Genomic DNA, 288,358 nt, shown 5'->3' with positions numbered 1-288,358 from the left:
ATATAGTTTATTCAAACACACTACAAAATGGTCGCCTCCACTTTGCATCCACTGTCCTTCTTTGATTTTTGCATACAACCACAGTCCTATTTCTATCACCATACCCAGCACATAGATTCTAACATCACTGGAAACGCTGCACAACTAATACAGATCGGCGAAGCGGCACGTGAAATGACCGTAACCTAGTGAGGTACGAGTATCATGTCATTGAAAATATTCTATATGCTAATATCGTTCTTTCACCTTCATTTTCACCGTTATTTAAAATGTGAGCACAACTATTTCATTTGACTAAATTTGTAACAACTGTTTTGACTACTTCTCCCATTACGTATAACGTGAGCACAACCACTCCTTTCGATTTTCTTGTTTTAGTTTTCCCGACAAAAAACGAAAGTTAAAACTGGTTTATTTTTAAACTGTTCACCAACACTCGTAGTAATCACTGTAGATTCCTCACGCAACTATTGACTGACCCGCATGGTTATCCATATTTACACTGGCATGTGAATTAACGATACTAAACATCTCAATTGTTTAAAACGTTATTTAAAGTTTCACCATTCAATACTAATACAAGCCACAACTGCTCGCACTACCAAGCCTACGCACGCACGTATAAAGTCCACATTAACCTCAACTCAGTAAGCACGTTTAATATGTTCAATTAGAATGCAAGATCATTCCTCATGATATTATTTAACATTTGTCCTAGGACTAATCCCTGATGAAGGGTTTTTGAGTAACCCGAAATGCATTGGATGAAAACATAGTCCACACATTATGAGTTACTAAACAAATGCAATATCAAGATACAATGTATGAAGAATAAAATACATAAACAGATATTCATTCAATCAAAGTTGTTTATTCTTTCAATATAAATCAAGAACTGAGAAATCATAGGACAACAGTAGTGCCCAAGGGGGACACAACCCATGTAGGAAGTACCTATTAAAATAAAAGTTGTGCCATAAGAGCCTTTATAGCTTGGCACTTATGGCTGCAGGAACTCAGGCAGATAAATGAATGCAGACAGTTGAACGCATACAGTAGCTGCAGTGGGAGCGACCTGTGGCTGCATGAATTGAGAACTTAGCGCCCGAAAACAATGTTGGGCAGAAAGCCTCAGACCAGCTGTTGGAGGCTTTCCACCCGACATCGTTGGTTTCCCTCCAGTCGCTGTATTATGATGACGGCGGTCGGAGGGAAACCTGCAGGGGGAATCCTCTGCGCTTCCAACGGAAGCCACCATAATCCCCTAATGACGTCGGAGCCAGCCTCTGCTCCGCCGTTGGCATTATGATGGCACTTTCTAACAGCCTTTCCACGTCGGTCTTTACGACCTGGAAAGGCTGTCGGAAAGTGACTTTGGGGGCCCCGAGCAGGGCCCCAGTCCCTCCACGGCCTCTGCTATAAGGCCTGCATCCCTGCACTGTGTAGCAGGCACCGTGAGGTTCCTGTCACACAGTGCAGGGATGTTTAAAAACATAAATTTTACAATGACAGCTTGTGCTGTGGGCCTTTTCCACCCGCCGCACAGGCTCCCATTGTAAAATGGATGTTTCAGAACACCCATAGGGCGGTCACATCCAAATTGTGAGGTCGGAACCGCCGACCTATGGCCAGGCAGTGCCAGACCGCAACGGTGTCTGTTAACGATGCCCTAGCTTAAAATTGATTTAAAAAATCTACTGAGCTTCACTTACATTGGAATGTTTAATTATTCCAAATGTGATGCAAATGTTGTTGTTTTTTAAAAAATATACAGGTCCTGATTTCCACCTTTTATCCTGTACACCCCAGGTCGCAAATTAACAATTGAAGTTATATATTCAATGCACATAATATTGTGTTGCATGTTAATTGACAGGAAGCGAGAAAAATGCGGACAGAAATCAAAGAAACTATCCAGGATGACTTTCAGAAGTGGATACTCAAAATAAAAAGCAAAAGAAGCCCAAGTGGATGACAGCACAAACAGTGGAAATTGCACGGAAAATTAAAGAAACTGAGATTACAAATAATAATGTGCTTATGAAAATTTGTGTCACAAATTTCAGGGGGCAGCTAGGAGCGACAAAGACCTACATTACAACAACATATTCAAGTACACTCAAAACACATATAGAAAACCAAGGGCTATATTTGAAAACATACACAAAATCAAAAGAAAATGTTCCAACAGCAAATTGTATGCTCAAAAACGCCAAGGAACAGATTATCACTGATGCTACAAAGATCAAACAGAGTTGAAAAGGATACAATGAAGACCATATCAACAATCGAGTGACCATAGAGACATTAGCTCACACAAGAACCTCCAACAACAGAAAAAGAAGTGACTGACCAGAAGGGAAGCTATGGAAGGTGATTGCACTCCATCAGGGATAACCGAAGCCGCATAAGAAGATTCAGTCAAAGTGCTCACAAACTGTGCCATAGGGCTGGCAATCAACACAATGTCCAAAAGATTACCAGAGATCGGTTTACATTACAATATGAAAGAAAGGAGGCCTCACAGGCTGTGCAAACTAACCAATTTCCCTAACTTCACATGTCAGCAAGATAATGCTTAGGATAATTCAACACAGCTTAGAGCCCTACATGGAAAGAGAAATACCAAATGCACAACTTGGTGGACAAGAGAGATCATTGCTGACACCCACTGGAAAGTTGAAGAAACCAAGACACACTAAAAGAATATCAACACGTGCTTTATCAACTACAATAAGGCCTTTGAAAGTGTCAATAATGACAAATTATGGAATGTTCCTAGGAAAATAGGTTTTCAAGACCAGCTCATCATTCTCCTTTATAACCTATGCACTGCACATGAAGCCACTGTCAGGACAGAACAGGGCTACATTCTTTCACCCTGGCTCTTCAACTTATATGCAGCTCACATAACGAGAGAAGCTGGTTTGGAATGTTAGCTAGGATTGGCAAAAGAAACTTCAACCATCTTCGGTATGCTCATTATACACCTATCATTTCTGAAAGTCACAAAGACTTGAGAGCCCTCATAAAGACAATTAGGGAGCAAAGTATGGGCCTATAACTAAATGTAAACAAGCATTGCTAAAGGCAAAAGGCCTCGCTATTTTTAAAGAAGCAAAGGCGTTCACATTTCCACACCCTTCAAAAGCTGTAATCAGCATTTTCCTATTGCAAGCTGCATTACATTAGTCCATCACAAGGGGTCAGTTGAGTTAAACTGAACCGCTTTCTGTAGCGGGCTGCAGTTTTTAAGCTCTTACTAAAGAGCCATAGATATGACTAGCACCTTTTTCACAAAACTGCCACCTCAGGGCACGTGGAAGATACCCTCACTGCAGAGGTGGAGGTTTGGGAGGTTAAGTATGTATGCTTAGGTATGTTAGGTGGGGTAGATAAGTTATAGTATTTAAGGCATTGTAGGTATGGTTGGTAGATATGGTGTTAGTAGGTATGGCATGGCTTGATAGGTATTGCAGGTAGATACAATAGGTAAGGTATGTTAGCTTCGGCATGATAGGTGGTTTAGATATGTTAGGTATGGTAGGTAGATATGTTAGGTATGCAAAGCATGGTAGGCTAGCTATGGTAGGTATGTTAGTTTAAATAAAGAAGGTTAGGCATGGTAGGCAGGTGTCGTTGGTATTGTAGGTCAACAGTTACGGTAGGTGCATAGGAATGGTAGTTGAGTATGATAGGTTAAGAATTTTTGGTTAGCTATGGTAGGCATGGAAGGTAGGGTGGATTACGTATAGTAGGATTGGTTGTTTTGGAAAAAAGGTTAACTATGGTAGAGTACGTAGAAATTGAAGGTAGATTTGATAGGTAGGCATGGTAAGTTAAGTATAGCAGGTTTGTAAGGTATGTTAGGCATGGTAGATTGTATTGAAGATAAAGTAGGTTATGTAAGGTATTAGATCGTGTAGGTATGATTGGTAGGTAGGTTAGGTATGGTAGATACAGTTATAGGTATGGCTTGCTAGGTATAGTAGGCTATGTATGGTAGGACATAAGACATGTTTTCGATATTTAAAAGTTTGTGCTATTAAATCATTCCCTCTACTTCTCCATTTCAGATCACAGCATTGTTAATAAGAACCACAAATATGACCTGTTTCGAACACTTTGTTGCTTACAGATGAACGGTTTATATGCATATAGGTGATCGTCTTTATTAATGACAAACATAACAATGGTAATTGATGATGATGATGATGATGATAATAATAAACACAAGAAGATGATGGACAGAGCGCTGAAACTTTTCAGACACTCCTTGTATTTGCTTTGTTCGCCCTAAGTTGGCAGGGTATGCCCAGATGTGGGTCCTTTGCTCACTTTGCCACTGGATTCAAGCTAGCCTGGCTGATGAAGGGTGTTACCCCGAAACCGGTCCCAGGATGCTTGTTTCCGGTTCAAGGAAGACCTGGCTTGGCAGTTCGGGCTGGACTGTTCCCATGAGGCACAGGGTCAAGACTGATTTGCATATAGCTGGGTCTAAACTGAGGTGGCGAAGTGAGCTAAAGAATAATTATGAATTCAACCCAGATCTGTGACTGGGGGTGAGTGTCTGGAAAGCTTCAGTGCTCCGTCCATCACCTCCTTGTGTTTGCTTTGTTCACCCTAAGTAGGCAGGGTATGTCCAGACGTGGGTCCCTTGGTCACTTTGCCACTGGATTTAAGCTAGCCTGGCTGATGAAGGGTGTTATCCAGAAACCGATCCCAGGATGCTTGTTTCCGGTTCAGGGAAGACCTGGCTTGGCAGTGCGGGCTGGACTGTTCCCATGAGGCACAGGATCAAGATTGATTTGCATATAGCTGGGTCTGAACTGAGGTGGTGAAGTGAGCTAAAGAATGGTGATGGGTTCAACCCAGATCTGTGACTGGGGGTGAGTGTCTGAAAGGTTTCAGCACTCCGCCCATCATCTCCTTGTGTTTCTGATGATAATAATAAAGCAGCTTTGGCCTTGCTTCATTCTTTTCCGGCTAACAGGATACAATGTGTGACTTTTGGCGATTTCATATCTGAACCATATACTTTATCTTGTGGTTTTCTGCAGTGCTCATCTCTCAGTCCTACATTATTCAATGTATACATCTCTACTTCAGCTGCTCCAATTAAATCCTTTGAGTTTTCGTTAGTGTCCTATACTGATGATACCCAAATAGTGGTATAATTTTCTAAATCGGAGCATAGTATAGATGACACTTTTGGAGAATGTATGTCTGCATTTAGTGATTGGATGGGCAGCAATTGCCTTTAATTAAACTCATCTAAGACAGAGGTGATGTTGTTCAGGCACAACACTTCCTTTTGGTCCTGATCTTGGTGGCCACAAGAACTAGGGACTTTGTCAGTCCCCAAGAAAAAAGTAAAACATTTGGTTGTCACTCTTGATGAGAGACTCACGTATAAGAATCAGGTGAATGCAGGTATCTCTTCGTCTTTCTTTCTTTTAAAAACCATAAAAAAATTATTTTTCATCTGATTCCATTCAATCTACAAAAGATAGTAATCATTTCCTTGTTCCTTTCTCGTATCGACTATTGCAATGGACTGTATTTAAATTTACAAAAGGGACTGTTAATCAAACTGCAAAACTCAGTGGCTTAAATGTTGTTAAACCTCTCTATATTTCAATCAGCATTTCAGGCTCTTAGTAAACTTCATTGGCTCCCTATGAAAAAAAATTCTATATTTTAAAGTGCTATGCATAGCATTTAAATCCCTTGATGGGATAGGTCCAAACTACCAAAAGAGGAACTTTAGGTGGTACATTCCAGTCAGAGCTCTTCGTTTGAGTACTGCCAGAAGTCTGGTGGTCCCCTCTCACAAGTTTGTTTCACGGGGAGGTGGTAGTTTCATCAGAGGCACTGCCTTACACTGGAACACTCTGCCTCATAGAATAACATTTGCTTGGACTCTTTTGACTTTTAGGAAATCCCTAAAGATGTGACTATATAGCAATTAACCAAGGATTGACTTTGTGTCATAGGCCAGTGCCAAGATGCCTCCGGGCTTAAAAGTGCCCTACCAAACCACTAAATCAAATCAAAACTTTAATAAAAAAAGGTCACTTTGCTGAACGGACTGTTATGCTGTAACCTCAAAGAACAGACTTAAAAAGACCAAAGTGATGCAAAGAGGTGCCTCAACCAACTTTAGAGTTGATGGTGAAGAGGATCAAGACAGGTGTATATTTTTATATGTTATGTTAAATGTTATGTTAAAATATTTATACCGCGCACTTTCACCATCGGTTTCTTGGCGCTGAATGACAAATGACAGAGAGCCAGGATGAGATAATTAGCCGTATGCAGATTGGAAGAGCAGGGTTTTTAAGAGTCTACGGAAGCAGTCATACTTAGGGCAGATGCGAAGAGCAGATGGCAGAGCGTTCCAGGTGGAGGGAGCCAAAACAGAAAAGGAGAGGCCACCATGCTTTTTCCTTTTATACTTGGGGATCTCAAGAAGGTTGAGAGAGGAGGATCGAAGGGTTCTGGAAGGAATATAACGAGACAGGTTAGAGGAGATAAAGGCCGGGGCAGCATGTGAGAGGGCCTTGAAGGTGGAACATGCCATTTTAAAAATGCAGCGTTTGGAAATAGGAAGCCAATGGAGACTGTGAAGGAGAGGAGTGACATGCTGGAGTTTCGGCTGGTGAAAGATCAGGCGAGCGGCTTGATTCTGCACCAGCTGTAAACGGTGAAGATGACAGGCCGGGATGCCAGCATACAGTAAGTTGGCGTAGTCGAGCCTGGAAGTGATGAGTGCCACAACAACTAAGGTCAGGGCTTCTTTAGTAAGAAACCTACTGATCTTACGGACCCGCCTAAGATGGAAAAAGCAGGCTGAGGTGACCGAGTTGATTTGTGGCTTCATTGAAAGATCATCAGAGATAATCACCCCCAGGCTTTTGACTGAACGCACAGGAACCGGTGCGGTCCCCAGGGATGAAGGCCAAAATGAGGAGTTCCAAGGATGATTGGAGCTGCCAACCAAGACGAGCTCAGTCTTAGTAGGGTTCAGCTTCAAGTGACTATGATACATCCATTCCGCAATGGACAACATAGTCGACTGAAAATTAAAACAGGAGGACGGGGAAGAGTCGATAGGAAAGATCAACTGAAGGTCGTCAGCATAGTTGAAGCTAGTGACTGGCGAATCGCGGAGGGAAGCTAGGAGGGGTTGGAGGTACAAATTAAAAAGGAGAGGGGATAATGCAGAGCCCTGTGGGACGCCGCAAGGGAGGGAAGTGTAAGGGGCAGAGAAGGAGGAGAGATGGACGGACTGTGATCGCTGATGAAGAAAGGATCTGAGCCAGTCAAGGGCCACTCCCTGGATTCCGGCATTGTGGACACGGTCGATCAGAATGGTATGATCGACCGTATCAAAAGCCGCCGAGAGGTCCAACAGGACAAGGGCCTGAGAGGTGTTCTTGTCGGCACCCTTCCTAAGGGTGTCCATGACTGCTACTATGACCGCCTCGGTGGAGTGGAGGGGTCTGAAGCCCGCCTGCTGAGAGTCCAAGAAACCAGATTCCTCAATGAATGAACTCAAACAGCGGGTGACATAGGTCTCCAAAATTTTTCCCAGGTAAGGAAGAAGGGAGATAGGTCTATAATTACTGAGTGTTAGGGGATCAGTGTTAGGTTTTTTTAAAATGGGGACGATGGATGCTTGCTTAAAGGAGAGAGGGACCTCCCCTGTAGCGAGAGAGTTATTGAGAAGAGCAAGGGGAGGGCCTGGACATGTTAGGAAGGCTTCTCTCAAAATCTGAGGGGGGCAACAATCGTTAGGGGAACCCGATTTGACTTTAAGAAGAAGAGAAACGAATTCTTGTGAAGAGATAGGGGGGAATTTAGACAAGGAACTAGTGTTTTTTGGGGGAAGGGGGGGCGGAGTGGGGGATGCCGGGGTCGGAATGTTGTTTTTTATTGTGATGATTTTGTCTATGAAGTAAGAGTTAAGTGAGTCGCAAAGGGATTGAGTCGGCAAAGGCTGGGGAGTGACCCTATCCGGCAGGGATAACTCATTTACAACAGAAAAGATGGTTTTCGAATTGTTGTTGGAGTCCAAAATAAGTTTAGAATAATATGCCGTTTTGGCTGCCAGGATCGATAATTTGTACGACTTCAACGCCTCAGTGTAAACCAATTTCAGTTGAGGGTCATAGTGGCAACGCCAGCGGCGTTCAGATTGCCGCAGGGCGAGTTTCTCCGCTTTCAGTTGGTCCGTGAACCAGCGTTGGGCGTCGTGAGGGCGCTTAACTTTAATGTTCTTGAAGGGGGCTACTTTGTCGCTGGCCTGACGTAACCAGGTATCGAGGTTGTCAGACTGAACTGTCAGCGTAGTCGAAGGGGTAGGTGCAGTAGAGGCTAGTGAGGCGTAGAATTCAGCCAGATTAGCTCTATTCCAGTTTCGGGCTCTAAAATTCTTAATCCGGGGGGGAGGACACATGGTGTGTAAGTGAAGGACAAAGGAAATAAAGTAATGATCAGACCAAGAACAGGGAAAAACTAAAGGAGGTGAGATGTCGAGGTCAGACATCCAGACCTGGTCTAATATGTGACCTTTGCGGTGGGTAGGAGTGTGAATGTGTTGAAAGAGATTCATTCCTTTTAATAAGTCTGTGAATTCCCGCGATGGTTGGCTTTCATGGATGTCCGAAGGCCAATAGTTAAAATCGCCAATTATCATAATATTAGCATGGCTAATAGCTAATTGGGCGATAGAGTCGCTGAAAAGTTTAGGGAAAAGGGGCATATGATCAGGCGGTCTGTAAACAAGAATACAAGTAAAAGATAACTTGGGAGAGGTAAATTTTAAAGCCAGGTAATCAGTATTGAGGATCGGGGTTACAGCAATCTCGGAGAAGGTGTGGGTCGAGCGAATGATAGCTGCCACCCCACCACCGGACTTCCCTGCAGGCCGGTTAGCTTGAATGATGTAATATCCCGAAGGGATTGCTGCAAGGATATCAGGGGCCGAAGTTTCTGAGATCCAGGTTTCAGTTAAGAGGAGGACATCAATAGAACTCTGATGCAGTAGCTGAAAGATCTCAAGCTGATTGCTGATAAGTGAACGGGTGTTAAGATAGTAGATAAGTAAAGAGGAGGTGGTCTGCTGTATTGGAGAAGAAGGATTGGGGGGAGAGCCCAGTGTCGGAAAACCAGAGGGAACAAAAATGTCACATGCCTGGGCCATGCTAACAGCGCGGGCAGGTATAGGTCCTGAGGATTTGAGTCTCAGGAGCTCAGAGGAGGAATAAGAATACGATTGGGCATTACGACAGGGCCCTGGGCCTAGTCGGCCGCGGACGGGCGCAGACGGGCTTGACTTGTGCGCGACTTCGGCGCGAAGTCGGCGCGAAGTCGGCGCTCCCGCTGCGCTCGTCCGCTGCGCTTCCTCCATGCTACCATTAAATACTAGGGGGCGAGGGAACACTAGACCGCTAACCTGCGAAAGTTACGTGCAGGGCGGAAGTGGTGTCACGAGCGGAAGTGACGCTCCTCGAACTGACCCTCCGCACAAACGGCACAAGCCGGGGCGGAACGGGGTCACGAGGGGATGAGAGTACAGGTGAGTACAGAGTAGTGTTCTTTTTAAAATGCTTTTCAGCGTGCTCAGTTAAAAAAAATAACTGCAACAAAAGACACAAATAATAATAAACAGCATCCACAACAGCGCAATAACACGCAGCCTAACTCGCCGCGATTGTCAAAGGGCCTGGGAGCAAGAGTCTCACAATATATACTCGGCAGGCTCAGCAACACTAGACCGCTAACCTGCGAAAGTTACGTGCAGGGCGGAAGTGGTGTCACGAGCGGAAGTGACGCTCCTCGAACTGACCCTCCGCACAAACGGCACAAGCCGGGGCGGAACGGGGTCACGAGGGGATGAGAGTACAGGTGAGTACAGAGTAGTGTTCTTTTTAAAATGCTTTTCAGCGTGCTCAGTTAAAAAAAATAACTGCAACAAAAGACACAAATAATAATAAACAGCATCCACAACAGCGCAATAACACGCAGCCTAACTCGCCGCGATTGTCAAAGGGCCTGGGAGCAAGAGTCTCACAATATATACTCGGCAGGCTCAGCAACACTAGACCGCTAACCTGCGAAAGTTACGTGCAGGGCGGAAGTGGTGTCACGAGCGGAAGTGACGCTCCTCGAACTGACCCTCCGCACAAACGGCACAAGCCGGGGCGGAACGGGGTCACGAGGGGATGAGAGTACAGGTGAGTACAGAGTAGTGTTCTTTTTAAAATGCTTTTCAGCGTGCTCAGTTAAAAAAAATAACTGCAACAAAAGACACAAATAATAATAAACAGCATCCACAACAGCGCAATAACACGCAGCCTAACTCGCCGCGATTGTCAAAGGGCCTGGGAGCAAGAGTCTCACAATATATACTCGGCAGGCTCAGCAACACTAGACCGCTAACCTGCGAAAGTTACGTGCAGGGCGGAAGTGGTGTCACGAGCGGAAGTGACGCTCCTCGAACTGACCCTCCGCACAAACGGCACAAGCCGGGGCGGAACGGGGTCACGAGGGGATGAGAGTACAGGTGAGTACAGAGTAGTGTTCTTTTTAAAATGCTTTTCAGCGTGCTCAGTTAAAAAAAATAGCTGCAACAAAAGACACAAATAATAATAAACAGCATCCACAACAGCGCAATAACACGCAGCCTAACTCGCCGCGATTGTCAAAGGGCCTGGGAGCAAGAGTCTCACAATATATACTCGGCAGGCTCAGCAACACTAGACCGCTAACCTGCGAAAGTTACGTGCAGGGCGGAAGTGGTGTCACGAGCGGAAGTGACGCTCCTCGAACTGACCCTCCGCACAAACGGCACAAGCCGGGGCGGAACGGGGTCACGAGGGGATGAGAGTACAGGTGAGTACAGAGTAGTGTTCTTTTTAAAATGCTTTTCAGCGTGCTCAGTTAAAAAAAATAACTGCAACAAAAGACACAAATAATAATAAACAGCATCCACAACAGCGCAATAACACGCAGCCTAACTCGCCGCGATTGTCAAAGGGCCTGGGAGCAAGAGTCTCACAATATATACTCGGCAGGCTCAGCAACACTAGACCGCTAACCTGCGAAAGTTACGTGCAGGGCGGAAGTGGTGTCACGAGCGGAAGTGACGCTCCTCGAACTGACCCTCCGCACAAACGGCACAAGCCGGGGCGGAACGGGGTCACGAGGGGATGAGAGTACAGGTGAGTACAGAGTAGTGTTCTTTTTAAAATGCTTTTCAGCGTGCTCAGTTAAAAAAAATAGCTGCAACAAAAGACACAAATAATAATAAACAGCATCCACAACAGCGCAATAACACGCAGCCTAACTCGCCGCGATTGTCAAAGGGCCTGGGAGCAAGAGTCTCACAATATATACTCGGCAGGCTCAGCAACACTAGACCGCTAACCTGCGAAAGTTACGTGCAGGGCGGAAGTGGTGTCACGAGCGGAAGTGACGCTCCTCGAACTGACCCTCCGCACAAACGGCACAAGCCGGGGCGGAACGGGGTCACGAGGGGATGAGAGTACAGGTGAGTACAGAGTAGTGTTCTTTTTAAAATGCTTTTCAGCGTGCTCAGTTAAAAAAAATAACTGCAACAAAAGACACAAATAATAATAAACAGCATCCACAACAGCGCAATAACACGCAGCCTAACTCGCCGCGATTGTCAAAGGGCCTGGGAGCAAGAGTCTCACAATATATACTCGGCAGGCTCAGCAACACTAGACCGCTAACCTGCGAAAGTTATGTGCAGGGCGGAAGTGGTGTCACGAGCGGAAGTGACGCTCCTCGAACTGACCCTCCGCACAAACGGCACAAGCCGGGGCGGAACGGGGTCACGAGGGGATGAGAGTACAGGTGAGTACAGAGTAGTGTTCTTTTTAAAATGCTTTTCAGCGTGCTAAGTTAAAAAAAATAACTGCAACAAAAGACACAAATAATAATAAACAGCATCCACAACAGCGCAATAACACGCAGCCTAACTCGCCGCGATTGTCAAAGGGCCTGGGAGCAAGAGTCTCACAATATATACTCGGCAGGCTCAGCAACACTAGACCGCTAACCTGCGAAAGTTACGTGCAGGGCGGAAGTGGTGTCACGAGCGGAAGTGACGCTCCTCGAACTGACCCTCCGCACAAACGGCACAAGCCGGGGCGGAACGGGGTCACGAGGGGATGAGAGTACAGGTGAGTACAGAGTAGTGTTCTTATAGGTATATTTTTTCATATAAAATTATAGAAAATGTCACAAAACTTTCTTCAGGCACTCTCACGTAGGCCACCTGAATCACCGGCCAGGCCCCAGGAGGGCATACCTGTAAAGACGTCTCAGTAGCAGGCCCTGTACGGATCTGTCTCTTGTATGGGAGTGCGCCCAGCGAGGCGTGAAGTGTGCAGTGCTAGGTGTCATCACGAAGAAATGTTGACCCGTGAAACCTCGAGGAGAGGTCAACCTAATACCAATAACATCTGCTTAAACGTGAAGCCACTCGGTCGGCGTCGCTGGTCGGCAGCCAGTGGATTGAAGAGGATGCGTTTCAGCACCATGGACAAGGTACATGACAAACTAACCACAGTGAGCACAGTTTATGACTTTTCAGTTTTCAGATGTATGTGTTGCGTACAGGCAGCAAGTTAAGATTACGTTATGCCATAAGGTGGCTGACATGGCTTTCTGCTTGCACAAGATATCCTAGAGGGTCAGTACATACAATGCACAGATCTATGTGTCGAGCCTTAAGTTTTAAACTCAGGGGGGTCTCCTTAGGCGCTCAACCTTTAGGGTCGATAAAACGAGTAACACTGAGTTAGGTAAAAGAAACATTGATTATCAGTCCTGAAAGATGATTAATCGCAAAAGTCTGAATTATGCATAGGAATTAATGGGGCTGACCAGAGAAAGATTAGCAAATAGGAAACAGGAAACAGGAAACAGGAGGAAGAGCTGTGGCGCCGCGGCCAGGGCGACTGACTCCGAAATGTGGAGATCACGGTTCGATCCCCGGCGTCAGATTAGCCCAGCACCATGTGACTCTGGGCAGTAGCTTGCTTAATCTTCCCCAGCGCCTAGAGACCCTTACTCGCGCTTTACAAATGTTTATTATTATTAAATACATCCTGATGTCTTGCAAAGGGATTTCCTACTGCAAGGGCCACGAAGTAAACTGCTGACGTTGACCGCAGAAGATGTCACAAGAGATTCAGGAGCACGAGGATCATATAAAAACAGCAGATTGAAGAAGTACACTTCTGTCAAGGGCGTCATTTATGGACCCCAGCTGTGACCCCTGTTTTGTGGAAGAGGTATGGTGCAGTGGTCAGAGCGTCTGACTCCGGAACATGGTGGCTCACGGTTCGATCCCTAGGGCCAGAGGTAGATCAGTCCAGCACCATGTGACTCTGGGTAATAGCTCGCTTAATCTTCCCGACAGCCCCCAGCGCCTTGACACCTTCGGGTAATTGTTTGCTCTTTCCAAATACTGGACATTTACATTTACCCGTTTTGACTGCTCGCACTTCCTTTACGACCCCTGGCCTGAGACTCAGGGGCGGCTCCTCCGTTAGAACGGTGGAGCGCCGCCACACTTAAAAATCACACCAAAGAAGAAGAATAAAATGGTAACTAATTACCATTTTATTTTTCATCTGCCATCCCGAGCCGGGCGTCAGGACGGGGACGGGGCTGCTGCTGAGTGACAAAAGCATATCACTCAGCAGGTAGTAGGGTGGGCTGGTATGGCACTTAATGTGTCTTGCGATGGCCAGCCACACATGCGCACTTTAAAACTCTTAACCCAAAGACAGTGCAGGCCTCCATGGTGCTATGGAGCGCCGAGTGAGGCCGCTCCCACCAATACTGGCGCTGCTGACATGCTGCATTCTAACGGAGGAGCCGCCCCTGAGTCTCAGGCCAGGGGTCGTAAAGGAAGTGCGAGCAGTCAAAACGGGTAAATGTAAATGTCCAGTATTTGGAAAGCGCAAACAATTACCCGAAGGTGTCAAGGCGCTGGGGGCTGTCGGGAAGATTAAGCGAGCTATTACCCAGAGTCACATGGTGCTGGACTGATCTACCTCTGGCCCTAGGGATCCCGGTAAATGCCAGCCGCCACTGCCTCAGAGGTAGCATAATCAGTGCCAAGAATACAGATGCAGCTTTCCCTGATGGACTTTGGTCGGGGCTCTCCCCCACTTGTTTTTTGCCATTTGTTATTATACTATTAGAGCGTGATACTCTATTAGTGTAATAAAAATTGGAGCCCAGTTATCTGGAATGGGACCTTCGCTGGCACCTGAGGTATGTAAAGAAATGCTTTTAAATGTATGTTGTGTGCATGCTTGCAGGTGAGAGTGTGTTTATGTCACACAGAGAGTGCGTGTATGTGTGTATCCATGCGTAAGCATGAGTGTATGAAGGAAAGGGAGTGAGAGTAAGTGACTGGTAGTGAGTGAGATTGTCAGTAAGTAAGCATGAGTGAGTCAGAGTGAGCGACTGAGTGAGAGTGACTGTGAGCGAGAATGAGTAGAAAGTGTTAGAGTCAGCAAGAATCAATGTGAGAATGAGTGAGTGACAGTGAGTGAGTGTAACTGAGTGACAATGAGTGACTCAGAGTGAGTGATCTCAAAAGGGTTAGTGAGAGTGAGTGCAAGTGAGTGCATGCATGAGTCAGTGAAAGTAAGAGTGAATGTGAAAGTGAGAGTGAATGTATAAGAATGAGTGAGTTAGAGTGAATGATAAAAAGTGAGTGATTGAGAATGAAAAAGTGCGAGTAAGAGTGAGCTCATGGGTGTGAAAAAATATGACTGAGTCAGAGGAAGAATAAGAATGAGAGTGAATGAGTAAGAATGAGTGAGTGTAACAGTGAGTGCAAGATTGAAAAATAATGAGTGCAAGTGAGTGGAAATGAATAAATGAGAGTGAGAATGAGTGTGCGAATGTATGTGAGCATGAGGAAGAATGTGGCATTATGCATGTGAGTATGTCATTTACTTTAGTACACTGAAGGTAATTCTTGTTTCATAGGATCACTCGTGAGAAAGTACTGGCGCTGGCATACTGGGGGCAGTTCTAAGCATGACAGGCACCCGTGACAAAATGCTGACACTTGACCACTGGAAGTAATAATTCTTAGCATAATGGAAAAACTGATTCTAGCATAGTACAGGCAAACTATTGGCATATAAGAAACCCATGGAAAATGCTGAAGCTGACGTACTTGAGGAACTTTTTGTTATGTCCAGAACCTGTGGTAAAATGCTTGCCCTGGCATACCGAGGTAATTTTTGGCATATGGGTCACCGATAGTATTGATGACATTAATGGCAAAATTCTGGCTCTGGTATATTATTTTCAGTTTTTGTTATAAGGGGGACCCAATGGCATATGGGGGGGGGCACCCAGGCACGCAACACCCATTGGACTCAAAGGGCTTCAGCCCCCCCCCCTTCGTGTGTGGCAGCCTGGGCACACACACAGCCGCACCCGAGCACTTCACAGGTCTTTAAAAGACCATTTGCATGTTAATGAGGCCTTGCTGTTGTTTCACCCCTTCTAAGAGCCCCTGCAGCCCCACTCTGCCTATTGCTTAAAGATTCAGCCCCCCCCGAAATTTTTTCTTAGCCCCCCGCGAAATTTGGCTCTAGTTGCGCCTCTGGGGGCACCAATGACAAAATGATCACCCTGGCACAGTGGAGGTAATTTGAAATATGGGGTCCCCCATAGCACAGTTTGAAAAACACAATGGGGTCAAATCCTGTGGAGGACAGGTTTAATTGGCTTGGCACACCGTGAAAGGACTTTAATATTTAATACGCGTTCTTTTCAGAGCCAATGGCTTTTTAGTGAAATTATGTGAAAATTGTATCATAAAATGCACTAGTTGACCTCATTATTTTCAAATGTTGGTCAGGGGGTTGACCCAGCCACCCTAGAAGAGATCTGACTCACTTATTCAGTGTTAATAGTATGACCCAGCACTTTTAAAGATCATGTCAACACTAAAATATTCAAAATAGGCATTTGACTTTGTTGTGTTGTTATATTTGGGACATTTGAGCCATTTGGGACATTCTGCCTAACTGCTAGGGACAGCTCTGTTGAGTTGGGGCTCCAACCTTGTAATCTCTACATTTCCTACCAAGCGGGCGCATTGCTTCTTTTATTTCCTTGTACAGCGCATACACCGCTTTTTGGAGTTGCCTGGCTCTATCTTAGAAGCACCATCTTAGTTGTACCTGAGAGTATGTTTTAGATGTTGTATTTAGTTTATGTTTTCACTGTTATTTGAGTTTGCATTTTATTTCCTAGTACACCTGCTACAATGGGGAGCCTTTGCCAGTAGGCGGGAGTTGCTCGACTCCAGGTCGCTTTTTCTGTTCTCCCCCCTGCTTTTTCAAGCACCTCTCCTCCCGGCTAGCCATGCCCCCTTTAAAGGCTGGGCTATTTACTCGGCATGGCAGTGCATCCGGAAGCATGCTAAAGGCAAGCCAGTCTGCACCCAGAATGTGCCAGAGATACTTCCTGGTGTGGGTCAGAGCTGACAGCTCGTCTGCCAATAATGTCTTCTGTAGCACAATTATTGGAGCTTCACCTCAAAGGTAAGATTGAGGGTGACATTTTATTAATGCAGACTGCCTGACAGAGGGCTCCTGTCCTACCTGTACTTTCCACATTAGTCCCAGGGGCCTTACAGCTTTTCCTTCCCTCTTACTAAGGTCAGTTTGGGTGTTAAAACGAGTGGCCCAGATAGTAAAATTGAGATTGAATGTGCCTTAATTAATGTTCGCTCATTAATCAAACATAAATGCAAATTCATGGGCCTGGTCCAATCCATGGAACTAGATTGTCTCTTTATCACAGAGACATGGGCAAGAGAAGACTTGGCGCAATTCTTCGCTGAAGCCGTTCCTATTGATTGCTGGATTAGACCACCTTTTAAGGACCGGTGGGGGCCTGGCTATAATTTTTAGGGACTCTCTTAACTGCATACTTGAATATCATCCCTCTCAATCGCATGATGAATGAGAAGTGGCGTATTTTAGATTTTAAAGTCCATGATAATTTTACGTTCTGTGCAATAGTGGTCTACCACCCACCTGATTTGTGCTGTAGTTTTCTATCTTCTTGGAACTGTCTCTTGGAACATTTTTTAGTTTATTCTAATTTCACGATCCTTGGCAATTTTAATTTATACTTAGAGGGCTCTACTTGTCGGGAATCCACCTCTTTTTCCGAGCTCATGGTCAACCTGGGTTTTTCCCAGTTGGTTCACTCTCCTGCTCAAACTGCCGGCCATACTGCTGGTGGAATTTTTACCAACTCCTACGGGATTTGTACTAGGGACATAATTCCTCTCAGCTGGTCTGATCATTGGGCGGTGGCTTTTGTGGTCACCTCCCCTTATCCATCAGTAGGCTCCGTACACGTGCCTAGTAGGCTTCAATCTTGTGGAAACTGGAGCAAGATCACTCAAGAAAACATGCAAAGTGCTCTTAACATCATCGCATCGCACAAAGACCTTTTCTCTTGCCGCCTTGTAGAGGATTTCTACAGTTGGGTGGCAGCAGCTATAGAGATTGTTGCTCCTTTGAATGTTATGAAACTTACTAGAAAAAAAGCTTCTGCTCTCTCGTTTTTGAAGCATCTTAGAAATCTTAGGTGGCTCTGCCGCATACAGTTGTGCAAATGGCGCTTAAATCTGGATCCAGCCGAGAAAAATAAGCCCAAATAGCTACTTTTAACATATCAGCGCTCCATCTTCAAAGCCAAATCTGCTCTTTATACGGAACAAATTAAATCAGCCAAAAACTCTTCTAATTAATTGTTTAAAGTTATTAAGAGCCTCTCTAACCTCCCTCTCAGCAACATGTGAATACTTCACAAGCTTTCTGTGATGAATTATTTAATTTTTTCAGAGACAAAGTCTTAAACATATACTCAAATGTAATCACTCCATATGCTCAAGAGGATCCGACTCAGATTTTTCACTCACCCTCTCTGAGACATCTTCTGTTGCTATCTGTCTTTGCTCCTTTCTCAGTGTCTCAAGTTAAGGAACCCGGTAGCCATTAAATCTGGTTCCACTCTAGTAGTGGCTGCAGACTTCATCCGAGGCCAGGGCAGAGCTGATATTCTGGTTATGATGGACTTGTCTGCAGCCTTCAATACAGTCTCTCCTGGGTGTTGGGGCCACCGCTTAAAATACCTGAGGGTGGGTTCCAAGGCGCTCAGTCTTTTACACCCCTTCCTGACAGACAGGGTACAAGTTGTCAGCTGCAGACAGTTTAGGGTTAAGGCTTTCAGCCTTCGCTGTGGGGTCCCTCAGGGTTCCTCACTCAGCCCTACCCTTTTCATTCTTTACATCTCTCCCTTAGCTGCTGTGATGCGCTCTTTTGGCTTCCAGGTTCTGTTGTATGCTGATGAAATGCAAATCATGTTGTTAATAACTGACAGCATACCTCTGGTGGCAAATAGGTTCAGGAACTGCATGGTTGGAATCAGTAACTGGATGAAAGATAACTTTCTAAAGTTGAATGCAGACAAAACCGAGGTCCTGGTTTTTGGGGTTTCAGCAGTCCATTTGGTCTGAAGTTTTGTGGCTCAAATTGTGTGGTCCAATACCCACCTCAGTGGAGCCAGCCAAAAACCTCTGTCTTCTTTTTGATAATTCCCTGACTTTTAATCTGCCGGTATACCACATTACCGGTACTCACTTCTATATCATTAGATCTTTGAAAAAAATCTTCCCGTCTATCCCAGCAGAGCTCCATAGATCAGTGGCAGTGACTTTGATTACTTCTCGTTTAGACTACTGCAATGCTTTATATATGAATATCAATAATTCTTCTTTGAACATGCTATAAGTTAGTCAAAATGCCACTGCACGTCTTATTTTAAACACTCCCAAACGTCTTTCTGTTGTAGTAGCCCTTTGGGCCTTTCACTGGCTTCCAGTAAGGAAGTGAGTGATTCTTAAAGCGCTATGCACTGTTTTTCTGGCACTGCACCAAAAGGGACCACTGAGTATTTGGTCATCTTTTCAGTGGTATGTGCCCAATAGACCACTCAGATCTATATCTAGTAGGAATGTGGTGGTCCCCAAGACACGCAAAGCCAGAAGGGGCGAACGTTCTTTCTCTTTTGTTGCAGCGAAACTTTGAAACACCTTACCTGCTCACATTTCTGAAATAGGAATTTTGTTGGCTTTCCAAAAACACCTCAAAACCTGGCTCCCCTCTCTCTGGCTCTCTGAGTCCCCCTCTTTGTGGCTTAGGCATGTGTTCTCTGACAGGTTTTGACACCCTCAGGTTTAGAGCACTTTATAAATTCTCTTTCATTTCATTCTAACCATTCAGTTAGTATGCACTGCTAACACCTCACATCCAATGGATTGAAACCCCCAGCAAAGCCATCACCTAGGTCAGTGATACTTAAAGTACGGCTCGGGGGCCGCATGCGGTCCTCCTGACCTTTACATGTGGCCCCCTGGGCAGCAGCAACTTTGGGCTGCTGTCTACTCGACTCAGCACTAACATTTAAAAAAGGTTCAATAAACTGCACACACTTACTTAAAGGTTAATTGCAGTTAAATAAAAGACAGTAACTAGGGTGTACTGCACCCCATACCTTTAGGGACACCTTCATTTTTAAAGACAGCAAACGTGCAAAAATATGACAGTTTTTTCAAAATTTAAAAAGTATATTTCATTAACCTGTAGAACCATTTCACCATAGTAAATCAGACTATAGCAGTGCATTCAGAAGTTTGTTTTTTAAGTGATGGTTTTCAAACATGAATTTAGAAACGGTCATGCTTTCCACCCCTCCCTCCCCCACCCTGACTACATTGTCATTAGAGGTTACATCCTAACACAGGAGAAGGTTTTGCAAAGCACGCATCCTGAAGTCATGTATTTCGAGGTCCTCATATGTGATAGTGAACAAAAAGGAGGGAAATTGAAATAAAACAAATTACCCAGGATCACACAGTTTGGTCACGTGGGGAAGCCGGGATTTATCCCAGATTTTCTGCTTTCACATTGTGCTATTGAGTTCAGCCACTATATGTACATGCTTCACTTCCCATACACCCATTTTATGCCTCCCTGCCCCTTGGTACTCCTCTCCCTACCCTTGGTGTCAAAGCAGAACAGGAACTCTTAAAGCCTTGTCTACTTCCTGCAGTTTTCACTCCTTCCTTAGGTCCTCAGCAGTAAATAGGGGCCTGCTGAATGTCCAGTTTTGTGATGTGTTCAATTCATCATGCCCTTCATCACATAAGCACGCCTGTCATTTTAGTGAACAGATTTCCATGCCTTACAAAAAAGAGGTCATATAGTCTGCATGTACAAGATCTTTCATCCCCTGATCCCACCCTTGCTTTTACTGATGAGTCAACGCTACGAAGCCAGGTTCTCGGTGTATCCAACACACGCCACCCAGTCCATTTCCAAAGAGACAATGAGGACGTGTATGTCAACAACAATTTGCTAAATCTAAAAGTCATAGGTGGGAAATTGCCATATTAGTTATTAGTTGCATGCTTTGCTTTTGTTCTTTTAAATGCATTGTATGTTAATAGCCATCTTATCATTGTGTGCAGCTCTGTACTATGTTTGTAGTTTGGAGTTAGCAATCGGATCGCCAGGGCACAGATAAATAGGTATTACAGAAATCTGCAATGGGTCCTTTCCGGGAGGGCATTGCAAGGGGACACTTCTTTTGAGAGCCTGTAAATCATGCAGGCTGGAAGAACATCAGGCCGGTGTGAAAGTTATTGTAATAAAGACACATATGTTTCAATTCATTTGACACTATTTGTGGTTCCGTTGTAATGGGGTTGTGCGTATTATTGAATAGTGGCAAGCAAAACAATGGCATCGCGAGTGTGTGAAGGTCGTAAAGGGGACACGTGAAAAGTATTAGGGCCTGATTTAGATCTAGGCGGATGGGTTGCTCAGTCATAACAGTGACGGATATCCCATAGGATATAATGGGATTTATATTTCAGCGGATGGGATATCAATCACTGTAGTAACAGTATGGGATTTATATATGAGTGGACAGGATCTCCTTCACCGTTGTGACAGAGTAACACGTCCACCGAAATCTAATTCAGGCCCTTAATCTTTAGGTTGTAACGAGTGGTTTCTGAAAGGTAAAACTACAGAGAATATAAGCAAACCTGTAAGTTTACAAGTTATTTAAAAGGAAGTATCCACACATATGCAGGTTTGAAGTAGATTATCGCTGTATTCAGAAATATCGAAAGCCTGTGCTGTAATTGGAAGTTTCCATGTGGTATTGTTTGCTGCTTGATGTACACATAAACCAGTGACAAATATTGAATTAAGCAGAACTAAAGTAATTTTTTCTGCCTATGGAGTCACCCTATGTGGAGTCGGTATGCCAGACTTACAACCCACCCCGCCCCTCACGTAAGTCATCAGAATCACGAGATCTGCACTTCCCAACATACAATGTGCTATTCGCCAAAAAGCCATGCATGGTGAAAGTGTAAACCTGGCATGACGTAAGCACTTGTAATGAACACTTGAACGTAAGTTACCAGCTATTACCTGCAAGCTTGATGTACAGGGTCGACTGGCCTATATGGCAATCTGGCAGTGCCCAAAGGGCTGGTCTCACAGATCAATGTATGGACTGTTTTTTGGTTGTTTGCGGGCCTATTTTGTGGTCTGGTTGGCCGGACGGTTTTTACTGTTGATAGCTAAGAAACCAGGCGGTTCTAGCGGGTGGGCCTGGTGGGCCAGGCCCACCCAAACATGAGCCTGACCCACTCACACATGAGCTTTGGGCGTCGGATTGGCAAGGAGGCATTCGGTTGGTGCCCGAGGCCCAGTGCCCGAGGCTTAATGTGGGCCGGTGTTTTCCCCATCAGTGTTCGGGCTGGCACTCCTGATCTGAACTCGAGAGGCTGCTGCAGCCTCTGCGCAGCTCAGAACAGATTATCGTGGCCCATTGTCATATATAGAATGACAATGGGCCAAACTCTGCAGTCACAGCATGTGGTGGGAGTTCCCGCAGTCACAGCATGTGGTGGGAGCTCCCACCCTGGCCTTAGGGTATGACAGTGAGGCCTCACAACGGGAGATGCTGCAACTGTGGGGCAGAGTTTTCACTTTCCTTGGAAAGGGAAGTTATGGGGGTAATAAACGGGGTTCTGCTCCCTCCCTCCTCGAAGAGAATGACCCGACTCCTATTCATGGTGGCCAGGCAAGGCATCCTTGATGCTCTACCAACCTCCCATCTCAAACCCAGAATTTAACCAGAAACTAACCCGCTGCCTTACCTGTCTCTTTGAGATGTGGCACTTAATTTAGAGGCTTTGCCAACGGATACCCTTGGCAGCGAGTTTCCTGGGCCTTAGTGCCACTGTAGTGCAGCTTTTAAATTACGTTAGTCATAGGAAGGCCCCATAGAAAGTGTTATTGTTTTTCTGAAAGACCAAATGTTTGATCGTGTACTCCTTCCTTGGCAAAAAAAAATAAAGCCCTTTCAATCAAAACCAGTGAAACTGAAAATGTTTACGCGTGTAGTTTATTTGTTCAGACAGCACAGTCAATAACTGCTGCCTGCTGGGGTGTATTGATACAACCAGGGCCACTGGAATTATGCAGCATTGGAGGGCCACATTATGTAGTAGGAATGTTAATTATACTGCAAGAAAAGGAAAAGTATGCAGCGTAATGCTGCATATTTTCTGATAGTAATAATGAAAGTGGAACTGGATGGTGGCTGATATGGGGCTGGGACCCAAGGTCAGCTGTGAGATAAGGTGCACAGGAGAAGGATGGTAGAAAAGTGGATAATCGGGCCTGGAAGTACTTGTGTTGAATCCTGGCCTGCTGGAATTTGAGGGTTTGCACTTGGGTCCAGACATTGCTCTTACTTTGAAATAACTCTCCACATGCTCTGTATACACACAGAATCGATCTGTTGTATTATGGGGACTGTTTGCAAGTAGATATGATGTAATCTAGGGTTTATAGGCTACCTCCAGAAGCGACAAATTGGGCCTGCAGTGGCCCACCCGAATGCACCCTTGGCCCACCCAAAAAAAATTGCTGGAGCCGGGCCTGTCTGAAACTATAGTAACTTCTGCCTGCAGCAACCACAAATGCATGCAATGTGCCATAAATTGCACAACATCGATACAGCTTGTAAAACTGCCATGGTTTCCAAACGTGGGCCACTTTTTTAACCTATCTGGTCGGCTTTGAGGGCACTTTTTATTTGGTTCCGGGACTATTTTCTGGCCAAGTCCGACCCTGATGTTATAGTCTGGTTCAATTACGCTGGAGCCTCACGCTCCTTTACGAGTTGAGGAACCCATGTTTCTCCCGTCTCCACACTTACCTACTACTTGAAAACAGTGTAGAGGATCGGCCGCACACTTAGGTACGTGCACATTCGGCGCATCCATTCTATCGGCACCCAACCCTCTGAGTCAAGCGGCGAATACAGAGCCCGCCCTCTGCTTTAGACCACAGACATTCCACATATTTTCATATTGCACTTAAATGGTGACCCCTACTCTTGCTGACTGCTTAATTTATAAAAGTGTCAGTGCCCAAAGCTTTGCTCAGATGCTCCGAATACCAAGGCTGTTTTGGGCGTCTTTCTATTTATCTGTATTTCCCATCTGTGAGTTTTCCAGCTCTTCCGCTCGCTAAATATGTGACGTGGGAAAATAGGTGCTGTGCCCCCCACCGGCAACCACTGTCCCAAATTAAGCACTGCGTGCCGACTCCGAGAACACGCAATGGGTACTCCGTAAGACTAGGATTTGAACACTCTCTCTTGAGACCGCTAGGGGGCAGCAACCACCGTCACAAATAGCGGTGAGCGCTGCCGCCTCTTCTCCCCTCCCCTCCCCCCCTCTACACCCCTCTCCCCCTCATGTCAGGAAGCAGACTCCGCCAGGTCTCTCTCTGCGTTAAGCACACCGAACTTGAAGGTTCATATTTAATGAAAAAGTGAAAGGCAAGTACCAGCAGCGTGATGCTATTTGCAGAAAACCCAATGACCGAATGTCGCTCTCGTCACGTGCGGGCAGTGGACAGTCATACTTCAGCTGATACAGGTACTATATATAAGGAAGCGGTTCCACTACACTTAACCAGTAACCAGTTCAAATATTTTCCCATTTAAGCAACGGAAACATTCCATGAATCGGCAGGAGAAACAAACAAATGCTGACCACAACATTCATTCAGGCATACCTCACGTGCGGAATGTTCAGGATTTTGCAATTTGTCGCAGATGGGAAACTCAACACAAACTCAGACAGGGCACACCAAGAGGACAGGGGGTGCATGTATGCGCCTAAGATGAAATGCAAACATGTTTCACAAGCATGTCGAAGATGGATCACTGATGATGCAGGATGCATGATGATGAAGTCACATAAAATAATTAAATGGATATGTGCGCATTCTCGGGAATTCAAGCCAGAACACAACAAATCATCGGATCGGAAGCGTTTTGCCCACCTTGCTTCTGGACAGGCATTCCCTGCGTGTACTTCTTGCGGTATTCAATATATAGAACGCGTTCCCCTCTCGGTCAACTTTAGCGGTCTGAAACTGCCAAGAGTACTTTAAATAATGTCGATTTGTAAAATCCAGATGCGACCGTCACAGTTACAGGCCTTGGTGAGAGGTCGAGTCTTCTCTTGGAGTTAAAATCCGCCCTGTCCCCGGAACAGGCAAATAGGCCGACCGGCAATACCCAGCAGAGTTTGCAGCTCTGTCAGAGTACTGACCACAAAGAACCGTCGAAGTCCCCGGCGGTGACCCTGCACTGGGCTCAGGACAGTCACAGCCCCACTGCAGGCTCCGGGCTGACGGCAGATAGATATCCCGTGAGCGCCGCCCCACTCGGGTGCAACCCGCCCGAAACACCCGGGATGTTTCCTTTCTCCTTGGTGCGCTCCGCACACAGGTAGCGTCAACAGGTGGAGTCAGTTGCCTATCACAGGCGGCCCAGGACACACCGAATCCGAACCGAGTGCAGTTCTGCAATCCCACCAGTACCCCCTAGAGAGCCCTGAGATGCCAGCCTCGTGCAGTGCCAGCCTGTTTTACAACTCCCCCCTTGCCAGGGGCTTAGTCATGTTCGTACTGGGGGCTCAGGCCGTGGCAGGATTACAGATCCGAGCTGTCACTGTATGCGCTTCCTGCTGTCCTGGGGGCTGCGTTTCCCTTTCCATGGCCAGTCCGCCTTTCACCTGATTACGCAGAGGGAACCCCCACACGTGTAGTAATTAATTGTACCACGGGAGGGATGCTCGAAGCGGCCCTCTCACTTGTACACGAGAGGGTGCTAGCGACGTCACTATGTTTTTATGCATCGGGCTATGTATTCAATTGGGGTTTGGACCATGACTGGATTGCTGGATAATGTAGGTCTGTGAAAGGTTGGGGTGAGTGTAGGAGAGGGGGAGTGATGTTTTAACTCAAAGTCAATAAGGCATTTGCGGCTGGCCCTGGGGGGGGGGGGGGGGGGGAGGGGGGGCTCCAGACAAACCCAACGACTGAGAGTTAAAATTGGAGTAAGAAAGGATTACAGGTACGTAAACAAGGATGCGTACATCCTAATTTATTAATAATATTCATTGTGTTACAAAGTTGTGTTGTACACCGGAAATAGTAATGTTTGCAACTGAAACTGAGAGAAGTGTAACACAGGGAAATGTTCCACCTATGCAATTGTGATCTCCAAAGGAATTTCTAGCTTCACCCGGGGAACCTGCAGTTCAATGAAACCAGTGGAAGGATTATTTTTTTAATTACATTGCTAATTTGGAGGACATTAGTGGTACATTTTTGGCAGAAAGAAAAAAAAGAATTCTTATGTACTGCTTAGGGCCAGAAGGTTTGCGCATTTATAACCAGTTACTAGAGCCAGAGACAGCTGGTGGTGACTTGGATGTTTTCAAGAGTGCGATGATGGATTAGGGTGATTATTTCACGCCGTCGGTGTGTATAGCTGTTACAAGACATGCCTTCTTTCAGAGGAAGCAGCAGAAAAGCGAAAGCATTGAGAAGTATGTGGCAGCTTTGAAACATTGGACGAGCAGGTGCAGATTTGGACATTTGCACGATGAGATTGTGTGGGATCAAATTGTCATGTATACTAAAAAATAAAGCGTTCCAAGACAAATTGTGGGTTGAAGGAGAAAATACCCTCAGAGAAATAATAACTATGGTGAAGAAAGCAGAACTGTTGGATCGATGTGCCAAAGCTACAGTCACAGGAAAGGAATAGTACTGAAGTTGTAAAGAAGATATCAGATAGCAAATACAAGAATAAAGTGAACAATGACTGGCATAAAGACCCAAAAAAGAGAAAAAAAGGAGACAATATTGAGCAGGGAAAGAGCACTAATTGTGCCTGTTTTAGATGTGGGAGTTCATCACACTCGGCAAGATTTGAAAGATGTCCAGCCAAATCCGCTAAATACTTAGAGTGTTGGGTTTTTGGTCACTTTGCTAGAGTGTGCAAAAGAAAACAGAGGAAGAAAGGTTCAATGTCTCAAAAAGTAGCATACAAGAATAAAGTGAACAATGACTGGTATAGAGACCCAAAAAAGAGAAAAAAAGGAGACAGTGTTGAGCAGGGAAAGAGCACTAATTGTGCCTGTTTTAGATGTGGGAGTTCGTCACACTCGGTGAGATTTGAAAGATGTCCAGCCAAATCTGCTAAATACTTAGAGTGTTGGGTTTTTGGTCACTTTGCTAGAGTGTGCAAAAGAAAACAGAGGAAGAAAGGTTCAATGTCTCAAAAAGTAGCATGTGTAAGAAAAAGTAATGAGGAAAACTCATCTGATGATAGCGAGGATGATAGGAATGCGAAATGTATCACACGTAACAAATTTGTTTTGCATATATCCGAAGAAGTGTCTTCTAAACCCCTTAGTTGGATAACACTTGGTGGAGTTAAGATACAGGTGGCGGCTGATTCTGGTTCACCGTACACCATTGTGGCTGAAGCGGTGTGGGAAAAGCAGTTTGTAAATCAAATCGGTGGGCAATTGGAACCACCGGATATTTCACCAGAAAGTTACACGGGAGAGGGAACAGAGATGGTTGTATTTAGATTATTAATGTTTAGGTTCAAGGACAGGCATGCTTTATGTATACTTTGTGTAGCGAAAAATGGTCCTTCGGTGTTGGGATGGAAAGATAAAAAAAAGTCTCAATATAATTCAGGATCCCAACAGCAATGAACAAGTATTGGTAGCGTGTGAGAGTGAGAACTCTAAAGAGTGGGCATCACATGAATTTCCATCGGTGTTTAATGGGAAAATGGGGAAGCTGAAATGCTTTTCACATAAGATAAGGCTCAAAGAAGGGGCAATCCCTAAAATGCATAAAGCACACAACATACCATTCATAGTGAGGGATGAAGTGAAGAAAGACATAGAAAAGTTATTGGATTTAAACATTATTGAGCCAGTGGAGACCTCGGAATGGATTTCTCCATTGGTGGTCATACAAAAACCTAATGGTACAGTTTGTCTATATTTGGACTTGCGCTGGCTCAATGGCAATATTATCATTGATCAATTTTCATTGCCAAGAATTAACGAGATGCTAATGTTGACAAGACAGGCTAAATGGTTTCCCACACTGTCATATCATCAGGTAGTGTTGGAGAGGGCAAGTAGACATCTTACCGCATTTTGTACACAGTTTGGCTGCTTCCAATACAGGCGCATGCCGTTTGGGTTGGCGTCCACTGCAACAGTTTTTCAAAGATTAATGTCCCAATTATTTGGTCATATACCCGAGGTTGTCTTCTTTCAAGACGATGTTCTAGTAAGGGGCAAGAATAAGCCTCATCATGATGAGATTTTAAGGAACGTTGTAAATATATTGAGAGATAAAGGTTTGGCCGTGGAGAGTTCAAAGTGTAAATTTGCTGAAAGGAAAGTGACATATTTGGGTCACGAGATTTCTGATGTGGGGATAAGTCCCAAAAAAAGTTGGTGGAGGCTGTGGTTAATGCTCCTTCACCAAGAAATAAGGAAGAATTGCGTTCTTTCCTGGAGCTAGCTGAATTTTATGCAAAATATGTGGAGATTTTCTCACATAAAACGCATAAAATGAGGGCATTGTTGAAACACAATGCTCAATTAGAATGGAATGAAGATTTTCAGGCATGTTTTGAAGGAATTAAACAAGCTATTGTGATTGCTCCCATTTTACAAGGTTGTAATCCTATGGCTGACACCTTTATCACCACGGACGCCAGTGGTTTGGGGTAAGGTAGTGTCCTATCACAAACGTCTGCTCAAGGAAACAAAGTGATCATTGCATTTGCTTCTCGTTCTCTATCACCTACAGAAGAAAAGTACTCAGTGATAGAAAGGGAGACATTAGCATGTGTGTGGGCAATGGAATACTTCTGAAAATTCATTTGGGGCAGTAAATTCACATTGCGGTCGGACCATAAACCTCTGACAAAGTTGTTAACAACAGAGGGTTTGTCAAGAGCGTCAGCTAGAATTGCTCGTTTTTCAATGAGGTTACTGGACTTTGTGTATGATGTCCAGTATTTGCCCGGCATCAAGAATGTTACTGCTGCCTTTCTTAGCAGAATGTCTCTATTGCTGTCAAGGTTTTATTTCAAACTCCCAGGATCGGTCCGATGCTCAAGTGGGTCCACCTCTCAATCGCCCCACTCTCCGAAGGCTATCATAGCACAAAGGGTTGGGGAGATAAAGCGAGGGAAGGGAAGGATGGGGACAGCGGGGAGGGAGACCTATAAGATAAACAACATCATAAGAAACCTATAACTAACTTGTTGTTAACTAAACTCCTATATGTTCGTATAGGTATCCATTCACCTGTAAAGAAAAAGAAGGCTGTTCTGAATATCACCATACAGAAGAGTTCCTTCTTTATGCGGAATCTCTTCTCTTTATATGTGCCCGTTTATTCAAAAACATATATGAAAAAACACCATTAGCAGGAATGTATACGTTAGTCCCTATCATTCACACGTATTTATGCTTTGTCACCCACCACATATATTAGACTACTGTGCATCACAGGGGAGGTTGCTTCAAGTCACACACCAAAACACCCCTGCTAAAACAAAGGAAATAATTATTTGGCATAAACCTATACAGCAATTAACATCTGCTGTCAAAGGTATTACTATGCTCATGCCCTTCATCCATGTAGATACCAAGAAACTGATGTTATACTTCACATCAGTAAACGTATACTGTGAGATTGAATCCACTGCGTAAACTCTTAGATATGTATAATGTCATTTGCAATACAGTGTTTTGTATGAATCGCAACACGTGAATCAATTGCACCATATGGTAAGCTTTTCCTTGTTAACCTTTGCTCCAAGGCTAATTAGTAGGTTTAGTTCCATAACAGTGACGAAGTAGAGTCGGGCAACCCTCTCCCTGAACTCAAACGTAATAGTATTTTCCAATAAGGCTTTTCGCTCATATGCACTAATGTTCCAGATACAATCTTCAATACGGTGACATAGTCACCCTTACCGCCTTATCGCCCAGGGTTACTCTCAGGAAGGCTTCTTTGACAACAAACGGATCCAAATAGGCACAGAATACGCAGCAAGTGATGGCCACAGGAACGATTCCTTTATCGTCCGGGTCACGGTGTCGTCACTCGCGTGTCAGAGAGGGCGCCTCCCCCAGGGCTGCTAGGAATTGTGGTCCCTGTCTCTCAGCATCCCACCGAGAGAACGTTGTCCGGAGACGCCGATTCCGCGCAGTTATGGAAGAGTCACCAACAGCACACACAGCTATGTGGTTTTCTCTGACTTCAGGTATGTGTCCCAGTACATTCCCCTCCCCGAGAATGCTGACGGGGACGTGGTTTGGACAAGAACAGATCATAAAACCTCTGGACCAGCCGAAGGGCATGGATATTTCTTGTGGGTTTCCAAGAATTTTCCTCGGCACTGTACCCTTTCCAGGCAATTAGATACCACAGGGCAGATCCACGTTTCCTAGAATCCAGGATCCTGGACACTACATATTCAGGCTCTCCATCTACCAAGATGGGTGCTGGCCTCCTTTTAACGGGGGTATAGGAAGGCTTTAACAAGGATACATGGAAAAAAGGATGAATGCGCAGAGATTTAGGTAAGGCAAGGAGTACTGTGACAGGGTTGATACATCTGGTTTACCTTATAAGGCCTAATATATCTGGGGTTAAATATACTGTATCGATGGAAGCGGATGTTCTTAGTGGACAACCAAACTACATCACCTTCCTGATACATGGGACTGGCCCTACGATGTGCATCTGCTGTCTTTTTGTATTGAAGTTTTGCTTTTTGTAAGTGTTGCTGTGTCTTGTGAATGGTTTGTTGTACATGTGCCACTCTCACATACTTCAGGCATGTCTTCTTCCATTCCTGGATGTACCAATGGAAGGAAACGAGGATGAAGCCCATAATTACTATAGAATGGGGCGTTTTGGTGGAATGATGTGTGGCGCTATTGTATGCAGTTTCCGCTGCCCACAATAAGTCCACCAAAGCACCTGAGTTTTCCTTCACAAAACATCTGAGGTACTGTTTCAGGGTTTGGTTCAAACGTTCTGTTTGACCATCAGTTTGGGGATGAAAACTGGTAGAGGTAGCAGATTTCACCTGAAGAGCTGAACACCATACATTCCAAAAAGGCGCTGTGAACTGAGATCCTCTGTCTGACACAATAGTAGATGGCGAGACATGTAACCGTACTATGTCACTAAGAAGGATGTTGGCTAGCTGGCCTGACGTAGGCACTGCCTTACAAGCAATGAAATGTCTCATCTTTGTGAGGCTATCGACTACTACCAAGATCAAGCTTTTTCTTTGATCCTTTTGTAACCCCACAATAAAATCCAAGGAGATGGTATCCCGTGATACAGTAGGTGTGAGCAAAGGCATCAACAACCCTTGTATATAATGCAATATAACAAGGGTACCCCTAATTTAGCTTCCTATATCAGGGTTAAAGCAAATATTTGCAAATACATATATAGGAAACTTATTCAAACAAGGTGTAATGATTTAAAAACAGATGAAAATGTGCACTGTGCTGTCATAATGACCAAATATAACTCTAAAAAAAAAACAACTATGTGATTTCTATCTTTTTATTTTGTTGCTTATCAATCTATAAACTTATTTATGTACATACATACAATGTATCATTTTGTCTTTCTCAATATTTTTTATACAAACTATTCCCATTATGGGTACTAAATCATTGTATATTTGATTGATCAATTACATTCCATTTAATATCAACAAATATGTTTTTTTGAACATGGCTCTATTAGATCTACGCGCGTTTCGGCGTTCAGCCTTCCTCAGGTAGCCATGATTCTTTAGCTCCTATAACATAATAAGAAAAAACAAACTATAATCGTTTATATACAAAAAATGACTCGAGTGCACAATCAATAAAAAGGGAAGAAACAAATCTATTCATCATACATTCTTTACATATTCATGCAAGCTACCTCCAGTTCTATTATAAAATTCGTGGTGTCTCAGAACCAACGTATACAATATATAGTGTACACCACTAGGAATATAGTAAGGAAGTTGAATCTGAGGACCTACCCCATTGCCCGTGATACTTTTAGCCTCATAGTATAGTTACCAGCATGGTAAAAGGTGAAAATCTGATTTAGCATCAAATGTCCTAATTTATGCTTGTTGACTGGATAAGGGTTATAACTAGCCTGAGGATTACATACCTTATAGTGATTAATCTGATGTCGATGGTATGAGACTGTGTGGTCAGGCGCGAGGAATGCACCACCACCCGTTTGATCACGCGGACTGGCCCGAACCTACGCCAGCGTATCTGAAAGCGGTAAACCAGCCATTCAAATTAATTGTACAGGCCCTCTATGTTCACATGAATACTGCGTGTACACATAATTAGAAACAATTTACTGGTATATAAAATGTGTACAATGGTGAGATGGGACCAAGATGAAAAGAAACCTAAATTACCTAGCGTTCTTTAGGGTCAATGGTTCCTAAATCAAGTTTTCGCTGGTACGAAGTCCTCAACTTTTCCTAGAGGTGTCTTTTATGTCCAATTTAATCAGAAATATACATAGAGTCACGAGGGATCACACGTGACTAATTGGCATAAGTAGGTGCATTGCTAATTACCAGGACGCATCTAGAAAGAAGAAGAGAACGAAGAAGAAGAAAATAAAAACCAGCTTTATGTAAAATAGTAGAAAAAAGCCCAGTGCTCATATCAAAACCGCCCGTAAGCGTAGATATGGAAAATACGTGTGCACTTACTAATGATCGCTGTGATGTCCCAAATATACGCCAACCAGATGCTCCCTTGGAGCTTCGAGTGAGAGTTACTGCTTCTATTTTGGAGCACAGCACCGCAATCTATAAGAAAGTGCATATGCTTAATACCGCTGGCATATCACATGGTGTACAGAGCACTACGCCAATGGATGCTTTAGTTAACGTATTATCTACGGGTATGACGTATTGCTTCTAAGCAAGCTCGTACAGGTTACTTCTAATAATCAGCCGACTAGACTCAGAGTCTTAATACGTGACAAAAAGCCCCTCCTATATGTAAATAGGTCAGTAGATTAACGATGTCTGCATTCTAATGGCTTGATGCGCCAACCTGATATCGGGACTATGCTTAATAATCACTGAACAGACGGTCTAAGCGTACCTACCCGGTTCTGTCAGTCCTCCATCAAACTGGTGGCCGCTGTTTCCGCTTCCGTAATAGCAGTAAAGACAGGACCATTTCGCCAGAGCTCCTATATAACCCCTCTACTCGTCAGTGATAGGTTAAAACCCGCGAGCGATGTCCTATGGCGTCTAATGGTACATACCCATAGTAACATATCGTGACTGGTGTCAACAAAGTGAACAACCAGGCGCCATTTCAAGCTAATGTTGTATCCCTTAGTTACTATGGGGGATGGAAAGGTAACATCAGCTTGGTGACAGATTTATGTCCTGATATGTAAATAAATGGATGCGCACCACAAAAAGGGCTAACGCGAGTAAAGCAAATGCCGCTAGGTTATACATAATATAATAAATCCGATGTGGACAGTGCAGTTCTTGCTCGCAGTCTCGTCGTATGTATAACCCATTGTGTGGGTTATCTATAAAACATTAGAATGAATCATGCTGTTATGGAGAACCAATAGTTACGGGAATCACCTGCATGTCAGATCTATCTCGACTTAGAGTTTTTGGAGCGAAAACCGGCAACGAAAAGTTAGGAAGGACTCAATGTTCCAAAAATGCCCAGCATGTTGCCTCTACCTAAACCGGGGTTCATAAAACCCAAACAAGCAAATCGGGGTGGCTTATGGGATATTGACAATGAACCACCCGAAGAAATAAAAAAGGGAAAATGTTGCACCGGATGGTTGGCATTTTGGACAATGAACCCTTGTAATAATGTGCGATGGTGACACACATTGCCTGAGGTTAAGATTAACAACTAACCCCTGTATAGTCTGGAGAATCAAAGACTATGTGTCATGTAGTTCTTCATCATTGTCTGGATTAAACACCCGTTAGTTATTGAAGCGAATTGCTTGGCTCCATGGGATTTCATTGTTGAAGCCTCTTTTGTATGTATCAAGGAAAAATATCCAAAAGACCTCCCTCCTTTTGCGAATTTCAGTCCCTTGGGGTCCACTGATGTTGATCTTTTCTAGAATCAACCATCGTATGTCTTCTGTCGTGTGGTTGAGATCAATAAAATGTTGTACCAGCGGTGCTTGTAACTTTTTCGTCCTGATGGCCGATCTATGTTCTGTTAATCGTGTTGTCATTGATCTGGATGTCTCACCTACATATGTTTTATTGCAGGGACACCAAATTGCATAGATGATATTTGCTGTTTTGCAATTAGACAGGCTTTGTAGGTCTACAGTGACTCCATTGATGGAATATTGTTTGACTTCCAAAGCAAATTTACAAGCTATGCATGACATGCATTTACAATTCCCTTTCACAGCAGGCAGTCCATGTAGGGTAGAAAAAAAGCAGGGTTAACGGCGGACTCCAATGACTGCACCTCCTTACTGTGTTCCCAGTATGTATAAAATGGTATAGTTAATGATGGTGTGCATACAAACACCCCTGCATCCGCCGTTAGTAGATGCCAACTGCCAAGCAGATCAATGAAATTTCGGAAGGGGTTTGGGGTGGTGCACCACCAATTTGTTTGTCAATATATTACACCAAGTGGTCAGTGGTTGGTACTCAAAAAATCTTTATTTTAAATTAATTGTCCAAACAAAGCCTCAGCCAACGCGTTTCGTTCAGATTGAACTTCGTCAGGGCTGGAAGAATATAGAAAAACATAACATAAATAAACGCACCACACATAACATTTAAAAAGTACATTAAAAGACACCATTTAAAAGTTAACACATACTAAGAGAATATGCACAGGACAAATGATGGATGTACCCTAGGCAGTGAGTATACAGACATTACCAAACAGAGCAATTTTATGCAGAACAACACATAACAATACAAATGAAACCAAAACATTAGTAACAAGGGAGGCATAAGTGTGCCTCTGAGGTTCCAAAATATATATATTCTGAAAACCCTTATTGCTTGAGAGTATGATTTAATCAAGAATGCCCCCAACTTAGGCATGATTCCTATATATGTAGTGTTATATCTGGATGCCCCATCTAGCCATGTGCAATATAAAATATTTCATCAGAAATTAGAGGGGGAGGGATGGGGGAGGGACATATATATGCCTGTGTCGGTTCAAAGTTAGGTTCACCCAAGCTGCCAATAAACTCTTATACATAGAGAAAGCAAAAGCAAGCTGATTTGGACAAAAAGGGCAGGAAAAAACTTTTAAGAAACCGTACCCCGTAGGGAGACACGTACCATAAGTAAAAGTGCAAGTGCAATCCAATGGTATAACCGAAGTCTATGTAGACCAATATCCGTCTCGCGAAGAGCTGTAAATAACGTTGTATGTTTCAGGTAAACAGTCCTGATTGTGCTTCCAGTGCCACCTTGATAAGGACACTGTACACGTTTCTGTCAAAGAAATGGTAACAGAAAGTAAAAATAAAGTCAAAGAATAAATGAACAAAAATAACAGAAAACAGCGCAAGGATATCAAATAAGGTCCAAAAAATATATACCTATATATATAAAGTAGGTAATTTTAAAATGTAATTAGATACCACTAGGTCGTGAAATTTAAACCGAACATATTGTCAGTCCAAAATAATAGTTCCCACTCAGGTGTTTCTGACTGAAAAATACAAAAGCAGTCCGTGAACATCCTACTTGTAAACACTACATGGAAACTGTAAATCCAAGGTTCCAAACCAAAACCTAATAACAGAAAGCAAAAAACACGTAAATAAACATGCCAATAGAACTGACAATAAATCGTTGAAGGTGAATCAGGACAAAATATGTTCCGCCCACGTTTGGTGTAAAAACACCACCGTCCGTGCGGCAAGGCATCCGCCCTGTAGACACATACGTAAGCAGCACCGTGCCACAGCACAAAGAAAGGAAAAAGCAAATGGGAAATCCCTTTGATCAGCCCACAGTCAACCGCACTATAAATGTTCCCAAAAGGCGAGTCAAAGCCAGGACTTTGATAAAGCAGCCCCCTGCCACATGCCGACAGAATCAAATAGTAGACAAGAGTTTCACCGCATACCTGTAACGCAATAAGAGTCCGTGCTCTCCCCTCCGAGTGTCCCGTATCGCAACCTGAAACAAGCGCCGAACTTTAAAAGCAGGCGTGCGTATGCAAAAATCAACGCACGTCCGTAATCATGGGCGGGCGTAGGGCGGGCGTATGACAGGTGACCAATGCGAACCCTGCATTAACGGTTTCCTAGGAAGCCAGGGTGTGTACCAAAAGGTTGAAAAAACCGGGCTTGCGTTAAGGTCAAGAAAAAAAGCGTCTAAAACGTCAAGGCGCGTCACGAGTTGTCAGCGGGCGTGTGACAGGTGGCCAATGCGGACCCTGCATTAATGGTTTCCTAGGAAACCAGGATGTGTACCAAAAGGGTTGACCAAAACCGGGCTAGCGTTAAGGTCAAGAGAAATGCGTCTAAAACGTCAAAGCGCGTCACGAGTTGTAAGTGGGAGTGTCAGGGGTTTAGCCAATGTAGACAAACCAGAAACAACGTCAAATGCTCAAAGCGCGCCAAGTTTAAAAGGCAATTATGCATGTGTAGTCAAAGCGGTGCGGAGCGTCACGAGTTGTAAGTAGGTGTGTCAAGGGTTCAGCCAATAAGGACAAACCAAAACAATGTCAGAGGTTCAAAGTACGCCAAGTTAAAAAGCAAATTGTGCATATTCAGTCAGAGCGGTTCGTAAGCAGTAGTAGACGCGCAATAAGAGGGTGACCTACATTACTTATCTCCCGAGAAAAAATGGAGCGTCAAATAAGTAATAGTCCTCACAAGAAAAGAACGGGTGTGTCAAGGCTTAGCCAAAGTAAGTCTTGCATTGATGGTCTCCCGGGCAATCTGGGAAGACAGAAAACACCAAAAGCAAATGTCAAAGACTCAAAACCGTGCCTAAATTTGGGAGAAAAAATTGTTTTATACATATTCAAAATGTCGCAATGCGTCAAAAGTTGTGGACGCGTGGTTGGAAGGCAGCAAATTGTAATCCCTCCATAGATATTCTCCTAGTTCAGAATCATGCAGTAAAGTGATCAAAGTACATTAGATCACTTATAACCGAGAACCTCCTTTACGCGAGCAAGCTAAAAACCCAAGTGTGGACTTTAGACATCTAGAGACATAAGGAGGTGATGTCACACGGCTACTCGTGGACTGAATCTGACGAAGAATATAAACAAGAGAACACGTTAACCGGTTCAAGGAGCGAAAAGATTAATATAATATACCCAACGGATATGCAGACAAAATTTTAGGTCATATAAAACTACAGATGTATTAGAGATTTCATAATATTACCAGGAGACAAAAAACTGGTGCGATACACACATAAACGAATTCTAAGGTCCTCACATAATTCCAAAAGGTCATATGCATACAATTCTAGTGTATCTCTCATCTAAAAAGGTAAGCTCATGTAAGGAAGTAATGGAATTCATGGTCCGAGTTATGCCCCATAGTGACCGACCGTAACCTACATATCCATTTGGATTCAGTTTGTCTCAATGTGAGGTCTCTATTCCCTCCTCGTTTGTTCACAGGAATATGGTCTATGCCACAGAAAAGGAAGGACTTGTCACCCAAATGTACTCTATTGTAATGCTCCGTCATGGGGTATCGTGTGTCATTGTTAATAAGGGCTCGTCGATGTTCTTGAATACGGGTTTTCAAACACCGTGCTGTACTCCCCACATAGACCTTGCCACACGGGCACTCAAGTGTGTATATTACATATTTAGTATTGCAATTGATGAAGTGCCTGATGTGATGTATCTTACCGGTGTTGAAACTAAATTCTTTGCATTTGTTACGTCCCAAAGTGCATACATTGCAAGAGGTACATGTATAAAAACCAACCGGTGGTTTAGGTAACCAGGTGCTGTTTGTCTTCTGTGTGGTCACATAACTCGGACATAAGGAACTTCTGAGTGTACGTCCTCTTCTATACACCAAGGAGGGTTTTTCACTAATAATGGGGCGTAATCTGGGAATATCTACAAGTAGATGCCAATGCTTCCTAAAGGCTTTGAAAATTTTGTCACTATGTGCAGTATAATTCGTGAAAAAACTTATTTTTTCTCCTGTTTTGGAACTTGTGAGCGAGTTCCTGGAAGCCCCTCTATCAGTTTGCAAAAGAGTCTGGGATCTAGGAAGTTTTAAGACTCTACGCTCAGCTCTGTCCAATATACTAGGATTATATCCCCTATGTGTGAAACGCTGTTTGATATCATTGATGTTCTCCCTGAATCCTTGTTCCTCACTACATAACCGTCTGGTTCTGACCATCTCCCCATACGGAATGTTGGAAATGACGGAGCTGGCATGCGCACTCGAAGCATGCAAGATACTATTGCATGCTGTCTGTTTCCTGAACATTGTGCTGTGTATTTGGCCCTCTTTAATATAAAAATGAATATCTAGAAAATCGATATTTTCTTTGCTGTATGACATTGTTAGTTGTACATTAAAGGAGTTGTTGTTGAGGTATGCCAGATATTCCTTGAGCTGGGTTTCTGAGCCTGACCATAGACACACAATATCATCTATGTACCTCCCCCAAAACACGATGTAATTTGTCCAGGGGGAGGCATTCCTGCTCCATGCATGCTCCCTCTCATACCACCCCATAAAGAGGCCGGCATAAGAGGGAGCAAACCTGGAACCCATGGCCGTACCTTGGAGTTGATGGTACCACCTTTCATCATGTTTGAAATAGTTATTCGTGAGAATAAGATCAATCATTTCCATGATCATGAGGTTATATGAATAATGGTCAGCCCCTTCCTTGTCCAGGTAATGGCGGGCCGCCAATAGACCCAATTCCCTGTGTATACAGGTGTATAGTCCTACCACATCCAATGTGACAAACATAAGGTCATCGGACCATACAAAACCATTCAGTTTGACCAAGATGTCCTTACTGTCTTTAAGGTAGGAGGGGAGATTGACGACATGCTTTTGCAATGTGATGTCAACAAATTCAGATATTCGTTCAGTGGGAGATCCCACCCCAGAGATGATCGGTCGGCCCGGGGGGAACTCACCTCCCTTGTGGACCTTGGGAAGGATGTATATACAAGGGAAGCGTGCCTGGTAGATGTAAAGGTATCTGAATTCATTGTCAGTTAACAGGCATTCATTCTTCCATTCTGTCAATCGGCCATTAATAGTAGCCTGTAAATCTTTAATGGGGTTGTACTCAATGGGCTCATAGCATTGCTGATCTCCTAGTTGTCGTGCGATTTCCTCCATATAATCCTTGATGTCCATTACCACCACATTACCCCCCTTGTCAGCCCCCCTAATCACAATTTTGTCATCCTTCTGTAATCTATTCAAAGCCTCCCTCTCTGATCTAGTCAGATTGTAGCGATGTTGTCTATGTTGGCTAGTGATCTCCAATTTGTATAACTCCTCAGTGATCATTTCTCCAAATCTGTCTATGTTGGGATGATACCCCCCTTGTGGTACAAACTTTGATCTACATTTCAAACCTGTGTCACGATTGCAATCCTCAGCAATATCTAAATCATTCAAAATTGTTTGTATGTCAGGCATTCATCATTCTCTATGGATAATAAAGTTTGTACATGTCTAATATCCTCAATGGTTTTATCAGTACCAGAAACATTTGAGACATGAGGAACAATATGGGCTGTTTGCTGTGAAAAAAACTCTTTTAATTTTAACACACGAAGAAATTTGTATAAATCAACATGTACATCCACTAAATCACCGTATTGAGTTGGACAAAAGCCTAATCCTTTTTTAAAAACAGTACATTCATTCACATCTAGTTCCCTATGTGAGAGGTTGATAATTTGAAGATCCATTAGTGAATTCTGGGCAACTTTCAAACTAGTATTAACCCCCGTGGTGGAAAGTCTAGTTTGGTTCAGCGGGACCAAAGCCCCATCTGTTCTTAATCCTTTTTGGAGCGTAGTCGCATATTGTGACTGTCTGCTCTTCCTGTTGCGCCTCCCACCTCTCCTTGTTTTCTGGGACCCTTTCTCTGTTGTCTGTCGCCCTCCCTCAATCTTTCCAATTCCTTCTGGAAGTTGGTTGCTCCTTCCCCTAAAGGGATCTCACTATTTGATGGGACTGAGCTGTTACTTTCATTAGAGGTGAGTGAAGTTGTACTGTTAGATCTATTATCCATACTCTCTTCTCTGACTCTTTTTCTATCTGCTACAGTATTGGTATTGTCATACTTTTTCGCAAAAGTGTATATCCTGCCATCCCTGTAGTCATTGTCGTCTCTTTTGATTTTACGCATCTTCTTGTCTCTCAGATATTGCTGATGTTCTTCTATACTTTATTAAGGATTCCATAATTCTTTTCTACTAACTCCTTACATTCCATAGCTTCAATTGCTTTTTCTAACTCATCAATTTCTTCCTGCAATTTCTGCCCCTTTTCACTTGCATGTTTAATTAGTATCCTCATCATGGCCTGTGAGGATTTTTCCAGATTTTGTTCCCACTCTCCCAATAATATACCACTTAAATCCTCAAACGTGGGGAAAATGAGGATTCGTAGCCCCCTGGGGATTTTGTTGTTGTCGATGTATTGTTGGAGAGTCACACCTTCCCACCAGCGGGCAAGTTCTTGTAGGGTAGTTTGTGACATGATGGGTGGAATTTGTCGCATCCGAGATCTTGTTATGAGGTCCTTAAGATTTTTGTTCTTACGGTACGCAAACATAGGTTTTGCCAAATAGTCTGATTTGTCTCTTGTGGCATTTAAGATATGCCAATTAGAATTGACAATCTGACGTATGGTGTCATTCATCGTCGAATGTCGTGTAATAAATACAAGCCGATCCTGTTGTTTAGGGGTTTTATCACCAAGAAGATATTGACGATCATAGTACCGTGCTCTCTTGTAAGAGTCACAGACCAATCTTCTAGGGTACCCCCTAGCTATAAATTTGGCTTTCATAACACAGGACTGCTTGTCGTAATCAGACAGATTGGTACAGTTTCTACGGAGACGTAGGAACTGTCCAAATGGGATGGTGATTTTTTGTGTCTTGGGGTGATAGCTGGAAAAATGTAATAACGTGTTGCGGGCAGTGGGCTTCGTAAATAAGTCAACTGAGAGCTTCTGTTCATTGACTTTGATGGTAACGTCAAGAAATTCAACACTTTGTCTGTCACTCGTTGCCACAAACCGAATGTTAGTTGAGACAAAATCCGTAAGATCCTCATTGGTTCCATTCCAGATGTAAAAGACATCATCTATGAACCTAGACCAACTTGTAATGGATTCGCTAAATGGGGCAACGTCATTGTAGATGTACTTATGCTCATAATGTGCCATAAAAATGTTCGCCACTGTTGGGGCACATGAGGCCCCCATGCTGACTCCCTTGGTCTGCTGGAATAGTGACCCATTAAATTCAAAAGTATTTTCTTGCAATACAGTATGCAGACAATCCAAAATTAATTGCGTGGGACAATCTATGTTAAAAGCTTCAATAAACCAACCCACTGCTTCTAATGCAGCTGCCTGAGGAATGTTGCTGTACAAGGCCTCTATATCCATGGTTACAAGTATTTGCGTTGCCTCATGAAAGTGTAACTGTTCCACCTTGTTGATAATAGCCGTGGTGTCCCTTATATAAGATTTTATTTTAGGGATATACGGACGTAGCATAGAGTCAACGAATTTGGATAATGTTTCAGTAGCTGACCCAATGGTTGTTACAATGGGCCTGTATGGTGGGTTGGTAGTACTTTTATGGATTTTGGGGATCCCATATATAGATGCCATTTTGGGTTTAGTGACATTCAAATACTTTTTAAACAAAAAGAGAGAGGGGCTCAATAATAATCAAAAAGGAAATAGAGCACCCAGTAACTGTGAAGTAAAAAGATTCTTTCCTTTTTGAACAACCACTCATAAGATTATGACAAATACTCCGTCTCGTCTAACTCCTAATTTCAGTCTTCAATCAATCACTCCCCTAGATGGAACACTTACACACAAAAAATAGATGTAATAAAACAAGCTATTTATTAGCATAAAAAGATATTTTCACAAAAATATGGTCAAAAAAGAACATTTTCACTTTGGTTAAAAAAGGGACAAATAAAAACATAATAACATACAGGAGAAAAGATTATACAAGATAAAAGACAATGAAATTTGTCATGTGGCAGTTAATTCAGACCCCTCATGGGCAACATTGAGTAAGGATTCACTTCCTTATTTCAAATAAATTGTGTGCCCTTTCCGAATTTAACATAAAGGTAATGCGTCGACGCGTTTCGGAGGTTTCAAATGATCTTAGCCTCCTTCTTCAGGACAATTACTATTTATTTCTCCTCATCCAGAATTATACACCTAATATAAAAATATAGAACAGCCTTTTAGTTTTTTTTTTAAACAAATATGTAAATACAACGAATTGGCAATATATCACAATATACTATTTCCTCTATCATCTCTTTAAATACACTTCAAACATTGTTAAAATTGTAGTGGCAATTGAATTATCCCATATGGACATATATGACTCCAAGACACAACAAGCATGTGTATCAGAAATCGAGACAGACAGAATTATTTCCTTTTAATGCTCTTTGCATTGTGTTTGCTTAAGACAAAGTTTTTTATACTGTAAGTGTTTCCATCCATTAATCCTACACATCAATAGCATATTCACATCTACGTATCATTCAGTATGTTAATTATTGTATAACTCACCTGTGCAATCGCACTGAGGTGACTTGTATTTTCAGTTAAAATATACAGTGAGGTTGTCTCAAACTTTCATGGTTCCCCACGCTGTCAAAAAGCATAGACATATTCCTTAGACACATTATTTATATTATTTCACAAGCAGGGGAACAAATCTCCCTGTAACAGAAATCTGATTTTAATTGGGGTTTGTTTATGGTTTTATACCTCTAGGATTTATCGTCGGTGTGAAGATATTGAATTCTTGATTCCTTTTTTTACTATCTATAATTTCAGTTATTCCTATAAAGAAAAGAACCAAAATAAGTTCCAATAAGTAGCTATCAACTAAAAGAACAATTATTTTATCGAGCTAAGGTTCTTAAGTTTTTATATGCTCACCTGTGAGTTAGAGGGTATACTCGCATATAGGGATTCTTTCGCTGCTCCGGGTAATGATTTGCTCGTGGCTATATCATAGAAGGGACAACAAAGATATATAGTGTGTATCTATCTCTCTGATATTCTTGCAACTCTAATTGGTTGTATGTAGTTCTATATGTTACTTCATATCCAATATTCACTGTCAGAAATTCTTTTAACAGTGAAACGAACTACGGCGCTTAAAGCAGTTTTGAACTAAGCGTCTGAACCTCCGCGGTATCCTTACAAATTGGTATATATAGACTGCGGTGTGTTAGTGTTTATAATTCTATGTGACTATTCACACCTTTTTTTTAAAACAAATTTTTGTGGACAAGCGATACGAGCTATATAAAGTGGTGAAGACGTGAAATGTTACTAACACGTGATACTACAAAGTAGTGAGTCTTGTTGCTAAAAAATATAGAATAACTCCTAATCGCGTGCCTAACACGTCTTTTAATCCAGGCAGAGCTAAGAAGTAAATAAGGCTTGCAGATAGTGCAAATTTTGTCGTGGAATCAACATACCTCAATGAGTCCAACGGCTTGCGTTCCCGGGCTGCTACTTCCGCGTCTGTCGGATCACGGGAAATATCGAAGACGGACTATGTTTAGAGGCCGAGTTTTTATAGTGAGTTCAACCATGACATCATCTCTCCGCGCCGATATTCAACACGATTTTTATTTGTTTCCAACAAAGAAAACTTTATTAATCATGACCAACCTCAGTGTTCACAGTGAATACGAAGTTGTTTCTAAAATAACAGAGTGCCGCCATCTATTTGTAGACCCATCACGCTAGCGTGTTTTCAATCTCTTATGTGTCTCCTGGGTTCCAAAGGTATTTTGTATTAATAATGTGCAACATCATCTACAAAGTACCCAAATGGCTATATGGGCCCTACTTATCTAGGAGCCAACTAAATATATCTTAACTAGGAAATATACTTTTCCGTGCGACCTGTTTCCATCATATTCCATCATATTTTCATTTCTAAAGGAAGTAAGATCCATCCATGCATGTACTGGAGAGAGAAACAATTCATTTGTGGGCATCAGACAGATAATGATTGATCAGTTTGCATTTTTCATTGTTACTTTTAGTCCAGAAGTGACCATATCGAATTGTCTCTATCAAGAATACAGAGTATGAATGAGAGAGTGTAAACAGTAAATAGAGAATTAAGTCACGGGTTGAAAGGTTAATATATTACGTGACTAATTTCATCCAGTCTTCCCTGGTGTTAAGGCCCTTGTTGACCGTGTCAAGTTTAGAAATACACCACTGTTCTCTATTTTTACGTTTACTGTCCATACTTCCCCCTCTTTTTGAGCCACTTATCTTCTCCACAATATACCATGAAAAATCGGTATGTTTATGTTTAAATTCCATAAAATGCTCAACCATGGGGGCATTGATTTTGCCAGTTTTTAGTGCCGATCTATGCTCCAGCAGACGTATTCTTAATTCTCTCCCAGTTTCCCCCACGTATGCTAAACCGCAGGGGCATAGGAGCATGTAAATCAAATTACTGCTTCTGCAGTTATTAAGAGTTTTTGCCGTCATGGTATAATTATTGTAGGTGAGAGCTTTCGTGACTATACAATGTTCACATATTGAGCAGTTACTGCATTTGTAGTTGTCCACTGCTCTATTACCGTTGATCGTTGTCTGGGTGTTCTGGTTGACCTCTCTATAGGTATGAACCAGATTGTGACGAATGTTTTCATTCCGTCTGAAGGCAAAGATTGGTTTGGAGATTTTATTAATCACTATAAGGTATGTAATCCTCAGGCTAGTTATAACCCTTATCCAGTCAACAAGCATAAATTAGGACATTTGATGCTAAATCAGATTTTCACCTTTTACCATGCTGGTAACTATACTATGAGGGCTAAAAGTATCACGGGCAATGGGGTAGGTCCTCAGATTCAACTTTTTTACTATATTCCTAGTGGTGTACACTATATATTGTATACGTTGGTTCTGTGACACCACAAATTTTATAATAGAACTGGAGGTAGCTTGCATGAATATGTAAATAATGTATGATGAATAGATTTGTTTCTTCCCTTTTTATTGATTGTGCACTCGAGTCATTTTTTGTATATAAACGATTATAGTTTGTTTTTTCTTATTATGTTATAGGAGCTAAAGAATCATGGCTACCTGAGGAAGGCTGAACGCCGAAACGCACGTAGATCTAATAGAGCCATGTTCAAAAAAACATATTTGTCGATATTAAATGGAATGTAATTGATCAATCAAATATACAATGATTTAGTACCCATAATGGGAATAGTTTGTATAAAAAATATTGAGAAAGACAAAATGATACATTGTATGTATGTACAAAAATAAGTTTATTGATTGATAAGCAACAAAATAAAAAGATAGAAATCACTTGGGGGCATATCAACAACAACCGGCGATAATTATCGCTGAGCGCACTTAACGCTCAGATAATTATCGCCGGCTAGCGCCAATTTTTATCGCTGAGATAGCGTGCTATTAGCAACGCTTATCTCAATAGCGATAAAAATCCTGGTGCTAAGTGGCTAACGTGAGATTATCGCTGGAAACCCAGCGATAATCTCACGTTAGCTTGTTGATAGGGACAGACAAACTTAGCCATGATATCCTCCTTCCATAGGATACCATGGCTAAGTCAGAAAAATACCAGACGTAAAAAAGCAGCGTTAACCGCGGTTAGCGCTGCTTTTTTTGTCTCTAACAGGGTCAGCGATATTCTTGATAATAGGAGAAATGCCGCTTAGCGACATTTCTCCTATTATTTTACTCTGGAACGCCCCCTTTGCATCTCATTAGAGATGCAAGGGGAAGCGTAGAGTAAAAGGGTGCTAACATGCGAATTTGCATGTTAGCACCCTGTTGTTGATAGGGTGCTAGTTTTATCTCTGCTTTTTTGGCTTTTAAAGCCAAAAAAACAGAGATAAAGCCCTTGTTGATATGCCTCAAAGTTGTTGTTTTTTGGAGTTATATTTGGTCATTATGACAGCACAGTGCACATTTTCATCTGTTTTTAAATCATTACACCTTGTTTGAATAAGTTTCCTATATATGTATTTGCAAATATCAACAACCCTTGTGCCTTTTTATGATCAGTTATAGCTTTGGCACATATTTCACACTTCTGTACGTATAACCTAACATCGGCCCTTACAGAGGGCCACCAGAAGTATCAGCAGATTCTATCGAGAGTTTTATCAATTCCATTGTGACCTGCACTGGGAACCACATGACACCAATGGAATACTCTCTTTTGTAATTCCTTAGTGGGAGCTAGTAACTGATCATTTCGAAAGGGCACTCCCTGCTTTATGATCCATTGAGGATGTGTTTAAAACCATTTCTTCCAAACTGGGGTTTTTATGCTACGTGCAACGGTCTTCAGGAATTGTTCTGAACATATAACTCCTATACCCAGATCTGGAGTTAAAATGGGAAGAGGCTTATTGTCCACAGGGCTAATCGTGGATTCTGGTCTAGTGAGATCATCAGCCTTCCTATTTTCAGTTCCTGGTCTATATGTAGCGATATAATCGTATTCTGAGTAAAACAACATCCACCGTAACTGTCTGGGAGTTCACATTCTTGCGGATCGCTTGAACTGAAGGTTACGATGATCGGTATACACAGTCACTGTGTGTTTTGCCCCCATCAAATGGTGTCTCCAATTACTGAAAGAATCCTTTATAGCTAACAGTTCTTTTTCAGAAATAGCATATTGCACTTCCCCCTCATTCAATTTCCGTGACATGTACGCCACCGGGTGTTTTTTCATTTCTTTGAGACAAAATGGCTCCTATGGCCACTACAGAGGCATCTGCCTCAACTACAAAAGGTTTCTCTGATTTTGGATGTGCCAAAATGGGAGGAGAGGTGAAGGCTTGTTTTAACTGCTCAGATCAGCACTCTGTTTCTTTGGTCCAAACAAAAGGCACCTTTTTCCTCGACAATTTAGGGAGGGGAGCTACCACCTGTGAGAATTGATGTATAAATCTGCGGTAGAAATTAGCAAAGCCTAAGAAACATTGAACGTCACAGATATTATAAGGTCGAGGCCATTCTTTAACAGCTTGTATCTTGCGTTCTGACATTTCCAGGCCTGTAGGTGACAATATCTCCCCAAGAATTCAACCTTATGGACATGAAATTCACATTGTCTTAGTTTACAGTACAATCCATTATGCCATAGTGCTTACAGGACCAAACAAACATGTTGATGGTGTAGTTTCACTGTGTCAGAATAAATCAAGATGTCATCAATGTATACTACCGTGAATACATCCAGGTATTCACGCAACACTTCATTACGGAAACATTGGAAGGCTGCTGGTGCGTTACACAACCCAAATGGCATTATGGTATACTCAAATAAACCACATCGAGTGCAAAAGGCCATTTTCCACTCATCTCCTTCTCTTACACGAATCAAATGATAAGCCCCCTTTAGATCCAATCTGGTATAGATCTGGGCTTTTTTGACTTGTTCTAATAGAACAGGAATTAAAGGCAAGGGATATCTATTCTTTATCGTTATACGATTCAAAGCCCTAAAGCCAATACACGCACGCTTTTCGCCATTCGCCTTTGGTATAAAGAACAGAGCGGAAGCTGCAGGAGATTTAGAAGGACGGATACATCCATTGGCTAAATATTGCTCTAAATAGGATTTCAGAAGTTCATTTTCGTACTCAGTTATAGCTAAATTCTACCACATGGTACTACTGATCCTGGTATCAGATCAATTTGATAGTTGTATGTTCTGTGTGGTGGTAAACTGTAAGTGTGTTGTTCACTAAACACATATTGGTCATCTTTATACAACTCTGGTAATAAAATGTTTCTCAGCGGTTGTGGCTACATGATGTAACGTTGCTAAAGCTTATACTGGAAGGTCTATATGGGCCTGACCACAATGTTGATTACACCAGGAACTCTCAAAGAGAACAGTTTCTCCACCCAGTTAACTGAAGGGTAATGTTTCTTCAACCATGGTAATCTCAATATGATGCCATGTTGTTGTGCACTGATGATGTTAAATTCTAATGTTTAATAAAGGTGGGAATTGCAACAGAGATCTAAACGTTCTGTAGTAAGACTAACAAGTCCTGTAATTAATTCCATACCATCAATCGCCAACACTATTTCAGGTGTATCTTTCTCCACTAAGCACAATTGCAAATCTTTGGCCAACCCTTGATCCATGAAGAATCCAGTTTCTCCAGAATCAAGCATGGCTTCTGTCTTTTGCCAACCTTGATTGGTTATCAACTGTATGGATATCATAAAATGTTCTGGTTCTTGTTTACATTTTCCTTGTGCTGAAGGGATTACCAATCCACTCAAAAAGCCCCCTTCTGTAACTTTTGAGCCCTCTAGTTTTCCGTCTTTTCGTTAACCAAAGAAGACGAACTTTTACTAAAACCAGGTTTGAGCTTGGGTTTCAACATACAATCCTTAACATAATGCCCTCCCCGTCCACAATACATACAAAGCCCATTCTTACGTCTTTGTTCTCTTTCATCCTTAGATAGTGGGGCCCTTACTGTTCCTATTTCCATGAGTTCTGGAGAACTCCCAGAAGTGGTTTGAGGGTGTCTTGTTTTTTTAAAAAGCGAGGTGCATACCTCTCTACTCTACATTTGTCATTCTTTCGCTCACTAAGCCTACTGTCTAACTGCAAAGTAAGATTGATGAGATCAGTGCAGGAGGTGGGTTGAGGATGAATTTGGGCTAGCACGTCTTTGAGTTCGTTTTTTAATCCCATCTGAAACAAGGCTGCTCTTTTCTCCTCAGGCCATCTAGTTTCTGCAATCCGTCTCTGAAAGGTATTTAAATAGACTACTAGGTCTTTGTTTCAATTTGAGTAACTCCTTATCAGCTGAAATTTTTTTCGCCCTCCTATCGAACACATTTTCAAATTCCTTCCTAAACTCCTCCCAATCATAAAATAACGGATCGTCTCTTCGAACCAGGGAGACTGCCCACTGAGCTGCATCACACGCTAAGTACGATATCATAAATACCACACACGCCTGATTAGTGGAGAACGCCCTTGGTTTACACGAAAAGTGAAGTAACATCTGTGTCATAAAAACCTGCACCTTGTTCTCATCCCCTGGAAATCGTTTAGGGGAAGCCAGTGGTATGGGGGTGGGTATTTCTATAGAGAGAGGTGCTGTGGCTCACGCTGCGCTACTTGAAGTCCAAGAAGTTGCACCAAATAATTTCCCAGTTGGTGCATTAAAAGGATTCCTTTGAAGTCTCTCTACTTCTGCATGAGATGCAGCTAACTTCTGTTGTACTGTGGTTAAGGCTTCTAACACTTCCTCTAAGGTGGCCATCTTTAATTCAGAACCGATCAGGAGAGAATAAATTCTTGGGCTGCGTATTCTGTCAAGGTTTTATTCCAAACTCCCAGGATCGGTCTGATGCTCAAGTGAGTCCACCTCTCAATCGCCCTACTCTCTGAAGGCTATCATAGCACAGAGTGTTGAGGGATTAAGCAAGGGAAGGGAAGGATGGGAGAGAGGGAGACCTATAAGACAAAAAACATCATAAAAACCCTATAACTAACTTCTTCTTAACTAAACTCCTATATGTTTGTATAGGTCTCCATTCACCTGTACAAAAACTGAAGGCTGCTCTGAATATCACCATACAGAAGAGTTCCTTCTTTCTGCCGAAGCTCTTCTCTTTATGTGTGTGCGTTTGTTCTAAAACATATATGAAAAAACACCATTAGGAGGAATGTATACGTTAGTCCCTACCATTTGCACTGATTCATGCTTCGTCACCCACCACATGTATTAGACTACTGCGCATCACAGGGGAGGTTGCTTCAAGTCACACACCAAAACAACCCTGCTAAAACAAAGGAAATAATTATTTGGCATAAACCTATACAACAATTAACATTCTACTGTCAAAGGCATTACTGTGCTCATGCCCTTCATCCATGTAGATACCAAGAAACTGATGTTATACTTCACATCAGTAAACTTATACTGTGAGACTGAATCCACTGCGTAAACTCTTATATATGTATAATATCATTTGCAATACAGTGGTTTGTATGATTCTCAACACGTAAATCAATTGCACAGTATGGTAAGCTTTTCCTTGTTAACCTTTGCTCCAAGGCCAATTAGTAGGTATAGTTCCGTAATAGTGAGGAAGTAGAGTCGGCGACCCCATCCTCGAACTCAAACGTAATAGTATTTTCCAATAAGGCTTTTCGCTGATATGCGCTAATGTTCCAGATACAATCTTCAAATCGGTGACATAGTCACCCTTACCACCTTATCGCCCAGGGTTAGTCTCAGGAAGGCTTCTCTGACAACGAACGGATCCAGATAGGCATAAAATACGCAGCAAGTGACGGACACCAGAATGATTCCTTTATCGTCAGGGTCACGGTGTCGTCACTTGTGCGTCAGAGAGGGTGCCTCCCCCCACGGCTGTCGGGAATTGTGGTCCCTGTCTCTCGGCAGTGTCCCAACGAGAAGACATTGTCCGTAGACGCCGATTCCACGCAGCTATGGAAGAGTCACCGACAGCACACAGAGCTATGTGGTTTTCTCTGTGTTCAGGAATGTGTAACAATCGCTAAAGGAAGTTGAACAGGACCCTTGTAGTGAATGCTCAGTGGCAAGCATATTAAATAATGGAAGTTCATCTTGTATAAAAAAGTAAGAACACATGGAGGCTTATCTCAAGAATGAGGTTATGCTGGAAGTAAAAAACTGAATAAAAAATGGCTGAGGAAGGATACAGAGGAAAGAATGTAGGGATGAGTTCAAAGCCTTTTGGAAGGTTAGAGACGAATTAAGTGTGTGTGATGATTTTATTTGCAGAGGGGAAATAGTTTATCCTCCCAATGATGTCAGGAGTAAGTTGGTCAGTATAGGACATGAAGGACATTCAGGGATTAGCGAACCAACCGTAACATGAAAATGCTGTACTGGTGGCCAAAAATGGACATTGAGGTTGAGAGATTGTAAGATATTGTGTGGAGTGTGAAAATGCAGATAAAACATTGAAAACTCTCACTCCTCCTCTAACATCTATGGGCTGTCCAAACTTACCTTGGGAGGAGGTTGCATTGGATAGAATATATGACGTTACAACACGAACAATTACAATGCATGCTTTTACAACGCAGTTTTTACATCGCAACTACCATTGCATCGTATGATTTTACAACGCATGCCATTACAACGCATAATACATTTAGGGCCACAGCAGTGTAAGTGTTGGATAGTGTAGGGGTAAAAATTACTATTCCCTCTTCAGTGAGTGCAACAGTAGGGTAAGTGTTGGATAGTGTAGGGGTAAAAATTACTATTCCCACTCCAGTGAGTGCAACAGTAGGGAAAGTGTTGGATGGTGTAGGGGTGAAAATGACTACACCCATCCACCTCAAAACCCATACCCACCCTAAAACTCGGATTGAGTTGGAAGTGGTTGACAAGGTGAACACGGCTAATGTTATTGAATTTCTTGAGATAATTTTTCTTAGGGAAGGATCTCCAGCTGTTATGTTCACAGATAACGGTGTACAGTTTAAGTCAGATGAGATGGATACTTTTATGGGTTAAGCAGGTATCGACCAGAAATTGACTGCCTTGTATCACTCAAGAGGTAATGCTGTTGTTGAGAGAGTAAACAGGATGGTAAAATGGATCCTACAATTGGCTAATAAAGGATAAAGTGTTTGGGAGGTTGAATTGAAGAGGATGGTGTGGACGTACAGGATGACACCACATGAGATGGTTGGACAAAGTCCATTTTGCTTAATGAGAGGCAGACTTCCCCACTACAAGTTGAATCCTGGTTGGATGAAGAGAAGTAGGATGGTGGAATAGAAAGTGGAGAATGTCAAACGTTGCATAAGGTCTTCACAAGAGAAGAACAACGTTTGCTTTGATGCCAGAAACAAAGTTAAGGAGGTTTGTTTGAAGGAAGATCAATGGGTGAGAGTCAAATCAGGCAGAAAGGTGATCAAAGGTGAAAGCCATTTTAGTGATCCTAGGAAAATAAAGTAATGAAAAACACGGTGGAATTGGATGATGGTGGCATTTACCATACAAGTCGTTTTGCCATTGTTAAACATGATATGTCTCGTGAAGAGTTACAGGATGAACATAATTTTCTTTTTAAACTTCTTTTTATTAAACAAGTACAGCATCCATATTTATTTACACAGGCTAAAATACAAGTTTCTCATCGGTTTTCACAATCTGCGGCTCATAGACATGCTGGAATAAACATAGTACAAGGGGCTTCCTCCTGTATAATACCTACCTCCCACCATCCCCTCCCCTCCTAACTACCAGATACCCCCCCATACCACCTATAGTCTTCCCACCGCTGCCAAACTGTTTTCCATTTCTTGGGGCATCTCTGGCTCTCATAGATTGTCTTTTCCGCAGCACAACATCAGTCCATATCTCTCTTCCATTGTGACACTTTCGGCGGTGGAATTGCCCCATGACCCTGCAATATTTCTCTTGGCCACCATTACGGCCACCTGTAGCCAAATTCTATGATATTTGGGCCAAGTCTGTTCCCCAGAGACGCATAACACGTGCCACCTGGCATCTAGGGGGACTTCCTGCTCTATCACTTCCGACATAATCCAAGCCACTTTCTTCCAATATTTTTGTATTATCGGGCATTCCCACAGGATATGGAAGAAAGTGGCCCTCTGAGTACACCTCCTCTGACACTCCTCTGTTAATATGCGTCCCAGCTCGAACATAAGTGACCTGGTGTAATATGACCTATGCAGTATCCTCAGCTGGACCAGTCTAAATCGTGCCCGGATCGTCACCTCCTTAGGACTCTGCACCGCCTCCGCCCAATCATCATCTTCTAACAAGCCCATCTCGGTTTCCCAAGCCTCCTGCAGCTTTATAAGTAGGTCTGGGGAATTGTTTATTATCTTCTTGTATGTGTATGACAGTGCCTTCTCCGGAATTGAGTCCAACATTAACCTATCCTCTGGTGGACTATATTCAGGAATCTGATCCCCATCTTTGAGGTGCTTGCCCAATGCATGCTTCAGTTGCAGATATCGATATTGTTCCGTGGGCACCAATTGATATTCTGTCTGGAGCTCTGCGAATGAAAGCATCGCCTGCCTCCTCCATACATCTCCTAGACGTACAATATCTATTAATTTCCATCTTGAGAAGCTCTGCAGCCAACCTACCTCCCGGAGCATTTTGCTGCTCCATAGAGGAGTTTGCTCTGTCAGCCAGTTGGCCCAACCCAGAAACCGATTGGCCTTTGACCACACTGTCAGCACTATCTGACTATGTGGGGGTATGTTACCCTGTCTCTCTCGGCCATACAGTGCCCCTAGGTAACCGTTAGCCCCCATCGGCCAGTGATCTACCCGATACGCCGGGTCATTCCTATCCGCAAATACCCAATCATTAATGACCATTAGATGCGAGGACCAGTAGTACTTTTAAAGTTCTGGGATGGCTAGATGTGGTAAATTACTTGTTTGCTATTCTCCACTGTACTGCTTGGTTAGAATGTTCATGACATCATAGAATGCCTGGGTGCCTCTCTGGAGATTGTCAGTTGGTCTACTCAGGCTGAGCTGTAAGGAGCTTGCTCCTGGTGGGGCTATCTTTCAACTATCTAACCTCTTCTACCATCCTGTTCTTCTGTACTGGAACCAAGCTATCATTAAAGAAGTAACCTACATGTACAGATGGACTCTGTATCTTCCTTTACAACATTTTGGCGACGATCTGAAGAACTGACGTGTGCATCAAGGAGTTAAGACTACTGAGGAACCAAGGAACTAAAGCAAGAGGAACTCAAGACTTTAATAATTTTCAAGACGTCAATTGAAGTTCAGAGGTCACGCCCTGGCCAGCCCCACCAGTGTCCTGTGCCACCTGGACAGCCTGCAGCCTGGGCGTTAGTTTCTAAAGTTTTTTGCAGCTTCTGAAAGACTTCAGCCACTCTCTATGAGGTACAACAGGCACAGCAGTGAACCACGGATTTATCTAGAGCCTCCAACAAGGCTTCGCAGTGTGCTCAAACAGGGTCTTCTTTAAAGACTGATTGATTATGGACCTAAATGGGTTCTGTGGCTGTGAGCAGCAGTGTACTCATCTGCGGGCTATATCTGACAGTCAGACACTGAACACTTTGGTGGTGTTTCGCTCTTGGTGTTTTGTGGAGACAGTGACGGCATTGAATCGTCCTCGGAGCCTTTCTGGAGAAACTGACGAGCGGTTGGTGTCTTGAGGAACGGCACCTTTAGTGAACACTTGGACATTTTTGCTTGCAGAGACTGTGTATTTTAGGTGCGCACACGCAAGTGTGGTGCTAGAGGGATTAGGTTGGTGCAAACTGCCGAATCAGCGCGCACGGAAAATTAAAAGAGAGCAACTCGTTGGCGTACCTGAAGCAGTTCCCGGTAGTGGCGGTTATTTAGTGAGGAGGTCCGTTGCCTGCGATCCCTCGTCTTGCTCTGGTGACATCATCGAATTTTCGGTGGTGACAGCGGTGCCTCGCAGGTACAGCGTTCTACGTTCTTCCTTGTTCCGTGTTGTTAGACGTTTGAGCGTCATCCACGTCCTCACGCGGTTACGTTGTCACCGCCATCTTGAGGGTTGTCATGGTTACTCTTTCGTCATTGTGCCTCACTTCATTATCGAGCCTGCGAGTCCTGTGAGTCCTGTGAACTATTGGAGTTCGTGAGATGCGTACATTTTGTGGTGAATCTTGGTGCTTGGGGTCAGCACGCACACAGCGATTCACACGCTGTGGAGTTTTCACGTTTTCACGTCAATTCACTGGGTACAGCCAAGGAGCTCAGAAGATTCGAGCTGAGAAGCGATATTCACGAGCGGTGACTTCATATTCCCAGCAATGTATTGGGGGTGCGGACAACAGAACAGACAATGTATGGACCTGCACTTTCTATTCTGGCAAGGGCAAGTACTGCGCTCCTGCCTTTGTGGGCACTGCGCAGATAACTGTGTGTTATATGCATTGGTGGGTGGAGGTTTTGGTGGCACTCAGTTTTCCTTTTATGTTAGCGCAGCATGTATCCTTTGCTTTGGGGAGGGTGTGGGTGTGTCTATTCCTGGGTAGCGTGCCATTAGATGGTGGGTGTCCTGATTTAGTCGCAGTATATAGAGTGTACCCATTGCTTTGGGGAGGTTGTGGGTGTAGTCAATGTTTTTTGTAGTCGCTGTTTATAGAGTGTACCCATTTTGTGGTTGTGAGGGTAGTCAATGCCTTTAATTTTCGTAGTCTCTGTATTTAGAGTGTACCCTTTTCTTTGGGGAGGTTGTGGGGGTAGGCAATGCCTCTAGTTTAGTTTTCAGTTTTCCAGGGTTTGTTAACATTTGGTGTACCCTTCTAGGTTTAAACTAGTTTGGGGAGGTTGTGTATGTGGGTAGTCAAGGCCTCATGTCAGTTCCCAGGGTGATTGTCCTGTGGTGTACCCTACCTAGGGGAGTCGTTGTGTTTTGTAAAGTGTTTGACTCGTACTGTACCCATCTCTTTGGGGAAGTTGTGGGGGTAGTCAATGCCTTTAATTTATGAGTCTTCATAAGTAGAGTGTATCCATTTCTTTGGGGAGGTTGTGGGGGTAGGCAATGCCCCTATTTTAGTTTTCAGTTTTCTTGGGTGCATGTACCCTTTGGTGTACCCTATCTCAGGGGAGGTTGTGTTGTTTTCATGGGTTAGTACCCTGTCGTGTTCCTTGGTGAAGTTTTTGGTTGGTCCTTAATGTTATCTTGGGTCTTCCTTTCATGTGGACACCATGCTCCGGTCGAAGTCTACCTGCGTGGAATTCGTGGCCAAGGGTTTCACGCTTGTACAACTTTGAGGGGGAAGATTTTTGTTTTTTTCATTGGTGTTTAGGCCTCTTTATGTGTCAGCATGCCTTCTACCAAGGTACCTTGTGTTTTTTTTCAGGGTGTTTCTTCTCTGGAGTGTATTTGTTGTGGTGGTGACACTTTTCTTGTCATCTGGTCATCTGGTGTGTCTAGCCACTATTGTTTCTCTTTGTTTTCTCCCAAGGGTCTGTGTTTTACACCCACTTGTGTTTAATGGGGTGTCTTCCCTGTGGTGTACCCGTGTTTGGGGAGGTTGTGTGGGTGACCGCTCTTCTTTGTGCAGTGTTTTGTATCTTAGCTGCTGTATTTTCCCTAAGGGAGGGGGATGGGGCGTGTAGTAATGTTGTTTGCAATTTTAATGTTTCACTGGTTTTGCATTTTAACATACTTCTGTTCATGCCAGTGAAATTCACGATGCCTCATGCAATACTCTTGTGGATAGGTGTACCTCATTGTTGCACCTTCTTGTTAAGAAATATTGCGGTATCCTATTTGTCTTTACTTTTACTTCTGCTTTTGTTCCCTAAGGGAAGAGGATGTGTGGTAAATTACTTGTTTGCTATTCTCCACTGTACTGCTTGGTTAGAATGTTCATGACATCATAGAATGCCTGGGTGCCTCTCTGGAGATTGTCAGTTGGTCTACTCAGGCTGAGCTGTAAGGAGCTTGCTCCTGGTGGGGCTATCTTTCTACTATCTAACCTCTTCTACCATCCTGTTCTTCTGTACTGGAACCAAGCTACCATTAAAGAAGTAACCTACATGTACAGATGGACTCTGTATCTTCCTTTACAACACTAGACCTCCCTCATATACCTCCTTCTGTAGTTTGGCCAATGCAATCCGTGCACCTCCGCCATCCCAGAGCAGCGTTCCCAACTCACTATCTACGTCTTTAAAGAATTTGTCCGGTATTTGACAGGGGGTGTTCTATATGACATAATAATCGCAGTAAGGACATCATTTTGAAGCAGACTGCTCTGCCCATAAGGGATATCGGTAACATCCTCCAGTGGGCTACATCTCTCTTCAAACGCTCCAGCTGTGGCTTAAGATTCCCTGCCAAGAACGCTGAGTCTGTTTTTGCTATCTGTATGCCCAGATATTTAAAACCATCTTTAATCTGTAACTTGAAATCTGCACCCAGCAATGGGGGTGGCCCATTCGATAACATATATAGGAATGACTTATCCCAGTTGATTTGGTATCCAGAGTATCCTTCAAAAAGTTTGAAAATCTGAAGTAACCGGTTAATTGTAAACCGCGGTCTCGTTGCATACAAGAGGACATCGTCTGCATATAACGATATCCACTCTTCCCACTGATCCCCACCGTATGTCCCCGATATCACCGGGTCCCCACTGACCCATGCCACAAGTGGTTCGAGCGCCAGTGCAAATAATATCGGCGATATAGGGCACCCTTGCCTTGTACCCTTCCATAGAGCAAAAGAGCAGGACACCGAACCATTAACTCGAACTCTGGCCAGGGGATGAGTATACAGCAGCTTGATCCAGGAAAGAAATTGAGGGCCGAAACCAATCTGCTTCAGGACTTCAAACAAATAGTGGCACTCTATACTATCAAACGCCATACGGGCGTCTAACGACAATAATGCAGATTCCACCCCCGAGTTGGACTTTACCAGGTGCATCACCGCATACAGCCGACGAAGGTTGAGTCTGGTACTTCGGTGGGGCATGAAGCCCGACTGATCTGGGTGTATCAGGGTCGTAATGGGCACTTAAAGCCTATTCACTAGGACCTTGGCCAATATTTTAGCTTCTAAATTTAACAGGGATATCGGCCGGTACGAACTACATTGGTACGCTGGTTTGCCTGCCTTGGGAATTACTACAATAGTTGCCGTTCGCTGGTCAAGCGGCAGACATCCCCGGTCTCTCGCTTCATCAAACATTGCTAAAAGATATGGGGCCACGGAGTTAGCTGTACATTTAAAGAGTTCCACTGGCAGACCGTTAGGTCCCAGTGCCTTCCCTGCCTGTAGATCTTGTATGGCACCCACTATTTCTTACGTCGTTACATCCCGCTCAATATTTTCCTTATCTTCCACTGTCAGTGTTGGCATTCGCATTTCCGCCAGCAGCTCACAACAATCCTCCGCTGATCTAACAGGGTTCGTTTCATATAGCTCCTCGTAATAATCGGCAATTACTTGTGCCAGGGCCTCCCCAGCGGAGTGTGTATTTCCGCTTTTGTCCCTTATTTCCGCTACCCAGTTCCTCTCTCTATCACTCTTTTCTAGCCAAGCAATCATCTTATTGGCTTTGTCACCCAGATTGTATACTCTTTTCTGTGTTGCCAGTGCAGCCGACCTCGCCGCGTTATATGCCATCTCTTGCAACTCACGTCTCCGGAGATCTAACTGATGAGCAAGATCCTTATCCTTTCTCCCACCCTCCAGATAGGTTGCTTCCATCTCTATTATTTTCATCTCTAACCTGTACCACCTCAATTTCCTTTCTTTATTTTCTACTCCTATACAGGCTTGGACATACCCCCTAATTACAGGCTCGAACGCTTCCCAGAGAGTACTAGCCTCCTCTACTGACCCGTTGTTCTCCTGGAAATAAAGTTGAGCTCTTTCCCTGACCTTTTGGGCATTATCTTTATTCTTAAAAAAACAAGCGTTTAGTCTGGGTGGCAAAGTACATTGACGGGTCGTACCTCTCACCATTACTTCCACAGGGGAGTGGTCCGATATACCCCGTGGTCCTATCCGCGCATTTGAAAACCACCCCTCCCCTCTGGGTCAATATATGATCTAGTCAGGAGTAACTACCATGGGCAGCTGAGTAGAAGGTATAATGGCGAGAGCCCGGATTGTGCAACCTCCACAGATCAATCAGACCTATCTCCTCGGTGAAAGTGTGGAACGGTTCCACCCCTCTTTCCCTCCTTGTCACATTATCCCTATCCTGCCCCGGGTCCATCGTAGAGATCATGTCTCCTCCCAGCACCAACAAGCCCGGAGGGAGGCCAACCAGTAAGGTTCCCAGCACCGCAAATGACTCGGAGCCTGCCATTGGTGGAATGTAGCCGGAGACAAAATTAACAGCTTGTCCCCCCCACTTCCCTGTAAGAGCCACAAACCTACCCAAGGGGTTGTGCCAGATTTTGTCAATCACTAGAGGGAGACCAGTCTTTACCAAAATCCCCTCTCCACGGGAGCCAGATGTGTATCACGCATGCGCCATCAGTTTATACCTATATCTATCTAGTGCTCGGTACCTGTGGCCCTTGAGATGCGTTTTCTGGAGCAGCACAATACCCGGGGAGTGCCGGTGCAGATATTGTAACACAATGCTACGATTGATACGATTCCTCAGTCCATTTACGCTCCAGGATAAAATACGTAGACTAGTAGCTCCGTGTTGTCCCGCCCACTGCCCCCCAGGAGGTATCTGTGCTGTTCCCTGCATGATTTCCCACTAATTTGTAGCCATCCCTGCACTAAGTGTCCCATCTTGTATCTATCCGATTGTGTCAATCCATTGCCCTGCTTGAGTGTTGTGTAATAGCTGACATTAGAACTATAAAACCATATAAAACCTAACATTCCCCGTACTGTTACACCCGCTCCCTGCTACCCTGCTGGCGGATAAAACAACCCCCACCACCCAAACTCGCAGAGTGCCTGTCGCCTGTAACAAACAATCAAAAATGGGGTTGGTCGATGCCGAGCTCCAAAGGCCCCCAGCCCGGGTCCCCACCCCCCCTTCTCATATCAGTATGAGCATTTCAGTCCAATAGCAACCATAGTGACATTTTCTATTACTGAGGGTCTCTTAATTAATTCATCCATATGCACATATACACAGTTCCCACCCCCATTCAATGTTCACAGCCTATAACCTTATCTCCACAATTCGTTAGTCAATGTGGCACTTCAGTCCCGTGATCCGGACCCTCCATCTGTCCCCACTCGAGCGGACCTTTCAATCCGATTCTTCTCCTGCCATTCTACGTCTTTCTTGCCATTTTCCTCTTTGAGAGTTGGGGTCTACATTACGCCATCCCTCCAGCCTTTCCATGGCTTCCTCTGGAGTGCCAAAGAACCATGTTTTCCTTTCAGCCTCGACTCTCAGTTTGGCACGGTACAACATAGTTCTTTGGCCCGCAACTTTTTTTCACAGTGTCGAAGGCCCGCCTTTGCCATTGCACATTGAGCGTGAAGTCCGGGAAAAATCTGATCACCGCATTCTCAGGCATCAGGTCGCCACGCTGACGCGCTGTCGTAAAATAGCATCTCTATCACGAAAATTAAGAATCCGGGCCATGATTGTCCGCGGTAGTGCTCCAGGCTTGGGCTTAGGGATGGGGGCCCTGTGTGCCCGCTCCATAGTAAGGTAGACAGAGAGGCGTTTCAGTTTAAGGTGCTTCAGTATCAAGTCCTCTAAGAAGAGGTCAACACTAGGCCCCACCATGCCTTTCGGCTCTCCCACTACTGAAATATTGTTTTGTCGCGCCCACCCTTCCTGTTCTTCTAGCTTAGCAGCCATCATTTCTTGTTGTTTCGTGAGAACCTGGACCCTCTCTTCCAGACTCTTCGTGCTGGTTTGCAGTTGTGTCACTTGACTTTCGGTGGCGGCGACTTTGTCAGACATTTCCCTGAAGTCCGCTCTCAGGAGATTGACATCCAGTGTCACTGCGTCAATTTTAGGGTCTGTCGTCCCCTTAAGGTCCGCAATGGCCACCATGATAGCGCTCAACGAGGGTTCTGCCTGTTTGTCTGGCAACGCGGCCTGTGACGTCACCGCTGGGAGCGGCACTGCGTACTTGTCCATTTTGTTCATTTGCGCCCCTGCATGACTTTTGAACTTCATTTGGGTGGGCACACAAGCACCACGACGATCGCGTTGGAGGGAAGCGGCATCGCTTGCACCCCGTGTAATTGTGTCCGTTAAATCTTGTTCAGCCCTAGTTAGTTCGACTGAGGTCTTTATGAGCACTCACTGCTAGCGCCCGATGACTGTCTGACTTCTTCCAGCCCCTGCCTATGTTTTAAAATTATCCCACAGGTCAAGGATGCATGCATGGGTACTTATGCGCACCCTTGTCTCAGCCCGATTGCCTGCCTCTATTGCTCTCTGTAGTGACCTGGCCTCCACTAGTCACACCACAGCGGTTGTTGTGCTCACTGCGGGCAATTCGTCCGATGCCCCCTCCAAGCACCTCTTGCCTCCAGGGTCGCCACTGCCCATGGGTCTTGAATGTCCTTACTTTCTCCATAGCGGGTATAAATTATCGCCCTGCTGTGATTTCCCCACCGTGCCCCTGTCTCACCTCAGCGACGGGTCCCAGGCCTATTGCACGCCTAGGTAGCGGCCCGCTGCACACCCATTGCCACTGGGTCTTAACGGCCTATTATTTTGCTGGAACATCTCCCCTTCTTAAATTCGGCTCTCCTGGAGCCTCGAGGCCACCAAACCGCTCCCCCACGGCTGCTGATAATAGGAAGGCCTGGGGCGGATCTCAGCTCCGGCTATCGCAGCCTGTCTCGGCCGCTCTTCACGTTCTTCCCCGGGGCCTCCTTCGACAGCAGAATCCCTCTATCTTGGCCGAAGCCCGATTCTCCGCGCCGTGGCACAAGCCCCCCAGCGCTGTGGGCCTGATATTTCCTGTCACCGCTCGTCACGATCTAGGTCTCCGCTCGTCTTCGGAGGCCTCCAGTGACTCGTGAGCACTGATGCATCACACTGGCCAGCGACTTGTCAAGTTCATTTAAGCCTTATTATCCTCGAATTGCTTGTTCCCTCAGTATTCGGCCTACCAGCGCTTCGTAGTTGGTTGCTTTTGGGCGGCTGGATGTGCGGATTTATCGGGTTTTAGGGATCCGGGAGATGGAGCTCTCTCAGAGCACCGCCATTTCCCTCGGCTCCGAAGCCACGCCCCCAGGAAGAGCATAATTTGGATGATCAAATGAGATGGTATTGGTAGTTGGAGGTCACAGATGATGGTAAAGAAAAGGTTAACCACAGGATGAATGAGTGTGACAGACAAAGTTTGGATGAGGTTGAAAGTGGAGGTGGGAATGGTGAATGTCAATAGTGAAGAAATCAAAACCAGCAGGTCAGGAAGAATAACTAAGGAACCGAAGTCACAAAATGTTGTATGTGATTGTTGGACTTGGCCCTTTGTGGAGGGTCATCCCTAAACTTTTTGCCTTTCTCCTAGCCTTTTTTCTGACATGGTGTTGGTGGTTTTAGGACTCTGGGCAATTTAGCACTGCTGTCCAGTGTAAAGTGCGTGTACTCTCTGTGATAAACATGGTAAGATTGGTCTTGTAAAGTGGTATCTCATATACCCGGGGCTGGTAAATTAAATGCTACTGTGGGCTTGCAGCGCTGATTGCGCCACCCACCAAAGTAGCCTTTCAAACCTATCTCAGGCCTCTGCCATTGCAGGGTCTGTGCGCGCAGTGTTACTGCCGCTGTGACGTGACACCTAAAGTGTGTGCCATGTCTGTGACACCCCTTTTACTACATGTCAGTCACCCCTAAGGTAGGCCCTAGCTAGCCCTATGAGCAGGGTGTATTGTAGGTAAAAGGTCGGACATGTATCTTAAGTGTGTGACATGTCCTGGTAGTGAAAAACAGCCATTTTGGTTTCTCACTACTGTGAGTCTGCCCTCCCATCGGAATGCATTAGGGATTCCCTGATAAGTGTTTCAGTGGTAATTCCTGATATGAGAGGAGCAGCGCGGTCAAGTTTGGTATGTTTGGAATAGTAATAATAAATGCTACACAATGGTGTGCGCCGATTTATTATAACTATTTTAGAAATGCCATTTTTAGAAGTGCTATGTGTCTGCCTGCCTGATATGGATTGCATGCCTGGCTTTGGAGTTGGAGGGGCTGGTGAGGTGTGTGTGGCTCCAGGAGTGGCAGGGTGAGTCAGCGCTAGGCTGAATAGGACATCTGCATTCGGAGTAATGGCAGGAGTAGTCCCCAGACCCTGAATAGGCTGTGCCTGCCTGAGTGAATGCAGTCTCCGCCCCCCTGTGGTGGTCTGATGGTCGAGCCCCCACCTGACAATAGGGAAGATGAGCCCTGTACACAGAGTGCTCCAAAAAAACCCAGAACCAGCTCAGGCGGGTTCACCCAAACCCTGTGCCAGGGCAGACAAAGAAGAAATGCTGTATAAATATTGGGGCTGTGACTCCATGAAAGGTGTGCTTTTTGTGGGTGCTGCTTGGTGCTACTTGAGACCGGCAGGCTGCCGGTCTGCCAGGAGGAACCGCCACTGGGGATTGACCTGCTGCCCTGCTTGGCAGCTAAGGGGTCTGCTGTCTGCCTTGGAGCCCCAGTGTGCTGGCCTGCCTGTGCACTCCTTGGAGGGGAGTGCTTATTGCTACCTGCTGATGTTTGCAGGTGGGAGCCCCTTAAAATATTGCCCAGACTGGTGGTGATTTAGCAGCAAGCGCGTGGTGAGCGCTTTTCCCTGAACCCAAGAAAGGGGGGCTCCTACTGACCAGCGCTTCGCGTGCACACTACCTTCATTGCCCCTGCAAGCCAGGGCCGAGGAGCAGTGTGTGGCCGTGCTGTGTGCAGGAGTGGCAGAGGCTCCACTCGCATTGTGTGGCAGAAGAGGCAGCAAAAGCAACGGAGACGTCCTCGCTCCGTGAAACCCCAGGATCGGAAACAAGCGAGGAAGAAACAGGAAGCCAGGCGGCGCCTGCCTGACTGTGGGCAGGGCTCCAGAGAGAGAAGAGGGAGCCCCGCGTGTTGTCTAAAGCCCATTGGGCAGTCGAGAAGGTCCACAAGAAGTAAGGAGGGCAGAGCTGCAGTAAGGGAGTGCTCTCCCTCCCTTTGTTTTGGGAAGAAACTACCCGAGTGCAGAGGTAGGCGGAAGTCAGGCGGAGCCTGACTGTTTGTGGGCATTCTGGCTGGCAGGAAAGACGGAGCCTCGCTGGCTTGCCAGACCCCGTGGAAAAGGACCGGAGCCTTGTGGGCTCTCTGAGGCTGCACCCTCTACTGATTGGCCCAGCGAAAGGAGAAAGGTCCTGGTGAGTGAGGATCACAAGGCATGCGGATTGGTGCCTGCTCAGGCCAATTTTTCCCCCACAGAGGAGCCCCGGTGAAAGGCTCTCCCAAGGCACCTTGTTGGTGCCCACTTGTTCCACAGCTGTACCACCATATAGCAGCAGCTGCGACGTTAGGGGGCATTACTTGGCTAAAGGAAAGCTAAGGGTGGACTGCATCCTAGCCCCCATTGTGTTTAGGGCCTGTGGGGTCCATGGTTCTACCGCTTCCACAGCAAGGGGGCTAGTGGAGGCCCTGTGTGAAGGAACACACGGTCAGGAGAGCCCTGACTTTTGAGGAAGGGCATTGCAGGGCGAGCCCAGGACAGGGCCCCCGCTTGGAGACACCGACTTGGGGGACAGGAACCGCATGGCATGTGTGTTATGCACAGCTGCTGATGTGATACCTAGCATGTTATACTGGTCATGTTTTGCCTTATAGGCTGTCCTAGGTGATGTTAGGACGTGCACCGCTGTGGTAAGGTTTAGGCATCACATGTTATGCTTAGTACCCTGGTGTACAGTGTTTATTAGGGTACACTGTTGCTGATTATGTGGTATGCATAATAGGCTATTTTAAAGATTTACAGAGTCTTCATTGATTTCAATTAGTAGTTTATTAACACATCTTCAGCTGAGCTCCACGCTCACCAGTAAATTGACATTCTGCCCTACGTCAGCAGTGTCCTCCCCACATTCTATATTCCCACTGCTACAGGTCAGCTGTGACCTTGTTACATTCCATGCTCCCGGCATTACATGTTCTTACATATCTTTCCCCTTAACACAGTCAAATAAAAACAAAGATTAACATACCAATAATAAAATACATCTTAACATATTAATGTAATAAGATTACATCTAAACAAAAGTAGTGCTTTTACAACAAATAATTGTAATAGAAAATAAATGTTATTGACACATCAAAAATACAACTCTTGACCTTAAAATCGACATTTTAATGGCACATCAGAAGTATAATTCTAGACTTTACATATATCACCCATACTTCTAGTAGCACCATTTTCCAGAATCGCTACACTTCGTTTGACTTCCTTCACTTTGCACGGAGTAGAATATTTACTTTCACCCTTGCAAACAAAACTCTTTTTTTTTTTTACGACTACCCAATCTCCTGGTCTTACACTACTCCACTTCACACCTTTCCTTTCATTATAATATAGTATGTTGTTCTTCTGTGCCCTCAAGACACTCCTTTACATTTCTTCACAATCTACTTCAACCTTCGTTGCTGCTCCCCTCAGCCATACAGGGCACTCTTTTAATCCAGGTGTCCTTCCTTTTAAGGATACAAATGGAGAAACACCTGTTACAAAATGGGGAGTTGTCCTATGCGCCCACATCCTTTTCTTTAATTCCCTTTTCCACGCAAGAGACAGTTGTATATTGACCATCACCAACCAGTTAATCCTCTCAACCAACCCATTAGCTTGAGGTCGGAAGAGAGCTACCTTCTCATGCACAATTCCCATGCCAGAAAGATAATTTGCCATTTCCCTCAACACAAATTGCACCCCATTGTCCGACACAATTTTCTTTGGAATACCTTCCTCCACAAAGACTTCCTCTAAGAACTCGATGACATTTGAGCTGTTCACTTCACCTACATATTTTACCACAAACCATTTACTATGGTAATCCACTAGGATTAGAATGAATTTACTCCTAGATCCCAGCTTGGACACAGGTCCTAAAAAATCGATGGCCAATTTCTCCCATGGTCTTTCGGGAAAACTCATGACATCCAATGGAGGCTGTCTAACAACTTTGGTCTTATCACTGTTAGCACACATCGAACAATTCCCCACTTTTTCTTCCACATCTCGATCAACCCCCTGGCCACCAAATGACTGTCTAACTTTTCTTTTCACAATTCCTCATCCAAGATGCCCTTCATGGACAATATCAAGAATTCTGGTCCGAATACTTTTGGGAGGGACAAACTGATTTCTCTTCATTAACCTGCCATCAACTATGCTCAGTTCTTCTTTGACCTTAAAATACTCACGTAATTCATCACTCATTCCATCACTTTTCTCCCCACCATGTACAATTTTTCTTTTCACTTCTTGCATTCCAACATCATTCTCTCTTGCGGTCATCCATTCATCAGGAGCCATAGCCAATTCTCCATTAGCAAATATTCCAGCTCTGAAAATCACTTCAGCAACCGCGTCATCATCTATGCAATGCTATGATTTCATGCCTAATGTGGGTTTATACCTAATGTGATGGATGCGTAATGTGTTTATGCCTACAGATATTGCATAATGTGTTTATGCCTACAGTGATGGCATAATGTGTTTATGCTAGGATGTTTATGGGAAATGTGTTTTATGCCTAATGTGATGCAGACATAATGCAATGACGTTGCTAGTGATTATGCTGAGTACAGTATTTCGCCAGTAGTTATTGGTAGTGGTTTATTTTTTCTACTAGTGCTTGTGATGGTTCTGACAGCGGCCCGATTGGCCCTGTCATGTATTCCCCTGTGAATATTGCCTAGTGCCAGTTGGCACAGTGGAGATTGTGTGATTATGATTCTAATGTGTTTATGATAATACTTTGATATAACCTTGTGTGGAGTTTCTTTTTTGGTGTGCCTAGTGTGTTGCTGCTGTGTGTGTGTGTTGCTCAAACGCTTTACACATTGCCTCTGGGATATTCCTGGCTGCTCGTGCCAAGCTACCAAGAGGGTGAGCAGGGGTTATCTTCAGCGTGTACCTCCCTTGCCCTGACTAGAGTGGTAGCTTCTGCCTGGCTTTGGCGCAAGTCTTAGCCAACCAGAAATCCCATTTCTAACAGTGATTGATATAGTTGTTGTGTTTATTTTGGGTGTATTTTGTTTCGGGTTCTACCAACAAAAAGAGGTGTGGTTTTACAATGTGTTATCAGTAGCAATTCCTTCATTTTGTTGTTAAAGAAGGTGGATGCGTTGTATATGTGTAGTTTACCTCCAACATGGAATCTCAACATCGAGACAGTCTACGCTTATGCTTGAGATTCCATGTTGCTGCGAGGTGATGTCATGGTGTTTTAGGGGAATATTTGTGAAGGATTAACATTTTCTCTTTATAGGTCAACACGACCTATAGAGAGAAAATTATCATTCTTCACAAATACATTTTGGAGAAATTTTTAACAAATGTTGAATTGTATAATGCATATATTGCCCCTTCAAGATTTAAAAGCAACATTGATATTTTAGTGGATTTGACACTTTATGTGCAAGGGGTTCACAATAGAATTGAAAGTTTGGCTTTTGTAATTATAACATATGATAGTAAGATCTACTAATTCTGTTTGTATTGGAATGACCTCTTTGCAGGACATTGACCATAATACACATTATATATGTTTTGGAGCTTAAAGGAATACTTGTGTGCTTTGCATGGAAGAACACCATTTGTTGCAAACAAAATTATTTCAAGTTAAAGTCCTTGTTAACAGTTCTTTAGGAATGGTGGCTTCCTGTCTGGATCTAGCTTGGTCATTTAATTTGAGAACTGCTAAATGTGCGTTGCTAGAACCAACAATATTTTTTTGATTTAGGATCATTCAGATTCATGGCATAGTAATTATCTGGCTGTAATATTGACGCTCACTTATTCAATCTCAGAAAAAATGAAGGATGCTTTAGGATCATACTCAGAACTTTTCACTCACAAATCCCGAAATGAGGTGCGTTAACTGACGACTAAGCTAGATTTTTTTAAACCTGTACATGTGTGCAGCCTTGTGCAAGCATATGTTGCAACATTCTGATAAACAGATTGAAAAAGTACCTTTGGGAACCAGTCAGTGAGGAGCGTCTTTCTGAAGATGAAATCAAAAATATTTCCTGAACTGACTATCATTTCTAGAAGAAATTGGGAAAAGGGTAATCATCTTCAAACAGCTTTGCAAAGATTGGTTCAGAAGTATTTTGAGTGGAAATCTGTGGAAGTAATTTGTTACTTGTCAGATCCTCCATTCCCGTTGTTTAAATCTTAGACAGAAGCCTCTCATCATTGTCAAATCTACTAAAACATATTTGTTGTAATTATATCGGGTTTCACCAGTATATTTAAAATCCTCAGTCTATCATTCTATTGTTTTTGAATTGTCTCTAGTGTTATCTCCGCCCCATTGTTTGAAGTGATAGCCCCGCCTCCATTGGTTGACTTATTAGCCCTCTCCGAAGTTCAGGTGTAGTTGCATTCTTATTTTGGCAGGGTGTTTGGTATCTCTTGTCACCATATGGGAGTCCGGCAGCCGGGTGGAGGAAGAGCTAGAGTGGGAATGTGTACTGCGCTTGGTGGGGAATTCCTCTTACTTGTGCTTTCAACAAGGAAGCATAAAAAAAACCCACAAGGCCCCTTCTTTTTAAGTGACTAATTACTTTAATGTATCTGTTGCGTGCCTGAAATTGCCTACGTTTTAATATGAAGTCAGTGGGGAAAATAAATTCCCAAGATTTTTCCTAAGCTACCCCCAGAACTGGTTTTGAGTGACCACAGAGGAGTGTTTGCACATTTGCCTGGCCTTAGCTCTAGGGTGGGCACAGGAGCTATGAACAGGGGAAGAATTGTTATGCCATGTTGGTTATAGGTATAGAGGTGCAATGTGGGATTGTTTGCAGTAGGGCATGCAGTAACTGCTGCAAAAGTGGTTAGGATTACCCCTGGGAACTTTTTCTGTATTGGTTAGGGAGGGGCCAGGAGTCACCCGCACCCACATGCTAGTGCCAGGCATGAATGTGACATCCCCAGGCTCCTTGTTCAGAATGATACTGAACCTGTGAAAGTCAGAAGACAGACTGTACCTGTTTTTGAGACCTATGAGGAGAACCCTAAGGACTGGACCGGCTCCCACTTGTACCCAGAACACAAAAGTGGACTCCAAGGGAAATGACTAACCTATTAAGCTACAGTGACGCAAAAGGTGCAAGAATCCCACTTTCCTGGAAGAGCCCAGATGACCAATTTCCACTGGACATGCCCTGGACCCTACTGGTGGCCTATGTGAAGTGTGTCCTGTCCCCAGAGTGCTGTTACTCTGGTCCTGGAACTCTTGGCTGGTGTGTGTCAGAGTCTACTGCTCCTGCCTAACCCTAAAACTTGGGACTTCAACATTTTCTAAACACTTTTTGCCTAGAGAACCACTGAGGGACAAGAACCAACCTGCCAGTTGATCCACTGAGGGTGTATCGACAGTGGGCCTCACTTTGCCGTAGTTCCCGATCTGCTTTCCGCTCAATGTCAGAATCCATTGACACTGAGGCTGCTTGGATTCCATCTTGCACCTTCCATGATGCTGCAGTTGATGAGAACCCGATCGACGCTGAAAACCTGGAGGACTCGGTGACCCAAACTCTTGCCGCCTTTGCTGTTGACCGCATTGAGATCCAGTCCTCATGCAACCCACCGGTGTCGACCCATACTTCGCCATATTTGACGGGGACGAACCCGTCTGCGTTCAGAACTGTTTCTAAGAAAAGAAGGTATCTCTTTGTCTGGGTCTTACCCAGTCCCGGTATCCGACTGGCGATCGATCATGGTCGTCCTTAACTTTCACTTTTTCTCCGGTCCAGCGCAACCAGCTGGCTCTCCACTTTTGGTGCTATTTCTTTTTTAAACGTTAACATTTAGTGTTTGCAGTTGCCCTCATTGGATCTTTGTTGCTTTGGTGTCTTTTTGTTCATTATAATATATTTTTGTGTTGTGTTTTCAATTATTTAACTGTTTTGGTACTTCTAAATGCTTTACACAATTTCTTAAGTAAAGGACTGTCTGCTCTGTGCAATAGCTACCAGGGGTTGAGCTCAGGCTTAAAGTGCTGAAACCTTTACTGGACCTAACAAGAATAGTGATGTTTACTAAAACTGACATGGAAAGGAGATTCATGTTCTTTCAGAGAATAATATTGCTACTCATTGTATTGTCTGTCTGTTCATAGTTGCGTATTGTAGGAAACTGAGTTTTTGTTGCAGTACTCCCCCCACACTCACTTTTTGCCTAGTATTTATGCAACTTTGACTGAAATATACTGGGTTCCTGCTAACCAAGTCTCCAGTACCAGTTATCTTTTCCTAAAAAAGGTTCAATTATTTTCACCTTTAACACCCTTTGTAACTCCCTAGTAAATGGTACTGCATGACTAGGGCCTGAGGTACTAAAGAGGGTCTGTAAGGCACATGCAGGGCTGCTTTTTGCAGGCTGCGTGACTTGGTGAGACAAAAGTGAAAATGTGACATGTGTACCATATCCCTAACACTGCGTGTAATATTTACCTACAGCAGGCCTGACAGCCCTAAGGTAGGGTGCTGAATATTACATGTGAGGGCATACCTCCATGAGCAGACATGCCCCTGTGCTGGTCAGTCACATTACTGCCAGTACAAGTGACCAGCGAAGCCATCTTAAGATGTGTGCTGGATGCTGGTGAAAACGAGTTCCCCATCTACATGATAGCTTCACTGACATCAAGGCTGTTTGGTATCAAACATCTCATATTGGTAAACCCAAACTGATGCCAGTGTTGCATTTACAGTGTTGCATTTACAAGTACATGCACCCAGAGGGCACCTTAGAGGTGCCCCCTGAAAAATAACCAGTCTCTGGTGTCCTTGCTGACTGGTTTCTGCCAGCCTACCAGTCGATTGGACTTTTGGCTAACTTCCAAAGACATACACTCATGGGTAAGTGGGGTCTCGCATCACCCACGCACACTATCCGATCACGCACCTATCATGATTCAATTTCAAGTCCCGAAGCCCTACATTCAACCTTTCACCTGGCGTCTCGCTCCAAATGCATTACTCGACTCAGTCTTCAAAGAGGAGATCTGGAAAAACATAGTAGTCTATTTTGAACACAACACGGGAACCGTTGACTCAGTGGGTACAACATGAGAACCATTCAAGGTGGTGTTACAGGGGGGTCTGCTTAGCACTGCAGTCGGGTGTCCTTAGAGATATTTGTAATAGTCTGAGAAGATTGGAGGGCGAGATGCGTGACCTAGAATGTCAGTACTTCCACTCTCCAACGCCTGTAGTGCTGGGGCAGATACGTGTAAAATGAACTGCCTTCCAAGAAGAGGCCGAGAGGGAAACCAAATTCTTGCACAAATATGCACAAGCGCACAGGTACGGGAAAGGGGACAGGCCAGGCTAACCTCCTAAAGCCCCCCAGAGGTTCGTCATATATAGCAGAACTTCGCATCCCGGATGCACCACCATCCTGTTCACCATCAGAAGTCTTGAATACAATGAAAAACTTCTACGCACAATTATACTCCACTCAAACAGACCCGGCTGACACTCAATTATTGGGATACCTAGATTCGCTGGAACTTCTGTGGCTAAATAGGGCTCACCGCGAATACCTAGATGTGCCGTTCACTGCAGATGATATCAGGCAAGTGATCCAGACCCTACCGGCAGACAAGGCCCCTGGGGCTGATGGCATCACAGCCAAATTTTACAAAGAATATGTGGAACAGCTGGCCCCTCGCCTATTGGAGCTGTACCAAGAGGCGTTACAAAATGGTATACTGCTGCAGTCCATGCGAGAAGCTATCATAATTACACTATTAAAGCCGGACAAAGACCCCTCAAAATGCAAATCATACAGACCGCTTTCCCTAATAAACCTATTCGCTAAACTATTAGCCAACAGACTACAACCACTACTTCCATTAATTGTGCGGCCGGATCAATCCAGATTTGTGCCGGGCCGTTCCACCTCGCACAACCTGCGTACAATATTTGCATTCTTACACTATATTGCCCCCCACGTATCTGCAATTGCCACACTACTAGATTCAACTAAAGCCTTCGACTCCTTAGAGTGGAAATTCATGTTCGCTCTTTTAACCCGGCTTTGACTGAGTCCCATTTTTATCCAACAAATCAAGCTTCTCTACACCCTACCTACTGTCAAAGTCTGAGTAAACGGCCTAATATCTGACCACATAAAAATAACTCGGGTCACTCGCCAGGGCCTCCCATCATCACCATTGCTATTTGCTATAGCCACGGAGCCACTCGCAGCCAGATTAAGGCAACACCATGCAAATCGAGGGTTAGGCTTCACCAGCAGAGGTCTGATTGTATCAATGTATGCAGTTGACATTACTCTGTACGTTACTGACCCGGCGGTGACCTTTGCACCCATCACTAGAGAACTTGTGCGATATGGAGGCATATCTGGGATTCAAATCAACTGGGCGAAATCCACTATACTCCCACTAACGACAGGCACACTCGCCTTTGAAACTGAATACCCGATAGCCTGGGCAGATGGCCCGACGAGATACTTGAGCGTCTGGATCAGCAATGATATGCAAGAAATCTGGTCAGCTAACTATGGAAGGAGGGTAATGGGTTGGATAGAAGACAAAATTCAAAGATGGAAAATTCTGCCCTTGTCATCACCATCACCAAAATTATTGTTCTCCCAAAACTGTTGTACCTATTTGTGAACATCCCCATACCAATAACCGCACAATTCTTTACACACCTTAGGTCCAGCATGATCAAACTTGTGTGGGCAGGGAAGCAGCCCAGGATATCCTGGGAAATACTTACGCTACCGCTGGAAGATTTTGCATTATATGCATACAGCTCTCAGGCCCAATTCTTACAATTCTGGCAACACCCTACGCCATTCCAACCACACTTGGCCATTGAGATAGACAGGGTGGCACTCCTACCCCTGAACACGGCACTATATGTAAATGTTGTTTCTTTGCACTTGGTTTTTCTTCTACTTGCACCTTTTCTGGTGTCCTTATTTATCGGCCACCAGGAACCATTGGCCACTTCAGTAGGGATCTTCTGGAATGATAGCCAAATCGATTAGGTCTTTCTCTAATTTTTCCGTGCTAGGTGATCTTAACATCCACGTTGACTTGGCATCCTCCGCTGACGCTGAGGCTGTAATTGACAATCTGAGTGCTCTGGCACTGAAGCTGAAAGTGTCTAGCCCCACCCACCAAAAAGGCCACCTTCTTGACCCACTTTTCTACAACATTGATAGCCTTGTTGTGGAAAAGCACATTTCCCTGCCATGGTCAGACCACTACATGGTCCCTTTTGTTTGGACCCAACAGGATGGTGGTCTGCCACGGGAAAGGGTAAAAATGTGGAGTCGGAATTGGTCTAAACTGTCTATTGATTCCTGGGCATCAACCCTTGATAATACCAGACCCGTCTTAGGAAATGACCTTGAAACTGCTAACAACAAAGTTAATCAATGGCTGGAATCATCGCTAGATACGCTGATCCCCAAAAAATGGATGACCAGTAAAAAAGACGGGCACTGTTTAGCCTAGTACTCTCCCAAGCTCAGGGAGCTGAAACAACTATGTAAGCACCTGGAGAGAAGCTGGAGAAAAGACTTCTCTATTATTGAGAAAACTAAATATAGAGAAGCCATTAAAGCCTATAAGGCAGAAATCAGAAATGCCCAATTGGGGTACTATGAAAAAAAGATTATCGTAGCTTCTAACTCCCCCCTCGAAATTTTAAAAATTGCGAAATCCCTCCTTAAGCCTCATGCGCCCCCTTTGCCATCTGATGACTCCCTAGGATGTTGTAATATATTGGTAAACTTCTTTCATAAGAAAATTGAAGATATCTCATTGAGACAATCCCCCTCATGGATATGAAAACTTTAAAAATATACCTCGACCATCTGAAATCCGGTTCCCCAAGTGATGTTGTACCCTCCCACCACTCTAAATCAGGTTTTCGATTCTGTCGCTCCAGTTATTCTGGACCTCATCAACATCTCATTTTCCTCTGGGCTCGTTCCCTCCCCATGGAAACGAGCCATGGTCAAAGCTCTCCTAAAAAAAAACACCCTAGACCCTGAAGTTTTTGCCAACTATTAACCGGTCTCGCTCCTGCCGGGGATTGCTAAAATAAGTGAAAAGTACGTCAACTCCGTTTTCTCTGCATTTTTGGAGGAGATTGAACGCCTCCACCCCTCCCACACTGGTTTTAGACCTCAACAAGGCACGGAGACGGCCTTATTAGCAGTGGTTGAAGAAGCCAGAAAAATTCTGGATGTTGGCATGTCCGCGGCTATAGTACTGCTCGACCTTAGCGCGGCCTTCGACGCGGTTAATCACCAACTATTGATCGCAAGACTCAGAGAGATAGGAGTAACAGGAACTTTACTCAAATGGCTTGAGTCTTTCCTGGTAGATAGGTCATTCCAGGCTTTGAGGACAATTTCATCTCTGAGAGGATGTCTTTGAGATGTGGGGTGCTTCAGTGCTCCTCCCTGAGCCCCACGCTTTTCAATTTTTATTTGCGCCCTTTGGCCAAAGTGGTCAAGCCTTTTGGTGTTCGGATCTTCTCCTACGCTGATGACACTCAGCTGGTTGTGTCTCTCAATGAATTGGACAACACTAAGATCAATTTGACCAATTGCTTGGAAAGGGTCTCCGCGTGGATGGATGGCTCTTTCCTAAATCTGAATGCAGCTAAAACCGAGCTGATGTTTTTGGGTAAGACCACTAACCTTGATACCAACGTGGCCAAAATGCCTGGGTATTATGCCCCCCCCCCCCCCACTCCAAAGATCAAATAAAAAGTCATGGTGTGTGGCTGGATCACAACCTGAATTTTAATGGGCAGGCGTGTAGGGTGGCAGGTACCTGTTATGGTATCCTGAAAATGATTATGAAAATTCTACCCCTTCTGCCCTTCAATGCTAGGAAACTATTGGTGCAAGCCTTGATTCTCTCTCGGCTCGACTACACCAATGTGCTTTACTTAGGCTCTCCTTGCTCTACCATTAAAAAATTGCCAACGTTCCAAAACTGCTGCGTGACTCCTCATGCAGGCCCATAATTGGGAATCTGCTAAACTTCATATCATCTCCCTGCACTGGCTGCCGGTTGTCAAAAGAATTCAGTTTAAGGCTTTGTGCATTGCCCATAAGTCGCTCTCGGCTAGGGCCCCACCGATTCTTCGATCAATCATTTCCCTCTACCTCCCAAAAACATCACTGCGCTCAGAGAAGAAACATTTAGCAGTCGTTCCCAGAGTAAACCGAGTTCAGAGTGGTGGAAGTCTGTTTTCCTTCATTACGGCGAAATGCTGGAATCAGCTGCCAGACCATATTCGGCTTGAGGCTAATTATCTTTCCTTCCGCAAGCTTCTGAAGACTCTGCTGTTCCCTTGAATCCTCGGCTACATCTCGGTTGATGACTCTGTTTCTAGCGCTGGGAGGCCTCTGGTAGACATGCGCTCTATAAGTGTAAATTCATTCATTCATTCATATCAAAATTACAAACGCCCACGACATGAAATCGACACCACAGAAACCCTGCGGTGGCCTGGAAAGGTCTCTGCAAGCGGGCGAAACTAAGCGTAATATACCCACCATCCATGCCAATAGCAAACAATCCACTGATAACCCCGATGCTGGAGAAATCCGCACAGGCTCGGGCACACTTAAATAAAATTGTCAGAGGCAGCGACCTGTAACCAGACAGGCAATTCTTCACACTCCAACAAATGTGCAACTCACCTCAACACTCTGCACTAGACACTCTACTATACTACCCGTTACGTGCTACATGCCGGGCAAGATACAGTACATTTACCAATGCCCCATCACCACTACAAGCGCTGGAACACTTACGTACAGTAACCTCAGCCCACAAACTGGTGACTCGTGTATATATACTATTACACAATGGGAATCCCCGATCATCGTCCCTCAATCACGCACCGCCTGGGAGGCAGTTATCGGAGAAGAAATCACAGACGAACAATGGGTCTTTTGCTGCAGTCAATTGGAGCAGCTCTCTCCTAATTACCACCTTAGGCTAATTCATTTTAAATATATACACTGTATCTACCGTACCCCGAAGCAATTACACCGCATGGGATTACGGGCCGACGCAACTTGCTGGTGGTGCAGGACCCCCCAGGCAAGTTTCCTGCAATTGCCTTGCAAGGGTCGACCCATAGCCATTTTCTGGGGGAGATACTTGCCCGCATGGAGCACATAACTGGGCAGACCCTGCCGAGGAATCCACTGGTGGCATTGTTGGGATACATACACAACACCCAGACATCCGCGAGACGACTCACTCATGTTACTACTGGCCAAAAAACAATAGGCCTTGCACTGGGGTAAATTATCACCCCCAACCATAAAGGCTTGGGTGAAAAACATCACTTATTGCAGGGATCAACTGTCATGCTACTGGGAGCTCTTACTGGCTCGTTCCCGCTCTCAAGACATCTGGCCCCCATTTACCAGTTGGCTTAGCGCCGCAGACGGCGACGGATTGTAGAAATATCCGGTACAGCATAGCGTGTCCTGGATCATGCAAATTAGACTCACGCATAAGCATGAATGATTGAGAAGTCTTGTAAAATCCCATGACTCAATGTTGAAATGCAACTTGTGGTGAGTGCACTTCATGATGTATGTAACACTATCATAACTGGACAATGTTTTGAAATAATGTGGCTACACAAACCATTATATTGACAGCAATACTAGGTAAATTGCGGTAATGTTCTCTTTTCTTATATTGCTACATGTTTGCTGATGCAAAACCTTTAATAAAAAGATTTTTTTTTTAAAAAGAATTATTTGTGCATTGATGCATTGTCCTTTCATTGTCATTTCTGTAGGCTATAGGCTTTGAACACGTCATTCTTTTACTACGGACTACATGACACAAGAGTGCTGCTTGCAAATTTTAGTTGGGACAAATTCAGGTATCAATCCTTTTTCACGTTTATTCATAAAACTCAACATATGCCACCACTGCTGTAGTTTCCGTATCTAGCATCTACAAAGGTACATAGCTTTACTTATTCTTATATGTCTCACAGTTACATACAGACGGTGTAATAATGCCACAATTTCTGCATGGACTCTCTAGATATTTCTCCTTTCTTATGAGCTGGTGTTTGCTGGCATTATGACTCTGGGCACAGTGACACGGCTATGTAGTATCATTCTGCATGCAGTGTGCTCCTACAACATCAGATGAAATTGCCTTCACCCATGTGACGTATTGAACTTTTATGCTAAGTTTATTTGCGCAGCACACAACTGGCCAGGGCTTTCCTGGTGCTGAGGTAGAAGAAGTAGGGAGAATTGCCAAGAGTTCTAGGATGGAAATGTGGAGTCTTCAGTTTCCTACTGAATCGAATCGAATCCGATTCTATTTATCAAGGGAAAGAGTTTGCACAAGATGAGAGTCGGGACAAGCAATCCTCCCACTTTCATGCTAGCTTGACATTAGGACACAGAATGCAGTAATCTCCCAGGATGGTAGAACCGTAGCAGAGGCGATTAGCTAATTCTTTAACAGTCTCAGTGTGCCACACACACGAGTTTCAGGTGTATTCTGGCAGCCAGGTCTTCAGCAGGATACAGAACTGCCCTTTCACCGCTCATCCAGTGAACAGCCTCATTGTAGATTTTCTGGAGTCCGCCTTGTAAACTCTTGGGTTTCTTAAATCAAATGTATCGACCCAACAATAGGACTGCTTTCTGGAGTATACTTAGCATAATTGTTTTTTTGCCAATGTATTTATTCATTGATATAGTTCAAACCTTCCCTGAACTGCCTTCCCTGGAGAGTGTATATGGACAATAATATGCTCTTGAAGTAGAGATACATATTTTCTGTGGTGGCCCATGAAGTGGGTGCAAAGCTGGAGACTTTTCTTAGTCTCATTAGCACATGGTTAACTGACTTCTGTACTTACTACAGTTTAGTAAGTAGACCAAAGCCTTAAGTAGACCCAGGTATGTGCTATTACATTAGCAAAATAGTGACACTAGAAATCCGTTTGCAACTGGTACTTTGTGGATAAAGGAGTTCCTTGTAGAAAGCCCCAGTCTGTGCACTTATGGATGGGTTAGAACCATCCAGGACTCTGAATTTGCATACCCACAATAGTGGTTTTTGTCAGGGGCCAATAGATTCTAGCAAATACTGAGACGAGCAATACTCTACCATTAGTTTTGTCAATTGCATTTCACCAATTCTAAAATTAATTTCAGCATATTCTGGTCCATCCTGGCATCGAAATCTGCAAGGCATGGTTTAAAGTTTGCCTCTGTTATACTCGCATCTCCACCTTGGAGTAGGAGGATTGTTGATTAAACTTAAATGCATGTAACATCTGAGCCACTAACAAGGTCCAGCAGTGACTTCGCAAAACATTAAAGGCTAAAGGGGAAAGAGATGAGTCCAGGGAGATGCCAGTTAATGTCCGTGGGCTCCACTCACACGGGTGCAGTACCACCAGGTGTGTTCTAGCGCTAGGTACGATACAATACGGTGGATTGTCTTAGCCTTAATTTATATCTGATTGATTCTGAATAACAGCTATTTCACAAGTTCAACTTGAGGTCCCTAGAACACCCATTAGGATTACTAGGCAAAGAAAACTTCTCAAACGTATATATTGTGATACTTTGAAAATAAGTCAACATAAGTATGGACGAATCAACTTTCGCCATGCGTGCCGGATTCACTTGCTCAACTCTTAAGGGCGGGAAGCTCATCACGGATTTTTTGTGATGCACTGATATTTGGAGCAAGGCCAACTGAATTATGAAGATCTTGAATCAAGTGAAATACTAGGACTTACAAGTGGATAAAAGTATTGTGCAAAAATATTTTTGCCCTCTCCATGAAATGAGATATGTGTAGACCTTGCGGAGTATGAAGGTAACCCCAGAATGTGTGTATTGATCACCCACGAGGCTTAACTGCAGCTAAATAGATGGCAGTGTTTAGCTTTTGCATAACTCGGTGCCGTTAAGAAATTTAAATCAATATGACAGCAGGTTTGCTGATACTCAACAAATTGGTCTTCATTTTATCATCTTTGGAAGTGAGCAGACCAACTGGGATTCCAACCTGTTACTGCTAGATTGACTATCTGACAATATTTGTAAAGTGCACAACACAGGGATCTAAAATAAAGAATGGTAAAAGCATGAAATCCATTCCAACAAACAACACATTAGCAAACCTTCACCAATGATTGTCAATTAAGTTTAAATGCTTAATATCCAAGAACCAAAAATATACAACACTTTCACCACAGCAGGTCCATGACTATAAATGAACAATGTACTGTTGAACCCAGGAATTGTATTGTAGACTTTGTAGAGAGCCTCTTACCACAGTTGCGGCCCTGAAGCACTTGTGTGGGCAGTTAACCCATATTGTTGTGTATGGCTGGAAGACTTCATGATGTGAGTTTTTAGTGTGTGGCCTATGTTTTAAGCACTGGGTGCTGTGCATGAGGGTTTGAAAGGTGACTCATTCATTTAACTTCAAACTTGTAGTTGCATTTCGGCATAGAGTGCGATAGAAGGTGTTGGGCATATAGGGATGTGCTCCTATGTACAAATCACAATCATCTTGTCCTTCGTATGGGGGAAGGTATTATTTCGCGGAAGCTGCCCATATTCATTTTATAATCACGAAGAAGCAATGCCACCCTAACCTACAATCACTGTTCCAAAATGGCTGCGCAAGTGAGTATGACTCCACCCGCAAAATGCTAACACTCTTTAGGACCCTCAGAAAAGCAACACGAAGGTACTCAATGACAATATCACATCCCCATAAAAAGGAGAAAGGGTTTGATAGCAACATTGTGAAATGATTAATTCTGTTGCCAGGTATTTCCCACAGTAACAGGAGCACATCTGAAAGGTTTAAATCGCTTGGCAAGAGCCTGCATCAAAATGGCCACCTTCTGAGAAACCATATCACCATTCAGAGCTCACAGCGGTGGCTGTAGGGTGTGGAGGGGGATGGACCGCGCGCTGTCTGGCATTAAAATGCGAATTCTGCTACCAAGGACAGGGACACCGCCCTAGGCCCACTTGAAGAGCCGAGGTAGGGTCACATGAGGGGCAACAAGGGTGTGATGCAGCGGTAATTTCAAGGTAATTTCTGAATGCAGAACCTCATTACCTCCAATTCACCGCTGTAAAGGTACTGGACCCTTCCCACTGTATATTACCTTCAGGAGACTTTACATAACCATGAAAAATCAAAAATGCATTTAATATTTAAGCCAATAAAGAGAGTTGTTGGGTATTTATATTCTTAGTTAAAAGTGAAGTTTTTCTGTCCCTTTATTCATTAGTCAAATATCAATCAGGTTACAGAATTTGGATATTAGGAAAAATAGCATTAATACAGAACATATTACCGTCTGCATATGAGCATCACATGTACAAAAAGAAAAATGTGGCGCAAAATGTCAGTAAAAACTCTTAAAGAGTTTCTAAGAAAAGAGTGAGTCTTGCAAGGCTAATCAATAATTAATAAATGGCAAAAATCTCCCCTAAAGAGAAATGAATGCATAAGACAAATAAATATTTTTAAGACTAATTAATTAGTCAAAGCATGAACCTGTTCTATCCAGCTCCACTCTCTGCCCTGGTCTGATCCTCTGTGGCTTTGTGCTACACAAGGAGTAAGACAGCCCCTCCTTCCCAAGTCCACAGAGGAATGTGATCTGCCTTGCCAAAAATATGACGTGCAAGGACTTCCCTGAAAAACATATGAGCAAGAACCCCCACCTCTCCTCGGACGCAATCTCCTCCCAGGCGGCAGCAATCTCCTCCCAGGCTGCACCCGCAATGTTTCTCGTACCTAATCCATGTGATGTCTGATCTCGTCTGCCTCTTCTCCTTTCGTCCCCCTCAGACTAAGGCCAAAGGCTTCAAGAGAAGGCTAAAAGCAAACACGCCCCCTAAGAGGTCATTATTTATACTCTAATTCTTGGCTGACTCTACTAATAATTGTAGCAGTTTTCAGTAAAGCTTGCACTGATTGGCTACCATAGATGACATGAGGGTCTCACCATCCTGTTCTCATTGCAATTCCAAACCATACTGGTTTTAACAAAAGAAGCGGTAATGATAAATATAATCATATATTTCAGCAACATTTACTAGGAAAAATGTTTCATTCAGTCCAGCTTCCTGCATCCTGTGACATCGCACGCAGGATAAGCACATTCTACAAACACTGGTACATTGGCAGAAAAGCAAAAATTTAGAGTTCGCAGTGGCCTTGAACTAGGTCTTCACTCGAGGCACTTGGCAGTATGTAGCTGTTTTCTGTGCATGCTCTTTCATTCAATAATATTCACAGCATTGCTGGATTCACAGGCAGCCATTTTATCTTAGGCCCAAAAATAAAACAACCACAAAACAGTATTAATTTTCGAAATAGCACCCATTCTGTTTACCACCCCCATACTAATACCTTGTATTATTTTTCTAGCAAAAGCTATTAGTTTAAAGCAGCTTTTCTATTATTTGTGCACAACATGCAAAAATGTGCAACATAGCATAAAACATGCACTAGTGCAAATTTCAAAGCGCACACAGTTAATACATACTCATAGCAACATGCTCTAATGTTTTAGATAGCTTTTCATGCAAAATGCTTTAGCCCCACGTGTAGTGTTTGGTGCATGGTTAATTAACACACACTGTAAGATATGAAATTAACTGAATATATTTATCTAAATATACAACAAAGCCAAATTCTCTTAAGGCAGGAATAGGGAGTGTAGATTACAAGGAAAATGAGATGGGAAGAGAGAACACATTCAATAATTATCTTCACAGCTAAAGAGGCCACTAAAATCACAAGTTTTCTCTACGCTGCAAAAACACATGTTAATTCAGCACAAGCATTTCAGACTGAAAGCATTGACCAGGCCTCATTTCATGTCTTTCATTTTGAGTGCACCAAAGTGCACCTTTTAAAAAGCATTTGACTAGGCCTCATTTCATAATCTCATGTGCCATGTGTTTTCCACTTTGCTCCAATTTTAAATGCAGTCTGTCTGAAGCACAAAAATTAATGCAAAGCCTAATCTTGATGAAAACTAGCTCTATCAGGTGGAAAGCGGGCTAAATAAACAAGCATTGGAAATGCAATAGGTTTCGCATTTGCGAGTGTTAGAGTTATTGACGTTGTAAATGTAAATGTTTTTTACTTCTGTGTTATGGTGTGGAACGAATGTATGTGGTTCATAGATGAATTATGTGGTATGGTGTGCCGTGGAATTATGTGGATAGTAATTATGTGGTCTGTAGTGGATTGGAATTATGTGGAGTGGGATTGTGTGTTATGGTGAGCAATTATGTGGTATGGTATTTTGTGTTGTGGAGTGTTATGTAGTGGAGTTTAATTATGTTGTGTGCTGTTGAGTTTTGTGGTGTGATGTGGAAGTAGGTTGTGTGGATTGTATGTATGTAGTGCTTTAGGTAATTGTGTTGTTGCTTTTTATTATGTGGTTTCTTGTTGATTTATGTGGTGTGGAATGGAAACGTGTTGAGTTGATTTTTGTGGCATGGAACTGTGTAGCGCTGGGTGAAATTATGCTGATTGGATTTATGTGGCATGTGTGTACGTGCAATAATGCGCTGGTGGTGCACTGATGCGGAGATGGTGCTGTGCTGATGCTTAGGTGGTGCTACACTAGTGCTGAGTGAAGCTGAGGGGGTGCTGAGGGATGCAGTCCTCGTGCTGAGATGATGCTGCGCTGATACAGATGTGGTGGTGCTGTACTGATGAGGTGGTGATGCTGCACTGGTGCCGAGTTGGTGCTTAAGTGGTTCTGCGCTGGAAGTGAGGTGGTCTGCTCTAGTGCCAAGGTGTTGCTGAAAATAGGTGAGGATGTGCAAGCTGCACTGGACTCCTGACGAGGGCCCTGGAATTTTATATTTTATTTATTTGTTTGTTTACACAAATTGAGCACTGGTGGAGCTCACCAGAGTCCAGCCCTGAAAGCATCTCTTTTTCCTGCACCCTTCAAGGGCTTTCCCTGTGCCTCGGATGGCAGGTCCAGAGTAGTACACCACCTCACCTTACTTCCGTTTACATGATTTCACTACAGAATGATGGCACTAGCGTAAGCAGTGTCCCTTTTCACATTTTTATTAGCAAAGACTGCATTTTTTTGTTTTATGAGTTTCAAGCAAAAATATTTTTAAATGTATATACATGCCTATGTGGAAAATTTAATATACACTTTGCAAATATTTGTTAGAAAGTAAAACAGGATATGTAGATTTAAAAAAATACAGTGAAGGGGGAGTAGGTGGTTAAAGGGGTGCATAATACATTGTATACAGGGTATTCCTACTAACAGTTATAGAACAATGTGTGATATGCAGAAGTACATAACATTTCTCACAGGAAACTAATGATAACTACAATGCAAGCTAATGAATTAAATCAGATAACTTGACAGCAATGATAAAATGCATACTGCTGGAAGTGTGCTCTCCTGTAGAATCTAGGTGGTACATAAATTACTGGTAGTCCACTTTTATATCATGTGATATGCTTTGTAAGTCCACTTTCTAGTGTTCTGTATGGACTTAGAAACAGGAAAATATATATTGGCACCTACTATGGACGTTTGAAGTATAACAAAGACACCACCCTAACCTACAAATTTATTGAAAAAAAGACAAATATAATAAAACAAAAAAAACGAGTTCACTAGGTATCTCGTTCTAATACAAAACGTTAAGACTAGCCAACATACAGAATGGTTTTGTTTACATTTTGGGACTACCAGGCAAGTATTTTAAATGTTAAAAAAGACTAAAATTACCAGAAAACAAATGAAAGAAATGCAAAACTCGATAAGCTTCAGTTGGTGGAGAGATGCACATGGTAATGAGGAGTCCCACAACCAGGCTGGTTATCCAGTGAATGTTAATTCACCCCTCATGAAAACTTTCAGTGACGCATAGAGCGAGGTGGTAGAGAAGGTGCCTCTTTCAACAGAACTTCTATCTTTGGTGTGAGGAAAGGGCTGGTGAAATCGCGAGCTTCCAGCTATGCTTAAATTTTTTTGCAGAATTGCCCTAATTGGATGCATGATGGGGGAAAAAAGTTGCGGGCCGCTCCGGAGTTCGGTACGCTCCCTGCTTTTATTTTGTATCTGCAGAGAACACAATGTGTTTCTACCGGAATGTGAGGGTGTAATACATTGTCATTGAAGCATTTCCCACTGTCTCGAAAACTGGGACATGTATTTAATTAAAAAGTGCGAGAATACCGTAGAAAAAAACGAACATTTGCCAATGTTGTTAAAGCTGCATTTAAACAGAAACCATTCACTTGATGGAAGTTTTTTTTTTTAAATAAACTAACAGTAAAGATTTCTGTTTTGCTTTTTGAGTAGAATTGAAAATGCTTCCTAAAAATGCATCTGTAAAAATTTTTTAAAAACAGCAATCCTTCCTGTTAGTTTATTTTTTAGGTCGAGCTAGACCTGCAGTAATCGGTCTGTGGGCATCAAGTCCATCGCCTTTCTTGACATTGCTTGTCATTTGTCTATGTCAGTGTCCTTCAAAAATCCCTGCTTGCTAATGGTCAGTCCAGCCTCTTTGTCCCTCCTTTCTCTCTTCTGTTCCACCCACGGAGCAGGGACTTAGTACTGTCTCATTCCGCCATGGCTCTTTATATGTTCTCTGGGGGACTATTTTCTTCTTGGTTTCCAGCTCTGTTACTATGTGTCTGTGTTTGGCCTCGGTGCCATAGCTGTCTACATGTGCATATAGCATTCCTCCCTCCCACCTTCTCTTAATGCCACAGTTGTGTTAGTGCTACCTCTCACGCTGTGCCTCCCGCTCCATTTCTTGTATTTTTTTAAGTATTTTTGCACTTTTCGATGTCCAGCGTCATTTGGGCTGTTTTTAGTAGGATATACGTTTGGTTTTCGGCTTCCTGGTAAGGGGGGATTGGACTTGTGTTTTAGCCATCTGATTCTCTACATTCTGCTTTAATTTAGGCGCTTGCGCTATTTCCTGTCCCAAACGGACGATGCTGCTGCAAATTCGCTTAGCGAAGGCACCCCCCACCTGGTCGCCCCACTCGGATTCCACAAACGTAGACCACACCAATTTTACGTTATGGCAGAATTGAGGCCGCAGTTTATTAGACAGTTTTAAACTTACGAGCGATCCATCAACATGCCTTACTTCAATTTATTTGGAAACCTGTGACCTCTGTACCATGGCCAGAAGCACAGTGCCGGCCATCCTTGACTTCCACTCAGGGCAAGCCTCTGCTTTCAGCCCCAACTTGGTGACCTTTCACTTCCAGTGCAACCACACGTTTCATTTTGGGTAAGCATCTGCTTCCAACCCGACTGGGTGACCTTTCACTTCTGGTGCGACCACACATTTCATTCCGGGTAAGCGTCTGCTTCCAACCGGACCGGGTGACCTTTCACTTCCAGTGCAACCACACCTTTCATTCTGGATAAGCATCTGCTTCCAACGCGACTGGGTGACCTTTCACTTCCAGTACCCCCATGCCTTTCCTTCCGGGTAAGCATCTGCTTCCAACCCGACCGGGTGACCTTACACTTCCGGTGCTATGACACCTCCCAACTTCTTTCAGGGCCACAGGCTCCGCCCTCGACTATTATCTTCCGGTTCAACCCCCAAAGCCATTGCGGTAGCCTGCCAGTACCCCCTGGGTCCTGACTGTTACCTGTTTGTGGCCTGTTCCCCTTTGGCAAAAGCTATTTTTACGTAGGATCACTTTGTAAGTACCGTCAAGCCTTTCTGGGAGCTTTCGCTGCCAGGAAGGCCCCCTGCCATAGCTGCGCCTTAATTCTTCTAATACACCTACAACACTTCGCATTGACTATTACCCATATGTTCTGTAGAAGATTTGGCATGAGGTTGTTTATGGTTGTATCTGACAACTGTATACCTCCCCTCTTGGGATGGAGCCCCTGCCAGGGACCTCCTGGGAATAATCTAAGAGTATCCCACTTTATGTCATACATGCTCCTTGCCAAGTTAGGAGGTATTTCTTTATAATGAGAAAGAAGTTGCCCCTTCCTATAGTTGGGAAGTTGTTTCCTACTGAAGTCATTGATCACAACATTAGCATTTGTTGACCGGATGCGGCACGTTTGAATCTTTAAAGAAGAGCAAGCTTGAACGCTAAAAGAGGAATGCTGAATTCCCCCTTTGTTGCCGCCAGCTCTGTCTGTGTAGCCCTCGAAAGGTAACAGTGTTCGATCACCCACACCGCTCTGCACTCTGTGAAGCAGGACACAAACACAGCAATGGTGAACAATAATATCTTAGGAATGACTTTAATATACTGCTTAAGCATTACATTTTTCCATGACTTTTTGCACCAATGTCCACACAAAGTTCCCCCTGAGCTTCTGGCATTCCATATTTTTGGGTGAGGATGTATTCTAGTGACTCCTGCCAGTTATACATGTACCCAGCCAGGATCCTAACTGGGCAATAAGGGCTGTCCGCCTCTATGCTATATACAGTGATTCAGGGTCACCTGCTAATTTGATCTGTTTTATATGGCTTAAATGAGAAGGCTATGTTGTGCGGTCTGAATTAGCTATACGTAACAAAAGGAGGGGGCCTGTTGCTTTTGTCACCGTTGGCTGTTGGTACCCGCTCAATAACCCGGAAAGCCCAATCATTGGTCTTATTTCACATGTGGCCCATCCGGAGAACAAATTATTTCATTTGGTATTGTACCATTCAGCTTTCCATTGCATGCTACTGCCCGCAGATCCTTCGAGATGCAGGACCTATATTCACTTGCAACCTTGGCCCACACCACAAAGTATTTGCACCCGCACCACCAACTCCTTAAAATTGTCTGTTGAAATTGAAACTCTAGCTGTAATGTTTGGAAACATTTGTACACAACGCCGGTACTGTTGCTTTGTTCCAACCCTTACATCCTTCTCTGCCATGCCCTTTTACTGAGCTCCTAATTCCTGCAATGCTTTACCCAGCTTCTGGACAATACCCTTCTTGCCACCTGACTAGACTCTTTCCTGCTGATAACCTATATTGAAAAGCAACTTATTAATATTTATGTTTCATTCCACATGACCACATGGCTTTGCAGCAGCTGAGGTCTTTGGCTGTACTCCAACACTTGAGCCCTCCTACCAGCTATGTCGTTGGAGCGACTCTATGCCTCTTAATCCATGCTTCCTAAGTTCCTTTTACTATCTTGAAATTATTATTAATATTTATTATTTATTTTTTGGAACAGACTCTTCTTTGGCTCTGCTGCGAACACTTAAATTGCTTTCAGTACCAATTGATACCTTCTTCACCTGTTCACACTTATCACTGGGTAGTGGCTAATTGCATCCAGGCTGCATGCTCTCACTTTCCCTATGTCCAATAGCCTAATTGGTTGTGTTTTTTTTTTTTTACTTTACATGTGAACAGTGAAGAACCAGTGGAGAAAACTCCTTTGTTTTAACGTTTAATCGGCTATTGTGTTTGCCCTCTTTGATAACAACCTTGTCAACCCGACAGTCCATCCCTCCGTATTTCAATACTGGTATTATAGTATAAAAACCCCACTAGAAATCATCTCTTTTAGCACCTGTTGGAAGGAGCTTTGACTCCTTCCAATGCCTGAATGTGAAAACGCTTTTGTTGCATAAACCTCGAATCTTTTATGCCCTCTCATATATCTTCTTTAGTATATGCTACACCTCCCTGCCCTGGAACTGTGTTGCACTGGTGTGGGCATGCTGGAGAGGGGGGGGACAAGGAGCAGGGAACGCTTAGTATACCCCAGCCCCCTCCACACCACCCCCTTCCGGCATGGTGGCCTCGCACACCCACCCCAGTGAGAAGGCATCAAGGGATACTCCTTATTATAGCTGAACTAGTGTTTTTTTTAATTTATATAATCACGTTTTGTGAGCGACTCCGGCCCAGGATACAAAATGTGCTTTGAATTTCATCATTATGCAATTGTTAGTGTGAACCTAACCTTATTGTGGCCTGTGGAAAGCGTAGTGGCCTCACATTGTCAGAATCCCTCCCTCATTTAATGACTCCGTTATGTAGACTTTATGTGCAAAAGATACGCTCTTCCAATCTATATGTCTTTCTTTTGCATATTTATCTATTTATATTCTCTCCTGAATCGCAGTTGGCCTCAAACTTTGATGTTGTACAGGCAAGTTTGACCAGACGTATAATTCCAGTAGCACCATATAAATAATCTAACCAGATCACCAAGGAAAGGGCTTTCAACCTCTCCATCAGTACAGAAGACGGTATATAAATGCCAATAAAACCAAAACAAGCAAGTATCCTTCATCATCTTTTGCATTTCCACAAACAAAATTTTGTGTATTATTTAAGGATTTCTCCATTTCGAAGTGCCTAAGGATGAACATTAAGCATTGGAAGTAAAGCAGCGTTGTTTTCTCTGGAATGTTTAGGCACCTTCGTGCCCACTCCACATGAATCATGTATGATATTGTTTAGAGGAGGGGGTGCAGGCGTCTGCTGCTCCCTTCCAAAACTTGGATCGCCGCCAAGCCGATTATCACCAAGCGCCACCCAGAACGAGCTTAACAAATGGCTGCGCGAGTAGGAATGCTGTGATCGCGCACAGATGAGCAACGTTCCTGCATTGCTAGCAGCAATTCCCCAGATCACGCGTGTTCACAAGTGAGAGTTAGTGAACAAAACGACTGTCACCCGCTTCGAGGGGCCCCCCTCCCCTCCGAAGAAGACCAGCCGCTCTGCCCACACCCATGCAAACCAACTCCGACCTCCTTCACATCTTTCACTGCACAAACACACCTCGTACAGCCCCCGACAGCGCCCCTTCCACTCCCGTGGCAGGTCTGCCAAGTGCCACCGTAGGCCCCGCTGTTATTTACCGGAATTATAGTAATACCTGTAACTGGCCCCAGAAAGATGAAAGGTGTAGGATATTAAACAATCCGCTCAGGACCACCGGATATCGATCCACACCGAACCCCATTCCCAGTGTCCAAAAGTTGACACCCCTGCCCATAAGGCCCGTACACTCCCCCTGGGAACTCAACATTGCCCACCATTGCCTGGCCTACCAACACCATGCGCTCATGAACTCCCTTTCGCAATCCGCAACCTCCAAAGTAAGCCTCCAGCAGTCCGGGAAACAGTCTCCCTTCACAAGCACCACCCCTGCACCTAACTGTAATAAAGAAGCAACGCTGTAGAAGATCCAAGCGTTTTATTGAAGTTAGGCAGAAGAAACAGGCGAGAGCCAGGCAGCACGGCTTCCAATCCAGGATACCGGTAGTAACTGATGCCCAGGACCCTCACTCACAGGAGGTCGCAAAGTCTTTAAGGAATTGTCCGCAGAGCAACAAACAGAACATTCTCTTACAAATCTCTCTACCTCCTTGTTTACTCCTGGCCAACAAAAAATACCTTTGACCATCAATTTGGTCCTTACCGCTCCAAAGTGACCTTCGTGGCACAGTTGCAACACTTTCTTCCGTAAGGTTTTAGGTGATATAATTGCACCCAGTCCTTTATCACTTGCATCAGTAGTTAAGTAACATTCAGAGTTTGGGTCAAAACTGCTTAAAGCGTTCACTTTTTCTAGGTCAGATTTGACTAGGGAAAACTCTGCCTCACAGTCTGCCGACCATTCAAATTTTACATTCTTCTTGAGAAGTGAGCTTATGTTGTACACATTGCTGGCAAAATTAGTTATAAGCTTGACACAATACTCAGCCATGCCCAAAAAGGATCTCACTTCATCTTTAGTAGTTGGTGCTGGTGAACCCACAATAGCATTGATTAATGAGGGCTTGGGTTTCACACCATCTTCGTTTATTATATGTCCTAAGTAAGACAAATTCCTCTGCGCAAACTTACACTTGCTAAGTTCTACCGTCAAAACACTTCTAACACATCATTCAAAATGCAATCATGTTCTAGTTTGCACCCGGCAGAGACTAAAATGTAATCTTGAAAAAAACTCACGCCCCTCATTTTGCCAGTCTATGCTGAAAAACAGCAGCGGCTGAGGCAAGACTGAAAGGCATGCGCCTGAATTGGTAACACCTAAATGTCGTAATGAAAGAAGTGAGTTTTCTCGACTCAGGTGTGAGTATAGCTTGGTGGTAAACTGCCGATAGATCAATGGTGGAAAACCAAGTTGCCTCCTTAAGCGATGAAAGTATTTAGTTGATTTTGGGTAGGGGAAACTTTTCAATAACAATATTATTATTTAGGTGGCGCAAGTGAATGCATAAGCGAATATTTCCATTGCTCTTGCGCGCTATCACCACGGGAGAAATCCACTCCGAACTCTCCACTTCTTCAACCACACCTTTTGCCATTAAGCCCTCTAACTCTTTATTAACTTCGTCCCTTATTAACATAGGAACCGATCTTGCTTTGTGGACCTTGGGTTCAGCATCCTTCTTAAGTACAATAGTGTGTTCGAACCCCTTAAGTGCTCCTAATTTTTTTCCAAAAACTCCAGGACATTTTTTAACCAGGACTTCTCCCAACTTACTGATTTCGTCAACAACTAGTACCTTTTCTTCGCTATTAGGGTCAAGAATGATTTGTAATTTTTTCTGATCCATCCACCCCAGCACTGATGGACCTAGTTTGGCCACACACAACTTCCCCCTTGCTGACCTCCCTTTAAATAAGAATGTTAGCCATCTGAAACCCATCATATTGATCTTTTCACCGGGGAAACTTACTGGGTTAACATCAGTAGGGTACAACTGGTGCCCTATTTTCCTTACAAATTTTTCTTTGCACACTGCATCATTTATGATTGTATAGGGTGATCCTGAATCAGCAAAAATGTTGACTGATACTCCTCCCATAGATATCTCGCATACAGGCTTTCCTTTTAGAGAATTGTCTAAAGCATTCAAAACAAAGTTTCCCTCCAAACGTTTTACACAACTCCACACGTTACTTTGATTCTCTACCTCCCCAACAGTACCGTCTTCTTCATCCCACACGTATTTAACATTGTTTTTTCTTCTCCAGCAAATTTTACTAAAATGTCCAATCAAACTACAAATACTACATTTCTTCCTTGGTGCAGGGCAATATTTGCTATAAGCTAAGTGTTCCTTGCAATCACAGCGGTAACACCTCCTTTCCTCTGGTTTCCTCTCTCTCGACATGTTCCTCTGAGGTTGACTCTGACCACGACCCATGGTGTTTTGGTACTCATTCTTGCTAATGTTTTGTACTTTGAAGACTCCCCCAGGATCTTTCTCAGATTCGTTAATCATGGTGGCGCATCTCCCAGACATTTCAGCTTTTCTCATAATTGCTACAACATCATCCAATCGTGCATCCCCTTTGACCCATAAGCGATCTTGGATCAGAGAATTGTTATTATGCATGACTAATTGGTTGCGTATTAAGTCGTCATGTACATTTCCAAATTTACAGTCAATTGCCAATCTTTTAAAATCATCCACCCACTCATCTACAAGTTCTTCCTTGTTCTGTTTCCTTCGGAAAAACTTGTGAGGTACCACACCAATGCATACTTTGGGGGCAAAGTATGTGTCTAAGTCTTTCAAGGCTGATTCAAATACATTAATATTTTGTTGACAGTGGTAAGGGTTTGATTGTTTGGAGGAAGCTTGGCGCTCAAGCGTGTACGTGGTTTAGTCAAGTGAACAAAGGTGTCCGGTGCCACTAGGTCAGGGGGGACAAACCCAATGAAATTACCCCTGCAATGCGTAGGTCAAGACCTACAACAAAAACTGAAAATGAGATCCTGTGCACACGTATGGATAATTAGCTGGTTCTGTATGTATTCAATAAATGCCAGAAGGAGTCAGACAGATTCTTAATAATGGATAAACAACGGTCGACATCAGGCGTGTTGTGTGCAAGATTCCTTTTAATGAAAAATTTCAGTTCAATGTACAAAAGAAATTGATCAGCCGACACGTGTTTCGTCACAACGTGTAGCTGTTGTGACTCATCAGGGCTAAGGAAGGAAAAGGGGATAAGGAAAAATAAATGCAAATAAATACAAAATGACCACAAAGGATTGAAAAAGTATAAATAATAATAAATGGAGCCATGGCAACAGTCAAATGATGTAAGCCAAGAAAAGGAGAATGTCAAAAGACCGGCTCGACATATGGTGTCGGTGAGGGAGAACGGAGGATTCTACGGAGTGCTGGGAAAGGGGTGCCAAATGAAACAAATGGTCAAGCAAGTTCGTGGTCAACGAAAAAGGAGGGTGTGAACAAGTGAAGCAGGCAGAATGTTGTGAACATAAGATTCACCGTGTGAAGACTACGTCTTGCCCGAAGGAGTAAATTGGTGTCTATGATGCAAAACAAAAAATTATAACCGTGGAATGATTACATATAAAAGGAAAGAATAAGTAAGTGCCTGTTACCGGCAAGGTGGAAGATAAACGTAGTGAAGTAAGAGGTCGTATAACGTGTCTACTACAGTCTAGTGATCCAATATAGGAGAAGTGCGAGGGCAGTAGTGGTATAAGCTAAACGTAGTGAGTCATGCCAGTGACAGGGTATAGAAAGGCATGAGAAATGATTCATCACAGAATGCGATCAACTAATGAGAAAATTCATCAAGTAAATACATCAAATGGTGGAAACAGTCAAGGACGAAGAAACAGTCAATTGAGAGCACATGTTGATCTGGAAACGACCAGAAGGTCACAATGGGAAAAATACCCAACATTAAACTAGGATAACTGAGTCATTTGAGAAAGGTGACGGTACAGAACGATAATAATCATGGTAAAAGCAAGAAGCGTATAAAACAGGAAACTGAAACAAAGTCAAAATTGTGACAAAAGTGCACACAATGCAACAGTAAGTGATTGATGAAGTCAGTGACGCGAGTTAAACGAAACAAATACATGGCAGGTTCAGGGCACCAATTATTAAGTAAAACAGGATACCATGCTAATGAGAAAAACAACCTGGATAGAAATACAGTAGAGAAATGTGACAGGAGCACAGAATAAGTTGTGAATAGAAGAAAAAGAGTGAGGGAAGTGGCAGCTACCTGTACGGGATTAAATGTATATGTCAAAAGGACCTCAGTACGAAGTTACTCGAGGTGAAGGACCCGCTGAGGGAACGGCGGGAACTTGGATCGCACGGATAACGCTAAAATAGCAGGATCTGTAACCATGGAGAGACAGGGAAAGTGGATCAGTACAGGTAGACTCACTGTAGGGAAGGGGAAAGAGTGTGTGGTGCATGGCCTTACCGGTTGAAGAGCGGTCTCGGGTAACGGATCAGCTCGCGATTCCAGGGTGCGGAATGGTGAGTATCGGTAGGACCGGAAGTGAAATAGTCTAAGGAATCGAAAACAACTAGAGCGGCTGATGGTGTTTCCGGTTGAAGACCGGAAGTGAGGACGCAGGTTAGCGTTAATGGGTCAGAAGGTGCAAATGAGTCAAAAGCATGTCAAAGAGGGATAGAAGGTCAATAAGGTGAAAGACACAACAGGAGTGACATTAACCGGGGAAGGTGAAAAAGAGATAAGAATAGTAAATGTGAAAAAAGGAGTGTGAAAGAAGATCAATCAAGATAAAGAGGGGAAACAAGGGTGGTACGAAAATGAGATTGTAACAAGAATAAACTTGGACAGTAGATAGGACCAAACATGTCATATTAGAGTGAAAAGGCCGCTGAGGGTCAGTGACCATGATCTAAAATATCAACAAATGCATGATATAAACACCTGAAACGAGCAAAGGAGAGAAAATTAAACCAGAAATGCACATATGAGTAGGGTAAATAACCCCAGTAAAACCGTAATTAAGTAGGTAAGAGACAAAATAAACATCACTGGGTTCAGAGATATACGAAGATAATATGCAGCTAGCGGGCCAGAAGGGCTAAGCAGATAGAGTTACATGATAAGGCAGAAAACATAAGGTATGAAGAGTCAGGACCCTAAGAAGTACTGAAGCTCGTGGTCAATGTTAAGACCATGTTTGACCGACTGAAGACGCATGATCCATGATGCTTCCTGTCTTCTCAGTCTTAATTCACGGTTACCACCCCTGACACTATTTTTGGCAGTGTCAATTCCAAAAAAAGTCAGGCTTTTGCGTGGTCCTTGAGTTTTGCATGTAGCTATGTGCGAAGCCATGGGGTACTTTGCATCTTCGTTGTGCATAGCTCTGACATGTTCGCTGATGCGTTCTTTTAGTGGTCTGATCGTACTTCCCACATATTGTAATTTACAGGTGCATTGCAGAATGTAAACGACAAAATTGGTATTGCAGTTAATGTTAGTCGTGATATTGTATTTTTTGCCATTCCATCCACTGAAATCCTTGGTGCCATTCATGGCCCATTTGCAAGTTCCACAGCTTCCACATTTGAAAAAAACGACCGTGTGACTGGTTAGCCATGAGGAGGTTGGAGCTGAGCGTGGTGTGGTGGGGCACAGTCTGTTTCCAAGGGTTCTTCCTCTTCTGAAAGTAATTTGTGGGTGTGCTGTTATGTTGTTCCTTAGCGATTTGTCGGTCAGTAGAGTGTCCCAATGTTTATTGAAGCTTTTGCGCATGGTGGTGCTGATTGCATTGTACTCAGTAATGAGTCTCACGGTTTGTTTGTCTGTTTCTTTAGAGGTTTTGGGTTGTAAGGTCATAGCTCTTCGGATATTTTTAACCCTGTTAGTTGCCTTCTTGATGATCAAGGGTTTATAGCCGCGTTGACAGAATCTGTGTTGCATGTCATTAAGACAGTCTTTGAATTCAGAATCTTCGCTACAGTTTCTCCTGGCCCTGGAGAACTCTCCGTAGGGAATAGTTCGTATTTGATGCAGAGGATGGGCACTGCTTGCGTGAAGAAATGCGTTACAAGACGTTTCTTTGCGAAACAGTTTGCTGTGTAGGGTGTCATTTTTCACGTACAGTTCAATGTCAAGGAAAGAGACACAGTTGTTACTGGCTTGGCATGTGAATTTCATGTTCATGTCGTTGGAGTTAAGATAGTTACAGAAGGAATCGAGTTGATCTTGTGAGCCTGACCAGAATAACAGGCAGTCGTCAATGTACCTTCCCCAAAAGACGATGAAATCCGTCCATTGGGCTGCTTTCTTCCCCCACAGCCAGTCAGTTTCCAGTGCTCCCATGTACAGGTTGGCAAAAGATGGTGAGAATTTTGAACCCATTGCCACTCCCTTGGTTTGTTTGTACCATTGGTTATCATACAGGAAGTAATTGTTATTGAGTATAATCTCCATCATACTTGAGATCATATTAGTGTGTTCCCACAATGATGCCGAACGGTGTTGGAGAGACTTGGTCACCACCTTTAAACCTAGATCTGGTTCGATGGATGTGTACAGAGAAACTACATCCAGGGTGGCCATGATCATATTTGGTTGCCATTGTATGTCTGTGAGGATGCTAAGAATGTGTTTCGTATCTTGAATATAGGACGGCAGGTTCTTGACAATGGGGTTGAGGAAGAGGTCAACATATTGTGAGAGCTTTTCTGTGGGACCGCCTATACCTGATATTATAGGTCGACCTGGTGGGAATGGTGCTTGTTTGTGAATCTTTGGGAGGGTATAGAGCACGGGAAAGGTCGGTTTAGTTACTTTCAGGTACCGTGCCTCGTCTTCATCGATGATACCTAGAGTCTGCCAAGCTAGTATTTTTTTGTTAATGAGATTGTTCAACTGGCCAATAGGATTGTAGTTGAGATGTTCGTAGCAGGTTTGGTCTTGGAGTTGGCCCATTATTTCATTATGGTAGTCCGCGCGGTTCATAATGATCACATTACCCCCTTTGTCCGCTTCTTTTATGATGATATTGGGGTCAGCACTGAGTGTTTTGAGCGCAGATCTCTCTCCTTTAGTTAAATTGTCTTTGATTCTGATCGTTTTGTGCATAAGTCTTTTTTCATATTTGTCAAGATCTTCGAGTACAAGATTGTGGAAGACATCTATGGCATTCCCACCCGGGAGAGTGGGTGTCCATTTTGACTTGGTTTTTAAGCCACTGGGTATAGTGCCGTAGGGATCAATATCTAGGTCTTGTAGTAGTGATTCCAGGCTGCATGGTGGATTATCAGTTTCAGTAATGGAGAGGAGTAGATGTGTGTCATTAACATCTTTGATGGTCTGAGAGTCCAGGAGACAGATATTGGTTCTCCCTGTTGTGTCAGATGTGGGCATGAGTTCAAAATGTTTTTTGAGTTTCAAATTCCTGATGAATTTGAAGAGATCTATCTTGGATCTGCATAAGTCTCCTGATTCATAAGGGTTGAAATTGAGACCTTTGTTGAGTAGAGAAACCATGTCGGTATTGAGAGGTGTGGAGGAGAGATTGACTACTTGAATGTTAGTATTGGTTGTTACTGTTTCTTGCCGTTGCCAGATCTCAGTTTCTTTTTGTATTGATCGTTGTCCTGATCTTTTCCCTCTACGGGTTTTCTGTCTCCTAGTCCTGGTCTCTGTTGAGTCCTGGTCTCCCGTCTGATTGCTTGTACTTCTCGTAAAAAACTACTTATTCTGTGCTCCTGTCACATTTCTCTACTGTTTTTCTATCCAGGTTGTTTTTCTCATTAGCATGGTATCCTGTTTTACTTAATAATTGGTGCCCTGAACCTGCCATGTATTTGTTTCGTTTAACTCGCGTCACTGACTTCATCAATCACTTACTGTTGCATTGTGTGCACTTTTGTCACAATTTTGACTTTGTTTCAGTTTCCTGTTTTATACGCTTCTTGCTTTTACCATGATTATTATCGTTCTGTACCGTCACCTTTCTCAAATGACTCAGTTATCCTAGTTTAATGTTGGGTATTTTTCCCATTGTGACCTTCTGGTCGTTTCCAGATCAACATGTGCTCTCAATTGACTGTTTCTTCGTCCTTGACTGTTTCCACCATTTGATGTATTTACTTGATGAATTTTCTCATTAGTTGATCGCATTCTGTGATGAATCATTTCTCATGCCTTTCTATACCCTGTCACTGGCATGACTCACTACGTTTAGCTTATACCACTACTGCCCTCGCACTTCTCCTATATTGGATCACTAGACTGTAGTAGACACGTTATACGACCTCTTACTTCACTACGTTTATCTTCCACCTTGCCGGTAACAGGCACTTACTTATTCTTTCCTTTTATATGTAATCATTCCACGGTTATAATTTTTTGTTTTGCATCATAGACACCAATTTACTCCTTCGGGCAAGACGTAGTCTTCACACGGTGAATCTTATGTTCACAACATTCTGCCTGCTTCACTTGTTCACACCCTCCTTTTTCGTTGACCACGAACTTGCTTGACCATTTGTTTCATTTGGCACCCCTTTCCCAGCACTCCGTAGAATCCTCCGTTCTCCCTCACCGACACCATATGTCGAGCCGGTCTTTTGACATTCTCCTTTTCTTGGCTTACATCATTTGACTGTTGCCATGGCTCCATTTATTATTATTTATACTTTTTCAATCCTTTGTGGTCATTTTGTATTTATTTGCATTTATTTTTCCTTATCCCCTTTTCCTTCCTTAGCCCTGATGAGTCACAACAGCTACACGTTGTGACGAAACACGTGTCGGCTGATCAATTTCTTTTGTACATTGAACTGAAATTTTTCATTAAAAGGAATCTTGCACACAACACGCCTGATGTCGACCGTTGTTTATCCATTATTAAGAATCTGTCTGACTCCTTCTGGCATTTATTGAATACATACAGAACCAGCTAATTATCCATACGTGTGCACAGGATCTCATTTTCACATTAATATTTTCACTGCTTGTAATTTTAGGCATGCGAGTATAAGTTTTTAATCCAACTGGCCCTAGAGAATGGAGCAATAGTCTTTTCATTTGATCAGGTTTCTTACCAGCCTCATCCACAGCTTTGATATAATTCACAAAGTAATCCTTCCACTCCAACCATTTCATACTTGGTTGGTTGATTGCCCAAAATGGATGTGGAGGACTAATGGCGAAACTTTGCTGTGCCATAACTTGCTCCACTTCTTGATCACCTTTTTCCATGCACAGCTAAAGTAAACTAGTATATGGATTTATAAATCTTAAATCTCCTTCTAATTATGTATTTACGGTGAAAGATAATAGGCCTTCACAATAATAGAAAAATAAATGTCCCAGTAGACTAAATAATAACAACTGTGGTACTGGAAAGAATGCAATAAGCAGACGAATTGTCAATAATAAAATAACTTAATAGCCGTCTCCCGACTATCTCACCTGTTTCCTCAGATTACCAGTTCAAAAACGGTTAAAATCGGCGAATTAGAAAACAAAACAGTATAATACCCACATTGCGTTGCAGGAGCTGGTCCGATGTCCTCCCGACACAGCCCTGAGTGTTCAGAGAGGATGCAAAGATGGCCTCTACGCAAGGTCACGCTATGTGACCTTGCGCGATGACATATCACGCAATACGTCAGTCGTAGATCACGTCGCTTGCGCATTCCCAGCTCACTCAGACCTGGAGGATTCCACGGAGTGAAGAGGGACACGCGCAAGGTTAGAAGACTGCCGCCACTTGCAAAATGCGGCCTGTGGCAGTTCCACCAATGGCTATTTGAAGAAAACAAAGTAAGGAGTCTCACCCTAAATCTTGCCAAGTAACCGATGCCGGGGGTTGGTAGGAATTTCTGTGGCAAGTAGGCATGCACCTCTTCTCATTAACAAATAACACGTTGGAGGGCGAGAAAAATAAACCCTCTTGAAGATGTATTTGCGGCAACTGTAAATAATTTTAAAAAAATGTTTAAATGAGCTTCTGGACGCAATCCACGTAGATCCGCATCCAAGTCGTCGCCAATTGTAATAAAGAAGTAACGCTGTAGAAGATCCAAGAGTTTTATTGAAGTTAGGCAGAAGAAACAGGCGAGAGCCAGGCAGCACGGCTTCCACTCCTGGTAGTAACTGATGCCCAGGACTGGAATCCGCACTGGAACAGCAAGTGCATTCCATGCCTCGCTCTGCCCATTTTCCAAAGCAATAGTAAAGGTAATTACAATACAACAATGGTGAAGACACAATACAACACCGACCTTCCCTCATCCCCTCCCGTGCCGTGTGACTCCCCACACATTACCCACTTATCTCAATTCACGCCCAAACTCCTTACACTCCACCCGCTGACCTCGCTCGCTGAACCCTCTGTAGCACCTCTACTTTATATACAAGCCATAGTTGCTGCTTATTTATCTTATGCAACTAACAACCATTGACAACGCCAATAGACCTGACTTGAGAGAGACCTTTATTGTATGATTATTTAAAATCTTTTACAAAAGAAATAACAAAAGTACAAGTTAAAAGCATAAGATCTGATTAAAACGACATGTATAAAAAGCAGAAATACTATACAGTGACTAAAAACAGTCCATTTAGTGGCATGTGGAGTGTGCAAAGTACAAATATCGGAGGTGCTGGGACGTGGATTATTCAACTAACTCTTCTCTGGCTGTTCGTATGAGCATTTCAGCAGCCGCGTAAAACTTCCCGATTAGTGCCAGTTCCATCGGGGCAATGGTGGTGTAAATATGCCTTAAGGCCTCCTTACATGATCTCACGCTGTGATGTATGAACATGGTTCTTAGATACAAGCGCCTTGGAGAAAGCAAGACTGGGCAACAACAAATGACATGCTCTGCGGATTCTGTGTGATATTGACACAGGCAGCAGCCGGAGCCACTTGATGACCAGTTTTTCCAGTGGGCTCGGTAGTCTTGTATTGGCAGGGTTAAGAGCCTCACTCTCATAACATTTTGTAGGGCTTTTCTTCCAAGGCCGGCTTTTAAATAAGGCTGGCATGTGGTGCTTTCATGTGAGTTGGTGAGGCCTTCTGCACCATGGACCAATCTGATCCGTTCAAGGTCCTGTTGCCTCGAGATATTCTTTCTAGACCTGACTTGTTGTAAGTTGTATCATATATACGTATATTACGTGATGCCATGACCGAAACAGCAAATTACAAGTTGGGTGGCACACCATGCTAAGCACTGATTTTTTGCTTACGTGATTTAAGCCACGCCCTTCATTGTATTAGCCACGCCCCTTTGAGAGACCCCCCCCCCGTTTTTTCATCTTACTTAAAGCCCTGGCATGCTTGTGGTGTTTGACAACATGTATTCACGCTATTGGGGCATTTTCAGCCCCATCGTCACTAAAGGGAAATTATCGTGTGTGCAACAACGTTTATTACCGGTTTCCTTTTTTAACACAAATTTTTCACCAAGTATCAGAGCGCTTTACATGAGCACGAATTGCATTACATAAAGCCACATTTATTTATTTGAATATATTGGGGGGGGGGGATTAAGCGATTTGCCCAGAATCACAGGGTGTTGACCGTTATCGCTAAAACTTAACCCAGTTCCCCGGATCCCATAGTGGAGATCGTCCGCCCTAGCCCTTAGGCCACCTCCTGTTCCTGCATCTTCTTGTACGACTATAACCTGCCCTCTCTCCCCTTCTAACGACAGCGTGTGCCCCTTTCGGCTCCCCTATCTCCCTCCCAATCTACTGTGCCTGTGTATCTGCCGGATGATAACTTTTATTAAAAACCCCGAACTCTCCTGAAAGCCGCACCTCCTACACCTATGCCTGTTCCAACCCCCCCTTATGCCTGGAGCAAAGCCCCCCCCCCCCCCCCCCCCCAATTGAGAGGGGCACCCATACCTTGTTCTGCCACGGGTACCTTGGTTTAACTGACGTAGCCAAACATAGCCTGGGCAAGAAAGCTCTATACCGTGCCCCAATTCATTGCGGCGACACTTTATTTGTTCGGAAATGCTACATTGTTAAGTTGAAAGTGCTTTATCTGAGTACCCCACATTAATGCCCACCACAATCGCAGGCACGTGGGGGCGTGTTCTGCACAGCATGACGGATGGCCGATCTTCCCCAGTTTATTGAGCACTACATTTTTCCGCCCCTGCCCTTATCCCTGCCGATTACTGCTCACCGTAACTCCTGTGGTAGAGCCCTAATGTCCCGTGACTGATCTAAAGGTATTATTGTGGAACCTCTCCTAACGGTCGGTATCACTGTAAGAGTACCCCCAGGACGGTGCAGTGTAAAGCCAGGTACCAGGCGTCATCCCTTCCAATCCAACTTTTCTCTGCCGTACTGTCCCTCGGCCAAATGTTTGCACACTCCGCCGCCTGTGTGTGCCCACTAGCGCGCCACCCAGTGTTTCCCCACATTGCTGGACTGGTGCTTCCACGCCCCACTGTGTCCAAATGAATCTTGTCCTTGTAAGAATTGGCACCAACCCATGAATTCTGGTTGTTGCACCCTATAGTGCCTGGCGCCGCAACTCCCCTGCCCCCCCTCATCCCCCCCAGATGTGGAGAACGCCCAATGTACTCTAACCGATCCACTCCATTCTTCTTATCTGCCAAACCTCCTCCTGCGCAGCCTGGTTCCACGCCTTAACCTTGTAATTAGACCCCTTGCTGCCCTTTCTGAAGCCACCGAAACGAGGGCCCCTATGCCACTCCCTTCTCACTGCTCCCACTCACACGCTTTGTCTCCCTCTAACCCTCCTCTGACATTTTAGCGTTTTTTATGCTCCTGCCCCCTCCCCCCCCCCCCCCCTGTTGCATCACCCCAGGCCAAATTCTTCTTTGTAAGTACTCTGGGAGATTAATTATCGGCCCAGGATCACAAAATGTTAAGCTACACCGAGATTAAAACTTTACTCCCCTGCTCCAAATTGGGCAGCTCTGGGCCTAGGGTCCCCTTGCTTCCCCTCTCATACCCCGCCATTCACTGCTATTGTCTTGCCTAACCACCTTGCGCTCCTGCATCCAATTACTAAATACACAACTCCTAAGCTGCGGCTCCTGCAGCCCCCCCATCGCGCGCTTCTGTCTACCTTTCTACCCAACTCCAATATTCTAACCCGACTCCACATTGAAACCTTCTTCCTGGTCCTCGGTGCGTCACCCCGGGCCAAATACCTGGTTTGTGATACTCCGAAAAGAGTAAATCATCTGCGCAGGATCACAGGATGTTGAGCCGCTCCCAAGTCGGCAGCTCTGGGCATAGGGCCACTTCGCTTCCCCCTTGGTCCCCGCTATTGCCTACTGTTGCCTAGCGGGCCCCACTGACTAACTCGCAACTCCTGAACATCATCCAGCACCCCGAGGCGCCGTCTTCCCTCATGAGCATTACCCCTGCGCTCAAGCCTTCTGCCCCCCACCCATGAAGCACCGACCATTAACACATCCAAATTTGTTCCCGGACGTTCCTACACTCCCCTGCTCTCCGTGGGCATTTAGCCTCCCTGTATTGCTCCTCATCCCTTCTGCCGGCACCTCATATCTCTCGTAACCATCCATCACCTCTGAATGGGGCTTGAATCCCCGCTGTGCCATCCCTAGGTGTCTGTACACCTGCTTGGCCAACGCCAAACCTACCACACTTTACAGCAACCAGCTCGCACCTACCCTCTGGAACCAACCTCACCGTGCCCAGACCGATCCCCTTGTATGCCCCCCCCCCCAAGCTCTAAGCTTGTGGGAAGCACCACAACTCTTGTTCTCCACACCTCAACCCCAGGGTGCGCTCTTCCCCCACACAGATCTCCTGTAATCCTGTCCGCCCTCCGAGCCCAGCTTGTCACTAATTGCAATTTTCTAACCACCATTAAGCCAGCCCCAGAACCAACACTTCAGCCCCACCATCATCCCACATCATTAACATAATCTCCCGCACATTGCTCCACTCCTGCTGCCATATGAACAGAGAGCGGGGCAATGCAGTCCTCAATGCGCGCTGCTGCTTGTCCCGCAAGGTGCTATGTGGGTTAAGCCTTGTGTGCAGCCGCACCCTATCGCTTATTGTAGTTGTAGACCACTCTTCACCCCACAAACCCCGCACCACATTCCTACGTTCCCCTTAATACTGACGGGCCCGCCGCAAAGCACCTGCAGCACGCTTCTCACCTACCCTTTACCTGTTTACTTTCATACTGTTCCACCAGCGCATAGGTTGCATATTTAATGCAGCATAACGATGCAGCTGATGTGCCCCACAGGAAACGCCAGGCTGCGCACCAAGGAAAGGCCAGTCTGCACATATCCAAACACTGACTGGGCCCAGGTTCAGTCAAACTTCCAGCCGAGCCTTAGTCCCCTGAACCCACTTACGAGCGACCTGTGTAATTGGGTTGATCTCTTGTTTATCTGGCCCAAACCTTCCTCTGAAAAGTGCTGTAGATGGTCACTCGATTTACTATTATGCCCTACCCTTAATTGCATTGTGGCTGGACTATACCCCAGACCCTGATGTTCCAACAGCAAATTGTTGTTCTGCTCCAAAATTCCAAAATATGGAGACATCATTATTCGGGGATGTCGCCTGCCTCTAACGGGCCCTGGCTTTACCATCAGTTTAGCTAATTTCGCTCTGAGTTGCCGTGCTCCCGCCCAATCTCTGATGTGGGTCTGCCTAGATTGTCAGCGCCCCCAGCCCTTTTATTACGGGCTTTAATATTAAGACACCACTCACAAGTGGGCCTGCGGCTACATGCCCACATTTGTTCACGAACTACAGCTTCTGGTATAGAGACATACAGGGTACCACCTACTGGGTACATGTCAATGCCTACTGCTTAACGCAGAGATATAATCTGGTGTACTAAGGTAAAATACTTCTGCCTAAAAGATGCATACTTTCAACTTTGCAGGTCCTCCCGCCTGACTAATAGTGCCTGGAAATGTGCAATTGGCCGCTACTCTCTCCCAGCGGTAACAATGCTTTGTTCATTTTTATTTTTTTATGAGAACTGGAAAATCAAGTGAAGAACAGCCACCCCTCCTGTGGGTTCTTTTCCTTTCTACTCATCGAGGAAGGAGTGCGCCCATCATACCCATGAAATAAAGTGTTTTCACATTTGAAAGTCGGGAGTGCGGGGCCATGCGTCGGGTGCAGCCACACCTCCCGCCCAGCGTAGTTGTTAGTCCTTTTTCTGCCCAACTGTACCCGGACCCCGCCTACATTCCTGTGCTGTCCATTTGGCTCCTGGCTGTAATGTTTAGGGCCGTTGGGTAGCGGTCCAGTGTATACGCGCTAGATGCGTACACCTCGCGTGAAGCACATGACGTAATGCGCTACTATAAAATAAAGCGGCGGTAGTTGGGACCACGTTAGAAAGCACATGCATATGTCCCGTGCATCATTTGACTGCAGCAGTGCGCGAAAGGGCCCCATACACTAGAGCCCATTACACTGGCGACGAGAGTCGGTAGCGCACACACGCTGCGGTGCCGCCCGTCACTTTTGCGATCAGCCCACCTCGATAGGAGCTCGCCCGTCCGTCGGAAGAGGAATCTGCATTCCCAGGCCCCAAGTGGGGTACATGGCGCCAAGTCAGTCACGAGTGGCCCCAAGAGGACATCCCATGCTGGTGGTGCCAGGCTGAAAACAGCGTGGAGCACCCTTTGTATCTCCAAGCTACGTCTACTTTGCGGAGTTCAGCGCAGAACACCCTTTGCACCCCATGCCACGCCAAAGCGGCCCTCGGTCCGGCGGCAGCCCACGTTCCTGAGGTGAGGCCGTGCACGTGCCGCGAGGCACGTCCCTAGCGCTGTCAGATGGCGACAATTTCGGCCAAAGAGCCGATCATGGTGGATGGCGCTCCATCCTCACTGGCTCCAAAATGGAAAGACCGGACAGAACGCCTTCAGTTCTACTTCACGGGGGCAGGGAATGCACAAGAGAGATGCAAAGACATTCACTGCATCTACAAGACGCTAGTGGAGGCCACACCCAATACGTACATGACGTTACTCAACGCTCTCAATGCGCACTTCGAACCGATGGCGAACAGGGACTACGAGAGGTTCATCTTCCGGCAGGCCAAAACAGGAAGCGGAAGAGTCGCTCAATTAATTTCAAGGACACCTGAAAGAGCTTGCCAGCACGTGCGGTTTCCTGGACGAACAGGAGGAGATCAGAGACCAGATAATACAAGGGTGCTATTCCTAGAAACTCAGAGAGAATATCCTCCAGGAATCCGGCAAGCCTCTAGCCCAGGCTTCTCCGAGTAGATCGTGAGCTACTGGTAGCTCTACACCTATTTGAAAGCAGCTCTCCTGTGTGTAGCCCAGCCTGCTAAATTAGAAGCTTTTCCTTGTTTGAATGAATATATGCATACCAAATTTGAAAAGTGTATTTGAGAGAAAATGTGTGTATTTTCAGAACTCATAACCTGATGTCTGGAAATAAATAGTTGAATTTCTCAAATTTGGTATTTGTGTGAAAGATCATGTGGTGTAAAGAATTATTACTAATATTAACTTGGTACCCGGGCATTGCAATTATGGCTGTTATGCGTGATCCAGGTAGAGGCATTCTACATTTTTAATGCATTTTTCAGATTACTGCTGGCAACCATGCCTGATGCACTGAGGTGATCACTGCTGCTAATAAACATGCTTATGCAATCTTATCTGATGTGATCACTATTACAACACAAATAATATTAGTAGCCCATGATGGTTCTCACAACATGTAAGTAGCTCTTATTACAGAAAAGGTTGGAGAGCCCTGCTCTAGCCGATATCCTCACCATGGGACGGTCTAAGGAATTGGCGTAAGCCAGGGTTTCTCACATGGAGGCTGGCTCCACCGCCCCATCAAAACGGAACAGGCTAATGTTGTGAAGGCAAAACCGCATCAATCCTCAGGCAAACGTCCACCAAACAGATGGAAGGAATGTGGTTACTGCGGAGGCAAACCACACCGCATGCAAGACTGCCCAGCAAGAGGGCGAAAGTGCACGGCTTGTGGCCTAATTAATCATTTTGCAGCGGTATGCAGGACCTCGAAACCTCAGAAAGAAACGGCCCAGACCGAAGAGGACACGCAGGACAGGACCCGAGAAGCCGGCCTCACACTGCACAAAGAGAAGTGTCAATTTCTGCAAAACAGGATAAGCTTTTTTAGATACATGTTCTCGGAACAAAGAGTGGCCCCTGATCCCGAGAAAGTCCAGTACATTCAAGCAGTCCCAACCCCGTCCAACATCTCCAAAATTACGAGCTTTTTAGGGATGGTCAATTTCTGCAGACGCTTCATCCCCGATCCAACCAACCTCACAAAACCTCTCAGAGATCTAAGAAGAGCCACCATCGCGTGGCAGTGGGGTCCTGAACAAGAACAAGCCTTCAAAGACACCAAAGCAGCACTCTCTGCGAGCACCACGTTGTCTTACTTTGACCCAACTCGGCCTACTAACATTGCAGTCGATGCCACCCTGTACGGTCTCGGAGCAGTACTCACTCAACAGCAGCGCAGTGAAGAGTGGGCTCCGGTTGCTTACGCGAGCCGCTCCCTAACAGAAACGGAGCAACACTACTCGCAAAGCGAGCGGGAAGCTATCACCAGTCATTGGGCATGTAGGCATTTCCACATTTATGTGTACGGCCACCCATTCACAGTATACACAGACCACAAGTCACTTCTACCACTCTTCCATGGGTCCGCCTTCAAACCTCCCCCGAGGATAGAGAAATGGATTCTCCAGCTGCAGGGATATGACTGCCGGGTAGAGTATAAGCCAGGATCATCAAACCCAGCGGACTATCTCTCACGACACTCAAGTGCAGCAACCAAAGAAGAGGAAGAAGAGGCTGAAGAGATGGAGGAGTACGTCTGGTGCGTGGCCGAACGGTCACGGACGCTTCCAATGAAGATAGACACACTGGTGGAAGCTACCAACAGAGATGAGTGTCTGCAACTAGCCATTAATGCAGTCAAAACCAACGACTGACGCTCCATCCAAACCAGCATGACCCGACGAACGCCCAAGCAAAAGTCACCCTCGAGTCGTTGCTGAGAGTCAAGGAGGAACTGTCCATCGACAGCAGCGGACGCCTGATGAGAGGCTCATGACTGGTTATCCCACTAAATCTAGCCCAGCAAGCAGTGGACTTAGCACACCGAGGGTACCATGGCGTTGTAAAAACAAAAAGCCGATTGAGAGCCAAAGTGTGGTTCCCGGGGATGGACATGCAGGTGGGACAAACTATCAGAAATTGTCAATGGTGCAAAGCCTCCGGACAGCCTGAACGACCGGCCCCCGTTATTAAGGAAGACAACCCAAAAAGGCGATGGGACCCCGAAAATGGTCCAGGATGTGGGCACCCTGGAATGCATACCGGGGCAATATATGTACCCCTCCTCGTGATGTAGATGATGTTGACCCCCCATCCCCGTGACTTTCAATCATTTATGCTGCTATATTTGTATTTACCTTGATTTCACTGTGACCCAAACATTGATGTTGTGCATATTTGCATGTATGTCGAGATTGTTTAATAAAAAGATTTATAAAAAAAATAAAAGAATTAAAAAAAAGGCCATGGGAGTGTGTCAGCATGGATTTCGGGCACCTACCGGACAGACGCTACACCCTTGTCATCCTAGATGACTGCACCATGTACCCTGAGGTGGAGATCTTCGGAAGCCAGACCGCCCAAGAAGTTATTACCAAAGTGGAAAAAGTAATCGCCACCCATGGCATCTTCAAGGTGGTCAAGATGGACAATGGCCCACCCTTCCAAGGGCAAGAGTTTGCAGAATACCTCCGATCCTGGGGCATTCACCACCGGAAAATCACACCACGCTGGCCTCAGGCCAATGGGGAGGTTGAGCGTTTCACGCGCACACTCAACAAGGTCATTCGTATTGCTCATGCCGAAGAAGCACCCATGGAACGTGCCATCTACAGTTTCCTAAGAGAGTACCGACTGACACCCCATATCACAACGGAGAGAGCACCAGGACCAGCGAGCATGGGCCGAGTAGTAAGAGACACCATTCCCCATCACCCGGACTGGGCTCCCTCCCCGATCGACCAAGCCAGAGTCCTAGCCAAAAGGACTAAGACCAATGATCAGGCCAGCCTCAAGCAGCGTGCACAAGCCTCGGCCATCCGCGAAGGAGATTTGGTCTACGTTAAGGACAGACACCCAGGAAGCAAGTTTCGCCTCCCGTTCGAACAATCCCCATGGACTGTCACCCGCAGGAGAGGCACAATGATCACAGCCAGGAGAGGGACGGAAGAACTCACACAAAATATATCCTTCTTTAAGAAAGTCAAGACCATGACCTCAGACAACCTGCTAGCTGAAAGTGGAGGAGCCTGTCCAAGCCCTGCGGAGTCACGAAGCGGTGAGATCCACCATCGAGCAACGTCTGCCGAGACGCCTGAAATGGGGTGAGGAGGATCTCCATCGCCATCAATGAATCTAGACGGAGAACAGCCCAACACCCCCCAAAGGGCCCTTGACATGGGAGTCCCAGAGGAAGTGACCCCGTCTCTGCCTCCATCCAGAGACAGATGTTCTCGATACCATTTGCGGAGCAACCCAGCGCCCATCTGCGGAGCAACCCAGTGCCTTCCTCCCGTCTGGCCGGGTACATGGTGTGAATGCTGATGACCCTCGGAGTGGTTGCGCCCCGAAAATATATGCACACCCCAGACTCCTTTTGAACTGGTAACAGATCTTTGTTGTGTTAATTTGTTTTGTTTAATAAAGGTGAAGAGGAATGAGGGCTCCTGGGGGTGGCAATCACAGATTGTCCATCCCCGGGTAGCTTTGGGCGTTAGTACGGCCCAGGGGCGCGCGGGCAATTCCTATTGGTTAGGCGGTTTAGCACGAGCCTGAGGGTCTAGAACTCTCTGTGGCGTGCTTACCGCTTCGTGAGGAGAGGTAGGGGAGATCGTTTTCGGGCATTTCTAAAACATTTATATTTCAATTTTAGCATGTTATACTAATTATGGAGGAGGCTGCCTCAGTGAGGGAAGCGCTACGCACCTTATGTGCAGCAGGGCGGGAAGACCTCATCGTTCCTGGTGTACTCTCCGAGGCATGGGTGGGGCTTATACAACTGAAGAGGCCGGCAGCGGGCGGGGTTTCAGCAGCTGTCACTGCTTGTTTATCCAGTGACGATTCCCCAGCTTCCCCTGCCAGCATAAATCATGCCCTGACAGGAGCTTCACCGGCTCCAAAGCGTAAGGTCTCTCTTTCCCCTCCTGGGTCATCGGCTGCCAGGGGAAAATGTGGGAGGGGCAGGCCACACACACGCAGGGCTCCTGGGGCTAATTTAAATACAAAAACAAATAAGAAAAAAGGCCTTTATTCAGAAACAGAGCTGCTGGTTCCTACAAATAATGAAAATACTCCACCTAGTGGGCAAAGTCAGCAAGTGCAGAGCCCTGCTTTACAAGAGCCACAGGTTTTGGTGGCAAAAAATGACATTTGCATATTTGGGAAGAAACAGGTTAAAAATGAAAATTTTTCAAATAAATCGTCATCTGTCAGGGTTTTGTCGCCTATAGTTTCCAGTGAAAAAGGCGACTCCATGTTTCAGGCACAGAAAGCATCCAGTGCATATGACGAGGAGTATGTATCTCCTCAAAAAAGCGCGCACAATATGAATAATTTGGCCAGGCCTTCAAATATAGACAAGAATAATGATTTATTATTGGACAGTCGTGACAGGATTTTTGTTAGTCGGACCGCACATTCCAGAGAGCGCGAACAGGATGGACAATGGGTGTGGATACCGCAGGAGATAAATGATGACATTAGGTTATTAAAACTAAAAGGTCACAGAGATTTTCCGGTTGCGAATTCAATCCTTTTGCAACACAACGCGGGTGAAATACCACCAGGCACAAGAAGGGGTGGTGAAGAAGGTCCGGTCAGGTGTCTAACGTCCTGCAACATAAGAGGCGATGCGGAGGGGGATTTTGAAGCGAAATTCCCCACTTCCTTGGACGCACAGAGTGGCTAAATACAAAAAAGCTTTAAATTGGAGAACATATGATGGGGGTATAGGGGATGGAGAGCAGCCAAGTGGTAGTATGAGGGGTGGTAGTGTAGGAAATAGCGGGGTGGAAGACGCGCAATTGTCAGACGTTGAAATTGAGTCATTTGAAGAAGGTGAAATTGTGGATGAAAGGGCGATAATTAAAGACTGGCAAGAATCCATGAGGGGAAAGGGGGGATGTGCTAAAAATGTCTCTAAATTTAATCTTCAGCAGGGTAGAGAACATGAAAATGATCACAGAATCAGTTCAAGATGTCCAGACTACATTCCCACAACCTCAGGTGAGACTCCCGTACAGTTTGGACAAAAACGTTTAAGGGGGGGAAAAAGTTTGAGTATGGATAATGAACGTCATAAGGTCACAAAACACGATAAGGGTATCCAGGTGGAGAATGAAGGGGAGTTGGTAGATGACAAAATAAAAGTCTTAATAAGTTCTGACAGCAACGCTAAAACAGCTGCGTTCAGGCTACATCATCAATAAAACGTTTACCTTATATGGGTTTGTCCATGCCACTGGGCGCACATTTAAGCAAAGCTACTAAAGAGAGAATCTGGAAAGGGGAATTTATTGATGTATTTAAACTTTTACATAGAGAAATTCAAGCAAAAGAAGAAGCATGGGAGTTAGCAAGGAGGCCAAGGGTGCCGACCAATATTGATACATGGACATCAGCATTCCCTATTTTCGCAACCGTATACTGCGAAAAAATCCCTGACAGGTCGGTGTCGCTTTTTAAATATCTGGACACAATTAGGAAAGCCGCTACGGAATTTGGGGGTTATGCCTGGTTACATTATGATGAGGAGTTTAGAGCCAGATTAGTTTTAATTCCCGACAAACCTTGGGGGGAGGTGGACAATGAACTTTGGGTTCAGTGGATGTACCCTCAAAGGCCTCCACCTTCCATGTATACGGCCAGTGGCTTAGCGGTTTCCTATCGGCCCTTTCAGAACCGGCCAACCCTGGGGGGGGGGTGGGATCCTGGAACAGACAACAGACAATGGTATCTGGCGCTTGCTGGAACTTCAATAAAGGGTATTGCGTACGAAACCCTTGTAAATACAAGCACGAATGCTCAAAGTGCAGGGGAAAGCATGCAGTTATGCAGTGCTTTGGAGAGCAATCAAATTGGGGAGGGGGAGTTTTTCAAAACAGAGGGAGAGGTTTTGTGTCCCAACCTGGTCACAAGGGCTTCTACTCCGGTCAAGTTAGTAAAACTATGTAATTGGTTAAAATTTTACCCGGACACACAAGAGGCAACATTATTAGAATGGGGCTTCAGGGAAGGGTTTAAATTGGGTTACCAAGGGCCCAGGTGCCGCCGTAGGTTCGCCCAAAATTTAAAATCAGCCAATGAATTTCCGCACATCATTAGAAGTAAATTGATGACAGAGGTAAAGGAAGGGAGGATGGCAGGCCCCTTTGAATCTTGGCCGTTAGACAATCTCATGGTCTCACCGGTAGGCGTAGTGCCTAAGAAGGCAAAGGGGGAGTATAGGATGATCCAAAATTTGTCCTGGCCTCAGGGTCTTTCTGTTAACGACTTTATTGCTAAGGAGGACTCTATGGTCCAATTTTCTTCGGTAGATTCAGCGTTGATAATGATAAGAAATACTGGGGCGAACGCTGAATTGGCTAAATGTGACATCAAGTCGGCCTTCAGGCTCTTACCGGTACACCCTTCTGACTTTTCATTACTGGGCATATTTTTTGAAGGAAAGTTTTTTGTAGACAAAACCCTTCCTATGGGATGTGCGATATCATGCAGGCTATTTCAATCCTTCAGTTCATTTTTACAGTGGTGTTTCTCTTTTCGAACAGGGCACACTGGAGTTACACATTATCTGGACGATTTTTTATTCATGGGTCAGGCTGGCTCACAAAATTGCGGGATAGCTCTGAAGGATTTTAAGGAATTCGCTCAGGACATGGGCGTTCCTTTGGCAGAAGACAAAACGGAGGGCCCCAGCTGCTGTCTGACTTATCTGGGTATTGAAATAGACACTACGTACATGCAAGCTAGACTTCCTGAAAAGAAAATTTTGGAAATAACTAAACTTTTGGAATATGCAAGTAATGCAGAAAAACTGACTTTACGGGAACTTCAAAGTTTGTTAGGTCATCTCAATTTCGCCTGCAAAGTCATAAAAGCAGGCAGAGCCTTTTGTAGGCGCCTCGGTTTTTCCATGTCTGGCATCAAGCTACCACACCATAGGATTAAAATAACTGCTAGCATGCAGGCAGATTTTGAAGTATGGCTTTGGTTCTTATAAGACTTTAATGGCGTCACTCTTTGGTCACTGGACGAGGATTTTGTCTGGCATATGCAATTGTTCTCTGACGCATCTGGCGCCAACGGGTTTGGAATTTTTTGGGAAAGGAGGTGGTGTGCAGAAAGATGGCCTGCCAGATGGGTTGCTGAGAAGAAAAGCATAGCTTTCCTCGAATGTTTTCCTTTAATAGTGGCTCTGACTGTTTGGGGGCATAAACTGGCAAATAGAACAGTTCTTTTTTATGTGGACAACAGGACCGTAGTAGATCTTGTGAACGGTCAGAAAGCCAAGGACAGGCAACTGTTAAAGTTACTGCAAATATTCATGCTTGACTGTTTAAAGTTGAATATAATATTCAAAGTAAAACATATTGCAGGGGTTGAGAATAACATCGCAGATGCCCTATCTCGTTTTCAGTGGGAGAGATTCCGTGGTTTGGCGCCCGGAGCGGATCTACGGAAAACTCAGGTACCCAGCGGGATATGGGATCTGGCAACATGAAGGCTCACCTACTCATTGAAGATTCACTAGCACAAAGCACGAAAATGGCATACAGAAGAGCGTGGCTCGAATTTTTAAGTTCAGGCGCATTATATAGAGCTCACAATAGCAAAGGGTTGTGTCACCGCAGAGCAGACATTGTTAAGTTTATTATGCTCAATATAGACAAGAACATTTCCCCCACGACTATCGCTGGCAAGTTGGCTGGTATATCCTTTTACGGCAAGTTCTTTTGGGGATATGAGCCATCGGCGGGGGAAATGGGCAGGAGGATTCTGCAAGGCTGGGCGAGAACAAAAAAGAGAGGGTCATACAAAAGGGAGCCTATATCTTTAAGTTTACTGTATAAGTTATCAATCATTTTATATGATGTTTGTTTTTCAGATTTTGAGACACAATTGTTCAAGTTATGCATGATTTGGCTCTTTTTTGGAGCATTTAGGATATCTGAATTACTGGGTACTGCTATGTATGGGGATCTTAAGACACAAAATGTATCCCTGGTTCATTCAGATATCAAAAATTTTTCTTGAACGCTCAAAAACAGACCAAACAGAGAAAGGTTCAAGAGTGATTCTGCAACATATCGGAGGTGCTTTATGCCCCAAACAGGCATGGTTAGATTTTTTATCTTTAGGAGGTGCATCCTCGAAGTTTGTTTTCCGTCATTTGGACAGATCTCAGCTAAAAGCCACCCAGTTCCTAGCAGTCTTGCGGAAGTCTTTAAAAAAAGCTGGGAAAGAATCCCGCCAATTTTGGGACACATTCCTTTCGCATTGGGGCGGCTTCGGAAGCTGCCAGATGGGGTTTTTCCTTTAGTGACGTTAAGAAGTTGGGACGTTGGTCCTCAGATTGTTTTATGCGTTATATTAGAAATTTGGAATACGAAGTTAAATATATGAGATGTTAATTGTTTTTTCTTTGCAGGTCTGATGGCAACTTTATCAATGTCTCCGCGACAAGTTTGGATAGTTGGACACTCGTTCGTCAAATGGGCAGCAAAACAGGCAGCAAAACGACATTTTGGGAGAAATTTAGGTTTTAGTTCTGAAGATGTGTCTATTTCTTGGTGGGAAAAAAGTGGCATGAAGTGAGGCCAATGTCTACCTCTTATGAGTGAACTGTCTTTTAAGAACAAACCTGCAATTGTTTTGATCCATCTAGGGGAGAACGACCTAGTCCAGCTATCAGGGCTTGGGATAATAATAGAAATGAAATCCGATTTGGAACTTTTTTCAAAATCTTGGTCCAAATCTCAGCTGGTCCTGACAGCTCTGATGCCACGTAGAATTTGGAGAGGGCGTAGAGATTTCCAGAGATTGAAAGAGCGCGAAGGAAAGTAAATAGAGAAATGCAGCGTTTTTGTTCTTCTAACAGACTTTATTGGCTAGTCCATAATGAAATTTTAAAAGAGGACTACCAGTTTTTCAGACATGATGGGGTTCATTTGTCCTTTATTGGGAATGAGATTTATCTTCTAAACATAAAAGAGATGATTTCTAGGGTCCTGGGAATACAAACATGGTGTTGAGTTATTGCTGTTCAAGCGGCAGCATCCTTTATAGATTTGCATTTTGTGCATGTTCATTCTTCATTCCTAATTTTTAGCTGGAATTGGTAAACAAAATGTGTTTGCTTTTGTAATTGTCTGCATTACCCTCTCTTTTTCATCCACACATCCCCCCCTACCCCCACCCCCCTCGCCCACCTCCCCTCCCGTGCTCCCTTTGTAGTTTAGATTATGGTGGTAGTTTCCTTGGATAAGTGATAGAATTTATGTTATAACCTTTTTGGCGACAGTGTTTTTTCAGTTGCTTTTACAGTTTTTAACAATGGTTTGCAATGAATACTGTTTGGCGACATTGGTGCTATGTTTTGCTTCAAATAATAAGGCAGGTCCAGACAAATTGGGTAACCCAAACAATCAGGAGGGGGATGGGGGGGGGACAGGAAAAACTCCAGTGTTGGAGGAGATCAAGACAGGCAGGAAGGGTTGGGGGCATTAGGAATAGCTTCGGACAGGGGGAAGCAAGGGAGCGAGGTTGGAGGCAAGAGGTAGGCAGGATATGTAGATAGGGGTTTGGGTAGGAGGTTTAGGCCGAACAATGTGGGTAATAATTGCTTTGGGGTATTTTGTTTAGGGGCGGGGGGTGTTAGGCGGGGATATGTTGTTTGAAATATGATCTTTATATGACCTGTATTTTAAGATATGTGTAGAATTGCCTGCCTGTCCAATAAAGCGGCCTTTCACCCCATATTTGGGCTTTGGACGTGCTTATTGCCCGATGTAATGTTTAAGGCCGTAGGGTAGCGGTCCAGTGTATCCGCGCTAGATGCGTACGCCTCGCGTGAAGCGCACGAGGTAATGTGCTACTATAAAATAAAGAGGTGGGGCGCGGTAGTCGGGACCGCGTTAGAAAGCACACGCAGGTGTCCCGTGCATCATTTGCTGCAGTAGTGCGCGAAAGGGCCCCATACACTAGAGCCCATTACACTAGCCTCCCGGGACTACATCATCATCCCAGTGTGTCCTTAACACCACCCGCCCCTAGGGCCCACCGTATATCCCAAAGGTGACCGTTCGCTCCACAACCACCTGAGTATCTACCTGCCAGCTGCCCTCCGCACTCCCCAGCTCTTCTCCCTGCATAGCACCCCTTCATCCCTTCCCAAACAAGGTCTCTTGAGCGCCACCGTAGGCACCGCCGTTATTCCCAAGGAATTGTAACTCATCTAACGGACCTCGGAAGGATGAAAGGCTGAGTAAATCTAGACTGGGGCTCGAAGCGCTCTCCAAAGATCCAAGCGGCTCTTCAAGTCCTCTCCTTACCTCCTCGTCCCAACTGTGCCCCTACTAGCACCAGCCCATTCTGCAACGCTGCCTGGCCGCCCGGCTTATCAAGAAAATGTTGGACCCCGCCCCCATCGGTCCACAATTAAGCACTGGAAGGAAGTGCCGAGCTTCCTCCCCGAACTTGCGCCAGCCTACAAAATGTCTCCAAATTCTTCAGAGACTCCGATGCTTCACTCCTCCCGGACGGGAAAAAAAAAGAAACACCAGCACTGAGAGCCATGTGCGGTGCAAGGTCACACAGCTGGTCTGCTGTGCACACGTCTCCGAAGCGGTAGGGCCCTCTGGGGCCTGGGCAGAGGGGTGCACCCACCTCGAGGCCCAGCCTACACTGTGGCTGAATGTCTCCCAGAGCTGGCAGTGACTCCTGGTGGACGGCCGCAGAGTTGGCCGGAACGCGGGAGAACTCGCTAAGCCTCCCCCCCTTCCACAGTCAAATGCACCCATCCCAGCATATCTGCAAGAGCCAGGAAGTAAAAGGTTACCCGGTCGGGCTGGAAGCAGAAGCTTGCCCGGAGTGAAAGCGAAGGGTTGCGTCCCCAGGCGATAGGTCACCAGGGCAAGGAGAGCTGCACTGAAGGTAAGGCACAGTGCAGCATGTAATACAAAAAGTGGGTTACTCTGAGATTATTCCCTGGAGGTCCCTGGCAGGGGCTCCATCCCAAGAAGGGAGCTATACAGTAAAAAAAAAGTCAGGCCAAATGTTCTTCGAACATATGGGCAATATTTAATACAAACCGTTGTAGGGTATTAGAAGAATTGAGGCGCAGTTATGGCAGGGGGGGGCTTCCTGGCAACGAAAGCTCCCAGAAAGGCTTGGCGGTACTTACAAAGCGATCCTACTTAAACTTAGCATCTGCCGAACTAGAACAGGCCACAAACAGGTAACAGTCAGGACCCAGGGGGCACTGACAAGCTACCGCAATGGCCTTGGAGGTTGAACCGGAAGTAAATAGTCAAGGGCGAAGCCTGTGGCCCGGAAGAAGTTAGGAGGCGTGATGGCACCGGATGGGTAAGCTCACATGGTCAGGTTGGAAGCAGGCGCTTACCCGGAAGGAAATGCATGGTGGTACCTACCGGAAGTGAAAGGTCACCCGGTCGGGTTGGAAGCAGATGCTTACCCGGAAGCAAAGGTGGTTGCACCGGAAGTGAAAAGGTTACCCGGTCGGGTTGCAAGCAGAAGCTTACCCGGAATGGAATGTGTGGGGCACCGGAAGTGAAAGGTCACCCGGTCGGGTTGGAAGCAGACGCTTACCCGGAACGAAACGTGTGGTTGCACCGGAAGTGAAAGGTCACCCAGTGGGGAAGTGAATGATGGCCGGCACTGAATGTAGGGCACAGTGCTTCTGGCTATGGCACAGAGGTCACAGGCTTTCAAATAAATTGAAGTAACGCAGGTGGAAGGATCGCTTGTAAGTCTAAACTGCCTAATAAACTGCGGCCTCAATTCTGCCATAAAGTTAAATTGGTGTGGTCTAAGTTTGTGGGATCCGGGTGGGGCGACCAGGTGGGGGTGCCTTCGCTAAGCCTCCCCCCCCCCCTTCCACAGTCAAATGCACCCATCCCAGCATATCTGCGAGAGGCAGGGGGAACTTGACGCCACAAGCCAAGCACAGAGGGGCGACTGTGCGACCCCGTATCCTGCCCGATCCCCGCCCCGCCATTTCTCTGGGTTGTACCTAACGTGAAGCATGACGAGACGCTGCTTTTAATGTTTAAAAATAGAAACAGAAAATGCTTTTGCCTGCCAGCGCATTTTAGCCCTTGCAGCAGCTGTGCAACACTTGTCTCCCCCGATGTGGAAGCTGCAGTGATTCGTGCAGGGGGCGTTTTCGCCGATAGTAGCCAAGTGATTCTGCTGAAAACCAGCTGTAGGCGTTTAAAATGTGCATACAATAAAGCAAGGCATTAATTTCGGATGTTCAACAATGTCTTCATTTGTCCTCTTTCTTTTTCTCTGACTAAGAAGCACGGAACAGGAAGTGGATGACAGTTCAAGGGTGACGGCCGGTGCTTGAATTCTGTTCTGTATCAACCATTTAACGCTGTTCCCCACTATACTGTAACCGTTCTGGTACGGGAAGGGGTACCACTCCCTAAACGAGGTGCACATTGGGGCATATCGGTGCATCGAATGCAGCCAGCTAGCCGGGTTACTGCAGAGACTACAACTGCGGAGTACTGAAGCTCACCATATGCGTGAGTTCACTTCCGGGTTTGTCTTGAATGTGTGTTGAGATTCTTCTTCCGGGGCGTTCAAACCCCTTGGAAATCTATTTGAATAGTATGGTTGACATTGGTAGTGAGAGGCCAGTGGATGCGTTTGCGTAGGGTGGCACAGGAGCAGGTACAGCGCGGGTAATGACAACTGCGGCGCAGCGGAAGAACTGACCCAAGGGATAAGGAGCGCAGCAACAAGCGGCATGGTTCAAAAGTCTATTATTTGAAAATAATAAAGGGGACTTTGCAGTGAGTGTTATTTGCGCGGGTAGCGGTGTACTCCAAGAGAAATAAAGTGGTACAGCATACGTCTTCACATATGTCTGTTGAGCTGGTGTGCTAGCCCTCTAAATCTGGGCTTCTGTATGTTCTCCAAGGGTCTTGGCTCACTGACATATAGTGGTAATACCAGATCCTACTAATAGTGTTAATTCTGCGCTGCATTATGTCTTTTGATATTTTTTTGTGTACATGTATCGTAATTTCTGTTCTCTGTACAGTTTTGACTATGTGCTACCAATTATTTCACAGGCTATGTTAAATGGGGCAGTGACACATCAATGTTTGTTTTGGATGGGTGAGTTACACATGCACAAGGCGCACTTTCACATACCATGTCTCAAAGCATTGTTCTTTCTTGTATTTGATAAGTGGACTGGCTGCTTTAAAAAGACCCGTCCCTTTTGTTGCTGGGAAAGAAATAAAGGAATTTAAGGTTTGTAGAAATATCCACTGGCTATTAGCAAAAGAAGCTTGGTTGAGGCGAATTGATCAAAATGGAAAAGCAGAGATTATGGTAGTGGGGGAGCCTTCCATATCCGCATAATGAGCACCTAGTGAAGAGTTTTTTTTTTATTCCATTCCCTCCTCAAAGGATACGAGCCTGGGTGCTATCCAAACTGGTTATTTCAATACTGTATCTCAATCTCCAGCATAACCTGTTGCAGAAACAACAGTATTAGGAGATGGTGGTGGTTACATTGTTTGTAAAGCAAACTAAGTTAGGCCATGTTACTCAGGAGCCATGTCTGGTGACTCGGTGGACTTCAACAGTCATTGTTTGACCTCATGGTCAATAATTCAACTCCCTGCGAGTTCACTCTGCCATTCATCCTTTCGAGGAATCCCTGTGGGTTCACTCAGCCCTTCGTCCTTTCAAGGTCAATAAAATGAGTACAATTGAGTTGTGCAACAACAAAGATCTTTTCCTTCATATTTGCTTGCATATATTGCTTGAGTGTTCTTTCCTGAAACTCAATTACATCTCGCTGGTGAAGTCCAAAATAGTACATGCTCATTTAGTCTTGCTTTGTATCTGTAGAGGTATCCTCATTTAATTCTAGACTGGGCTGCGCCTTATGGGGCAGCGCCAGTCTGAGAACTTTATGGTTGTTGTCTTCTATCATTTTACTTATGCAAATAACAGTAATGCAGTGCTGCTTTAAAGGCACAATAGAAATGGCAACAATAGTTTATTTGATCATGCATTTTTTACATCAAAGTTAAAGTCCTTTGGATGTTCACATTTTTGGCAATGGTTGTTTACCAAAATATTATTGAAACTGATTACACTTTTTTCCATTAGAAATTATTTTGGAAAATTCTAGCGTACATAAACACATTTTGCTACATTGGTGTCTTCTATTGTTCATGCAGGGTTGGTGTCTTTCTTCATTTGTGCATAATTTGGTACCTTTATTCTTGCAAGCATGGTTTGGTGTATTTGTTCATGTATTATTTGTTCATCTTGCGTGCAGGATTTGGTGTCTGTCTTCATTGTATAGTGCTCGTAGTCCCTCTTCTTGTATGTATTATCACTGGGTTGAGCCTACTGCTTTATATTTTTTGTATAAACAGCTGTCAGAAATGTGCAGCTGTGGAGGGTCATCTAGGCTTTCATCCTCATCAGGCAGAACAGTTAGCACCATTTAGTTGGGTATTCCGCAAATGTTAACCGTAATCCAGTTTGTGGCTATGCACAGTAGAAGGCATATACTGTCATCATTCATTGTAACGTGGCGAGGTAACATTCTTGGCAGTACTGCAATTGCATCTCTTAAGTTTCTTGTTTAGAATGCTCTAGTTTGAAGCATATAACTAACTGTGCAGCGACCCATCAGGACAATGCCATAGATGAGCATTGGCGTCCAGAAGCACCACTTGTAGTTGAAAAATTTAGCCTGTATTGATTGATTGAAGCGGTTTGGATGCTTTCAGCATGGATCACATAACCGTCTCATGGGATGTGATGTAGTGAATTTGTTACATTTGCATCTCATCGTACGAATTCAGAGGGCGCCTGTTCCGTAGTCTTCTCCATCCCGCTTATTTTCTTTTGCTCCTGCATGTTTTGGGCACCGATCTTGTAATTGTACATATTTCAACCATTGTTCAATTATATTTCTTAAGAGTTAATTTTTTTTTTTTTTTTTTACTATCAGCATTTTTTGTACAGTCCACGCTGACACTCAAACTCGGTTCCCCAGTCCCTAAGTCGGCAGTACTGTTTGTTAACCATAATGCTACGGTTCTCCTGTTTCTATCAGGCGCATTTGGCCACGCCCTGCACCCTAGGAAAGTGCCCGCTGATGGATGCCGTGCTAGCATTTTAAAATTAAAATCATCCTTTTACCTGCTTACTGCTCCAAGGGACCCCCATAAAGCCTGCAGCTTTCAGGCCTGCCTCTGAGAGTAGCAATGTCTGGGTTGTAAATGTAATGAGGTTTTCCTTCCCTCTAGTTGTGACTGAACACCAGGGAAGAGTACTCTTGGGTGACTTTCCATGGCCTGCTCAAGTTTGCCAATGAACCAATCAAGCAAATAGCAGTTATACAACTCACAGCTGCTTCATATGAGGCAGCCCGGATGTATCTGTAAGAGAGACTGATCTAGCGGTAGAAGAGCAGTAGGATCTAGGCCTAAAAAAAGGTTTTTTTTATTCTTTTTAGATTGAGCCTAGGCAGCCCTGTAGTCAAGTCCTTAACTTTTCAGGCAAAAACACTTATTTATTTCGGAATAATAAGTGTAAAAGCGCTAAGGTAACCATGTTGTTCCTGCTTACATTTCACACGCTTTACTTAATCTTGCATTCCCTATCATTTTTTGTTTTTTCCAGGATGCTGTTACTTCTTTTTTTTTTTTTTTAATCGGGCAGCATTTTACTCGTCTCCCCTCCCTCATAGCTTATTTCTCATTTTCTGATTCTCCAGTGCCGCAGGGTCATACGAATGACAATAGCACTATGCAAATATGATCGTTCCACTGCAAATAAAAAACAAAAGTAAAAAATAGTGTCCTGTTCAACACCAAGAGCTCTGACTTTCTCAAATGCGAGACCGATTCTATTGCAAATACTTGTTGTTAAATCCTGCTGTCCGGTGAACCTGTTGTGTTTAGAAAGCACATGGAATCATTATCAGGGGCTCGCTGTGATTGATGGCCGATATAACGAGGGAAGGAATAGCTGATTTTGAACAGAACACATCACTTTACGGGAGGTGATTTTTGTAAATAAACAGGAAAGTTTTTTTTGTTTTGCGTATTAAGTACCATTGAAAATGCTTCCTAAAAGTGCATTCCATGTTGGTAAAAAAAATAAAAGCAAAACGGCAATCCTTCCTGTTAGTTTATTTTAAAAATACCCCTGTCTTGGGCAACGCGTTGTGTTTAGAAGGCACATTAAATGCATTTGAGGGAGCTCACAGTGATTAATGGCCAGTATACCGAGGCATGAATAACGAATTTTGCTTCTGGTATAATATTTACTAATATAAAGGCACCTACTTGGCTCAGTCAGTTTATGTTCAATGCGGCTGGCAAACATTATGCAGAGCACTGTTGTCTCCCGATGCAGCAATGGAGACTCTTTTGGGGGCATATTATCAAGGTCCGGCGATAAATATCGCAAAGCGCGCTTAGCGCTTGCATATTTATCGCCGGCTATCTCTGGAATTTATCGCCAACACGCATCGCCGAGGCGATAAAAATTCCAGAGATAGTGTGGATATCGCCGTTTTCCATGGTGGAAAACGGCGATATCCTAGATGATAGGGCCTGTGGTCTTAGCCACAAAATCCACCCCCCATGTTAAGTATGCCTTAGTCAGGAATTTAACAGACGTTAAATTCCTGCGTTAAGGCATACTTAACGCGATTTTAAAAATCGCTACCCTCCCTTGGTAATATCGCGAAGCTGCCTTCGCGATATTTTCCCAAGGGAGTTTTGTCAGGTACGCCTCCTTTGCATCTCATTAGCGATGCGATCGGCGGCGTGCTGGAAACAGGCGCTAAGTCAGCAAGACACGCGATAGCGTGTCTTTGCTGATAACGCAATGAAATTATCGCCGCTTTTCGCCCGAAAACGGACGCAAAAGCGGCGATAATTTCATATCGCCGCCTTGTTAATATGCCCCTTGGTTTTTTGCAATGAGTGGGACGGTCTTGTTTATGGCTCTTAGAGGCTGGGTAACGTCGTCTGGGAGCAACGTTACCTCTTCTGGTGCAGTAGGAGTAGAACAACGAAGTTGGAGGCAATTAAGGCAAGCGACCCGAACCTCCCAGCCGATTCTGAAGGGTTGGCATATCGGTAGGTGCCCTCAGTAAGTTTCTTATTTTTAAATAAAATGTTGACAACAGTGTCGTGCACAGGTTTAAAGAGTCTCCTCCCTAGTTTCACTAACTAGCAACTTTGCTCGCTTTGCCACTCACACTGGCGGCTTATGGAAGTTAGTTATTTAGCAGTACTAAACAAACTCCTGTAGGGTGAGCACGATATTTAAAACCACAGGCAGAAAGCAAAAATTAATAAGCATTGGCACAGCCAATAGGTCTCGCCTTTGGGATCTTATAAGTGTTTAGCCACAGCTAGTAGCTTTGTTAATGTTTTTAAGCTCTTTAATCACTCCATCTCGCGGCGATGAAGCGGTCTATGCTTCTCTGAGCGGAGAGTGTCAGCCTCCAGCGCAATTAATGATCAAATACAACCCCACAATGGATGCCAGAGACCGTAGAGACTATAAACCACTCTTCCTCGCGGTGATGGAGCAGTTTATGGAGCTAAGTGGAGTGGGGTTATCTATCCGCGGAATAAAAGACAGAGCAATGCCATGTTCAGGAGACAGAGAACAGAAAAATACTTCACACAGCTGTGATAAAATGGTTTATGCTTGTTGGTGGAAGAAGGGAATCCATCTGAGGAATACTCGTAGGTAAAATACCGGCAGATGCAGGAAAAAAACGTCATGGCGCTGTTAAAGAGCGGTTTATACTATCTGGAGGATAAATAAATAAATAAAATGATGCAAAGTGTCGTCATATGATTACCGTAGAGAGTTGAAAATCGCTTGATATCGCAGTGATGAATAGAGCACTTTATATCTTGGTGCTAAAGCGGTTTATGTTGCTCCCTTAGAGACCAATGCCCATCACGTTGAAAAAATAACGGCGTGAGTGGGTGTTGAACTAGAATGGACAACCCCTTAAGAGGTTTATGTTGTTGAAAGAACTTTGGAAACCAGTTTAGAATAACGATCTCAGCTTAACATCCTGTTATTATGTCCATGTCAGTTTTCTATCCATATACCTAAAAAGGGGAAATGTGTTACGTTGTTGCTGACAGTCATTTAAGTCTTGGCGTCGCACTGGCATATAGTAATTTTGGGTAAATCACACAGTTTAAGCCATATTAACTGTGAAGACTTTAGGGACTATTAAACTGTAATATAAAATCTATTCCAATAGAAAAAAAGCTTGTAACAGCATGGAGTAATATACAAGGTAATAAAAATTAGGTATTCCTGCATACTGTTAGAAACTGTTTTTTTGTTTTTTTTACGTGGTAAGAGGTTTTATATTATAGTTTCATAGCTCGTGAAGTCTTAACAGTAAATGTGGCTTAAACTGTGTGATTTGCGCACGAGCACTATATGTGCTGTTGACGCCAATATTGAAATGACATCGTCGGTAACAATGTAACATATTTTTAGGTAACCAGAGAGAAAAGTGATGTATTCAGCTAAACATCCTGCTATTGTGAAGTAATGATTGTAACCTGGTTCCCTGTGTTATAATTTCCCACTTTAGTCTTATTTGCTTTAGAAAAGGCCCTTTAATGTTTTAAACAAAGTGTATGCTTCGATCTGATATGGGCATTTTTAAAGACCTTAACAATCGAAAATATTAGTGGTATGGGGAAGCTGGGTTACTAGTTGTTTGGCCTCGTGCCACAGTCGAGGTCCTTATAATAATGCTTACTGTATAGTTTGTAAATGTTACATTTTTCGCAAATTTGTGTAACATGAACTTGAAAGGAAGGGCTTTGTGCATTTTCTGTAAACGAACACAGTAATTGTGCTAAAAACTATTTTTACAGATAATAGGCTCTAGCAAGAATTATTATACAGGGACGTCCAATATGCAAACACGTTACAGGAGCAATGTTTTCCACTGTATGTCTTCCTGTTACGTGCGTTGTTCTCCCCACTTCTGATAATTGAACAAATAACTTTGGCCACATCATGAAAAATGTAGCGCCCTGCCGACATTTCTGAATATCCTGTTTTTTAAAGCTTCTTTATTAATAAATAAGCGTGTGTACAGGTGTGAATTTTTTCATAAAATCAAATATTAAGCACAATGTAACTGGTTCACAGTGCACACTGTTTACCTTAACTTTACCCCCACCCCTCCCCACCAAAAAAAAAACGTTTCTCAACACACTCATTTTGAAATGATACTTCCAAATAACAAAAGACGCATGGAAATTCACACTGCTTAAAAGGTACCTCTAAAGTTAAATGACTACTTCTAAGAGAAACATTCCTGCAAAATAAAATGTCGAAGTGTGCTTACTGCATTACATTTCTGCAGCTAGAAGATGAAGCTTCTACTAAAGCACAGTCCGAGTTGGTGCAGAAAAAGTAGCAGCCTGAAAGGGTTAATCTTCCTGCACAGCTTGAGTTTGAGCCTGGAAGGACGCAGCTGAACCTTAGGAGTGGGGGGAGGAGGAAGAGCCTGGGAGCGCTGGTGTGGAAAAAAAAAAAAAAAAAACGCACACAGACCCCAGGGGTGTGAGTAACGTTACAGAAGTTTGTCTGTTTCTGGTTTAGGGACTAGTGGATGGAGGGATTTATCGTAGTGCTAGGTGGGGGTTGGGAATTTGTTATTTTTTTTTTGTGTGTGAGAGATGTCTGCGAGGCGTGGTATAATGAAGTGCAAACGCAGTTTCCCTATCAAGAGCCCGTGGTTTTCCAGGACCCTCAGATTTACTGACCAATACATTTAACAAATGTGCTTCTTTAATCCTGGGGCAGGAAGACATTCATTAGAGACACGCACACAACACAATCAAGTGCAAACATAATAGGTAGTGCAGACTGAAGAAACTAGTTAAAGCAGGTTGATATTTATGGGCGCTACGTGATGCAGCATTTTCTGTCTGACATAGAAAATGTGCAATGCGAACGTCTACTGCTTCCGAAAAACCACTTATGATGGGTTTTGCTTAGTCCTTCACGTTTTACAAGTTGTACAGCATATATAATGAAAAAAAACACGGTACATGTAGCATCTGAAACCAACTGAAACAAACGGCGCAGAGATTCGAAGCGAGGAGGTGGCTCGGCATATAACGCTCCTGACTTTAGAGATGGAGAACAGGGTTCCAGCCTCGGCGTGGGCTGGATCACTTAAGAATAAATAAACTGAGATCTCGGAGGGGGGTGGGGAAAGACAAAGAAAAAAATACAACACATGTGGAGGGGAGAGACAGATAAAATAAACAAGCGCGCCCCGAAAGTGAAAGCGATCGCGCTGTGTTAATTAGTAACATGATCTACAACAACAAGGGAGGAATGCAGCTGCCATCCTGCGCGCTGCTGCTCGCTCCCAAGACCCAAACGCCATGGGACTGAACGTTTAGAGAAAAGGCAGGACATGCACCCGTCTTTGGCCATTTGCATGCTTTCATTATTAAAAGCCACACGCAAAGGCCAATGGAATGTGTGGGAGTTGCCAGACCCACACGGAAAAGTCTCAAGGAAGTTTGTAGTGCTTACAAGAAGCCTCCCATAGAGCAGCGCATGTGAGTCTGTCAGAGGTGTGCGCCAGACCCGATAAATGGAGCTTGCTGTGACTGATACGTTTATTTATTCAGAAGGTCTGGCTGGAAAAGAGTCCTAGGACTGAGCCAAGATCCACCAGAGCGTCAAGCCCCTTCACCCACTGGATGTCATGTGTTTTCATTGTTTGACTTTGCTTGGATGGCTCTTCCTAAATGTGACGGCGTTGTAATTGCTGTTTTATGACTTTTATAGTTTTGGTCGTATTTTTTTGTTTTAATGCCTTAGCCTCTCATAAAGGTCCGGTACTATTCATTAATCACCTTTATTCATTTATTTGCTCACTTTGCTGTCATGAGCGTATGCTGGAAATACAGATTTTTTTGTTCACAAAGTAAAGATGTTCGTGCGTGTAGGCTTTCTTACAGATGCAACCAAAATACTGTCCCTTTCTGAAAAGTATTTACTGTATAATAATTTGCAGTGTCTGCCGTTTAAGTTAATCCCTTTCAACACAAACTTCATTTTCTGACTCCTTTACATAATACTTTTTATTGAGGGTTCAGCTTGACTCTGCAAATGCTTTCTGTACTCTAAAGTGAGACCTTCTCCCAGTTCCCATATTGGTGTTTCCTGCGATGTTTCTTCATTATCAGCCTCTCTATGACAGCTGGGGGAACACACACAAAGTCGCCCAGCTATTACCATACACTTCCCTTAACAAAAATACACAGAAGTGTTGACTTTGCCAGTGCCTGTTTGCATCGTTCATCTGTTTCGAAAACCTTAAAATTAGGATTTTCATAAAGGTATTGGTAGTCAGCCTTAAATGACCTGATTGCCCATTGAGGTCTGTGTGGAAACGGAAGGTTACAGTTTGAAATTCCCATAAGTCGACCCAGGCATTCATCATTGTTAGGTCGGTAGAACAAGCAGTATGTGGTTGAGTAATAATACCACATATTATTGTTGCACCAAGAGACATTTTATTGCATGCACTTGATTTCTGTCCACCATTATCATAGACCTTGCCTTGCTTTTAAACTATGCTAATAAAGTGCAAATCTCATGTGCAACCATGAATGACACTGGTAAGGACATAATCTGGCTAGAGCCAAATTTATTCACGAAATATTCACCTCCACCAAATTCCTACTCAAAACTAATACACACTGGTCTGTGACGAAATCATTGAGACCTGGCAGGGAAGGTATCTGCACCCCACAGCGCTGCAAATCCACGCTAATAGCAATATGGTGCTATTTATATGTCTGCGATAAAAAATGAAATGCTTGCTTAGTGGGCAAGGCAGATGACCTGAGCAACTCAAGTGACTCATCATGGTCATTTAATGTAGTCGCTTATAGCAGTGCAGGTGTGTTTAGTCATGAGCACATGAAACTGGAGATGCAGAGCGTACACTGCATAGAAAGGACAGCCATTAATATCGGTTTGATGCATATGAATATTTGTGAATTTACTTATTCTCGTACACATAGCTGCCTAGGTTTCAGATTGCTATGAGTGACATTTTCATAATTTCAATGTAAGTACGAGTGACATTTCAACGACTATGAATGACACTTTCTCTCAAGACAGCAAAATGTAAATATCAGAAATTACACCTATTTGAGTAACAAGGAACTCTAAGATCTTACAACTGCTGCAAAGCACCAGAAATGGAAGTGCACTGTGGCACCTGACTGTACAAAAACAGGATGGGAGAGGCCATACTGCCTGCAAATGAGCCTCACCGACCACAAAAACAGGATAGATCTCCCAAGGGTGGACTTAAGCAGAACCACTTGCCTCAACCTCCCTCTGCATAAACGGATCAACCTGTGCTGAGAAGCACCAGAACGAAACAGCACAAACAGTGTATCTCCTCTCCAGTTCCATGTGACTCTCAAAGTTGCCTTCTTACACAAATGTCGCCTCATAAATAGCTTAAGGCCTTAATAATAATAATCATAATAATAAGGGACAACCAGGCCTGGTCCGGCTCAAATGCTGTAGCAAATTCTTCTCAGTCTGCACATTCTCAATCCTCCCAGTAATAAACACCTGTGTTTGACCAGGGCTGGACTGACCTCTGTGGATTATTGCCTTTATTAACTGCAGCAGTTCACGGGTATGCCCTCCTGAATTGGCCACTTACCAGTAGAGTTACACCTGGTTGTCTTTTTTTATTGGCATGAGGAGTATTTTATTGCCTTTGCAAACATTGTGAAAAGCACCTAAAGTTGGTATTCTTTGCTCCTTAGTTCATATCTTTAACAGTAAAAACAAGAAGAAGAAAGCACTGTACAATGTTCTGGAGCTGCCAACTTAATGATCACTGGCTGCCAATTATAGTAAACAGACAGAATACACTTTATAAAGACAGTCTTTATAACATTGTATATCATGTTTGACTCTGAAAACTAGGTGAACAAATTGCAGGTATATTTTTTGAAAAGGTGGCACCCTACTTACCAGTGGTTTGCTATGCTGCTTTGGCATCCACCGTACGTTGCCGCAAATCATGCATCAGTCCAGTTCACACAGCTTAGTGGCCTCAGTCTTGCTGCTGGTGAACTGCTGCAGGCAAAGGGTCTCTGGGCTGACGCAGAGGAGTCAGACTGCTGACCGAACGGAGTCCAGTCACTGTGCACTGACCCTGAGAGGACTAGACAAATGGGCCTCTGCCCGCTTGCACCATCACGAGTGGGCAGATTGTTTTCTAGGTCAGGTGTGGGGGGGCCAGAGAAGTGCCGTCCCTCCAACATGTGGAGAGCTGGGCATATAAAATCTGCTTCCAGCCGGGCAGGTTCAGGCCTCCTACCAGAAGACGGTGATTGCCAGTGCCTCAGCATGGGAGGCTGGGTGTCACACAGTATTTAGTACATTTTACAATAGGCATCCTCGTTGTGTCCGATGTTAGTCAGTCTGAGCCATTAAACACTCAGCGGCAGGCAGCTGATCGCATACCTTGCAATAAAAAGCACATTTGTAGGTTAACACTTGGCTTGTACTGTCTCACTGATATTTGTAGGTCGAGCCTAGCGCAGTGCGCATGCGCTCCTCTATGGGAGGCTTCATGTAATCACTCTAAACTTTTCTGTGTGGGTCTGATTCCCTTCCCCCCCCCCCCCCCCCCCCCCCCACCCCCACGCATTTGGTTGGCTGTTGGCTGTGTCAATTTGAAATGGAAGTCTGCAAATGGCTAAAGGCGGGCGCATGTCCCATCTCTTTTGCAAATGTTCACTCCCACAGCGTTTTGCTTGCGGGAGCCAGCAGCGGCGTGCAGTGTGGAAGCTACATTCCTTAAATTCCTTGCAGTGTGCGCACACCACTCCCGGTCTTGTCTTTATCGCGGTCTTCTTGTTTCTTTTTCTGGCACAGCTGCATTCCTCGTTGAACTCTAGACTTCGGTGGCAGCTGCATTCCTCGTTTTTTAATTTCTAGGCTGTTTGGGAATGGGTACAGCCTGATGGGCAGTGGGGGTTGAGACCTTTAAGCGCCTGCTCTTTATCTGCCTGCACACCCACCGCTGCTCCACGGCTCTACCTACTCGGCTTTGTAACTGACTGCTCTGCGATTAAATACCCATGACTGTTGTTTGAGTGATTGACTCCCGTGTGATGGAGCTTATATGCGTGCTTTGGCAGTGTCTTCGTTCTGACTGCTCGGTGACTCCGTGCACAAAACTGCTATTTGCTGCTTTATGACTGGCCACTCTGCCTCTCACTGCAGCTTCCTCCCTGTTCCTGGCTGCAGATTAGCTGTTAGCTCCGTGGGTGTCTGCGCGCGCAGCTTCACTGGCTTCTTGTGCACGCTTATGAACGCTTTATGATTGCCTGCACGAGTGCACAGACAGTGCGAACATACAATAGCTGTGACCGTGTGACACTGCTTGCACACAAATGCTCTGTCACTGTGTATGAGCGGGTTATGATGACCACACACAACCGAGAAAAATTCGGAAACCACACACGGTGAGCTTTCCAATCTGTATCTTCCTGCAAACACGTTCTTTGTAACAGCTGCTCACAGCTACTTTGCAACAACCTCCTCACCGCTCCCAAGCGCTGACGCTGGTCTATCTGCACCACTCACACAGACTCTCATTTGACATGACAAACTGTAACTTGTCATAGTCTGTTCTGCTCCTCCCTTGCTAGATGTTCTACCACTAATGTATATCTGCAAACGCTGGAGTTATTTCTCCGGGCATATGTGGAGAGGCAAAACCTACTTCTCCGTCAGTAATCTACACAACAAGCAACCGAACGTTGCCAACCTGAACTCATGTGAAAAAATAAGTTATGCACCTTTTATTCCAAAAGCAATATAGGTAATTCTCACCTATTCCACTCGATCTAGGTACTCTCGGTAAATCACACAACTTGGGTCTAGCATCCGTGTCTTCCTGCACAAGAAAGACTTGTGACTGTCTGCTAAGTGAGTGCACTGGTGGCCTCAGTTTTCTGAATACTTACATTAGTACAAACAAAACTGTTCTACTACGGCTCCTCAGGATGTAACTATTTGCACAAGCGTGCTTTATGAAGTTTAACAAAACACTTCATACTTTAATTCGGGTTTATGTTGTTTTGCCAAACGTGACGGCTGCTCACACAACGCTGTTCTGGACTTTACACAATAAAGAAGAGTAAATGTTCTGGCACCCAGGATAAGGTCCCAAAGGCGAGACCTATTGGCTATGCCAATGCTTGTTGTCTTAGTCTGAAAATTATTATGTGTAATAAAAAGCCACACTCTGTCTGCAGACACCTGGCTGATGCTGGCTTTGGACACAGATGGTACAATTTGAATGAAGAAAAGGTTTTGTTTTGACTTTTTAAATTTACGCTCCCTCAGACCACCACTCCTTTCATCATGCAGGGCAGGCTCTGGATACCTCGTGCAGATTATGCACGTCCTGCACCGCCCTAGAGGTCGACTGTGTTGACAGTCTGTGTAAGACTGTTAGTAGCTAGTGCAGCACTGCAGTCTGTGCAAGTCAGGCTAAAATGTGTAAGTCAAGTGTGTATGGCTGCGAGTGCGGATTATGTTTTGTGCAGGCACTTTGTAATTTAAAGCATTACACCACCAGCGCACCAGCAAATTATTTTATGCCCCTCGCTCTAGGCACACTTACTTTTGCAGCGACAGCCAACGGCCAGCGAGAGCAGCCTCTCTCTGTGCCTGGTGACTGGCTCAGCTCAGCTGAGCTGCAAACGGCTGCTGCAGTACGTGTTTAGTGAGCCGCAGCCGAGCCTGGCAGGGTAGGGTCGGTCACCCATTACCACAGCTAGGCTAGCTCCGTGAAGGCACCAGAGCCACTAATCTGAAATTCAACTGCTGCCTGCTCAGGCCACAGGTGGGCGACAGCCTACGGACCTGTCCCACGCACTTGCCTATAACTATGAGTCTCGTGGAAACTCACACACCTGACCTCACTGCCTAAATGTCTCGGTACTAGCCATTGGCAATCAGTATCTCATCATTATGCCGTGCCGCGTAGTGATTTAATCTAGAGTGTTACATACTAGCAAGCAGCTCAACCAGCCCCCAAGTCTGCTGAGCAATGCGCACTGACTGCCATTCGACTCCAGCAAATGGTGGTATTATTAGCAGCCAACGCTTGGGCCACAGTGCTTGACAGGCACATGAGGAGGCGCAAATATGTGTGACTTCGCATTTCAGTGCGGTGATGCGGACCACCACACTGAAATGCGTTAGTCTAACGCATGATGCGTGGTACTTGGCAGGGCTGCGTACATTCTAAGGTTGAATGGGTGATTATAATTTTAATTTATATATTCAATTTGAGAGATTGGGCATGTTATTTTTAGGTCTCACTAAGAGCAGCTTTAGCTGTCCTCCAGAGTCTTATGAATTAAAAAGCACTGGCAAATCCAATAGATTTGGCATTTTATTAGTCAAAGTGCTTTGATATTAATTGGTGAGTTTGTTGAATGTGTGGCTATGTGGTTGTGTGCATGAATGAGTCAGAGAATATGACGGGTATTGTAATGACTAAATGGGTTCTTGGTGTAGGTGTCTAGTGGCTGCATAAAGATGTGGGGCTCAGCGGCCGTGCAGGGTGGTAGCCGGGATTGTGTGTTAAATGTGGTGTTCACCTAAGCCATTGCCTTGGGCCGCGTCAGCTGCTCTAGGGGAGCCTCCCTCTTCCGTGTCATCCTGTCCAGAGGCTATCAGTTCATTCACTAGTGTTTCCCAGGCTTTTGCCCTGTCCATCTTGCCAATCCCCCGACTGGCTTCCCTAAACAGTAGCCTGCTTTCTGCACCCGCCCACTTGTCTAATTCTCTTCTCCAGGTGGTGGTCAGTGGGCCTCTTGGGGCCTTCCAGTTCCTAGCTATCTCCCACTTGGCCAGGACGTAAGCAAGGTCCTGAAACTTCCCCGTCACCTTATTCTTGGGCGTATGTGGGAACCGTCCCAAGAGGAAGTGCTCTGGTGATTGTGGTAGCTCCTTATCAATCAAGTCGCCTATAACCTGTTGTATGTCTCCCCAGAAAGTCTGCAGTAGGGGGCAGTCCCAAAACATGTGGAGTATGTGTGCCTCCCTCTCCCCACATCTCGGGCAGGCTGCTGCTTCCACACCAAAGTACTTCCTAATGCGGGCCGGCATTAAATAGGCTCTATGCAAGACATAATAGTTAAACAATTTAAAACGTGCGTTCCTGGATGCTTTTGGTACGCGCTCTAGAATTTTTTCCCAGTCCTTTTCTGGTATTTGCTTACCTAGGTCCTCTTCCCATTGGAGCTTTAAGCGGTCCAAAGGCCTCCGCGCATGTCTGTATGGCCTTGTATAGGCAGGACACCGTTTTAATTTTACCCGCTGAGAGCGCCACATATCTGCACCCCGCCAATGCTCGCAGCTCCGTTCCTCCACCCCTCCAATGTTCCCTAATCTTGCGAGTCAAGGTCCTGTGCTTCAGGAAGTGACCCCCAGGGAGGTCAAATGTAACCTGCAGGTCCTCAAAGGGTAAGAGTGCGGAGTCTCTGCACAGGTCACCCATGTCTCTCAGTCCCGCTTCTACCCAGTCCTCTTGCCCTGCCCAGTGCTCTCCCTGGGGGAGATACCGCAACATTGTCAGCGATATGTCAGGAGAATAGGGAGCCACAGCGCCCACCTTCCTCGGGTATCTGGACCAACAGCACGTTATCACCTTGACAGCATTAGAGTCCGATGGCGCGGTACGGCAGACTCGTAAAAAGATTTTTGATAAGTTGGCAGTATCAGGTGCATCCGGGCAGTACTCCCTTTCAGGATTGCGGTCTGCCGCTAGCCATCGGATCAGCCAGTATAGCTGTGCAGCTAGGTAATAGCTCTCAAGGTCAGGCACCACTAGTCCCCCTCCCCCCCCCTCTGCTGTAGGGCGACGCAGTGATGCCAGTGCAACTCTCCGTCTACTCGTGCCCCAAAGAAAGGAAGTTACCATGGAGTCCAGGTCCTTAAACATCGCTCGTGGGATCCACACTGGCAGTGTCCCGAAATAGTAGAGGAGGCGCAGCAACGTTATCATCTTTAGGACGGCCACCCTTCCAGCAACAGAAAGCGGGAGTGTGCTCCAGAAATCCATTGAACCTTTCGCCACCTTCACTGCTTTGCCTTCTTTACCCTCCAAGAGGTCTGCTGCGTCATGATAAATTTGTACACCCAAGTATTGTAGGCATCTAGGTTCCCACCGCAGGCGCTCCAAAGTAAGCAGTGGAGGGGTGTCCGAGGTTAGCGGAAACAACCTGGATTTTTGCCAGTTAACCTGGAGTCCAGATACAGTGCCAAATCGAGCCAGCATAGTGCGTGCCCCGTGGAGTTCGCCCGCAGTATCGCGCAAAAAGATCAGAAGATCGTCTGCAGATGTCGGCCCGCTGATGTCTCTAGACCTCTATAGTCCTGGCCGCTTCTGGCTCTACACGCCAGCGGCTCCATGGCCAGAGCAAACCAGAGGGGTGAAAGGGGGCAACCCTGCCTTGTTCCTCTCTCCACCCCCAGATTAGGTGAGATGACTCTTCCAGTGCTCACCCGGGCTGAAGGGGCTGTGTACAGGAGCTGCACCCATTTCAGGAATCTCTCCCCCAGGCCCATCCGGGCCAGGACTACATACAGATATTGCCACTCCAGGCTGTCAAATGCCTTCTCTATGTCCACTGCGAGCACTGCTGCCTCCTGTTTATTGTACCCGTCAGAGTCCATGACCGCTAGAAGGCGTCTGATGTTCGTAGCAGTGTGACGCCCTGGGATAAATCCCACCTGGTCAGGGTGAACAAGATGAGGCATATGTGGTAGTAATTGGGTCGCGAGTATCTTACTTAAGATTTTATAGTCCATATTCAACATGGGAAAACGGTCTGTAGGCCGTGTAGTCATGGGGTTCCTTCGCTGGTTTAGGTATGGGGATAATAAGGGCCTCCCTGGTGCTGTCAGGTAGCTGCCCCAGTTCTCGAGCCCTCTGGTACATTGCGGGGTCACCTCTTCTGCGTATGTTGCGAAACATTCCGCGGGCAGGCCATCTGTACCCGGCGTTTTATTACTCGCCATTCCCTTGATGGCCACCCGAATCTCCCGCTGTGATATCCGCCCCTAGTAGCTCTGCAATTTCAGGGGTCAGGCGTGTCAGTGATAGATCAGCCAGGTAGTCCCAAATGTCCGCAGATCGCATGTATGCGTTATGGTATAAAGTGAGGTGTAGTACCGTGCAAAAACCTCGTTAATCTTATGCTGAGCAATGTGTCTGATTCCCCCCCCCCCCATTCATCCTCTAATTCTACTAGGGGGGAGCCCCGGCTCACCGGATTCGTCAGCCACGCCAGGAGCGATCCAGACTTTTCCCTTTCAGCATGGGTGCGCTCCAGGTGTTTTTATAGTACAATCTCCTGAGCCTCTCCGTTTGTCTCGCTGCCTCCTCTTTAGCGTCCATTTGCGCTCTTTGGAGCTCCGGATGTCCCTGTCTCCTGCGTTCCACTTCCCGGAGAGCCGACTCTGCCCCCTCTATTTCCCTCATAATGATCTTTCTGACTCCTGTGGCACACGTAATGCACTGGCTCCACAAGACCACCTTGAAAGCGTCCCATTCTGTGGTTAGGGATGCCCTTGTCGCAGTGTTGAGTCAGAAATATTCCGCTATCTCACCCCTGATCTCCCGAAAGACCTGATCCTCCAGTGTGTCTGGTCTGAGTCGCCACGTGGGGATCGCTGCTGGCGGATATGCCCACTTCAGGGACAGAATCAACGGATTATGGTCCGAAATGGTGCGGGCCAGAAACTCTGCTGATGTGACCTGTTGTTGAACGTCTACTGAGCACAACAAAGCATCTAGGCGCGCGTTCACGTCGTGAACAGCCGAAAAAAAGAAGTTGTCTTCGGTTTGCGGGTTCAGGGTTTGCCATGTGTCCAACAGTCCCAGCTCTGTTTCGAAGTGTTGAACGCGTGGGAAGCACGCGCCGCCTGGAAGGCTGGCAACGGGGGGTGGGATTGGTCCAGAAGTACGTCGTCTACACTGTTAAAGTCGCCCCCCACTATCGCAGTACCTGCAAGATATTGTGCTAATTTATAGCGTAGCGTCGCAAAGAATGCAGGCTGATCCACATTAGGGGCGTATATACTACTCATAGTTATGTCTCGGACCTCCAGCCTTACCTTGATTGCCACAACACGGCCCTCCGGATCGACTACTGAATGGAGCAATTGGAACGGGGCCCCTTACCTGGACCCACACTAACACCCCTCGCGCATAGGCCGAGTAAGTCGTGTAGAAGAGCTGCCCCCTCCACATCTTGTGTAATACCTGCCCTTTCTTTTGTGTTTGGTGTGTTTCTTGTAAAAGGGCTATCTGGGCTCCTCAGCGTTTGATATATGAGAGGACTTTATGGCGTTTAGACATAGTGTGCATGCCCCTGATATTCCAGGTCATGTATTTGTAATGTCGTTTGTCAGCCATTGCCAAGTATTACCATAATCTGGGCCCCTCCCAGGCTGGGCAGCACCCACCACACCAGTCTCTCGTTTGAGCCCACATGATATCCAACGTTCTGCAACCCAGTGTTACCCCCCGAACCCAACAGCAAGCTTGCCCCTGAACTCCCAACCCCCTGGATAAGTAGGAAAAAACAACCCCCCCATCCAAACCAGTTTAGAAAGTCTACAAGTGACTGCTTGTAGGGTAATCAGTCAGTTCGAGAGGGTGGCCGGCCGGTGAAGCTCTCCCAGTCTTGGCAGCTGCCATCGTTCTCTGCACCTGCGGCGGTCTGCCCCGCAGCACTTCCCCCTTAATTACCCCAGTACCTGTATGCAACAGCTGGGGTGTCCTGCCACTCTCACGGTCCGCGTGACCTAGGCCATCAGATGATGCCGTCTGCTGTGTGACACTCTGGATCGGTTCACTCTGCGCCTCAGAGTCGCTGGATCCTCCCTCCAAGTCGGTGCCCCCCACATGGTCGCTGTCTTCGGGGAGATCTGGGTTCTGGATCCCTCCGCTGATCTTCGCCACCACTTGCATCACGTTCAGTCGCTCAAGCTGTGCTTCTTCCTGCGATGGCGTTAGAGAGTCTGTTCTTTCCCTCTGCACCCTGGGACGTCGTCCTCGCCGCCCTCTACTCGCCACAATCTGTCGTGGGCCAGCTCCGTCATGACGGTCCAGCCAGTCAGACACTTCCTGCGGGGTTTTGAAGAACTCTGTGCCCCCCCGCTGTTACCACCCTGAGCGTAGCTGGGTACTGCGTCACATATTTGTAGTCCAGCTGGCGCAGTCTCTGCTTCACGTCCCTGAAGGATCCCCTTCGCCGTTGCACCTCCCGCGAAAAGTCTGGGAAGATGCGCACTATCAAGTTGTGTACTTGTGTCTCCCTTGAGACGTGCCTGGGTCAGGATGTGATCTTTGTCTTTATAGTGTAGGGGTTTCGCGATCACCACTCTTGGCGGAGCACCTGGGAGGGGCGGCTTCGCAGGGACCCGGTGCGCCCGCTCCAGAGTGAAAAAGATCGACAATCCCTCGGGCGCTATCTCTTCTTTGAGCCATTTTTCAAGGTAGGCTGTCATATAACGACCTTCGATTTTCTCTGGTAGGCCCACGATCCACAGGTTACTTCTGCGTGATCTGTTTTCAGCATCGTCAGCCCTGTCTTCCAGCGTGCGCACTTTTGTTTCCAGTTGAGACATTTGTTGTTTCATGGCGGTGATCGTCGGCATAGCCTCCGCAAGTTCCCCTTCAGTTGACTTGACCCTGTCCGCCAATTTTCTATGGTCTTCACGGAGCAGCCCCATGTCCAAGCTCAACGAGTCAATTTTAGACTCCAGGTGCTCACTAGGGGTGGTGATGGCCTGTAGGATATCCTGTAGTGTGGGGGCTACAGGTTGCACTCCCTGCTGCGAGGTCTCTTCGTCCCCCTCCGCCGTTGCATTCATGGTGGGGTCTTCCTTCTCCTTCCTTTTGAGGGATTTCCCCATGGTGTCGTCGAGTCCTATGGTGCTCCTGGTAGTGCACACGTTCATGGGGCGCCACAGATCACCTCCGACCGTTATATGCCTATCCCTTCCAGCAATCATTGGCTCGGGCGTCCTCATCCCTCCAGATCAATGCAGGTGCCAAATGCTGCTGGACACACCCAAAGTCACATGCCCAGTCGGCAATCGCCGCTCCAGGCCCCTCCTGTCCCTCGTGCACAGCAATCGTCGTCTCAGGCAGAGGCCTGGCCCTGTGATACTGGGCAGTAGGCAAATTCTTCCTCGCAGGCCTATTGTTTCCCTGGCCCCACACCCCGGAATCTTACCAGGGGGGAGGCAATGTGGTCTGCAGCTTCCAGTGTCTCATTGCGCCCTGCTCCAGGCGCTTCACACGCTGCCTCATGCCGTCTCGTCCTCCAAAAGGGGGCCCCAGCAAGTGCCTCTGCTCACCCGCCTGCCACGCACTTCACAGGGCTGTATTCCTGCGCAGGGAGCCTCCCTGCCGAGCGCTTAGTCCTGCGTCAGGGGCGATAAGGAGTGAGCACCTCAGGACTCCGGGGGGCTCATACCAGCAGAGCAGCTGGGCAGTTCAGGGCCCCCCTATCTGGGGATAATAATCACGCCTCCATCTTGCCACTGAGCTAAGGTACGCTGGCTAGGAGGATCTGTCTGGGCGCCTCTGACTCGTTGCACCACTCCCTGCAGGGGGAGGAAAGGAGGGGTATAGTGCTATAGAGCGCTTCGTTGCTGGAAGCTGTCTGGCATCAGGGTGGGAAGGAGGGGGCACTCCAGGGAGATTGCGCCAGTCAAACAATGCAGGGCACGTTTATCGGTGCTCGAGAGTCATGCCGCCATCTTACCGCTGGGCTGCAATGCGGTCAGCGGTCTCAGCTCCCCAGGCACGCCAGCATTATGGGTTGGAGCATTGCGCTGCGTCGCTGCCCGCCGAAGAAGAAGGGAAGGCACCCCGCTGCAGGGGATCGTGTTCCTCGTTAGTTGTTTGTCCCGTCCATCGCCACCAGAACACTCCAACTGTGTCCTCGATTGCGGGAGATCGCTGTGGGGCACCGTGCCCTAGAAAGGGGTTCAGGATAGCCTCCGATGGCGGCTGGCCGACTGGGAGCTCGCAAACTGCGCTGCTTACTCCATCTGCGCCAAGCCATGCCCCCCGTGCCATGACCCCATACACTGCATGAGGTATAGGTAAGTCAACCCTACTGCAGGCCTTACAGCACTAAGGCACAATGCACTATATCCCATGTGTGGACATACCTGCATGAGCAGATATGACCCTATAATATCTAAGCAAACACAAGGAGATGATGGACGGAGTGCTGAAACATTTCAGACACTCGCCCCCAGTCACAGATCTGGGTTGAATCCATCATCATTCTTTAGCTCACTTCACCACCTTAGTTCAGACCCAGATATATGCAAATCAGTCTTGACCCTGTGCCTCATGGGAACAGTCCAGCCCGAGCTACCAAGCAAGGTCTTCCCTGAACCGGAAACAAGCCTCCAGGGACCGGTTTCTGGGTAAAACCCTTCATCAGCCAGGCTAGCTTGAATCCAGTGGCAAAGTGAGCAAGGGACCCACGTCTGGGCAGAACGGGGATGGCGAAGTGAGCTAAAGAATGATGATGGATTCAACCCAGATCTGTGACTGGGGGTGAGTGTTTGAAAAGATTCAGCACTCCTTCCATCATCTCCTTGTTTCCTATAATATCCAAGTCTATTCCTGGATATTGGAATTGCACAGGGGAGCAATAAATACATGGGCTGGATACTTGTCATTACAAGTTTCCTAGCTCCATGATGGCTTCACTGTACCCTAAGATGTTTGGCACCAAACATCTTGTCTTAATAAATCCTCACTGATGCCAGTGTGGGATGTATTAATAAATGCACACAGAAGACACCTTAGAGGGTCCTCTGCACTCCTACCAAGCAGGGGTGCGGTCTCTGACTAGTCTCAACCTGACTGCCAGCACCGGACATGCTTCTGACCTCATGGGGTGAGAGCCAGCGCTCTCAGAAACCAGGAACAAAGCCTGCTCTGAGTAGAGGTGCTTCAGATGTCCCCAGGCCAGGATGGCCTTCCAGGGTGGGCAGCTTCAAAGGCAATGCCGCCTTTGAAATGCAACCCAGGCAGCTCCAGCTAGCAGAGGCTGCCAACCCCCGTTCTGCTCTACATTTGGCAGTAGGACAGGTGGAAAAATGAGTTAAATTAGGAGGTGTGCCCACATTCAGCCAGCACCACCCCTAAGGTGGGGCAGATGATGTGGCCACAACTTTTCCAATTCCTCCATCTTCGGATAGCAGGAATTAAGCTTTATGGGCTAGGAAGTGGTCACTTTGAGGGTGTAGACACCCTAGGTAGATAGCCCATCGGCTTCTGCCTGTCACCCCCTTTAATGCCCCTAAATTGCGTATTTAGGTGGTATCCCTGGACCCTGAACTTCATATTCAGTCGATATAAAGAAGATGCAGACAAAGAAGAGCTGCTGACCCGAGGACAGAAGACCTGCTGTAGAATTGTGGCACGAAACCTTTCCTGCTGCTTCCCTAAGGTAGGCCAAAGGTAGCCCATAGGGCAAGGTGCTGTGATTAAAAGGTAGGACGTATACTTGTAAGTTTTACATGTCCCAAATTCATTTTTCACTACTGTGCGGCCTACCTCTCCCATACGTTAACATTAGAAATTCCTTATTACATCTAATTAGCTGTAATTCCCAATTAGAAGGAGGTCGATCTGTCATGTTTAGTACCTTTGGTGATAAAACATCTTTAATGGCAAAGTCGAATTTATCTTTTTACCACTTTTAGAATGTTGCCATTTTACTGCTCCTTATGCCATTGTACCTGCAGCCTGTCTCTGATCTGATTGCATATCTGGGTTTGGTGACAGCTGGGCTTTGTGTATTCCCTCTTGCCAGTCACACAGGGAGCTTAGGTGTGACGTGATGGGCCAACCTGACAGGATGGGCGGGAAGAGCTGGGCACAGCCTCACACTTACACCTCAGTTGGCTGTGTCCTGCCCACACACACAGGATTGCCTACCCCCTGTTGTGAGTCTGGAGCCAAGGCAGGAAGGGTGGACCTCTGTGCACTTGAAAGTCCTTCATTGAAGTCTCCCCCACTTCAAAGGCACCACTGTGTGTATAATAACTGGACTTAAGACTGTGCCAACTCAGTACACTTATGGATACTCTGCCAGAAAGGACTATTGTGCTGCTGAAGGACTTCCACTCTGCTAGACCGCTGCTCTGGAAGAACTGCTTTGTTGCTATGCTGCCTGCTGCCTTACTGGTCTGGGTGAGAAGGACTGGACCTGCATCACTTGACCCTCAGAACACAGAGTGTCTCCAAGGGCTTGCTGGCTTGCCTCCTGATCTGAGGTCTCAGGACATAAACAACTTTCAACTATCCTGCTTCTCCACCTGGACTCTGCCATCTCTGAGTTTTCTCTGCCAAGTGGTGCCATCCCAGTCCTGGACCCTTGGAAGTGAGCCTAAGGTGCTTGTTCAACCTATCACTGCTGCTGAGACGGAACTGGCTCATCGCCCCTGTTTGCGTGAACCAGAACCGACGCATCTCTGCATCCATGTTGCTCGCCTTTGGAACCACCACTATGCAACGCTCTTAAAGGAAAGTCCTTGCATCTCCCAAGACAACAGCATCGACGTCAGTCAAAGCTAAAACTCTGCATCGCATTGGAGCCAATACATCATCGCTGTTGTGCCACCAGGACCAGAGCATCGCTGCCTAATGGATCGACATCGGCGCATCAGCCGCTCCCCAACCTCTCTGTTGACAGGACAGCCTGGACCATGGTACTTTTCCTCAGCGGGCCCAAATCTCGTCCCTGTAGCCGGCCCGCAATCCCATCACGGCCCGCCTGAACTTCTGACTTTGTCTCGGTTCAGCGCAGCCGGATGACCCTTGTTGGCACTTAGTGCTTTTTGGCGCAATTTTCACCTGTGGATTTTTGCCGTTTTGGTCTTGTTTTATTTATTAAAATATAATCTTTTTTTTTTTTTTAAACTTGATGTGGAATCTTTTTGTGTAGTGTTTTCACTGTTTTACTGTTTTAAGAGTTGCACAAATACTTTACATATTGCCTCTTAAGTTAAGCTACATGGGGTGAAAACAGGTTAATTTAGGGTCTGTTTGTAACTTACCCCTACTAGGATTGTGGTTACTGCTTGACCAGGGCTTGACCCCAGTCAACCAGGAACTCAATTTCTAACACGTTTACTGATGGCTAAAGTTCTCCTTAGCGAATATACCCAACCTGTAACTAATCCCAGCTTTTATATCTTGCACTGAGACATGTTCCATTTCATTTTGACCATGTTATATTCTCCGTAGCTGAGGGACAGACACTCTTCTCTGTCACTTACTTGATGTCTTTGGGGGGGAGAACTTCTTTGTTTCTGTTTCCATTATTTATAGACCTATGTGTGGAAGGTCTTACCAGAGTCTCAGGTACACACTCAGACCTAGCTCCACACAAGATACTAACTGGCTCCAATCCAAATTACGACGCCCAATGAGGAATAGCTTAACGCAATGCCAATACTCACTCCAAATTCAGTTACTTCATATATCTATACCTGACTAGGGACTGTAAAAGTCTAGCCAAGTGTTCTGTTTTATTATACTTATTCTTTTTGCATACCAACCCTACTTTAATTGACATGACAAGTCCCACACCCACCGAAAATCTCAATATTGTCTCCCTGAATGTCAAGGGTTTAAACTGCACAGTACAAAGCTGCAAAATAGTGGACTACCTCTTCAAAACCAAAGTGGACATCTTTATACTGCAAGACATGAGAATTCCACATAAAGAAGCCAATACATTCAGCAATAATTGGGTCTCAGAAGTCACTTGCTCCCTTGCAATACACAAAAAAATAAGTCATCGCGAATTTACAAAAACACCAACCTCAAACTTGAAATCTATCCTATATTACACGAGGGTAGATGGATGATATCCATTTTAAGCAGAGGAGACTCAAATATTCATGTTGTTAACATATCTGGCCCCAATAATGATGACCCCTCCTTTTGGAGTACTATATCATACAACATAGGCCAGTTACCACCCAATTATTTAATTGTAGATGGAGGCGATTTTAACCTACCACTAGATATGGTTCTTGACTACCAGTCTAGCTACAAGTACCACCCTCCCAAAGCCCATAAGGTTTTACTGAAGCTCTATACCAAATACAACTTAAAGGATACCTGTATTCTTCAAAACACAAACTCCAGGGTCTACACCTTCTTTTCTGCCCCACAAAAACGTAAGTCCTACACTAGAATTGAATATATTGTCATCCCTGAAACCTACACCTAATTAATAAACCAGGCAAACATTCATTCACAACTTCTCTCTGATCACTCCTGTATCACTATATTGGTTGCTGGTACAAACCCCAAGCAAATATTTTGCAATTTAACAATGACCTCTTAGCTAATCCAGACGAAATAGAAAAAATTAAAGAAACTATTTCAAATTATACATCAGATAACACTTCACTGACGGTGCTTATACAAACATTCTGGGATGCTCTCAAAGCAACCTTAAGGGGCACACTAATCAACATGGAAGCAAAAATCGATAAAACGAATAACCCTTATTAATTACATTGAAAGAAGAAATAAAACCGCTTGAATCACTACACATTAAAAATCTAGACAGAAAAAACTCTCTCCTGTCTCACAAACAAAAAATGTGAATACAACAAGGATTTAAGTGAAGAAGCTGGTGTCTGGATTAATAGATTTAATGGCCTTAAACTATGTGAGGCCAACAACGCCGGCAAACTGCTAGCCTCATCCCTCAAGCATAAACAAAACCAAAAAAAGATTACTTCCCTTACAGAACATAAAAATGCATCCAAACTAATGCCCCAAAATTACTTGAAATCTTCATAACCTTCTATGAAGGTCTATATTCTGATGACCAACGTAACCCCAGAAAAATGCTCAAATGATTTAAATGAATTGAAATTGCCTCACCTGTCAGAGGAAGACAAAGAGACCTTACATAAACCAATTCCCACAGAGGAAATGATAAAAGCAGACTCTGCACACTCAAGAAAATAAGGCGCCCAGCCATGGCGGTTTTACAGCTAAGTTTTATAAAACATTTTACCCATCTGTTCATCCAAACAAGAACAATTTAACAATTTTGCAACAACTGCCACCATTAGTTGCACTACAGCCGAAGCTATCATAGTTGTGATTCCTAAAGAGAGAAAGATCCCCTGTTAATAAAAGATTACAGGCCTATATATCTTATAAATCTTGATTTCAAACTGTACTAAAAAATCCTCGCCAAACAACTCCACCTCTTTTTACTTCACTTAACAAATAACTTACAAGAAGGCTTCTTGAAAAACTATGTCTAACGAAAATAACCGTCTCCTTTGCAATGTTATGGAAAGCGCAAAATCTTTCACATCAGCCACAGTGGCTATAACTCTTGAAGATGAGAAAGTGTTCAACATTTTATCCTGTTCTTTCATTGAATAATCTCTTAAAGCTTTTAACCTGGGCGACAACTTCATAAAAATTATCATGGCCCTATATAGTAATCCTAGCGCTAGAGTCCAAATAGGCTGTTTCCTATTTTTCAAACTTGAAAAAGGCACTAGACAAGAATGCCCGCTTTTGCCCTCCCTCCTTTTAATTGCACTGGAGGTACTCCTATTAGATATTCAAAATAACGCTAATATATAATGTTGCAAAACTCTCTGCTTATGCAGATGATATCTTATTACTTACCGAAAATGCCAGCACATCCATCAATGCTCTCATGGAAACAATCAAATTATACTCATCAGTATCTGGCTATAAATTGAATCGGGACAAATCGGAGGTTAAGTCACTAAATCTCCTAGGAACAAAGTAAATATTAGGAGACCCTGCATTAGCGTGGCATCCCCATGAGCTTAAATACTTGATCAGATTTAATAGATACTTTTAATTATAGCAAAACACTTACCCTGAAAAAAAGTCACAACTTCTCGAAAGCTGAACACCCCAATTCATCACATGTTGAGACCGCATTGAAACTATAAAAATGATGATAAAACTAATAGTTAACTACCTAATCACCATGCTGCCATTACTGTTATCAGGCAACTTCTTCCGTAAACTGGACAAACTAATCAAAGAAATGTATTTGGCAAAATAAGAGACCTAGAATAGCACTGAAGAAACGCCACCTTCCCACTGAACTGGGAGGCGTTAACCTCGCCAACTTTAGGAATTCCCAGACAACCTTTTTAGCCAGGCAAGTTTCACACTGGTTTTCTATTATGCGTAACTATAAACCCACATATCTAGCCATCTAAGTCAAACTAGATCCTATTACACTCCTCGCTAGAAATATCAAACATTTTGCCACTTCTAAATACTTTTTTAAAAACACCTAAAATACTCTGCTAAGCGTTGGCAAAACATTATCTTCACCAATTAAATTTCCTAATCTAGGCACACTCTGGCACAATCTGAAAATCACATGTGAGGGCCAAACACTATATTGGGACTCCTGGGTATCCAAAGGCAACTATTTCCCCCAAACAAATAGGCTCCCGTGCCTCCCCCATAACCTTTTCTAATATAGAAACCCAATACCTCTGGGACAAAATAGAATTGTATAACTTCCTCAAAATTAAAACATGCATCACCAAATCAAAATCTTACACCAAAGTACCATCCCTCCCAGAATTTATCAATAACCTTAAAAAAATAGGCCATGCCATCATGCCTCCAAATTCTATAAGCTACTACAAGATGTTGAGTGTCAACCACAAAATAATGAAGAATTGGGACACACATTGTTCTTAACCCATACAAGAGGCTGAATGGAATAAAATATGTAAATCAGTTACCTCCCACAAAATCTCACCAGACTTATCTCAAACTACATTCAGAGCTTATTGGACCATATCTCGCTTACACATGCTGGACATCCTAGATAGCCGTACATGCTGAGATTTTGAAGCAGACGCAACACCTACTTTTCCATTGTAAATCAGTATCAAAATTCTGGGACAATGTTTTCTCTTTCATCACTAAAATGTTTGATACAGACCCTAAATGCTATTTCGCATATCTCATCAAAGGATTCCTTAATCCCGATATCACAAATACTCAAGATGGTCTTTTACTGGACCTCTTACTAATGACCGCAGTTAAAATAATTCCCTCCAACTGGAAAGACTTGAACAAAGTATCATTCACAGCCTGGCTAAAATGGGTAACAAATATTAGAAGTCGTTAGATGCTTACTTTAACACCAAATCCCCCTGAAAGCCTCGATTATCTAGTGTAAATCTTTGAGTCTACGTCAGCACAGAACCCCTGCCATATCACAATTCCAGATAGAGGAAATTTAGAGCAAGATACCTGACCTTATTACTTTCTACTTCCATATGCATGACCTTCCCTCTCACTCCTTTAGTCTCTCCTGAGAATTCATTTGATCGATATATGTATATCAATCCTATGTTATAAATTATTAAATATATATCTGAAGCAATTATTTAATGCCCTTGTACCAAACAGCTGGAACTTGACTCTTCCTCTTTTCTGTAACTTCCTCGTTTATTGTTTCATATCGAACTGCCACGTTTTTCTTCTTTATTCCTTTGTATCTTTTTAATTCTATGGTTTTGTATTCTTTACAAAATCAATAAGGATTTGAAATTCAAAAAGAGATATCCGTCTTACATGAGGTGGTCGGTATGCTTTAAAAGAGCCGTAAATACACTCATTCACTGGCTCGGTTAGCTTAGCACATGCTCCAGTGATTGAGGGTAAGCCTGCGAGATGTAGTAAGGGATTCACCCGGAAAAATAAATAAGTTTGGGGGCAACATGATTTTAAAATGATTTAAAATGTAAATGCATAGGATGCTGGCCCATTCGGCAAGGGAAAACACATTGGGGAAGGGGAGGAGAAGAGTGAGCAAGAGGGTTGGCCAACGTAGAGCAAGATGGAGAGAAAGGGAGAAAACAGGAGAGAGATTGGAAGGGGAGAGATGGACAGAAAGACAAGGAGAGGTGTAGAGATATACATAGAGTCACCGAGAGACTGTGAGATAGAGAGAGGTCATAATTATAAAGACATGAACAGGAAAAAGCACAATTTTGACATCCAGGATGATTCTACGCTGCATCACTTAAGTGAACGGTCACAGTGTTTGGGCAGGGGGGGAGACAGAAAGGGTGTGATAACTTTAATACAGGTTGAGATGATCCATCCTGCTCTGCCTTTACAGAGTGCCTGCCTACGATTTGTGTAGATTTGCCCAAGTACTTCTAGGGATAAAGGGGCTGATGTACGTGCAGTACATTCTGTAAAAGTGGGCGAAGTTTGCTGACTGCATTGTGTTTTTTTGTGAACAGACCTGTGTACAAATCGCTTGGTTCACAAAATACCGAATTGAAGCAGGTCGCAGTTCGACCTATGCCATTAATATTAACGAAGTGTTTCGTTGCAGCACTTGGCACAAAGTTTTTGTTACACATGTGTGCCGGCCTCAACCCAGGGCACGACGCTTACTCTCATTCTCTAGACCTGGACAATCAAATTCAATGGATTGCTTGATTGGATGCCCTCCTACACACACACACCCAAGCGACATGGCTACACCCCACAATGAGTGAGAGGCCCTACGAGTCCTCTCCTGGAACATCAACCTATGCCTGGACAAGGTGAAACACACGGCTTTGCTAAAATATTCACAGAGGTCCACCCCAGACATCCTTTTTCTGAAGGAGATGCATCTCCTGGGAAACCACTGTCCTTTCCTCGCATGTCAAGGATTCAATAGGGTCTGACACTCCGGCTTCTCAAGGGTCTCCTGGTGGGTGGCGATCCTCTTGCGGCAATCCCTTCCCTTCACAATTGTCCGAGAGATTAAAGATCCTCAGGGCCGTTAGGTACCCATTACGGGGACGCTTGGGGGCACCACTCTTAACCTGATGTCACTTTATGTGCCTCCAGTGACCCTCAAGCCCACCCTTCGTGCCATCGAGATGTACTATTCTCCTTTCTCCAGGTGGTCAGAGGGGACTTCAATGCAGTCATGGAATGCGCTAAGGATGCCACCAGGACACCCTCCTCCCACAGAAGCCTAAGCGCCAAACGACTTGCAGGGTGGGTCACCAGACTAGGCCTATGCTATGTATGGCGCACATGGAATCCCAGGACGCTCCAATATACCCACACCTTCGCTGCCCACCATACCCACTCCTGCATTGATCTGCTATTTATGCCTGCCACCGAATGCTGGGCGGTCGCCAATATCCAAATCCTAGCTCGTGGCATATCTGACCACTCTTACCTTCTACACAAAGGGGACCCATCAGGAGCTCTACGCCCCATCTGGAGGCTTAACGCCTGGTTCCTCCAAGGCACAGATCACAAACAGGCCATTGGAAAAGAACTCAAACGGTATTTCTAAACCAACAAGGGCACAGTCGACTCCCAGGGCACGCTGGTGGCAGCTGGCAAGGCCACGATTAGAGGCTACACCAAAGGTTATCTCAAACACGAACGCTTGACACAAATGAGCCACCTCTCTCATCTGGAGGGTCAGGCCCTTCGCCTGGAGCAAAGCACTGTGGTGGCGAATGGTGAGGCTGAACGCCGGCAACTTGATATGTTGCAAGAAGAAATAAGTCATATATTGCTTGAATCGGCCAAAATAATGTGGAGGTCCTCCACGGCCCTATTTTATGGCTGGGCCGACAAAAACGGCAATCTGCTCCACTGGCTGGCCTCGCACCCCCTGGCTAACCGGATAGTTTTGGAGATTCAAGACGACCAGGGATGCATACACCACATCCCTGCAGCTATCGCGCAGGCCTCACATCACTCTTTGCAGCGGATAAGTCTCAGACACCAGAGTCCGGTTCCCTTTTTTTACATAATGTCTCCCCCCCCCCCCCCCCCCAATGGCTAATGAAACTTGATGCACAATGTCTGGACCACCCCATCACGCGGGAAGAAATTGAGGAGGCAATCTCACAGGTCATGTCCGAGAAAAGGCCTGGCCCAGACTGGTTCCTGGCGGAGTACTATATTGCATTTAGAGAAACCCTAGTACCCCCATCTCCACGCTCTGTACTGCACGGTGGGCGAGAAAGGTGCTTTCCCCCCAGAAATTGATATGGCCACCGTAGTGGTCATTCCTATAACAACCCCCCCCGACCACCTGCTCAGAATATAGCCCAATTTCCCTCATTAATACTAAAGTCAAAATCTACGCAACAATCCAGGCCATACACATTAACCAATACTTGGCACATTAATACATCCAGACCAATGTGGATTCATGCACTATCGTAGCACGAGGCACTGCCTGAGACGCCTGCATGTGGCACTGGCCTACCACCACCTTCTCTCTCCATCCCTCGCTTTATTGTTGATTGACTTCGCAAAAGCCTTTGATACGGTCGAAAGGCGATACTAGGAGGGTGTGCTGGAGTGCGTTGGATTCGGCCCACACTTCTGAAAACTGCACTCTCGGAGGTCTACCCTATTAGAAGAGGAACAAGACAGTGCTGCCCCCTGTCCACCCTCCTCTTTGCTCTGGCAATAGAGCCTTTTGCCTGTCTCATCCGTGCTGATGCGCAAATACAGGGATGGCGATGGCAGAGAACCCATGGAGACTGTGTCGCTCTATATGGGGATGATGTGTTACTCTTCCTTAATAACCCGGCATGCTCTGTTCCCTGATGCCTCCATGCCCTCCGACAATTTGAAGCGGCGTCCGGCCTGCGCCTAAACCCAACCAAGTCAACCCTGGTGTCCCTCCACATGTCAAGGGAATGTGTGGAATGGCAAGCAAATATTCTCATACTGCGGCTTACCTTTAAATACATGGGCATTTGGGTTGCACTTCTACCAGAACTCACCTGGTCACTCAATATTCGCCCTCTCACCAAGAGAACAAAGGAGGACCTCTGTCTGTGGCAGTCCCTTCCCCTTAAACCCCTCGGCAAGACCACCCTGTTCAAAATGATGGTGCTTCCTCGGTTCCTATACATAATCCAGAATCTCCCACTCCGCCTCCCCCGCAAATGGTTCCACGAATTAGATAGAATGATCACAGCATTCATCTGGGGGAGTTCGAGGCCACGCATGGCCCTCACCCACTGTCTGCTGGCCCCATACATCGTGGGAAAGGGAATGACTAACTTCTTCCTGTGTTATATGGCCACTCGCCACCTGGTAATACATGATTGGTTTACTGTAGGATGGTCTTACCCGGCCTACCAACTGGAATTGGAAAGCCTCGGTTTCTCCTGGATCAAGGCTTTGCTTTATGGAGACTCGATTCCTTGCACTCTCCCGAGGTGACTTGGGCGGCTCTGCTAGCATGGCGCAGTGAGTTGTGCTATGCTCGCTGAGAGGATAAACTAACTCTACAGACACCCCTGTGGCATGGCAATTGGCTCTGGGAAGTGGGGACGCTGGAGGGATTTCGGAAAAGGGACGTGCTTGGGATCACGCACCTGGGAGACCGAGGGGCACATGCGCTCCTTCCAAGAACCGCAAAACATGTACCCACTACACTCCACCCAGTTTTAGAAGTACCTACAGCTCTGGCACTTTTTCTTTTTTTAGGACATATAGATATCCATTTTTCATGCGGGAATTATACCGCCGGTAGTGCTACGGCTTGAAACGCTAAACCCTCGACTGTAAACCGCCATACTCACTCGTGTCCATGAGATTATCCGTTGAGGCGCACCTCCCAGTCTGAGTGGATTCAACTCCTTGTAGTACAAACGCTTACAATATATGATGAAGACTATTGAGCCCCAACTACTTGTAGATTTTTCAGCACGTTAATTCTACCGTCTCAAAAGCGTCTTGGTATTTATATGTAAATACTTGCACGTCTGGCATTTGAAACTATATTCTTGGCTAATATACTGTTCCTTTTGTTACCACCGAAATCATTGAACCCTATTGTTATCCATTAGCGTTCCAGTTGATACAAGCCTTCTACCATTCACCCCCATATACTGGGGTTATTGTGGAATCCCAGTCCCATTATTGTTAATACTCCCAGAAGTTCTTCGGTGGCCTGGCCCTATCCTCAACATAGGACTAAAATGTCAAACCAACAGTTGTTAATATTGAACTAATTCCAGCACCTTTATCATATGACGTCGGAATTGAAACGTACCAATGTGTTGTAATCCAAAAGACCCACACTACACGCCCTGAAGAAGGAGCCTGTTTAGTTTTTATAGGATCTCCGAAACTCACGTCGGCGCTTGTCTTGTGTCTTATTTATAGTCATTGTTTTTTGTAATATTATGTTTGTTGTTCTACAAAATTGTCATCACTGTTTTTTATTGTGAAGTAATTTTCTTTTGTTTTTTGTATTGTATTGTATTTCATTGTCATTTATCACTGTCATTATGTTGTGTGCTGGATATGATATGTTTTATCTTATCACTGCCTTTCAATATACACTGTATTTGGTTTAAACAAAATGAAAAATGGATATCTATATGTCAAAGAAAAAGTACTCAATAAATGAATTGATATATATATATTTTTTGTACATTGTTGGTCGTTGGGCTTCATCTATTCTATGGACATACTGCCTATTATTGAAACACATATGTGTAGGAAGTCCAACTTGTTTTTGTTGATAGTTTCATTTCCCTGATTTCTTCCTCACAAACTTAAATTATTCAGGGTCCCTCTGTCGTAGCCTGATCATCCTACAGCTCTGGCACGCCATAGCCTCCCTAATCCCAGCAGGCACCACATTTCCAGAGTTCAGCCCGCTAGAAGCCAAAAACCTAATGGGGAACCTGGGAAAGGGAGGAGTGTCTCAGATTTTGTTTCATTTCGCTGCCAGGAACACACAGCTATATCCTTGGCGCCATGCTTTTTGTTTCAGCACGCCACCCCAGTTGCTTAATTTCCACTGCCATGAACACACAGCTATATTTGCATTGGCTGCGCTTGTCACATTGTAACTTGTTACTTATTATTTTTCATCGCGGTCAGCTTCAATTGCACAAGCGCGGTCCGCCTTGGCCGCGCTTGTAACATTGTGACTTGTTACTTATTGCTTTCCACCCATCGTCACGGCGTTTGGCTCTCGTGAGCGAGCAGCGGCGCGCAGGTTGGCGAGCTGCATTTCTCGTGGGTCATATTACTGTTTACAGCCAACACGCTTGCCCTGCTTTCGCTTGTTTAATCTGGCCGTGCCATCACTGGCCCCCGTCTACACTGTACTTAGACCACACTGCCCAAACCTTTTTCTGCACTTAAGCTGCTGCTCTTGTCCCATTTCCGTGTGTTTTATTTCGTCCAAGAGAAGTCTATTGTGACGCACGCGCCACGGCAGCAAATGGCTGCTCTTCAGCCCCCAGAGAGGGGCTACTTTTATTTTTGTTTCCTTCTTCTGTCTTTCATTCTTGTTTTTTTTTTTTTTTTTAGTTTTTTTTTTTTTTTAGTTTTTTGGCATTTACGAACCTGTGCAGCTGTAGCGCTGCAGGGGCTGTGTATGCAGGGGCACTGGTCAATTGATTAATGCTATCGATTTAACCATTTACTCAATGTAACAACACACCTCTTAGCTAACCATTTGGTAATTGTGTCCCAGATGGAAATAATATGGACATTAAATAAACCGTTATTTTACCCCCCAAAAATGGCCAATTGCTTCGGCTAAACACTTACATGGTCCCAAAAGCGAGACCTATGCCAATGCTTGTTTATAAGATGGATCTTTTTTGCACTGTTCTCTGATCTAGGACGGGAGCTACTTTTAGAGATTTTTCTTTTGATGTTTGACTGGCAGATAGGGTGGTGTGACAAATAGTGAACTTCATAATTGGGTTTCCGAGTGTTGGGATCTACTAAGAGATGGGCTAGGGTTTCCCAGGGAACTCCGATCAGCTAGAAGGTTTTCAAATACATCATATCTTGAGCTATGAAATTCATATCTTGTGAAGTTTGGGAACTTTATTGTACTAAAAGACATAGAGTCCTATTATTACTTGGGAGTAAGGCTGAGAGGATTGCCATTTCACAAAAAGCACTTCTCAATGCTTTGAAATGCGTCTGGTTGGCCAAGAGATGAATGGGAAGTCTAATCTCTCCTCCTTTTCTAGAGGGAGGGCAGTGTCGTTTAGTAGGGGGGTACAGCTAAAGGCAACATCTGTTGTACAAGAACTAGAGGAGCAGCTTGTCTTTGGCTCACACAAACCATATTTAGAGTTAAACAGAACACGCTACTAAACATCCCAACAAAACGACATACAAATTTGTAATAATTTACACTCTTCAATGTTGGTTAAAGATGATTTATTCAAGAGTAAGTTCATAAACAGCTTCCTTCAGCATTCACTTGCAATAATGGTTTACTTTAGAATTTCAGCTCCAGCTGCGGTTCCATTGCATCACAGCTACCTCATCACTTCTACACATTACTACAAAAGGTTTCCAGAGTTTAACGCATTAGATGTGCACAAAAAGGTCCACAGTCAGAGAATGTGCGGTGGTGCCTTAACAGTGGTTGGCGAGGAGGAGCCTAGCGCGCAACCAAGATGGCCACGTAGGTGCGAGGCTCCCGAGGACCTCCGCAACCTCCTACGATTATCCTGAAATGATCCTGCCCTGGATGAGGGGACTATGTTGGTGAACCTGAGCTGAGGTGGCACCCGTTTCCCGCTTCCGAATCGGACCTCGGACACCGGAGTGAGCACCGATTGAGGTGTGCGGCCTTCCCCTCGCCGGACCCCGGATTTGCGCTGTGGGGTGATCCAGTGACAAAGTGAACAACAGCGGCAGGCAGGGCCTGGCGACTCGCGTACCCCGCACTTTCGCTTTCGCTTTCGCACCACCTTGTCGTCTCTGCGAGGTTGGGTCGCGGAGCCCTTGGTGTTGGTGTGGTGTGGCCTTGCTGGGAGACCCTGCCTGCCTGCAGGCTGTGATCCACCCCGCTGCTCTGAGGGGGCCCTCCCGGAGCTCGTGGCCCTGCTTTCCTGCCCTTCACGACGTGGCTGGTGCGACTGGGAGACTGGTGGCCATGGCCACGAAACAAGATGGAGACCGGGCAAAGACCAAATCGACCCGGCGTTGCGCCGTCCATCAGGCCAACAGTATGGACCGCTATACCCTCCAGAAGGGATCTCCCGATGGACCGCGCAAGTCCCCTGAGAGCCCTCCTGATGCCCCAGACCTGCCCGCAGATCTGACTCTGCGAGATGTTATGGGCGCCATTGCCGAGATGAAGGCCTCGGTGGGCCAGCGGTTTGATACACTGGCGCAGAAGATTGACTCGGTCCTCGTGGATGTTGGCCTGGTGAGGGCCGATCTTTCCAAAACCAACGACCGAGTAGAGTCTTTGGCCCACACCGCATCGGGCCTAACGACAGATGTGGCGGCCTTGCAAACAGAGGTGCGCCGGCTTAGTCAGGCGACTGCGCTTATGGATCGACGCCTGGAGGACTCCGAGAGTCGGGCACGGAGGAACAACATCCGCATTATCGGGGTGCCCGAGGGACGCGAGGAGGCGGCGGCGGATCTCTTTGTGGAGGACCTGATTGCTACCCATCTCCAGCCACGGGGGCTGAGCAAATTCTTCGCTGTGGAGAGGGCCCACAGGGTTCCCGGGGGAAGGCCGAAGGTCGGAGCCCCTCCGAGACCTCTCATCGCCCGGATTTTCAATTTTCGGGATAGAGACGCTATCCTGCAAACCTCCAGACTGCATGGACCGGTCAAGCTTGACAATATGGAGGTTAATTTTTATCCTGATTTCACCCCAGCGGTCCAGAAGCAGAGACTGAGCTTCCTAGGCGTCAAACGCCGTCTTCGGGACCTAAACCTCAAATACGCCATGCTTTTCCCGGCCAAGCTGCGTGTGGAGGTGGATGGTCGCACGCACTTCTTTGATCGTCCCGAAGCGGCCGGGGACTGGCTGGATACTCTGCCCGGGGATCGTGATCGGGGGGTGGGGGGGGGGGGGGGGGGCGGCGGGGAGAGACGGCACGCTGGATCAGGACTGAGGGTCTAATATTGGGCCTCACTCTGGACGAAAATGATGCCACTTTTGATTCTGCGTCAGTTTTTGTAAGTTCCCCTCCTATGGAGGTTGTGTTGGGTCTATTGGGGGTTCTCCCTCCTCCTCTAGGGGGTTTAGTTAGTCTAACTATATATGGGGCGACAGGCACACTGCACGTTGGGGGGGCTGTTTGGGCTCATGCAGGGGTGCAGGGAGGGGGGAGTTCTGTTGGGGTGGGTGGGTAGGGATGGGGTGTTGTTCGTTTTTATCACAAGGCAAACGTATTATTGTGTTAGTTCTAAAGTGCTCTCCGGGGGACGAATGATGGCTTTTGTATATGATGGGGGGTAGGGAACTAACTTTGTTGTCTTGGAATGTGAATGGACTGGGGGACAGGATCAAACGGGGTGTGGTCCTGCAGTTTTTGAAGCGAATCTCGCCCGATGTAGTCTTTCTGCAGGAGACACACCTCATTGGCAACTCCTTCTGCGCCATGAATCGGTGTGGCTATCGCCTAGTGGCTCACTCGGGCTTCACGTCCGGCTCACGGGGTGTGGGCATCATGGTGAAGAACTCGCTCCCGTTGGAGATTGATGAGGTGCTCCACGATGACAGGGGACGTTATACGGTCTTGGTGGGAAGACTGGAGGGCAAAGTGGTTGTCTTTGTGTCAGTATACATCCCACCGGGGCTGCAGTCGACCACCTTTGCGGACCTTGGGCGCCTTCTCCTTGGCCTTCCGGGGGGGCTTTTAGTTGTGGGGGGGGATTTTAATGCGGTGGTATCTGGGTCTTTGGATCGTCACCCCCCTAGGGACCTCCCCCGGGCACAGGCGTGGCTACCCGGCTTCTTGGATACATTTGGATTAGTGGACTGCTGGCGTTTAAAACACCCCACGCAGCTGCAGTACACTTTCCACTCGGGAGCCCATGGTAGTCTCTCACGACTAGACTATGTCCTTGTCCCGGCGGCCTATGTTGGGAGGGTGGGAGAGGTGCGCCATTTGCCACGGGGTATTTCGGACCACTCCCCGCTCCTACTGCACTTTGATGTCTTTCCGAGGGGTGAGGGTAGGGTGGTCCCAATCAATCCTTGGTACCTGCGCGACCCCACCATTCGCGCTGAATTGATTAAATCCCTTCAGCGATATTTTGATGAGAATGTGGGGTCTGTGCCTTTGGCCGTACCGCTATGGGAGGCCTTCAAGACAGTACTCCGAGGGGAGGCCCTATCCCTTATTTCCCACGCCCGGAGGCGCGAGCGGGAGGAGGTGACCCGGATGGTGGCTGAAATAGCCGAGTTGGAGGGGAATTTAGAAGGTGGGGTGACGGATGCTGCATTACATGTCCTCCAACTCAAGCAAGAGGCCTACAGGGCCCTCGTCACGGAGGCGGCCAGGGGCCTCAGTAGAGAGCAACAGGGGCGACTGTATGATGTGGGTGATAAGGCTGGTAAACTTATAGCGTGGTTGGACAAAAAAGAGAGAGCGAATCGTGTGGTCCCGCTGATTGAGAAAACGGATGGTGTGTGTGTAACTGAGCCAGAAGAAATTGTCTCCTGCGTCGCGGATTATTTCCATGGGGTGTATTCCCCGGTGTCTCCCTGCTCGGAAGAGGATTCCCGTGCCCTGCTCAGTGATATCGCGCTGCCGTCCCTTTCCGGGGAGGACAGGGTGTCGTTGGACGCCGCTCCCACCTCCGACGAGATCGCCCTCGCCATACGCTCGGTCGCTTCCGGCAAGGCCATGGGTCCGAATGGTCTCCCTATCGAGTTGTACAAGTTGCGACCGGATACGCTGGCACCCCACCTCCGGGCTATGTTCCTGGCGGCACACTCGGTGGGCTCCCTCCCGCCGGACCAGCGTCTGGCTACAATCGTGGTCATCCACAAGGAAGGGAGACCTCGGGACCGGGTTACATCCTATCGGCCCATTTCGCTACTGAATGCGGAGCCCAAGATTCTCGCCAAGGTACTGGCCAATCGGCTGGTCGGCGTGGTGGGCGATTTGGTTCATCAGGACCAATCTGGCTTTATTCCCCATCGCAACACAGCCCTTAATCTGCGGCGTTTGCACGGTGTGCTCGCACGTGCCCCGTTCATACGGGAGCCGGCCATTTTGGCGTCCTTAGACGCCACCATGGCGTTTGACACGCTTGAGTGGCCATATATCTGGGCGATGCTTGCGAAGTTTGGATTTGGCCCAGGGTTCATCAGTTGGGTCAAATTGCTGTATTCGGGCCCATTGGCGCAGGTGGTGGTGAACGGAAGAGTATCGGCTCCGTTCGAGCTGGGCCGGGGCACACGGCAGGGCTGCCCCTTATCGCCGCTCCTCTTTGCACTTGCCTTGGAGCCCCTGGCGGAGTGGCTGCGTTGGGAGCCTTCCATCCGCGGTCTCCGCTGGACCCCTGAGTATGAAGACCGCGTATCCCTATACGCTGATGACATCCTCTTGTACCTAGCTTCCCCACGTAAATCACTCATAGTACTGGTTGATGTTTTGCATTCATTCGGTCGTAACTCCGGTCTGGTCATCAACTGGGCTAAATCGTGTGTGTATGTTCTCTCTGGGGAGGCTCCTATCCTCCCGCGGGGCTGTCCGATCCAGGTCGCCCCGCAGGGATTTAGGTACCTGGGTGTCTTCATTACTCTGGACCCGGAGGCTCAGTATGATCGGAACTTGCTTCCCCCCCCTCCAGCGTCTGAAAGAGGATGTCGCGCGCTGGCGGCGTTTGCCGCTTTCGCCGCTCGGCCGGGCGGCATTTTTTAAATTGATGTCGCTGCCGCGTTTCCTATACGCGTTGCAGAACACTATGGACCTTGTCCCAGCGCGCTACTTCCGCGAAGTGGAGAGTTTGCAGCGCCGCCTGTTCTGGGACGGGTGGCCACGTATTGCCCTGGCTAAGCTGACGCTCCCCTGGTATGATGGGGAGATTGCCCTCCCGGATATTAAACGGTATTATTGGGCCTCCCAGCTAGCTGCGATTAATCAGGGCCTATATGGGCCCGCCTTAAACCCGGCGTTTGAAATGGATAGGATGCTACTTCCAGGTGGTGACCATAATCGAGCGCTCTACTCCAGCGCGCCCGACGCTCGCCTAACGGGCCCCACGCGTGTCATGGTGCGAGTGTGGCACGCGGCCAATGCTGCAATGGGGTGGAAGGACCGTTTGACCCGGGCGTCACCACTATACGCATCTGAGCGGTTGGGCTCCTTGTGGACCTCGATGGGCTTTGAGAAGTGGGATTTAATAGGCATTAGCAAAGTGGGGGATCTCTGGACGAGGGGAGGATTTAAAACGTTCGAGATGCTGCAGACGGAATTTCAGTTGCAGGGCAGCGAGTACTTTCGGTATTTGCAGGTCCGGCATGTGCTGGGCTCCGTCTTTCCGGACGTTGCCTCCATCCCGGAGTGTTCCCCCCTGGAGGATAGAGTGCTGGATGGACACGTCCCTGACAGCACGATCTCACTGATCTACAAAAAACTGATCAACGACCGCTCAGACTTGTTGACTGCCCTTCGTGAGGCTTGGGTAGCCGATGGGCTGGAGCTGGACGACGAGGACTGGATCTCCGCGGTGGCCTCCCCGAAAGAGGTGGCCATACCGGCTCGCCTTCGTTTCGTCCAGCTCAAGATACTCCACAGGGTCTACATGACGGGGCCAAAGCTCCTGCGTATGGGCTATGCTGAGGACGGTTTGTGCAAGCATGGGTGTGGTGCACTGGGGACTTTTCTGCATATCTTGTGGGAGTGCCCGGAGGTGGAGGGGTTCTGGCGTGGTGTGCATGAGGTGTTGCGAGTGGTCACGCATGTGGCGCTGTTGCCCGAAGCGAGGAGATGCCTGTTGAATGTGTGGGAGCCTACCGATTACTCGGTGCCGCAGACGTGGTGGGTGACTCTAGGGTATATGGTTGCCAAGCGTGATATTGCCCAACTGTGGGGATCCCAGAGGCCCCCGACTGTCTCGGCCTGGAAGGAACATATGGATTGGTGCATGTTTCGGGAAAAGGTGGTGTATGTGGCGAGAGGTAAGCCTGCGACATGGGTGAAAGTATGGGGCCCCTGGAACGCCTACCGCGGGGGAATCTGTGCTCCACCGTTATTGCCTGATCCGTCGCCGGCCCCGTCCCCTTAGACAACTCATCCCCCCGGTACCTGGGCATTAGGTGTACCCAGCCCTAGTTCTGATCTCTCCCCCCCCTCTTGAGATTCCTATGGATGGCTAGGATTCCCCCTCTAGGGGAGCACGTGTTGCTATTTCCGATTGAGGATTGCCTTGTGGGTTTGTTTGTATTTGTTGTTCTTTAAGTTTAAAATGGAACCGTATAGTGGGGTCTGGATAGTGTGGCTCGCAACGATGTTACCTCCTGTGCATGCTCGGCCGCAGCACCATGTGTTTTATAAATGTATAGCGTATGCTCCTTTTATTGCTAGCGGCCGGCCGGAAGGTTGTAGGCCCATAATTGTATATTTTTTGAGTCTTGTAATAAACGGTTTCAAAAAAAAAAAAAAAAAAAACAGTGGTTGGCGCTGTACAAATGTAAATTAACATTCCATAATGAAATCCAATTAAAAAATAAACCACATTGTTGCTTGGTGTTAGTATCTAACGCCAATAAGAGGAAGAGCCCTCTCATATTGTAACAGGTTGTATTTGGATAGATATGAAATAAAATACACTTACACGAAGTGTTGTAACTGTGTGGCAGGATGTCGTAAACTGCTAATGTGCACAGAAGTGCTTTTTGTACCATATTCGATCATCAAATTGTTTTTTTTATGCAGCTGTACTTCTCTTTGTAGTGGTTTATGCTGTTTTAGAAAATATCACAGACTTCTGTGCAAAGAAAGGGTACAAAATTGCTCGTGTTGATTAGCACTACCCGGGCAGTTTATGTACACATGCCCAGTATATCTGTGTGCAAATATGCAAGAGTGGGGCGGCACCTGTACCACCTTCCTTCTTGTAGTTTATATGTTGACTATGAACACATGCAAACTGTGCTACAGATACATGTTGTATTTTCAGGCCAAGATGTCGGCGAAAGGTTTTGTGGAACCCGACTCTTCGCAGATGGGCAGGATGGACCTTTCAAAGTCAGACGTCATGGCATTCTTGATTAAAAGGCTGGAGCAACTTCCAGAAGGTGACAGGTACTGCTGATTTTCTGTTTCTTGGACCATTGCCATCATGGTGTGTCTGATGTTTTTTCCTATTTATTTTATAAATGAGAGCGTTACATTGGTATTTCAATATCACATATATATACTTGGCAACACACTTTAAGCACAGTATCTAACACATAGTCCCTTCTAATGTTACCTGTTTCAAGTCTTGCATGGTATAATCTAGGCCTGCATAGCACATCTCAGCCCCATAGTCTCAGCAATGTTCAGTCTTACTCAATGTCCACGGTCTTCTCTGCAGGTAGGGCATTGCCAGGGATGTCTTCAATTGCGTACCAAGAAGGGTCCACCATTCCCGTAATGTTACTTGCCTGGTTGGGTGTGCCAACACTGCTCATTGTCACCAAATATGACCTAAGCAGGCCACAGCTATCCTTAGACCTGGGTGTGGAGGGCTGGTATGTTACAGCACATGTGAGTATCCTGCAGCCTATGGTTCCTGAGCATGCTACGCAGGTCATGACCAGATAGAGTGAAAGAAACAAATATGGTACAATGAGTGACTACAGGGGTGTGTCCTCCCCCCATCCTTTCATGTTGCACAGATTGATCCCAAAATAGGAACAACCGGCATTTCGAGTTGTCCGAATACGGCAAGGAGCAGCAAGTGCAGTGCCAGATGATCAGAGAGTCCTAGTAGAGTGGGAGAAACTGATTCTGGAACGAAGATAAGTGGGCCATCGCCATACAGGGCGTTATGGGTAAAAAGATACAGTGTTTCCTAACTGTGTGGTGCACAGTCCTCCGCACCGCACCTGTCGGAGAGCCTGCTGGTAGATGGCAGGCCAAGCGTGCCACCATGTTCTGAACCACCCGAAATTGTGACACAAGAGAGTGATTCATGTCAACCAGCAGTCCATCACCATAATCCAGGCAACTAGTTATAAGTGCCCATCTAACCATCTTCCAATAGTACAATAGAAGCCACAGAAACCCCTTGCTAAGAAGGTGAAAAATTCCAAAACAGGAACCACATGTTACATTCACTTACTTTACTATAGAAAGCTTTCCATCAATTCAAATGCCAATGTTTCTTATCCCCGTTTTTGGACAAGGTAGACTGCCCAGTTCTAGGGGCCACTTCAGTTCTGAAGCGCTTTCCCAAAAAGAAAACTTTCAGTTTTCCTCCATTTCGTTGGCGGGAACTCTGTTTCATCTAAGCAGCCACAGCACGCACAGCACGCACGCAGTCCCCAAAACTGCCTTTCGTTTGGTCACTGTCTTGACCAAACTACATTAATTAGGTGTTGTCTGCATAAAACCAAATCTCTATACCAAAGGCCCCGACAGCCTTTGTCAGTGGTGCTACATAGATGTTAAAAAGCATAGGGCTCACAGAGGTTACCTGAGGCACCCCGCGGGTAATACTATCCTGGATTTGAAAGGGGGAATACAAACTACTTGGGATCTGCCAGCCAAAAAATCTCTCAACCAACCCAAGGCCAGTGAATGCACCCCAATGTCATAAAGTCTTTTGATCAGCACTGCATGTGGCACCATATCGAACCCAGTGGAAAGATCAAGCAATATAAGTACCACTGAGTTTCCAGTGTCCAAACTGTTCCTAATAGAGTAAGTGACAGCAAGAAGAGCTGTCTCAGTGCTATGGGCTGCCCAGAAACCTTACTGGGAAGGATCCAGTATATGGTTGACCTCAAGATATCTGCAGAGTTGTTTATTGATCAATGTCCCAAACTCTTTAATGGGGAACGACAACAGTGTGGTTGGCAGAAAGTTGGAGAGAATGGGAGGATCACCCATCGGGCAGTGTTTGGGCGTTTTCGTAACCTGCTCTGTTTAAAACAAGTTTTCTTTGTTTATGGTTGCTTTTGACCATTTACAGCACTGATGCAGGTGCCTATGTAAGACACCCGTTATTCAAATCTCCAGACAGTTAGGTGGTCAGGTACTTAACAGGAGTGCAGGGGACAAATTGCCATGTTTTGCACCCCTCCAAAACCTTTGCTCGCATTCAAGGCCAGTCCAGTTATAAATTGCTGGCCGTATGGCTTTGGCTCACTCTTTTGGTAGCGGCAAAAATTGATTGTGCCGCCACCTCCGCTTCTGCATTAGCAAAAGGTACCTACTCAATGCTTCATACAGTTGAAAAAGTTATTTTGTACTGCCCCATGCAGACACTCCCCAGCGTCTGGTGAGCACAACATATTAAACCTCGCACTCAGTTCTTAGTGCGCAGATCTCAGAAGATGAGCCAAATAGATGCACCATGAGGTGGCTCTCACCCCTCCCACACTCGTAGCAGGTAGCATTGTGCAATCTGTTGTTAGGGTCACAGTTCCTCCGCCACCTAGTGCTGCATTTTATCCAGGAGACCTGCAACATCAGGATCAGTCCAATTGCAGTATAGATCCACATTTCAAGCCACTAATGTCCTCAGGAGCATGGGAATAGGCCCAGGGTATTCGAATGTGCCTGCCTGGCACTGCTGGTGGGCCAAGCGGACTGCCTCTGGCTCTCCAGCAGCCCCTGTTCCTGCCAGGCCTCAGAGGCCGGCCTGCATATGTGAGAATACTAAATAACTAATGTAGGACTAAATATTAAAGAGGCAAGTTTGTTTGAGCTTGCAGATCATAAACTAGGGAGTTTCACTGCTTTGCAGTGGCTATCAAAAGAAATCTGTTTCCTCAAGAGACAGTTCCTGTTTTGGAAACTACTAGCAAAAAGATGGATAGATGAACGCAATGAACAAGTAGGATGATACAATTTATATACAAAAGAGGCCTGGCTTCTGCTATTTATTATCTTGCTGACAGTAGTCAGTGCATTGATAATGATTCAAGAACCAACTGCACGTAGGCTGCTGCATGGGAAAAAGTGGGTCACTAGGGACAGGTCTATGGCTTCAGAACTTCTCTATTTTCTGGTGGTTAAGAACAAGGTTTGGGCTAAGAGGCCATTGGTGTGACCATCAGGGCTTCATTAAAAGGGAGAACCTGTCTTTAGAAGTCTTTCCTAGATGTCATCTGCAAACAGACAGTGCTTAATTTGTAAACATATGAGTGCTGGTGCCCAAAGCTCTGCTCAGAAGGCTGGGGCCGGAGCAAGAAAATCTCAGTGCAACGAATACCAAAGCTGCGTAGCCTTCACTTCACCTCAGCTCTCTTTAATGCACTACCACAAACTCCCCCTTTATCTCATCTTGCAGGTTTCTGTTTCCTCCTTTTGTGACGTCTTGTCCATCTTTCTCTTCCTCCGTCTTTCCACTTTTTGTGTTTTTGTGTTCTCTTGTTATTGGTAAATGTCTCATGTAGAAAAATAAGACCCAGTCCCCAAAAACAAGAGCCTGCGGCCCCCACTGACAACCACTGGCTCAAGTTAGGCTCTGCATATATGTATAGACGAAGCCCTGCTTGATGGAGTCGGCTGCATATATAGATTGATAGAGAAAGAGATAAAATTAGATTGCTGCTCGACACCACAACTCAAAATTATGTCTTTGGGTGAGAAGGGTAGCAACCTGCTGCCTAAGTTCTACTACACATAATGAATTTGATCCATTTAAGAACCATGCCAGAAAAGCATAGGTTTGTTGGGTTTTCAAGTAGGATTTTGTGGTTGATGGTGGTGAAGGCTGCTGACGGATCGAACAGAATCCGAGACCGACACCACCATGGTCCACAAGCCTCCTGAGAACATCAGAACCCAATGAACCATTTACTGAGTGCTGTACCCTCACCAAAACCCTGCCTCAAAGTGTCAAAAGGCCATTTCTATCTACAAATATCTTCAACTGGCCAAAAGCCAGTTTCTCCAGGAGCTTACCTCGAGAGACCAGCAGGAAGATCTGACAGAAATTATTCAGGTCATCAGGATTTAAGGAAGCCTTTATGTAAAATGGCTTCCCAGCTATACTTTAGGAAAGATTCCCCAGGATAAAGGGTTTTTAAAAGATGTGGAGAAGTTGATATTTACAAACCGGGAGGAGCATTTTCATTATTTTTTTTCAGACATCAAGCGCCATAGCAGTGCATACATTGATGATCTTATTGGTGAAGAAAGCTGAGGTATTGAGTTGAATGTAGCCATGTCTAGGCTGTTTGGGGGGACAGCAGTTAAGAAGTTATGGGAGTTCCTTAGCGTGATTAGGAGCCCATTTACTGTACTTTTTGTTTTCTTAAATCTACACTAATATGAGGAAGCCAAGGTTGTAAATTTGGATCTAAGATCACAGAATAGTTTTCCCTCTTCCAGCTCTGCAGATTACCAATTATTCCTTTTGGTTCCACAACTAGAAACAACTTTTTGCTCCCAGAAAGAAAGAGTCTCATCCAAACTGTGGATAAGAGAACTAGTGCATAAGTAAAGCTGCACATCTGGGTTTATGCCAGTGCTCATACTGTTTTGTCAGATTGTGGGCCTTTTCTAATGCCAGAGGTATCTTAAGGTGCCACTTCAAGATAAAGGTTTCTCCACGTTTTAGTAGACACTTCTAACCTCAGATTCCTCACCTAATGAATATCTCCAGGCGCCCCACTGGATCCAAAGATTTTCTCAGCATTACTTCCCTGTGCCAGCAGGTGACAATCCTGTTGTGCATCAAATTCGTATTACCCTTGAAGTGACACCGTAGCCACATGTGTGCATCAACCCTCAGTGCTGACATCAGTTCTTTCTTTCTATGTCTCTGGTTGCAAATTCCGAGCTTGCTTCTTCAATATTTTATCATCTTTCTGATTAACACTACGCAAGGGAGCATGTTCCCTCTGAAGACTACAGGTTAAAATCTTTTAGGGACTGTCTAAGCAAATATCTGTGGCAGATCCCCACTAGTTATGTCTCTTATCCCCAGGGTCTTCGCACAATTCCAAGTCCTGCAGAGACTGTGCCTGAATGAATCCTAAGTCGGCCTGGGACTGCCAAGCTAATCTCTATGGAGGTAAACACTGTCGAAGGGTGCATATGGGTCAGTCCTAGTCAAAGAACTGGAAGTGGACCTCTTTCCATCCTCCAGACCGTTCCCTCAAAATGTCCTCTTCACAACAAGTCGCCAGGTGAGTCTAAGTCGAAATTAAAATGCAAGAAGTTGAAGCATGACTAACCCTTGTCCTATCACTCATGTCCAGAAAAGGACGCGAAAATGCCTCCTAGTTATGTTCTCGATCCCCTACCAAGGAACCAGTTCCATAGCTTACACCAAATAGCTTACACCAATGTATCCAGAATTCCAATTGCCTTTGGCGACCATGCAACAAGTAGAGGTTTTTAAATAAGCCATGTTGCATATCTTCAGCACCCTTTTGGCTCCCTCTGGCGCACTTCCTGACCCAGTGATCTGTCTGCACCTCTTGATCCCACTGCAGAGCATTCCCAATCTTCGGGGCCAATGCTCAACTTGATTTTGAACTCGATGCAATGATTCATGCTGGTCCTTGCCATGTTGATACCGGCACTGACGCTACCGACACCAGAGAATGAATCTATTGTGTTATCAGACTCTGAAGCAAACCTGACATTACTTCGACCAAAGTTGCGCTGTCCACAACCTTTCGCGCAGCCGGTCCAACCTCATTCTGACTTGGACATAACTCTGGCACTGCCTCATATGCTGCATATCCTTTTACCTCACACTCACAACACAGTTAACACTGTAATACTGAAGACCATGGGGATTATGCATCCTGTTATTATGATGAGGACACATTTTTTATGGACCGTCAGGATGCCAGTGGGCTAGACACCTGCTTGGACACTGGATTGATCTCTCATCCTAGCCCTTTCACAGAGGTGTCACCTTTATTTGCTGTGGTAATCAGACTGGCTGCAAAAGGTTTAGACCTGCAACTTCCATTCATTGAAGTTAAGACTATATCCTTACGGAGGTCCTCTAACCTGGACAGTTTTCTACAGAACTGCTTCTAAATTTTAATAGACCCTTGATGGACACACTAATGGGCATTTAGGCCAAGCCTTGTTCTTGCCCACCAGTAAATAGACAAGTCACTAGAAGGGTGGTGGATGGTGAACTAACAGACAGAGCTTGTATCTCACTCACATTATGAGCTGAAGTTATCTCTATATGGAAGACTGTTTGGAGAGTCAGTTGACCCAAAGGACAGCCATCCGTTGGCTCAAAAGGAGTACAAATAAGAAAATTGAGAACAAATTTAAGGTCTCACTGTGGAATTACAAAAGGTTTATGTGGAAACATATGGACCAGAGCTTTAAGAAAATGCATCACAACACGGGCTTTAGAGAAGGACTGTTGGTCCGGGAAATGCAAATAGGGCTGACAACCTTTAACTCTGCCCTCAGCAAAGACTTGCTGGGCTAAAGGCAGCACATAAAGCAAAACTTCCTACAACTTTGCCTGTAATGGGACCGGAATTACTTCAGGTCACAAATTTATCCCAGCCTCCTGCGTAAACTGTTTTACAAGAAGGACGCCTGGCTGCTGTAAAAGACGTCCTCTACTTTGTAAGGGTTCAAAATCTATCAGCTGTTGCTGCTCAAGAAAAAGAGGTGTATATTGTGTATACCCGAGTACAATATCCTGCCCTTCTGTCGCGACAGAAGATCGTCCTAAAGCGGCAGCCTGAACGGAGGACATATGCTCATGTCCAGAAGTTATAGGTAGCATACTGTCCGGCCCAATCTGAAGCCCCCAGGATGACTTGGGCCTGGTCGTGTCAGATCTTCTTCAGAACTCTGGGCAAGAGAGGTAGGGTGAGAAGGCATACGGGAGCCCCGTGCTACACTCTAGGCAGAATGTGTCTCAGAGAGAGAGGCTTCTTGGGAACTCCAGCACACAAAAGTGCTGACACTTTGTTCTTGGCAGTGGCGATAGATTGAGCCAGGATTCTCCCCTGTGCTGAAAGATGTCCTGCGCCAGCTCCGGGTGTAGCTGCCATACATGATCCACTAGGTGCTGCAGGCTGAGTTCATCCGTCCTGGCATTTAAAGATCCTGTCAAGTGGTCTACGACAAGAGAACCTGGCCATTGTGAGTGTGATAACTTATATTCTCTCAGGTCTCTCTGGACAAATGTTGACCATAAGGGCATTTGCTGGGCATAAGGATCATTTCAATCCATGCACCACCCTTTTCCTAGATAAACGGATGAGTAAGATGTTCCGAATGTAAATCTCATATTGGAATACTTTTGCCAGTTTTAAACATTGTAATAACGTGTTAGTATTAATAAATTTAATGGTACTCGATTTACCTACTTCAGAAGGATGAAAGACTGAATCGGCCTTGCCAGGGTTTAAAGTCATGCCATGCAAATCGCTGCATATCTCAAGGATGAAAGATTGATGCAGACGTGCTGTCATCTAAATTTTTGACCTGCAGATCACTGCATGCCTCAGCGGCAACCATTTGCCCATTTTGACAGATTAATGCTTTCCTTTAAGTAGATGAGTCTAAGACGCAATAGATAGAACTAAAGATGTCTACTCCACCGACCAAATGTGCTCCAGAACCTTGACCGCCTGACATCCACAGTCCCCCTCACCCTTCTCCCCCATCCGAGGAAGCAAACACACACTGACAAGGCCGGACTGGGATCTTAAAGCAGCAGTGGCAAAAATGATACATTCAGCGCGCTAGAACCAGAGCAGCTATCTCAAGGAGATCTCCTGGAGGTCGAAATGGCCTCCATGTGCCAAAGCCGGCCTCCAGGGGCTCCAGCCTCCCGGGGGATTGCACGCATACCCGGCTGGCCAGTCCGGCCATGCACGCAGACACATTAATCCAGGCTTATCCAGCGTTTTTCCAGGAATTTCAGAGCAATGCCAGGTTTCATAATAACCATTTGCTTTGTGAATCGTGCTCGTTTAGGTTAATGACATGTCCATGTATCTCAGATGAAACCCTGGAAGCACGACAGAGCTGCAGCCTTCGGAGGCTGAGATTGGATGAACAAATGGCTGAACATGTTAGTTTGACTTTTTGTCATTCTGTAATGTTCTTAAGTCTTTGTAGGAGCCGATTAAGTCATACCCTATGAATATATTATTTTAGTATGTTCTTTAAAAACAGATTTCTTACCCAAAGTCATTACAACGAATAAAAAGTAAACATATCAAAGCTTTCATAAATATTGGCGAGACCCCCAGGGGCCAACTGGGGAGGCATGGGCGGGGGCGGTGAGGAAATGGGTGGCGGCGGAGGAGGAAGCAATCAGGGAGGAGGAGGCGCAGGGACGGAGAAAGTACCCACGAGCAATGAAATGGACCCAACTACTCTTTCAGTTCACCCAAGCCTGGCCCCCCACAGGAACATACGTGGCGCCACTGTTGCCGCCCAGGGACTCCCCCCCCCCCCCCCCCCCCCCAATCCACCCCCTCCAACCCGGTTTTGGTAGGTAATGGCTCCCACGAACTCTGATACTCTGACCACAACACCCAACGGATCACATTCATCCTTTCGCACTGGCCGGGTGCGCCCCCCCCCCTAGCGCTGAGGCGGAGAGTAAACCCACCAGGTTAGACACAATATGATTGCACAAGCAACGACGTCCCCGACCCGCCCCCAGTCTTCATCCCCACGGCATATACTAACACGACCTATCTCACACTTCACACACTTCAAGGTTTGTGGTTTCCCCTTCCCTAGTTCTGTCTCTGTTAAATGTTTGTTTCAGAAGAAAACCTAATAAAAACGAGATCTAAGTCACCCTGTGTCGTTGCCGCTGCCCCCCCCTGATGCGGCCGGCCCCATATGGGGTTGTAGGCGGCTTGCTGTGTATTTTGCCCGGCCCCCCCCCCCCCCCCACATGCCACCTAGCACTGTTACTTTGGCCCTGCCGGCCCGAAGGGATGTAGGCAGTGGTTGAGCTGTATGACCAACGATACCAATAAAGATCTCGTTTGTTAAAAAAATAAAAAAAAAAATCAAAGCTTTCATAAATATAAAAAACAATCAGTACACAACAATGTTCGAATAGTCATCTTCGATTTAAGATTTCATGCAGAAACCCTCAATATTCACAGCCTTTGCTGTGGTGTGGATGAGTTTATGGGAGTCGCTATGTATAGGGCAAATCTGAAAAGCAAAGGTGCTCCTTTCAATAATATGGAGTGAGAAGGCGGGCACCTATAGCCTCCTCTTTCACATTCTGGCTGCAATAATATAATATATTTATATTATAATTAACTCATTTAAGTTTGGGGTGGAGAAATCAATTGGAAATGTTTGTGAATAGGCACAAAGTTACAACCTCGCTTGTGTTTACTAATGGTCACCCCTGCCTGTCCTATTTCTACCTGAAATGGGGACAGATCCTTATTTTTGCGTGTTTTCTACCACAGTGGCGGAATGAGAATAACAAATTTAAAAAAGGCTCCAGCGATCGCATATTAGTGCCAAAGGGACCGAGGAGTTCATTAAAATAAAAGATTGGACCCTTTAACAGAAATTGGTTCTTGTTTTTGGCCAACCAGATTAGGACACCTGCAAGTTGCATGAATGTTCACTGTTGTAACTTTGTGGTCGGATTTCTTCAGGGCCTGTCCTCGACTATATTCACACCTGCTCAGTGCCAAGATACCCACCCGGGTGAGAGTGCGCTTACAAAATCTCCATAACATTTTGGGATTTGCCAACCTTTATGCACACAGTACTTTTTGATGGGTCAACGTGTAAAAAGTACACACAGTCATGGTAAACCAATGCTTTTAACATTCTCTCAATTGCAGGAAAGTGTTTGCATATGGATCCGTCTTCATAGGAATCAACAGCTCCTTTGCTGGTCTGATCGGAAACAGCTTCTTCCGCCGCATCCTGAATGTCACCCAGGCACGTTTTACATCCAGTTTGCCAATGGCCGTTCTTCCATTTTTGACAACAGTAATAGTTTATAATGGAGCTGTAACCACGCCATTGCTGTCAGGTAAGTCTCTGCAAATTATGTGTTACTTTAATCATATGAGTAATGTTTGTTAAGCTGTGCAGCAAAAATGTATTTTTTTATTTCTTTTTAGCCACTTTAGAAAGTTTAGTGTGGGCTTTGACTCAATGACTTTCATATAATCACAGTACTCTCCTCTGCTAGGCAGCAATTCTATTGTTATATTTTATTGTAGTTGTCACATACATAAGTGATGTAAAAGACTAATAAATGTTCTATAATTTAACTATAACTTAGACTCTAACGTTGTGTTTAACCTTTTAACTGCTAGGGCATCGCAAACTCCCCCCCATCGTACCTCCACCCACCCAACACCCCACCCTCCCCATGCTAAACCCTTTTTGGGATGTTAAGTAAGGAGAACTCTCATTTAAACCTTCAGAACTTTATTTCCTCAAAACGTGTTTACGCCAAATTTGCTTCCCTTTTTTACACCATCCTTTCGAAATTTTATAGGGATTCTAAACGTACCCAGGAATTGTAGATTCCCCTGAAAGGAACTGAAAACAACGCCAAGATATAGCTAAACTGTGTTTCTTTGTAGGGAAAAATGGGTAAAAAGTGCTGTGAAGGAGAGTGTATGTTTTTTTCTAATTGCATCAGAGAATGGTTTGCTCTGCTAGGATTACCACCCAGGAAAGCCCCTTCTGGGGAAGGGATGTGGCTCATTGGCAGGGTAGGCCTCCCCATCCTTTTGTTTGTTTTGTTACCATTTTGAAATCCATAATGTCTAGTGGGCATTCTGCCCCTTTTGGGGTGAGGTATGACCCAATACCAGGGTGGGATGCCTGCAACCCTTTATTTTGCCCAGATGTAAAATCTCTGGTGTCTAGTGAATTAGGAGTAATTACCAGCATCCAAGAAGAGTCAAAGACTGTTTGCGCCATTTGGAGTAGGGTGTTACAACAAACAAATGATGGACGGAATGCTGACAATGCAAACATTCTCCCCCAGTCAAAAGATCTGGGTTAAATCCATCGTTCTTTTGCCCACTACGCCACCCCAGTTTGGACCCAGCCATATGCAAATCAGTCTTGACCCTGTGCCCCATGGGAACAGTCCAGACCGAACTGCCAGGCCAGGTCCTCCCTGGACCGGAAACAAGCATCCTGGGACCGGTTTCAGGGTATGTCACCCTTCTTCAGCCAGGCTAGCTTGAATCCAGTGGCACAGTGAGCAAGGGACCCACGTCTGGGCATACCCATCTCACTTAGGGTGAAAAGTGTTACAACAAACAAATGATGGACGGAATGCTGACAATGCAAACATTCTCCCCCAGTCAAAAGATCTGGGTTTAATCCATCGTTCTTTTGCCCACTACACCACCCCAGTTTGGACCAAGCCATATGCAAATCAGTCTTGACCCTATGCCCCATGGGAACAGTCCAGACCGAACTGCCAGGCCAGGTCCTCCCTGGACCGGAAACAAGCATCCTGAGACCAGTGTCAGGGTTGGACTGTTTCCATGAGGCACAGGGTCAAGACTGACTTGCATATGGCTGGGTTCAAACTGGAATGGCATGGTGAGCAAAAAAACGATGGATTTAGGCCCAGATCTCTGTACTGGGGTGAATGAATGACATTGTTCTGCATTCTGTCCATCAACTTGTTTTTGCATTTGTCACCCCGAGTGGGACGGGTATGCTCAGACGTGAGTCCCGTGCTCTCCATGCCACTGGAAGCAAGCTATCCTGGCTGAAGAGGGGTGAAACCCCGAAACCGGTCCTAGGATGCTTGTTCCAGTCCAGGGAGGACCTGGCTTGGCAGTTCGGGCTGGACTGTTCCCATGAGGCACAGGGTCAAGACTGATTTGCATATGGCTGGGTTCAAACTGGAATGGCATGGTGAGCAAAAAAACGATGGATTTAGGCCCAGATCTCTGTATTGGGGTGAATGTATGACATTGTTCTACATTCTGTCCATCAACTGTTGTTTTTCCATTTGGAGTAGGGGCATGGCCCCAGAGCAGGGTGGGCCACACACACTTTTTTAATTTTATCATGTCTATTTTAATGTGTCTGGGGGTCAGATAGGGACAGCGTCCTCAAAAAGCCCCCCAGAGGAACAGAAACTTGTATGCCCCTTCAGAAGTGTAGGCTGAGCAGCGCCCATGGGAGGCCACCCCGCCCCTTTGTTTTTTGAGGTTTTTTTTGCACTTTTTCCTTGTGTCTATTGGGCCTTCTGCCCCAACGGGGGACAGAAAGAATGTAATTCTCCTTTTTCAGGCAGGGCATGGACCTGAGCATTGCAGGTCTGCCCACCCCCTTATTTTTTATTATTATTTGCCATAGTGCCTAATGAGCTTTCTGCCGCCTTGGGTGGGGGAGGGTAGAAGATTGGGGTCAAACCCCCAATCTGCTCCTCAGGGTGACAAAGAGTTTTGTGTCTTATTTTTTAGGAAAGGACATGGCTGTGCGTATGTTGCACCACCCCTACCCCCTTGTTTTCATTTTTTTTAATTTGACCAGGTGTCTAGTGGACCTTTTGTCCCCTAGCAGAGGACAGAAAGACTTGTGCTTTTTTGTGAGGTGGGGACATGGCCCTACCCATGATGGGCTGCACTTACTCCTTCATTTTGTTCCAACTAATCACGGATGTCTATTTGGCTTTCTGCTGGCCCCCTTCCACCTTCCAGGTCTGGGGTGGGAGGGGCATAGAGACTGATTTTGGATGGGGGGGCACAGGCCATTTCCCAAGTTGCTGCACACCCTTCCAAAATCTTAGATGTTTAGTGGGAGCTCCTGGTGATCACCTCCTATTTTGATCAGCTGGCACTTTGCAGGGAAAGGGAGGTCTGCCTGGAAAGCTGAGTTTTTCCAGTATTCCAAACCATATTGCCCTCGTGACTCAATTCCCTGGCCACCCTCTGCGCTCCCATGGAAACCAGGAATTTGTTCTGGGCTTCAGCAAGCCGATAATGCAATTGCATCACTGACACTATTGCGTCATTGGCTGAAGAGTCACATCCCCATGGGCTTGAGCAGGAAAATCTCCTGCTCCAACCCAGGTGTGTGTCCTCCAGTGCTGGGTCTGTCGACGTGACCTTTTCATCCCTACTGCCCAGCTAGGAATGCTATGTACGTGGAGGTCACGTCCATTGTGCCCATGGAGTTAAGGTATTGTGCACCATTTGAATGGTCTAGGTTTGCAGACATTGCAGCTGGCCAGACTAATACATAAATCCATGGCTTAATGCATGTATAAGGGCTACTAGTATGTATTTGAAACCATGCTCTTGATCTGAAGTCTCAAATGCATCTCTTAATCTAACATTTTCAAACACACCGAGGAAGAGGACAAGTGGAAGGTAGTTGACAAAATAAGTTCTGGGATTACCAGTTTAAGATTCGAAATAGATCTGTCATACCATACGTTCTCTTTAGCTTTCACTATTCCAAATGTATGCTCTTGAAATACTATACCTAAGTTACAATTTTTTTTTTTGCAGAGTTTTATATAGCGCGAACTTGACCCGAATCGGGTATCAGAGAGCTTTACATAGCACCAGTTACGTTACATGAGGACACCCATTTTGGTTTGGCACGGGGAGATTAGGTGATTTGCCCAGAATCACAGGATGTTCAGCGTCATTGCCGAGACTCGAACCCAGTTCCCCAGATTCGAGGTCAACCGCCCTAGCCGCTAGGCCAACTCCTCTCCCCTAAAGTGGATATTGATTTTATTATTATCTTAGTAGAAGATGTTTCAAGATTTGAGAAACAAACTTGACATGGACCCTGGTGTTGGCATGCAAACATTATTTGTGAAAATTTCCGAAAAGTCCCAAATGGCAGTCTGAAGAGCTCAAGAAGAGGAGGCTGTTTGCTGCATTAGTTGTTGCAGCCTTGAATCCTTCAGAGCATGAGCCTTTCCCTCTACATAGAATAACGGCAGCATAAAAATGTGCACATGGCCAACAATGGCTGAAGTGGATGCACTTTCAAAGTAGGCTAAAAGTAATATCTAAGTAAAGGTGTAGCATTAGACCAGTAAACTCCCTGTTAAAAGTTTAAAACTATAATTATGTATGCCAAGAATCAAAGTAAATGTCCAACTTTTAAGAATTCCACTGATTATTTGTGCACCTTAAAAGGGCATTTTCTGATGAAAGTTTTGTGTTCACCTCAGGGAAAACATGTTTCTCGGTAGACTATCTCTGTTGCCTCCATAGTCCCACTCCGAATACTCATTTACTGCTGAGTTTGGCAGGATTTCAGGTACTCGGGATTAGAAACTACCACCAAAGTTTAGTCACTACCACCAAATTTAGGAGGGTGTTGAGCAATTTCCCCCTCCTCCCAGAAGCAAATTGTTTTTACACAAACATTTTATTATAGTGTCTGAATTTCAGTATGAGCATACTACACTTAATCCAATCCAAGTTAAAAATTGTGAAGTACTATATATATTGTGGGTTAGTACTTCAATCAAATATGAAGTGAAATAACTAAATCAACTTTCAGATTATGGGCCTGATTTAGATCGTGACAGGGCTACCGTCTTCCCTCGTGGTGGAGTATACAAGTACTCTGCCAAGCTGCCGGAATCCCGCCCGCCCTATATAGATGTGTGCTGGCAGAACCGCCCTCCGGGTCGACAGTGTCTCATGTCACCTAAACAGTTCACCGCTGTTGACGTGGCGATCTTCTCTGCTGGCTATCAGTACTCCAGCGCCATCATGTTGTGTGCAGATTTAGATTCCGTATATAGGTTTCCCGATTTATGCCCTTATATAGGTACAATTCACATTGCCCTTATTTGGACATAGAAATCCGGCCCTTATTTAGACATTGTCCGTACAAACCAAATACAGGCATGGCCTCCTACATCCGTCCATCGACGTCACAACGAATTATTGGAAAACCAGACCCTTAAGCCTTTGGAATTTCCCTCAGCTTGAATATGGATTTCTCCAAGAACTCATTAAGTATGCATGAACATCTATTCCTTAGGGGTTCATTCATGAGGTTCCTCTGCCCGACTTTTACGTCAATACTGGCATTCCTAGACACCTTCAAGGTATAAATATATCAGCACTTGCCCTGGCGAATTGCGTTTCCCGGAGGATTCGATCCAACCCAGACTACGCAGTTCGCCACGGCAAGTTCCTAAGAAGATCGAGTTCCAGTCTTATCCACTGACCCAACCAACGCTGTCATCCTCCTCGCAGAGAATCCAGCTCCAGTGCACTCTTACTTCCCTTGCGGGGGTTAGACTATCAAGTCCAGAAAATAGATTCCAACCTCTCTCATTCTAAGGTATGGAGCTGACTAGACCTTAGAGAAACTTTTGGCAACTCTTGGCTAAACTAAAAATATAGCTAGCTATACCTTAGAAATGGCACCTACTTCAAACCTCGTACTGCACTTAGGTTAGGTACACCGGGGTAGAACAATTTAGAAGCATCAGATGAGTATCACATTTTAGCTTATGTTATTTATGTATGTATTTTGATTAATATATGCCATAGCTACAAACCATGCTATTGCAGTATTATTTTATCTTACTGCTAACTTCGTACATATTGTACTTCGCAGTCTATCTTACGATTGTAGCAATTCATATCTCTTGCAAGAAAAATAAGACTGTTCAATAAACCCTTTTATTGAAACGCCCGTCTCTCTATTTCTGTGCAACTCTGTAGAAATGAAGCATGCACGATTGACTGAGCGAAACTGTTATCTATTGTTTCCACGATTCTGAGACTGTTCCGATTCAAATAGGAAACAAAGTTGTCATGTTTATGCGGTTGTCAGAGACTAATCCCTTCTTGTATATTCGAGAAGCTTCTAGTGACCTCTGAGTTAGCTGGCACACACAAGTAATAAAGTTTAATATACTCGATAGGGACATACTGACCTTAGTCCTTTATCAAATCTATAGTGTATGTTATTTCAATGCGCAGAGGATATAGGAACTACACTACATGGCGCCCAACGGTTTGGTAAGGCACTAATTTAACGCTAGATACTGAAGTAACTCAGTCGTGCTTTTCTCAGAGACCCTCTTCTCATAAAACTCCATAAGGCATCTGGAGTGGGTAGGGATAATATCCGCCATAGCTGAGTAGGACGAAAGTCCTATGTATTAGCTGTTTGGTTTGTTCAACATTGAAGGATACAGTGTTCCAAAATATTGTGCACCTTATCTTTGTTCCCTTGAAACTTGCTCTGCTTTTTTCATTAAACAATGTCCAACCACGGTGATGTTGTCGTTGAAAACGGTACAGCTGCGGCTAACGTTACAGGTTTGAATAAAAACGAAGCGGGTGTTATACACATCCCACCAAATTTAAGGAGAGCCATCACTCTAAAACATATAAAACATGGTCTGACACCAAGAGGTGGTAGAGCAGTTTTCGTCATGGAGGCACATGAATCTCACCAGACAGAGGTATTCTATTCATGGATAGTATTCCCAGAATCAAATCCAGTAACACATGTGTTTCACTTCCACAAAGAAGATGATCCACCTGAGGAATATATTCCTTTCGAGGATATTGAAATTCCACTCACATACCAGGAGCATGAGCTCTGGTTTAAAGGCGCCCTAAAACATTACAATCACATTACCAGGCTCGGTCCACTAGGTAGACCAGGAGCAATATGGCCGATTTTAGCCTGCTACACACCTGACCCTGACATTGAATCAATGTCAGACGAGGAATTACTTAAAAACATACAAAAGCTAATAGAACTATCAGTTAAACCACAACTGTCTGAAAGAACTGATAAGGTCTTTCCTAAGAACACTCCTACCTCTCCTAAAAGGTAGCAGAGCAAACAGAATTCCAAAGAGAAGCGTTCTCATTCCTGAAGCAGGTCTCCTCCACAGAAGGAACCCTCTGAAAGGAGGTACAACCTCAGGAATAGAGATAATTTGAGAAAACCTGACAGATATCAAGATAATGATACACGTCCCTCTCATACCTTTCAGATATCGTCACAGACATCCAAAAGAAGAGGACGGTCAGAAAACAAGGAAGAACGCGTGAAGTCCAAAGACGATCAACACGTTCAGAAAAATAAAGCAATACCTCAATTCTCCAAAAAAAAGGTAGCAGGTCTGAAGATCAGGCCTGCCGAGAATACCGAGAACCCAACTCGGGAACGGAGAATGGGCCCAGACCATGCTGGACAGTGCAGCAGAAGTTACAATAGCTCGCCAGAACCTGAAGAGACTTCTGGAGACAGTGGACTTGAAAGAAGACATACGAGTTGAGACTGTAGACACCAGGGTTAGTTCTCCACATAGGTTATATGAAATAACACTCCGGAGACATACCAAGAAAAGTGAAAGGACTCATTTGGGAGCATCTTTCAAAGGGTTATGAATGATATACTTCTAGCAGAACAGGACTGGCCACCAGAGTTTGTCAGGGAGTGCCCACATGGCTAGGACAACATTATGCCGGCCTTCTCCAACCATGTTCCAGTTCATTTAAAATATACATTAGCCAGGAAATGGGCAGTAGCCCAAGCCCCAGCACTGTATAAAAATCATGTAGGATGGGATGAGGACTCACCTCACCATAAAATCCAGTTAAAAAATCAACCGACTGAACAAAGGCAGTACCCAGCTAAGCAAGAAGCTAAAAAACAGCTCAAGGAGATTTTAGGTCAACTTGAATATCAGGGGGTGATTGAAACATGCACCTCATCAATGAACAATTCCTTTGTTTCCTGTCTCCAAACCAGACAATACATATCGTCTAGTAATGGATTACAGACACTTAAATTCTTGTTGCAAAACATTTGCAGTGCAAAACGCACATAGTGCAATATTAATGAATAACATTGTACGTAAGAAATATAAAACCACATTAGACATTTCAAATGGTTTCTTTTGACAAAATATTGCACCAGAAAGCAGATATTTGACTGCTTTCTCAATAATGGGGACACAGTGTCAATTTTGTCGACTGCCCCAGGGATTCAAAAACAGCCCGGGGTTATTCTCAACAAGGGTAACAGAGTTACTACAAACTTATGATGACGAAGCATTGTCATATGTTGATGATATCTATCTGACAGACGATGACCTGGATAGGCACTTGAACAGGGTGAGCACCATAATATTGGGCTTCTCCTCAGAGGGTTACAAATTCAACTTTAAAAAGTCAAGAATTGCCCACCTCAACGTCCTTTTCCTAGGATATGAACTATCAAGTGAAGGCAATAGCCTGGCAGCCAACTTTTTAGAAAATTGTGCGCTGCTCCAACCACCAAAAATGCTGAAAAATTTACAGTTGATTCTAGGTTTCCTGAATTTTGGAAGAACTTACATTTTAAAGTACGCAGAAAGGGTTAAACCTTTCTACGAATTAATCAAACCTGATTTTAAAATCACACATTGGACACAAAAATACACAGAAATTTTGCGTTCACTCCAAACAGAAATACTTGCAAACGCGCGTAAACGTACGCAACTTAGTGATCCGAATAATTCCGGGTCAATGTGGATTCACCTACTTAACTTTTAACGAAGGTGAAAAAGTACCAATTGCATACAAATCCCACTTGTATACACAAGCAGAAATGAAATTCACTTCTACAGAAAAAAATCTGACAGCAGTTCAAGCCGCTGTAGCAAAAGAAAGAGCCCTAGCACAGGGGAAACACATTATGGTCGTAACTCCTGTACCAGCCCTAGAGGCAGTTACAAAGGCTATCATTCCAAATGCAAAAGCTTTACATCCAAGATGGATACAATGGGTTAATTCTCTTGCTGCAACTGTTGTTGAATACGTTTTTGATCCATATTTGAAAACACAAGCATTCCTGTAATATGAACACGAATGTCCTCTGCCTACTGAAATTCTCCCTCTTGACCAGTTCAAATTTATAATTTATACTGACGGATCTGCACAGCCCGCTACGGGGAGTAAACAAGCTTACAGTGCAGTGTGTGCTATCGTTAAAGGTCGCATGCGAGATGGCAAATTTAGACCAATGGTCACAAAAACCCAATCTCTAGGAGATTGTACAGCTCAGCGAGCTGAACTACAAGCATTTAAGATGGCACTTGAAAATACGGATCGTGAATTCCCCACACTGATAGTGTGCGGTTCTTTTTACTGTGTTCAATCTTGCAATGAATATTTACAGAATTTGATTCAAAATGGTTTCAAAGATGCACAAGGTGGCACAATCAAGCACAAATTGCTTTGGGAACAAGTAGTTCAGTTGCGAAACGGACTACAGAACACGCTGATACACACGCTGAGTCATCAACATGATGGCGTTCACGTTGAAGGGAATTCATTGACTGATGAAGCCGCGAAAGGAGCTGTGCAAATGGCTTCCGTAGCTGCAATCACTCGTTCAAAAACGAAAATAGTCAGCGAAATAATGCTGGCTGTCAATGCATAAAGCAAAGGCAGCGGTACGGCATTACCTAAAAAGTTTCCACTCAAATACTCATATATAATTGATGCAAACAATGTTCCGTTTGCTCGAATCCCTGGAGTGGGGGATAGAGTAATTCCAAACATGGAACATAGACTAGGGCTAATCCTAGCAGCACATGAAGGGCTCGCCTCTGCCCATGCAGGTGTTTCAGCCACAGTAGCATTATTAAAATAAAGGTAATGGTGGACCGGCATTAGGAAACAGACTAGAAATTATGTTTTGGACTGTGAGATATGCCAAAAGATGAAAGTCTCTACTGTGAAACGTCCTGCGCAGACGCCTCTGTTAATTTCAGATAAACCATTAGCTTGTGTTTACCTGGACCACTGCGGTCCCTTACAAAGGGATGGGAACTATAAATATATCATGGTCGCAGTGGATTCGTGCTCTAGGTTCCTATGGATGTGGCTTCAGCGCTCGGCTGCTGCTCGAACTGTTATAAAAGATTTGCTAGTCTTTTTCGGCACATACGCAATAGGCACACTGCATTCTGACCAGGGTCCTGCGTTTAGCTCTCGAGCTTACAAAGAAGCCATGGCCAGTCTGGGCGTAGCATTGCGGTATTCTTCTCCATTCCATCCTGAGGGAAATTCTGTTGTGAAAAGAAAAAACCGGGACATAAAGCAGTCTATAACAGTTAGGGTATTAGGCTCGGGTGATGTGTGGGTCAAACATCTTTATAGGGTCCAACACTCATTAAACAATTTGCCAAGAAGTTCTCTAGGGGTGTCACTCCATATGAGGTCCTGTTTGGGACTAGAATGTTGGTTCCAGACTTAGATATGAAAGGCATAGTGGTGGAAAACAAACAATTTGATATCAAAGATCGTTTGGCTGTTTTACAGGACTTAAATAAACTAAGAATGCAACAAAGCAACGTGGGCCTGAAGCCAACCACCACTGAGAAAAATCCGGCCGTCCCAGCATGGCCTGTCTGGATCCCAAAGCTTGGGGATCTAGTCAGGGGAAAGATTGCGGATAAGAAGGAATTTGGGCCTTCATACAGACAACCAGTACCTGTCCTAGCAATCCACGGATCAAGAACAGTACTTTTGCCGTCCCGTACTGGTAAAAAGGAGAAAAGATTTGTGTCCATCGACCTGATCAAACCACACTATGTGGCCGAAACTGAACATTAGGCCAAGTGGACTCCGCCAATGTAGCAGACGCACTCCTCTAGCTACAATCCAAGAGGTTCAAACTGAGAGGCTCATCACCTTTGAAGATTCGGCAGTAAGAAATAGAGGACTAAGCAACAATGCTATGGACCTTGTACCTCTTGAGACCCAAATAACAGTTCGTCCTGATACACATGTCTACAACGAAGTAACAAGTGATCAACTGGTTCCAGCGAATTCAACAATTCCTGATGCAATTCCAACCATTGACAGAACTGCTTCTGGCTATTTCATGAACTTTGATACATTTTCTGAGGATCCCAGCGAGCCTGAAACGACGCCAGTACAAAGAACTTTCAAATAACAAGCAACAGACTTTTTTCATCTACTGAAAAAGACTTATCCAGTTTCACCATGGATTGAACTATGGATTGTTTTGGGAATATTCTTCTTTCTACTTTGGTTAGCTCTGGTAATAACTCTGGGTATGCAGATTAATGGAAGATATATTCAACTGGACACAGCAAGTAAAAGAGTGAACTTACTTCGCCAGCCACACAAATCATCCCATCGTGAAGCAAGAGACTTGTCAGCAGTGAACATCACAGCGATTCCTATACCTGATGGTATAGTTTGGGACAAAACCGAATATGACATTTTTGGCCCATCATAACGTTTGAAGATTCCACATTTATTTAAAATTTAATTAAGTGACTTTATTACCTCCAGAACCTTTTCTGATGATTGGGACTTCGAGACTGTTAATAATATGATGTCTGATCTAGAGATGTCAACTGCACTCACTAATAATCAATATTTACAAGGTTCATCAAACTATGAACAACTGTATTGTTATAATCACTATGGTCATCATTTCTTGCTTAAATCTGCAACACCTCGAAATGTATCTATGTATAACCAATGGGAACATTGTCCTACGCCACCAAAGGGTAGCTCGAAAACATTTGCAATGAAATTTCCATATTTTTCAGCGTTTAATATCTCGAATGCAGAGACATTTTACTTTAAGAATGTCAATAAGACAGGAATGAAGACTATGTTAACGAATACCAAACAGATTTATTCTGAAGCCTTTATTGCCCAACTGTCTAGACAGGGTACCAACTTTTGGAAAGACAACACTGAGACAAAAACTGTCTGGGGTACTAAAGATTGGCAAGTACAGGGAATAAAAGCTTTGTTTAGAGCCTGTATCATCCCTGAGCAAATTATGTTTTGAACGACACTGTCCAACAAACATCATGCCTTGGAATAGCCAAGATAAGACATGGACACTCCATCTATACCTGCACCTACAAGTGAAAGCACTACACAGGGGGAGGTCGACGTACATAATATTTTGCATCTCAACAGATCAGATCCAGAATGGAAAAAATGGTTGCTCTGGCCCTTAGACACAAACAACTGTCAAGATAGATTCCTGAACAAAACACAAGGTTTTACCTTTCATAGGCCAGACCCATGTTATGTCCAAAGATAGCATCGGGGGTAGTAACAACTTACAGTTAAGGGAAACTTTGCCTTGATTGGCTACAGAAAGCTACACTAGAGGATGTAAAACAACACTTAACTTTACTTCAAGAAGGCACAGACCTTAGGGAATACATGCTAGGACCAAGAAAACTGCGCCAAACCGTTTCATATATGCCGGTATCTACGCTGCTTATAATGAAGCATGGAAGGTCACCCAAGCAGAGACTGCAGAACGAATGTGAAATTGATCGTGTTAATTTAGAGAAATCTCTCTCTCTGTAGTAGACAATGGGTTAACGACTGTCGTCCAGGATATATTCTTTGGACAGCATTGTATCCTCTGTCATAGACCTCATGGAACAAGACTTGGTCATGTTGCTACATGGTCAGTCACAGCTACGTTCTATCATGCTATTAGGCTGGACGCTTCAAAACCTGCATTCTGTCAATGTGCCTTGGCGGTTAATCAAAACTACGTCACTGTTTGCAGAATTCAATCTCAATGATAGACAGATCAAACTGGCACAAAGGGGAGCAGACTATGCGGTGCTGAGCATTGAAAAACTGGAGAAATTACCATTCACAGTGGCAGAAAAACTAGCTACTGAGTGGATCATACATGGTAAGATTACTCTGCCTGTTACGACTTTCCATTTTCAGTATTGCCTAAAAAATATACCAGCAGGCAAATATGAAAGGTTGGGTAAAGAATACATCAAGACATCCTGGGATTTACCTTACACACACACAGATGTTGGAGTGGGGGACGTGAAGTGTTTCTTAGCGGTGAAAACTGTGAAAACGCACTAAGCGGTTCTCTCCTTTGTCAGGGTAATAACTTATACGGGGCCTGTGACGGTTCCACTACAAACTTATCCTGCCACCTGCACAGTTCACCGGCAGCAGTGATTAATCCAATCTTTGGCCAACTTTCAAATGGGAGTTACATTATGTTGAATGATCACAGCTGCTGTGGCATGTTGCCAGGTATCCCATATCTAGTAACGGTTACATCCAGGGTCACTTGCTGTATGCAAGTCTGGTTTCCCCAAATAGACATAGTCAGGGAGTCGCCTCTATGGCCTTCACTGAATATCTCTTCTATACGAGTTGATACTCTAAGCAGAATGAAAGCCATTCTTTTACAAAAAACTGTGCCTTTGACCTCTGCCAAAGAAACCTATGATCTCCAAGTCACAAGGACTTCTGCAGAGATACATACCCTTTTGTATACACACTGCCCTGTGCATTTCTCAGAAATGTTAGGTCGTATCTTAAACATGTCTGATATGAGCGGTATTGTACATGTATTTAAGAACGTGTGTGTAGGACTGTTAGCACCTTTTGAAGCAGTCCTCGGAAGTTTTCCAAACTTCGTGCACTCTGTGTTTGGCGGACTGTCGCTCTTTTTAGCACTCGTTGCAGGGATACTATTTTTGCTCCTACTGCTACGATATGGCAAGCTAAATCACCAGCGACACCCAGTTCACCATGGAAAGAACTCTATTGGAGATGAAGTGTCGAGAGCGCATCGTCCAAATTCTGGGTTTACCTCGTCTACGAGAATTAAACACCACTTGGTTTCTGTCATTCAGACCAATCTGGCAAGGTTGCATTTTACCTGTTCTACGCTGCCTGCTATGCGGTGAAGAATGCATGCTGGACATTTGTCTGACACTCCCATCATGCCTCCGGATATCAATACTCTGCAGGACCCGATAATGGCCCATGCTATGTGTTGTCCCCAGCGGCTACCAATCCTGATGGCGGCATTCATTGAGATCTCACAGACGCAGCATGCTACTGCTGAGGTACGAGAGGAAACACCAGACGCGCAGGTAACATCCAATCCAGACATTGCTGATGCTTCCCATGCTGAAGGCGATAGTTCGCATCTATGTGCTGTTGATCTTCTACACAAGGTATTCCAACTCTCACCCACAACGGTAGACGACTTGTCTACAGGATTAGAAAATTTTATGTTTTCTCCATCCCCACACACTGACTTTTGATTCAAGCACACAGTGTTCCGGAGAGACTCTGAATTTGGCCTTCATTCTTTTTCAAACATGATACTGACTTTGGAACGTTTTCTATGATTATATATATATTTTTTCTTCGCACAGTAATCTGCTTATAGTAGAACTATTCATAGAGAACAGAATTCTTGTATAACACTTCCAGGGACAGTATGCCACCTTGTCATGAATAACAATTTGACTTGTGTAACCTGATATGAAATGGTTTCGGCCCCTTTTTCATCTGTATTTATGAGCCATTTCATCACATGTATATATTTTGGTTCATTCATTTAGCATTCCAATGTGATCCTATGCTTAGAATGGAACATTGCCGTTAATATGTACAACACTTTATGCATAGCAATAGTTTTGTAATGTATTTTTAGAACATATGTTTTAGATATGTTTTTAGCTAATTTTAGCAAACCCATGTGATACTCTGTTTTAAGATATGTTTAGAACGTTTAGGATTTAGTAACGTCGTTCATATGAAACTGGAGTGGGTGTTGTGTGCAGATTTAGATTCCGTATATAGGTTTCCCGATTTATGCCCTTATATAGGTACAATTCACATTGCCCTTATTTGGACATAGAAATCCGGCCTTTATTTAGACATTATCCGTACAAACCAAATACAGGCGTGGCCACCTACATCCGTCCATCCACGTCACAATAAATTCTTGGAAAACCAGACCCTTAAGCCTTAGGAATTTCCCTCAGCTTGAATATTGATTTCTCCAAGAACTCATTAAGTATGCATGAATATCTATTCCTTAGGGGTTCATTCATGACGTTCCTCTGCCCGACTTTTACGTCAATACTGGCATTCCTAGACACCTTCAAGGTATAAATATACCAGCACTTGCCCTGGCAAATTGCCGTTTCCGGAGGATTCAATCCAACCCAGACTACGTGGTTCGCCACGGCAAGTTCGGAAGGAGATCGAGTTCCAGCCTGATGCACTGACCTGACGCTGCCATCCTCCTCGCAGAGAATCCAGCTCCAGTGCACTCTGACTTCCCTTGCGGGGGGTTAGACTATCGAGTCCAGAAAAGAGATTCCAACCTCTCTCATTCTAAGGTATGGAGCTAACTAGAACTTGGAGAAACTTTTGGCAACTCTTGGCTAAACTAAAATTATAGCTAGCTATACTTTAGAAATGGCACCTACTTCAAACCTCGTACTGCACTTAGGTTAGGTACACTGGGGTAGAACAATTTAGAAACATCAGATGAGTATCACATTTTAGCTTATGTTATTAATGTATGTATTTTGATTAATATATGTCATAGCTACAAACCATGCTATTGCAGTATTATTTTATCTTACTGCTAACTTCGTATATATGGTACTTCGCAGTCTGTTTTACGATTGTAGCAATTCATATCTCTTGCATGAGAAATACGACTGTTAAATAAACCCTTTTATTGAAACGCCCGTCTCTATTTCTGTGCAACTCTGTAGAAACGAAGCATGCACGATTGACTGAGCGAAACTGTTATCTATTGTTTCCACGATTCTGAGACTGTTCCGATTCTAAAAGGAAACAAAGTTGTCATGTTTATGCGGTTGTCAGAGACTAATCCCTTCTTGTATATTCGAGAAGCTTCTAGTGACCTCTGAGTTAGCTGGCACACACAAGTAATAAAGTTTAATATACTCGATAGGGACATACTGACCTTAGTCCTTTATCAAATCTATAGTGTATGTTATTTCAATGCGCAGAGCCTATCAGGGATATAGGAACTACATTACAGTTAGGGCTCCCTGTTTTATGGTTTTTATATTTTTGCCATTTCCGTCTGTATTTATCCACATTTATTTTTGCCACAAGCAAAGGTTGACGCTGCAGCTAGTATTTTTCCACATTTATTTAAATTGACAATGCACACATGCACTCGGTTGTTATTGGCCAACACAATACATTCATCTAAAAAAGTTGCCATTTGCAGAATGTCCCAAATACGCTTAAAAGTGCTATCACAAGTCGTTTGTCTCAGAGCCTTGCAGTTTCTGTCATTAATAGAGTGCTACATCCTCTCCCTCACTGAACACCATACTGCCCCACTGAGAGAAACTCACACTGCCTTCATCTACAACCCAATTGTGCCCTGCTATAAACACCTGAAAGCAACTCAATTCAAATTATGCACTAGACTAGAGTAATATGCTGCCTGAAAAAAAGTAACAACGTACTTGAAAAAAGCAAACACTCATAGGGAATACACCATAATGCTTTTACACTCATTATTCAGAAATCAATGACTGTATGTGCTTGAAAAGCTAACGACATGAAAAGAAAAGTAGCGCTTCACTGGCAAACTCTGAAAGGGGGCGCTAATGTGTTTGGGTGTAAATAAAACCAAACTGGCCACTTTGCGACTACTCTGTCTTGTTTTATTTAGTTATGTATTTATTGTTTGCATCTTAAACCCTTTTTTCTCTCCTCCTGAGGCTGCATTTTGGTGTAGAAAAATGTCAGACAAAGACATTTGCAGCAAACGTGTTTCTCCTTTTTTGGATCCATTTCACAGAGGAACGAATGACGGAAAGGAGAGGAAAGAACAGTCACGGTTTTCTACAAGTGAGGAGGAGTGTAACAGGAAGAGGGGGAAGAAAAGGAAGAAAGAGGGGGGGCAGCAGGAATGGACACTGTCCTTTTCTTGTCCAGTAAAAAAGGAAGAGACCGCAACGGTTATGGGCTATGCAGTTCAGCCACAAACTCTGCAAACACTCCAGTCAGTGGCATAGAAAGGCTTTGAGTTTGTGGCCAGATTGTTCTTGCAGCCACCCATACACCGTGTACTGCTCGGCAGTCCGGCCACAAACTCGGCAACCCTCCACTGATGTAGCTAGGCTTTGGCACACCAGGGGGTGCTGGCATTCGATTCCTGTTTTTGACAAACCCAAAACAGCATTCGCCACTGACTCCAGCCCCACCCCCCTCCCCTCTTCCCCGAGGGCACTTACTTTTGTTTACAAATGGCTGGTGCAGAGCTCACTTGAGGGGCAGAGCAGAGCCCCGGAAATGTCTGAGGCATCAACAAAAACGTTTCATGTTACTGTAGGCAGGCACAGGCCTGGAATCAGGAAGAGGGTGTGGCGAGGAAACTCTTCTGGAGCATGGCAGTAGTATTTTCCCGTTTTTACATATAAATACAGACAAAGGAAAACTTGTTTTCCGTCTGTATTTATATGTAAAAATCCATTTAAACGGAAAACCGGGAGCCCTAATTACAGTCAGTGTGGCGGAATTGCGCCAAGCCTACTTATATTTCATAGTTGTGCTGGCGGTGTTCTAGCAGCGGGTTGCCGACGGAGTGATTCTGTCATGGGACGTGGTTAACATTGTACTATTCCTGTGGCTGCAGGATGGATGCTAGCATCACACTCCTGATGTTTTTTACCTAATAGTTTGCACCTGCATACCACTCTATAAAACACACTCCATTTCAGACCATGATCCTTTGCTTTTCCAGCACAGCACATTTTCCTGGAGAAGTTTTGTCAGAGTATTCTAGGTTTATATTTTTTGCCGTCTGTTTCTTGTGCATTTTATATTTTATTTTATCTTACTTGTGGGTTTACACGTTCATTTAATTTAATTACATTATAATGGCAGGGAGGAAAAATCCCCGTTTTACAAAGGGAGAATTGGCAGTCATGGTGGATGAAATTATTAGAGTAGAGCCACAATTGTGTCGAAAATACACTCCTATCTCAGAAAAAGCAAATGTGGGCCAGAATAGTTGCCTGAGTGAAAGCTATAGCAAGCAACCGGCGCACACAGAAGTAAATTACAAAGAGTTGGAACAGACCTGTAGGGGAGAGTCAGGTCCCTGGCCTCCAGGCGTCACCTGTAGGCCCACAGGACTGGTGGTGGTTCTCCCAGCCCCCCTTACAACGTATTCCCTGGGAAGAGGAGGTCTTGCAGATCCTACATCCTGAAGACTTGACAGGAATCTCTGGAGGAGTGGAGACTGATAAGTTACTCTTTTGAATGTGTCACTAAACCCAAATTTTGTTTTTCATTTTAATTTAGCTGTTGCTAATGTGTTTTGCACCTTTGTTAAACATATAAACTTAGACAAGTTAGTAAAATTATTTTGTCCTGTTTGTTTGAATGTATTTTGTTGTAATTAGCATTTCAGGTTTTAATCTCCATTACAGTTCACCAGATGTAATGGTGCTTTTACACCAAATAACATATTTCATATATGTGTTTTAAATCCTAAATGTAATTTTTACTTCTTACTGCATATCTTAGTGTTGTGCATGTTTAATTGAAATGACTTCAACTACCACGATGCCTTGTGTTTGTTATGGGAAAAGAATATTGCAATATAAATTTGCTCATTTTCTGTCAAATGTTCACATATGATGAAGTGTTATGTAGTTTATCAATCTCTATTTCATGCTATGTTTTTAAATGTGTTTGTGTTTAATGTTGTCCTATCCTTGGTATCTCATTGAATTGATAGTACTTGTTTCACAAATCAAAGTTTTCTGACTTACAAATGTGAAGATATGTAATTTTGTATGCTGAATATAAGTTGTCTGTTTTTTAAATGCATTTACTGTGCAATGTTTATATGAAGAGTAATGTTATGTATCTTTCCTTTTATTTGTGTATTTGTCAAAATGTGTGTCTTCTAGACCTTGGAATGATTTCTGTCACATTTCTCCTCTCGACTGTGTTGTCAGTCTTTTGAAGATGTTTTGTGCCTAATAAAAACTGGTTGTGTAATGTATAACAATACATCTGAAAGGTACATTCATTATATTAATTTACTTTTTCCATTTATTCTTCTTTTTTAGCTTCAAACTCCTTTGACGTATGATCCAGACTTTTACTAGTTTTAATTTCTCTTTTACATTCATTATAGGTCCAACACCCAGAGTCCTTGGACAAACATTTGACACTGTGGATACCTTCACTCCAGACCAGGAACAAGCCTTCAGGCAGGACTCCACTCATGACTGTCCGGATGACGAGGAGCAGCCTGGTCCATCTGGTCTGCCTGGGCAGACAGCTCCAGTGAGTCACACTCTGCCCACACCTACACCTCCCTATCCATCTGTGACTACCCCCAGCCTATGGATACCTCCACTTCCTGTGTCCCAACCAGCATCACCCCAGTCTTGTGTCCTCCAGTCCTGGCTGCAGTTCAAATAATACCACTACCACCAGCAGCTTCAACTCAGCCAGCAACCAGTGCGATGGGGCACATTGTGTCAAGGGCACAGGGTAGTGGGGGTAGGGGTCGTGGGATGGAATCTGTGGGCCAGCAAAGCAAGGCCACTGGGTTCATTGTCACCCATGCTAACATCAACCAATACTTGGGATCCCTCCATCAGTCCCAAGATATAGGCCAGGTCCTTACAGAGCTCCGGGAGATGAAGCAGTTGCAGAGGGAGCACAGTGTAGAGATGGAGAATATGAACTCCAATTTCGGCTCTCTGACTGGGGTGCTGCATGACATTTACCCCCAGATGTGCAGGGCTTTTCCAGTACCATCTTCCCATTTCTGTTGTCCAACAATATCTGGGCCAACTACATCTGCCTAAGCCACAGAAACTGAGGCCCTGCCACAAGAGGCAAAACCTGCAACCACCTCAGTCCCTGCAACTGTGGATCCACCAGCCCCTTTCCCCGCAGGAGCACACGTTCAACCAGACCACCAGGAGAGGACGGCAAGACCACCACCGCCAAAAGACGCAGAACCTAATTTCCTCCACTGGACTATTTTCTGGACACATTTACCTTTCTGATGACAGTTGTATTTTGGACTTTAGATTTCAAACATTTGTGGCTCTTTAATAATAGTTTCATTCACCATGATTGACTTTATAATTTTTCTTAGGTTTATTTTTACATTCTGTTTTACTTAATGTGGTGTTGTTGAATAAAAAGAAAACTAACAAATTTGAAGACTGCTAATGTATTTCTTTGCTCATTTTATTATAAATTGTTTCCCTTCCATCACACATATTAAAATGTAAAACAATTAATCTTTCTTTTGTTGATAAATAAATGCCATGTAGTTAATCACTCCCACCACAAACACCATCACTCCCAACACAACCACCACCATTCCCACAATCATCAACACACCCACAAACACCAGCACACCCACAGGCACCACAACAACCACCACCACACCCACAAGCACTCACTCAATCATCACAACCAGACCACCCACCACAACCGCACATTCATCTAAACATACACACTCACACAAAACCACACCTACACCCGCAACACCAAACAAAAACAAATGCACACACTCACCCAAACACCTGCCCCACACACACACACAAATGTAAAAAACATACACAAGACCCACGTGCAACTGCACAACAGACCGACACACACACATCACACACTCCAGCTCCCTCTACCTCCAAAACCCAGTCCTCTTCCACCCCTCCCACCCTTTATCCTAGTTATGCTTTTATAGCAGCTCCGACCTTGACACCTTCCAAACCCACCCCTCACAAAATGGAACCCACCCCCCCAAAACAAACGCATCCCTTCCAAACCTCCCAAATCCACCCCTTCCAAGGAAGATTCATGAGGACCCGTCATGACCCCCGGCACTGACGGGTTACCAACGGAATTTACCAAAAGTTTGCTGTATTGATGGCAGACCAACTATTGGAGGTCTTTAATGAGGCACTTGATGCCAACTCCCTAGCAGATTCCATGTACGAGGTCCTGGTGGTCATGATACCGAAGCAAGACAGGGATCCTACATAGGCTACATCGTATATGCCGATATCTCTCCTGAATCTCGATGTAAAAATCCTGAGTGGTGTTCTGGCAGCCCGCATGCCTCTTCTCATTTATCCGGACCAAACTGGTTTTATTCCAAAGCGCAGTCCCGCTTATAATTTACAGCGGTTGGCACATATCTGGCATGCTCCACATCTCCTGGAGGATGACTATGCTCTGGCGCTCCTGAATACAGAGCCTTTGATTCTGTCAAAAGGTCTTATATATATATGGGGTGTGCTTCGGCACAACAGGCAGAGACGTTTTAATGCATGGGCAAAGTGGGCTCTGGCCCAGGGCCCCAGCCTTTCAGGGGGCCCCCTGACAGAGTCAGCTCCGTTCTCCAGAGTTTTACCCTAACTACCTTGATAATTTCTTAAACGGATTGTTTTAAATACAGTTTTCCTTTAATTTATGTTTTATGTGCCTGATGTGTGAGAGTCTAGTACAGCCATTTTGCTGAGAAATATTGTGTTTATGTTTCATGCAGTATACAGAAAAAAAGTTTCTTTTAGATCAAAACAAGGCCTAACACTTAAGAAATGGGAGGGCGTCACAGAGATTATTTGCAGTAATATTGGTGTGCTGCTGCTGTGTTACAATATTGAAAACACACATACCTATCCCTGAATATTAGATGTAAACACATTTAGGGCCTTATTTATGAGAAGTGATGCATCGCTGTGCGTCACTTCTTAGTGCACCCTCCTTGCGATGTGACGGATGCGCCATATTTACTGTATGTCGCATCATGTCGCAAGGAGTTACAGATACGTCAGTATTTCTGGCGTATCTGTAGGCGCAAAAGTGATGCATTGCTGGGGTGGGTCTGAAAATAGACGCAAGTCCAGCAATGTGTCCTTTCACATGGGGCAAGCCCCATGTGAAAGGGCCTGCATCAGTCTTACACCTGCCTCACAGCAAGTGTAAGATATTGACGCAATGGCCACCTAGAAGTGGCGCACTGAGTTCTCATAGATTTCGATGTGCCACTTCTACGAGACTTTTTGCGAGGGAACACCCACCCTGCATACATTATACCTGGCACAGGCATAATGTGGTGCAGGGGTTTACAAAGTGACGCATCTGCCTAGATGGGTCACTTTGTAAATAGGGCGCAACATGGCACATTTTTTTCGCTGCCGGTGCGTCACAAAAAGTGAAGCACCTACGGCATAAAAGTGAAACAAGGCCTCATAAATAAGGCCCTTAGAATTTGGACGAGTGTTCCTTTGCACTGTCAAGGACCTAATGAAATTAAATGAAATAATGTATTTAATAAAGCATGCAGCCACTCAGACTAGAGTGTCCTGGCACATGAAGGCGGGAGGAAAACGTGCATAAAAGACCCATCAGTTATTAAAAAGCCAGGTTTTTAAGTTCTTCCTGAAAGAGAGTAGGTCTGTGGTTAGTCTCAGAGACTCAGGGAGTCTATTCCACAATTTTGCACCTAGAAAGCAGAGGGATCTGCCTCCAGTGCAGGCACGGCATATTTTAGGCACGATGGCCAGGTAGGCATTGGAAGATCTTAGGGGTCTAGATGTTGTGCAGTGATTAACGCGCTTATTTAGGTAGCCGGCTCTTAAGCTGTGGAAAGCTTTAAAGAAGATGGTCATCGCTTTGAAGTTGATCCGTTCTTTTATGCGGAGCCAGTGTAGAGACTTAAGAATAGGGTTCATACTAGATATGGGTTTAGGTCTCAGGATGGCTCTGGTCACGTGTTGTACTACTTGTAGGCGCTGGATAAGGGCTTTGGGAAGACCGAGGTACAAGCTTTTGACATAGTCAAGCTTTGATGTCACCAGAACCTCCACCACGATCTTTTTACTTTCATGCGGTAACAGTGGCAGGATTTTAGCATCCGGAGTATGCCAAAGCAAGCTTCAGTTCGATTTTGGATTGGAAAGCGCATGGAGAGTGTCTTGTCTATGACAATTCCTACATTTTTGACTTTCTCCTTTTCCGCGGGCGGGGGCAGCAGATCTTTTGGCCACCAAGAGCTCCAGTCAGGCATTTCTGGATTACTTCAGTTTTGTCAGGATTGCACTTCAGCTGATTGATCTTAAGCCAGTTAAAAACCTTTGTGAGGTAAGACCTAATCATTGCACCGTCAAAGTCGGTTCCTTTTTCACATGTAAAAATCAGCTGAGTGTCATCAGCATAAGAACCAATTTTGACGCACTCTTCCTCTACCAGAAATGCAAGGGGGGATAGATATATATTAAAAAGGGTAGGACTGAGAATGGAGCCCTGAAGGATACCTACATTCATGGCCGGAACCGGGGATGAGAAAGGTGGGAGCCAGATGTACTGAGATCTATTTGCCAAGAAGGATGACATCCATGTTAAGGCGCCCTCCCAGGTCGATGTTAGCAAGTCTCTCCAGGAGCCTCTCATGTGGGACCGTATCAAAGGCCGCCGACAGATCGAGCACGATCAGAACAGCCTTGCCTACCTGGTCCAGCTTACCCTTGAGAAATTCAGTCACATCCAGGAGAGCGAACTCGGTACTGTAGTTAGCCCTAAAACCGGATTGGGACTCATGAAGGAGCTTCCCATCATCATGTGTTTTTGAAGGGACTTGTTTACATGCTTTTCTAATACTTTGGAGAGGGCAGGAAGATTGGCCTGTAGTTGGCAGGGTCCGCCAGTTTGGCGTTAGCCTTTTTTATCAGTGGAAGAATCTTAGCATTCTTCCATAATTTTGGCATGTTGCCTGAGGAGAGGGAAGCAAGCATTAAAGAGCTGGTTTACCGTGGAGTTTATGGTGGGAGCTAATAGGTTCAGGATATTCGCTGGACATGGGTCGGTAGGAGAGCCAGACTTAATAGTTTGGAGAAAGGTCAGTGACTCTTCAAGCTAAAACTCAGGGGAAACTAGTAAAGATGGAGGACCAAGAGGTGAAATCTGCTATTGGAACTAAGGTAGAAGGTCCGTTCTTCCTCTGAAACGTTACTGAAGTCTTGTTGGATCACGGAGATCTTTTTGTGGAAGAATTGAGCTATTTGCTTAGACCATTCTTCCGTACATGGCCCTTCCTTTGTGCCTGCTTTCGGGACGGTAAAGGATTTAACTATGCTAAAGATTTCCTTACTCTTATTTTGGGCATTTTCTATTTTGGTTTTAAAGAAGTTTTTCTTGGTTGCCTTCACAAGAATGTAATGAGCTTTTAAGGTGTCTTTATACACCTTCCTATCCTCAGGTAGATAGGATTTACGCCATTTCTGTTCCATTTTTCTACAATTTCTTTTGCTAGATCTGAGGGAACCGTTAAACCATGGAGCTGGTGAGGCCGACCTCTTTGAGGAGCGGGAAACAACCGGTACCACTGTACCAATGTTGGTAAGGAGCCATGAATCTATTGAGAGGGTGTCCGAGTCGGGGCAGCCAGACAGCTCCAGTGAGGAACAACCGAGGGCATCTGCTAACATCGGGATGGATATTTTATGGAACGTCCTGTAATTAGGGACCCTCTGCCCTGTGTTAGCCCGAGGGGCTGTGGCAGAGTTGGGAATGACACATTTTAATTGGAGGTGGTCAGACCAGGTAATGGGAAGAGGTAGGCTTGCTTATATGTCAAAGTTGTGAAAGATTTGGTCTAGGGTATGGCCCTTCTCATGGGTGGCCGAAGAAATGGATGGAAACATGTTGCAGGCCTGCAGCGTCCGAAACAAGGAAATTGTTTGAGGGTCTTTTCCATTGTCCATATAAATATTGAAATCTCCCAGAATAAGGCAGTTGTTGTATTTTAAGGCCAGGGAGGTGGTGGCTGTATTGAGTGTAGTAATAACATTTCCAATTGCACCGAGAAGTCTATAAATCAGAAACACAGCTATGCTATGATGGTGGGATAAGGTACAGCAGAAGCCTAAGGACTCTGCACCCTTGATGTTTTCCATTGGTATGGGAGAGCAGTCTAGTTTTTAATTGTAAATTATGGTGACACCGGCCCCCTTCCGACTTTGTCGGTCTCTCCTAAGGGTTAAATGACCCGTAGGGATGGCCAAAGTGATAGTAGGGTTGGAGGCTACAGACAGCCAGGTCTCAGTGAGAAATAAAAGATCAGGCTGTTCGTCTAAAAGTAGGTCATAAATGTGTGGTTCATGCATTTGCAAAGAACGACAATTTAAAAGGGTGGCCTTTAAGTCCTCTGTTTTCTTATTGTTTTTACACTTATTGTTGCGTGGGAGGATCTTGGGTGCGAGTTTCCTAGGCTGGAGGAGAGACCAGTTGCACTTATTAAATCGAAAGTCTACCTCCAAGCTCGAATCAGCAGCTGTACACTGAGATAATGGTATCCGCCTAAGGCTAAGCAGTTTTTCCCAATTGTAATGTAGTGGAAGAAACTCACCGGAGGGGAACTGGGCAGCATGGCCAGAGCCAGACGCCTCCGGGATGCTGACGGGTGCAGAGGGCCTTGCCTTTGGCACACCAGCGGCGCGCCGAAGGCACGCGTCCGTTTGCATCGGGAATATATAGGCTAATGCCTTTGATGAAAGTGGCCCTCCGCACAATCGGCGTATCAGCCACGGCGGACCAGGACTGGAGAAAAAGCGAGATGCGAATCGGAGCAGCTAAGGAGGTGCAGGCAAGCAGAATCAAGTAAAGTGCAAGTGCGCGTAGGTAGAGGAAATTGTTAAAAAGCACAGAGTAATTCAGCCACAATATACAATTTAAAAAGTATTAAAAACCTAGTAGCAGGGCAGGAAACGCTAAATCCTACTGCTGTCAGCTGCACGAGTCTGTTTGCATCAGGAATATATAGGCTAATGCCTATGATGCAAACTGGATCGCTAATGCAGCTGAGGAAGCGGAAACTGCGTGGGAAACAGGGGCTCAAATTGGATCATGAATTCAAAGCTGTTCTGAACAGGGGCCCCCAAAAAATGTTTGGCCCAGGGCCCCCAAAATCCTTAAGATGTCCCTGACAACCGGGTGGGGCCTGGATTTATCCGCTGGGTCAGCTTGCTCTTTTCTGCCCCATCTTCTAGTATACGATCTGGGGAAACGGTCTCCGCTTCATTTAGGTTACATTGGGGCACCCGTCAGGTGTGTCCCTTTTCACTGCTCTTGTTCACGTCACATGGTTTTGGCGGACATCTTGCGCTGCTGAATGCGACCGATGGGGTATAACTTTTGTGGAGACCAATCATGTAGTCTCCCTTTATGCCAATGATATATGGTGTATCTTCGACAGACGGTTTATTCAGCGCCTATCCTGCTTAAGATCTTGCAGAAATTTGTAGACGTCTTGGGCCTTCGAATCAACCCAGATAAATTGAAGCTGATACCAATGGGGAGACTAATGGGAATACCTGAGAGCATATTGCCTTAGGTGGGGATTCCCTGGGTGACTTCAGGGGCTTGCTTCTTGGGTGTTTGCCTGGCACACACGGCTATGGCATATTTAGAGCTTAGCATCGGAAGGGTGATGGAGGGTATATGGGGCTCTATTCTGTTCTGGAGGGATGTTATTTCAGTCTCTTAAAGGTAGGATTGTGATGATAAAAATGATAATCCTACTGCGCTTTCTCTATGCTCTACAGCATGCCTTTTACGTGGTCCCCAGATATTATTTCTGCATGCTGTATGGACTGCTCGTGGAGCTACTGTGGGGTTCCAAGTGCAGGCGGGTGGGACTCACCCCCCTGCAGAGAGCATGGAGTCGGGGATACTAGAGGTCCCCCACATGCCTGCCCAGTTGCATCATGCGGTGCATTGGCTGGACGAGAGGGACAACTGCGAGAACTTCTCTTAGCAGGTACATATGGTGAGCGGCCCCTGTCGACCCTCTTGATGCTTGGCTCTGGGATCCCCTCTTCGCTCCCTTATTTTATACAGCACTTGGCAATCGTATAGGATGGCATAGTGCGCCGGATATGCCTCTGTGGGCAGTGCACCCTTCTCTTGCATTGCCGAGTCGATGTTGGTGCGGCAGTAGAGGGATGGATGTTGCCAGGTGACTGGGGACCTATATCTGGATAATTGATTTATCACCCGAGAGGACGCGATGGAGACCTTTAATCTCGGGGTAGGGCGATTTTCTCGAATATAAGAAAATCTTGAGCGTCTTTTCCTGAGAAGCCCCCCACAACTAATATCTTGATGATCTTGTTAAACATGGCTCAATGGCACCGACTGATATCTCATCTTTATCGGGCTCTGCGTGATGACTTGCTGAAGGCGACTCTTCCTCTACATGCGAAATGGGATGTATTATTGGAAGAGCCTTTATTGGCTATGGACTGGGCGAGGGTCCATGAGAGTGTTAGAACGGTTAGTTCTAATGCACGTTTCAAACTTTTGCAGTTTAATATGGTACACCAGACTTATCTTACCCCACGAATGTTTCAGAAAATGTATCCCACTCGCCCGGAAGAGTGCCCGCGCTGTAAAGTAGTGGGAGCCAATTTTATTCACGTGGTGTGGACGCGTCCGTCTTTAACTTCCTACTGGCAGGAAATTCTCACCCGTCTTGGGGAGGCTTCGGGGTGGGTGATATGTATAGAGATACGCCAAGAGATGCTTGAACTGCTCCCCTCTCCTGCAAAAAAGAAATTGAGCAGTAGATTTGTCCTCTTGGGCCTCGCTATCTCTTGGCTCAGGCCCAGGCCCACGACTTATAAAGCATGGCTGCGAGATGTATGTGAGTGGGCAACTGCAGAGGGGGGTCCGGATGAGAAAAGTTCAGAAGGATGAATAGATTGAAGAAGACTTGATAGCCTTGACGTACATGTTGTCTGAGTTCCGATAGCCACTGGAGTTGCCTGTATCTGGGGGGGGAGGTGTGGCAGCGGCTCAGCATCTTCCCCTATATAGGTGTGCGTACTCGGTGACTAAAAAGGGCAGACAACTGAGGGAGAGTGGGAGTTTTAGCTAGGTATCATTTACATTTATTTGTTTTTTTCTCTAATGCGATGGTCTGGAACAAAAGCAGATCAGGCGAAGGGTTAATAACTGTTAGATAATGGCCTAAAGATTGATAAATGATGAAGAATGTTCTGCTGGATATAGGCTATAGATTAAGTAATGAGAATTGTATATTTTTTCTCGTCCTTTCTTGCACTCCTCCATAGGTGGTTTTGCATCGGTTGACTTAACATTGTGAGGGAGATCAGTTATCTGCTTGTAAAATGATGGGGGAAAAGGACGGGAAAACTAAGAGGGATTCTGTCTGAGATGTGCTACCTATGTAATATCTTTATATGCCATTAAGTTTTTTTTAAAGTAATCAGAGCAGCAGTTAAAACTAAGAACATCCATGTTAGAAATTGGGTTTCTTGTTGGCTGAGGTATACACCCAGGCCAGGCAGAACCCACCACTCTAGTCAGGGAAACCTAGATACACCACTAAGATAACTTGTACTCACCCTCTGGTAGCTTGGCACAGGTCAGGCAGGCTTATCAAAAGAGGCAATATGTAAAGTAGTTGTGCAACACACACAGTACCACAAAAAGACTCCACTCATGTATATAAAAATAAGTTATTGTATTGTAACTTGAACAAGACCAAGATGACAAAAATTAAATAAGTAGTTATGATTTTTATGCATACAAGTAAACATAGTGCCTAAGCAGCACTTAGAATGATAAACCTCTTGGCAGTTATGGGAGTCTTGGGAGAGAAAGGCTCTAAGTCTATTCAGGAAATACTAAGGGTTATTTCCTTGTCATGTCAGTGTTAAAATAGGACCCCAAAAGGCACGCGGCAAAATTCTGCAGCGGTCCCTCGGGACCGGGGTGTGCAGGAAATCTCAGCTGCCCGCAAGCATGCAGGCTGGTTACAAGGACCTCGCAGGTCCGATTCTCTGAATACAGTACCTCTTCTCTGGCTGAGAGTTGGGATGTTAACCTTGTGGTTCTCAGGTGTGGCAGTGGGCTGTGCTGGGCGTAGGCAGGACAAACTTGGCGGTCAGATAACAAAACACAGAGGCGGCAATCTCTCCTGGAGTCCAGGATCCTCCCTTGGGGTTGCGGCAAATGGCTGATGTCATCGGGGAACTCCGCATTGCCACAGAAACATGGAGGGCCGTGCTTGAAGGGCTTTCCTTAGCGCTGCGGCACCTGCTCAAGATTAGAGACGGTGATTTTCATGAACAAGACCTACACTGCAGGCCCAGCCGGTGCACCATGAAGACTGGGGCAAATGTAGAAGCAAGTACAGCTGTAGACACAGCGCTCTCATTAGGAGGGCTGACGAGGCAAGCCCAATTAGTGCCAATTACTTTTTTTATGGCCCGGAGGCTTCTTCTAACAGGGTGCAAGCAAACAAGCCCTTGGAGAATACTTTAGGCAAAGGCTGAGTAACGCTCTCCTTCAGCTGATGCAGGCAGCAGGGCAACAGCAGAGCAAGGCTGGCATTCCAGGTCAGCAGTCAAAAGATGAGTTATTTAGGCAGCACAGCTGTCTTTCTGGCAATATGCAGATGTGGATCCAGCAGTATGTGGTTACAGGTCCAAAAGTGTCTGATTTTAGGATGTCAGAGACCTAGTACATATACGCAAAACTGCCTTTGATGTAGGGGGTGACTTCAAAAGATCTCTCTGAAGTACACAAGGATCCCTTTCAAGCCAGTCTTGTCTGCAAGGCTGTCTGTGGGGGATAAATCAATGTGTTTTGTGTGGACAGGACACTATTGATTGAAGTGTAAGTGTCAGCCCCTCCCATTCCTCTTTGCTCAGGAAGACCCACCAGAATGCAGATGAGTACTTGGAATGCAGATGTGCCTATTATTCCTGTGTTTGTGGCTGTCTTAGGCAATGCACAACGTGTAGCTGTCACCCAACCCAGATGCGTACTGGATACAGGCTGTCAGGCACATAGAGCAGTAACTACAGAGAAATGTCCACTTTCTAAAAGTGGTATTTCTAAAACCGTAATGCTAAATCCAGCTTCACCAGTAGGGAGCATTTATCAATACCATTTGAAACATATGAAACATCAAAAAGCTACTCCTCTCTGATCAGGAATTACAGCTTAAAAATGTATTAAGGAATTCCCAATGCTGGCCTACGAGAGGGGTAGGCCTCACAGTAGTAAAAAAAGAAATAGGCTGCTTGTCACTACCAGGACATGCAAAACATACAAGTACTTGTCCTACCTTTTACTTACATGTCACCCTGCCCTTAGGGTTACTTAAGGCCTACCTTAGGAGTGACTTATATGTTATAAAAAAGGGGTTTAAAGCTTGGCAGGCAGTTTTACTTGCAAAGCCGCAGTGGCAGTAAACTGCACACACAGGCACTGCAGTGGCAGGCCTGAGACAGGTTTGAAATGCTACTTCTGTGGGTGGCACAATCAGTGCTGCAGCCCACTAGTAGCATTTTGTAGTACAGGCCCTGGGTATATGGTACACCAATTTACAAGGAACTTACCAGTACAACAAATATGCCAATCGGGTATACCCCAATGTCATCATGTTTAGGGGAGAAGCACATGCACTTTAGCACTTGCTAGCAGTGGTAAAGTGCTCAGAGTCCTACGGCCAACAAAAAGTATCAGCAAAAATGAGAGGCAAAAGGCAAAAGGTTAGGGGAAAGACCAGCCTAAGGCTGACAAGCCGAACAATCCTTTATTAAAACATACAGTACAATGTAAAGTGCCAGGGACAGAGCAGCATTTTTTAAAGAAAATGACAAGTGTATCAAGACCGTAATTTTAACGCACAGAGGGAGAACAATATGCTAAGATAAATAGCGGAATATCCCGAAGTTGCTTCAACTATTGTCTTCTGTCGTTTCACAAAATGCATTTTACAGTACCAATAAAAGAAATAACTTTTAAAATTGATTCAGAGAATGTCACAAAGGACTCCGCATAGTAAGTTTTAGGGACTGTAATCAAGCATAGAGATTCCTAATGCAGGAGACAATGCAGCACTGTACAAGGGTCAAGCCCCCATGGCGATAGATGGGGTGAAGGGGATAGAGGGAGGAGTTACAGCAAGTGGAAGAAGTTAGGAGTCCGCCTATCTGAGATAGTGTTCCTTGAAGAGGCGTTTACAATTTCTTCCTGAATTGTATAAGGGTTGGTGCTGTTCTGTTGTTAGATGCTGAAAAGGTGTCTTTCCTCCGTCCCGCAGTATTTAGTCTGTAATCTGAGTATTTCAAAGCTCCTCATCTGGCATCAGCCTCCAGGTTCCGAAACCATTGGCTGAAAGCTCCTGCAAATGATATGTTTTGATAATTATTTGATTCAAACTGGGCCTGGGATGCTAATCACATGGCACATTAGAAGGAAATGTGGTGATACATAAATTACACTTAGTTTTTCTTTTTAAATGTTTTTCAAAAGTGTTAGTACAATTTTGTTTTTAAGATTCTGTGATTTGAGGAAGTTAGGGTAGGCATATGACTGTATATTAATTATTTTTGTCTTCATAGGTAGACATTGACTGTCTTGGTGTAAGGTATCATGATATTAGTATTTTAAAATGTTTTTATTAAGAATTAAATAACGATGAGAAGCATGGATTTTAGGAAGTATTTGATAGTCAAGAGTATCAAGCCCTACACAGTGACATAACAAAATGATGACATTGACATTACCATTACTCACCTCAATTCTCGTGTCATTTAGGTGAACCGCCAGTAATGTCTGTTAGTTTTAATAGTTTGGGCATGTATGGTAACTGGAAAAGACCCATTCTTCAGGAGTGATATTACAGTACCAGTGTTAAGTGCTTCTCAATCTAAAGAAGTGTGAAAGCAAGTTTAAGATTTTGTCTGTATTATGCTACTATACACATATTTAATGGTGTGTTAATATCTGCACATATAGCCCTGAAAGTATCAACTATTTAAATCAAATATGGATGATGTTTTAAATGTGTTGGAGGCATCCTGTAACACTGAATAAGCTTGCAGATTTTCATGACTCTAGTAGGCCCAGAAGCCATCGTGATCCGGGTTGTACCGCGCACATTTCTTAGCAGTGTGAAACTCACTTTCCAACCTGGCAAGTGGAAGAAGGAGTTTGAGAATAATGAGGCTAATATTGTACAAATGAAAGATATCTCTTAGTGACCTCAAGGCCATTCAGCAGTTCATTGGGTGGAAGATCCTGTCACCTTAGATAAGTTTTCACTAAGAGTAAAAAGAGTAAATGTTTCTGACACATGATTAAGCTTTATTGACTTGTAATGAGAGAATATATATATATATATATATATATATATTTCTGTGAGCTTTACTTCTATGCGCCAACTGCCCGTTTTCTAGCAAGAGCCTTAGTCAGTCGAAATGTTTGATCTTTTGCTCTGCTGCGTGCTATTTTGCCTCAAACTCTAGTTTGGACTTCAGGCTACCTGATGTGGTGTTTTCTTTTTAACAAAAGCATCAATGATGATAATAACAAACATTACTGTTTACATAGTGCTTGCAACCACAGAAATAAGCCAAATAAATGGCCTCTTTTATGTGAAGTGTCTGGTTTCTGCCAGAGTGAGGACCTCTTACGATGGAAATCACAGTTTACAGAACAGGGAGGATGGGGGAGCCAGTAAGGAATCTGCAGCTAGGTAGATTCTATGCCAAATAAGGGTTACCGAAGGTAAGTAACTTGTTCATCTGATAGAGACCTCTGGTAGAGGATTTCTTACCTTAGAATGGATACTAAAGCAATGTGTCCCCAGAATTGGATCTGTAGGCTGCTTATATCAAAAATTCTTGGAGGACCAAATCACCCTGAACCTGACTGTCTAGACAGTAGAGTTTGGTAAATGTGTGCAGCGAGGCCCACGTAGCTACCTGACAGATGTCCAGGACTAGGACTCCCCATGGTAACACAGTGATCACAGCCGTGGCTCTGGTGGAATAGGCCCTCAAGGGGTTGTTTCTTAGCCATTGAGTAGCAGAATTTAATGTAGAGGAGAACCGATCTGGAGATGGTTCTCTTTTGCACTGCCATACCTTTCTTTGCTCCAGCAAACCCATCAAAGAGTTGATCATCCACCTGGATGTCTTTAGTATAATCAATGTGAAACAATAACACTATTTATGGATCCACAAAGAGGAGCCTCTCCTCTTGTTTGGAAGGGTAAGGTGGAGCAAAGAAAGTCAGCAGCATGGTGTTCGGCCCGACATGAAAAGGTGAGACAACTTTGGGTAGGAAAGAGGCACAGGTTCTAAGGACCAGTTTGTCTGGGAAGAAAGTAGTATACGAAGGGTTGCCTGAGAGTGCTTGCAACTCACTAACCCTCCTGGCAGATGTAATAGCCACAAGAAAGACTGTTTTGATGATGAGCAATCTAAGAGGGCAACGGTGTATAGGCTCAAAAGGTGAGCACATCAGAAACATAGGAACTAAATTAAGATCCCATTGGGGCGTAATGAAAGATGTGGGAAGAAACGTGTTGCAAACCTCTCAGGAAGTGAGTCACAATGGGTGAATTGAACAGGGAGCGTTGGTCTTGCAACCGCAAGAACGCCGAGATGTTCTAAATGTGCCCCTTTACTGTGCGCAAAGCAAGGCCGCTCCGTGCAAGGGAAAGTGCAAACAAAATAACTTCAGATAATGGTGCTGACAGAGGATCAATGGATTTGGTACCACACCAAGCCACAAATTATTCCCATTGTCAGCTGTGTACAGCTTTGGTGAAGGGACCCCTGGCTGCTGAGATAAAGTTACATACTTAAGGAGGCAGATCGAAGAGTCTTAGGTATCACTGTTCAATCTCCAAGCATCCAGGTGGAGAGTGCATAGGATTTGATGTAGAACCCTGCCCTGTGCGACAGGAGATCCTACTGAGGGGGCAACCTGATCGGAGGACCGATGCACATGCTCAGGAGTTTGGGATACGATACTCTCTGTGCCCAATCTGGAGCCACTAAAATGACTTGAGCCCAGTAGATCCTGATCTTCTTGAGAACTCTGAGCTGGAATGGTAATGGCAAGAAGGCTTACTCGAGTTCTGAGCTCCACTCAACTCAAAATGTCTGAGTGCTAGCTGCCTTTGAAACTACAGCACGCAGAAGTGTTACATTGCGCATTCTTGGCGGCGGCGACAAATAGATCTAAGCAAGGTTCTCCCCAATTTCTGATGAAGCCTTTTACCATTCTGGATGAAGACGCCACTCGTGATCTGCTAGGCATCACTGGCTGAGTTTGTCCGCCCTGGCATTTAGAGATCCTGCCAGGTGCTGCACAACCAGGAAGATATCCGGATGTTCTAGCCATGTCCAGAGGCACAGAGCCTCATGGCACAGGGGTCAGGACCCTACTCTTCCCTGTTAGTTGCAGTAACACAGGGCGATAGTGTTGTCCAAGAACGCCTGAACCAGCCTCCTCTTGAAGGATGGAAAGAAGGCTTTTAAAGCCAAGCGTATTGCTCTGAACTCCAAAGGTTGATATGAAGCTGAGACTGCTGGAGACCAGAGTCCTGTGATCTCCACCTCTCACAAAAGCCCGTCTCAACCCAGGAAGGACGCATCTGTGACCACTGAGTTTTGGGTGGCTAAGGTGAGGGGTCTGTTGCTAATCCAACCGCGGTTGTTAGCCACCACTCTCGGTCTTGTGCAATTCCCTCCAATATCTAAACCAGGTCAAAAAGTTTTCCCCAATCCACTGGAGAGCGTGCTTATGTCAATGGGCATGTTTCAGCGGCAGGATGCAGAAAGCCATGCGGCCAACCAGCCTCAGAGTCAGGCTTACCGAAATTCAGGATAGAGACTGAAACATAAGTATCATAGCCTGAGTACCCTGGACTCACTGCTCTGAAGGATAGGCACAGGACTATGCTGTGTCCAGAATGGCTCTGGAGAAAGGGAGCATCTGAGAGGGAGTCTGGTGCAACTTCTGGTATGTTGATAGAGAACCCCAGCGAATGCTGAAGGTCCACCATAGTGTGGAGGTGAGAAACAACTGCCTGAGGTGAACCCGCCTTCAACAGCTAGTTGTCGTGGTAGGGGAAGACTGCAACCCCTGACCTCACCAGATGAGATGTGACCACCTTCATCACTTTTGTGAACACACAAGGGGCACTGGTAAGATCAAGGGGAGCACAGAAAACTGAAAGTGTTCATAGCCCAATGTGGGCCGGCAGAACTGGAATATGAAAATATGCGTTCTGCAAGTCCAACACTACCATACAGTGTCCGGGATCCAATGCATACAGGGCCTGAGCGAAAGTGAGCATTTTGGCCTATTCCTTTTTTAGGAAGTAGTGAAAGGGCGCAAATCTAGATTAGGACAAAGTCTTCCATCCTAATCTGGCACCAGAAAGTTGCAGGAAAAGAATCCACAACCTACTTCTGATGTTGCCACCATCTTGATGGCTTCTTTCACCAAAAGAGCCGGTACTTCCTGTAGCAGGAGTGAAAGGTAGTTCTCTATCAATTGGGATGAGAACAGTGGCATGTAGGGTTACCGTAAAGAGTAGGGTGTAACCCTGTTGAACAATCTGAAGTGCCCATTTGTCTGGAGTTATTTTTTTTTTTTTGAATATTTTTATTGAGTTTACAAACAAAAGAGAAAGTAAACACCGCTCATTCAGTGCACGGCTTAGCATACAAAGGCTCCAAATGTATCTCAACAATGCAGCACAGGTATCACAGAGACATAGAGGCAGGACAAGGGCATAATACAGTCGTTCCCATCCCCAACCACTGTTAGCGATAGAGTAACTAGTCCTGGTCACTGAGGTCAGATTCGGATGTATCGGGTGGGGGCTCACAGATGTTCCCTCTGTACACATTCCAGCCACCCCACACCAGGGACCATTTCTTGGGGCATCCTCTATGTACATATACAGTTTTCTCAGTCACCATTACAAGGTCCATGTCTCGAATCCACTGCACCAGGGTAGGTGCCTGCCCCGATCCCCATCGCTGGGCTATATTACGTTTTGCGAGCATGAGCCCTAGTGTCACCCACAGCTGGGCCACTCTATTATGGTCCGTCTGCTCCCAGATATTGAGGAGACAAAGCCGAGGTTCCGGCAGCGTGGGGACTTTGGTTACCTGGGAAAGAATATGCAACACCGCCTTCCAATAAAGCACTATGACAGGGCACTCCCAAAAGGTGTGAAGGAAGGTTCCCTCGAGACCACAGTTCCTGAGACACAGCGGGGACTCAGCCCGTTGCAATTTGAATAGGAGTGTACGGGTATAGTATGTGCGGTGCAGAATTTTAAGTTGGACCAGCCGTAATTTGGACGATATGCCCACCTCCCTGGGGGACGATAGCGCGGACTGCCACTCCGTCTCATCAAAGTCTCCAAGTTCTGTCTCCCATTTCCCTTTAAGGATCGAGAAAGGGTCAGGGCGATTATTTATTATTTTCCGGTACGTTAGGGACGTCGCTCTTTGAATCAAATGTTCCGTGAGGAGCCGGTCCTCCAAGGGCGACGACTCAGGGAGCCGAGTCCCATGTGGAATCGCCGTCCGAAGTGCGTGATGGATTTGTAAATATCGGAAATGTTCGGTGTACGCCAAGTCGTAATCTGCCTGCAATTGGGCAAAAGGGATCACCTCTCCCCGCTGCCAGAGATCCCCAACCCTAGAAATGCCAATAAGATCCCACTGGTGGAATCCCTTGGTAGTGCGCAGTACCCCAAGCTGTTTAGTGTCCCAAAGCGGCATTGCCTGGGTAATCCTCCCCGCCCAGCCCATCGTCCGCTGTGCCGCGAACCATATCTGGAGGGTATGTGCTGCAGGCCCCGCCGGGACGCGACCTCTTTTGGGGTTATAAAGGGCTCCCATCACCCCTCCGGGACTAAGCAGTTGTCTATCCATACGGTATGCAGGGTCATCCCCCGGCGCATGGAGCCACTGATTTATAATCATGAGGTGCGACGCCCAGTAATAGGTTTTAATATCTGGGAGGGCTATACCTCCATCATACCAGCCACTGGTAAGCTTGTGGAGAGCAATCCGCGGCGCCTTATCCTCCCAGAGGAGACGAGTGATCTCAGCATTAACAGCCGTGAAATAAGAGGGTGCAACCGGGAAGGGGGTATTTTGCAGCGCATAGAGGAATCTAGGGAGGGCGAGCATCTTAAAGAGCGAAGCCCTTCCAAGCAATGTCAGAGGCAAGGCGCGCCAGTGTTTGACGTCGGTGCGAAGCCGCTGGAGGGGCTTCATTAGATTTTCAGCCATAAATTTGTCCCGATCCGCAGTGATGTACACGCCTAAATATTTGAATCCGTCATGGGCCACTAGAATATTACAGCCCCTCGGAAGCCGAGGCGGGGAGCCGTGGAGCATATACAAAATGGATTTCTCCCAATTGATTTCATATCCTGACCTTCGCCCGTACGACTCACATATGTTTAGGAGACAGGCGATAGAGCGCGCCGGCGAGGCAAGGTAAAGCAGAACATCGTCGGCATAGAGGGAGATACGATCCTCCCATTCCGGCGTCCATTTGAGGCCACGGATCACTGGGTCCTGTCGCACCCACGCCGCCAAGGGCTCCAGAGCCATAGCAAAGAGGAGCGGGGAGAGGGGGCAGCCCTGCCTCGTCCCACGACCCAGCGGAAAGGCGTCAGAGACGTGGCCGTTGACCACCACCTGAGCAAGCGGCTGGGTGTACAGTAGCCGAATCCACGCTCAAATCTTGGGGCCAAGCCCCATGTGGCGGAGAACGGCGAACAGGAAAGGCCACTCCACCCTATCAAACGCGATCCGCGCATCCAATGACAGTATGGCCGCGTCTTCCTCTATCGAGGAGCGGCACGCAATGATTCCATGGAGACGCCGTATATTTAGAGCGGTGTTCCGGTGAGGCCTAAATCCTGACTGGTCAGGGTGTATTAGGGTCGAGAGGTATGGCTGCAGTCGTGTTGCCAGTACCTTGGCTAGAATCTTCGCCTCCGCGTTAAGTAGCGAAATCGGGCGATAAGAGGAGCACTCGTGCGTCGGTTTGTTAGGTTTCGGGATCACCACTATCGTAGCCATCCTCTGATCGCGGGGGAGGATCCCGGTCGATAGACCGTCCTTATACATGGCCAGTAGGTGCGGGACCACTAGAGAGGAGTTTTGCTAATAGTTTTCGATCGGGATTCCATTAGGCCCCATCGCCTTCCCAGTGCGAAAGGCCAGAATCGCCAGCGTAATCTCCTCCGCCGTCAGATCCGCCTCCAGGGCCTCAGCTCCCGAGGATGTCAGCCTCGGCATTGCGATGTCCCGAAGGAAGAGCTCGTTGTCTGCACCGGTAGAGGAGGCCTCCGGTGTATAGACGCTTTGGTAGTGGGCCGCGAAAGCCCCCGCTATTCGCTGAGGCTCTGAGGTAAATTCCCCATCGCCTAGCCGAATCCGAGCCACCCACCGCGCCGCTCGGTCCCCCTTCTCCAGCCACGCCAGCAGTTTGCCCGCCTTGTCCCCCAGTTCGTAGATCGTGTGTTGGGTCGCTACCTGTCTAACACGCGCTCCCTCCCAAAGATGGGACCTATACTCCTGCTGTGCCATGCGGAGTGTATGTGCCGAATCTTCATCCCCTTGTGTTGCATGGGAAGCTTCCGCCTCATCTACCGCCCGCTCCAGTTCCAGCACCGCGAGACGCTGAGCTTTCTTTTGGTCAGTAATAATGGAGATGGCCTGTCCGCGGAGGACGGTTTTAAAGGCTTCCCAGAGGGTTGCAGAGCTCCTGACGGAGTCCGTATTATCAGTGAAATAGTTCTTGGTCGCTGTTTTAAGGGCCTTACTGATTTTTAGGGATTTTGAGATATCCGGGATGGACCGGGAACAAAGTGCGTTTACACGGGTCGTTGGTCGCAAACGTAATGACCACCGGCGAGTGGTCCGAGATGCCCCTCGGGAGGTGCGACACTTCAGTCACCCCTTTGAACCCGGCAGGTGAGGTGAATATATAATCTATGCGTGAAAGGGTATTGTGTGCCCCGGAAAGAAAGGTGTACTGTCTCTCATCTGGCCTATACGCCCTCCATGTATCCACTAGGCCAAGCGCAGCAGTAAATTCTGTAAGAATGGAGGTGTCGCCCCCGTGAGCCCTGTGTGATGACCTATCAAGTGTAGAGTCCATGGTGGCGTTGAAGTCCCCACCCATGATAAGCTCCCCAATGCGGAAGTGCCAACAGAAATTCACCCAGCGCCCTGAAGGAGATCTGGTGCAGTGTCGGGGGGATGTAAACTGTCACGAAATTGTACACCTTCCCCTCCCATTGGCAGGTGAGTGCCGCAAAGCGGCCATGCTCGTCCCTGCGGGAGTCAAGAAGAATCAGGGGAAAACGCTTGTTGACCAGTATGCCCACCCCTCGGGACCCTGTCGTAAACTCTGAATGTGTCGCCATCTTAAACCCCAACCGATCTAGGGCCTTAGTGGTAGTACCCACCAGGTGTGTTTCTTGCAAGAGTGCCACCGCGGGCCCCCTGCGCTTGAGGTATTGCAGCACTAGCCCCCGCTTGATCTTGTCTCCCAAACCATTAACGTTCCAGGAGAGGACTACAAAAGAAGGACATCGCTGCTGTGTAGGGACGCTTGGTATTGTGTCAGTGGTAGCCTGGGTCATATTACGTGATGCCATCTTCAAGGAAGGGTGTGTGAAATGCCCACTGTAGTATGCCACTCCTGTGCACCTGTACCTGCCTAGTGAGCCTAATGCACCTTTGAGCGGTTGGTGAACCTGAAACAAAACACAAACCAACATTCCGACAATATCCCCATCCCCCCACCCCCCTCCCTGCCTCCCTGCCCTGCGGGTTTAAAACTACCCGCCACCCCAACTCAGCAGAGTGCTTAGTTCCCATAAACTTGTTACGTGCGTATGGGGGGAAGCCGCTCACTGTTCAGCCGCCAATCCCCACACCATAGGCTTGTCCCTTCAAACAGCTGACTGCCCAAAAAGTGAAAATGCCCCAGAATCTGCAGCCTCCTGCAGTCTCAAGGCCCCACTGGGCCGCTCGGCACATCGAGGCCCCAAATCGCCGAGAGTCCTCCAGTCCGGTCGTTTCCACACCGCCCCGCCTCACGGAGTGCCATCCCCTGTTCCCGACTCCTCGACATCCAGGTCCTCGGGGGAGGCGGAATGGCCGCCAGGGGGACGCTCCCCTCTGCCCTTTGATCTCGCCGGACGCCACCCCTCGAGCCACTCCGAGACCTCTGCCGGCGATGTAAAGAACCATGTGCGCCCCTCCGCCTCTACTCGGAGCTTCGCCGGAAATAACATGGAGTATTTCAGCTCTCGTGAGCGGAGGTCTGCCTTAACCGCCATAAAGTCTCTTCGTTGCCGCATCACTGTCGCTGTGTAGTCTGGATAGAGGGTGACTGTACTGTTGTCCACCCGCAGCGGGGGGGCGGTACGCGCCGCCTGGAGGATCGCATCCCGGTCACGAAAGTTGAAAATGCGGGCCAAGATCGGGCGCGGGGGGGCCCCGGGCCGAGGCCTCCCACCCGGCACCCGGTGTGCCCTTTCCACCGAGAAGAACTTAGAGAGCCCCCGGGGCTTTAGCTGGTCGGTGATTAGTTTTTCAACAAAGAGGTCTAATGCCGGGCCGCGTTCACTCTCCGGCACCCCAACGACCCGCACGTTGTTGCGTCTGGACCGGCCTTCCTGGTCATCCAACTTGGCCAGCAGCTGCTTTTGCACCAGTTCGAGAGTTTGTATGCGTTTGTGATGGTCCGCCGTGCCATGCGTGAGGGTCGCTGTGGTGGCCTCGACCTCAGTTAGTCTCGAATTAATTTTAGCGACATCCGCCCGGAGGAGCGCTACATCCGTGGAGATCGTGCCAATTGAGGCCTGCATCTGTGTAAGCGTGGCCATAACATCCGCGAGCGTAAACTCCGTAGGCTTGTCCGAGGGGGGGGGCTGTTTCCGATCTTGGAGGAATGCGAACTTTTCCAGCTTCGCCTGTGCCCCACCGCGGTTGCCCTTCCCCCCCATGATGCCAGGCAGTCAATGCGTCGGCGCCCGGTCAATCCAGGTACCAAGCTATCGTAGGAGTGTCAGATCGACGTGCAGGGCGGGCCCGGAGACGCCACTGCTTGACCCAGGGGCACCGACACACCGTCGATAGGAAGCTCTAGAGGTTGAAGGCAGCACCACCTCAGCGTCTCCGAAGCACCGGGGCTGTGAAGTCGCCCCCCACCAGATCACTAGATGCTCAAACCACCCCTACAGTGCGACGGCCGCTGCACGTGGCGCCCAAATGTCTGTCTTCCTAGGGGTAACACAACATCGGCCGGACCTCTTTGAGAGCGCCACTCCTCACACGCCAGTTCAGGAGTCAGAGTGTAGCAGCAACAGTTCCCAGGGCGATGCCCAGTATATCAAGCTCAATGTGCCAGTCGTCAGTCTACAGGGAGTCTAATCAGGGGGGTTCCCACGAGAGCTTCCTCACCGGTTCAGGCGCACACACGCTCCTCAGTGGGCCGCAAGACGGCCGCAGCGCACATCACCAAGGCGCCGCCCGCGCCGTCCAGTTCGAAGTGCTGTCCGATCCCCCACTGACCTTTCCGTAGATGGCGCTTCCACCGCTCCTCTCCCTCGCTGCAGGCCGTTTCGCGGCGCAGATCGCAGCTGAAGCCTCCCCAGGTCCGCCGGGGGGAGGACGGAGGGACACGGAGGCCCCCCCTACAAGGTGCTCGTCTGGTGGCTCCGCTCTCTCGCCTTCTCCGTGGGGCAGTCCCGACCTCTCCCCGGTCAGGCCCAACGCTCTGTCTCCGCCCCCGTGCGAGTCGGTTGAGGGCCAGGCGAGTCCAGTTTCCACCGCTCCGGGGACCGGCCTGTCCCGTCGGAGCACTGCCGCACGCAAGGCGACGCAGCCACGCCTCACGCCCACCACACCTCGGGGATGCGAGGCCCAGCTCTCCGCTCACACCTCCGCCCCGCAGCTCCGGAATGGGAGGGTCCAGGGAGCCCAGAGTTCCAGACCCAGGACGCCGAGGCTTTCGGACACAGAAATAGCTGTCCAGAAGTCGGTGTTGGTTGAAGGGAGGTCGGATAAATTACAGGATTACAGGCCGGTGTGGAGGAGCTCAAGGCTCAGGCGGCCATGTTCGTCGAGAGCCAAGCTCCGCCCCCTTGTCTGGAGTTATTGTTGCAATTGGTGCAGGTGGTGCCGGATCCTGCTGCCAACCGGTTGTCCATGATATTGTGTAGACCTATTAAAAGCGCTTTGAGGCTGCGGCTGCCGGGGGCGGTTGCAAACTGGGTAGGTCTCTGGCCTTGTTTCCCACCAGGTGTGTGGGAGCCACATCTGCGGCCACAAAAATACAGAGCAGCCTGGTGACTGTTGTGACTATGGGTGAAAGGACGTGGCTGGTAGCCTTTACATAGCCAGGGAAGGAGCGATTGGTGGATTGTTGCCATAAATACCCTCATGGGTGATAAGCAGCACTTTACAAATCCATCTTGATTGATCTTGATTGATGGTGAGCCTCAATGACCTACTAGTGGCCCTGCTGTCTTAAGCGCTGAATCCCTCTTGTGGTAAAAAAGGTGAGAACCATCAAAGGGCCTGTTCATAAGGAATGCCTGGACATCCCCTGAAAAGCCATCTGCCCTCAACCAGGCATGGCATCTATGTGCCACTGACGACACACTCGCTGTTCCTAGTTATATCCAATGCGTAGCATATGGTGAACTTTGCTGCATCTCTACCATCAGCAATTGCCAGGGAGAATATGGCTCGTGCCTCCTCTGAGACCATGGGCAGTGCCCGTGCAACTGAATCCCATAATGTATGAGAGTATCAGCTCAATAAGCATGCAGTGTTCATTGACCACTGTGCAGGGCTAGTGGAATATAAAAATCTTCTTCCAAAGGTGTCCAGCCTCTTGGGATTCCCTAACCAGTGGTATGGTAGGGCACGTACATGGGTTATCTTTAGAAGTAGCTGCCTGGACCACCCAGGTGGGATGCAGGGTGGGGAAGGCTGGATCCCCGGCATCGGGGCAATGGTGGCGGGCGATGGTCCTGTGCACAAGTGTGCCTGTGCAGGGCTTGGTGCAGGCCCCAAATAGGACGCCAGCGAGGCCTTCATTAAAAGGGCTGTAGGGGTTCTGAGTTCTCTGTCAAGATATTTGTCTTGACTTCCACCGTAGGCAGCATGAGGTCCAGGACGTCAGCCACTCTTCGTACCTCCATTGCATAGGAGGCCCTTCCTCCATAGCCACTGTAAGAGGAGAGAGGAGACCAGTGCCTGGTGAGGTATCCAGACCACCAACATCAGCCAGTTATTCATACCACTTATCCTTGGCAATACGCTCTTCTTGGGGAGTCGGGAAAACCTCTTGCGATTCTCTGATCCCCTCTATTTTTTTTTTTATTTTTTTTTTGCAGAGTTTTATATAGCGCGAACTTGACCCGAATCCAATCAGGTATCAGAGCGCTTTACATAGCACCAGTTACGTTACATGAGGGGACACATTCATTTTTTTTTAGGCACGGGGAGATTAAGTGATTTGCCCAGAATCACAGGAGGTTTAGCGTCGTTACTGAGACTCGAACTCAGTTCCCCCAGGTCCGAGGTCGGGCACCCTAACCGTTAGGCCAACTCCTCTCCCTATTCATAATCCTAACTGGCCTTTCTGGGAAATAAGGTTCTGTCTCCGACTCAGATTGTCTGGGTCCAGTCAGTGAAGCCAGTCCAGCCCCATTTCAAAGTCACGAATTATGATGGCATTGACAACGCCAGGAATGGCACAACTAAAACGATCCCCAGTGAAGGGCGTAGAGTTTTGACCGGGGTCGGTCTCAATTCAGGAACAGATGCTGGGCCTGACTGGCGCGAGATCTAACCCAATGGCGGCAGTCCAATCGGGGCCTTTCTCAGACCCATGGGGCCTGACCTCCCAAAAATGAAGTGCATGGACTCATAAAATTCCTTAGGTGAAGACGGAGCCATTCCGGTAAAGTCGCGGAGGCGACCCAGGTTCATATTCCACATGGGTGATGAGGGAGCGGGGCTTTAATTTATGGTGGTGTTCCCACTCCTCGTCCAATGACTTGGACAGGCGCGGAGAAGTCCAAGAATCCTTTGACTTCTCAGACTTCTTTTAGTGGGACTTACCTGATGAAGTCTGGGATGGCGACAGTGACCAGCCGAACAACTCCAAGGGCAGTCCTGGGATCTCCCTCGCAACCAGGACCTGGAGTGGTGTGGAATCTTCTGCCGAACAGCCAGGAGCTTCATGGCTCTCCCTTGGATTGCCTTCAGATGCATGGTCGGACAATCCGAGCAGGCCTTGGAGCCGTGGTCTGTCTCCAAGCACTAAAGGCAGACCAAGTGGGGGTCTGTCACAGATATTTGCCTGTGACAGGCACCAAAAGGTTTAAAACCAGTAGGTTTTTAGGGGACATTAGGGAAAAAGGCACACTGGTTAAGGTGTTCAACACTTTTTTTAAAAAATACTAAAATACAGTCAAAAAAATTACTGAAGGGAGCTCAATCCAGAACCGTGTTGGTGGGGCAGAAAAGAAGGAACTGAGGTCAGCGCGCTAGGGTGGCGCCTATGTAGGAACCGTCCACGACACTTCTGGTGCAGATGACACCACACAGAGCTGAACCACGCCATCCACCAGCGCGCAAAGGGACTGCTCAGAAAAGTTGCCCTATCCAGTCTGATGCCTAGGGAATATTCTATGGTAAGGAATCTGCAGCTAGAAGTCGCAATCAGATACTTATTTTGTGACCTGATCTATGTACTAGTGGGTAGGGGCGCAAAATAAGGATTCAAATTAAGTTGTAATCCGGTCTAACTAATTAATATTTATTATGTTAGTCGCAAATTGTGACTCAAATCGGATTGGTCACATTCACAGGGATGGTTGCCTGGAAGAGTCAGCAGACCACCATGTCTGTGATTGGTTTTATATAAAGAAATTGTTTTCTTTTAAGCAGTCCAATTTCCTTTAATGAATCAGGGCTGGTTTCTCTGTCCTGAACAATTATCTACTCTTCTAGAAACGTTTTTAACAATACCATTATTTATGAGCGACGTCATGCTTGTTATTCGTCTTTTCACTTTCTGAAAGCACCATTGTTTGCATAAAGATCCTTATGTAGGAGACCATTTGCCAGTGGGCCTCTAATCATGGTCTCAAATTAGTTCATGTCACTACACTGCATTCCTTTAATTTATAACATACTACAACTACTCTTTAAAAAAACATGTCACACCTGACAGAGGCGGTTGCATTAATTCCTCTGTAGTACCTGGTAGTGATATTTGGAAGGTGGTGTTGCTGTTTCATGAAGAAGTCATTTGCAGCCGGATTGGATTGTCTGACCCATATTTGGGACTTCATTTTTTCGCATTTTTGATTCAGTACTTCAGCAACTGGACCCTATTTTAAGTCTGTCATTTTACTTTATGTGATAAACAGAAAACAAGCTTTAAGAAACAGCAGAATGAGAAAGGCTTTGGCTCTGCCCTAATGTTGTTTCCATTGAGTACATATTTTAATTGGACAGAAATGATGTGTTTCCTCTGGGGAAGAGTGCTATTGTGCTGTGTTAAAGATTGCAGGCAGACATTTTGTGACCAGGAATCTGTAGGCAAGGGCGATTAATTTGCCTCTGTGACAAGGTAGAATATTTGCACTTTAAGAATCCTTGCTATACCATTTTTGGAATGGTCGTATATTGTTGGTATATATTGTTTCGTCAGCTGTCACTCTGTAAATATTTATAATATTATGACTCATAAGAGGGGATTTGTCTCCTCTGAAATATTGATTATTCTCGAGTTCCGGAAGTTTTATGCTTCCACTGAATTAGTTGTTCTGTTTCACTGTTTGCCTTATGGGAAAGCCCACGCTCAATACAGCAGCACTGAGCTGGTTATGGTAACAAGCCACTGGACAAGACTTTAGGCCAGATCTGTTTATTAGAACATTGGAACGTTGAGCGCTCCATTGTAGACAATGGAGTACTCCAGACTTCTACTGGCTAGTAGAAGCCCAGAGAGCAACATTCCAATTTTTATTTCCTTTCACAGCTGCTGCACCCCTTCCGGCTCCAAGTGGCCTTTGTTTTTAGAAATTAGAACATTCTGCCCTCTAGGGGTGGAATGTTCTAATAGCCTTAGAGCCCTCCTAGGGGGCTCTACTGGCCACTAAAGGCCCGCTCCCTTGTCAAAGGCCTTCACCGAACGCTGGAGCAGGCCTTTAATGGCCGGTAGAGCCCACTAGGTCGGGCTCTAAGGCTATATTATTAAACTCCAGAACAAAGGCTGTAAGCCGGACATATTTATTGTGAAAAGCATATGTTAAAGCGAGTAGGTCTGCATTTGTCATTACATTATGTTAAAGCTGGTATGTGGGTATTTTGCTACAAGGATCCTGACAAATGGACCATAGTAGGCCAGAGATTTGGTTTCCCACTGTGACAACCCCACGGGGTAGAACATTTGTGCATTGAGAATCCTTGTTATACTGTTTTAGGAAGGGCTGTAAATTGCTGTGCCAACTGTAATTGGGTGCATATTTGTATGCATATAAGTGACTGTAGGAAAGCTTATACGGAATAGTGTAGACCTGAATTGGCCATGGTGACAGGCCAGTGATAAAGGGTATAGGTTTGATTGGCTCTCTGGAAAAACTAAACTCAGTAAGCCCGGCTTATTTATTGTACAAATCAAAGGTTAAAGCCAGTAGGTCTTTAAAGGTAGATTGTTATTACACTGTGTTAAAGCTTAAAGGTAGGTATTTCGTTGCATGGATTCTCACAAATTACTGTTGACCAACCTTTTATAATCCTCCTTACCACTTTTAGGAGGAATTGTAGGATTAAAGGGTTAATTGGAAACAGTTATGTCAGGTACTAAACTTTGATCTATTTGTTATGAAAACGTAAAATAAGGTAGTCGGCCTGACTTATTTATAGTGAAATGTATGTATTGAAGCAAATAGACGATGAGGGTGAATTGTTATTACACGGAGTTGAAAGCTTAGACTGGTATTTTGTTACACGGAATCTCACAAATAAATAATAATCAAGGGTTTTGGTGCTGGTTACCATTTTACATCTTAATCCCTAAGGCGGTGCCTCCATTGTAAGGATAGGAGTCCAACTGCCGCCCTGACGGAATCTTGGATCCTAACCGCCGACCTCTGCGCTCCGACTGGCTGTGTTGAAATGCTGCAGTCAGGACGATGCCCTGGATGTCGGTTTGTCCGTGGCAGTCCACCCACCATCATAACGAGGACCTTAGTTCAGAGTGAAATGTCTTCAACATTTGCATTTGAACTGTGGAAGTTAACAGCGTTGGGATTATCCAATTTTGGGTTGCCAACGGTTGCTCTTAAAATACAATTTTTTTTATTTTTTCCGCTCATCACTGCATAGTCACATCTAACACTTTGCACTTGTTAATTGTTTTCTGCATAAACAGTCGTTATTATTAAGCATATGGCGTACATCTCTACTGTTTAAATAAACTGCTTCTGCCGGATAATATTGATGTACATATGAATCATTATTGGTCCTCCAATGCTGAGTGAAGTGAAAGTGAATCTGAGAGCTACTTTTGTCCCATATTACTGTAACATACCAAAGTTCCTAATGGTATACTGGGTTGCCCTTGTTCATTTTTGCAACCTCCTCTTCTGGGGTCCTACGCTTTGCTTTTCTCCTTTAACTAAACTTTCAGAGTGACAGACGCTTTACAATCACTTCATATTCTATGCTGTCGTCAGTGATATTTTCGTGCATTGATTTTTCTACTGTAGATTTGCTTCTTTTTTGTGCCATGAATATATTGATTTGAAAATAGCTTTTGAAACCTCCTCTGGCAACCATAGACGTCTTGGGAGAGTTCCAGGTCTTACATCCAATGAAATGAAGTAGTGGAATAGTAACATCTGTAATGTGCGAGGCTACAAGCCAGATTGCATGTATGTATTTGAAAGGTCTATAGCTGAAACCTACCTGGGGGTCAATGGATCAATCAAATGCTGTACTTCTAAAGGCTATGCAGATGCTTCTATTTTAGCACAATTAGCTGGGTCTCAGTTGGGAAAATCAGGGGCAGAAGCACTGACCTAAATAGGGTGGGGCATCTGCCACTGTGACGGGTGGGCTGCCCCATCAAGTGTTTCCGACAGCAGAGCCAACTGAGGTTGCACCGTTGGAAACTTGGTGGTTTTCCCCATTTCTAAACAAATCCTAATGAGACCCAATGCCCTTTCCATAAAAAAGGATCTCCTATGCAGAGCAGAACTGCCCTGAATACTGGTAAAGAGGGTTCCCCAAAATACAGTCAGACCCATTAGCCTATAGTTTAATCTGCCATCCTCTTATTAACATTTATCTCTGCTTGATTTAGGTGACTTGAATTGCGCTACATGTGCAGTGGTGAGAGGTGCCCTGGCTGGCACGGTGGTAGGAGGCCTGTACCCCATTCTATTAGCATTGCCAATAAATGCTGGACTCGCTGCCAGGTAGGTTGGTTTTCCATACAAATGTTGAGTAAATTGTTTGGAATTTGGTAAATGAATCCTGGTGCACTTGATCAAAGTTACTTCCCTAATGAACATGCACGTGTTATTCAGTGCGGTATAGATAGGGCGCTGCAGCAAAGAGCATGAGATCATGCCTTTTGCGCATCCTGCCACCTATAGCTCCTTGAAGCATGGTGAAGTCAGGGCTTTTACATGCAATGTTCTAAGAAACCGAAGAATAGGGAAAATAAATACAAATAATGTAAAACTGTGGTTCAACAGATGAATGGACATGGGACATATGGAAAGTAACAATTCCCAAATAACCTCCATTTCAACAATGGGAGTGTGGCCATAGAAGAGATAAAAGGAAAATAGAGGGAGCGGGTAGGATAGCAGGTAGGAGGAATTTAGAAGAAAGGCTGAGGTTCTAGGAATGTATTTATTGATATCAATATGACGTGCCTCCATTACATCATGGTCTTTCCTGTTTTTTTTTTACAACAAACTTTATTGGCATTTGTAAGGACACCGGGGAATTCGTCCCCATACACGGTACCAAGATGAAGAAAAGAACAGTGAGAAGTGGCATCCTCGTTCAGCCCCCCCCCTGGTCTGCAGAACATCAGACCCCCAAACCCTCCCCCCCACCCGCACATCACACCCGCCCACGGTCCAACACAGATATGCAATATTTCCTATCCGCATGAGCTCCATATTCCAATTACCCATCCACAATGCACAGGGCCCGGGGCCCCGAAGGGGGACTCACCGGGGCTCTGATTAGCCTCTCTATTGGGTCCAATGGCACTGCATCCCCCCGCACAGACAACACAATACCCCGATATCGCGCCCATCTCTTCCAGACTTTACCATGCTTACTCGGACAACCCCTTGCCAAGAATACCGCCTCTTCCGCAGACATGCAGCGATCTAGTGCTTTCTTCCAGGCCTGAACCGGGGGCGGGGCAGAAGACTTCCAATGCTGGGCAATATCTCGCTTGGCCAGCGTCAATCCCAAAAACAGGAGGTGTCGCTTATAGATGTTGCCCCCTATCTCCTCGGTACAATGCAACAGTGTTAAGCGGGGATCGGGGGGAAGCTCCCAACCCAGCACCCCCCCCAGGCAGGACAGAACCGCCGTCCAGAACGGGCGCAGCCGCCCACAGTCCCACACCGTGTGCAAGAATGTACCGTCCCCATCGCCGCAACGGAGACACATAGGGGACCCAATTAAGTGCATGCGCCAAAGGCGGTGCCGGGTGCAATACGCCCTGTGCAGGTATTTGAATTGTATGAAGCGGTATTTGGTGGCCACCGCAGCATATCGCGGACCCGCTAGAGCGTCTGCCCAGTCATCCTCCGTGAGCGCTGGGATATCGCGCTGCCACGCCTCCTTGGTATTATCTAGGGTAGTGTTCATGAAGGTTGTCAGAGTCTGATAAATCTGGCGAATTTTGTGATCCCCGAGGTCTCCCATCAACAGTCTACCCTCTAACGGGTGGAACTCCGGCAGAGTGTCTAGGTGCTGGATGCTAGGTGCGAGGGCATGCCGCAACTGGAGATATTTGTGAAACTGGGATTTATGCAGCTCAAAATCGGCCTGCAGCATCTGAAACGACTTAAGCGACACTCCCTTCATTACATCCCCCAGCGAGGAGATCCCTATCATGTCCCAATAGCGAAAGCCCTCCAGACTTGCCGTCTCCTTGAGCAGGGTACCCTGCCACAATGGGGTGGCCCGCGTAAGCCTGCCGCGCCAGCCAATAGAGATGACCGATTGCCGCCAGATCCGGATCACCGTAGCACACGCCGGGGGCAACCGGTCCAGCGAGGAACGGCTATAAAGAAAATGCAGCAGAGGCCTCTCCGCCAATGCGGCCCGGTCCAATACGTAGGCTGGGTCTTTCCTGTTTTTAACATTACTTCTTTACCTTGCACCTTTTGTCTGGCCCATTGCGTATTCCTCTTTGTGTTTGTTTGTTTGCATTTATATAGCGCTAATCACCAAAGGTCTCTAAGCGCTGCATCATAGACGACAGACCGACTTCAGTAACATCACTGAATCTTGACCTTAATCCTGAGAGGCCGGATCAAATGTCTCCAAAAATAGCATTGCCTTGCGCCTCCTCCGAAATGGGAGCAGTTTAGCTTCCTTACGCATGTCATCTGGAAGCCTATTTCACATCTGGGGTATAGAGACCGAAAAGGCCCGGCCTCCAAAAGTCGCCATGCTGAAGCGAGGGCAAGTGAGGAGACTGGCCTGTGATGACTGGAGAAGACGGCCCGGTACATAGGGCTTCAAACGGTCTTTAATATATTTAGGAGCCTCACCAAACAAGGATTTGTGTGCAATACACAAACCCTTGAAGCCTACCCTTTGTTTGATAGGCAGCCAGTGTAGTTGACGCAGCAAGGGGGTGGCATGCGTTCTGCGGGGCAGCTTAAATATCAACCTTGCTGCATCATTCATGACCACCTGGAGTTTCCTCAAGAGTGTTGCAGGGAGGCCAATATAGACTGCATTGCCTTAATCTAGGTGAGAAAGTATTAAAGTGGTCACCACCGCCTGCATGGTGGTGGATGACAGAAGGACAGATAGTTTCCGGAGCTGATGCATCAATCCGATACAGCTTCCCACGACCGCGGAAACCGGATTCTTCATGGTCAGTCCAGTGTCCAGTCTAATACCCAGACTTTTCACGGCCGGCACTGGCATAGGAGTAGTGCCAAGCTCTTGAGGCCAAAACAGGCTGGACCAAGGGGAGGAATCTGGGGAAAGTACCAGGACTTCCGTCTTATCTGGGTTTACCTTTAAGGAGTTAGCGGTCATCCAGTTCATGGTATACCGAAGAATGTTCTGAACATTCCACTGTGAATCAGATGTATGATCAATGCGGACGATTAAATGGGTATCGTCCGCATAGTTAAACACCTGGCAGTCTGCCTTAGCCAGGGCGTCAATCAGGGGTTGGAGGTAGATGTTAAAAAGCAGGGGGGACAAAGCCGAACCCTGCGGAACCCCCCCAGCGGAGATTGCCCTGTTTAGACATGAGGTTACCTAACTGGACTTTCTGCCGGCAATCTTCCAAAAAAGAAGTGAGCCACTGGAGAGCCATCCCAATGACTCCCAGCCGCCGCATACGAGTGAGTAGCTGCCCATGGGTCACCGTATCAAAGGCGGCTGAGAGGTCAAGTAGGATTAAAGCTGAGTGGGTCTTTTTATCTGCTGCGAGTCGTAGATCGTCCAGGACTGAAAGCATCACCAACTCCGTGCTGTTATGCGCCCGAAACCCAGCTTGCCGATAGTGCAGTAAGTGGTGTTGTTCAATGTAGGAGGCAAGGGCTCTAAGTACTTGCTGTTCAAATACTTTGGCCAAGAACGGGAGTTGGGAGATGGGGCGATAGTTCTTCAAATTCCTAGTATCCGCCCCCGCTTTCTTCAGCAGTGGAAGTACTATGGCTTCTTAAACTTCTGAGGTACCTTTCCTGAGGTCAGAGATGAATTCAGAACAGACCGCACCTCAGCCTCCACCAGAGGGATAATCGTTTTAAGTGCCTTAGGAGGACAGAGGTCCTCCGGTGACCCGGATTTCACCTTAGCCGCTATGCGGGCCAAATCCTCCGGTTCAAGCAGAGGAAACAGTGAGAGGGAGACACCCAGCGAATCTATGATCTCCTCCTCTACTGAAAGCAAGCAAGGATTTATGTGTGTATTCTTAATAGCCATAACAATATCTTCAACTTTATTTAAAAAGAAGTTCTGTATTTTATCGCATTCAGCTTGATTGGTAATTGGCCTGCACAGCGCCCTGAGTACAGTAAATGTCTCTTTTTGCGTGTCACTAGCCTCGCTAATCCTGGCTTCATAGTAAGCGGACTTAGTTTTGATAAGAGAGGCCTTGTAGTGTGCTAATTTGACTTTAAATATCTCCTTATCTTTTGGATCAAGGGATTTCCGCCAAAGGCGCTCGGCCTGACGGATAACTTGTTTGTTCGAGGCATATGAGCTGCAGATTACACACTTGTGCATAGATCGCCATCTGGTGTTGGGCCCGGATGTTTGCAGTTTGTTTTTCCTCATTGGAAAGTCTTTGGAAGTCACGAGGTCGGTGACTCCTCCTTTGGATCGTATTGCGCATGGGCTTCGGCTCCATCCTCAGATTGTTTTTTTCCGCCATCGGGCTCGGATGTGATCTTCGCGCTCCGGTTCCGAACAGCTTCCAGTTCAACGGTCGACGCCCAATCCTCACCTTAAACTGCGGTATTGTTTCAATCGCGATGTCCCCCACTCGACGCGCCTTCTCATCGGCGCGGACCTTCAGTTCCAGTCGTCGACGGCAGCCTTCGGGCCTCTCCAAGCTTCGGTCCTGGCTAATGGAAAGGACTCCATTTAAAAAGTGCCCTCGATGTGGGTCCAAATTCCCCCACACCGATCTCCACGAGGTATGCAATCTCTGCCTCTCCCCTGAACACGAGGCTCGAGACTGTCCGGCGTGTAAGTCCTTCCTGTCCAAAAAGACTATTCAGGACCGAAGAGCCAGAAGAACTATGGCGCACTCCTCGACGACGATTCCGGACGACATCTTCGGAGAAGGCATCGACGCTCCAGAGCAGTACACCGAAGAGGGCCTCGTCAGCGCTTCTGAGGCCGACGACTCAGATGTGGAGGACATCACCCCGGCGCAGAGGGTCGTGAGTACTGAGTCCCACCCCCCCCCCCCCCACACCCCTGCCGGCATCGAAAAAGGCTCCGGTCACGCCTTCGCCTCCGGGCCTAGGCAAGACCAAGGACACTGCTTCCAACACCCCACCTTCGGGCCCGGTGAAGAAGCTAAGCAAGCCTTCCGGCGGCTCGGGCACGAGCCAGCCTACTCCCGGTTCCGATAAACACGCTTCGGCGCCGAAAAAGAAGCCGACCCCCATATCGACACCGAGCTCTGCACCGAAGCACTCGGGGTCGAAACCCAGCTCTTCGGCACCGACACCACCTTCGGTGCCGACCAAAGCACACAAGGCCACCGGCACCGACACTTCGAGGCCGAAATCCATCTCGGTGCCGAGCAAGCGTCCGGAGGTTCCCAAATCAGGTTCCAAACAACGAACCGGCACGGAAAAGCGCCTTTGACACTGTTTGTAGAAGCAGGCTGTGGCAGATGATGGACGATATGGGCTTCGAAGAACCCCTGGTGACACTTCTCCGCAGACTACACGCAGCAACGTCCGTGGCTATAAGATTCGGACCTGGGGGAGAAACAACTAAACCTATTCCCTCAACTGAGGGGGTGCGTCAAGGTTGCATTTTGGCGCCTTTCTTGTTCCTAGTATACACAAATGGACTAGAGAAGTACTTGTTGGACCACTGTTGTGATTTTCCTAAGGTAAACGGTAGGAGTATTCCTATACTCTCATATGCAGACGATACTGTTTTAATGACCCTCACTGGAAACAGTTTGCAGTTGTGCCTAGATGCCTTTAACACCTTCATGCTGGATCTTGACCTGAAGGTAAATTTTGGAAAATCTTTTGCAATGGTCTGTGGTCCAAAAGGAACAAAACCTAGAAAATTTGTGGTGAATCACTCTACTATTGAAAGGGTGGAGAATTTTAATTACCTTGGAAATCTTTTCAATAGCAAACTAAGTTGGGCCCCTTTAATGAAGGCTCGAGCCCAGAGTGCTACCCGCTCCATAGAAGGTCTTTTTCGCTTCTGTGGTAAGTTGGGTCAAAAACCTGTTGCGCACCTTAAAACTCTTTATATATCTAAATGTTTATCTGTGGCTACCTACGGGGCAGGAGTATGGGGGACCGAAAACCCCTCAGTGGTACAAGTGATGGAAAATAAATTCCTAAAACGGGTATTACTGATCCCATCGGGTTCATCGAATAGCTTCTGTCATAATGAAATGGGAATGACCAAAGTGACTGACATCATTCGTCTGTCACCCCTATTATTATGGGGCAAAATATGGTTATCTGACGATTTGCAGCTCTCGAGAGAAATTCTCTCAGACTGCTTGAGCCTGGATAATGCAAACAAGATCCCCTGGTTGTCATACGTCAGGGACATGTTGAATAAGATAGGTTTGGGTCATGTTTATGAAAATCCTGCAAATATCCAGGGAAACATAAAAACCCAAATTAAGTCAAATTACTGGAAGTTTTTAGGCTCACCTTGTCTGGGAGGCCCTATTGGCTATGTACCTAAGTTACAGCATCAATTTTATTTAACTTTTACAACTAATGTCCAATGGCGGTTTTATCTCACGAGGTTTAGGCTAAATACCCTTCATTTTCTTTTTGCCTTTCCTAAACAAGGGGGTTGGTGTGAGCAGCTACCCCCTTGTCCCTGTAATGACAGAGTTAGCCAAAGTACTATACATGTTGTCCTGTTTTGCTCCTTATATCAAGATCCGAGGATTAGATTTATTAAACCTGTCCTGAAGGGGCGGCAACCATGCACTTATAAAGAAGGCTATGATTATTTGCTGTCATTATCTTCTGTTGATACTTGCTGTGCCATGTTAAATTTTATAAGAGTTTCACTTCAGATTAGGAAACGCTATGGATAAATTAGCTGTAGAACTGTGCTTTGCCATTGGATTTGTATTTATGCTGTATGATGGATTTTTTGAATTGTAATTTTTGTTTTATGGATGGATCACCTTATTTGTGTATTATGTTTTTTAACTTTGTGCTTTTATGATTCATTGTATGAATCGAATAAAGATTTTTGAACCGAACCGAAGCCTAAAAAGCCAACGGCACCGATTCCTTCGGCGCCGACGGAAAGACCAGCCTCACCGGACTTATTTACACCGGATCCCTTGCAAAAGACACTCACCAAGGATCCAAAAACTGGACATTTGACCCTTTCTTCCAAAAAGAGACATTTGGAGAAGCCTGCTCCACCTCCACCTCCAAAGAGGAAGGACTCTGCTACCTCCCCGTTGAGAATACCTTCCCCACCTCCTCCACCTTCTCCACCTCCTCCACCTTCTCCACCTCCACCCCCTCTGCCTTCTCCACCTCCACCCCCTCCGCCTTCTCCACGCCAACCTCATCGTTCTCCCAACCCTTCTCCACAAGATGATGATCACGGGGACCCATATGATGACATAGGGGATGTCCCACAGGACCTACCCACAGGGGACCCCACTCCTACAGGATCCCCAGACCCATGGGACGACTACAATATACCTGATATCCCCAACGTCCCACAAGATGACCTTTACCCCTCCAGGCCATCTCCACCAGAAGACTCATTGGGGTTCCACCACCTACTGCAAAGGGCGGCACACTATCACGGGGTAGACTTACATACCGACCCCGTGGAGGATGTTTTCCTCCTCGACACGTTCGACACCACACATAGGTCTACCTCCATATTACCTATGCTTAAAGGAGTGGTAAAGCATGCGCCAGAGGTTTTTAAGGACCCAGTTAGAGCCAGGGTCATTAACCCGCACATCGAGAAAAAATACAAAGCTGCCCCCACAGATCCCTCCTACATCAGAGGGCCAGCGCCACTAGACTCTCTAGTGGTATCCACTGCACGAAAAGGGCAAATTCCCAGGCGTCAGGCGAAGCACCACCACCAGACAAAAAGTAAAAGCTACTGGATGCATCAGGGAAACGCACTGCGTTGCAAGCAGCCAATATGTGGCGTATCGCCAATACTCAAGCGCTATTGGCCAGATATGACAGGGCACATTATGACGAGTTAGAGAGCATAATGCACCACCTCCCTGAGAAATATAAAGCTAGGGCCAACAAACTAATTCAAGAGGGTAAAACGATTACAAACACCTCTATACGCTGTGCCTTAGATGCAGCAGACACAGCTTCCAGGGCCATCAATACAAGTGTCCTCCTGCGTCGCCATGCTTGGCTGAGAATATCAGGGTTTAAACTGGAGGTACAAGCCTCCATCCTTAACCATCCCTTTGAGACGGGGGCGTGGCTTGACGCGCAGCGAAATGGCCGCTCTGTGAGCGAGCTCCGCCGGCCGGACAGCGATCCTGTTCTTATCCTTCACATCGGGGTGAGCGTGTGCTGCCCAAGCCAGCTGGCATTGTGCTGGGGGTGTCGGAGCATCAGCGGTAGTGAGCTGGACCCCCTCTCTACGGTCCTCGCCCTGCTCGGAGCCCGCAGCGCCACTGAGCGGCCGGAGGGGAGGAGCGGCCTGGATCTCCTGCGGGGGTGTGCCATAAATCCAGCCCGAGGAGGCTGCGGCGGAGTGGGCCTGTGTCAGTGTGGAGAGGAGCAGCGGTGGAGCCCCTGTTTCGCCGGCATTCGCGACCCGAGGTGGAGGTCGCTGTGAGGGTGGTGCGAATCCTACGCGGGAGCCGGCTGGAGCGGCAGAGAGCGCTTGGGCACCCGGGAGGCTGACAGCCTGAACCCCACGTGGAGAGGTGCGGAGGACTACCTCGATCGGCCGCGTCCTGCCGGGGACGCACGCAGCGCCCAGGCGGGCCCTAGTCGGAGAGGTTTGGTGACGTGACCCTGGTGCCGGGAAGCGGCTGGTGCGTGTGAGCGGGGGCGACCGCAATCCTGGGGACACGGGCTGAGGACTGGAGGCAGCGGTTTGCGGACTGTGGGACCGCGTGGAGGAGCTGCGGAGCCCTGCGACAGTGGAGAGGTATCTGGCTGGCGCCTGTGACTTGCTGGTGTAGGAGGTGCGTGCTGTGACTGGGGAGCCTGCCGTGGAGCGCGACATCGGTGGCAGCGGGGGGGGTGCGCTGTGGTGGGGGCTATCGTGGGCTGCCCTGGTGGTGGGAGGCCACAGGTGCTCCCTGCGGGGTTGCTTGCTGTCCCCCCTCGCTGTTGTCGTCCCCCCCTCCCCCCCCCCCGGAGCGGCGAGGGACGGGCAGAGACACGCTCTTTGTGGGAGTGAGGAGGTCGGGCTCGCTCTGGATTGTGGCTCTGAGGGGACCTGCGGTAACGCTCCTGTCCGGCTCAGCGGCTTGACCGCGTGGACAGAGGGTGCGAACTACTACGAGGTGACCGCTGCCTGGACTCTTGCTCCCGTGGGACCGACGGCCTGGTGCTTGGTTCGTAATCGGCGCGTAGGTGCCCCTGGACTGTGGGGTGGATGGTGGATTGTTCGTGTGGTTGCTTGCTGCCATGGGTAAACATGATGCTAAATAGTCGAAGCTGGCTTTCGACCAGAAGCGAGCGGTGCGGCAGATGGACTCGGAGAGAGGCCCTCAGCAGGCAGAGAGGCAGGACTCCCCTGCGGATGATCAAGGCGAAGATCTGCGCACGCTGATGCTGGAAATGAGATCTAGTCTCAGAAATATCGACACTAAACTTGACACACTCACTAGCCAGCTGGACTCGGTGAAGACGCAGGTGGCAACACATGAGACGCGGCTGGACACGCTGGAGGCCCGTCAGTCTGAGTTCCACGAATTTCAGGTGGAGACGAAGGACCAGCTGCTGCACATGGACAAATTGCTGGGCATTATTCGGGCGAAGAACGAGGATTTAGAGGCGCGGTCCCGGCGCAATAATCTGCGCATTACTGGCGTTCCAGAGACCACGGCCATATCCAAAATGGAGACGTACGTCGCCGACCTCCTTCACGAACTATTCGACCCAGGCCTCTCGGGGGTGTTCGCGGTCGAAAGGGCGCATAGATCGCTGGGTCAGAGACCACCTGTGGGGGCGCCGCCCCGGCCCATTATAGCGCGGCTTTTGAACTATCAAGATCGGGACGCCATCCTCAAACTGGCCCGGGAGAAAGGTACTATCACACACAAGGGTAACACACTTTCATTCTATCCTGACTTCACCCCGGCCGTCCAGGCCGCCCGCCGGGAGTTTCTACCGGCCAAGCGGCTGCTCCTGCAGGCGCAGGTCCCTTACTCGCTTCTGTACCCGGCCAAGTTAAAAGTATCCTTTGAGGGTTCTACCCACGTTCTAACTGATGCCAAGGAGGCGATGAAATTTGCTAAGCATGTGGGTCGCAAAACTGGACAGAGAGCTAGGGGCGCTGCGGAGACGTTGCCTGGAGGACTCCGTGACAACGAGTGAAAGTGTACTCTCGTCCCTGCGCCTGTGGGGGAGAAGTTCACCGCTGCCTTGGGCCTAATTGCCACTTATTTGGGGGGGGGGTACAGGGGACACCTGGCACCCTGGTGCTGCCAAAGGCCCAGCAAGTACTCTTTCCTATCTTCAGGTTTGGGTAGCTCGCATCCCCTGCAGATCTTCCGGCCACCCTGTTCTGCACGGGGGAGTAGCCGTCTAAGCCATACCCCACTGGGAATATTCCCGTTTTCATTTCAGGGTACTTTTGGGGCGTATGTTGGGGAGGGCTATTCTACGACCCGGTTGGGGGGTTGGAGTGGGTGAGGGGAGGGTGTCTGGGGGGGGTAATTTTTTGTAGGTTTGTTGTTTACTGCCAAACTAGACTGCCTGCTCGCTATGTGGTGCCAAGACTGTGCATGTCGGATTTCGTAACCATGTCGTGTTATGATCCACTCTCTACTTGTGGGGTATGCCAAGAACTGACAAAACACTGAACTGTATTACCTGGAATGTTCGGGGGCTCAACGATCATAGGAAGGCCAGGCTGGTGCATGCTTATTTGGTGCGGCACTGTGTGGATGTCTGCCTGCTACAGGAAACTCATTTGAATGCCACCCCTGCCCCTAGGCTGCGTCACACCAGATGGGGACATGTTTATTCTGCTATCTACTCGAACTATGCCGGGGGGTGGCCATACTGCTTCGCCGTGGCTTGGATTGGAGGGAGGGGTCTGTGCAGTGTGATTCGGACGGCAGGTATGTTCTAGTACACGGACAGGTCTGTGGCATCGCGGTGGTGTTTGTAGCGGTGTATGGTCCCAATGTTGACTCTCCCGAGTTCTACCACAAGATCTGGGGGCAGGTGAAGGCCACTGGCTGCGGCACCATTATCTGGGGGGGGGACTTTAATGCTGTGCTTGATGACAGAGCGGACAGGCAGGGGGTGGCTCGCACGTTGAACCCGCTGGCGAGCTCCGCGCTGCGCGAAATTGTGATGGATGGCGCGTTGGTGGATGTGTGGCGCGGTCGTCATGGTGACCTCCGGGAGGGCACTTGCATATCGGCTCATGGGGGTGCGTGGTCCCGCTTAGACTTCTGGCTGGTGTCGCGGGACGTCGCGTTGTGGACGTCGCAGGTAGAGCATATGCCCCGCTCGCTATCTGACCATGCGCCCTGCATGCTACGGCTGCGGCTGCCGGGCGACCCTCCCCCGGCGTTTTCGTGGCGGCTCCCACCCCATGCGCTACTTGATGATGCCTTCAAGGAGGAGATAAGGTCGGATATCACCGACTATTTTGATCGTAATGTGGGTTCTGTGGACTCAGTGGCGACTCTTTGGGAGGCATTTAAGGTGGTCATCAGGGGCCAGTGCATAGCCCGGCAGGCAGGGGTGCTGAGGGCGATACGGGGCACCTTAGCCACACTGGAGGGTGATATCAAGGGACTCAAACGCACTGTCTTTGAGAGCGGTGGCGCAGAGGTGGCTGGGCTGCTGAAGGCTTATCTACTGGCCTATAACGAGGAGGCGATGCGGGAGGTTAAATTCCTAGGGAAATATGCGGAGGCTCGGCGCTACGGCGAGGGCGGGAGGCCGGGGAAGGTACTGGCGAATATGACAAGGCCGCCGCGGCCCGCTACATACATCCACGAACTGCACACGGCAACGGGTGATCTGCTTCACACTAGGGGGGAGATCGTGGGTGCCTTTTCCGAGTTCTACTCCAGGTTATACACTAACACCCAGGACGCATGCCCGGAGGGACTCGCGCCCTTCCTGGATTCCATTGCGCTAGTTTGGTTTAACAACAAACATAGGGAATATATGGATCTCCCGATAGACGCAGGGGATGTAGCGCAGGTCATCCGGAGCTTGCCTCTTGACAAGGCACCGGGACCGGATGGCCTCACGACGGCCTTCTACAAGGCATATGCAGAGGAACTGTCGCCCAGGTTGTTGGCGGTATATGAGGAGGCTTTAGAAACGGGAATCCTGCCGGCTACCATGCGCGAGGCACTGATTATCACATTGCTCAAACCAGATAAGCCCGCAGATGACCTCCACTCGTATCGGCCCCTCTCTTTGATTAATGTGGATGTGAAGATCCTCGCCAAGATTCTCGCGAACCGGGTGCAGCCAATGCTACCGTTGATTGCCCTTCCAGATCAATCGGGGTTTATACCGGAGAGAGCGACCTCGCACAATCTGCGCACCATATTTGCGGTGCTGCACCATTTGCACCCTGAGATCAAGGCCGCGGTGGTGTTTCTGGATGCCACAAAGGCCTTTGACACCCTTGAATGGCCCTATCTGTTCTAAATCTTGGAAAGGATGGGGTTCAGTGCGCTATTGCTCCGGAAAATTCGACTGCTCTACACTCTGCCTACTGCAAGGGTGCGGGTGAATGGCCTAGTGTCTGACCCGTTCAACATCTCGCGAGGAACTAGACAGGGGTGCCCCCTCTCCCCGCTGCTGTTCGCCATAGCTATGGAGCCGCTTGCGGCCAGGATTAGGCAGCATCATACGGTGAGGGGTATAGGTTTTAGCTCCAGGAGCCTTCTGGTCTCCCTTTACGCGGATGACGTGACCCTTTATCTTACCAATCCCGCAGACAACCTTGATCCCGTTTTGCGGGAGTTCGTCCGCTTTGAGGGTCTCGCCGGCATCTCCATCAACTGGGCCAAGTCAGTGCTCTTTCCCCTCACGGACAGCACCACGGAAGTGTGCTCCGAGTACCCCCTACGCTGGGAGGCCGGAGAGGTCAAATATTTGGGGATTTGGATTAGCCGTGACACTCAGGAGATCTGGAATCTCAACTTTGGCAGGGCGATGATGTGGCTACGCGCAAAAGTGAAGCTCTGGGCTTCCCTACCCCTGACGCTGACTGGGCGGATTGCGCTGGCGAAAATGATAGTGCTGCCCAAGTTCCTATACCTGTTTGCCAATATACCTGTGCCGCTCACGTCGCATTTCTTTGCCTCCTTGCGCTCCTGCTTGGTGGAGTTGGTCTGGGCGGGAGGGCAGGCCAGGGTGGCTTGGGACACGTTGACGTTGCCATTGCGGCGGGGAGGTCTGGGTGCCCCGGATATGGAGCTCTATGTTCTCTGTGCTCAGGCACAATTCCTGCACTTTTGGTCTCACCCTACTCCCTTTCAGCCTCATGTGGCGGTGGAGAGAGCAGTGGTGGCGCCCCTTCCACTGGGGGTGGCAATCTGCGCCAAGGCGCGCCGCCCTGGGGCGGACGTAGATACCGCGGGGCTGTTGCAGTGGGTGTGGGAGCGGTTACGCCGGAGGGCGCAGGTTCCGTTATTATACGCCCCCTCGCTCCCCTTGATGCATAACCCGTTGCTGCCTTGTGTGGCGGATGGGATAGCTGCGCATCTTGTTGAGAGGCTGCGGCTTCGTACACTGGCTGACCTGTTCCCTGACGGCAAGTTCATGCCGCCCCCGGCGCCCGGGGAGGGGGGAGCGGTGCCATTCTCCGAATTATTTCTGTACCATCGGCTGCGTGAGGCATGCCGGGCGCTGTCCAGGGAGTTCCCTATCGCGCCGCCTGTCTTTCCAGCTTTAGAGGCAGTGGTGGGCTCCCCGTCCCCCCGTAAATGGGTGACTCGCATCTATCGCCATATGCAGAACGTGGACCAGGTGGAGGCGCCCACGGCCTTGTTGCTTTGGAATGGTGAGCTCCACCCTGAGGTTACGGAGGAGCAGTGGGAATTCTGCTGCGGGCAACTTACCGAGCTCTCGCCGAACTATAATCTACGGCTAATACATTTTAAATATCTGCATCGGTTCTACAGAACCCCCGTCAGCCTCAAGCGGATGGGCCTTAGGGAGACGGATGATTGTTGGCGGTGTGGATCGGCCGCGGCCTCCTTCCTACATATAGCATGGTCCTGCCCCAGACTAGACAGCTATTGGTCTCAGATTTTTGTGTTGATAAACCAGATTGTGGGCCTAGCGGTTGTCCCTTCCCCCCTAGTTGTGCTGCTGGGCTATGTCAGAGACACCCCACCACCGTCGCGTAAGTTGCACGCACTGCTTCTATTATTTGCCAAACGGCAGGTGGCCATCCATTGGGGGCGGAGGAGGGTGCCCACGGTGAGAGGTTGGCTGGCAGCAGTCACGTATGGTTGCACGCAGCTGGCGACGTTCTGGGAGTTGATGCCAGTCGCCTCCCGGCCCAGGGACATTTGGGACCCATTTGTGTGCTGGGCCCGGGAGCATTAGCGCAGGGACTCAGAGGCTGGTAGTCTGAGTGAGTAATACGAGTGTGATGTGGGTGGTGGGAGGGCGGTGGGTGGGCAGGTTGTTTCTTTTCCCCCATTGTGGCCGCGACGGTGCCGCTGGCGGCACTCGCTTGACCTTGTTGGTGATTTGGGCTTCCTTGCAGGGTTGCCCCGTTCCATTGCCGCAGCTGTACCCGGCGGACTTATTGGCCCCTGGACGATGTTTACTGTTCTGTGGTCCCTAACACTGTACTGATGTGACGATGATTGTAACATTTCATCTACTGTCTGGTGCCGGCTGGCGAGCTGTATGCTTCCCGTTAATGATGCTTATTGGCAGGGTTATTGTTTGTTTGGTTGGCGCTGCTTAATGCTTTATCAATCTCCTCTACACAGTGTACGGCATTGATCTGCGTTTCTGACGCGTTGATATAAATATGAGCTGCCTGCCCCCGGGTTGTTGGCTGAATAGCTGTGTACAATTTGATGGCGCAATAAAGGTTTTTGAAAACAAAAAAAAACATCCTTTTGACCAGGAACATCTATTTGGCCCAAAGGTAGATGAGGCCCTAGAAAAAATGAAGAAGGATACAGATACAGCGAAGTCCATGGGAGCCTTACAGTCACACCCTCCTAGACGCTCCTTTCGCCGCTCTTCCTTTCGCAGTACATCTAGAGGTTACTCCTCAGATACCGCGTCCACTTCGTACAAATCCCCCACTCAGTCTACCTTCACAAGGGGTTATCAAAGAGGCGGCTATAGGGGTAACAATAATAAAGGCAGAGGCAAAACAAACAACGCCCGCTCTGCCACAACGCCTACCCAATGACTTCACCCCTCCCCCCCCCACTCCCCCCCAGACCATTCCATTCCACTCCGGTCGGGGGCAGACTCCAACATTTCCTTCCCGTCTGGGCTACCATCACTTCAGACAAATGGGTGACACATATAATTCAATCAGGTTACTGCCTAGAACTGTTATCTACCCCCCCAAACATTCCACCCAGGCAGCGCCCAATGTCACAAGAACATTTAATACTCTTAAAGCAGGAGGTAGTCTCCCTCCTACAAAAACAAGCAATAGAACCCGTTCCTACCAACCAAAACAACATGGGAGTCTACTCCCTATATTTTCTCATACCAAAAAGGGACGAAACTCTGCGGCCCATCCTAGATCTCCGGCCCCTAAACACATACATACACTCCAACCATTTTCATATAGTAACGCTTCAGCAGGTACTTCCGCTCCTCTCCCAAAATGACTTTTTGACCACCCTAGATCTAAAAGACGCGTATTTTCACATTCTGGTGCACAAAGCTCACCGCAAGTACCTCAGATTTGTAGTGGACGGACAACACTTCCAATTCAAGGTGCTCCCGTTCGGAGTCACAACAGCACCAAGGGTATTCACCAAGTGCCTAGCAGTGGTAGCAGCACATTTACGAAGTCAACACATCCACGTCTTCCCATACTTAGACGACTGGCTGATAAAAGCCAGGTCGTACAATCAGTGTGTTCAACACACATCTACCACCATTCAATTACTCCACCAGCTGGGCTTCACAGTAAACCACCAGAAGTCCCATCTCCAACCATCCCACATAAAACAATACCTTGGTGCCACCATAGACACCTCAAGAGCACTAGCCTACCCCAATCCGGCCAGGATTGCAAGCATTCAAGCTCTACACGCAAAATTCGCACTACAACACTCCCTTCCAGCTCCAGTGTTTATGCAACTAATAGGGATGATGGCCTCTTGCATTTTCATAGTGCCTCACGCAAGAATCCAGATGCGTCCTCTCCAAGAGTGATTAGCCCGCCAATGGAACCAGGCCCAGGGTCAATTAACAGATCTGGTGTTGGTAGACGGTCGCACCCATCGCTCGCTGCAGTGGTGGAACACCACAAACCTTTCCAAAGGTCGACCGTTCCTGGACCCGGTTCCTCAAATAGTACTGACAACGGACGCATCGCTCTCCGGCTGGGGAGCTCATCTACTACATCTCACCACACAGGGCAAATGGACACCTCAACAAAAGTTATTCCATATCAACCATCTGGAGTTACTAGCAATCTTCTTAGCCCTAAAATCTTTTCAAACTCAAATTTCAGGCAAGGCAGTCCTGATCCGGACAGACAACATGACAGCCATGTATTATATCCAAAAACAAGGCGGCACACACACTCCAGAGCTCTCTCACCTAGCACAGAGCATATGGAGATGGGCGATACCCCAGAAAATCTTTCTCCTAGCTCAGCATGTCCCAGGAGTCCAAAACACAGTGGCAGATCTGCTCAGCAGACAGACGCAACAGATCCACGAGTGGGAGCTTCACCCGCAAGTTCTTCATCCATACTTTCAAATTTGGGGCCATCACAGATAGACCTCTTCGCCACCCACAAAAACGCCAAATGCCCAAGCTTCGCCGCCAGATACCCACACCCATTGTCCAAAGGGAATGCGATATGGATGAACTGGTCAGGCAAATTTGCGTACTCTTTTCCACCTCTCCCACTCATTCCACTAGTGGTGCGCAAACTACAACAACACTCCCTCACACTAATCCTAGTAGCTCCAACGTGGGCCAGACAACCATGGTATACCACACTGCTGGAATTATCTGTAGTGCTGCACCAAAAACTACACCTCTATCCACACCTCTTAACCCAGAACCATGAGAGATCAAACACCCGGACCCAGCGCAGCTCAACTTTGCGATCTGGCTCCTGAAATCTTATAATTCGGGTACCTAAATCTTCCCCCTGACTGTATGAACGTCATCAGAGAAGCTAGAAGACCTACCACTAGAGCGTGCTACGCCGCCAAGTGAAAACGTTTTGTTGTTTATTGCCATAACAACACCATCAATCCACTGGACGTGTCCATCCAACACATAATAGGCTACTTACTCCACCTGCAAAGGTGCAATCTAGCCTATACGTCCATTCGACTACACCTCGCAGCTATTGCAGCTTACCTACAAAACAGGCAACATCTCTCACTCTTCAGAGTACCTGCCATTAAAGCCTTCATGGAAGGCCTTAAAAGAATAATTCCCCCCAGAGTGCCACCCTCACCTGTGTGGAACTTAAATATCGTTCTCACAAGGCTAATGGGGCCTCCCTTCGAACCTCTCCATAAATGCGAACTACAGTTCCTAACATGGAAAACCGCCTTTCTTGTAGCCATCACTTCCCTTAGAAGGGTCAGTGAGATACAAGCACTTACCATTCAAGAACCTTTTCTCCAAATGCTCCATAACAAAGTTGTTCTCCGTACCAACCCAAAATTCCTCCCTAAAGTCATTTCTCCCTTTCACCTAAACCAAACAGTAGAACTACCAGTATTTTTCTCGCAACCACAGACCGTTGCAGAAAGGGCTCTTCGCACACTTGATGTGAAACTAGCCTTACTCTACTACATTCAGAGAACACAACCTTTCCGTAAGACCAAACAACTGTTTGTTTCTTTCTCTCCACCACACAAAGGTAACCCCATCTCAAAATCGGGGACAGCTAGGTGGATTGTAAAATGCATTCAAATCTGCTACCATAAAGCAAAGCGAATGCTATCCATTCCCCCGAAAGCCCATTCTACACGAAAAATAGGGGCTTCCATGGCATTCTTAGGGAACATCCCATTAGATGATATCTGCAAAGCAGCTACATGGTCAACACCGCACACTTTCACCAAACACTATTGTGTAGATGTGCAAACTAAGCAACAAGCTAGTGTGGGCCAGGCTGTACTCAAAACATTATTTCAAACCACTGCAACAGATACGGGTCGTCGCCGCTAACGGTGGGTACTGCTATATAATCTATGCACAAGTGTGTAATCTGCAGCTCATATGCCTCGAACGGAATATGCTACTTACCAGATCCAAAGGAGGAGTCACCGACCTCGTGACTTCCAAAGACTTTCCAAGAGGAAAAACAAACTGCAAACATCCGGGCCCAACACCAGATGGCGATCTATGCACAAGTGTGTAGATCTGCAGCTCTACATGCCAAGAACAGATGCATACTGGTAAGTAGCATATTCCTTCCCTTCTAAGATCACACGTATATCAAGGAACCCCTGTGGAGCCGTGCATAATCCTAATCCTCTGGGCAGGGACAACTTCATCAATGGCTGTCTTTATCCGAAATGAAAGTGCTTCAAGTTCTAAATCTGGGTCCAAAGACAGAGGCCTAGGGGCTAATGTCCTGCTCAAAGCGTACTTCAGAGAAGCAGCTTCTAATTTGCGCCAGTTCCGAAGTACCCTGTGTTCTTATTATAGCAAGGTTGTGTTTCTAATTTCCTCCTTAGAATGTATTCCTACCCATAGTTCTCTCGTTCTGGGTCCTAATATTTGCCGTCTCAGGTGTGATTTGTCTTTTTAACCTTGGGATCCACTTTAAATACCGAGTAGCACAGCGGGCAGCCTGGGGTAGGGTACTGTGGTTGTTTAGGAAGTCTAAGGCCAGAGTCCTATTACTAATGATTGCTGATGCAGTGCACCCTACACGCTGAATTGTTTCTTGGCACTTGTCCATTAAGTGCCAGTATTATCAATTTTACTGAGACAGATCATCTTTACTCGGTCAGGTGGGCACTCATTTCGCTCCAAAATGATCATATGTTCTATAATTTGAAAACACTGAGTTAGGATGGAGCTGTACCATTCTGGGTGTTTACAGAAGCGTGGCCGGTCCATGCTGGCCTGTCCAGAAGGACTGGGACTTTGTTCAGGTAAACCACTATAATGTTCACATACATGATGTATCTGTTATGGTTAGCTTTGTTTTAGTACATTGCATTTTATTGACATATAGAATGTTGGAGCTTTCAATAGGGATACCTCGCAGTCAAAGTTCCATTAGATGGATTCTTCCTGCCACGTTAGTCTAGCAACAATGTTCTTTTTTGTAACATTTTAATGGCACGATAACCTCGCGGATATTACTTTCCCTGGCACAGTGTATTCTAGAATCCTAGTCCGATTATATTACGTGGCTGAGATATAATTTGCCGTTATTAAGGATGCTAATGCCAGTATGTTGCAGGAAGTCATCAAGACGGTATAAGCACCCCCTAACTGTAAAGCCCACCATTTCGCAACATGCCAAAGGAAGTACACATCACTACCTATCAGAGATATACCATATTTGGAAAGATGGAGTAGGGAGTTTGCACTAAACATTACTGTGATGATATTGGTTTAGCGGCATTGTGATCTAATAGGATCCAGAAAGGCAAAACCACAGGCTTTCAGTATGTCCCCCCCAAACCATACTGACCAAAAAGCCTAAGGCCAGCATACAGTCCATGGAGGGGTGACTGGTATGGTATACAAAAAAGTAGTGGATGGAATTCTTGAATTAAGCTCACCCACTGGTAATTACTCGAGACCCCACTCCATCGTTATTTTGCACATCGTACCACCTCAGTTTGGACCCAGCCATATGCAAATCAGTTTTTACACTGCTCCAGTGTAAAAATCCAGCCCGAACCGACAGGCAAAGTCATCCCTGTACTGGAACACAGGCAGCCTAGGACTGCTTAGCCCTAGTTTGAACTCATCCGCTACGTGTAACTCTGTTTCAGTGACAGTGTGCATGGGACCCACATCTAGGTATACCCATCCCACCTAGGGTGACACACTAAAGTATACTTAAAGGGATGGATGGAATAGTTTAATTAATCTCAGCCACTGGTAATTATTCGGGGCTGCATCCCAGTCCGTCCCTATTTTGCACACCATACACCTCAGTTTGGACCTAGCCGTATGCAAATCAGTCTAGGCCCTGCTCCAATAGGAACAGTCCAGCCCAAACATCCAGAACATAGCCTACCTGACCCGAAACACAAGCAACCCAGGACAGTGCGAAACTGCCCCTGGTTTGCTTTTGTTCCAGCTCAGGAAGGACCTGGCCTGGCAGTTTGGGCTGGGCTGGGCTGGACTGTTCTCACTGCAGCAGGGTCTAGGCTGATTGGCATTGTAGTATCGCGAAAGGCGGTGGGGCAGCCCACGTCTCTCACAATGACAGGGGAAGCGTTGCTAGTAATCACCCCCCTAAAAGAGTACTTGGTAAGGTGGGCTCCACGGAGGTCGAGACCACATGAGTGTGCAAATAAAAGGCCCAGGGCGCTGGGCCTGGTTATGTTCGTGGCTAACCACCAACGCCACACCTGTGTGTCTGAGTGGTCCTTTACGCAGCTGGCCTAGTCACCCACAATATTACACTGGCGGCGAGGTGGTGTCAGCAAGCTGCTATCCTACCTCCAACCCGCCATGCTGCCCGCCACTGCCGCTCACTTGCCTGCTGGTGGGCCTCGCTCGGCGCAAGCATCGCCTGGGTCCCCGCCTGAATCTGCGGCCTCACAGCAGCCCTGCTGGACCGTCGGTCCTCGCCTGGAGCACATTGTGAGCGGAAGTGCTGGAGCGCGTGTGCCGATGCCCCACTGAAAACGTCGAAGCGGTAAGCGCTCGCGGCCTCTCTGCTGCCCCCTCTGGCCGTTTGGAGACATCGCACCCGTTACGGCCTGCCCCCAGCAAAAACCAGTGAGTGGCCCTGCCCCAGGAGTCGCGCGCTGCAGGCGCCCAGGAAGAGCCCTCTTCCACGCATCTCTGGCCACCAACCAGCACTGTTTATCCACAGGAGTGACTGCCAGACACTTCAAAGGAGCCCACCCCTCAAAGTGCAACTGCTAATATTGTGCCCCACGGTGCTCTGCTGCCTCACATCAGAGTCACACCCCCTCACTGGCACAGGAACTAATAAAAGCCACAAGTACATGACCCCCGGCTGTGGGACGGTCACAGCTGCCTGTGGTGCGCACGCCATATCAAGATCCCAGCCGCCGCCTCCTGCTTGTCAGCCACCAGTCGAGGCACCACCACGTGGCATCTCACCAACTTCTTCTCCTGCTGTCGACGCTCCAGTGACCCGTAGACGGTGCTGCATAGCCTCCCTGCGCCCCGGTAGTCATCAGCAGCGGGGCCACCATGACCACCGTCCCGCCTCTGGAGCCTTTCGCCGTGACTGGTCCGCCGCCTTCCCAAGCTGCGCGATGGAAGGAGTGGGTGGAGCGGCTGGAGACGTTCTTCGAAGCTGCGGAGATAAAAGAGCGACAAAAGCGGTCCATGCTCCTTCACCTGGGCGGCGCGGACATTCATAAAATCGCTAAGACTGTCCATGAGGACGGGCCCCCGAAGACCTATGCCACGTTGCGCCATGCCATCGCTGCGCATTTAGAGCCGTATGCCAACCCAGACTACGAGCGGTTCCTCCTCCGTCAGGCGAAGCAGCTCCCGGAAGAATCTGTCGACGTATTCTATGCTCGCCTCAAAGAGTTAGCAAGCACGTGCACCCTGCCTGATGAAGACGATGAGGTGCGGGCACAATTCATTCAAGGGTGTGCGTCCTCAAAACTGCGCGAGCGCATTCTCGAAGAGCACAACATGGCAATGAAGGACATACTGACCCTAGGACGCTCCAAAGAATTGTCCAAGGCCAGGGCGGCCCATATGGAACTCAAGGCTGCGGTAGCCATCAAAGAAGAACCAGTCTGCGCTATTCACCCCAATCCACGAGGCCCGCGGCAGAGGCCCAGAAAGCCCTCAGTCTAAGGGCCCAGACAGAATCCCAGAGTCCGCCTCTGCGGATGGTGCGGAGGCCCGCTCCCACACGACGGCGCTTGCCCAGCTCAAGGGAAGACATGCAGCGCATGTGGAAAAGTCAATCACTTCTCCAAAGTCTGTCGCTCAAAGCCTTCACGGCGGTCGCAAGGCCCAACTCGTCCAGTACGCGCACTGGAGCCTATCCCAGGAGACTCCTCGAGCGGGGACATGGACGACGATGAAGCCACCACTGTACACGTGGTGCACATGCTACATGCCCTCTCGGCATCACCGCAAGCAACACCCATGTGCACTGTCAACGTGCAGGGACATCCAGTGATGACACTCATCGACACAGGTGCCACAATCAACCTCATGGCCGTCTGTGCCTACAGACTACTGCCCAATCCGCCTGCGCTCCGCAGCACCAACGTCCAAGTGTACGCTTTTGGGACACACACCCCCCTCCAAATGTGCGGAGTATTCCTAGCTGAGATCTCACACAACGACATCCGTCAGTCGGCCAAAATCTACGTTTCCAGAGAAGGGTCAGGGTTTTTACTCGGCTGTCGCACTGCCCAAGAGCTACGCCTTATCCACTTTGCCTTCTCGGTACAAGCACATGATCTGGACAGGTTAATATCGGAATTCACACCCCTCTTTGACGGGATCGGGTGCCTCAAGGGCCCAGCAGTTCGTCTGCACTTCGACAAGTCGGTAGCCCCCGTGGCTCTCAGACGCAGGAGGATTGCTTTCCACCTCCGTCCGAAAGTGGAGTCGGAACTCCGCATGCTGGAAGCGGCTGGAATCATTGAACGGGTGAGAGGTCCCACCCCGTGGGTGTCCCCCATCGTGGTCGCGAAGAAACCGAAGCAGCCAGACGCTGTCCGCATATGCATCGACATGCGGATTCCGAACCTCGCCATCAAACGAGAACGTCACCTGACACCCACGGTTGATGACATCATAGGCGAGCTCGCGGGCTCAAAGTGGTTCTCGAAGATGGACATCCGGTCGGGGTATCATCAGATCCCGCTCCACCCGGACTCGCGTCCGATCATGACCTTCTCCACCCACGCCTTAACTTCGGAATCTCCAGCGCAGCCGAAGTGTTCCAAAATATCATCAAAACTGTCCTGCAGGGGCTAGAAGGGGTGCTCAATGTGAGCGACAACATCTTGGTCCATGCCCCCCTCTCTAGAAGAACACATCCTCCGCCTCAACGCAGTGTTCACATGCCTGAAAGACTGCGGCCTAACACTCCACAGTGAAAAATGCGAGTTCATACGCCGGGACATAAGCTTTTTCGGATATCGCTTTTCAGACAGAGGCATCGGGCCTGATCCCGCCAAAGTGAAGGACGTCCAAGAAGCGCCGGCCCCTACCTCGGTGACTCGAGCCCGCAGCTTTCTGGGCATGGTCACATATTGTGGCCGGTTCATCAAGAACCTATCGGGTCTGACAGGCCCACTGCGAGAACTCACAAATACCACCGCCCACTGGACCTGGGGCCCAGTACAAGAGCAAGCGTTCCAGCAGACCAAGGCCGCTTTGTCTGCCGACACAACCCTCGTTTACTTTGACCCACACCATGACTCCCAACTGGTAGTAGACGCCAGCCCCACCGGTCTTGGTGCCGTCTTAGCACAACGCCAGAGTTGCGGAGACTGGGCACCAGTTGCCTATGCAAGCAGGACTCTAACACCTACCGAGCAGCGTTACTCGCAAATTGGGGGTGCCGCCATTTCCACATTTATCTGTACGGCCATCCGTTCACGGTCATTACCGACCACAAGCCACTGGTTCCGCTGTTCCAAGGCTTGTCGTCCCGGCCCCGCCACAGATTGAGAAGTGGATACTGCAGCTACAGGAGTTCCAGCTGAAGGTAGAATACCCGGCACACGGAACCCTGGCGACTTCCTGTCGCGGCATGCCCGGCCAGTCACCCCTCCAGAAGCTGAGGAAGCAGCCGCCACAGAAGATTATGTGCGGATGATTGTTGAGAAGTCCCGACCCCTCCCGATGTCACTGCAAGAAGTCATAGCCGCCACACAAGACGACGACTGCCTCCAAATGGCAATACAAGCAGTTGGCTCCGGAGACTGGCAGACTCTACAAAATCCGTCGCCCATGCGAACGGTAGCAGACCAAGCTACGCTAAAATCACTACACCAAGTCTGTCAAGAGTTGTCGGTATCAGCAGAGGGATGTCTCCTGCGTAGCCCACGCCAGGTTCTAGCTGCAATCCTCACCAGACAAGCGGCGCTCCTCGCCCACGGAGTACATCAAGGGATCGTCAAGTCCAAGAACCGGCTTCGGAGCAAAGTGTGGTTTTCCGGCCTGGACCACCAAATAGAATCACTCATACAACACTGCCCTGCATGCCTCGCCACGAGTCTCCCAAGCAGACCAGCACCGGTGATCACCGAGGCAAGCCAGAGCCGCCCATGGGACAGAGTCAGCGTGGATTTCGGCAGTCTTCCAGGAGGGCGACACATGCTGGTGATTGTTGATGACTTTTCTAGGTATCCGGAAGTAGAGTTCATCTCCTCCACGTCCGCGGCAGAAGTAATCCCTAAACTGGAAAAGGTGATATCCACTCATGGACTGTTTGGAGAACTCCGGACTGACAATGGGCCACCATTCTCCAGCATGGAAATCGCCGAGTACCTAGCGTCCCACCGAATAAAGCACCGGAACATTACGCCTAGGTGGCCCCAGGCCAACGGCGAAGTATAGCGGCTGATGCGAACGCTGAACAAGACCATCCAGATCGCGCTGTCAGAAGGACTCAACCTAGAACGAGCTGTGTATCAATTTCTCCGAGAGTACCGGCTCACCCCCCACTGTACCACGGGCATATCCCCGAGCCGCCTGTGTTTTGGCCGAACAGTCACCGACACCATTCCCCATCACTCCTCATGGGAAGAAGCCACGAATCCTCCGAACCGGTCAGACCTCAGGCGACAACAAACCAACGAAGCGGCATCTCAGAAGAGACGTGCCATGGAAAGCCCGATCGCTGTGGGCGACCAGGTCCTGGTGCAAGATCGACACCCCGGAGGAAAGTTCCGGACACCGTTCGAACGACATCCATGGACTATCATTGCCGTCAAAGGCACCATGATGACCGCCCAGCGGGGTTCTGAGACCGTTACCAGCAATGTGTCGTTCTTTAAAAAGATCCCACCCGCAGAAGAATGCGACCCCGCGGAAAACCCCGATCAGGACGAGACGCCCCGAAGTAGACCTGCAACTCCGAGAAACAGAAGGACCGAACGTGGGCAATCAGGCCTCACGGACTGCTCTACCAACCTGCCAATTTCGCCGCCATCAGCCCAGGAGTCTGAAGGGGATCAAAGTTTGACTTCCACCTGTGACCCAGTTGGCCAGTCTCCAGACTCGCATCTGCAGGAACAGTCAAGGCCGGTACCACCTCCGGCCCTGCCCCAAGCCCTCTCAGAGGTACAAGGACTACGTAACCAGTGACTAGTCGGCGATCGGATGTCGGGTCGCAGCCAGGGTGAGCAGTCGCCGCAAGCTCCCAAGTAAGACTGTTTCATTATGTTATAACTCGACCGGCAGCCAACGGTCAGGACTGAAAGTTTATGTTCATGTTGTTTATTGTGTCCTTTTCAATTTGCCTCTTAGTTAAGGAGGAATGTAGTATCGCGAGAGGCGGTGGGGCAGCCCACGTCTCTCGCAATGACAGGGGAAGCGTTGCTAGTAATCACCCCCCTAAAAGAGTACTTTGTAAGGTGGGCTCGACGGAGGTCGAGACCACGTGAGTGTGCAAATAAAAGGCCCAGGGCGCTGGGCGTGGTTATGTTCGTGGCTAACCACCAACGCCACACCTGTGTGTCTGAGTGGTCCTTTACGCAGCTGGCCTAGTCACCCACAATATTACAGGCATATGGCTGGGTCCAAACTGAGATGGCATGATGTGCAAAATAACTATGAACTGGAAAGCGGCACGAGAAATTACACTGTAATATGTCAAAATCATGTAAGAAAACGATGCATCTGCCATAATATACAACGAGAGTAATATGGCGGCGGGATGAACTGTATTTAAGACTTTGAAGGCACAGTCCTCTCTTTATGCTTATGTGTTTTTCTCAAATGAGAGCAGGTTTGAAACTTAAATTCAGCCTGCTTTATTCATGTGTAATGCGAACATTGAGGAAGGCATGAAGCCAAAATGCACCTGTTTGCTGTATTAAACCTTGAACTGAGACCCTGTAAAGCCAAAAATTAATGGGAAATTCATGGAAATGTCACCAGTTATATTAAACTGGCATAAATATGTAACCAGTAACAACCACAGCAACCTCAGATACTTACCTTCCTTCTCCCTTCCATAATGCAGATATAGTCTCCAAGAAAAATTCACTATGTATGTGGACTTTTCTGCCTTAAGAGGAATAGACTTTTCTAGAACTCCATAATTTAATGAATTAGAACTTTTAAACAAAAAATCAACTTGTGATTATTCCCGGTAGCACAGTTTTTGGGTTGAAGGAATTAACTATAGTAATAGAAGGGAATGCGGTTTTTAAACAAAAAAGTTCCTTCCTGCAGTGGTATATCCAACAGAGTTACACAAAGAAATTCAACACAATTTCGAATTTGCTAGCTTTAGAGCCTGACCTTATAGAAGATGGCATTCACTTTAGTTATGCCAGTGTAATAACACGCAAGTAATGACGGTGTGTATTCTCACAAGTATTTTTATATGCTAAAGATTCTCCATATTTTTTCATCCTCAGGTACAGCACTGCCCCCATGCCAGAGAAAGGGAACATGTTGCGCTTTTGGATGTCTGTGTCCAAACCAGTCTTTAAAAAGATGAGCTACGTTTTCATTCTGCAAGCTGTGTTTGGTGCCTACATAAGTTCCAGGCACTATTCGCTATACTTAAAAATGCTGCAACTTCCTGAACCGAGAGTTGATGCAGAAGAACTGAGGGAGTAATGCTTCCTGCGTGGTTTGTTTGTCAAGTTAATGAAAGAGTATAATTTGAAAATAAATCTTTGTAAATAAATAAAACCTGAATCGATTTAACATTGATTTTGATAATTCATCCCTTTTGGTTTTCACTGCGAACCAGCTCTGATTCTCCCAGAAGACAGATTTGCCTGTTTTTGCTACTTCGCCTTCCATAAAACCCTTTATGTTCTGGAACAGCAGATAACATATCGAACAGAGCATGCGTAGTGCACCAAGCAGGTGTGCCATAGGACCATCTTTCTCTCACACTCAGAATTGTGACTTCCGTCTATTGGTTGAGGTGCTCGGTGGAGCTCGGTTCGTCCAATGAGCATGTGGGCAGCTCTATGGTGTGGAACATTCTTCCAGCATTGGAAGGAAATCTGAAAATACAGCTCGCCTTCAGACTTGCAGATACCATACTGCCCAAAGTTTACAGAGTAGCTTCCAGGTTGTTGAGACTTGAGGACCCACTTAGGGGTTGAAGGGGGTCTTCAAACATGTGATGCCCAGCAAGCCCCTCACCTCCCTGAGCAAAAATGTATTGGCCAGTCCCCTCCCAAATTATGCCATCTAAAAAGTGTTAAGCTGAACAATGACTAGCCTCATTTCATATCAGAACAAACATGATTTTGTATTTTTTACGTCTTCACCTACTCTATGCATTCAATGTAAAGTGTCCCCAGCAGTGTATGCAGCGGCAGCAGTGCAATCCTTCCTCGCGCACTCACTGACCAGGCACACACCGGTCCATGCTTCACACTCACACCACCTCCCCCAACCAGGCACATGACAGTCAGAAGCAGTGCAAGCTTCCCTGACCCCCAAACGTAAGGTACAGCATGGTCAGCCTTCTTTTGAGCCAAAGCGTTTGAGAGGCTCATTGCTCCCCAGTTATGATTGTCTTACTGCCTAACCAGCTGTCAGCCCTCCAAGCTTATCAGCCAGCAATACCCTTAGCAAAACCTCTGATAGCCCTGGCTTGTCATCAGCCAACCATTTGCTATTTCTGAACCCACCTCAGACTGTCTACCTGTCCTTTGACAGCCTCACCAAGCCCTCAGATTTTCACACCCCTTCTGCCTGTGCTTGAGTCGGTCAACCGCCTCTGTCTTCTGCCATTCCACAAGCACCCTTAAATTGTCCATAGCCCATTGTAACTCACCCTGTACTGGGCCATTAAGCGCACAAGAAACTTTTAGCTGTCTCCAGAGACCCTTACCTTACAATGAAAAGGCTTGAGTTGACCCTTCTGTTTCCTCAGCCAGTCCTTGCAGGCCCTACACCCTATGGCCGGGACAGTTCATCGGACCTCTTCTGCTGGCTGTTGGAGCCCTTAATTCAGCGCTAAAGAACATACTATCGTGCTTGCGGACTTTTTCTGTGATGACTCAAAAATTTCCCAAAAACACCTTTGCGAGCCTTCAAAATCCCTAACTTTGAGCCCTAGGAATCTCAGTTCCTCGACCATGCCACCTAGACTCCTTTAGATACTTTCCACTAGCCCCTGCGCAGCTAGCTGGTGGCACCAGTGTCAACTAACCTGCCCTTAGCCCTCCAGTCCATTGAGTACCCACATACCAGCATTCAAAGTGTAGCCAGGACCCTTGTACGGGTATGTTTGTGATTTGGGGTGGTTTGGTTAGGGGTATAGGGTGGTAAGGGTATTTTTAGGGTGTAGGGCAGGATGGGACATAAAGTGATAAGGGTGTTTTTAGGGTTTAGGGGTGGGTAGGGTCATAGGATTTTAAGGGTATTTTTAGGGTTTGTGGTGGGTAGGGGTATAGGGTAGTTAGGATATCTCTATGGTTTAGAGGTGGGTAGATACCTAGGGTGGTAAGGGTATTTTTAAGGTTTAGGGATGGGTAGGGATATAGGGTGGTAATGGTATATTTAGGAATTAGAGGTTGGTAGGGGTAAATGGTGGTAAGGGTATTTTTAGGGATTTGGGGTTGGTAGGAGTATAGGGTGGTAAGGGTATTTTTAAGGGTTAGGGTGGGTAGGCGTATGTGGTGGTAAAGGGGTTTTGGTCAGGCCACCCAATAAAGATAATTAATTGTAATGTAAACAAAAACGTGGAGGGGTGAGGGGGTATACAATTATGTAACTTACTTTAACTGTACTTACCTTACATGGTAAAGGCATATGCGTGTGTTAGACTTGGCATCTTTTGGCATGTTTCCCCTGAGTTTTTGCTTTCTGACCTCCCAGTTTTAACTCTATTTTTACTGGTGCAGTGTTTCTGCACACTTTTCTCACTGCTGATCAGTGGTAAAGTACAAATGCTCCTGTGGTAAATTGTGTTATGTATTGGTGTTTCCATGATTGGATATTTGATTTACTTGTTAGTCCCTAGTAAAGAGCACTGAGTGTGCTAGGGCCTGTGAGTCAAATGCTACCAGTGGGCCTGCAGCACTGATTGTGCCACCCACATGAGTAGCCCTGAAAAGGTAACTCAGACCCACCATTGCGAAGTCTGCGCGCAGTTTGTAACTGCCATGTCGACTTGGCCAGTGCACACACTTGCCAGTCCCTCACCTTCCCTTTTCTTACATGTCAGCCACCCCTAAGGTAGGCCCAAGGTACCCCTGTGGGCCGGGTGCAGTGTATGTGAAAGGTAGGACATGCCCTGGTGTGTGTGGCATGTTCTGATAGCGAATTACAGCCAATTTCGTTTTTTGCTATTGCATGGCTACCTGATCCCCATAGGACAGAATGGGGAGTTTGTTTATAACATCTTATAAACATAACTGGCCCGGGGAATTAGGTAGGAAAATAAAGTATAGTATGCCTGAACTCAGAATCTAAAGATGCATCTTTTAGTGGAGGTGATTTGTACAATCTGTGTTTGAAAATACCACTTTTAAAAAGTAGGTATTTTCTTCCTCATTCATCCCATATGCCTCTGCTGGACTGTGGATAGCCTGTCTGGGTTTTGGATGACAGAAGGCTGGGGAGCAGGAGTGGCTCCAGAGAGTCTAGGTGGGTCAGGAAAGGGCTGAATAGACCTGGGCTGCAATTGGAGAAGGGGAAAGAGATTTCCTCGCACCTCAAAGGGCCTGGTCTGCCTCTGACCATGCTGTCGCCACCTCCTGCCAGGAAGTCACACCAGAGAAGGCAGAACTGGTTCTGGCTTGGCACAGACACTCTCTGTCTAAGAGATCAAATGATTTGGGATATAAATATTGGGGTCCAGACCCCTGAACTTTAGAACTCTTTTGGATAAGGAAGACTGCCAAGAAGAAGAGCTGGAGAAGCTGCGAGGAGGATCTACCACTTTGCTGTGTGCTTTGCTGTGTTTGCCTGCAGTGGCTGCTTCTGTCTTGGGCAGTGAAAGGACTGGACTGAACTTTCTGCAATCTACTTTTGTGAGTTTCTCCAAGGGCTTGATGTAGAGCTTGCCCCCTGTTCAAGAAGTCACAGGAACAGCAAAGACTTCAAGCTCTTCTGCACTCAGCACTGGGGACTGTGTGTTTTGTGCTGCAACAGAAGAAAAGCAACCCGATGACGTCTACGACGCCGCTGCCGACTCCGTGTCCTGAAAGCACCACAGAGGGCACCGCCGCAACGTCGCACCGCGACCCTAGTCTCACCGATGATGCCTGCTGATGCAGCCACCGAGCCGCTGCTCACACTGCGACCTGTGGGCACCGCACTCTGCACTGCCTTGCTTCACGGCGACGCCTTGGTATCCCTGACGACGACTCTCCACGTCGAAATCTATGCCGCTGCTTGCACCGTGGTTCGAGGGCACTGCTCATAAAGTTACACGACGCACCGCCCTCATCCCTCACCGCAGCCTTGGCCTACCGACACCAGCACCATCGACTCCAGTTCGTCAGCCGACGACAGCGCTTCAGCAACGACGACGCCACTGCTTGCACCGCGACCTGCCAGCACCGCGACGAGCACCGCATTCACTTCGCACCGTGATCCTGGTCTCACCGACGACGCCATCTGACGCCACCACTGAGCCGCTGCTCGCACCGCGACCTGAGGGCACATCACCGCTGCACTTCGCACCACAGCACCTGATGCCTGCTGACGCCAGCATTCCTGACTTCAACAGAGAGGAGATCGATCTGCAACGCGTGTGACTTCGAGGGCCCCGACGACTCCTGCACTGACCTTCGGAACCGACGCCTGTGGACGCTGTGCTTTTGGAAGCTCAACGAGAGGTCGCCAATGCCCAGCATTTCTAAAATGTACTGTTTGTGGGTCTTCCTGACACCGTAGCTGGGCTGCGACGCCACGGTCAGCCAGAACTGTTTGGATTTGTTTGCTCACAACGCTGTGATAGTCCTGGACGGAGCTATCGGCATCAAGGAACTATTTTTCAAGCATATTTTGATGACCAAAGATTTTTAAGTACTGTATTGTGGATTTTTATAGTTTTTCGTCTTGTCTTACGTATATACAAATATTGGATATTTTTCTAAACTGGCGTGGTGTCCTTTTGTAGTGCTTACACTGTATTACTGTTGGTTATGTGCAAATGCTTCACACACTGCCTCTAAGATAAGCCTGACTGCTCGTGCCAAGCTACCAAGGGGGTGAGCAAGGGATATTTTAGGAGTATAACTCCCTTATCCTAACTAGAGTGGTTTATGCCTGACTTTGGCACATGCCCTAGCCGACCAAATATCCAATTTCTAACAGCGTGGTAAAGGCATGTGTGGTAAAGTCATACATTCTTCTGAGTTCTTGCTTTTCCTTGTGTAACGTAGAGGTCTCAAGTTCATATCCTGGGCAATGGATTATTTGATCATGCTGTTGCTTAAACATCTATATTTTATTTGCTTTGCACTTGTAGGAGAGTAGGGTCTGCTATCCTATGGTCACCCCAAATTTTTGCTTTTTGCTTCACTGGTTTTTGACATATTGAGGCTGTGGGCCTGCTAATCAGACCCCCAGCCTGCTGTTCTCTCTACTAAATTTACACTATGCACCCTAGGTGCATAACCAATTGGAAGTGGATCACCCTGTGAGCCCCTGTACCAGTGTACACTAGGTACCCAGGGCATTGGTGTATCTAAGGCCTACCAGGGGCTGAAGCATGTATTGTGCCACCCCTGGCCTGGCCTAACAAATTTGACACAACTGGCTGATCACTCAGCTGGGGTAAGTTGGTGTAACCACCTCTTACTTAGGTGTAGTATACCTATACCTAACCTTAAATGGGACACCTGGTAACCTATAAGTCACTCCTATGGCAGGCCTTGACAATCCTGAAGGCAGAGTGCTTGGTTCCATGTGAGATAGTGCTCTGGCATGAGCTGAGCCTGTCTGCAGTGGTCGGAACAACTTCCTTCTACTGTTTCCAGATATCTTCATACCATATACTCTTAAGTGCATTATGAACCTCGCGGTTAAATGCTATCTTTGGTTTGGCTTTATCAAAACATGTCGAGTAAGGTGTCATACGAATTGGAATACTAACCCCTCGCCAATTCTGGCGACGGGGTTAGCATTCCACCCTTCTAGAGGGACACGACATGTACGGTACCTGAAACCCGGGTAAAATCAGACATAGCCTCAGCTCCACAAAATGGATGCTGCCACCACAGACACAAGTCTGCCCTCCTGCTGCTGGGAGTCCTTCCAGCTTGGGAGGTGTGGACAAAGGGGTTCCTGCCAGGGGAGGTGCGTGCACCACCCCAGACAGGATTTTGTGTATTGGTCAGGTAGGGCTTGAAAGAAACCAGACATGCCTGAGGCTCACAAGGAGCCTCGGTGCATATGCCAGTTCAAACCGGTCCTGGGGCACACCAGCCCCGGACCTGGGGCGAGCTGGACAAAGGATTGGGGGTGTAACCACCCCCCTTCCTGGTCCCACCCTTAGGGAGGGACCTAGCAGGTAGTCCGGCCCCTAGAATCCGCTTAAAGGTAGGAGCTGTGTCCTAAGACTTCAGACATCCTGGAATCAACTTAACCACAAGAAGAAGACGGGAACTTCGACGCTCTGCTGCACAGAGGACTGAAGGAAATCTCCCCTATGGTCAGGGAGTGACCATCTTGCTAACGCAAGCACCAACCAGCTATTGAACGTCTGCTTTGCCGCCGCCTCCAGCCGGAGCCCGAGCCCAGAGCCCGACAAGACCTGGACCTCCAGACCTCTCACCGCCCGATCCACAGTCCCTGAGAAGAAGGAACCCGTGGAGGCACCGAGACACGTGGAGCCAGCCATCTTGAAAGACCGCCGACAAGCTGCAAGCGCAGCGACAGAGGCTCCCTCCAAGTTGTGCTTTGGGTCCTGAGAAGCCCAACCATCGAGCAGCATCTGCACCAAAGGTGAGCCCTCCAGCATCTCCACGATCTGCGTGGGGCCCCTCTGCACTTTGCATCTCGACACGCCTGCCCGGTCCCTGGCCCGTTGGCTAGTGGCCATTTTGGCGACGAAACCTAAAATCAACGACGCTGGTCTGGTTGCTCCAGACTGGCCCTAGCTGCTCTCCAAAAGAGCAGCCCCTCTGACCTTGCTGGTCAGAACAATCAGCTTTTATCTCTTTCCACGACTCCTGCCTTTGCCAAGGCTTGTTTGCTTCTTTTGAGTCGCCGACAGCGAGAGCCTGCGTGGGACAGCTCGTGAACCGACCCCTGGACGTCGTCGACCTTCAGGGACCACGTGGCTGCGGAGACAAGCTACCCTTCACCACCTGTTTGCACCCGACATCGCCTGGTACCTACCTGGTGCCACGCCGGTCACTGGCTAGTGACTGTGAACACTGTCCCCTCTGCTTTCAGGTCTTCTACAACTCCGATCCACTCTTGGATCCACCGCATCTCTTCTGCACCGACCGCCTGCAGCATCTTTGTCGTCAGGCTCCATTGAATCGATAGAAGAAACCCGACGCACTTCGAGACCTATGCACCCGCTTCCTGTGGGTGAGGTAAAGCTGGCACTCCGGTGCCCAAGTGTAGAGAATCATCTCTAGTGTCTGTGTTTTGAATCTTAAGATCGTAGTCCATTCAGAAGACCCTTTCTGCAGTAACTTTGTAACTTTTACGCACCCATTGAAAACCTATGGGAGCCCGCGTGTAACTTTCCTCACTGCACTCGCGACCCGTGGACCTCCTGGTCACTAACTGAAGTTAGCTCCTTGTAGGCCCAGCGATTCTAGAGGCCCTAGGCCTTTTCCTTTCCCTGTTCGTGGTACTTATACCACTATTTTAGTATATGGTTTGAGTGGCCACCAGGGCCCATCCATATAAAGTGCAACTTCTGTATATTATCGCATTGTCTTGTTTAACGATTTGTGCTCCTGTGCTCATAAAGAGTCTAGGGGATACTTTGAGAAATAAATACATATATATTTTCAATATATATCTGTGTGGTGTCCTTTCATTGGTATAAAGGGGGGTTAAATTTGGTAAAACAGCCTGCTTAACACGCTTTAACGAGTTTAGCCTCAAAGACTGCTTAGCCTACACTACCACTAGAGCAGCTAGTCCGAAAAGGTTGACTTACAACCACACCATAAGGGTTGCTTGGCATGGTACAAGGTGGTCACTTTAACTAGTGAACATCATATACCAGGCAAACTTCTCACATTGGTGAGCAGCGGTTGGATTTGAGCTTGCTGTGTTTTACCATTGTAATCTCTTGGTTACCAATTGAAAGATCACATAGGTACCTGTAGGTACATATAAAACATGATAGATATACTCAAGTTCTACTGAACTTAGTTGTTGTAGAGCAAAGGGAGTAGCACACCCTGACTACAACTACTAGATAGGTTTAGTAGGTAAACCCAAGTGTAGGTAGATTGCAACACATCCACCCACATGGAGGGGGCAGAGGGGTCCAAGGTACCCATCTCTGTCGAGAGTGACCCCCAGAGGGCACCAACTCTCTTTGCTACCCTAAATCAAAATGAGCTCAGGCAGTTGGCAAATATCAGGGGCCTTAAACAGCCCAAGAATCCTACTTCTGCTGAACTCAGAGAGCTTTTACTGGCTGATGAAAATCAGAAAGCTCTCAAGAAAGCCTCCCAGTTAGGCCCCTTAGGGACTGGAACAGGAGGCCCCCCTTCTGAAGATGCTACTGAGGTACCCCTTTCCAATAGTCACCCCTTAGATGAGATTCATACTACAGAGGATGAAAGTGAGAAGGGTACTGATACAGAAGGTAGTGAGGATGAAGGGAGAACTAGCCCGGTGCCAAGTGTTATATGTGGCCCAGCTAACCTAAGGCTATTGGGGACTGACAATGGGATCCTCCCATTGGATCTCCCCAGTGGACTTAACCAGAGGGCTTGGGAGGCAAAGGAATCACTCAGGTGAATCTAATGCTTCTCATACCTCTAGAGGCTCTCAAGGTCACTCCAGGAGAAGGATGACCACCCCTCAGAGGAGGGAACATGAGGCCAGAATGCAGGAAGCTCAGCTGAGAATCAGGAAACAGGAGCTAGAAGTAGCTCTGATGGAAGAGAAACTGAGTAAGGCTAGGCAACCTAAAGAGAGTGGGTCTATACCCACTGGTGGCAGCATTGTCCCTAAGGACAAAGATAGGGTCTTTGATAATAGGAACCTGTCCAAGGTTGTGCCCCCCTACAAAAGTGGGGATGACATCCACAAATGGATGACTGCTCTTGAGAGAGCCTGCAAAGTGCAGCAGGTTCCTGAAGACCAGTGGGCAGCAATCTTATGGCTCTCCTTTGAAGGAAGAGGCAGAGATAGACTCCTCACAGTTAGGGAGGAGGATGTCAGAAACTACAGAGCCCTGAAGAGTGTCCTAGTTGATGGGTTAGGCTTAACCACTGAACAGTACAGGTTAATGTTCAGAGACACCCAGAAGACACAGACTCAGGACTGGTCTGAATACATTGAATGTGCCACTAAGGCTTTGGAGGGTTGGTTGCTGGGGAGTAAGGTATCTGATTATACAGGATTGTACAATTTGATGATGAGAGAACAGATTTTAAATAACTGTCAGAACCAGCAACTGCATCAACACTTGGTTGACTCAGATCTGACCTCTCCCCAAGAATTGGGAAAGAAGGCAGACAAATGGGTCAGAACCAGGGTTAAGCAAAAGAACCAGAACCAGGGCCAAGGGGGTGATCAGAAGAAAACAGACCAAAAGGGTGGAGATCAGAAATCTAAAGACCAGAAGTCTTCAACAGGGCCCCAAACTAGTACTAACGAGGGTGGGTCCCAGCCTAAAGGGAAGAAGAAAGAAGGTCCGAAGAAACCCTGGTGCAAATTTTGCAAGAATACAACTCACTGGACTAGTGATTGTAAGAAGAGTGGAGCCCCCAACACTGTTGCCCCTAAGGCACCTGCTCCCAGTACTACTGTTAGCAGTGTTGGTCCCCAAACAAAGGGTGTAGTGGGAATCACTATGGGAACTGAAGGAGATTCTGACTTAGACAGAACCCTGACACAGGCAGTCTTGATCTGTGATGGGGACATGGATTTGTCCCTGACTGTGAGCCCCAGTAACCTGGGCAAGTACAGACAGACTCCTTTAATTAATGAAAAAGGGGCTCAAGCCTACAGGGACACATGTGCCAGTGTCACTATGGTGACACCAGGCTTTGTGGACCCTGGACAGTACATACCAGGTGAGAATTACCTGGTGACCAATGCCAGCAATGCCACTACTTCACACAGTGTGGCAGTTGTTAACTTCTCATGGGGAGGGGTAACTGGCCTCAAAAGGGTTGTGGTTAGTGCAGACCTCCCAGTAGAATATTTGTTGGGCAATGACCTAGAGAGTTCTCTATGGTCAGAAGTGGAGTACAGGACACATGCAGAGATGTTAGGTATATCACCACATGTCCTTGCTGTGACCAGGTCACAGGCCAAAAAGTGCCTTACTGAACCACAGGTCTTGGATCCTGGAACAATGGACCAAGCACCTACCAAGAAGAAGAACAGGAGGGTTAAGGCTGTGCCTTCCCCCCTGCCTCAAGGTGATGATCAGCCTTCCCAGGAAGATGATCTAGAGGACCCTGAAGGAACTGTCCCTGAAGAGCTTGAACCTGATCAGGTTGAGTTTCTGGGGACAGGGGGACCTTCCAGGGCTGACTTGGGGCAGGCTCAGTTATCCTGTCCCTCTCTTGAACCCCTCAGACAGCTGGCTGCTGCTGGGAATGCTCAAGGTACCCATAAAGTGTATTGGGATGATGGGCTCCTTTATTCAGAGGCTAGAGACCCAAAACCTGGTGCAACCAGGAGGTTGGTTATACCTCTGCAATTTAGGGGCTTCCTTCTTACCTTGGCCCATGATATTCCTTTAGCAGGACACTTAGGCCAGAACAAGACTTGGGACAGGCTTGTCCCTCACTTTCACTGGCCTCACATGAATGAAGATACCAAGGAGTTTTGTCGCTCCTGTGTGACCTGCCAAGCCAGTGGCAAATCAGGTGGCACAACAAAGGCCCCCCTAATACCACTACCTGTGGTGGGGGTCCCCTTTGAAAGAGTGGGAATAGATATAGTGGGTCCCATGGATCCTCCCACTGCATCTGGGCACAGATTTATACTGGTGGTAGTGGATCATGCCACCAGGTTTCCAGAGGCAATTCCCCTTAGGACCACTACAGCACCTGTTGTGGCCAGGGCCCTGCTGGGAGTATTCTCCAGAGTGGGGTTTCCTAAGGAGGTGGTTTCTGACAGAGGTACCAACTTCATGTCAGGATACTTGACAGCTATGTGGAAGGAATGTGGTGTCAACTACAAGTTCACCACCCCTTATCACCCACAATGCAATGGACTTGTTGAGAGATTCAACAAGACCCTAAAGGGTATGATCAAAGGATTACCTGAAAAGCTCAGGCGAAGATGGGACATCCTTCTACCCTGCCTTCTGTTTGCTTACAGAGAGGTCCCACAAAAGGGGGTTGGCTACAGCCCCTTTGAATTGTTGTTTGGGCACCCTGTAAGAGGCCCACTGTGTTTAGTGAAGGAAGGATGGGAGTTACCTCTCAAAAAGCCTAAGCAAGACATAGTGGACTATGTACTTGGTCTCCGCTCCAGGATGGCTGAGTATATGGAGAAGGCATCCAAAAACCTTGAGGCAAGCCAGGCCTTACAGAAAGCTTGGCATGACCAAAAGGCTGTCTTGGTTGAGTTTCAGCCAGGACAGAAGGTATGGGTGTTGGAGCCAGTGGCCCCAGCAGCACTCCAAGACAAATGGTCTGGACCCCATACAATCCTGGAAAAGAAGGGAGAGGTCACCTACTTGGTGGACCTAGGAACTCCCAGGAGTCCCCACAGGGTACTCCATGTTAACAGGTTAAAAGCATATGTTGACAGGGCAGACATGGGCTTGCTCATGGCTACAGATGAGGGACAGGAGGAAGAGAGTGACCCTCTCCCAGACCTGTTGTCTCAGAACCCTGAGGATGGTTCAGTTGAAGGAGTGACCCTGGGAGGCAACCTCACTGATCATCAACAGATTGAATGTAGACAGGTTCTACAATCATTTCAACACATGTTTTCCTTGATACCTAGTCAAACTGACTGGTGTACCCATGTGGTGGACACTGGTGACAGTCTGCCTGTAAAGAACAAGCTTTACAGACAACCTGACCACGTCAGGGACTGTATAAAGGCTGAGGTACACAAAATGCTGGAATTAGGTGTCATTGAACCCTCAGAGAGCCCCTGGGCTAGCCCAGTGGTTCTGGTCCCCAAACCTCACACCAAAGATGGCAAGAGAGAGATGAGGTTCTGTGTGGATTACAGAGGACTCAATGCTGTCACCAGGACAGATGCACATCCTATTCCAAGGGCAGATGAGCTCATAGACAAACTAGCTTCTGCTAAGTTTTTGAGCACATTTGACTTGACAGCTGGCTATTGGCAAATCAGATTAGCTGAGGAGTCTAAGGCCAAAACAGCATTCTCAACCCCAGGTGGGCATTATCAATTTTTGGTGATGCCCTTTGGTCTGAAGAATGCACCTGCCACCTTCCAAAGGTTGGTGAATCAAGTCCTTACTGGGTTGGATGACTTTTGTGCAGCATATCTTGATGACATTGCTGTCTTTAGCTCCACCTGGGAGGATCACCTGATCCACCTGAAGAAGGTACTTGAGGCTCTGCAAAAGGCAGGCCTCACTATCAAGGCTACTAAGTGCCAGATAGGACAGAGTAGGGTTGTGTATTTGGGCCACCTTGTAGGTGGAGGCCAAGTTCAACCACTGGAGAGTAAGATACAATCCATCAAGGACTGGTCCCCTCCAACCACCCAGACTCAAGTTCGAGCTTTCTTGGGCTTGACTGGGTACTACAGGAAGTTTGTTAAGTACTATGGGTCCATTGTGACTCCTCTTAATGATCTGACATCCAAGAAGATGCCCAAAAAGGTTCAGTGGACAGTAAGCTGTCAAAAGGCATTTGATGACCTGAAGAAGGCCATGTGCTCTGCACCTATCCTGAAAAGTCCTGACTACTCCAAAGAGTTTATTGTCCAAACAGATGCTTCTGAGTTGGGTGTGGGAGCTGTGCTGTCACAACTTAATGTAGATGGTCAAGACCAATCCATTGCTTTTATTAGCAGAAGGTTGACCCCCAGAGAGAAGAATTGGTCAGCTATTGAGAGGGAGGCCTTTGCTGTGGTGTGGGCCCTGAAGAAGCTGAGGCCATACTTGTTTGGCACTCACTTCAAGATTCAGACCGACCATAAGCCCCTCTTGTGGCTAAATCAGATGAAGGGTGAAAACCCCAAGCTGCTTAGGTGGTCCATTTCCCTACAGGGGATGGACTTTACAGTGGAGCACCGGCCAGGTACAGACCATGGGAATGCAGATGGTCTCTCCAGGTACTTCCACTTAGGACATGAAGACGAGACTGGTCAAGGCTAGTTTATTGTCCCTGCGTTTGGGGGGGGGGGTTGTGTAGGAGAGTAGGGTCTGCTATCCTATGGTCACCCCAAATTTTTGCTTTTTGCTTCACTGGTTTTTGACATATTGAGGCTGTGGGCCTGCTAATCAGACCCCCAGCCTGCTGTTCTCTCTACTAAATTTACACTATGCACCCTAGGTGCATAACCAATTGGAAGTGGATCACCCTGTGAGCCCCTGTACCAGTGTACACTAGGTACCCAGGGCATTGGTGTATCTAAGGCCTACCAGGGGCTGAAGCATGTATTGTGCCACCCCTGGCCTGGCCTAACAAATTTGACACAACTGGCTGATCACTCAGCTGGGGTAAGTTGGTGTAACCACCTCTTACTTAGGTGTAGTATACCTATACCTAACCTTAAATGGGACACCTGGTAACCTATAAGTCACTCCTATGGCAGGCCTTGACAATCCTGAAGGCAGAGTGCTTGGTTCCATGTGAGATAGTGCTCTGGCATGAGCTGAGCCTGTCTGCAGTGGTCGGAACAACTTCCTTCTACTGTTTCCAGATATCGTCATACCATATACTCTTAAGTGCATTATGAACCTCGCGGTTAAATGCTATCTTTGGTTTGGCTTTATCAAAACATGTCGAGTAAGGTGTCATATGAATTGGAATACTGACCCCTCGCCAATTCTGGCGACGGGGTTAGCATTCCACCCTTCTAGAGGGACACGACATGTACGGTACCTGAAACCCGGGTAAAATCAGACATAGCCTCAGCTCCACAAAATGGATGCTGTCACCACAGACACAAGTCTGCCCTCCTGCTGCTGGGAGTCCTTCCAGCTTGGGAGGTGTGGACAAAGGGGTTCCTGCCAGGGGAGGTGCGTGCACCACCCCAGACAGGATTTTGTGTATTGGTCAGGTAGGGCTTGAAAGAAACCAGACATGCCTGAGGCTCACAAGGAGCCTCGGTGCATATGCCAGTTCAAACCGGTCCTGGGGCACACCAGCCCCGGACCTGGGGCGAGCTGGACAAAGGATTGGGGGTGTAACCACCCCCCTTCCTGGTCCCACCCTTAGGGAGGGACCTAGCAGGTAGTCCGGCCCCTAGAATCCGCTTAAAGGTAGGAGCTGTGTCCTAAGACTTCAGACATCCTGGAATCAACTTAACCACAAGAAGAAGACGGGAACTTCGATGCTCTGCTGCACAGAGGACTGAAGGAAATCTCCCCTATGGTCGGGGAGTGACCATCTTGCTAACGCAAGCACCAACCAGCTATTGAACGTCTGCTTTGCCGCCGCCTCCAGCCGGAGCCCGAGCCCAGAGCCCGACAAGACCTGGACCTCCAGACCTCTCACCGCCCGATCCACAGTCCCTGAGAAGAAGGAACCCGTAGAGGCACCGAGACACGTGGAGCCAGCCATCTTGAAAGACCGACGACAAGCTGCAAGCGCAGCGACAGAGGCTCCCTCCAAGTTGTGCTTTGGGTCCTGAGAAGCCCAACCATCGAGCAGCATCTGCACCAAAGGTGAGCCCTCCAGCATCTCCACGATCTGCGTGGGGCCCCTCTGCACTTTGCATCTCGACACGCCTGCCCGGTCCCTGGCCCGTTGGCTAGTGGCCATTTTGGCGACGAAACCTAAAATCAACGACGCTGGTCTGGTTGCTCCAGACTGGCCCTAGCTGCTCTCCAAAAGAGCAGCCCCTCTGACCTTGCTGGTCAGAAAAATCAGCTTTTATCTCTTTCCACGACTCCTGCCTTTGCCAAGGCTTGTTTGCTTCTTTTGAGTCGCCGACACCGCCTACAGCGAGAGCCTGCGTGGGACAGCTCGTGAACCGACTCCTGGACGTCGTCGACCTTCAGGGACCACGTGGCTGCGGAGACAAGCTACCCTTCACCACCTGTTTGCACCCGACATCGCCTGGTACCTACCTGGTGCCATGCCGGTCACTGGCTAGTGACTGTGAACACTGTCCCCTCTGCTTTCAGGTCTTCTACAACTCCGATCCACTCTTGGATCCACCGCATCTCTTCTGGACCGACCGCCTGCAGCATCTTTGTCGTCAGGCTCCATTGAATCGATAGAAGAAACCCGACGCACTTCGAGACCTATGCACCCGCTTCCTGTGGGTGAGGTAAAGCTGGCACTCCGGTGCCCAAGTGTAGAGAATCATCTCTAGTGTCTGTGTTTTGAATCTTAAGATCGTAGTCCATTCAGAAGACCCTTTCTGCAGTAACTTTGTAACTTTTACGCACCCATTGAAAACCTATGGGAGCCCGCGTGTAACTTTCCTCACTGCACACACGACCCGTGGACCTCCTGGTCACTAACTGAAGTTAGCTCCTTGTAGGCCCAGCGATTCTAGAGGCCCTAGGCCTTTTCCTTTCCCTGTTCGTGGTACTTATACCACTATTTTAGTATATGGTTTGAGTGGCCACCAGGGCCCATCCATATAAAGTGCAACTTCTGTATATTATCGCATTGTCTTGTTTAACGATTTGTGCTCCTGTGCTCATAAAGAGTCTAGGGGATACTTTGAGAAATAAATACATATATATTTTCAATATATATCTGTGTGGTGTCCTTTCATTGGTATAAAGGGGGGTTACATTTGGTAAAACAGCCTGCTTAACACGGTTTAACGAGTTTAGCCTCAAAGACTGCTTAGCCTACGCTACCACTAGGGCAGCTAGTCCGAAAAGGTTGACTTACAACCACACCATAAGGGTTGCTTGGCATGGTACAAGGTGGTCACTTTAACTAGTGAACATCATATACCAGGCCAACTTCTCACAGCACTCATGACAAAAAATAAAAAAGTGAACTCCATTGAGTTGGTTAGTACGTTTAAGGCCGTGATTCCGGGGAGTCTGACTTTATTGGGTGTGGTAAATAGCTTCTAGACCTCCAACTAACTCAGAGCCAGGCCATAATGTCAAAAAATTGAGTAGGTGGTGTGCGTTATATAAATACTAATTTGTTTTTATATAACTATTTCTGCCAAATGCCTGCAGTTTCTAGGCGCTGTTCATAACAGATGCTACAATTTTACTAATTTACTTTTATTTTGAAGGTTTTATATAGCGTGAACATGACCCTTGCGGGTATCAGAGCGCTTTACATTACAAGTGAGGTAGTTAAACAACAGAGACAATGTACAAAAGAAACAAAGTATTTTGAAAGACAAAAAAAGGGTCTAATGTTCCAACTGGTTGTTCTAAGAGTCCAAATCAATGTCCAGGTGAATTTCGACATGAGAAGAGATTTGACTTCTTTTTTGAAGTAGGCAGTTGAGGGGTTAAGTCTGGTTTCTGGGGGTAGTGCATTCCAAATCCTTGGAGCAATACCAGAGAAAGCACGGTTATATGTTTTCTTCTTGGCAAATCTTTCAGGCTTTAGAAGAAGGTTGCTGGCGCTCCTGGATGATCTGTTTCCACACGAAAGCTCCAGTTTCTGGGCCAGATACCTTGGGGTGTTGTGATGTATGGCTTTATGCGTCATGCAGGCGATTTTTAATTGAATTCTTGCTTTGAAGAGTAGCCAATTGAGCGCTTTGAAGTCAGGGGAGATGTGGCTATTTCTTTTGGAGCTTGTGATGAGCCTGGCCGCTGAACTGAGTGACCCTCTTAGGGGGGCAATTGTAGATCTAGGGATTCCACAGAGAGTTGCACTACTGTATTCTAGTCTGGGAATTACTAGTGCTTGGACTGCCATCTTGAAGTCATCTACTGGGAGGAAGGGTTTTACTTTTCTCAGAGTGCTCATCTGGAAGTTTGCTCCTTTAGCTGCAGCACTGATGTGTTTTTGCATGTTTAGATTACTATCCAGAGTTACTCTCAGTGATTTTGCTGAATCAATTATAAGAGATTGGCAGTTGAACGCTGTAAGTTGTTTAAGCCATTCATGTATGGTGGCTGGTTGGTTAGGTGAGGTGATTAGTAAGAATTCAGTTTTGAGGGTGTTTAGTTTGAGGTGGTTTTCAGTCAACCATGACTGAGTCTTTAGTAAAGTTAGATTGAGATATTTGATGTCATCCGGAGAATTCATCTTTAAGTATAGTTGTGTGTCGCCTGCGTACATGTGGAAGTGGATATTTGATGAGTTGAGAATCTCAGTGAGCGTCTCCATGAATAGGTTAAACAGTGTAGGTGAGAGGGAGGAGCCCTGCGGGACTCCTAATGTTACTGGGACGGTAGTGGACAGAGATTGGTTGACCTTGAACCTTTGGGATATATTCAGGAGGAAAGAAGTAAACCAATTTAGTACTGACCCCGATAAGCCCATTCTGTATTGCAAGAGATCTAGAAGATTATCATGTTTGACGGTGTCAAAGGCCGAAGATAAGTCAGCAGGTTTCGTTCTGGTCTAGGATTCTTAGTGCGTCATCTACTATGTGGGTCATAGCCGATTCAGTACAATGACCTGCCAGGAAGCCAGATTGGAATTTATTGGGCAGGTGGAAATTGGTGATGTGGTTGTCTAACTGGCAGAGAACACAATTTAATGGTACCCATTTTATTGACCTTAAAAGGATGCAAGGCTGAGTGCTAGGATGTAAACTCAAGATTCTCAGATCTACACACCTTTTTGCAGCGCTATTTAACTAAGTTGTATGAATCATTTTTTGTATACTAATACCTTTAAATCTGCATACGCACAGCATGCCTACAAATGCTCACAACCACCGTGCTCCCACTAACCCCTTCTGACCTCTCACTCAGCTATGTTGCTGTTTGTTGTGCTCCATGGCCGCCAGTGGGGCACAGCTCAATGTTTGAAGTCCACTGCTCTGTTCAGGTGGAGCTTAAGCCAAACTTTCTTACACTGGCCTTCCAGGGGACAAAAAAAGAAAAGCGTACAGAGCAGTCCCAACTTCACCAGAAAACCACACATACATTTATTTGTACTCTACAATGGCTTTGCCCCTCTTGACCCTACCCTGGTGGTCGCAGAGAGTTGAACCATGAGGAACTGTGAATAAAGGCTTCCAGGAAAAGATCTGGTAAATTAAGCTTTCATACCAAGTAATGGGTTTGGGTTGGATTAGGCCAGCACTAGGACACCACTAGCAGTCCACTTCTTTTTTTCCATTAAAGGAATGCCTTCTTTAAACAATCTGGAAAGGCATAGTCATCTTTCTATGTGGACTGCAGGATGCAGCACACATGCAACAAGGAGAAATAGAGAGATTTCTCCTCATTATGCCTGGGTCTGGGAGGTAAACCATTTTGACGCAATCCCAGATTTAGTAAATCTGGGATTATGTCAAAAACCCTGGGTGGATGTGTGGGAACGTCCATACTCCACCTATACAACTTCTCCCTGCCGCAAATAAACGCAAGACAGCTCTATGCACTGCCTTGCGTTACTTTGGATTTAACAAACCAGTGCTATAAATGGGCAGGTACTATCCGGAAGTGAGTACCGGCACTTCTTTAATATAAATGGGAGAGTACCTACACTTCTCAGCACAGTTATAATACATATAATGGGGGAGTACTGGCACTTTTCAGGAACAAACAGGTACTCAAGACAGTGAGAACCAGCACTTCTGTGTTTCCATTTAAAATGCTGTACTAAACCATGGTCAACCACCCAAGGTGGCTTAATAAATCCCACTAAAGGACTTGTGTTGCCTTGCGTCACGCAAGGGCAGTGCAAGCCCTTAGTAAATAGGACCCTACGCTTCTAAGGGGTTGTATGTCAGAATAACAATAACAAAAATATTGCCTACCATAAATTTTGTGGCCTAAATATCATTTACAAAACTATTGTTCCTTTTGAGGGTAGATTTTCTATTATTATCTCGAATGTGATTCTTTTGTAAACTATATTTAAAACAAGCTATTTTTGTTAGACGATATTTAGGCCACAATATACTGGTAACATACCCCCTAAGGTAAAGGTAATGCACACAGTGAGGAAAAGACAGCAATTTGTGGGGTGAAGGTAAAATGTATAAAATATTGGTTTTGAGGAGAAATTGAACTGCATGTATTCTTTCTTAAGCTGCATATTCATTTGCCAAGAATGTCCATACAGCCACTTGTGAAAATGGTTTAATTTAAGCAGTATTGGCTCCTCCTCATAGTCTCTTTGGATTCCTCATTACTTTAGTTGGGCGTGAAAGAAAAAAGTTATTTCTTGAATTGTATCAACTAAAGCCCTACCTCTGACTATTTACAGAACAAGTTTAACCTTTACTCTAGGGGTACATATTTCATGCAATCCTTGGCCTGCTTTATGTTAGAGGGTTCCCTCTCTACTTTAAGTATTCCTTCATTTTAGATTTTTTTTTTGGCATTGCATCTGGTTGCCAAAATTGTAACATATGTCCAGTATGTGGCACTTTTCTTTTTTTATTTGTTCAAGAGGCATGACGCTGGAGCATTGATATTTTCTATGCCGATCGCCGCAATGGCTGCTTAGAGACCTTCCTCCATGGAGAACTACAGACAGCTGTGTCAGAATGATCTGATAAATCTTGGCATAGGCAGCCCAGGCTGGCTTTGGAACTAGAGAGATCTGCAAAATGATGTGAGCCTAGTGGTCGGGCAGTGCAACTCTATGCTGTTGGCCACCGTGGGCCATTCAGAAACCAGGGAGAGAGGTGCCACACTGGCCTGTAGTTCCTAATGCATCCATAATGGAAAAGGAGTATGACCAGTGTCCTAGGCTTGAAAGGGAGTGCCCTGTCAGAAGGGCATCTTCAGAACCTAAAGAGAGCCCTAAGGCACGGTTCTCCAGGCACTCCCCCCACCACCCCCCCTCAAGCAATACATGCCTACCCCAATCTGCATAAGGAACCACAAAAGTTCAAGCTGTGATTTAGATGGTGTAGCCTCCTATTGCCTACTGTAAGAGTGCACCACTTGGCAAGAGGTGTACTGAAATACATCATACAGCTGGATGCGGCTCAATAACAAAAACAAACTACACAAACGTGATTTGTGCTACTGCTTTAAAAAGTGTGGGTCGGATGCCAGTTGAGACACATGATGAGCACCAGGAAACATGACAATGGCGGCAAAAAATAATCATCCAAGCCCCTTCACAAAGTAGGACTTACTGAAATGCCTCTCAGAACTCCAAGGAAGCTCCCTGATACCTTTGTAACTCATCAAGAGGATGTGAAATTGGGAACACTAGCCATTGCTCTTTTGGCAAAACATGTTCATGCTATAGAATAAAGGGTGTAAATGAATAAAAATAACAATATGCACTTGGAATCAGCCATGGATGAGCCCAGCTCCACGGTCCACCACCTGGAGAAGGAAATGGGGACATGAGGAACAAATGTGATGCTCTGGAAGACTGATCAAGACATGAAAATACTTGGCCGCGAAACATACTTGGCCACGAAACATGAAGGAGGTGACGGAAGGTAGCGATGTACAAAAATTGCAGCCTAAAAGAATGCTACATGTCCCCCAGGTCTACTAGGATTTCGCCATTGGCATTGTGAAGGAGCATAGAGTTGGTCCACTAAGTGGCACAATGAAATCATGCCCTAGAGACACCTTGGAGAAACCTTTGGCATCTGCCATTAAAAACTGGATTCCATGTGATGCTACAAACTCAGAAACTATAGACTTCAGGACAGTGCAATCCAGCTGTATCAGATCTCGGACAAGCACCCCTTGTAAGAGGCGGGCACTCGTACCGATCACAACTGACCTACAGTAGAGATACATCGAGAATTGCTAGACATTTCTCTATGCACTCTGGCTTCAACTTGACTCTAAATCATACATGATCAAATACATGCAGGATGAAGGAAGTGAAATCCTTTGTCCATCAGTAGGACAAGAAGTGGTCTGTTCTTCCTCAGCTGGTGAGCCATTGGGATATTGTTCATGGCAGTCACAGAAGGGGTACCAAGAGACAGGCAAGATAAGCAGAATGCTCTCCCTGGCTCTGTGCATGTGAAATCTAAGGCCACCTGATGGGGACACTGCTACACCTTATAGAACTTCTGCAGCAGGGCAACTGCTAGTATTTAATGCAGGATGTCTCTATTACTAGAGGATATGCTCGTCTTGGATAGGGTGTCGGAGAGGGACGGGGGGGGTGGAATTGGTTGGCCATGAGTGCAGGATCATTGCGGTGGCACCCATAAATGTGCAGTTTGTTACACTTGGATAGGGGCAGAATTGTAAGGGGGTAACTTCATTTGGGGGTGGGAGGATGCCCAAATAATTTCTGTGTTGTACTGATTGAAACAATTAACAACGGTTCATCTACGGGGTTGGTCGGTTTGTGAGAACATGAGGTGATCCAAAGTACATACATATAGGAATTATTAATAAAGTGGGATGTAAAGGTCTGGAACGTCACAAGATGAGGAGAGCAGTACATTTGGAGACGCCTTTATAATGTGTTTACAAGAGACTAATTTCAAATTGAAATGTTTTTGTTAATGTCTCACATTGGTTCCGACTCCGTATCATGCTTCCTCTGACTCAAAGGTTACTATTATAATGATAGCCTTACATACAAATTTTACTTTTGAAGTATGCAAAATTTTATAAAGGATACAATGGAGGGAGATGTGTAATCATGTAGGACACTTGACTGGTTCTGAGTTAACCTTTGTGACTTTCTGTGCCCCCAACGTGAACCATGAAGGGTTTCTTTCCCCACACTAGATGCGAATTCAAGGCAAAATAGTAGGAGGTAAGGGCAACGTGTATTTGTAAAGCACATGTTCACACCTTGTGTCATCTTGGCGCTAAATAACAAATGTTTATTGTTACCCAACTCAATTGTACTCTTTTTATCGACCATGGAAGAATGAAAGGTAGAGTGAAACCGGATTTGAGACTGTGGCAATAAGGTGAACGGTTTCAGGAGTTTGCGTTAATCCATTGAACCACTAGATCAGCAATGGTCCAACATCCTCATGATAAATTCACTAATTGAGGAATGTCACACTGAATAATCGGCAAATTCACAATTTTTCACTGGGTATATGGAGGCAGTCCCGCTCTTCAGATAGGAAATACTCCTTCTCGCACTGCCACAGGAACTATTCCAGAATAGATCCTTTATGGGTGTCTGTTGCACTCAACAAAGACACTGGTAAAAAAAAAAAATAGGTCTCAATAGTCTTTGATCATGCTGCAGTTGCATGGGACTTCCCTCTGGGAGCTGGAGGAGAGGAACCTGGAGTCTTCATTATTCTGTATGAAACAATATGCTTGTATTTCCTTGGGCCACTTGTGGTACTGTAGTGGCACATCCCAGGTTCTGCAAAATTTGTTCTTCTAGGCCAAGGGACAATCTTTCTTCATTACCTCCTCGTCCGTCTTCCTCACCACAGTAATCACACATGAGCATTATGCGCCCAAAGAAACTCCAAGCAGAATCAGTTAGCTTACTAGTATCCCTATCCGTCCAACATGGCCTCCACCGTCCTCCACCAATCAGATGAAAGGACACAGCACACACATCCACGACCTGTTTTTTTGTTTCTACACTGCTCTGAGTGCTGTTGTCCTGTTTGATAAGTAGGGATCGAGGTCCTGCTATAGCAGACTATTATCCCGGGGGGTGGAGGGGTCGAGGTGTGCTAGGCATGCTGGGGCAACCTCTGCATGATTGTATTGGCAAACCCCCAGTATCCTACTATAGTGGACGGGAGGGGAGCACTTTCGTTTGCCTTTTTCATTGGATCCGCTGTGCGGATCATGTGACCCCCTGCACCGGCCTTGTTCTGCATTAGCGAACTTGGCGGTGGTGCGCGGTCTTGGTCCTTGACAATTGCCTGGGCCTGGCCTTCCTGTCTATTCCCGTTTGTGAGGTTTTGGGCTTTCCCCTCCCTGATTATGTTATGCCTGCTTCTGACGGGCCAGACCTGCACGGGGCGTCTCACCTGCATGTTCTCCTTCGGCGAGCGCCATCGTATCTTTTTCTCCTCGGCTTCTGTATGGGAGCGTGGGGGCATGGCTATCGGCGATGCCGATTCCCATTCGCGTGAAGTCCTAGTCAGGTTTAGATTAGGTGGCGTGCACGCTCCGGACGTACCGACGACCATCCAGGGGCATTATGAGTGTTTACCATGGCAACAAAGGTGCTTTTTATATGTCGTGGGTTGCCATAGTAGATGATTCTGTTTGGTAATTCTTGTGCAAGGTGTTGAACTGTGTGCTGGGATGCAGTCAGGGGGAAAGGGTATGGAAAAGTCCCACAATGTGGAGGAGGTTGAACCAGCGGACCCTCTGCCCTCGCTGGCTGTTATTCAACAGATAATCCAGGCTGCTGTAGCTGCTGCCTTTCAGGACAGGGAGGCCGTTCCTCCGAAGAAATCGAGGCTTTACCCTGGTCCCTCCCATGATTCTGATGGGGAGAAGGATGTTGAACTTAAAGGGCGTTATGTGCAGGGTTCGGACCTGAAGGACGTCCTTCAGGATATTCACTCTAATCTGTTCCAATCCAATCCAGCTGTATTCGACATATAAATCATAAAAGCACATACAAAATACAAGTAAAATAAGTTCATAAAACACCTACTAAAATGTAATACAAAGCCTGAATGGAAGGACAAATAGGATCACCTTAGAAATAATATATACAACATTTAAAACCTGTTAAAAACTCATATAATAAAAACTTGATTTAAAAGATTTCAGTTTACAGATTACAGAGTAGGATTGATTAGGACAGACACTTAATTCAGCCTAATATCACTACAATAGCTCCATTGGTACAGTAAAACACTGCCTCTTTTAACCTTGTGCTGGGCATAGAAAGCATGATTTTATTGCCCACGACCACCCCAAGTATTTTGCCATCGCTATGACAATCGTTGTTAGTTCGTGGAATTCTTTCTGCTTCGCTAGACCTTGTTCCTAAAAGCTTGCAGATTGGTTTCAGCCAGACACGGGACATCCTATCCAACACAGGCAAACAATAGGTGGGTCAATGATTCTTTACTAGACTGACATACCGGGCACGAATCATCACTGGGTTTAGCCCATCTAGTAGTAAATACTCTAAGTGGCAGTGTGCCCACCCTGAACTGGAAATATAATTTCCGGTCATGCTGTTTTGGGATTGAATCCCAATGTAATTCCGTTCTGGGGATTAATTTGCTTTCCAGGAAGAAACCAGTTAGAGAGGACGACTCACTAGTTCTAAGTATATTGTACTGTACCATTTCCCAATATTTAACTTTCAAAATCTTTTTTGTGGGAAAACTGGAATTTATTGGGTCTTTCCACAGTGAGATCATGCCAATACTTGATAGTGTATCTCTAACCTCCCATAACCATTTTAGTCGGTGAGAAGTGTCTGCCCTTAATATATCTTAAAAACCAGCTGCATATACTGCTAGTTCTGGAGTAGTCCAGAGTTTCTGCCAGTACAAAAGGGGACGCAATTTAGCTATATCTGCGATTGGTTTCCTCCCAAGGTCATACAATAACGGACACGTTAGAGTGCTCTGTGGTAACCTGGAAATTTTCCTCAAAAAACTAGTTTCTGATAATGTGAGCGTGGATAGGTTATTTCACCCAAAGAGCTCTGATCCGTAAAGGGCTGAACTGATAACTTTTGTGTTGTAAATCTCAAGTAACGGGCTGATTGACTTTGTGATGAGGTATTATATTCCGTGTGCAACACCCCCGACAATTGACGGTGTTTTAGGGATGCCGAATCAATCTGATGGTTCCATTTCAGGTCATCCTGGATGTTAACCCCTAGGTATGTAAACTCTTTAACTTGCTCTAGCAGCCGATCATTCATTTGGATACCCCCCTTGAAGGCCCTATGCGGGTTAAAAGCCATAAGTTTCGTTTTCGACACATTATCCTCCAAGCCTCACTTCAAGCAGAACTCCTCAAAGGTTGTTCGAGCTCTCTGGAGACCACTTGGGGTCTTGGAAATGATCAATGTGTTGCACTGCTAACATTAGTATGGGATTTTTTCACCTGCTAGTATTGGGGCATCCGTAGGGATAGAACTCATACAATTCACTATTCCATTGATGTATAAAGAATATAGCGTCGGTGCCATCACACATCCTTGGCGCACACCTCCTTTCTACAGGGAAAGGTTTAGTGACTTCGCCCTGCACGCCCCCATCTGATTTTAGCATTATTGTCCTCATGCAATCTGATGGTGAGTGTCAGTAATTCAGGTGGCATCCCCATTTCTTGTAATGTACCCCGTAGTTTGGCTCCGGGTACAAAGTCAAATGCTGACTAAAGGTCAACGAAAGCAGCATACAAGGTGCCCTTGCTCAAAGTCACCGTTTTCCAATAAAGCCAGATAAACCGGAACACCTGATCAATGGTGCTAGTGAAAGCCCGGAACCCCGCTTGCAATGAGGATAAGATACTGAACTCATCAATCCATTCTTGGACTTTATTAAGCACTAGTCTCCCCATTACCTTTTGCAAAGAGTCTATTAAACTGATAAACCTATAATTCCCAGGGCATGATTTGTCCCCTTTCTTAAAAAACAGTATAATTTCAGCTCTTTTCCAGGAGTCGGGGACTGGCGCACCCTGGGCAATTGCATTAGTCAGCAATAGAATGTACCGGCACCATCTTTCCTTATCATAAAGAAACACATCCCCAGGAATACCATCTGAGCCAGGTGCCTTTCCGGCCATTATAGATTTAAGTGCTGCTTCTACTTCAACCCTACTAAAGGCCATGTCCTGATAGAACAATCGAGTAATATCACCCTCTTCATCATCTACATTTGAGGCATTTTGGGGTTTAAAGTGGTTAACCCAATCCATCTGTGATACATGAATTTGGGGCTGTCGGGCCTTCCCTCCTCTGTCCAATTTGTACACATTCCAAAACTGTTTGGGATTTCTCGTGGCGCATGCCTCCCTAAGTTCCTGCCATCTTTTATAGTCCCATATTTTCTTTCTTAGGTTGTGTAATTGGCGAAGACTCCAGAATACGCTCACACTCACTGATTAGGGGTATCGATACGATCTATTACACAGTTACTACTTGCGTGTTTTTGAAGCTTCTTGGCCTTTTTTCCCCTGTTACCACAACTTATTCCATTCCCTCCAACCTCACCCCCATCCCCGCTTCCTTCCGGTATCTTTCTTTTCCCCATATTCCTATGTCATACAGCCAGGTCTAAACTGGGGTGGCATGGTGAGCAAAAGAATGATGGATTTAACCCAGATCTCTTGACTGGGGGTGAATGTTTTCATTTGTTCTGCATTCCGTCCATCAATTGTGTGTCTTTTGCTTTCTCGCCCTAAGTGCGCCAGGTATGCCCAGACGTGGGTCCTGAGCTCACTGTGCCACTGGAATCAAGTTATCCTGGCTGAAGAGGGGTGAAACCCTAAAACCGGTCCTAGGATGCTTGTTTCCGGTCCAGGGAGGACCTGGCTTGGCAGTTCGGGCTGGACTGTTCTCATAAGGCACAGGGTCAAGACTGATTTGCATATGGCCAGGTCTAAACTGGGGTGGCATGGTGAGCAAAAGAATGATGGATTTAACCCAGATCTCTTGACTGGGGGTGAATGTTTTGATTTGTTCTGCATTCCGTCCATCAATTGTGTGTCTTTTGCCTTATGGCTGCTAGTCCTTCCAACGCGTATACTAGGACCTCGCTTAGCCTCAAAGTGTAATTTAAGTTACGGGCACTATACTGAATATAACAATGAAAGGGGGGTAATGAAACATTTAGGGTCAATAAATCCACAAATCCAAACGGTAAGTCTGTCAATATTTTAACAATCACAATAGGGGGCAGAGGGTGTAGACAGTACCTTTCAGTTTATTCCAATAGTCTCTGGACGGTCCCAGCATCAGTTCCACTACCAGGCCCCAAACGAGAGGGGTAGCCCTGCCCTGCCTCTTCCTGTCAATGATGGGCCCGCCCTTGGCCCGGGCTTCGCCCAGGCGTGGCCCGTGCGCGTCCCACGGGGGGAGAGGCAGCTCATTATGCGCGATGGTAAATTAGCAACTCCCCCTCGCTGGCGGCACCTGTGAAGTAAGCACAGCACGCTGGGGCTAGTAGTCCCCTGCCTGGATGATGGATGCCTCAGGGGTGCTGGCGTGCGTGTGCCCTGGGACTCCAGTCTCACCAGGGCTCGAGGATGAGGATGGCAATGACCCCAGAACAACAGGTCACCAGCAAGCAGAGCAGGCTCCCGCGGGGGGAGAGGCAGCGCTTTATGCGCGATGGTAAATTAGCGCCTCCCCCTTGCTGGCGGCACCTGTGAAGGTAGCAAAGCACGCTGGGACTAGTAGTCCCCTGCCTGGCGTGCGTGTGCCCTGGGACTGCAGTCCCACCAGGGCTTGAGGATGCAATGATAACAGGTCACCAGCAAGCAGAGCAGGCTCTAATCTGTTGTTTCCTAAGGCTGGGTGGCTCAGAAGGACATAGATTTTTTCCCCAATATCAGAAGAAAGAGCTAGTCATTGCCTATTCACTCCTCAGTTCTGAAGGTTTTGGAGAATGAGTGGAAGAATGTTGATAAACCGGAATTTCCCTGATTTCTGGCAAAACATTATCCCTTGCAGGATTTTGCAGGTAAGTTTTCTGCTTCTGTGAAGGTAGATTCCTTGATAACTGGCATGTCTTCCCAGGGTGCTATTATTTTGGAGGATGCTTCTCCGGCGGACCCTGTAGATAAAAAGGTGGATGCAGCTGTGAAAAATACTTTTGCTGCTTCCAATTTTACTATAAGGGCTGCGACCTATTCCTATTCTACTATTCAATCGTTGATGAAAGACTTCCAGTCATTGGCAGAGTTGATGGACCAGGGCGAGCACATCTTCCCCACTCTTGTTCTGATGAAGCAGCAAGTTCAGCTCCTTTCTGGCATTTCTTTTAATGCCTTGGGGGCAGCGGCATACATGGCTAGGTCTTCTATTGCAGCTCGCCGCCAGATGTAGTTGCGTTCCTGGAAGTCGAATGTGGCTCAGAAGTGCTTGCTTATGAAGATTTCTTTTTCAGGGGTGAAACTCTTTGGGCCTCCTTTGGAGGACATGGTGAAGAAGTCTGCAGAGGATCGCAAGCTTTTGGCTCCACGGAGGACGGCGCGTTCAAGGTTTTATTTTTTTTAAACAAATTTTATTTGTCAAAATATCACATATAACGCTGAGCTCTGTGTCCCAGAAACTTCTGCAGCATCAATATACACCAATTGACTTTGACCATTTTCATGTGTATTCAGGAGAAAATGAAAAGCAATACGAATTAAACATTAACCATAAAACTATAACCCCCCCCCCACCCACCCCCCATCGCACTATCGTCCATTCCAGAGCAACAAATCATAACAATAGCCTCATTAATACAGTTGTGATGTGTCATCGCCTAAGCAGTGACTTGTCTGCCGCACATCAGCAAAAGGAGATCATACCGGGTCCTGGTGTCGGGCCAATGGTGCAGGCTCTAGCTCCAGGCCACGGTAGTCTGCCCAGTGCTTCCAAATTTTAAAGTGCTTTCGGGGCACCCCCTGGCCACAAAGATTGGGATCTCTAGACCCATACAGAAGTCCAGACCATTTTTACAGGCAGAGGCGGAGGGTGCCACCGCCGCCTTCCAGGCCTTAGCAATATCCCTTTTAGCTAGGGTAAATCCCAGAAGCATGAGATGGTGCTTGTAGATATTGCCCCCAATCCCATCCATGACATGCAGGAGAACTAGCTTCGGTGAACAGGGAAGGTCCCGCCCTAACAATTCAGAGAGGCAGGCCATCACTCCCCTCCAGGATTGCGCCAGTGCAAAGCAGTGCCAGACAGTATGTAGCAGGGTACACTCCTCATGTTCACAACGAAGACACACAGGGGAAGCCACCAAGCCTGCCCTCCACAACCTAACCCTGGTATAATATACTCAATGGAAATATTTGAACTGGATAAGCCGTAGGCTCATTGCAATGGCCGCCCCTCATGGAGAGACCAAAGCCTCTGTCCAATCTTCCTCCTCCATCGGGCCTACATCGCCCTCCCATGTCTCCCTCAGATGCTGCAGAGAAGGGGAACTATGCGTAACTAGGGACTGTTATATTTTAGAGATCTTGTGATCCTTGAGGTCTCCCATAAACACCTTGGCCTCCACTGGGCTGAACTCTGCCAGCGTCTCCAACCCCTCCAAGCTAGGGGAAATGGCATGTCGGAACTGTAAATATTGTAAGAATTGAGTTTTCGGCATCTGGAAGTCCTGTTCCACCAACCCATCCTCCATAGCGCCTGCCTCCAGATCTGGAAAACAGTCCGCGTGGCAGATGGCAGGGAGCATCTCAACTGTGCAGAGTAAAGAATTGTATGCAGCGTGTTCTCCCATACACCTTCGTTCAACAGCGTACGCAGGACCCGTCCTATCCCCATACCACCATTCGTTAAGGACAAGCAAATGCGAGGCCATGTAGTACGACAAGATATCGGAGGTCGTCAACCCCCCACAGTATGTAGACTGAAAGCAAGTCCGCAGGGCCACCCTTGCCACTCCACCATACCAGAGAAACTGACCCACCTGACAGAACCACCTAGGGGGAATCGGATACGGAAGATTTTGCAAGTGGTACAGCAGGCGCTGGAGCGAAACCATCTTGAAAATGGCCGACCGGCCATATATAGACAGGGGCATGTGGACCAGGTTTTAATATCCTCCCGTACACGGTCCCATACAGGCACCGAATTCCTATTCCAGGATGTGGTAGGAGAATCCAATAGGAACACTCCCAGGTACTTCATCCCCTCATGCACCACCTGCGCCGAAGATGCCCAGGAACCGAGCTTGCCCCTATCGCCCAGGACCCAGAGGGTGGACTTCCGAGGATTCATGTATAGGCCAAAGGTCTCCCCAAAAATCTGCATGATGCGTAGCAGCCGCGGTTCCGTCTTATCCAGATTAGTGAGGAAGAACAGCACATCATCTGCGTACAGGGCGATACGGTCTGACAGCCCGTGTGCCCATTCAAGACCGGTCACTTGAGCGTCAATCTGCACCCAGGCAGCAAGGAGCTCCATCGCTAACATGAACAAGTAGGGGGGACAGCGGACACCCCTGTCTGGTGCCCCGCCCAATAGGGAACGTAGAGGAGATGGAGCCCGCCACGCGCACAGATGCAGTAAGATCCGTATATAGTAGGGTTAGGTATGACAGGAAACGAGGCCCTATGTTGAACCTGCGCAGCAGTGCAAATAGGTACACCCACCTTAGAGAATCAAATGCCCTGTCCATATCCGCAAGCAATAACGCTGCCCATTCCCCCAATCCCTGGACCGTCGCAACGGCAACATGCGCCCGTCGAATATTGTGGTGGTTGAACGAGGAAAACCTCTCCAGGGGTCATCAGTTTCTGGTGGTTTCTTCTCGAGTAGTGACAACAGATGCCACCTGGTGGGCTGGGGTGCTACCCTGAAAGAGTCTTCGGTCCAGGGCAAATGGTACAGGGCCCTGATGTCTTGTTCTTCCAATTACAGGGAACTGAAAGTGGTTCACTTGGGTCTCTTGGCCTTTAAGGCTCCACTGGAGTGTCACCATGTAACACTCCAGCAGCCACAGAAGGGTCTATTCATCCTGTGGCTGTTTCTTGGACTGCTTTCTAAGGAGTTTCTCTGGAGGATATTCGCAGGGTGGCCACTTGGTCTTCTTCTCATACCTTCAAGAACGCATTAGCGCTTGAGCTTGGGAGTGGTGCCTCAATTGGTTTAGCCTATTTATGGGATCTGTTGATTCTTGAGTTTGTTTCTGCCTCTGGTGTGTGCCATTAAATATGTTGTTCTTTCCTTCCGTGTGTGGGCCGTCTTCTGTTATCCATGAAGCTAATGTTGCTTTGGTATCTGCTCATGTGTGATTACTGTGGCGAGGAAGACGGACAAGCATGTAATGCCCCGGTTACTTACCAGTCATTTTCATTACTCATACTTCCTCGCCACAGTATAGTTTCCCTTCCCTCCCGGCCCTTGTTGGTGGCTTAATGTCTTTGGCTTTGTCTACAGGTCGTGGATGTGTGTGCTGTGTCCTTTTATCCGATTGGTGGAGTACGGTGGGACCATCTTGGAGGGATAGGGAGACTAGTAAGCTAACTGATTTTGTTTGGAGTTTCTGTGGGAGCATAATGCTCATGTGTGATTACTGTGGCGAGGAAGACCACTACTCAGAGTAATGAAGATTACCGGTAAGTAACGGGCAATATTTGATCTGGGATGTGCCCTAGATTTCGTTTGCAACTGTCTTCCTTGTATTAATTGAACTGAGCATCCGTAAGTAGCTTAAACAAAATGTTATTATTCAGACCTATGTACTTCTATTTCAAGTTGGTAAAAATACAAAAATGATGACTATGCCCAGCGATTATACTTCTCTTCCCAGTTATGGAGAATACTCCAATAATGGATTTATCGGCACGTGTTCCACAAAAAAAGCTTCTTTAGGGCAATTTCATTTAAGATTCCATCTTATAACAAGGTAATTTTCATTCTTTTATCACAGTTCTTTGTTCTGAGTTAATTATTATTGAGGCAATGTAATGTATGTCTTATGATAATATCTCGGTCAATCACATTCCAGTGATAAAATTCTGTGTACATATAAAATAAGCAGAGAAAACACCAAGAAACATGTTTACTCTAATTAACAAGAGAAAACATTTAATTTAAAAAGTCTAGAAAATTATTGCAAAATGAATTCCATATTTCTTATCATGTAGTTTTTAACTTCTTTACTCTGACCTCTCGGTGAGAACAGAAAGAGGGCAGAAACAGGACAGTTTAAACCTATCGTGTTTCACTTAAAAGTACCCTTTAGTAAAAGTTTCATCTTATAGTAACCTAAGCTATTATTAATTTTTAATTACTATACTGGGTGACATGGGTTATGTTGATATGCATTCCTATTTTATGTTCAACTTTCACAGTAATTGCTTGTAACCACACAAAGTTACATTGATATTTATTCATGCATAACTTTATAATTTTTGAAAGGTATTAAATTTCTTTTTTTTTTTTACAAGCACTATAAATATTTATGCCTGGGTATGTCTCCATTGGTTTAGAGGGGTTAAAAAATACTAACACATACAAAAAAAAAAGGCTGTATGGTGCACCTGAGGGAGGTTGGTGTTCTTAATGTCTCATTAAGGAAAATCCTGTCCTTGACCAATTTGTGCAGGTATCTGTAATTAGTAATTCTGAGCATTATTTTGGCCTAAGAAAAATAATGTGCATCAGTATCTGTTATTTAACCCCTTCGCCGCGGCAGGAATTCCGCCGCGGCGCTGGGGGGGTTTGGGGGCAGTTGCGGTGGCGCTGTGCTCATGACGGAACCACTCCGTCACGAGCCACGGGTGAGCTGTGCTCATGACGGAGTGGTTCCGTCACGTCTCCGCCCACTGCGCTAATCGCCCGCACAGGCGGGGAATTAGCGCCACGTGGGCGGAGCGGCCGCCAACGGCCGCAGCATGACGGAACCACTCCGTCATGAGCACACGGCACCCATGGCTCATGACTGAGTGGTTCCGTCATGAGCACGGAAAGGGTTAAAGAAAGTAGCAAGTCTGGTTAGTGCTCGGCTGTACTAAGCAGACTGTTCATATATACATATATATATATAAATATCATATGTGTATCTATATATATATATTATTCAACATTAATTTTTCCCAAGGAAGACACCGCACACCGAGAATTTGAGTGTTCTCAATTTTTGTTGAAAACGTGCAATTGTCACCAACGAACCACCACCAACGCGCTTCAACCTCCACGGGTCTTGTTCACGGTATGCGAGTCCTTCATTTGTGTTTGCCTTTTATAGTTCTCCCACTAGTGCCCTTTAGGAGACATTGTGGGATATGTAGTTTCTCATTTTAACCGGGTCTTTACACGTTTTATTTTCCAATTTTCATTTGTAGAAAACAATTGTTCCTTCATCATGGAATTTCGTTTTTACTCCAGCACCACAGATCTCATTATAGTATAATATTCATAGTGCATTATATGACTCCGTGCCATATTATTTCTGTTCTTCTTTTCCTATACTATATTGATCATTCTGTTTGGGGTACTCTGATTTACTAAAGAATTTTGCTAATTTTAATTTTCTCACAAATTTGTAGGTGTCGATTCGAGTGTCTACATGATCGTGATGCTGTTCAGGGCAGAATGTTAGTCCTTTATTTAGTAAACTTCGTTCATGATCATTCAATATGTATCCGGATAAATGAATGATCAGATTTTGCTTTTGTTTCTTTATCATCCGTTTGTTGATTTGAAATCCATTACTTTTTCATCCGATTTCGCAGCGAATACGCCTCTTCATGTCTTTCTCCTTCTCTTAAAGTTGATTGAAAGCCCCTTGCTCTTCCTCGACCACGCCCCCTTCCTCAGGTTCTTGGTGTCTTTTGGTCGATATACATGAGCTTCATTTCGTCTGAAAAAGAGGTATGTCCTGTTCTAGTTGATCTTTCTTCCTCACTTAGATCTGATTCAGATTCACTGTGTCGATATTTGTAATATCGCTTCTTCCTGTTTTGCCAAGTTTGTTGCTTCAAAACCTCAAACCTTCTAGCAAACGTTAATATAGCTCCTGTCTCGTAATCCTGTTCATCTCTTCTAAATTTTCTTTGTTTCCGTTGTTCCACCTCGTTTTCATGTTTGTCTAGATTTTTCTCCATATCTTTCCTTTCATCCTCCTCTTTGAGGTTTGTTATTTGTTTTTAAATTTCACCGATTGTTATGTGTAGTTCTTCTATATCCTTTTTGGCATATTTTATGACGATCAGTACCATATTTTTAGGGCACTGGATGCTATTTCTACCGCACTCTTCTAACATTTCAGGCCTCGTGTCAGGGTGGTTAGGTAGGGTAAAGATCCTCGAGCCCCTGGTAATGCGATCACACTCTATGTATTTTTCCAGTGTGATCACCTCCCAGCTTTTTGTAATTTCCGTTTTAAGGCATTTCTCCAATTGAATCAAAAGTTGTTTCAAGTTCTTTGTGCCTGTTTGGACTGAGACTGTATCATAATTTTTTGACATAGGTGTCCCCTTTTGAAACATAGTTTCTGCTTTTTGCATATGTTTTGCTGCTCTCGCCTCCATGTTTAATATACTGACGTGTTTTAAAGATCCCAGATAGTTATAAAAAATGTCCGTTCACTCCACATATTCGGTGGTTTCTGTTCCGATATGGTGTGCACTCTTAACTCAACTTCGCGAGCAACTCACATTGGTTATATCTGCCAAATTGTGCTCAATTGCGACATCATACAATTCTGTTAAACGCCCGATGTCTCCGACCTGAACGGCGTGTCAACTGCTCGGCGTCCTCCGGCTCAGCTCAGCCGACCCTCTCCGTCCCGGGGGTTAATCGGTTAGTTTACTTTCTTTCTCTCAGCCTGTAATTCCATCCACGTTTACACGCTGGGGCCTCATGCAACTTTTCTTTTTGCTCACAAGGCAAGTCCTGTTGCTTCGCCTTGCTTCCTCTTCATTGTATTGCACAAAGACATTGTGATATCCACCATGCTTTCAAAAGCTGTGGTTACTCCCAAAATGTTCCAATTTCAGGTGCCTCTCCTTTACAATTCCTTCACCACAAAAATGGTCCCAAGAAAAGCGCACTCTTTCACAGTGGGTGCCGGTGTCGAGGATGGGCCATTCCTCGCATTTAATTATTCAACAAATATTCTTCCCCAGGAATACACCGCACGCCGAGAATTTGAGTGTTCTCAATTTGTATTGCAAATGTGCAATTGTCACCAGCGAACCACCGCCAATGCGTTTCAAACTCCACGGGTCTTGTTCACGGTATGATTCCTTCATTTGTGTTTGCCTTTTATACTTCTCCCACTAGTGCCCTTTAAGAGGCATTGTGGGATATGTAGTTTCTCATTTCAACCGGGTCTTTATACGTTTTATTTTCAAATTTTCGTTTGTAGTAAACAATTGTTCCTTCATCATGGAGTTTCGTTTTTACTCCAGCACCACAGATCTCATTATAGTATAATATTCATAGTGCATTATATGAATCAGTCCCATATTATTTCTGTTCTTCTTTTCCTATTATTGTGATGCTTTATTGATCATTCTGTTTGGGGGACAAAATATTCACACAACAGCGGCTCAATGAAATCTTGTAGATTTCACTGCGTCACTTTTACGAGGCCTTCCTGCGGAGGAACACCCACCCTGCCTACATTATACCTGACACAGGTGTAATGTGACGCAGGGCTTTACAACGTGACGCATCTCCCTAGATGCGTCACGTTGTAAATAGGCCGCATTGTTTGCGCCACCATTGCGTCCAAAAAAGTGACGCAGGCTGCAGACGGGAATGGCCGCTCAGTAGCGAGGCTCTGAAGCGCCACTCCCAAACTATCCTGTCTCCTTCATGCCCCACTGGCCCAACCCATGCCCTGAAGCTTTCCTTATGGTCCGGGGGCTCCCGCCGACCTCACAGACGTGTTTGAGGTGGATTGGTGGCGGCGCCAGGGAGGATCTCCACGCTCCGCGATCTCGCCGTCGGCCTTCCTCAGGGGAGCGCGCCCCGGCCGGGGAGCGAGGCTGTGGCTGCAGCCTGTCTCCCTTGGGACCGGAGACTCGGGGCTCGACGCCTGCGCCAGTGCCGCGATTGGGCCCGGCGCGAGCCGGCGGACTTCTGCATCGATCAGGGCTGCTGGACTTGAGTGGTTACTGCGGGAGCCCTGCCAGAGAGAGGGAGACCCGGCCGGGCCTCCCTGGTGAGTGACGCTGCTGGTGATTCCGCGCTACCTGCCCAGCTTGCTGAAGGGGCCCACCCCCGGCGCCATGAGTCTCGTCTGATACCAGGTGACGGCAGACCCGGGGCCACTGACGCCCTGACCACGGGCAGCGTGTGCGGGCCCCATACGGAGACTCACCTACTCCTGTCGTGTCCTGGGCGGCCCTCGCCTGTAGACTGGAAGTGGGCCCAACCGCGCTGTTGGACCGGATCCAACTGAGGCGACAGCATCCAGGTGTGTGCCCGGCTCTTCTGCTGCACTGCTCGGACGTAGAGTGTCGTGGCCTGCTGGGGGGGCCCGCTGTTCCCTGCCCCCGCTGGATGACAGACTCTGGGCGCACGCTGTAGTTGAGCCCCGGGTGGCCTGCAGGGTTGCGGGCTACCCCACGGAACTGCGGCTCTCCGCACAGAGGCCCTGAGCGATCCGGCGCTGCCGCGGGTCACCTGACGTCCGCATCTGCCCTCCCCGGGCCAGGTTGACAACTGGTACAGCAAGCATTGCGGAGGTGAAGTCGACGTAGAGAGGGTAGGGGCCTGCCCTATCCTGGTCCCACTGGTTGGTGTGCGGGTCTGGTGAGTCACCCAGAGCTCCCGTGACGCTGCGCTCTTGGTGGATTGTCCCCCTGGTTGGGGTGCATCTCGCGAAAGCCGACAGGCCGGGTGGCACGGTCCACTGCGGGTGGCGGAGAGTAGCGACTGCGCTCGGAAGCCGGGGGGTGCCACCTGGGGCTGTGAATATGGCATCCGGACGGAGCAGCAGAACGGTGGCACAGACCAAATTGGAGAAATTCGCTTGGCAAAAACAACAGGGTGGTGAGCGGGACGATGTGCCGGCCTCGGATGGCAAGGCAGAACCGACGAACAAAGACCTTCTTGATGCGATCACAGCTGTTAAAACATCCCTCAAAGCAAGGATTGACACCGTGGCCACTGATGTGGGTTTGATTTGTGCGGACATGAGGAAAATCGTCGAACGTGTGGGCATGGTGGAGAGCGTGACCAAAGAACTGACTGGCGACACTAGCCTTCTCAAGCGAGAAGTCGCAGAACTGCGCGCCTCCCACGAATTACTGGCTCAGCAGTTAGATGATTATGAAGGCAGGATGCGCCGGAACAGCGTTCGCATTATAGGTGTTCCGAAACGCGCGGAGGGGCAGGCGGCGGACCTCTTTGTCGAAGACCTGGTCCTCAAGCATCTACAGCCCAGAGGTCTCTCAAAGTGTTTTTCGATTGAAAGAGCCCATCGGGTGCCGGGCGGTTGCCCTCGGCCGGGGGCGCCCCCTCGACCACTTCTTGCTCGTGTGTTCAATTTCCGGGACCGTGACATCATTCTTCAAACTGCAAGAGTGGCCCCGCCCCTTACTATCGAGAACAGCAAAAAGTACGTTCTTTCCCGATTTTACACTAAGAGTCCAGAAACAAAGACGCAGCTTCCTGGAGGTGAAAAGAGCTCTCCGTGACCAGGAAGTTAAATATGCAATGATGTTCCGCGCCAAGCTGCGGGTGGAGGCCGATGGGAAATCATGGTTCTTCACACGTCCGGAAGATGCTTGGGAATGGCTGGAGGGCTGGCGCACTGTGGACAAGAAGAAAAAAAAGGGACTCTCGGCGGCTGATAAGGCCGAAGATTAGCGTCAGCAGAGACGATCTCCTCCACACTCAGACTCTGATGTCCAGGGTCAAACAGGGGGACACTAACTCAGGACGCTGGTAAGATGGTATGTTATTCGTATTGATCCATCGAAGCTCCCCGGAACATATCTGGTGACGAACTCGTAAGTCTAACCACTCCATGGTGACACTGATGGGTGTGTCCCGGGATGTGGGAAGTAATCACCCCTTTGGCGCAATGTCATCATGGGTCACTATCGGGGACACCGGGTGGTTACTTGCCTAGCTTTCACCATTGCAGAGTTGTTTTTCCCAGTGTCCACCTAATTGAAGGGGTTTGGTTCCCTTGCGGGGATTGTTGCTGCATGCTCCGCGGCGTCGGAGCCCTGTTTGATATGACTTAGCTACCCGGACTGAGTTAAGTGTTTCTTACACTAGTAGGGATGGGGTCGGGTTGGGGGAGGAGGAACCTATGGGCTGTCAGTGAATGTGTTGGGAGTGGAGCAGCTCACGTTTCCTCGAATTGTTCATGGGGGGGGGGGGGACAGGTGCTCTGCATGTTGGGGGTGGCGGGCGGTTCTAGTCCCCTTGTGCAGGGAGGCAGGGTGGGGGGTACGTTTTCACGTCTTTGGGTCTGTTTGATTTGGTTTTGTTGGGGAGATGTTTTTCATTGTTTTACTGCAGCAGTGCGAAATGGCATTTTCTATCAGGACGTCATAAATGGTACTTACCTCCAGATTACTGATTTCATCTTCGACACTCTCATGGAGTGCTGTAATACGACGGGCGAAGCATTTAAAGTAGTCGCTGTGGGGCTTCTTCACAATAGTCACTCCGCTCGCTCCATCGCACTACTGTTGTGGTCTTATGGCGAGAAGTCAGGGCTTAGCCGCATGACTTGGAATATCAATGCGATACCAAAGGGGATGATGGACGGAGCATTTGAGCTAATCAAACACACACCCCCAGTCAACTGATCTGGGTTTAATCCATCATCATTCTTTAGCTCACTCCACCACCCCAGTTCAGACATGGCCATATGCAAATCAGTCTGACCCAGTGCCTCATGGGAACAGTCCAGCCCGAACTGCCAAGCCATGTCTTCCCTGGACCGGAAACAAGCATCCTGGGACCGGTTTCGGGTTCATAACCCTCTTCAGCCAGGCTATCCTGAATCCAGTGGCAAAGTGAGCAAGGGACCCACGTCTGGGCATACCCTGCCAACTTAGGGCGAACAATGCGATACCTAAGGGGATGATGGACGGAGCGTTTGAGCTAATCAAACACACACCCCCAGTCAACTGATCTGGGTTTAATCCATCATCATTCTTTTGCTCACTCCACCACCCCAGTTCAGACATGGCCATATGCAAATTAGTCTGACCCTGTGCCTCATGGGAACAGTCCAGCCCGAACTGCCAAGCCATGTCTTCCCTTGACTGGAAACGAGCATCCTGGTACCGGTTTCGGGTTCATAACCCTCTTCAGCCAGGCTATCTTGAGCAGCCGGTTTTCCTTAAAGGAGGATGGAGGCTTTGCAAAAAGTGAAATGAAAAGTTTTCCTTTCATTTTTGAAGAGTAGGCAGTGGTCTGTGGGGCCACTGCCTGCTCATGAAAAATGCTGTACAAACATTCACAAAAGGGAAGGGGTCCCTTTGGAACACCATCCCATTTGCGAATGGGTTACCACCTACTTAAAGTAGGTGGTAAAATACGAATGTTTTGCAACCATATTTCGATCACAAAACATTCCTACATACCGATGCGATTCGGTATTAGGGACGCCCTAAACACCCCCCTTCCTAATAGCGAACTGGAAACTCATTTTGCGATTCAGTAACAGGTCGCAAAATAGAGTTTGCTGAATCTGAAAACATTGTTTGCGTTCCCAAACGGGCCGATTATGCGAAGGCAAATATGCTTGATGCATGTGCCCCTTTGATAATAATAATTGCTACTTACAGACCACCTTGGATGGTATGTTGTGGTTGGCTTTAGGAATTGAAGCAGGTCGGAGGTGGTGGCCAGCTGGATCAGCAGCAGGACATTTCCAAGTGAGTCAAAAATAATTTTCCTTTGGTTATAGCCAGGGCTATTGGAATTATGCAGCAGGCCCTTGATAACTATTTTGCCACTTCCAAACCACCATAATTCTCTACTCCCCTCCCCCTACTCCCATGTACATCTGCCCTCTCTTGCATGGGTACAAATATGAGTGATATGCAGAACTGATTTCACTCCCAAAACACTGAACTGAATTCTTAGATTGAGTGGAACGTATGACCTGGAATACACCTGCACCTATATACAATAAGACCCTCTCAGGCTTTTAAATGCTGACACACGAGTTTGGTCTTTATACCTACTAGTGCCCCTTCTTTCGCCCTTTTATATAGCTTCTTTTACTTTTCTTCTATCGCTTAATTTTATGCCATATCGCACACCCTGTCGGTTTATCTAATCTTCCAATGTGATTTTGCTCTTACTTACCGTCTGCTACCTGGATTTTGCTCTGTATTCTGGACCCTCAGGTTACGATCAACCCTACATGACGCAATTGAAATGTATACCTTAAATTGGACCCATGTATCCTCTGATTGTCCTTTGTTCTCTGTTCATTTGTTTATGAAAAACTTGCTCAATAAAAATTCACCTGAAATGTAAAAAAACAATTATGCTGCAAAAAAAATAATAAAAAAAATAAAAAGTGACGCAATTGCGGCGCAAGGGGCTTGTAAATCTCCCCCTGAATGTGGTTCTTTAGCTTGGCGGGACCGTAGTGCCTGACTTGCCCATGGTGGCACTACAATAAGATTTGGAGATATTTAGCTGCTTTGAAACAGGAGCTGCAGGAAGTACTTTCTTCTCTCAAAGCAAGTCTGCAATTCAGACTTTGAAAGATGGAGCTCTGTAAGTGTGCTGCAAAAAGAAATGAGTAAGCACTCTCTTCTGGTGCAAAGGGTTCTAATGCTGCTGGGCAGAAACAGATGCCCTCTTTTGAGCTCCTGGAAGGTCACTTTGTGATGTCAGTTGAGGCTGCCTTTCAGGCCAGAGGACCAGCCTCCCTGATGAGACCATTGCAAGACTTTTCTCTATAGAAAGCTATTGCTGTGTCTGAAGAGGAAGTAGAGCAGAGGGGTAGATATGTGCTGGGTGCTCACTGAAATTATCCAACACTTGCTCACAAATTTATCCTTTCCCTCTACTTCAACCCAGTAAGATAAGAAGGATTTCTTGCTACAATACCAAAGAAAGGAGCCTGAATCTTTGCCACTGCATAAGGCGGACAGAAATGTAATGTCTAGGGACAGGAAGGGCATTGATAAATATAATTTCCCTAAAGATTTGGCTCGTCGCTACACGATTGCTCAATTCCAGGATGAGTTCCGTGCTGTTGTCAAGGTTGACTTCCTTGGATTGACAACTCTGGGTTTCATTACCTCTGAGGAAGTTCCTCTAGCAGACGCTGTTGACTAGGTGGAAGGTGCTATAAAGAGAACTTATTCCCCATCTATTTTTTCTATCTGGACCAGATTGTTTACCATATACACAGTTCCATCTTTGCTACATGATTTCTAGTCTTTAGATGAAGAATTTAGACCGGGTTTAGACTGTACTCCCCGTTTGTCAGTTACAGAATAACAAAATCTTTTTTCTGACATCTCCGATCGTCTTTGTGCAGCTGCCACAGCTACAAGGTCTATTGTCACTGAAAAGAACACACATCTGGATGAGGTCCTGAAAAGCTGAATACTCCCTGAAAAATCTTAGTCACAATCAGTTCAGTGGAGCACATCTGTTTGGATTGCAGGTCAAAGGTTTAGTTAAGAGGTCAACAGAAGACTTCACGTTGTTGCTCCTCGTTCATCCTCCTTCTAGGGGTATAAAGTTTGACTTCAGCAGATCATTTGGCCCTCCTTCTCAAGGTAAATCTTCTCAGCCCTTTCTTGATATGGGTCATACCCAGGGAGTCCCTGTCTCAGTCCATCACCACTCCAGCAAACCTTCCTCCTCCCAAGTCCTGACTATGCAGTGAAAATGTGTGGAAGACTTCTGAACTTCTATGGCATCTGAGAAAAAACGAGTACTTACCTTCCTCAGCAGGCTTTCAAGATGGGGACCTTTCAGAGAATTCTTCCTTTGTCATCTCCATGGGACTTCCTAGCATCCTTGGATCTAACGAAAGCATACCTACATATGCCAATTATTTCCATCTCAGACCTTTCTGTGTGATGGGGAATTACTACCAATTCAAGGTCATATTATTTGGACTACCTTTGGCCACACGAGTCTTCACAAAAATATGGACACAACTGGTGAATATTTTTCACAACAGCAAATCTTAGGGCCTCATTTAAGGCATTTTTTACACAAAGCAGCGCTGCTCTAGCCCAAAGTGAAAGGGCAGAAATGCACCATATTTATGCAATACAGTGCATTCCAGTCCTTTATCCCTGCACTGGCGCCGTTTCTGCAGTCTAGCACCAATGTAGGCACCCTTGCACAATGGTGCCTCTGTTGCACGCAGGATTGTTTTGGTGCAGGTAGAGGCACCTTCCTGCACAGAAACAGTCCTAAGAGGAGTTTTCCTCTTTCTATGTATGTTTCCGAACATAGAGGAAAAAACAAGGAGAAATTAATATATTTATCCTCGTTAAGCCTCATCTCGGGAGGTGTAAGGATTTGGCACTTCCACCGGTTTATATGATTTTGTAAATCAGGGACAGCATCAACATCCATGGGTGTTGTGTGGAAACACCCACTGCAACGCCGCCCGAGTACAGAGTAAGATGATGAGGCAACTCAAAGCCACGCAGGGTGGCTTTGCATAGCTTTATAAATCTGATTCAGATCCCTGCAGCACGCATGCACCACTTTATATGGTGCAAATGTGGCACAAGGCTCTTATTAACAACTGCCTTAGTGTTTCTCTGCTTGGATGATTTGTTAATCTGTGCATCTTCCTTTTTTGAAGGCAATCGAGGCTGTCCATCAGGTATGCAAGATACTATTGTCTCGTGGATTTCTCCTGAGCCTACCAATGTCCCACTTCTTACTGGTATGGAATCTTCTGTACATTTGAGCAACTTTCAGAATGGACTTGGGATTTATCTTTCTTCCTCTGAAGAGACAAATACAGCTGAACACTTATTTTATTTATTAATGAGTTTTATATAGCGCTGGCTAGACCTGAAGGTATCTGAGAGCTTTACATGAGGTTCCACAAAGTTACAAAACTACATCAGTTAACAGGTTACATCAGTTACTAGTAAAACATTTAAAGAGCATAGAAGATGAGATAAATGGAGCGTAGAAGGGTAAGGGGGTAGGGTGAAGGGGCAGGAGGGTGATACGACAGCGAGACGAAGGAAAGTCTGCCCCAAATCTGGCTGAGTAGGTGATAGCCTAGGGGGAACTCCACAGTCCATCTCCTCTTTAGCTATCAGGTAGCTCCACCGGGCATTGGCCAAATAACAAGGTCTCGGTTGAAAAACATTTAAAGAGCATAGGAAGACGAGATAAATGGAGTGTAGAAGGGTAGGGGGAAGGGTAAAGGAGTAGGGGGTAAATACGACAGAGAGACGAAGGAAAGTCTGCCCAAAGTCCGGCTGGGTAGGTGACGGCCGAGGGGGAAGTCCACAACCCATCACCTCTTTAGCTAACAGGTAGATCCACCAGGCATCGGTCAGCTAGCTAGGTCTCAACGGTCGGAGGAAGATCACATAATTTATGTCATGATGGGTGAGCCGGGTGGGAGGAGGATGTTGGGGGAGCACCCCTAGCCTCACTGGTGTAAACTCGATGAACCAGTCCATGGAGTCCGGTGTGGGTGGAGGGGCTTTTCTACTTGCTGAAGTCAGGTGGAGCAAGGGGGTGGGTGGTGGAAGGGCTTCGAGAGTGAGGAATAGTAGGTAGGAGCCTAGTTGTTTAGTTCGTTTGTGTGGTGGCCATGTCGAGGTCAGGCACTGAGATCCCTCAACCACTGACTTCTGATGATTCTAGAGGACAGGGTAAACTGCTTAGTAGTCTCTACAGTTTCAATTGGCCCCATCGGTACCTGCATTAGTAGAGATCTTACGTGGCACGCACAGCCGCCATGTTGGAGTCAGGCATGAGTGTATTCTCACCTGATCACTGCACCCGAGGGTAATCTCCTGGTAGTCTGTCGCGTGTAGTATGGCCCAGGCGGTCGGGATTCCTGTCGTGAATGGGAGGTACTTGCTGTTAGATCTGGGGGTCTCTAGTTGGCAGAGGTATACACCTTAGACCAAATAGGGACCCTTGCTTCTAGTCAGGGTACAGGGACACACACGGTAGATAACCCCTGCTCACCCTCTAGGTAGCTTGGCTCGAGCAGACAGGCTTATCCCCAAGGCAATGTGTAAGGTATTTGCACGTAGACACCACAATGATCCCCCTTCCGTACACCACAAACTTAGACCACACAGGTGAGTTGTATCAAAATTAATATATCTTTATCTAGTTTCCGCAGTTGAAATCAAGCATCACAGGTTTACACAATATTCGCTTTCTTGGTTTGGTCGGGATCGTAAGATGATAGTCTCTAGTCTCTTGTGTGATTCGATACTCACTGAGAATGAATCAGTTTGTAGGCTCTTGATGTTTAGGCAGCTACGTTGCTCCGGCGGTGTCGCTGCACTCGTTGTAAAAGCGCTCCTCGGGCTGTTCGGTGCAAGGTTTCCTCAACTCCCTCGACGAGCCCCCAGTGACGATGTCGACGTCACCGGAGTCAGCCACTCACAGCGCGGCTTCGTAGAGCAGGGAAGTACGACTCTCGATCTGCTTCAGGCCTCCGGGTCGCGGCAAGGCACGTGCCGAGGAGCACGTCGGTCTTCTTGATGCGGCAACCGGTGTCAGGCCTGGGTCAGCGCGGCGCTCTCCAGCAAGACAGAGAGCAGCCAGCCCACTTCACAGGCAGATGTTGAGAAGCTTGGTAGAACAGTCCACGGTCCCTGCGGCACACAGCAGCGCAGGGGGGGACACAGCAGAGTCTTGAGTTCTTGGCAACCTTTCTATCCCTGGGTTGCGAAACAGGAGGCCAGCTCTTCTCAGGCCCTTGGAGATTCGGTTTAAGACACAGCACACAGCAAAGTCTTGTTTAGTCAAGTGGGTAGGGTCAGCACACAGCAAGACCCCTTCTCCTCCTCAGCTTCAGTTGTCCAGCAGAACAGGTCAGCCCTTAGAGCACACAGCACGGCAATC

The 288,358-nt window shown here is 46.4% G+C and overlaps 1 protein-coding gene across 4 annotated transcripts; it reads left to right on the top strand.

Moving 5' to 3' along the window:
• The first annotated feature begins 117,125 nt into the window (after positions 1 to 117,125).
• LOC146805876 (transmembrane protein 126A-like) lies at positions 117,126 to 244,100 on the top strand. 4 transcript variants are annotated; one of them, XM_085623218.1, is made up of 5 exons: positions 117,126 to 117,352; positions 158,980 to 159,104; positions 168,797 to 168,990; positions 217,052 to 217,166; positions 243,806 to 244,100. In XM_085623218.1, exons 2-5 carry the CDS (start codon positions 158,986 to 158,988, stop codon positions 244,008 to 244,010), a joined length of 633 nt encoding a protein of 210 aa, XP_085479344.1. In that variant the 5' UTR covers positions 117,126 to 117,352; positions 158,980 to 158,985; the 3' UTR covers positions 244,011 to 244,100. The 4 variants fall into 4 exon arrangements, with proteins under 4 accessions (XP_085479344.1, XP_085479345.1, XP_085479343.1 ...); XM_085623219.1 differs by lacking the exon at positions 117,126 to 117,352 and adding an exon at positions 117,396 to 117,511; XM_085623217.1 differs by lacking the exon at positions 117,126 to 117,352 and adding an exon at positions 117,407 to 117,622.
• The last annotated feature ends 44,258 nt before the right edge of the window (positions 244,101 to 288,358 follow it).

The sequence above is a fragment of the Triturus cristatus genome, chromosome 8, assembly GCF_964204655.1.
Source record: "Triturus cristatus chromosome 8, aTriCri1.1, whole genome shotgun sequence".
NCBI classification, from domain to species: Eukaryota; Metazoa; Chordata; class Amphibia; order Caudata; family Salamandridae; genus Triturus; species Triturus cristatus.
The sequence above is the reverse complement of the archived record's forward strand: the minus strand, read 5'-3'. Positions and strand labels throughout refer to the sequence as shown.

Coding starts and splice junctions, on each gene's coding strand:
- LOC146805876 (XM_085623218.1), top strand. CDS start 158,986: ATGTCGGCGAAAGGTTTTGTGGAACCCGACTCTTCGCAGATGGGCAGG. Junction 159,105..168,796: donor CAACTTCCAGAAGGTGACAG/GTACTGCTGATT, acceptor TCTCAATTGCAG/GAAAGTGTTTGCATATGGAT. Junction 168,991..217,051: donor AACCACGCCATTGCTGTCAG/GTAAGTCTCTGC, acceptor TGCTTGATTTAG/GTGACTTGAATTGCGCTACA.